This window comes from Simochromis diagramma, unplaced genomic scaffold (assembly GCF_900408965.1).
Source record: "Simochromis diagramma unplaced genomic scaffold, fSimDia1.1 OVJJ01000656.1, whole genome shotgun sequence".
Lineage (NCBI taxonomy): Eukaryota > Metazoa > Chordata > Actinopteri > Cichliformes > Cichlidae > Simochromis > Simochromis diagramma.
Genome location: NW_024387038.1, coordinates 897,875 through 1,186,232, shown reverse-complemented (window position 1 = coordinate 1,186,232; position 288,358 = coordinate 897,875). Strand labels below are relative to the sequence as shown.

The following is a 288,358-nucleotide window of genomic DNA, read 5'->3' as shown; positions in this document are numbered from 1 at the left end:
ACGAGCCACAGGTGTAGTTTGCTTATAAGCTCTTTTTTTTTTTTAAGACTGCGGCCAGTTACACGTCCAAATTCAAATATTCATACTTGCACATCCTCTTCCATAAATTCAAAATGTTCTCTGGGCTTCGCTGGGACGAAAACAGACTCAGACAAAGCAGGCATGCCTGTCACTGAATGTAAGATGAAGCTGTCGTGTGAAAACATACAAAAACATGACGAGAACACAGAGTACCCAGCAGGGACTGCTTGTCCTCTAGCATTTTTTATGAAATTAATGTATTAATGTATCGCATTTTCATTTAAAAGGGTTCTTGTTCAAATGGTGCATCAAACTATATGTCCGAAAACATCTGGCTTGCCAGGGGAAGATGGCACATCATTGGATATTTATAACAGACTCAGCTCAGCTCGGTCAGGTTTACTACATCGCCAACCCTGCTTGTCTGCTTCATAGGTTGTGTTCTGCACTGGGATTTTTACACTTTTAGTGCTGAGTAAAGTCTGGACGCCATTGGTGGCACTGGAAGCATGTGTCTAATCACAAATATAGACTTATAGGCTGAAACCTGCAGAGCTGCTGCAGAAAAAGAAGCAGTGTGAGCGGCTGTAACAGGAAAAACACTGAAACAGTAGTTTAACATTAAACTGTATGAATGTTTGCAAATTTGAGCATTTTGATCTTTTTGAAGCTGGTCTTATTTGAAGCGGGCAAATGTGTATGTTGACAGTGCTCTGTCACTGAGACACAGGATTCTAATCTTTATTCAGTTATACTAATATTTCTACTTTATATTTATTAGGCTTTAGCTTTGGTGGTGTTTAAAGACGTGAGAAAAAAGAAGATAAAAACAGAACTCAAACATGGGTCGTGTCTGACACCACTCCTGGGCTATAAGCTGTGGACAAGGGTCCTCCAAAGTGTTCAGTCTTGAGCCATTGTTTCAATACACATACTATTCGACCTGCGTCTTTTTCTCCTCCCATGCAGGTTCCAGGTCAGGGTTTGTCTGACGATGTGTATATCATATCCATCTCCAGCTTCTTCCTCTACAGGTATTTGATTTTGATTTTTCCCCACAGGTCGTGATTGTAAGTCTTGTTAGGGTAACAGATTGTCAAAATATTCCTTGAGCAGCTGTTGATGAGGTCATCCTCCAAGGTTCTGCACCATAGAGCAACACTGACTTCACATCGGAGTTAAAGATTCTGATTTTTGTGTTCTGCCAAACTATTCTCAAGTTCCAGGTCAGACTACCTGCAAACTTCCAATAAGGTCCACAAGTACAAGTGGGAGTCTTTATTAATGTTTATAGAATACTAAGATATGTGTGAAGTTGTTTGTAGCCAACAGGGAATAAAGTTGCATCTAAGAATCTATATTTCTCATTTATTCTCATCAGGGAAAGAGAAAAGCTTTCAGAACCAAATGATTCTTTCAGAAATCTATTTTCCAGAGACCTGATTAGTCTCTGGAACCTGTTGATCTTTAATCTGTAACATAACCAGGTTGGGTCTGCAGCATAAGCAAGAAGTGAAGCACCTTTGTAATGCAGAAGGGTTAACCCTGAAGTTACCTGGATAAGCCCAAAGGTTGTGTCGTTAGTACAGGCCTCACATAAGGAAAAAACTCATTTTGCAACATCGTGAGTTCTAATTTGAGACAAAATAGTGAAAATAGTCATGAGTTCAGCTGTAAATGTACAGGCTGCAATGCTCCCTGTTATAGTTGTTGGTTTTATTGTCTTTATGTTTCTAGTTTTTCCTGCGGTCTGTGTTCCCATGCCTCTCATGTCCTCTAACCCAGCGATCCCCAGCATTTTTTGGACCACGGACCGGTTTATGTCCAACAATAGTTTCACAGACCGGCCTTTAAGGTGTCGTGGATAAAAACAACAAAATAAAACCAGTACCAGACCGGTACCAAAAAAAGGAAGACTTATGCATAACACACAGGAAAAGACCCAGGGTCCGTGTCCTGGGGGTTGGGGACCTCTGCTCTAACCCTAACCAGCCACAGGTTGGTACTTAATACATTTGTATTTTGGAAGGCTTGTGTTTTCATGATGTTTCCACTAGTACTGACACGATTTGTCAAAAATTATACTTGCAACCTCTGCTTAGTCAAAGAAATGCTAATGCAGTGCAGCACAGTGTATATACTGCACACTGAGGGTGATCAATACACCTTTTTGGCATCATTAGTCATTTAATGTGTCTATGTAATTTCCATTTTCACACCTCGGTAACGCAGTGTATAATATCTGCAATCAGTGTTACATCTAAAGATTAACCCAACAAATTTAGTGCTTTAACTTTAATCTTGCTGCTCAACCACCCACTGATTTCGTCCACAGATCATTAAAACACATTCCCAGTTTCACTTCTGCGAGAGTGTAGAGATTCGTGATGGCTGCACCACTTCTTCCTTTTGAAGTTAATTCAAATTAAGCAGATCTGCACCAAACCTTCACGACTGCTTAGCTGGTGGAAAAGGTTAGACACTGGAAGAAATATCCCCACTGCAGTGACATTATGCTTAGCGAGAACACCCTGTGTGTCCCCGAAGGGTTATCGCGTATTATATACACTGCGCGCTTGCCTCGGACAATTGTGCCTTTAATTAATGTTTCAGCAGGTGTGAAAAGAAATAGATCTCCATGAGGCATGAAAAGGCTTATTCTGCTAATGCTTATCACGAGTGTGCGTTTGTGTCTGTGTGTGCAGTTCACACACGCTGGGATGAAGATGCATTCTGCTTTGTTTGAATTTTAACACAAACCAAAGCACGAGTATGTAATTAGCAATGATAGTTAATTCCCTTCATCAATTTAATTACTTACATGTATATTAGTTTGATCTGCATAGCTTTCAGTTATCTTTGGGTGTGTGCTTCATTAATTTAATGTTACACAGAAATTTAATCAGAATGTATAATAGACTTAATGAAGTGTCTCCATTTCATTTAGGATGAAAATCATTTGACATGTTTATTTGGTAGAGGCAGCAGGATCGCTTCTTTTGTGACCATCAGAGGATAAAATGCCATTTATACGTAAAGAAACGTCGCAGATTTTCCTCGTTTTGAACTTCCTGGCGGAATAGGCCATAAATTAACAGCCCTGTAATGCGCTAATGTCTAATTTCCTTGGCATTTCATATTCCCCTTTCAGACAAGCTCCAATTAACAACCACATAAAGTCATAATTGCCACTTTTTTTGCTAATTAGGCAGCTCCTTGGGGCAAAGCAAAGCAACACAATTCATTTTGAACATTTGCAAGTTTTGAGTGGGATTTTTAAGTTACTCATAGGTTTGTGAAAGTAACATTTTTGTTACGTTACCTGCATGGAGATGATCCAATATCAAGAACCTCGCGAGGTGGTGAATCCTTTGAGGAATAGGGTTTTCCACCTCTAATTAATACAACCACTTTCAGGGCGATGCAATATTATTGTCAGGGCGGATGGACCTGATTTAGGTGCAGACTCGAGTTTCACTAAGAAGAACTTTAAACGTTTATTTACAGTGAGCACAGTGCAGAATATATGCAAGGTGAAGGGGCAGAGGGTCCAGGGCTCCGGGGGGGGGGGGGGGAGGTAGGGAATCCAAAAGCTCTCTTCTTCTTGCTTGCACGCTCACACTGCTTCACACTCCACGCCCCTCCAGCAACAGCCACCCCAAACCAGTTCAGGGAAAGGTTCGGGAAATCTATATACAAGAGAACAGGTCAGGACCACTAGCGAAGGGAGACTCGAGAACAAACCCGTTTGAGAGGATTGTGCCGGGAACACGAAATCAGATAGCTCAACGATCATGCAAAGTCAGAGCCACCACCTTAAGAAGCGGCTGGAAACCAGGTCAATGAGCAGCAGCGGGAGGTAATCAGGGCATGTGCGTGGGTCAAAGGCGGGAGCCCAAAATGAGCTCTGCCCAGGCAGAGAGGAGCGAGGGAGAGAGAACAAAAAACAAAACAACATGTGGCCTGGAGTGAGCCAGCTGGAGAGGCACAGGGACCATGACAATTACAAAATGTTACTTAATATTATATTGCTGGATTTTTTTTTTTTAATGAACAAGAGTGATGTGCAGAGCTGGCGTGACTACAAAGAAATAAAGCTGCTGAGCCGTAACACAAAGCTATGGGAAAGAGATGTTGAAGCTAGGTAAAGAAGTGCGGTGATGATCAATGAGCAGCAGAATGGCTTCATGCAGTGAAAGAGCACTACAGATGTGATGTTTGAGAGTGCTGATAGAGAACAACAGAGAAGGTCAGAAGGAGATGCATTGTGTCTTTGTGCATCAGTCACATGTCAGAGGGTTGTGCCCCCTAAACGAGTACAAAATGTCTGGCTTTGGCTGGCCTGAGGACAACATTTTTAGATTAAAAACTTGTCAAAATGCCCAAAAGAAATAAGCAGCATGTTCCTTATTTAATTTTATAGATATTTTACTCTGTCTGGGAAATACAGCTGATTAAAGCTTTTTTTTTTTTGTCAATATTAGAAAGATGCAATAGAAGGGCCAAAAGAGATGGCCAGAAGCTGAGGAAGATTGTGTTGCGAGGAGGGATTTCTTCATTCCAATCCAACACTTTGAAGAAAAAGCTGCAGATTCAGGTGTGTAGAATCCCTAACCTTTACCTGACCTTTAATAGTAAAGTAGGCCAAGGAACAGGAAGGACCCCGACAAGCTGTTTCGCCAGCCCATTTTCACATTATTGCACAAATCTAATAAAGTTAGCAACAGTGCTCAAGCGGTCTTGCAGGAGGGATTAGACGGGGTGAACACAAAACTGGCCACCCTTGTCCAACTGCCGAGCAGGCCAGCTACTGACACAGCAGCTCCATCTGTACTGAGATGATCGGGTACAGCCCGACTTGCTCCAGCTTGAGGACAATTTTGCCAGGATTAACCCCAGCGTCAACAAAGCGTGCTTTTCTTTAACGCAAAAGCCTCGCTACTGTAGCATAAGTGGGTGGGATGTCTCTGTATGTGTGGAGACTCAGGCAGGAGGATGAGGAGGGTGCCTGGACCAGTCCCTATCTATGACATGAGGGATTATAGTGAAATCTCTTTTTTCTACAGCCAGAGAGAAAGAAAATGGGAACGCTCACCACGAAGTTGCTAAATTGTGAGCAGCACATTTCAGTCAGACTATTTGCTTTGTTAAATTTGGGTTTTTAATTGTCTTGAGGACTGCTACAGGTACTTTTGTAAAACTTCAATATGATTTTAGCTTGGAGGGTTTGTGTGCATGTGCATTTGCGTGTGTGCATGAAGGGTGGCCAAGGGCAAGTAACGGCTTATGAAAGATGAACCCTGCATCCAAATGAGAAGAATGATAAGAACGATAGTGCCTTCATGTTGAAACTTAAAGACTACCTCTGGGGGATGCAAAGAAACTGTTTAGACAGATAATAAGTCTTCTCTGCTGCAAATCTTAAATACACAGAGCAACAGAGTGCTGGGTTGCCACCATGTTTTCTAATATCACCCTGGAAAACAGCCAAAAAATTTTATACCATGTTCCACTTCAGGTGGCATAATTTGGCAACTGCAGACAGTGTTAATGTAGCCTCCGAGTAGAGGCCAATCTGCTGTTGAAATCACCAAAAAAACCCTCTATATTGATGGTTTGGGATGTTTAGGGAACCAATGAAATGAGTAAAAAAAAATGCAAAATTGTGCTTTTTTTTAAACAAATGTAAGCTTGAAAATCATTGATGGGTTACTATCATCACACAAAGACAGTGACTGTAGTTTCTCACAGGACCCCGACTAGTTAATGAGATATTTTGATCGAGCAAAACAGGCAACAATCCAGCTGCCTCGCGAGGAACTAGTACATTCATGTGATTGTGGAATCTCTCCGGTTACTCTGGAGGCTTAAGTTGTGCGTGGATGAATATTAAGTAGTCTCACTGGAAAAGTAGTGCAGCCTATGTTCCTTTTAGGGACATTTGTCTCTGAGCCCAGTACTTGGATCCATAAAAACTGTACACATTGTTAGATATGGTCTGCCAAAATGTCGGCCACTGGGGGCAGGTTTCTAGCTCTACACAGAACAGCATTAACAATGCAAGAGCCTTTAGCAAAGTGGCTGCAAGGGATTCAAATTGGTAGCATGTGCTTCCTGCATAGTTCAAGACAGCTGAGCAACCACCCACATTTGACTTTTTTAGGAATTTGCTCTAAACGGAGCTGTGCACCAGCTTTATATATACACACCAACAGGCACAATATTCTGGCCACCTGCCTAGTATTGTGTTGGTCCCCCTTTTTGCACCTAAAACAGCACTGATCCATCGAGAGATGGACTAGACCTGTGAAGATGTGCAGTGGTATCTGCACCAAGATGTTAGCAACAGATCCTTTAAGCAAGGAGGTGCTGCCTCCATAGATTGGGCTTGTTTCTCCAGAACATCGCAAAGGTGGTCTATTGCATCTGAGTAATACAGAGGCCAAGTCAACACTTCAAACTCGTTGCTGCATCCTCAAATTATTCCTGAACCATTTCTGCTTGAATTGATTCAGTTTTATAGGTTGTTTAAAGTACGTTTAGAAAAATAACAGCTGTTAAATTATCTATCTGATTCTTCTAAATAAAACATTGTTGCTGTTACATTGAGAGGTTCTTATGTAGTGTTTTTCTACTCTATGTAAGCACTCAAAGCGCTTTGTTCAACTTGAGGTTAGTATCTTGCCCAAGGATACTTGGTATGACTGGAGCAGAGGGGGACTGAACCACCAACCTTCTGATTACTAGGTGACCTGCTCTCTGTCATCTATTCTCTTGAAAGCTGAAATTGAACTTGGCATTTGCTTACTGAAAAAATAGCATTCTGATTATGGTAACTGTGAAAATTAAATACATTAAAATTGATATTTTAAGCTTTATGTAGGTTGAATGTTTGTTGTTGTACCATGCCATAATCAAGGACTGTGTTTATTCTACTGTCACATGTGGGATGATTTCTTTCAGTTTTATAATATTACTCCTCCACTGGCATTGTTTTTCTGACTGAAAGCATTGATTATTTGGCCAGTTAAAATTGTCAGAACGGTGCCAAGGGTGAAACATTTAGTATCACCTGATAATGAAACTTTTTAACAAAGCTCTTATTTAGTAAAAGAAAATCCAGGTGTTTTATGAAAGTAACAGAATATTTATGTGCAAGGCATTCATTCAAGATCATTTCAGCGTGGGATGTTGGTCCGTCCTTGGCATTTTAGGAAGTCCGCATCAAACCATTCCAAATGAACTGTGAATTGGCAGATACGCTGTGTTTTATGTTAAATAAACTGGAGAACAAAAATGACATGAAGTGTTTGCTGTCTTCTGCAAAAAATATCAAAGCACCTCTTGGTTTTTGCCAAATTTCAAAGTAAAAGCATGCTCCAAGTAAGCTTAGTCTGCTCAACCTTTACCTTTCATGCTATAGCAATCATGCTACCCAAGACTTTTAGGACTTTTAGTATCTGCATGTGTGCAGAGACAAAGACTATACTATACTACCTTTATTACTATGAAAAAAGATGCAACAAATCAACATGGGAAAAAGTCTAAAATAACCACATTTAATCACAACTGAATCTGATTGGAAGCCAATTGCATCCGCCAGTTTTGTCCTTACTTTACTGAAGCAATGTGGATTATTCTTCTTCACTTCTCTTCAAAAGCAAGGCAACAGTGGCTCAGTCGTGCGACGTGTCTTGAAAATTTGAACATGACCAAGAAGATGTCAAGTAATCCAGGGTTAACATGTGCGGTCAGATGGAAATCCTGCTCAGATTGCAAAGCAGCATGGGTGTCCATCCGCCTCCTACACTGCCTGTCTGAAACACGAGACAAGCTGCCAAACACTGTAAGAGCACCGGTATATCAGGTCCATTATAAGAACACAGTGGAGTCTGATTATAGATGACAGCTGGGTACAGGTGAGCACGTACTCTGCAGCACAGCTGTGGCTCTCAACCCTGTCTTCCTTTTTTTTTTTTTCCCCCGGTTACCTCAAGTCCAAGCCGTTACACCTGGCAGGAGGGCTTTTAAGGCTCCTAATATTTCCTAAGATGTGAGAAAGACATAGTGACAGTTAATTACAACAAAGGGGAAGCGTCTCTTCAATCTTGTGCCTTTCATTTTGCCTGGGGATACTTCAGTTCTGCAACTTCATCACTGAAAAGAGACGCAAATGAGAGAACTGGGACAACAAAACATCTCACATTAGGCAGATAGAACGCCCTCAGCACTGCAGTATACCTGAGCTCTTTGTGATCATTCACTCCTAAATTACCAGCTGTGTTACTGCTTTAACAGTGTAGTATAAAAGATTATTCACTGGACCCTCTGAGCCCCTTGATAATGCATTTGTATTTTACGTGTTTACGGAATAATTTATTCAGATTTGATCAGTGAGACACACCAAGTCTAGTGAATTTCCCTTTACCTGGATTCATCCATTCTATCAAGGACTCCTTTGTCTGGCATCAAGAAAAATACATCAAATGTCCACTGAGAGCTGTGGGAGGAGTAACGATCAGCCAATCTGCAACGACGGCCGTTGTCAAGCTGAAAGTAGTTACAAGGATATTTAAAATGGCCAGCATTTGCAAGTTTTCAGCGCACCTGAGGCATGGCTACTGAATAAACATGATGAATTGTGTTTTCAAAAAAGTGGCTGGCGTCGGTACACATCAGTTCTGATTTCAAGTGACGTTAAATCAGTCACGCATTAGACTGGTCGCTAGCAATCGGTTAGGAAAAATGATATCCCATCCCTCGTGGTAATCAGAGTAGGAGTAATATCAGACCAAAGAAGGATATGTGAGTGAGATTGCAATACTTTCTCATATCAGGCTAATATTTCCCCAACTTTGAGTTATTCCTTTATCATCTAAGCAGCAGTTAACTGTGGTAGTCAGTCATAACAGGTAAATCAAGCTCTATAGTCTATAGTTCTTCCAGCTCAGCCTCATGCTATCATCCTACTCTGTCACTACCAGTGTTGGTCAAGTTACTTGAAAAAAGTAATCAGTAACTAATTACCGATTACCTCCCCAAAAAAGTAATCCCGTTACTTTACTGATCACTTATTTTCAAAAGTAATTAATTACTTAGTTACTTAGTTACTTTTTAAAAACACGATTTACAACCTGAATAGGTAACAAAGCGATAGATCTCTCAGCCCAGTTCTACTTTTTCTGCATAATCCATCATACAAAATGTAATCAAATAGAAAAGTCTCTTTTTTAAATTTGTTTTATTAGTTTTAACCTTTTAACTTTATGCATCAAGCAAAATTTTAATTATGTTATGTTACATGTAACGCGTTACTGCCCATCTCTGGTCACTACATCCATGAACCTCCTCTGTGGTCTTCCTCTTTTCCTCCAACCTGGCAGCTCCACCTTCAACATCCTTTGTCCAATATATCCACTCTCACTCCTCTGCACATTTCCAAAACATCTCAATCTTGCTTCTCCAACTGACTTTAGTATTCAAGCCGCTCAATTTGAGCTGTCCCTTTAATTTACTAATTTCTAATTTTGCCTGCAGATTGACTGTGTGACTGGAGGGTATTTTTTATCTCAGAAATTGAAATAACACCCAACGGTTTGATTTAGTTGTTGCTGTAGTTAACAAAAACCAACAATTACATCAAACTGTAGTCTCACAAGAAATACCTGACTTAAAAAGAAGTGTGTTGAAACCTAAAGATGATTACTAGACAGGAAAGCAGCTGAAATACGTTTAACTGTTTTAGCAGAAAAGGGTAATGGTTAAGCGTTCTAAGATGGTTAAAAACAAGCTTAAGCTTACATTTTTCTTGCAAGATGTTTGGAAGCCTGTGCTCTACATACTGCAAAAACAGCATATTTGTTCTTTACGTGATTGATGCCAAACCTGTAACCTGCATGTGCATTTTTACTTTTTAAGTTGGACATATCAAGGTTCCTGGGGTGTGGGCACCCTTTGTGAATGACAGTTCATTCATTTTAAAAGGTGTCATTCTGTTTGGCTGTTATTCCACTGTTTGAAGTTCGGATATCTGTGTTCATTTGATTTCTTTTATTCTATCAGACTGCGAGCTTTATTTCCTGTGACATCTCTGAGTCTTTGATTCATGGTCTTACGTTATGGTTATTCTACCGATGAGTTTCAGTTCTGCAATCCTGTGTTTTGGCTCATGTCTGATTTCTTGATTTGATTTTTGATAGTAGTTTTATTTCCTCAGCGCTTCCCTCTCTGATCCTATCTTGTCTTTCTGCATTCCTTTTTTGCCGTGTTCACATTTAGTTTGAGTCTTCATGTTCAATGTGTTTCCTTTGGCTTTTTTCCTTGTTTCACCTTTAACATTTGTTTTCTTTCATGTCCGTGTTAGTTTTGCTTCCTGTCCACCCCCTCGATTGTCCTGATTCATTAGTCTCTCCTTCCTCAACTCTTTGACCTAATCATCACTGTGTATTTCTGTCTTCCCTTTGGTCTTTATCAAAGTGTCTTATGTTCTGTTGTGTATTCTCATTGGTGATCACCAGTGTTCATTTCTATTTCTGTGTCTGTTTAATGACATTATGTATATATGTTACCGTCGTGTCCTGCAGATAGGTCATGGCCACATTCATACTTAGATCATAGGTAATCATAGTGTGTCATTTCCCTGAGTTTTCTTGATTTATCTGTTTAGGCTTTCAGTTCACAGGGTGTCCACGTTTGCTTAGTCTGGAGGAGGCTGGGAAACGTCTGTCTAGTGATACTGAGTTCAGGAAATACTAAACTTTTCAGTTGGAAAGTGCTGCTGTTTTTGTCACTGTTAGCTGCTATTAGCCTCTGTTAGCTGCTATTAGCTTCTGTTAGCTGCTATTAGCCTCTGTTAGCTGCTATTAGCCTCTGTTAGCTGCTATTAGCTTCTGTTAGCTGCTATTAGCCTCTGTTAGCTACTGTTAGCTGATGTCAGTAAACATACTTTGATGCTGGATTCTGACACTTACTGAGAAAACTTTCATATGATTCAAGAATGTAATCAAACTGTTTATCAGAAGGAAAGAGTGATAGTTAGGACACTCAAGACTAACATTAGCTGGCATAACATTAGCTTATAGCCAGTTGTTTTTGTTGTTTACCCGACTTTTGTTAGCTTTCATGAAATGGCAGGGTCACATGTCTAGTCTGCTGACAATAAGTAGTTGCAACAACATCGGGAATAAATACAGATTTATGCACATTATTGTGTGTTAGGACACTGACTTTAGTTGAAGAGATGAGGATTGAGGTAAGGAAGAATAGGATAACATTTTTCCCAAACTGGTGCAATTTTGTCTCTTCCCTTCATGCTTTTGCTTCTTGGGTGACGGGGATGCCTTCTCAGATAATAAAACATAGGCAAGATCCATCACATCTTGAGTCTGAAGGTGCAGACACCAATTAAAAATGTAATTAAAATCCATGGAAACCAACAGTTACGAGTCTCCTCCACCTTTGGTGTATTATATATATGGCCGGTCTCCAGCCGCATACATAGAACATGATTAGGCAGACCAGCAATGTCGATCTCAGCCACTATATTCAAGATAGCAGGGCAACCTGGCAGCTTCTGCAAAACAGCACCTGTTCCTATATGTTTTTAATGCACTGATTCCAAATTTATGAGAGTATATTATTTTGTTTAAAGATATATTTATACACTAATCACTATATATTTACAAGACTCAATTCTTTTTAATTAACTCAAAAGAAAAAACCCGGACTGTACCTTTAATGTACAACAAAACAAGTAACAACAGATATCAGATAAAGGTAGCAAAAATATTTTCCTCTTAAAATGGGGTGTTCATAAAATATATCAAGTGAGTCATCTAAGCAAAGAGCTGCAAAAAATCGCACTTAGTGTAGTTGCTGGTTGTTGTGAGTTTAGCTGATGGCCCGGGAATGCAAGTTTGCTATCTTGTTCAAGGATGCTTAGAGAAAACAAAATTCTGTTGCCGGTCTTATGTCTGTGAGATTTTCTGGGGCATTCAGGAGACCGAACAGAAATACCTGACATATTTTTGGGAGGCTTTGGTGCTTAACAAATCTTTATGTGGTAGTTTTCATCAAGACTCAAAAGAAACAGAGAAAAGACAAATCTAAGGGGAATCTGAGCCACCGTAGTCTGGCCCTTCTGTTGGGAATTCCTTAGGTGGCTGCAACTTGCCGGCGGCATACACCTACATCCACTGGAGCAAAGTCACAGGGAACACCGGCGAGCGCTTGATGTTCCAAATGACTGGAGAGAACAAGAGCAACACAGAGTCGGCTGTGCCAATACATTCATCATACTCCGGTACCTCCCCCCCGTGGACCGGGTTCACTATTTACAACCTCCCACAGTAGTTGTGGAGAGCACTGACGTGAATTTGATGCAGAACTGCAACCAGTGTAGCATAGCAAGCAAATTAACTTAAATGCCTTTTGCTGTCAACACTATTTGATCTTTTTTTTTTTCTTTCTTTCTTTCTTTTTTTTGCTTCTGCTCAATTCTTTACTTAAAAAATGGCTTAATTGATCCAAATATATTTCACATCTTTTATAATGCATTTTCAGGCAACGGCCCATCCGATTTCTTCTGATTGCATTATATCATTGCAGAGATATTACTACTTAATGAGTGTCTATTTTAGTCATTCACTTATATTGTCCCCATTACAGTGGTATTATTTCAAACTGCTCCAGTTGCCTATATGGGGCGTGAAAAGAATGTCTAAGCCAATTTTCTCTGGAAGAGGCACCTCAAGAATATGTCTCTGTTAGATAAGTTAATTACCTCATATCCTACGGCTACACACCAGCGTACTCAGCTCTTTCCCCCCACCCCATACAGGAGAAATGAAAACAACACTCCTACATGATCAAGGTGTACTATGCTAATCCTAATTAACTCATTGCTAGTATCTTTATCATGTAACACGCGCCTGCTACGCTAATCGCAGAATCATCAACTCTGTATGTTTCTCTTTGTAACATACATCACAGGTCTGATTCATTTCCCAGAGGATTTGCAAGATTTGTTATCTCTTTTTTCTTTTTCTCTTTTTTTTTTTTGTTCAATATAATGTATTTGCTGTAAAGTTGTCTCCATGCTTTGGGTGAAGTTTGTATTTTCTGCCTATGTTATGAATATTTAGAGAAACTATGGTTTATATGCCCCAAAGAGTATGTGAGAGCGATGCCTGAAGCCTGGACAGTATCATTTGCTAGCATAATCGTGTGTGCAACAACAACCAGTCATTCACAAGGCAAGATGACAGAGCTTTGGTTAGCAGTGAAACTGAGTTATTTCTTGCTTTTGTCATTCCTCACGTGACGCAATTTGCACACTGTTCAAGACACGATACAAGCCCTTGTTGCTGGGACACCAAAAAGTTACCAGTGATTGCTTTTGTTGCTAGCAGATTGCCATGTCTGCCTGTAGGTTTTCACATTCCTCTGCAAATACAAATCAATACTAACCACTAAAGAACTTGAAAAAGTGTGGCACAAACTAGAAATGGAGAAGGTTCACCTGCAGAGTAAAAGTTGTGCCTTAGCGCTTCAACCACATGGTTCAAAAGATGGAAATTTTGCATTAATTGACCTTTTTCCATTTGTGCCGCACTTTTCACAGTTTCACTACACCTCGGAGACTAACTGGATGGCGTAGACATGTAAGTGAGCTGCTTTCAAACTACAAGCACACAACGTGCTAGTGGCCAAAGCAATCTGCCATCAACCTCGAGCAGCCAGTCTGAAATTCGTACCTCAGGAACGGCGTCTTGGTGGGTGGTCACTGACGTTTCTCTAGGCCCATGTGGTCCCATTCACCTGTTCTTATACTGTCACGCATCCAAAATGGCAGACAAGCTAACATCTTGTGGTTAGTCACATGTCTGCAAAACAATATGGGGAATGTGCAGATGCACACAGTCCACACAACCACTAGATGGCCCCGCAAACTGCAAGGTCAGCCTTAGTATATTTGGGGTGAATTAAAATTACTTTTCTTAATTTGTAGCCAGCTAAGCTTCTTCATGTTAGAGAAGAACTCATGTTTGTGGGCTCATCAGTCTCCTGCAATGCCTAACGTCTGCTGACAGGTACGATGGGATGACATCAGGAAAATAGCCCATGCTACAGTGACAGGTAGATTGCATAAAAACAGGAAAAAAAACTTAAACAAATGTGCTCAGGATAAAGGTAAGACATCTAGTAATGATGTGAATTCCCTTGTGGGCTGGAGAAGGAAGGCAGCCAGGAAGCAGAGGTTTGATGATGATGATAAAGACTGTGATCAGCGTGGGGTTTCTTTCAAATTACAACATAACAATTAGTCTTCCTGCGGTTTTGCTTTTGTTATTTGCACTTAAAATGGAAGCTTGTTTATTGAATGTTCGTTATAGGTAATATCCTGTTTTGTTTTCATCTCACATATTCATATGGATCCTAGTTACATTTTTATTTAAAGTAATGGTTTCAATTATTTTCCATTCATCTGAAAAACAGTCCAGTTTATTTATTGTTGCAGATGGAGATCATTTCGCTCCAGTATGGTTCATGTAGAAGAACTTTGTTTCATAAATTTAAATTATTGTTTACCTTTTATTATCATTTTCACATAGCTAAGATAACTCGAGTCAACTCGAGATCCTTCATTTCAATTTTAAATTAAATTCCTGTTTTCTTCTTCAGGTGTAACAGAACGAAGCATCCCTAAGGAATTAAAGTCCCCCCTCCCCCCACCAGCAAACATTGATTTGTAGTTTTACAAAATAGGGTCCACCAATCACAACTTTAGCTATTCTTTTACAACTGCTTGTAAAGGCAGACTGCATTGCATTGCTAGGTGCTTGATTTTATACCACTGTGCCAATAGGACTGAAAACAGCTGAATCAAAAGAGATATGGTCCAGTACTTTTCTCTATATAGTGTACAAGAAACTTTGCTGTAGCAAACTCTCTATGGCTGACATTGGCTATTCTTTCTGGTACCTTTTTAAAGATGAACACCAACATTTTAACCAACTGGCGTTCGGCCTACACGTTGCCTCTTTTGGCTTTTGGGTGGACTGGCTGAAATGAGACTTTGCAGCTTCTATGTTGAGGGAATTTGGATTTAAAGATTATAAAGAGTTATTTCAGCAAAATCAAGAAGTTGTGTTATCAAAATTGTAGTCATGTGAACGTTTATTTCATCTGCCCAACATTTACAAAAGTCAACCCAGACTTTCCACTTGATATGAAGCATTAGAATGAAGTCAGCCCAGGCCACAGAGCTACAATAGCTTTATTTATGGAAATATGCCATGTCAGAAAGGAAATGTTTGTCTTTTCTCTTCTTTTCTGCAGGAGGCTGGCTGTTCATGCAAGGTTCGGTTGTCAGCACTGTGTTTGTTTTACTAGTTCAAAAATAGTACAGTGACAAACAAGTTACGGATTTCTCTTTGTGACTCTCTCTCTCTTCCACTTGGCTGAGGTACAGGAAGAAAGTGGAACAATTAACAGCTATTATATAATATGCCTGCAGGGTTTGATGGATAGCCTGGGCTTGTTTCTGATATTTTGCTTTATTACATTAAAAGTACGACTACATGCAGTGACAGTGTGACATATACTTGATTAGAGCTAATTGATTCCTGATTCACTGTACTACACCCATGCAGCAAACAGCAGTGCTGAAGCTGTTACTATATGACTCTTCTATGTATTGTACTGTGTACCTTTCTGTGTACCTTTCATACTGCCATGCAGACAGCAGATATTTCACAAGTGTGTTCTAAGTGAATGTCCCTTTCATGTCCCATGCATCATTGTCATTGTGGATAAATTGTATGTTGTTAGCTCCAAAAGCAACAATTTATATTGCAACAATGAGTTTCTGAGTAGTTCCTTAACTACAGTCCAAGAATACAAAGGCTGGCAAAAGAAAAACATCATAATTGTATGTTTTACTTTATTCATCACAATACAATAAAAAATGATGACTATTGTTAAGTTTTACCCTCTCCAATTTTGAATAAAGTTTGCCTTCTTGCCCACAAACAGCTTTTATGGAAGAGAGGAAGCAATCATTTTTTTTAAAGTTTCTTTTTAATGAGATTTTACAAATAGAAGCAGAGTTTTTACGCTAAGTATTTTTTTACATTTCATGAAAAATTTTATTCCAAACTCAACCACTGACTCGACTATCTAGAACCTGATACAATCCAAAGAAACTTGGACACATAGTATTATAAAGGCACCATCTAAAGCATGACATGATAATTTGCATTGTTTTGAGTCACTCCCACCCACATTGTTTCACTGCCATAAATACTCTTTAGCAACAAATCTGTGTTAATATGCTTCTGAAAATAGCCCCTAATGTCTGCTGGAAACTGTAGTGTAAAAAAGAAAATAATGAGACTTTTGTGGAAATTACATGGTTAAATTGTGACGCGTTCAGAAAGAAAGAATGTGTTTGGTACTGAGAGGTACCGTCAGTGCGAACAAAAAGAAAAATCTTGAAAATGCTCGACTTGTACTGTCATTGTACAGAGAGAACATTATAAAACTGCAGACCAATATTAAAAGGAAAGAGGTTTTGATCTGCTACAGCGTTATTCACAATTTTGAGGTCATAGGACCAAGAATGGATTGCGTGTTACTTTGGCATGTATGCATTAGTGCACAGCATACACAGAGCTACCTTGCGTCCTTAAGCAGCCCATTCGATCACTCTCCTTGCTGCAAAATTCCACTCAAAAAAGGCTTAAATGACACAAAGCTCATCCAGTCCAATCGTGCATTTGTGGGACGTGAGTCTGGCCCACAGAGGCCCCACCCACAACCCACAGGACGCAAAGCATCTACTGCCAATCTCCCACTGCCAGATGCCATAGTACACCCAATATTAGCATAGTGAGGAGTAAGAGGCAATTCTATACAGTGAGAGTATGCATATTTCAGGGGTAACATTTAAACTACATGGAGAATACTTGTAAATATCTGAAGTGTTGCACAGATGTTGGGGCTGAAATGTCTCCAGTTCAGTCTTGATTTGTTTATGGATGCAGCGTTAAGCAGCACACAATCCTGCATGTAAGCACTGCTTTGCTTGAAGCTGTCTCGTGTCTTGTTGGCGTTATGCACTCTAGTCGCTTTGCAAATACACTACGAAACCCCCTCGGCACACACACCTTTACACACAAACATGCCGCACAGATACCGAAAGGAAAGTCTGCATATGGGTCTGCTTGTACAACGTGTATGAAGAGCCGTGTCTTTTTCTCTTTTTTTTTTTTACACTGGATTATCTGAACTCCACCTCACCTCTGAAAAGCTTTAAGTTGGGAAAAATCTCCTTCTTCCCTTGGTATCTTGCTTGCTTAATGACTAATAAACCCTCTTGCTGGTGCTTAAAGTCAAAGGAGCAGCTAACACAAGCAAAACAAACAAGTCTAATAAACCCTAAATGCAACCGTAAAAGTCAAAAGTGCAAGCGCTTGAAGAACACAAAGGGCACATGTTTATTTTTTGCTTAATTCCAAAAATGCTTTGCCATCAGGTCTTCCTGGAATGAGACGCCTCTAAAGCACCCTCCTTCCAGCCTCTTTTATGTATCATTACCCCCCTCTGCTGGTGCTTAAGGGAATCAAACCCTGGGAGCTCCACTAAGAGAAGTATATTCAAAACATCTTTACCACCTCATTGTTATGACCCAACACATTCTGCCTTGGTGTTAAACAAGGAGAAACAGTATAACACTGTAGATTTTATTAGTCGAGCAGAGTACTGTGACTCATTTCCAAGTCAGCGGCTGGAGGAGTTACTTCGGTATGCGATATGCTCTTCTCACAGAATGACTCTCTCTCCCTCTCTCTCTCATTCCTCCCTGCCTCTCACTCTTTCATTCGCAGTTGAATTCATTAGCTCTGCTGCCATGTTGCCAATGCGCTGAGGAATGTAAATTAAGGTGACAGAACAGATATTAGCAGAAGTCTTCTAATAAAATCAACTGATGCTATCAGAGAGAGTACAATATACAAAGAGTCTGCCTTGTCTTTTCCCATATGCCCTCTTGTCTCCTCCTGAGTTATAGCTATTTTCTCCATCCACCATTGCCCCTTCCCCTTGGCTTCTCTCTACCCAGTCACACATGATCTGCTCCAACCCATTATGCTTTGTTTTGTGTCATGCCCGTGGACGCTGGGGCGAGCAGCGTACGAGTGATATCAATCCATCTCAGGAACTCCATACCTCCCCCAACCCTTCCCTCCATCTTTCTGTCAGACACGTTGTGTTTATCTCTATCTCCTCTTAGCCTCCCGTTCTCCACCTGCACCACTGCAACAGTGATAATGGACAAAACCTTAACTGACCCTTTCTAAGCTTTTTTGCAAAGACTAAAACCCAGCCTATACTAATATAATGTACAGTGTGTGTGTGTGTGTGTGTGTGTGTGTGTGAATCAGAAACATGATGTTGTGGTCTAATTTGTAGGACTTGACTGCTGCAGCTATTCCACCTGGTTTCAACGTAGTCTATAATTAACCTAACGCCATGCATGTCTGTGGTTTGTGGGAAAAAGCCAGAGAGAACCCACAGAGACATGGGGAGAACATGCAAACTCTGTACCTGAAGACAGGATTTGAACCCAGGACACTCTGGGTTTGAGACAACAGTCTTTAATGTGTGTATTAACAAGAATTTTTATTACCTCTGTTCTGCTAATATTGTATTAGGATGGCAACACAAAAATTAGTACAGCAAAAATTTTGCAGTCCATGTCAAGGAAAGTGATTAAGCATGGACAAATATCTTTTATTTGCAGTAACTGTGAATACTTACAGCTTTTTCCAGGAGTATAACTCTGGGTTTGGGAAGCGAGTCTCATACTCAGAACCCAAGTAGGTAACATTTCTGGGCAGTTATTTGCATGTTTTTTTTAAGCGTTTATCTAAATGAAGGAGAATAAGCTATAAGTTAGATTTTAATGGGATTTGTGAACCCCAAAAATGGGTTCATAAAGCTTGTGCTGCACTGAACAAATGCAATGCTAATTAATTATGGATACAGTAAGCCAATAAAAGAGAAGTACACTTACTCACATCTTTATTACATCAGTGCAACAACATGATTAGCTCATAAGGCGTCGTGTTCGGCCATAAAACACTGCCAGAGATTTCTGTTCTGTTTACCATCTCGCTCTCTCTCACATCTCTGAAGTTACCAGTTGACAATGCAGCTAGCTAGCAAGCTAGGTTAGCAAGCTAGGTTAGCAAGACACACCCATGTTTGACCACAATGTGAAATTGAATACTTGCTTTCGTTAACAATTAAAAAAAAAAAAAAACAGGCTTAAAACAAGAATTTCATGTGTGTAACTAAACAGCCAAAGCTTTGGAGTCTTTTAGATCATCAAAACTTTGATCAAGAAAACATAGCACCTATCTCGGACTGAAAAGGGAAACATCTTATTAGCATTAAGCCTAAATATGACTTAAACAAGGCAAATTTGAAATTTAAAAAGAACAAACAAACAAAAAAATAATTCCAGGTCATAAAGGGAAGACATTTAAGTAAAAATGCTTGTCTCTGGGGTGAATCATAGCTCACCCAGTTAAATAGACAACCGTTATGCTGTAAAGCTAATGGAGCAGCCTGGGTTCAAGTCTACCTGGAGCCACTTGATGTGCGTCTTCCCCAGCTTTCTCACTGCTCCCCTGTCATAATAACAGTGAAGAGGATTTTTTGAAAAGGAAGAGAAAAATACTGTAAATTTGGGCAACTTGTTGCCAGTCTCTCATGGCCTTTTAAGGAACTGCAGATTTTTGCTATTCCACGTTAGCTTAATTTTTCAGCCCACGCAATGTAGTCTTTGTCATGCAAGCCTGTCAAATATAATGAGTCGTTTTTGTGAAGGAAGGACTAATTGATTTAGTGGTTTGTTAGTGCTATTTTTCTTCCTTTTTTTCGACTGGTTTGTTGAAAGGTCATTCAGTTAAGACATAAGACGTAGATAAAGGAACCCTGGATAGGAACCTGCTAACCTGGAGTCACAGTTGAATGGTATTAAATAATGAACGAGCAACTGACTAATTAGTGACTCATGAATCTTCTCTTTGGAGGATCGTGAGAATTCATCAGCACAAGCTCAAGCACACTTTCACCCTCTCTTCTCTGAATCTTTCTCCTGCTTTTGTCGTCTCACACCGCTAACTTTCAATTGCATGTGTTTGCCATTTCCCCAGGGCTTTAACTTTAACTCTTCGCCTCTTCTCCTCCTGCTTCTGTCTCTCCCTCCCTGTCTCAGGAATCAGACACAGGTTTGCCACTGCTGAGGAAGCAACCATGGTAATCCTCAGGCTCAACTTCAAAAAGAGGCTCTAAAGACTACACTCTCTACAGTTCTGGCAACTCAGCCAGCTACCACTGCTGGTAGATGGAGGGAAGAAAGCACACACCTCCCCTCACCTGTCTGTTTCTCCTTTTCCTATACTATCTTCACTCAACTTGTTTCTTTATCAGCACTAAATGTTCCTCAGCTGAACTCCTCAATTCCCCCCTTGCAACAAATGCTCCCTTCCCTGCCCTTATCAGCACACATATCTGCAAGGCAGGGAAGAGTGGGAGAGAAATGAAAACTGAAAGCAGTGATTAAATATTAGGGTGGAGGGTGTGTGGACAATGGAAAGCAAAGGAATAGCAGGAGAAAGAGAGGCTGATGATTAAAGAAACAAGGGAAAAGACAGAGAGGGTAGAGAGTTCAGAGGGGTGCGTCGCGCATTGTTGGCAGATCAGAAGTTGACAAATGATGGAGTTTCTTACAATGGAGATAGCAGCAAGCAATTAATTCTTGATTACATTACAGAACCTCTTTGATTATTGGTGTCAGTTTGCATGTGGCAACTTAGTGGGTAAAAAACTGGGCAGGAAAACTGCTTACACACTGAAAAGGATTTTAACCAATCACATGCAACGGTGAATAATTGCTTTAAATCAACGGTGTTAATACAGTAAGTCACCAAAGTCCACAAATGCTGTACATAAGGGATTCCCAATCATTTTTGCTTATGACGCCCCAAAATTGAACAATGTTACTGACTTGTTACTACCCCTCATCACAGGTTGTACATATTCTAGCAATTTAATATAGCCATCTAACTACAGTAGCATTAACTCTGAAGTTTTGGTTACAGTAACAGGATTTTACATAGTCAAAAAAATCATTGCAAATGTCCTCAGAATGTTCAACTTTGGTGAACTCAGCCATTTGCGTATGGCTCGATAGGGTACTCATGCTTATTAACACAGTTTGAGCAGATCACCGATTATTCCAGCAAGTAGTCCCTAATGACCAGTAGCAGCTATTTCCTGAGACCCGTCAATAACCTTCACTTCTGGGAATAGCCACCCCAATATGTTCATTGTTTTTTGAACTGTCTGCAAACACTGGTAAAATTTGTTACCATGAAGAACCATGAAGTATTAGTTTTCTGGTGGTTAATTAGGAGGAAACAAGAGGCTAAGCAGTTTGGAGATCAGGCGACCATACTGAAAGTGTAAGGGTGCAGTATCTAGTAGAACAGTGATGAATGTTCAAAGTCAGGAAGGTGCTAAAGCAATGCGTAGGTTTCCATGAATCACCACCAACATATACAAGAGGCTCCAGTTTGGAAATCAAGGCTGCTTTCTTTGTATACTCCTGTTTCTCCCAGAGGTTTTTCCTGTTGCCTGGATGCCATTGTAATAAGAATGTGCCCTTATGGCTCAGTTACACTAGAGTAAAAATGGGATGGCAAACTCCTTGTGAGTAGGAAAAGTTGATTGTTGTCCAATGACTGCATTTGACAGCAAATTTGGATTTAGTTTTAGTCACTAAAACATCATCTAGTTTTAGTCACTATTTAGGAATCTAAATTCTTTTCATTTTAGTCAACTAAGTATGAGATTATAGCAGACTAAATCTAAAGCTGACTTTAAAGTTGAATGAAATATAAAGTGCAAAGGTTTATTTTTACAGTTTATGAAGCATCTTATTTTCCTTGACATCAAATGAGAAGTGCATCTGCTCTTCTCTCCAGTCTGTTGACATTTGGTCGAATTTTCATTATAATTTTTATCCTCATGCACTTTATTTCGTTGTCGTAAGTTTTGTCACGCAAAAAAGGTTGTTAAAAACAACGATTCTTCAATTCATTGCAAGTATCTATGGTTACCACTTTTAAGGAGATTGGACAGGCAGCCTGTTTCCAAACGGTCACAGTCTGATTTAGACTGACTGCAATTACTCTCACACAGATCGGCAAAGGCCTTCAAACAATTGCCATCGAATTCATAAATGCACACAGATTAGCAACATGTTTCAATGTCCATGTCTCTTTGTAATAGACATCACTGACATAACTGGCTGCCAGCAGGTTGTATTCTAGTATATTAGTATTTAAAAGCAAGTCTTTCTGCACTGGAATCGCCACCGTCCTGCAAGTATTTTTGTTATTGACCAAATACTTTTGTAGAAGGAAAAAGCATATTGTCTTTGAATTAACAGAAGCTTTCTCTTTTTCCCTTTTCTGTAATTTTACACATTTCTCCTGTAATTTAAATCACACTGACACTTTTCTTTAATTTACTATTTATGTGTAGTGTAGCTTCACTGCACTGACACAAAGGGGGCTTTCACTGGGTGTCAGCCCACTTAACATCAAAGACAGCTGTATGTGGCCCACCATGTAAAGTGAGTCTAATGTAACTGTAGCTTTAATGACTTGCCCGGTTAAATAAGGGTGCGATTTAGTCATTACACTAAATTGTGGTACAAAGTGGTATCACAAGAAAATACAGTCTGGCCTTAATTCAACTCTGGTTAATATGTCAGCACAGAGACATTTTCTTCACATACTTTTGATGGCGTTAATTCATTCAAACAGGAATTTACAGCTTTTTATTAAATACGTCTAAGCAAAATGATCCCTGCTGGTTTCCCTGCATGCTTTGTATTTTTGCCGTTCACGAGGGAACCCCCCACCCACCCCACCCCTTTGACTTCCATACCACTTTTCCTTCATGTTACTTTCTTTTTGTTTGATTGCTATTCTTTCGTTATATGAGCTCATTCTAATTTTGTGGATTTTACCCAGAGGTGCTGTAATGCTACACCCAGCCACCAGAAAGGAAGCCCTCCCCCCATCTTAAAATCTTCCACTGCCTACGTGTCATTAACTTTATCTGTCCCTATAGATGTACGCTCCAACGATACAAGTTATGAATTATTTATTTCATTACCACAGTCTTGTTTGTCTTTCTGATTTAAAAAAGCCATGAATTGAGCCGTGTGAGCCTTCAGATGCTAAAAAGCAGAGGCCTCTGCGAGTAGCTAGCTAGGTGTTTCTGCTCTCATCGAGAGGCGGCATCGACTTTGGAGCCGGAAGGACTCAGACAGGCGCTACTTAAACATTTAAAATGGAGGAGGCCCACTTCAAAGGAATGGCCTCATACAATCAGTGTACCCCTTTCCCTTTCAATTAGCTCACAGTCTGCCAGGCTGGCACGTTCACCTAAGGGCCGTGAAATATTGATGGCCTCTTCTCCGGAGTGAATGGAACACTTTCTGCCTCATCCCCCTGGGTGAGTTTATGTGTTTAAGATTTTTTTGATGGGAGACAGCTGAGTGGGTGATTTGTTTGTGTGATCCGAGTGGGCGTGCAGCGACGCACTAGTAGCCAAAATCCGATAAATTCCATTCTAAACTCAGCAACGCGGGAATCTTTTACAACCATAACAAGTACTTTTTTGTTGTTCGATCAGATGAATCCCACGTCTCTCCGTCTTAAGCCAGAGCGATGCATGCTCGTGTCTGCGGTGTTTTTGCAAATCCGTATACAGCGTTTCACCTTTGGCATGTAAACTCAGAGAGGGCAACTTTTGCAGGAATCAAAGCCTTTTGCCTGTAATCTCTGGTAAACAAGACCTCATTATTTTGAACCGTGTGATCCTGCAGTCATCAGGGATGTAGAACAGACATCTGCACTGGTAATTGCACTCGTTCATGTGTTCAACAAATAAGCAGCACTTAGCATCAGAGAGTGATAAACCTCAAAACTTTTACAAAGCTTTCAGCATTTATTGTGAAAGAAAGAAAAAAAAAAGTTCTCTGTTATTCTGCGGATGCATTTTATGGCTTTTTAAATTAATTTCTACAAAAACTTGCTTACGAACAACTAACTAAAGTTGGGTATTTTGTTAATTTAGATCCCAATCAAGTGTTTTTTACATTTTATTTATTTATTTATTCAAGTTCAAGGCTTAAAGGACAGCTAGGATGTAAATTCATTAATCTCAAAGGATCTTGTGACCTTCTTTCCACTTAAAATGAACAATATGTTCACAAAAAAGGTTTCTTTTCTCAAAAAGAATGCCTACAAGGTAGGCAGCTTGGGAGACATCCTCATGCAGTTTGCAAGGCTGTGTGAAGCTGAAGACAGCGAGCAGGAGGAGCAGATTGGATTTGATATTAGAGCTCAGGCGATTGGAGGGGTTATGTACTTAGTCGTACGATGACGCAGCCCCTAATGGGGCAGAGAAATGATGCGCTGATATCATTAATTGATGGATTAGAAGCACATAATTCCCTGCAGAGAGAGGATGATCAAGAAAATGGTGAAGGGCGAGAGGAGCTCGGGTAAGCACAGGGAGCAAGAGCTTGAACATGACCTGAGCGGTTAATTGAATAGGGAAATTCCTGTGATATTTTATTTAAATGAGGCTGGGGGAACAAATGAGGAGCAGCGGAAGAGAAGGGGGGGGATGAAGAGCAGATCAAAAATTAAGGGTTTTGGAAGGGGAAAGTGGCAATAAACAAGAGGCCGCCGACGAAATTAGCGAATGAAAAATGAGCATAAAGGAAATCAGGGGTTCAAGAGAGGTGGCTTCTTTTGAATAAATCACCACGCTGACGGATGATGGATGGGGTAAAGCGCGAATAGAGGAGCCTGGGAGCAGATAAACACCAGCGCACCATTTATACATCAAGAGTGAAAGGTAGATCCACAGCAGAGACTTGGATGAATGGGTGGAGCAGAGAGGAGAGACCTCTAGAGGAAAGCAGCAGATCCCTGTCTAAAACTCCCCTTTCATCTGGCCCACACAGTGCCAGATCAATCCAAACGCCCGCCCATCATTAGGCATCAAAGGGTTGTAGGAGGGGGGATCCTGTCTGCACACAACTAATCCCCTTTAAATGTGCCTTCTCGGAGAACAAAGCCGCCATTACATCCACAATGCATTTCTGAATGATCCACGCTTTTCTCATGATGCTCCCAGATCATCAAAGCATTAGAGGCGGGAGGTGGCAGGAAAAAGTTACAAAAGATTTTTTTTTTTTTTTGGTGAACATTTTAGACATTTATTTTCATGGCAACCGCCATTCAGCGTGTCTCGCTCCCTCTAAACGCTCGCGAACATAAGCATCTCCATAGAGACGAGCGCGAAACTCTCCATTTTTAGCCGAGAACTCTCGGTTCGCGGTGATAAATGTTCTGTCGCCAGCTTAGGGGACATGTAAAACAAAGGTCAGGCGCATTCACGGCTAGTAACATCATCGCCATCGCAACAGATGACAAATGGAGTCCATTTCCTGTGTTTCCTGTCAAGAGAGTCCTCCTCGTGCCCTCACTCCTCGCGCTCGCTCCCTGTATGTGTCTCTTACTGCTTCTCCATGAAATCCATGAATAAATAATTCAAGACACAGATTTTTCACTTTATGACTGAATATGATATTTATCCCTTTCTCCATCTTGCCGCCTACCCAGCTCTGTGAAGAGGCACATAAAACACTGTTCATCTCTTCACCTGAGTCTCACTTAAGATACATATATATCTTCTTTTTTTTACCTCCTACCACTCTTGGATCATCTCTTGAGCCCCCAAAATGTTGTCTCAGCACAACTTGACTCGCTCTGTTTTCGCCTAAGTACCCATCCCTCTTTCCCTTTGCCTTTTTCCCCTTATCCCACCCTCTCGGCATTGTGCCGTGAATCTGAGACAGTGACAAACTCTGACAAGAAAGCCAGCGATCTCGATACCTCTCTGCATCTCAATAACGGAGCAACTTGATATGAAAGCCCTGTTATCAGGGCCCTCCTGGCTCACTGTGCGTCGCGTCCCATCTGTCAATAGAGAAACAGAAGGTAAGAAGTGGGGAGACACGACTAGTGGAAAGAAAAGGAGGAGGGGGCTGCAGTTCAGTTATCGCAGCAATGGGATTAATGGGCGTGCGGGGTTGAAATTGGCTTTCGATGACTGCAAAGGCCTCGCCGTGTTTCTATCAGTTATCGGCAGGTTTCCCCTATTACTCAGCCTCTTTCTCTCCGTCTCTCTCCCCTCCCTCACTTTTTTTACCCCCCTCTCCGTGTAGCTGCAATTTATTCCTGAACCTCTTACCACTTCTGTCTGAGCCCCCAACATCAATCTTCCGCTCCTTTCTTCACTCTTTGAATCCAATACTCCAGACAGCATGGTGTCCAAATTAAAGAGTGTACTGGAAGCCAATGAACGTACACAGCCCGGTGCAGTAAGTCAACTGCATAAATGGACTAAATGAGCATCTTCAATATTTGATAACTGAATATGCTGTTGAGCAGAGGGGTGGGGGGGGTGGGGGGGATTTACGAGAGCAGTTGTCTCAAACCTGCTGTGGTCAGAGAGCCTGCGTCACATGACATGCATTCAGAAGTCTCTTCTGGTTCAGAGGTGCATCAAAGGTAGTATATGCATGTAAACATAAAACAGTGGATAATGATGAAGGTGCACTGAAGTGTCAGAGACTAAAAGCTGTAGCCATTTATTACTTTCAGATACCTGATCATTCCAAGTGTTTGGTTTGGGCTTTTTTAGAGCTATATGCCCATATTCAGTGTAATAATTAACCTTACAGGAAGATTCAGCAACAAGCAGCTAAGTGTAAACTTTGTGCCGTCTCTAATCTGACTGTGATGATCTTCTTCAGATCTTCTCTACTGGATGTCTCTCCACCGCCGTGTCTTGCCCTGATTTTTTTAAAGTTCCTGCTGTTTCCTGCTAAAAATCATAACCCAAGCTTTAGAGTATCATCAGCGTGTTTTTTTTTTTCTTTAAATTCTTCTTTTGGTTTGTTTGTTTCTCAGTAAACTCACTGCTGCTGTGCTGCCACACAAGATCCTTCAACAATAATTACTTTTGCTGGATGAAAGCATTTTTCTGCATACATAAAGGTTACAGCAGGCGACTATGATCTTTGCATGTTACACTAAAACAATGTTTAAAGTAATGGCTCCAAGTTAAATTACTGCCTTATGCTTAAGAAACTAGTTCATGCATTTATTACTTATAAGCTGTAATACGTTATTATTGGGCTGTTCTAAAAATCTCTGAAAATCCTTCAGTTGATCCAAAATGCTGCTGACAGAGTACTGACAGAAAGAGAGAGCATGTTTCTCCTGTTTTGGCTTCCCTTCATTGTTTTGGCATCCCTTCAAATCCAGAATTGAATTCAAAATCCTGCTCCTCACATACAAGGTTATTGAATAATCAGGCCCCATCTTATCTTAATGACCTTATGGTACCATATCACCCCATTAGAGTACTTTGCTCTCATACTCTGGGCCTACTTGTTGTTCCTAGAAAATTTAAAAGTAGAATGGGAGGGAGAACCTTGAGGTTTTAGGCCCCTCTTCTGTGAAACCAGCTTCCAGTTTAAATTCAGGACAGACAGCCTCACTACTCCTACGATTAGGCTTAAACCGTTCCTTTGATAAAGCATACAGTTAGAGCTGGATCAGGTGACACTGAATCCTCCTTTAGTTACTCTGCAACAAGTCTAAGCTGGTGGGAACTTCCCATGATGCACTGTTTCACTCACTCACCTCTTATCACTCATTATTTCTTTATACACCTCTCTGCATTTAATTATTAGTTATTATTCATCCCGGGCTCTCTTCTACAGTGTGTCTTTGTCCTGTCTTCCTCCCCTCACCCCCAACCAACCACAGCAGGTGGCCGCCCCTCCCTGAGCCTGTTTTGCTGGAGGTTTCTTCCTGTTAAAAGGGAGTTTTTCCTTCCTATTGTCGCCAAGTTTTGGATTTTCTCTATCACTGTGGGGTCTTTGCCTTAGAATAAGAAACGTGGTGACAGTTGTTGTGATTTGGCACCATATAAATAACATTTAATTGAATCAAATCACTAAATTACTAAAAGATTCATATTTAAGATTGTTGGAAGATACATTTCTAACTTTTGTTAGCTAGTTTTAGGTAATCTTGACTATGATGGCTAGCTATTTTTCAACATCAGCATTCGAGCGATGTGAAATGAAACCTATGTGGAAACCCTAAATTGTAGATTACTGGCTAGTGTGACAATATAGGTCCAGGTTGTCTAAATTTAAGGAATTAGAATGTGTAATTTTTCATTTTATGAATTCTTCTCCCAAGTCCTGGTAATAAGGAAAACAATAATCAAATCTTTCAATCTCACACACATCAAAAAGTATATGCATTTTTTTTTCTTTTTAAAAAATGTATTAATTAATTTAAAAATATATATATATATACGAGCAGGGTTAGCATCTTTGATGACTTGGACCTTGGAGGGTTAATTAGCTGTGCAGGTATAATCTCTCCATACAGTTGGGCAGCTGCACTCACCTTTCTGTGAAAGCCTGCATGTCCTCAACAGTGAATGGACACACAGCATCAGGTGCACCCATATAAAAGGCACTTAGTAAAGCCACTCTAACAGTTCTAAGAGGGCCTGCTGTATCTTTCAATAGGAAGAGCTTTGTCAGGGATGTTTATTCACCACATACTTTGGTTCAAAAGCCTCATTCATCTAAAAGAAGCTTGTGCTCATGGTAGCAGATGGGCTCGGAAGGAAGAAACACCTCTATCAAAAACAGCCGAGAAACAGCCTAATTGCTTCGTACTCTTGTCGCTCTGAGGTTTTTACACTCAGAAACATGGAGGAAGAGGTTTTCAACGTGGTGAAACCAAACTTCATTTGAGGGGAATAGAAAGATCCCAAATACAGCCATTTTGCTGATACACACTTGGCTCACAGGCACAGGCGCTGCACACTATGCAACATCCTCAGCCTTCATGTGTTGATCAGCTCGGTCCGCCTTTTGTCGGTTATTTTCTTTATTCCCCACATCCTTCCCGCCACAAAGGTCCCCTGCAGGTCGCATTATCCCTTTGCGAATCCTATCAGTTGCAAACCGCAAATGGGGTGCTGCAGTGTTGGGAAGTGGTTGATTCAATTTGTTTGGTTCCATTTTTTTAATTTTTTTTTTGGTGTCAAAAAAGCCGGGCGAGCCGCATCGCCATTCAGACACCATGTGGATTCACAAACATCTGCTGCTGACAGGGAACATACCCAAAACTTTGAGAGAATATGAAGCAAGAAGTTGCATGTTGTGAGCAATCTACTGCTGTCGGTTACAACATTGACTCCCAGGAAAATGGCTTCATTCTCAGAAATGAAGACTTTGTATTTTCCTTTAAAGTACACAGGTGTTTATGAGGCGCTTTCACAGTAAAATGCTACCGTTGCTTCCCCAAGGACGTTCTGCGCCAAAGAAAACAAAATCAAGAGTTACAAGGCTCCCGTCTGCAAACTGTGAATTCCTGGAAACAATATGTGTCACATTTTTATTGAAAAGTGTTTGTAGGCTTTCATGACTGCGGCTCGTTTTGACATGTAATAGAGCTGAGTGCACGGCAGTCGAAGGCGCTGTTTGCTCTCTGTGTTGTGTGTCTTGTTGTGGGAATGGGGGTGAGCTGCATCTTTACACATGGCTTCCCCTCAGTGAAGGGGAAATGAAGGGGAGCCCTCGGGGCAAACACAAAGACAGGAGGATTGGGAAGAGACTTAGAGGAGCATAAACACACAGGCACACGTGTAAACAACAGACACTTGAGGAAATGATGGTATGGACTTTTTTAGGACCAAGGACGGTCCTGACATGCATTCCATACGTACATAATGTACATCCAAGTCTCTGTGCACCGTGGAAAGGTTAAATAAAAGCACCTATCCTACTGCCTTTTTTAGGCTCAGGGGTTTTTATTCCAACACAAGTAGATATTGGGGGGAATCACTTTCTTTATTACAATTATGTTACATATAACTATACGACATGTAACTATAACAAACAACTGCAAATACAAGAGTCTGTTCAACTCTTTACCTTTTATTTTTAACCCATTAATTTATTTTTGGTAGATAATTTGTTGCTTGCTGTCAAATTTCGGCACAATCTGGATTCAAAGAGCGGACTCTGACATGACATTGGAAAGTATTTATAAGAGCCGACTCTTACGCCTGATTTATGCTTCAGGGGAAAGTCTACACCGCAAGTTACGACGTCGCATGACATCTGCGTCTCTAGGTGGATGCAATATATTTCTGTGGTACATTTCTGACCATTTTTCCAACACGTTTTTTGAATTCATCAGTGAGAAAATAACAATCACCACCTCAGTATAAGGAATAATATAGTATGAATGTAAGGATTCACCAGTGTCAGCTAACTCCTGGTATACTGGAGGTGCTGAAGGTATTGCAATGAAAGTGAGGGAATGTAAGAAAAGGTGGGAAAACTAACGGGAACAAAGAAACCACAACAAAGAAACCAGGAGGGAGAAAAATTCAAGCATTTTTTATATGATCACAAAGTAATTAAAGCACGTAATGCAACAAGCATAAATGGCAACGATGTTAGCCACTTGCTTAGGTTACATTGTAGGCGCTGCAAAGACTCCCAGCAGAAGTCTAAATTAGACTTAAGCAGGACCTGGGAGATAACAGCAAACCGTTAACAGTTTATTTTCCTCACAAATTCTTAATGGAGGGAAACACAAGGGAGGGTCTGGTGTCCTGGGTCAGCAACCCAGTGAAAGAGGAGAGGGGTGTTACAACCATTTCCACAGTTGGAAATGTGGTAAATGGATGTGATGAATTATTTGCAGTTGCTTACTTGGGACACCGGAGAAAATGAAATGCGGGAGGATAAGAACCGGTTAGACATCGGGAGGGAATCCTGTAGGCTGGAGGGTGAGCAGGCAAGTGGGAGGTGAGTAGCAGCTTGGGCTTCTTCACGGAGAGTGGACTCAAGGGATAAGTGATAAGTGAATGTGGGGTTGTAACCCCCTCAGCCGCACGCGATGAGTCCAAGTTAGACCTGAAAAAGACTGAACGTTGGAGCTGTGAGTCCAGCAGGTGACAAGCATGTGTGCAGGCTGCAGAGTAGAAACCACGAGCCCAAACCCTTCTAGGTGGCACCTAGGAGCAGAGATGGGCAGTAACGCGTTACTGTAATCCGATTACTTTTTTCAAGTAACGAGTAAAGTAAGGGATTACTATTGCAAAAACAGTAATTAGATTACCGTTACTTTCCCGTAGGAACAGCTGCGTTACTGCGTTACTAAAACCGTGATTTTTTTTGCGAGACTGTCTCATGACAGTGACGTAAGCAAGTGCCACGTTCGTGACAACAGCTGTGTGCAGATCAACAATGGATCACATATCGATTGTGGGAGAGAGTATGAGCGTGCAGCGTTTAAAGCGTGGAAGTACTGACCTTACTTTGAGTTTGATTCCATAAAAAGTGACAAAAACATTAGCGTCCGTTGTGCGTGGGAAGAAAACTTCTTTTTACAGCGAAAAAAAAACCCTAAACTTCCAAGCAAGCACCGAGTGCGCTACGACGTAATGGGAAACTCACAGAGAAACTCGCGGATTCTTCCACTGACCGCTGCACACCTGCACCAGGGTAAACCTCCGCCTACCCCAGTCCTGCTTTACAGGTGAAAATAGAGCAACAGGACTGCTAGTCTTTGATGTTATTTATTTTCTGCTGTGTTTTACTTGCGTTTATTTGAAAGAGTGAGTGTAAACACAAAAAAAAAAAATTTATGTGCTGGAATGTGTAGAAAATAGGTTTAAATATTAAACAAATTTCTTCCAGTCAGAGAATGTTGCATATAATGAAATTTTTGCTTGATGCATAAAGTTAAAAGATTAAAACTAATAAAACAAGTTTTAAAAAAAGAGACTTTTCCATTTGATTACATTTTGTATGATGGATTATGCAGAAAAAGTAGAATTGGACTATAAGATCTATCGCTTTATCACCTCTTCAGGTTGTAAATCGTGTTTTTAAAAAGAAACTAAGTAACTAAGTAATTAATTACTTTTTAAAATAAGTAATCAGTAAAGTAACGGGATTACTTTTTTGGGGAAGTAATCAGTAATTAGTTACTGATTACTTTTTTCGAGTAACTTGACCAACACTGCCTAGGCGGGCTGAGAGAGGTTTAAAGAAATCAAGACTGAGCAGTGCAGACGATGACAGAGTCAGATACTTTGAAGAGGTTTTTATTGAAAAGGAAGTAGGAATGATCAGAGAACCGGTGAGTGGCTCGGGAGGGAGCCTTCGCTGCAGGAGATGTTAACAACAGCCAAGGTGAGACTGGTAAGATCTTGCAAAGCTTGTGATTAGATTAAGGCCTCACTTGTTGTTTTCTTAAATAGATGATTTGAGTGCCCAGACAGGTGGAATTCCACCAAGGAAACAAGAGATTTAGTTGAGAGTGGGAAGGCAGGTAAGTTTCAGGTAAGTCATTGATTTTTTTTGACGGCTGATTTGATCTGCCTTTGCTTGTTAGACTCCTCGAAGTTATGCAGGGTTGCAAACTTTGTGGTTTGACACAGGCAAACGGGAGCAGAGAATTACCAGGCGAAGAACAAGGAGGTAACAAAAGAGGCCTATTTACTACCACGACAGTGACAACAATCTGGCAGAGAGCAGCAACAGCAGCCGGTCCATAAATACCATGAGCTGATTAAACCATGAGCAGCAGGTGCAGGAGAGAAAGCCCAGGAAATGACAACTCCACCTGCAGGTGGACCCGCAAGGAAGCTCCTCTCTCCCCCCGAGAGAGAGACGATTAACAGGAGAAACCCCAAGCCTGCCCAGGCCACAAAGCTCCTACGAAATATTTTAATAATTATTTCATTTTTGTCATTTTTTAAATTCATTTACTTCTTCCTTAGATGTTGTTTGTGTAGTAAACTGCTACTTAAACACAAGTTTTGGCTGAAAATCATAATTAAAAAGGCTAAATTGTGAGCTGACACAGAAATGGATGCAAACCTGGAGTAGATTATAGAAATGCACAGCAATCTCATTACGCTTGACTATCAAAACGCCTGTGTGATGCAGTTATGTAACCTCATAGCATATTATAGCATTTCAGCTTCCCTGGCAGCAAATGAGCAGTCCATAGCAAAATATGAATATGAAGGAAACCTGTTATGTTTGTTTGTTAGTTGCATTAAAAGCACATTTTGTCTGACGTAAAGCATGTGACACATCAGAATTAACAGTATGAATCAACAGTATTACAGAGAGCAGGATTAGATAAGTTTATAATAACTCTATAAGTTTATAAAGTTATTCTTTTTACTTTGTTTTTCTGTTTACAATATTTTTTATTTATTTTATTTATATTTACATGTTTGAAATAAAATCAGTCACTCATATTATTCATGCAAAACTACCCTAATACAGTTCATTAATAATAATGTGGGCAGGCAGGTGAATTCTAATAATAATATGTATTAGCTCGTTTTTGTCTTTAACTTAAAAGAAAACAAAAACAAAGACGGAAGAAAGAATTAAATATAGTGATCTAAAATGTCAAATCTACCTGCTTTGCATTTGCAGGTTAGAGATGCATTTTGGCATCGTAAAGAAAGAACAGTAATAACTGTAACACAAACATCTCCAGACATTCATCCCTCCCTCTGTTATCCATTGTCCTCGAAGCAAAAAAAGTTGAGTATAAATTATCCAGACTTTTCCCACAGTAAACCGCAGAAAAAAAAAAGGGTTATCTCTTTTCTTTTTCTTTTTTTGGTGGTAATATTTCTCTCTGTCACCCCTTTATCCCCCTCTGCTGATGATTTGTTGAGAGTCCAAGAGACAAAAACATGGAAATTGCACAGAGGGGATCAGGAATTTACTTCTTGATAACATCTGTTACTAACTATTGAGCTCGGCATGCAGAATCAGTTGTCCCCATAGACCCGTTTCTTCCGTTATCTTATTTATTTGGAGAAAGGCTTATATTGTCTCATACACCACAAGGTGCACCTAGGAACCTCTGTGAATGGCTAAACGGGAACTTTTATAGCCATCCCCACCCAGAATGGCAATTAGCTGTGGTAGACTGGGGAAAAACACAGAGCAGAGTTGGTATGCAGAGAGCTCTGCAAAGTTAATGGACTTTTAAATCGACACTATGCGCCAAATTCCCTCATTAATGCCATCCCTGGTCCCTGCTTACGCGACCGTTTGATTTCAAAGGTCAACTCTCAAATGTCAACATAGGAACGGTAAATAGAGAGCACTTTTATGATGCACACACTGTGTGCAAAAAGTATGTGAAGAAAGGAAGAAGCAAAAGTGAAGAGGCTCTATCTAATTCTCTCTCTCCTTTTTGTTATATCCAAAGCATCAGCGCATTTCTTCAAAAACAGAGTATATAAACAAATGTCAAGTCTAATTGTCATGGTTTTGGATTCTTGCTTCTCTCTAAGTTACTTCCTCTTTTATTCTGAAATCTTTTTTTATACTTCCACCCCATGCTTCCCTCCAATTTTCCATACCACCTGTACTCAGCTAATCGCTCACCTCAGTGCCCACCCGCCTTCTTCCTTTTGTACGTTTTGGCTGATTGTCTAGATACTCGTCACGGATTCTAGTCATGTTCTTCTTGCAGCTTTTTTCTTCTCATTTGCATTTTTTTCTCATGGTTTATATGTTTCATTGTTATCAGAGGTCAGAGAAGTATGATGCTTTGAGCTCATATTAGGAAGGTGACAGTAACTCATATAACCACTCTAACTGAGGCTACCGTTGACATGGGATAATCAAAACTGGTTTCCTCGTCTCATGAGTCTCATCTGATAGCTGCTTCCAGCAGGATAACACAACATGTCACAAAAGTCAAATCATCCCAGGCTGCTTTCTTTAAACATGACAATGACTTCACTGTACTCGTGTCGCCTCACAGTCACCACATCTCTGTCCAATAAAGCACTTTTGAGAGATTCACATCATGAAAGTGATGCTTTCATGTGAATATGGACCAAAATCTCTGAGGAACGTTTCCAGGAACCTTGTTGAATCTGTGCCATGAAGAATTAAAGCAACTTTGAAGGCAAAAGGGGTCCAACCTGGTGCTAGCAAGGAGCAGTGAGCAGCGTTGAGTATAACATGTTACAAAGTACATTACTTTTTTTTTTATCCTGCATACTTGTGCGACAACCAGTGGAGTGGTTTTTCATGAGCAGAGAGTGGACATTACTTTTATTTTTATGGCACAAAAATGACTAGAGCGGTGATAAAGTGCAAGCTGCATCCAGGACAAAAGCAATCGCATTATACTGCTAACACAAAGTCTGCTCTTTGCAAACATCTGCACAGATAGCACGCTAATACTAAGCTAGCCAAGAAGAGTGATCATAAAGCTGAGTGTCTTTAAAAGTAAAAAGTAGTGATGAGCACTCAGGCTTGTGGCCTCCATTTCTTCCTGTTCATCTTTCTAAAGTACAATCACTGCAGTAAGTTCTCCACTTTGTTTTGTGTTTCTACTTTGTGCTCACATATAAATATGAAAAGACAGTGTGTTCTCATTAGGATAGGGATATGTGCTGGTGTGTGGGACTGTGGGACTATAAACTGGTAATTATGTGATAACACATTTCAGGTCATTTTATAGAGTAATAAGTAAGAAATGTAACAAATAGTCTAATGAATTAGTTCTTTTTAATAACGCCCCCAACACTAACAGTGAGTGTATTTAGTAACAACTATCTCAGTTTATTACTTTTTTTTTGCCAAAAAGCCTCTTTTAGTTGGTAAAATCTAATTTTAATTCTAATTTTGTTACAATGTTGTTCAGTTTCCAGCTAGCAGTGAGTGATTAACAAAAGACGTCTGATCAGTCGATGCTTCATTTGATCATTTTGAATGCTTGTTTAAAACACAAAAACATGTGTTTATTGCCTCTCTCTTGTGCAACTAACTCAGGAAACAGTACAGTAAATGCTAACAATGACTATGATTGACAAATACATGTAGCTAAAACTTAAGGAAAACAATTTCAGAAACACTGTTCATCTTTTCAGTGTAAATCAAAACGTGTGAGCACGATCCAAGACTTTATGTGAACCAAAAACGTAATTAAATGATTGTAGTGTTGGAGCATAGCTGCACAGAAGCATCCCGTAAAGTGCTCTGTAGAGCACTCATGAAAGCTCAGCTGGCTTTCATGAGTGCCTCACTTAAACGAAAACAGCAAAATATTTGATGGATGTCTTGCGATCAACATAAAGCAAGAAGCAGATTATAGCAAAATAAAAACCAGGAAAAGAAGGTGCTCTCAAAGGTCATCTGCCGTCGTTTGAACAATTAATCCTACAGTAGCCACAATTTTGGTGGTTTTGGACTTCTGTTGACTCATTTGAAGAGAGGGAATCTCATGCACCAATCAAAGTTTAGCAGCGCTGAATAAAAATCTAATGAGCTCAAGCGTTAGAACTCCTTAATAAGTAATGACTAGGAATGTTCTTTCATAACTTCCCCGTGGTTGTTGCTTATTTGATCATTAATATTTCATTTTATACAGAAATGCCGTTGCTAGTTTTGTTTGTCCGTGATAACATTGTTTTATTTAGACGATCATACGGCATCGCCAACAAAAGTCTGCCAGTTTAAAGACCCTAAAGACTAAATCAGTCATTTTCCAGAGATACTGAAAGCAAAGTGCAGGAGTATTGTACAGAAGAACAAAAACGTAGTAATTGATCTGCAGATTGGACCAGACTGAAAAGGAAGCACCATCAGCCGTGATGAATATAAAAAGACCACTCAGTCGATGTGGAGCTAAAAAAAGGCAAAGCCTGGCAGAAAAAGCAGAAAGACTTCCTGTGGCATTTAGCTCCAGGCAAATGGAGGTGAGGGGAACAATGCAGTTGCAAAGATTTGATGAATAATGTCTGTTTTCATGAAAACAGATTCAGTGGGAAAACATCATGATGGTGGACATCTCTTGATAAAGATCGATAGACTGCCATGGGTCTGCTCCGTTGAGTTCGGAGCTAGAAAGGGGGGGCAAATCTTTACATGTGCAGCTTGAGGCTAGACGCTCCGAGCTCTGACCCCGTGACTTTGACGAACTGGGGGAAGAAATAACGCCACGGGCCACAGTCGCTGGACAGAGGGATGTGAAATGCAATGAAAACACTACACCATTTTAGCTTGCACACATACAAAAAAAGAAAAAAGCAGTCCACAGACACAGATCCATTAATCTGTCAAAGTGAAGATGTGCAGTGAAAACGTACCTCGGTATTGATTGCACTGATGTAGCTCGAGGTGCAGAGGGACACAAGAGTGGAGTTAACAGATTGAAAAGAATCAGAAACGGAGGAAGAGAGGGGAGAGGAGTCGGAATTTAAACATGGCCTCCAGCAAACAGACTGTATCTGTCTATTTTAATTTGCTTTCCTAATTATCTGATTACTGCCTGTGCCTGTGGATTCATTCGTTTCTCTAAATATAGACCCAGATTGTTCTAAAGCTCTGCTCACAAATTCTCTTTGACTGTTTGGTGATGAAGAAAAACAAAACTCCAGCACAGCAAAGAGCCCCCCTCCTCAATAAGGAGTGGGTCTCCTTTTAAAGCGTTTGTTAATATGCCTGGAAGGCAGGAGTTTTCATCTCTTGTCCCACTTGAAAGGCCCTCATCAGACTTTCCAGATGTTTCCCTCTGCCCTTTTATCCGCTCGCTTTGTTGTCAACAAAACAGCAAAAGTTTTGTCTCGTTAATTATTGTTTGCTCTCCGCCTTTGTGTTCGTGTGTCTCAAATGCCATGTCTCGTGCCTGTAATAGGAGCTGTGTTGTGCATTTATCTAGGCTGTGGGGATGTAAACGTGCAAGGAAAGCGAAGAGCGGGAGAAAAAAGTGACTGAAGGAAGTCTCTGAATCTCATTCCCATAAATGCTGCAATTTTGTCACAGCAGCTGCAGCCTCACATATACTCACTGGGTGTCCTTTGGCACTGGTGCTGTGACGTCCCAGGTATCGCTCCCAAATTGATGCTTGTAGGAAAAGGATCCCCCAGTGTCTCATTTAAATGCTCCGAGTAAGCGGTTAATGTTATGAAAAGGCATATTATAACCAACTGGCAACGCCTGGGGTTGAAAAATAAAGCCAGTGCAGGAGTGCCCAAAACTGGAGTTCCTCCAATAGCCACTTAAGACAGGAGTCAGTTCTCACACATTTATACACCCATACGTGCATTGTGGTAAAAATCCCAAATTTCAGCTTTAAAATGAACTGGTACAATGAATAAACTCTGCAGGAATAAATTGGTAAGTAGCTCACCTGTCTGGGTTTTGTTAAGTCCTAAAGTTAGAGGTATGGATGCTTCAGACCTGCTGGATTGCTTCACTTTACCTAACTTCACTTAACTCGACCTCTGCAACGTGTTTGTGGTGTTTGTTGAGCATTTTTAGCACAATTAGCCGACAAGCAATAGGGCTTACTAAGTATAGTCAGTCAGAGTCAGTCCACTTAGTTCAGACTTGATTATTTTATTATCCTGTTGCGTTGCACTGATTAGCAGTTATGTTTCCATGCAGTTACACCCATAGAGCTTGTGAATGCTGCTTGCTAACCAAGCCTGCTAGCATTAGCTTATAGCAGTTACTATAGGATAAACAAGTCTAGCTGCCCTTCAGCTGTAGTGAGTGTAGACTGCCAGTGAGCTGTTTACCTCAGCTGTCAATATGTGTCCAGACGAAGGCTCTACAACTTAGAGAAAGTCCAATACGAGTCAGTGGGTCACTGAAGCTTATTCCTGTCTGACGTAAGCAACACTTAGCTAAGTTGTTGAGGTTATCGTGAGCTTTTCTGTCGCTAAGCGCTGCTGGTTTTGCCACTGTTAGCCAGTAATAGTGCACCTTTATCTGAAGTGGCTCTAACATTGTTGGATTTGAACACTTAGCTAATAAATTCTCGTTCAATGTGAGAATGTAATCAAACTGAGAAAGTAATTTTTAAAACACTCAAGCCTAACATTTGCTGGGATAATGTTAGCTTATAGCCAGCTGTTGTTATTTAGTTGGCTCGTTATCAGCTCCCTGGAGATGTGAGGGTCGCATGTCGACAAAAATTAAGTGATATCAAGAACATCAGGAATAAATAAGCATCTTTTTGTACGTTAGAGCTCAGGAGATGAGGTTTGAGGTGAGGAAGAGGAGAATAATGGAAAGAGAATGAGAGAGAGGAGTGTTAGAGGAGGAGAATGCCATAAAGAAAGAGATGAAAATAAAAATTCTGAATGACCATATATAATTTGAAAGGGCTATATGTGATCTTTAAATTAAAAGTTATTCATAAGGCATACTATGTATACTATGTATGTAGGAGGAACGGTGATGTTCTTTGCAGCCACTGTATTCATGCATGGCATTCATGGCTTCCACAAGCTGGTGCCCACTCCTTTGTGCTTTTCATGGATTCATTCCAAGTTTATGAGAACAAATCAGTTTGTCGGAAGATGTAATTGCAAACTCATCATGTATGTTCATGAGTCCAACTTTTGTTTTCTAGTAAATAATCTCAAAAATGACTCACTGCACTTTTAACAGAAGAAGAAGAGTCAAGAAGCCAGTCTTGATGTCATGGTGTCTGTGTACATCTCTTATATACAGATTATGATTTTTAACCTTCAAGTGAAAACAAAATAAAAACATCAGACTGGACATAAACCAGGATCTGGTGTCTGACAAATCATTTTACACCACCAAACCCCTAGTGTCCACTTGGGAACTCGGAATTATTATTAATATTAAGAAGTGAGTCTGCTGATTAACAGGTTGAAGGTGACGGAGTGACTGTAAGTGACTGTAAATATTCTAAGCCGCGGGTCCTCGGCTAAGAATATTTGGGTCAATATGTAGCCATCTCCCCAGGACCCTATTGTGTCAGATTATGTGTGTGTGTGTGTGTGTGTGTGTGTCGCATTCCTTTAAATGTTTGCCTGTGCTTATTGATTTCCTGTTCGTCCCGCTTGATTGATAGGCCGAGCACATTCATCTATTAGTTTTGTTGCTCTGAAGCAACTGCTCAAGAAGAAAGGGGCAGAATGCTTTTGCGGTGAGAGTCTGCATGTCTGTGTGTGAGTGTGCTCGCAGGCAGCTGCCTGTCTACCATTGTCTAGACAGAATCATGTGCCTGCATACTGAGAGAGGAGGTGACATGCTGAAAGCTGCCTGTGTTGATAATTCTCCACGACACTCATTTGCTGTGACAGAAACCTAAAAGTTAGTTGCTGCAGAACTTTAAAAAAAAAAGGATTTAAAGTGACGATCAGCTTTTCAGCATGAAACACTGAGCGAACAAGACAGCAAAGAGTTAAGGGGATTACGATTATGAGAGCAGCAAAGTGTACAATACAATATTATCAACTGTATGCATGCCCCACTGTGACTTCTTTGGGTGTTTTCCACGATGCGAGGCAGAACTGATGTCATAAACTGCTCATTATTCACTGCATTCAAAACCAGATACAGAAATACTTTCAGTGTTTCTGCATGAAAGGTCTGACACACTTTCCACCATAACTCTCAATCCACTGCATCTGCTGGGGATCTTTAATGGAATCACCACACACACCATCCCCAATCAGCCCCCATAATGCCTCGCTGCCTGTATGCCCGCTGGTTATGGCAGTGCCACGCTATAATAGTTCCCCCCTTATCTGACACACAGTTATGCAAATATTAGGTTCCACCCGAATATCTGTGACAGGAGTTTCTCTCGCTCTCCCTTTTCCCCTGATTATGCAGCGATAGGCTCGCTCGGCCCGGAATAGACTACTCGCGTATAATCGTGATTAGTCATATCTCGTGTTCGCAGCGATGTAAAACCCATCACTGCCTGGTCTTTATTGTCGACGTGTGTGTTTCTGTTTGTGTGCGTAGCATACTGACGGGCAGCTGGAGACAGATGGAAAATCCTTTTCACGCCACCAGTGCAGATATTGTATGTGTTGTGTTGTGCTATGCCGTGCGTTTACTAATGATGACGTGCTGATGCCTAAAAGCTCCGAATGCCAGTCAAACATTACTTCTCTCATCAGCTAATTCATTTTTCAACCATCAGTCAGTTAAAGTGATGATTAAAGGTGGATTGCATTAGCCATAAACACATCACTGAGCTGGGCAGAGTTTTTTATTAACCGCTTCTATTAACCGCTGGTCTCAACCTGTGGCTAAGTATGCTTTAAGTTCTCTCACAGAAATCTATGGTGTGGACACACTATAAGATGCTATATCAGGCAGATGAGGAAACTATAAACACGGCATAACACAGTAACATGTGATGTTCAGGAACCTGCCTGTAACCCAAGTGAAAAATATCCCAGAAGAACAAAGACGTCAATGACAAACCTTCTGTCCGTGGCTCTGTGTCTGAGGAAGGCGTTGGATGCCCCGGCGGCCACACCTTCGGGTTGGGCCGTCACCATCACACCTGCATCTCATCCCAGGTGATTTGGTGGAGGAGGATTTAACCCTGCACAGACAGCTGCAGACACTTCACAGTGGTAATTTGGCTCCCCACTGAACCAGTGTATGTGCTTAGTGTCGCATGAGCTGCGCTTATTTCGACTCTGTTCTCAGGTTTCTGTCCGGCGTGCTGTGCTAGTCACCTGCCTGTCCTCCTGCCTGCTTGGACCTCCGAGTATTCCACCTGTTCTCGTCTCCGCCTCCTCGGACTTACCCTCCACGGACATACTCCCCTATCCGGGTTCCACGGTCCGGCTCAGATTGTAAGCCAGACTGCCTTAGCCCTGCCTAGTTGTGTCTTCCCATTCTTCTACACTCTAGTAACCTTTTCCCCTTTCTGCTGCAGCCTCCCACATTCCTGATCACGGCTCCCCTTTCCCCTTTTCTGGTTTTCTTTCAACTAGTTACTCGTTTCCCTGGGTTGTCCCGGGTCCCTTTTTGTTGTGCGAATAAAACTTGAACTTGCCCTCATTAAAGCGTATTGTGTGTGCTTTTGGGTCCCGCTTGTGTGCGAGCCACGGTTCATGACACCTTCAGACCTTGATCCAGCTAGACATACTGTACAGTTACATGTTTAAATTCCACTACAATAGTGTAATAGTAATCTGAGCATACAAGAAGATTACGCTTATTATTGCAATCCCCTTTAACTATGATACACACAAAGCTAAAGCCAAGGCTGGCCTAGAGACTTGTTCACCTGTCAGCCTTCAGTCACTCGGGAAAAATGTTTGTTCTCCAACTAGTTGGCAACTGATTGCTGACAGTCGCTGGGTGAAATAAGTTGCAAAGAGATCAACTAATACATGCAATAATAATAAAATTCATTTAGTTTCCAATATTTATTTTCTTCAACTCCTTCCTCTGACCATCTTGTTCTTTAGCTGCTAAAATGTCTAATTTTTCAACGTTTTCAGAGCTTTAAAGCCGAGTGTTTAGAAACAAGCTTGTTGCAGATTGGCTAAGACTTCCTGTTCTGTCGACTGGTTGTTTTTTATAAATGTAAATTCACTATAAAAAAGGGCTAATAAAATGCTACATTATTGCTGATGGTTGGAAATTGAAGCATGCTGTCCAAAGGGGCTCTTTATACCTGAATGTGCAACCCAGTGTGATTGGCCAGTATGAAAAGTGGACTACAAATGGAAACCAGAGAACTTCTAGTAACAGAAATATTATTCTTTGTTAGAGATTTCTTCTGTTTATAGAGATTAATCTTTATCTCACCTCAAGGGACATTGGCAGGATATGAAAATGGGGGACTGCAAAATCAAAATCAAGGCTAATATGTTTGTATTTGCAGGCCCCTGTTGCTGCCTTTATTTGCTGGGTAATGTGCTTATGTGAATCTGTTCAGGTGGAGCTCTCATATGTGGCTTGAGTCAATCAGGTAATGGTGTCAAGGCAGGCTGACAGCAAGGCTGAAGGAGGTATTTCAGAACGTGAGGAGTAAAATAACAACCAGCTTCTCTCTTTCTCTCTCACACACACACACACACTCCCCGCTCTCTAACACACACAAACTCCATCTCCCCGAGGGGTAGTGATCTGTGACTCCTCAATGTTCTGTGCACATCTGAGATGACAGCACACACAACATGGCCAGTGCACCAGTCTGGGTTCCACATGATCACCCACAGCAGTACTGTACAGCAAACAAGATACAAGCACAGTGTGTACAGACAAGGCAGCAGGCCTGGAATTCCACTGAAGCCAGCAATGTCACACTCAGGCTGAGCCACATGCATGCAGTTTGTGCCTTGTTTCGGCCTGCTTTGGAGCCAGATGTTCCACCCCTGCCTTTTAGGTAGGCATGGCTATTCCGTTAATGCTGATGCTCTGGCCAGGTATTGATGTAAAATAAAGAAAAAGTGGTATTGCTACATTTTATATGTTTTTCCCCATCTTAACCTCATACTAAGCAGGTGTGAGGGTGTGTAGTGGTCTGTCTCTGGTTCCAATAGCTTAAGTAATCTCGCTACAAGTATTAACAGCTTTGAATAATTAATTATCACCAAATGAATTATCTGTGATCATCAGAACATCAGATTATTTCCAATCATTAGTTCTCATCAGTGCCTATATGACACTACAGTGCTTCTGAGACATTTACATATTAGCTTAATTCTTTGCAGACGATGTCCAGTTTTTTGAACCTGACATCTTGTAGATTTGAGGCAGAAGCGTGACAAAAAGTGACCCTCTGAATGCTGGAAATGCAGCAAGTGGCTTTAATAAATTATTTTCACCCCAAGAGATGAAAACTACCACATCTACTAGAATCAAGGGGACCAAGTTGAAAGATTTCTACCATGTCATTATGAGGAAGCAAGAAATAAAAACAGTTTTTGGATCTTGGATAAAAACAGTAATTTAATGTAGGTTTTTTTGTTTGTTTTTTTTAAATCAGAGACTGTCGGTGTAGCCCAAGGAATCTGGCATTGGGATCAATTTTTTATAGATCACAACTTTGGCTTGGATTTGATGGTGAGCATAAATTTGTGTCAGAATGTTTTTATAAATGAGTCCCTGTGATACTCATTATAATGGACGAGAAACGCCGATGCCCACTGCTACAGGAGGCGTGAATCCACTCCATCCTGCCTGATTGTAAGGAAACAGTCGGAGAAGTTATTCTCCACAGGTATGAATAAATGTTGAAACATACAGGATTTTTTTTTTCTCTTTTTTTGTTTTGGGTTTTTTTATGGCGAGGGGGTCTTTTACCTAGCATTTGAATGTGTAAAGGTGTACGTTTATGCCTTTATAATTTAAAACCTGAGACGTACCGCTCCCCCTACCCCCCCACCCTCTTTATTATCAGCAGAGGAAAGAGCGAGCCAGATTCAATTTGAGGAGAGGTAGTGGATCATGAAGGCATTTCACCAGTCGGGAACAAATTTGATATCCGTCTGGAAGTCAGAAACCAGAACGGCAGTGTTGTCAGAAAAAGTAAAATGTTGCTTTATTTGCCATTCCAACTCCAATTTCACATCATTGCTCAAACTTCTTTTTTTTTTGATCCTATCATATTTTCTGACATTTTCCTACATTTTTGGCCCGCCGCCCCTTTACCATTTACCAGCAATTCCTCGTGGACCTATTTAAATTGCATCTTATGAAATGTGAACCAATTACGCTTTCAAAATCTTTAGCGGCGCAGAAGGAAAAGGTAAAGCTGTGATCTCATCTCCCGCTTCCCGCTTTTGTAAGATCTACTTTTTAGCATGCTTTGAAGCACGTAATGAGGCGTATTTCATTTCATTTCCACTGTTTCGCTTTTCACAAGCGAATTTGAAATAATACTGGCAGAGGACTGTTTTGTCATCATGTGCTGTACAGAATAACGTTACTCTGTGTCTGGCGTGCATGCTTAAAATCAGTTGTAGATGAATGGACTCGCTGCAGCAACAACTTTCATATTCTACCCGTATCCATTATTAAGGAGCAAGAAAGTCCTCTTTGCTTCTTTCTTTGTTAACTCTTCAGCTTCAGCGAAACTTTTCTTTTTCTCTTAGAGACGTTTGCCCCATCACTTTTTTTTTTGCTCCATTAATAAAGAAACAGCTAGTATACTCATTTTATAATTGCTTGTCTCTCGTTCTCTCTCAGCTCTGCAACTTTTTGCAAATTTCTTTTGCTAAAAAGGCAACACTTAATGAATAAAAAGCTACCTTTCACCCATGGATTGTCTAAACAAGGTAAGCTGCTTACTGGGCGTAAATTTTTAACCGATTATAATAGTATAATTACACACCAAAACCACAAAATGAAAAGAAACAAGGACCCTCCCCACCTCATCACCACCACCCTTCTGCTCTTAAAAATCATTTAGTTCTTTTATTCCATTGAAAGTTGTTACAAGACCTTTTTTGCTTTCCAGTGTAATGAACGCATTGCCTCCTGTAAACATGGAAGCCAATTCTGTGCTCGCTTACGCAGCTTTTTTCTTTCTTTCTACTTAATAATCCAAAGCAATCAGACCACATTTTAAATCTCAAGTAGGAGCTAGTTAACCTAGCTGACAGACTGAAGCATGGGGTTGGCATTATTCCTGGAAAACAGCGAGCGAGGAAGCAGAAGTACAAGAAAGAGTGAAAAGAGAGAAGACGGGGTGAAAAATGTGATAGCGGCGAAGGTGCCGGGGGAGTCCGACGATGCAAAATGAATAACAACACAGAATAACAACGGGACAGAAAGCGAGGGAAGAAAGAAAGAGCGAGTGAGTAAGATGTGTTTCACTGCAGGAGTTTGTGTAGGAGTGAAGGGAGGCCCTGCGGGGCCCCGAGGTAATCTGCAGGTTTGTGCGCTAGCTCTCCAGGACCTTGCAGGTGCGCTGCAGAGAAGATGTCACAATTGTTGTTGTTTTTTTCTTTACACACACACATATTCATACGAGCCCACAAAGATGTACAGGTATAAACACATGGGCATGAAGTTCCGCTCTACTCGGCTTCTCACCTTGTCATCTGGAAATTTACTTACTTAAAAAAAGAAGTGAGTTTTTAGCACTTTTTCTTCCCCCTCTGCACCTCCAAATAGGTTTTTCTCTAGCTGTGCTGGCTAGCAATGTTAATGAAATATCTTTGCAGCAATGTCATAAACCGCGACCTGTAAACACCATCTCTCATTAAGATGAACAATATGTGCTGTATAGACAGCATGCAGCAGCCAAATGTCCTTGGCTGTCTGTCTTTGTGCAGTTTCAACCGTTTCATCAGATGCTGCTGTGTGAACCGAGTTTTTGTTTACCCCCACAGTCACACACACCTCCTTTCAAATCTCTGACAAACTTTGATAGTAAAGGCTAACATTTTTAAATAGAATCCTATGCTGTGATGGGCCCCTGTTCTCCCTTTCCTCTTGTCTCTTTGTATTGTGGCACGAGAAATGAAAAACAATGAGATTTAATCATCCTATTCTCCTTTTGCAAACAATTAGATTATGGCTTTGTTTTCTTTCAATTTGATGAGGGAATCTGACACCATTCTTCCCCACAATCCGCAGTCATACATTATGGAGACGGCGGAGCGTGCTTCTGTTAATAGGAATTGACAGGAGCTACTGCAGAAATAACAAGAGCAGACTTCCCCGGCGTCTCGGGCCCCACCCGAAACACTGCGCTTCCGCGGTTAGACGTGCGCGCACGCCACCGCCAGCAACGCACGGCAGCAGTGGGACATCCACAAGACGTCCTCATCAATTATGAAGGAGCTCTGAGTACCATCCATTACACCCAATCAGCTGGAGAAATCACTGTTTTACCACCATTAGCATTCCTCTATTCATTAGGAAACCACACGCATACGCACGCACATCTGCAGACAATGCGTCCGATAAGCCAGGATGAAAATGGAAGAACTAAACAGTCTTCAGAATGCAAAGAAACCAGTTCCAGTCCCTGGTTTATTCATGACCTGAATAGCATGCCTGCACAAACAAGCTCCATCTAATGTTAATTAAGCAGAAAAGAGGCTCGTTAGATAGGGAGAGAGAGAAAATGGATTAATCCTAGGACGAGTGGACAGAAACAGTCGATTGGAGAAGTGAAATGGGTAATGGGCAATGTCTTTAAAACGATATGAACAATGTAGTTGCAACAGAATAAGGACACCATCAGCTTTTATGCTGGTTTCCAGAAAAAGCAGTTCTGCCTGTGAGCAGGTCTGTAGTTTACACCGGGAAGCTGAAAGTTCAAACACTGGACCAACCAGAGTAACCGTGAAAGCTCGTGGGTAACTAATGCAGATATAAGTGGTATAAGTGAAAAAAACGAATGAACCGACCTTGGTCACCTGCAGGGACGAGTCTGGGTCAAGTCTTTCCGTTAGATCAGCTGATTACTAAAGCTGCTGACACTAGAGCTTTACACTTTAAAGCAGTAAGCGATCCATTCGTTGTACGGGAAAACTGTGGGAAACTTTATTTAAAATGCTGATAAGCTTGATTCAGAGAAAAGCCAAGCTTGGAAAAGCTTAAACACGTCAATGCCCAGTGTATAGTCAAAGAGTCTTAAGCTGGGCATACACTGTGCGATTTTTCAGTCGCGTTATTCAGCTCCTGCTCAAACTGTACGATTGAATCGAAGGGGGGTAGAAGTTCGTAGGTCACGATGCAGGGTCTCACACTACACGGCCTGATGCTCTGGTGCGGCCTGGGTGCTCAAACTGTGCATCCATAACATGAAGCCTATAACACAAAATCTGTCTCTCGCTCTCCCTCTCTGTCTTTCACTCACACCCCACCATCAACTTTGCTAAATTGTTTATGAAAAACACTGACCAGGCAGCTGCAACTGAGCAGCAATGTCCATGCAACTCTTTTCACGGTTGTTGCGATCGTGATAATCGTGAGGCCACATCGAAAAGGCTCAGATGAGCTTCAAGTTCTACAATTTGTGCCTCCATCGCTTGTGTCCAGATCACACGCTGCACGGCTACTCCGTCTTTTTCACTTCCATTCTGTGTTTGCGCGTGCGCAGTGTGAGAAGTTGTGTTGACACCCTCAAGAGGGGCGAACGGGATTTTTAACAGGTTTGATTTTCTTGCGACCAAACGATTGCTGATCAGGAGCTGGTTGTGAGTTGTTAATCGCTTCTCGTTACCCCACGTATACTACACGATGCACGACACACGATTAAGGCGAAACTCGGGCCGATCCCCAAAAGATCTGAAAAATCGTCTCAAAATGGGCCAAAAATCGCACAGCGTATGCTCAGCTTTAGAGGTTCTGGATCACCGGCGGGGCTTTACATAACACATGTTAAGGGAATGCACAGTTATTTTCACTCATCATTATTACCTCTATTACCCTTTTTACCCTATCACCTTTATGGTGATGCTCCACAGTTTACAATACCAAAAAATGTTATTCAAAGCAAACCATTTAAACCTGCTTGGTTTATACGTAAACACTGCTTTGATTTAAAACGAGACAAGTCAATTTTAGCTGAACACGGGCCACAGTGGCCCTAATTGGTAATTACTAGATAATGGCACATTGATTTAGCGTTCATTTCCCAAGATTCCCTTGTGTCAGTTGCTTTAAAAAACACTATCACATCTGTCTTTTTAACATGGTAATTACAGAAGAGCTATAAAATTAGCAAACTGACCCGGTTACTATCTATCGAGCATCAGGGGCTCTAAGAAACGGGTCATGAAATCCAGACCAGCTATAGGGGCCATAACTTCGACGGTTTTAAAAGTTTCTTGTTAATGAATTTCCAAGAAGAATGTGTTTAGCTTCAAGGATACTGTAGCCATAAAGGTCAAGACCTATTGCACAAATCTGATAACACGAACACGTATTGGGTGACAGCTCTGTTTGTAGCCATTACTCCACTGTCTAATCCAATTCACTCCAAGGCATCTTCATCAGATACTCGCTCGTACTGTAATTTGGTTACGGAAATGGAAGATCAATTAAAGACGTGAGGTAGAGCCGAAGCTGCAAGACCGATAAAAAGATATCGGAAGGGAGAGAGTCCGTTCTGTTTTCGTGTAAGAGCCGACGATCCGTCTACAGGTGCACACCGCCTCCTTTGGCGAGCTGTCAGGTGGCATATTTGATGTGGCGGTGCTCCGCTTCATTATGCATGCCATATTGAACCAAACCAAAAGGTAATGAAGGTGAATCAAATATTCACTGGGGCACAAATCACTGGAAGCCACAGCCTGACCCCAACCCTCCCCCATCGGAGACAGAGAGACAAAGCCAGCAAACCCTGTCGGGCTTTTAGTTTAGCAACACGAAGTTTAGCCTGGAAAACATGAAACACAGAGCAGTGGGTTTTGTGTGTGTTAAGATTTTTATAGCTCCGCTCAAACATTTATTATGAGCCTACACCTCATAGCAACGGTGGAAAAAAATAACTGCGTGGTTTTGTGTTGAGCCCAGTTGTGTTTCCTGACAATGGTGCTGCTTTGAAGTCAGGTGTGCTTTCTCTCCTTTGTTCGTTAGCCAGAACAAGATCTGTAATACAGATGTCCACTGGTCAGACTAGTCAGGGGAAGGTGTCTTTTCTGCTAAACGAGTCTGTGGTGGGTTGAAAAACAGTAGATTTTTTTCTTTTTTTTCTTTTTGGGAGCTGGAACAACTCTATCATCAAAGCCTTTCTGTTCATCCGTCCTTTCTGTCTCTTTCCCTCTCTAACTACATCTCACTAGAGCACTTGCCCCTCACCCTTGGCCTATCTCGATCTCTTTTATATCCTCTAGTGGGAAATCAACCACATGCACGTAAACAAAGCTCTGCACACATGCAGGTGTGCACAAACACACACATACACACCATTTTGCATCGCCACGGGGCTGAAAGAGACTTCTATCAGCGCAGCTTTGTCTTTCAGGTGGTAATTAGCAGTCATTGTTGTTGTTCTGCTAATCAGAAATCTCACACACCAATGAGGGTCATTATCTCGCCATCAGGAAAAGGAAGAAAAAAAAGACCAGCCTGGCTCAGGGAAGATGCAGAGAGATGTGCCCGTATGTGATATGTATTGTGATAGAGTTCAGCGCCTTATCAAATAAAATGGAGAAATTGGATATTTTTGATGATTTGCATGTAGAGGGGCTTAATATCAATTACGAGATGAGATTGTGTGATTGTTTCCTCCTCTGGCTAATTGTGCCTTCAGACTTATGGATGCATTAGTCTGAAAATGCCTTGAGGCATGCTGCCGCGCAAACACTGTAGGTCAAAGGGTTAAACAAATCTGAATTTAGTCAGAAATGATAAATGTGTATAAATAATCCAGTGGCCTCCAACAGCCAAAATGAACAGGCTTGCTGGATCGAATGAAATACCAGTTCAATAAAATGTTGGAGAAATACATAGCGGCAAGTTTAAGGTAGCTGTAAAACTTTAGATTGTGTTTAACTTACCAAAAGTGCATTTTATTTCTCAAGAGTTCAACTTCTTTTCATACCTTTTTCGTAACTGAGACAAGGAATGTGTCATTTCTTTCATCAACCTTTGTACAATGATTTAACTGGAGAGTGTGGCCACGGTACAATAAATGCTGTTTAGTGTTTCTATAGTGTAGTGGTTAGCCTACCGTGGGAAAAGTCCTCAGTCCACAGCCAAGAGCAAGCACAAAAAAGTCTTGTAGGGAGGCATAAACTAGTGCATAGCAAACAGAGTCAGGAAGTGTATTCAGTGTAAAACATTTTTTAAATGAGGCTAAAGTAAAAGTCATAATTAAACTTTAGAGGGACAGCACAAATACACCTTGTTACATATGCTGTTTTGGCCTGACTAACACTTGTCATGTCAGCTGTAGGGTGAGTGAAGCTTTATCTATAATAACTATAAAGGAGTCTGTGGATGCACCATGCTAGCCAAGCTAGCTATCATTGGGTCCTAGCTTAGCTTTCTTCTTCTATGGTTACTTGTAACAGCAACGACACCAAATTTGCATTGCTTGACATAACAGTGACAACACAGAGGTTTCTCTGGTGATGTCAAGTCACAGATTGTAATGTATTTGCCTGCCTGTTGAAGAATATACATGTTGGCAAATACCTACTTACTATACTGTAATACTGACCGTGACTGGCAATCGTTCTCCCAGCGACTACCATACACCTCCAGCAACCACTCACACCTAGTCGGGCAATTCTCATTTTTCCCTCAAGGCCAGTGGTTGCCAAATGGTTGCAGACCAAGAGTTGCCATAACTGTCACACGTCAATAATGGTGGACAGGTTAATGTCACATGGTTGGCAGTCACATGCCTCGAAATAAAATCTGAAAGCTACCACCAGTCATATGAGAATAATGAAGCATAGAAAAGCAAAACCACCGCAGCAAATTCATTGATGACAGCCTGACACATTAGTGAGTACTATTATAAAAAGTCTAGGTACTGGAGGCTCCATGCAATCTTTGGATCAACTGTATATTATGATAGGCTTATACTGCCCTATTACTTTTATGCAAAATACATGAGTAGCCTGAACCCTTTGATTAGTGCCTTGGATTGTTTATATAGACAGAATGTCAGATATTAAGAATACCAAACATCAACCAAGGGCGCCTGAACTTCAGAGGACAAATAGTCTGCCACTCTACTGGAACTCTATGCATCTTTAACAAGCATACGTTTAAATCCCTTCCACTTTGCCACTTCTGCGTCCCCCTCCTGTGTTGATAACTTCATTTAGACCAAACAATCTTGAGATGAAGGTTACTGTGGATGGACTGCATTCTCGATTAGAGGCGGATAAATAAATAATGGACTCAGAATGAGGCAACAAATTATGCTAGTCTCTCCAATTCAAATCAACGGTGTCCAATCTATAGCTGTGTCCTTGGGATGGTGTGGTTTGGAGAGCTGGGGGGCATGATGGTGCACAAGAAATTGCTGACTGTCATACGTGGTGCTCTGCTGGTCACTCCGGGGAGCTGGGCGCCTGCTTTAATCAAGGTCCAAAGCACGAACAGAAAGCCAATGCAGGGGCTGTGGATTCAGGGGTCACAGTGTCATCCAGCATTATCCCTCTCTCACTGACTCTCACTTCTGTTCTTACGGCGTTAAATGCTCAGATATGCAATCACACATTTTCTATTAGTCCCATCTATCTCACCCATTTCCCTCACCTTCCTCTTCCCCTGTGTATGTCAGCCCATTCCCGAGCTCGTTCCCTAGCTGCTGGAACAAAGCACCCCATTGGGTGACAGCACGCACAGGTCAGCTTGGCCTTTCCTCTCAATTCACCTCTGGGGTGGATTACTAAATGGAAATGACCACAGGGTTTCACGGGTCCACCCCGATCAGCTCACAGCTCCTTCTCTCTCTCAGCCAGTTCTCTTTTATTTTCAAGCGGGCGAACCTTCACCTAGTCCCAGAGACCTGAATATGCAGCCTGCCTCCGCGTCTTTTTTTTTAATCCATCGACTGAGGGTGCATCAATATTAGAATTGTCTCCTCTACAGCAGTACACGCAGCAGAGAGACAGCAGAGACTAAACCTAAGCATTTATTTTTCATCTTAAAGGGGTGCCCCAGAGAATCACTGGCGAGTTTACAGTGTACATACAGTTGGAGAGACTTGAAAGAGACAAATTTTAAAAATTAATGGTCAAAAAGCTGCTCAGCAGGAGCAAAGCCATTCTGACCTAAGACTGTGTCAAGCTCCAAGCAATCTGAATTCAGCAATTTCCATAATACTGCTTCATCGTGTCTACACGCCCGATAATTGCCGTGTCTTTCAAACACGGCAGCGTCTCATAATGCAGACTTTCCTTTCAGACCTTAGAGAGCATCCCTTCATGACCAAATACATTATACCGCATTCACAGACTGAGTTGTGCTCTTTATGACAAGCAACCTGATCTCCATTTAGCGAATCGTCAGCCTGGTTCCAGACATATCTCGTCTCTTTTTTTTCTTTCTTCTTCTTTCTTTTTTAAAGAGATTCAAATGGCTCTAATGTTGTGGTAATTAAAGGCAGTTTCCACAACCGGGGGGAAAAAAATAACAACGTGAACCAGACCTAGCCAATAAAAAAGAGAAAAGTGTGTGTTACATGAACATGTGAGGCATTTCAATCAAACAAACAACAAATCAAAGCAGGAACAGAAGTTTTTTCATCAAAATGTCAGGTGATAGAGCAGGTTTGACAGGTGATCACATGGTTGGGGGTTTGATAAGTTGCTCCTCTATTTGTTGGGAGTGTTTATGGGTAACACGCTAAGCCCTGAGTGCCTTTTCTTTCATTTTATGTCATTTATATGGTGGTCAAACCCAACTGCAGTTATACTGTACTATAAGGCAGCAGTCCCCAACCCCCGGGCCATGGGTCTGTGAGTCGTTTGGTACCGGGCCACGAAAGTTGTGACTCAGGTGTGAAATTCATGGTTTTCAGGATTTTTTATCATTTTTAGCGTTAACTCGGTTTCCCTGGGTCTTTTCTGCTGTGTTATGAATAAATCTTATTTTTTGTGGTACCGGTTCGTGAAAATATTGTTGGACATAAACTGGTCTGTGGTGCAAAACAGGTTTGGGACCGCTACTGTAAGATTAAGACCCTACAGTCATAGAGAGTACGTAACCCTCTATGAGCAAGCACTTGGCGAAACTGGGGAGGAAAAACTCAATTTTCACAGGAAGAAACCTCCAGCAGAACCAGGCTCAGGGAGGGGCAGCCATCTGCCGGGATCGGTCTAATATGACAACTTAAACACACTGTAAACACTTTGTAGCACCTCGCAGAAGCTACAAAAGCTGCCATATAAGCAGGTGTACAAACCACTTTTCACTACACCAAAGAGGAAAAGACAGACAGGAACAAAAGGTTGCGCTGAGTAAGAAAGTAACAAAAATGGCAATTCGGTTAGATTATCAGGTTATGAAAATATTTCTTGCTTGGCAGCAGCCCTCTAGTAAACATATTGGTATCTTGCTGCTGTGTCTCATAAGCTTTGTGGCTGGATGAGATAATGTGTTATGAGTGAGACTTCTGTGGCAAAAAAAAAAGAAAAAGAAAAAGTGTTTGTGTGTCTGCTTCACGGCTGCTCAATAACTACCTGCCTGCCTACAGTCGTATGCAAAACAAATTGGAAATATGTGCCAGTTACAGGACGCTGATGTTATTACCAAAACAAATACAGTGTCATCACTGCGGTGACCTCCTCCATCAGGCAGCATTCCTGTAATTCCAGTGATGGGAAAAAGTATATGAAAATGATCTACGGGCGTATTCTCCCACACAGTTTAATTGGAATGTTAACGTTCCTTCTTTATCATTAGCCCTGCAGTGACTTGTTCCCTCCCTCAAACAGCAGGAGGAGGAGGAAGAGGAGGCACGTGGAGGGCGACTTGGGGGGCTTGGGGGGTTCTGATTGAGGTTTTAAAGACTCGATCCCAGTTGAATTGCAATTGCAGAGGCTTTTAATTAGATAAAGCTCGGCCGGTTTGAACATATACTTTACAGCCGTGTCAGGCTAAAAGGGGCTGTGTGTCGTAAATATCACCCGAGACATTAATAGAATTGAGATTAGAGGGCAGAATGTGCAGATCAGCGCAAAAAGGAAAAAGAAAGGCAGCCAGCAGTGGGACGACTTCATGCAGGGAGCTATTTATAGCTGCTCAAATGGACGGCTCCATTAATATAAGACTTACCCTTTCTGGAAATGTAAATCACCAGGGCCGTGGCTCGACACGCGTTATACAGCTTCAGTATGTCGGACTGAACAGTACAGTCTCTTTGATTTACGCAGGTCTGGGATAGAGCAAAGAAGACCGCCTAATTTCTGTGCTGTTTACATATATCGGTGTGTTTTAAGTCAATGTGGTGACACTGACCATTTCTTCCCCACTCCCTTCTACGTCTAAAAGTAAGCATCTATCTAAGATAAGGCTGCAAAGGACATTTTAATGGCATGCCCATTTCAAAAAGGTTAGCTAGTGCTTCTCAAGCAGACAAGAATAATGTAAATGCCCACAGTGGTATTAAAGCCATGTTGGAATCTGTCACTCATCTGCTCTTTTTCACACACACCCCTCCCTTGATGTTTATATTATTCATGGACAAAGCAAATGAGCACCAAAGATGGAGCGAAAGATTAGAACGCGGTCTCAGTGGAGACTTCCTGAAGGCTGAGGGCTGATCAATAACCTCCACATTTTCAAACAGCACTGGATTAAGTCCAACATGGCTTGTTTTTTTGTTGTTTCAAAAAAGAACAAAAAACGCACAGACTCCAGGTTTAATTGAGAGACGTCTCATGTCCAATCAGAGGGCTTTGCGTCTCTTCTTATGGAAATACCTTGTCATTTCTTCTCTCTGTTTCACCAGCGTATCAGCTCATTACTTTCTAACCCTCCAACCACCGTCTTTCACTGTCATTGCAGTCTGTGGGAAGACTGCACACAGCTCAGCCTTACTCTGCTACAGTACACCTCTGCATGCATGCACTGTATGCCTCCCAGCTCTCCTCCCAGAGCTGGAAGAAAGATAAAGATGCCTTGCTGTAGGTAAGGTAAAGCGACAATAAGCACGGAGTACTTGAGTTTTTCAAGCCTCAGCTTTATTCACTGAATGCATTAAAAAAAAGTATAGCTTTGTATTTTTAGAAGCGACTTTTAGAAGCCCGTCACTACTGCAGTATATGATATGCAAATCACTTAGCTGCCTCTTGAAACTTAAAGTGTGGTCAGTGATAAATTTCCGCTGATTGAAGGCGCGATGCAAACAACACATGAGTCGAGAAGTCTGAAATCAGCCACTGTAATTATGAGGCAATTAAAAACAAACAAACAAGAAAAGGACAAAGCCACACTAGATGTGCAGTGATGGAGTCCGCAGTTTGCCACTTCATTTTGTGCAGAGATAAAGAAAATGAGCCAGTGACTGCCTGGATGGATAACATGGAGGGGAAAAAATCGAATTTGTTAACTGTAAAGCAAAAGATTTTTAATAAAGGCGCAAAAAGATGAGGAAAAAAGACCTCTGCAAGAGGTTTTTGTTATATATATATATATATATATAAAAAAAAACCCCCACATAGTATCTCAATCGGTCCTCTACCACTGGGAGCAAGTATTTAGCTGTTCCACTTCGCCTTCTGGACAAGATGTTACCGGATCTGCTGGATCGCCTAGCTTGGGAGTCACCGCACCTAGTGCTCCGATTACCACCGTTACCTTCACCCTCCACATCCTCTCGAGCTCTTCTCTGAGCCCTTGGTATTTCTCCAGCTTCTCGTGTTCCTTCTTCCTGATATTGCTGTCATTCGGAACCGCTACATCGATCACTACGGCCGTCTTCTTCTGTTTGTCTACCACCACTATGTCCGGTTGGTTAGCCACCACCATTTTGTCCGTCTGTATCTGGAAGTCCCACAGGATCTTAGCTCGGTCATTCTCCACCACCCTTGGGGGCATCTCCCATTTTGACCTCGGGACTTCCAGGTTATACTCGGCACAGATGTTCCTGTACACTATGCCGGCCACTTGGTTGTGGCGTTCCATGTATGCCTTGCCTGCTAGCATCTTGCACCCTGCTGTTATGTGCTGGATTGTCTCTGGGGCATCTTTACACAGCCTGCACCTGGGGTCTTGCCTGGTGTGATAGACCCCAGCCTATTTCGAATGTTGGAACACTGAGCTACTAGTTGTTTCGCCGTCATTGTGGATGTTGGGTATCGGAGAATCCATAGGTCCATCATCCTATTCATGTAGCCCCTTCCGCTGGGGTTACTTGCGTAGTAGCATTCCAACAACGCCCTGTTTTCGTCTCTTGCCCACCGATGCCTTCTTGTTCCAGTAGCCCACTTTTCGTCAGGGTGCCCTGGTTCCTCAACACCTGACGCGGACCTTGTTGATCCGGGCGACGTCCGAGCCGGCATGCCTTCATATTTATCTGTCTCGCTCATGTCTGCGGTAGGCTTGCTTAGCATAGGGGGTCTAGCCTTAGGACCCTTACTGGATACAGACGCCCCAGGCAGGAATCGAACTTGCGATCCTCTGCTCCAAAGGCGTGTAGTCTAACCACTACGCTATCCAGCTGCTATTGGTGCGGAAACCCAGGAGATAGATATATATATATATATATATATATATATATATATATATATATATATATATATATATATATATATATATATATATATATATATATATATATATATATATATATATACACACACACACACACACAATGGGGCAAAAAAGTATTTAGTCAGCCACCGATTGTACAAGTTCCCCCACTTAAAATGATGACAGAGGTCAGTAATTTGCACCAGAGGTACACTTCAACTGTGAGAGACAGAATGTGAAAAAAAAAAATCCATGAATCCACATGGTAGGATTTGTAAAGAATTTATTCGTAAATCAGGGTGGAAAATAAGTATTTGGTCAATAACAAAAATACAACTCAATACTTTGTAACATAACCTTTGTTGGCAATAACAGAGGTCAAACGTTTACTATAGGTCTTTACCAGGTTTACACACACAGTAGCTGGTATTTTGGCCCATTCCTCCATGCAGATCTTCTCGAGAGCAGTGATGTTTTGGGGCTGTCGCCGAGCAACACGGACTTTCAACTCCCGCCACAGATTTTCTATGGGGTTGAGGTCTGGAGACTGGCTAGGCCACTCCAGGACTTTCAAATGCTTCTTACGGAGCCACTCCTTTGTTGCCCGGGCGGTGTGTTTTGGATCATTGTCATGTTGGAAGACCCAGCCTCGTTTCATCTTCAAAGTTCCCACTGATGGAAGGAGGTTTTGGCTCAAAATCTCACGATACATGGCCCCATTCATTCTGTCCTTAACACGGATCAGTCGTCCTGTCCCCTTGGCAGAAAAACAGCCCCATAGCATGATGTTTCCACCCCCATGCTTCACAGTAGGTATGGTGTTCTTGGGATGCAACTCAGTATTCTTCTTCCTCCAAACACGACGAGTTGAGTTTATACCAAAAAGTTCTACTTTGGTTTCATCTGACCACATGACATTCTCCCAATCCTCTGCTGTATCATCCATGTGCTCTCTGGCAAACTTCAGACGGGCCTGGACATGCACTGGCTTCAGCAGCGGAACACGTCTGGCACTGCGGGATTTGATTCCCTGCCGTTGTAGTGTGTTACTGATGGTGACCTTTGTTACTTTGGTCCCAGCTCTCTGCAGGTCATTCACCAGGTCCCCCCGTGTGGTTCTGGGATCTTTGCTCACCGTTCTCATGATCATTTTGACCCCACGGGATGAGATCTTGCGTGGAGCCCCAGATCGAGGGAGATTATCAGTGGTCTTGTATGTCTTCCATTTTCTGATGATTGCTCCCACAGTTGATTTTTTCACACCAAGCTGCTTGCCTATTGTAGATTCACTCTTCCCAGTCTGGTGCAGGTCTACAATACTTTTCCTGGTGTCCTTCGAAAGCTCTTTGGTCTTGGCCATGGCGGAGTTTGGAGTCTGACTGTTTGAGGCTGTGGACAGGTGTCTTTTATACAGATGATGAGTTCAAACAGGTGCCATTCATACAGGTAACGAGTGGGGGACAGAAAAGCTTCTTACAGAAGACGTTACAGGTCTGTGGGAGCCAGAGATTTTCCTTGTTTGAGGTGACCAAATACTTATTTTCCACCCTGATTTACGAATAAATTCTTTACAAATCCTACCATGTGAATTCATGGATTTTTTTTTCACATTCTGTCTCTCACAGTTGAAGTGTACCTCTGGTGCAAATTACTGACCTCTGTCATCATTTTAAGTGGGGGAACTTGCGCAATCGGTGGCTGACTAAATACTTTTTTGCCCCACTGTATATATATATACATACACATATATATATACATACATATATACATATATACATACATATATACATACATATATATATATATTAGGGGTGCAACGATACTCGTATCGATATTGAACCGTTCGATACAGTGCTTTCGGTTCGGTACGCATATGTATCGAGCAATACAAAATTTTTAATTTATTTTATCAACTTTCCTTCTGACGATGCTGTCTGTGTTGAGCGCTCAGTGGATCTGCGCTCGACAGTGCAGCCTAGGCGGAGTAGTCGAACGCAGATTCACTGAGCGCAGGGCAAGCTAGCGAGACAGAAGTTAAGCTCTCATTGCAACATGGCAAATTGAACCTCCCCCACCCTCATTCAGATCTGGCGTTTGGAACTATGTGACGTATGACCCTGAAGGTAAGCGCGTCATGGACTAAAGTAAAACAGTATGTTGGATGTGCCACGCAATGCTCAATTACATGGGTGGGAGCTAGTGTGTTAGTGCAGTTAGCTCGTTAACGTGTTGAAGCCGTCCAGCCCCACGCACGGGGCGATCCGCAGTAGCTCGTTAACGGAGATTTGCCGTGTTGTGGCGTTAACGTCATTTCAACGAGATTTACGCTGACAGCACTAGTGGGAACACAACGAATATGACTGCACATTTACGCCGACATCATCCTAGTGCAAAGACAAGTGGAAGCAGACAAAAACAACAAGCACACATGCTACAAACTTTACCCGAGTCATTTAGACAGCCGTTAGCACATGATTCTCCTTATGGGACCTGATATGTTTAATATGCTGCTGAGAATATAGCCCAGAAGAAGCGGATAGTATAGCTTTTATTTTGGAAAGAGCCATTTCTCTGTAATAAACTCTCTTTTCCAAAGATGAGTGATTCCTCAATCAGATACAGGGCTCGCAAAATCGCTAGCCCGACGTCCCGGGGCTAGCGATTTTTCCAGTCGGGCTACCAAAATCTATCTCTTCCCTGCCCATCGGGCTATCGTAGGAAGGAAAAATATATGTCAATGCTTTTGCATTCTTTCGGAAATGTAGCTGGGTAATTATGTCATTGGCATCGGTGAGCCACTGTCAATATGTGACATATTGAAATCGCGTTTGAATTTGCGCTTGTTTTTTTGCTTCCACTTTGCAATCGTGCGAACTGTGTATAGAGAGCGACAGCACTGATCTGTGAGTGATGATAATTTGCACACCAATTCCTCTGACATCGTCTTATCAATCGTTAGCTTACTATGCAAACATGACAAGTGAAATCTCCCGCAGCTTAAACATGTGAGAGGTTGATCGCGCAGAGAATCGCTGACCGTTATGTGAGTGCGTGTGTAAAAGCAGCAGGATATATATTTTAGTTCTGCTGAGCCAAATAAGACAGGTCAGGGTGAAGAAGTGACAGCCAAAGAAAAGCTTACCACAAAACGGAAAAGTTATGACAAATCAGACTATAAGGCAAAAAGAAAGTGCAGCTTTATGGTTTCATGGACAAAAGAATTTCTGTGGCTGCAATATAACAAGCTAAATAACCAGGGCTGCACATAAGTGGTCCGCAGGTGCGCATTCGCTGTCAAAATAAAAAACGCGCACAAGATAAGTTGCAACGTGTGTTTGCGTACATAAGATTTTCAGGAGGAGGACAGGCATTTGTTTAGAACTCTTAAAGATGTCGGAGAAGCTCCTTTAGGCAATTACTGTGATGTTCCTCCACCCCCAAAGAAACGTCAGGAGTCCGAACCACAAAAGAAGCATGTATTCTCGGAAAAGTGGTTGCAGGAGGTGAGCTGGCTTCAAACAAATGATGAACGCACAGAGATGTGGTGCGGAATGTGCCGTGAAAATTTAATAAATGACAAATTAAAAAGGCATGAACATTTTTTTGTTATCGAAAAAATATCGAACCATGACACCAAAGTATCGAACCGAACCGTGAATTTTGTGTATCGTTGCACCCCTAATATATATATATATACATATATATATACATACATACATACACACACATCACATATATATATATGTGTATGTATGTATGTATGTACACACATATATATATATACACACATACATACATACATACATATATATATGTACACATATACATACATATATATACATACATATATATATACATATATATGTATGTATGTATGTGAGATGAAAGTAGTCATTAGTCATAGAGGAGCCTGAGAGCTCCATTCTTAATATAATTTCACGTTATTAATTTGGCTACATTAACAAGTAGCAGCGAGTTATTAGTTTAATCTTTAACAATGTATCACCCTCTCAACTAAGTGCCAGATTTCCATGGTAACAGGCAGCGATACAATTTACCTAAAATTCATGAAAAAGCAGTCCCAACTTAACTAAAGATAAAAGATCAAAGATTCAGTTCAAACATTCGACAGTCACTCCCACTACAAAAACACCATTTTAGCTTCACAGACATAAAATCACTGTAATTTCACAGCTTTTACAATGGGTTGCCTAAGACTGTGTAGGTGGACCTCATAGAATGACTACCATCTGAAAGTCAGTGCCTCACACTTGAGTAAATGTAGTTATTAAGTTATTTTCATCATTGCAGCCACACAAGCTGCCGCTGACACAACAATTTGGTCAAAGTCAGCACATTAAATATGCTCATGCCTTTGCAGGGCTTTTTTTTTTCTTTAAATACTGTCCCCTTTAACGCCATATGGTGACCTCTGTACATCGTGGGCCTCGAGAGGGAGTCGGCAAAATGCTGGGTCAAACTGACGCAGGGGACAATAGAGGTAAATAATATACATGGGAGGATGCATTGAAGGATGGTTGGATGTAAAGATGGCAGGGCATCAGTGTAACAATAATTATGTAAAAATTAAGCACTAACTGTTCTCAGGTACTGGCAAGATGACTGTAAAAGGAAATAGCCATTTAATGCAGAAAAATGAGTGCAAGAGGCTTAGAAAGCAGAAAGGTGTTATACAAGTTCCACTTACCATTTATATTCAAATAGAGTTCATGTTGTTCAGTGTAAACAACAAGAATGCATGAATCCACCTTGGCTTGTATCAACACTTCAGGATGCTGGTGGTGTATTAGTGTGGGGGGATTTTCTTGGCACACTTTGGGCCCATTAGTACTAACTGAGCATCATTTAAACACCACAGCTTACCTGAGTACTGGTACTGACCATGCCTATCCCTTTATGACCACAGTGTACCATCTTCTGATGTCTGCTTCCATCAGGATAACACACCATGAGCTCATCCCAAACTGTTTTCTTGACCATGACTATGGCTGTATCCCAATTCAGGGTCTGCAGCCTTAAAGGCCGCATTTTAAGGCCGATTACGTCACAGCGACGCGACGAAGGCTGTCCCCATTCAAAGGCTGCTCGAAATGCGGCCCTCAAATGCGTCCTTCATTTCCCTGAATTTTAAGGACGTGGCGGTGTAGACTTCGTGGCCCAACATATCCCAGAATGCATAGCGCGGCGGTGGGTGTGGATAATTTTGCCGAAAAAAAAACGGCGGATGAGGGGCAGCCCGAAGAGTAAACTTTAAGTAAGTCCTGAATATTATGTCACTTATTTATGTGCAAATATTTACTAGCGAAGAACATTAAAACATTACTGTTGGCCACATGTCGGCAAAGTTATGTGACATTAGTGACGTTTGTACTAACTTGGTTTTAAAGCCTTTACTTTAAAATATACGCCGTTCAATAGCTGAGCTTAATCTTACAGAGAATGATCAAAGCTCATGCAGAAAGAAACAAACAAATGAACAAAAGATTTTCTCCTTCATTTCTGTCAAACAAAGCTGTATGACACGTTTCCAGCTGTTAGTATCATGGTTGCTAGGCAACCTGGGCAGCGCGACGGAAGCTAGACCGTCCCATTTCACAAGCCTCGCACTTCCGGTCTTAGCGGTCTTTGAGTACGCGGCCCTTGAGGATCGTCGAGCCTGGGTACTTTAAGGCTGCAGACCCTGAATTGGGATACAGCCTATAAGTGCATGACACTGTACTCAAATGGCCTCCACAGTCACCAGATCTCAATCCAATAGAGCACCTTTTGGATGTGGTGGAAAAAGAGGTTCAAATCACCGATGTGCAGCAACTGTGTGATGCCGTCATCTTAACATGGACCAAAATCTCTGAGGAATGTTTCCAGGAGTTTCTTGAATCTGTGCCATGAAGAATTAAGAGAGCTCTGAAGGGGGTCCAACCCAGTACCCAATAAAGTGTCCGATAGTATCAAATGTGAGTAGATAAAGAAAATACTGGCACTCTGAGGAATAAAAACAACCCTTCACTACACTTAATAAAGGGCAAAAAGACAGACTTGTTAAAGCAATAAACCGTTATCAGCACAGATGAGGGCTGGTGGGTTTTTTTTCTATATTCCTCAAGAATTGGCACTCTAATGTCCTTTAAAATGTTGTAGTTAAGCTCTCTATTACTTTGTATTGTATTACTTTGTATGATACATAAGAACCAATAGTTTTAACTGAGTGTAGCGCTGGAAGCAAGCCAGAGTACTTGGAATAAAAGGACTCTCAACAGGCCTGTTAAGTAGGAATGTATTCATTTCTACTAGTGCAATGAACATAGACCTTATTAATATACAGTTGTGTGTAGAAACCCCACATTTCCACAGTGCAAACAAAGCCTTAATAAGAAATGCTCAGACTCTGAATGCACAAACGTGGTCGCTCCATGATTAGAATATAAGGACATGACACAAAGGACAAGCAGCTTGCGTGTGAGGCATAATGAAAATAAAATGTTGATATGAATTTTTCATGGAGGGACCTGTGACAATTGCCTACGTGTGCACTTTCCGACTCCTATACATTATTCAAAGAGAGTTTATTTTTGAGTTTCACTCCAGAAAAAGTAGAATCCAGTATAATTTGTGAATAAAATAATGATATAATTACATATGAATAAGTCAAAGATTTTTTTAAAAAGTCTTTTTTTTTTTGGTCACAGGAATCCAAAACACGAGTTGAGATGCTCTTTGTGGCTCTTGGTTAGCGTCTCTTAAAGCTCACAGAGATGAACATAGATTACAGCTGAGTATACAGGGGATATCTGCTCAATGGATTAATGGATCTTAGATCTTTAGATATTTGGAGAAGATTTACCACGCGAGAAAAGCTTAAATTATTCTGTTTTATAAACCAGAAGAGAGCAGATGTGAGCTTTCAGCAACTGAACATGAAAAAAAGAAAACGCTTAAAAAAATGCATAATAAACCTGAAAGGAATGATGGTAATTATCATTAAACATTGATGTTTATAATTTTTTTAATGCCACATCTCTACCAGCAAATTCACTCATATTAAATAACTTTAATTATCCAATGGATCTGCCTGTAGTTATAGTTTTCTCGCTGCAAAAAGTAGAGAGATGACAATTTATGTGAAAGAAAAGAGAGAATCTCCAATTCTGTTACAGTCTCACACTGACACTTCTGCCATCTCCACTGTTCCCACCATCTGTATTTCTGTGGAAACACAGGAAAGGTAATTTTTAGCCAGAACTTTTGGCAAAGATAGAAATGTTTAATTTGCGGCGCACAACAGATGCAGCCGTGACACGAGAGAGAGACTGCACTGCTTCTCAATTTATGAATGTTTTCTGCTGGTTAGTAGCAAGTGTTACGTGCAACATTTATTTGGTCTTGAGCTTCATAAAAGGTGTCCATAAATGTGTATGTATATCCAGTCATCATCTAGGTAGCTCATTGTTCCATAGCAGCAATACAAAGAGACCTTTTTTGACTGAACTTGAACGTTTTGAATACACAGTGGGTCTTTTTTGGACAAATCTTTTGCTCTGGCTTCAGTCGTAATCACAGAGGTCACTCTATTAAAAGGTGTTAAAAGCTACTGCCCTATTCTCATTTTGACAAAACATAAATTATAGTAATGCTTTATCTAAGTGCAGCATTTGACACTATGGATAATAAAATAATTTTTGGCAGACTTGTAAATGAGGTGTTTTCTGGTTTAATCCTCAGAGCACATCTTTCAGGTATGAGATACATTGTAGCCATTTATATTTTAAAAAAATAGATTTATATCAATTTCAATTCAACTCAGTTTTATTGCTATACAGGGAGTGCAGAATTATTAGGCAAATGAGTATTTTGTCCACATCATCCTCTGCATGCATGTTGTCTTACTCCAAGCTGTATAGGCCTGAAAGCCTACTACCAATTAAGCATATTAGGTGATGTGCATCTCTGTAATGAGAAGGGGTGTGGTCTAATGACATCAACACCCTATATCAGGTGTGCATAATTATTAGGCAACGTCCTTTCCTTTGGCAAAATGGGTCAAAAGAAGGACTTGACAGGCTCAGAAAAGTCAAAAATAGTGAGATATCTTGCAGAGGGATGCAGCAGTCTCAAAATTGCAAAGCTTCTGAAGCGTGATCATCGAACAATCAAGCGTTTCATTCAAAATAGTCAACAGGGTCGCAAGAAGCGTGTGGAAAAACCAAGGCGCAAAATAACTGCCCATGAACTGAGAAAAGTCAAGCGTGCAGCTGCCAAGATGCCACTTGCCACCAGTTTGGCCATATTTCAGAGCTGCAACATCACTGGAGTGCCCAAAAGCACAAGGTGTGCAATACTCAGAGACATGGCCAAGGTAAGAAAGGCTGAAAGACGACCACCACTGAACAAGACACACAAGCTGAAACGTCAAGACTGGGCCAAGAAATATCTCAAGACTGATTTTTCTAAGGTTTTATGGACTGATGAAATGAGAGTGAGTCTTGATGGGCCAGATGGATGGGCCCGTGGCTGGATTGGTAAAGGGCAGAGAGCTCCAGTCCGACTCAGACGCCAGCAAGGTGGAGGTGGAGTACTGGTTTGGGCTGGTATCATCAAAGATGAGCTTGTGGGGCCTTTTCGGGTTGAGGATGGAGTCAAGCTCAACTCCCAGTCCTACTGCCAGTTTCTGGAAGACACCTTCTTCAAGCAGTGGTACAGGAAGAAGTCTGCATCCTTCAAGAAAAACATGATTTTCATGCAGGACAATGCTCCATCACACGCGTCCAAGTACTCCACAGCGTGGCTGGCAAGAAAGGGTATAAAAGAAGAAAAACTAATGACATGGCCACCTTGTTCACCTGATCTGAACCCCATTGAGAACCTGTGGTCCATCATCAAATGTGAGATTTACAAGGAGGGAAAACAGTACACCTCTCTGAACAGTGTCTGGGAGGCTGTGGTTGCTGCTGCACGCAATGTTGATGGTGAACAGATCAAAACACTGACAGAATCCATGGATGGCAGGCTTTTGAGTGTCCTTGCAAAGAAAGGTGGCTATATTGGCCTGCTGATTTGTTTTTGTTTTGTTTTTGAATGTCAGAAATGTATATTTGTGAATGTGGAGATGTTATATTGGTCTCACTGGTAAAAATAAATAATTGTAATGGGTATATATTTGTTTTTTGTTAAGTTGCCTAATAATTATGCACAGTAATAGTCACCTGCACACACAGATATCCCCCTAAAATAGCTAAAACTAAAAACAAACTAAAAACTACTTCCAAAAACATTCAGCTTTGATATTAATGAGTTTTTTGGGTTCATTGAGAACATGGTTGTTGTTCAATAATAAAATTATTCCTCAAAAATACAACTTGCCTAATAATTCTGCACTCCCTGTAGAATGAAATGACAGCAACAGTTGCCATAATGTGCTTTATGTTCTAAGGTCAAGAGCCTGCAATAATATAGAAAAATCCCAGCAATCAGTTGACTGTGTATGAGCAAGCATCACATCACATATCAGAATGTGACCGGGACATGTGGAGTCCCACAGGGTTCGATTCTCGGGCCACTACTTTTTATTCGACACTCTCCGGCAACCTAATTATTTACTTACTTATCACCTGCACAACTCCTGTGTAACACAAACTTATAATCAGCCAATCAATCATGCATATTCAAGACAGCCTGCTGAAGTTCGAACTGAGTGTCAAAATGGGGAAGAAAGGTGACTTACGGTAAGTAACTTTGAATGTAGCACTAGTGTTGGTGCCAACGATGCTAGTTTGAATATTTCAGAAACTGCTGATCCACTGACATGTTCTTGCTCAGAACAGTACCTCTGAACATACAATATATCAAACCTTAAGGTCGAGAGCATCCTGACCAACTGTATAACAGTCTGGTACGGGAACTGCTCTGCCTCGGACCGGAAGGCGTTGCAGAGGGTCGTGAAAACTGCCCAGCGCATCGCCGGAGCACCACTTCCTGCCATAAAAGACATCTACAGGAAGCAGTGTCTGAAAAGGGCTGGGAAAATCATCAAAGACCCCAGTCACCCATCACATGGACTCTTCACCCTCCTGCCCTCTGGGAGGCGCTACAGGAGCCTCCGGACTAAGACCACCAGGTACCGGAACAGCTTCTTCCCCACAGCTGTCAGACTCCTGAACTCTGCCTCCTGACATCTGACCCACGTTAAACTCATGGACTGAACATACACACACCCACAATGGACAACCGTACCCTCAAACACACAATAATAACATGGACTGAACCACCACTCACAACCACTAGCACTTTATATAGCCTCTGTAGAAACTATCTACACCCTCACTTATCTTAACTGCACTACTGTATAGCTCTGTGTAAATAATCATTCTGTACATATGATAATTTTTAACCCTACAACTGTTTACAACTTGCATAGTTCCCATTTCTGTATAACTGTATATCTCAGATTCCTGTAAAGTTATTTATTTCATATTCTGTATAGTTTTTCATATTATCTGTTCATAGCCTGTACATAGCTTGTACTCACTACAGCCTGTACATGCTTATAGTTATAGAATATTCACAACATACTTCATACCGTGTACATTATAACATACCATAATAGACCCATTTCTGTAATATACTTACATATCTATATTATTGCTAATATATATTGTAATATATCTATATCACTAAAGCACTTCTGAATGGATGCAAACTGCATTTCGTTGCCCTGTACCTGTGCATGTGCAATGACAATAAAGTTGAATTCTAATTCTATTCTATTCTAGAGTAGAAGGTAACTGAGGCTACAATTCACACAACTTCACCAAAATTGGACAAGGGAAAACTGAAAAAACATTGCCTGATCTGATGAGTCTCGATTTCTGCTGCGACATTCAGGTGGTTGGGTCAGAGGGTGGTGTAAACAACATGAAAGCATGTATCCATTCTGCCTTGTATCAACAGTTCAGGCCATGTTCAGGTAATGTAGTGGTGTGAGGGGTATGTTGGGACCCTTAGCACCAACTTATCATTTAAACACCACAGCCTACCTGAGTATTGTTGCTGACCTTGTCCACCTGTTTATGACCACAGTGTACGCATCTTTTGGTGGATGCTTCCAGCTGGATAACACACGATGTCACATAGTTTTTGTAGTAGTTGTTGTTTTTTTAAGCTATTTAAGGTGCACTAAACATACTCTGGTCTTTCAGCACCCATAAGCACTACAGACCCATAAACTTAAATGAGAGTCAGAGTTAGTTAATGACATAAATTATTGTATTTTTCTCACTTTGACTGCAAAGACAAAAGTCCAAGTTATATATTTTGGCGATTTAGGGCCAAGCAACATCATATTAATAACCAAATCAATATGCTTTAGAGGGATTTTCTCCAGTCTCCCTAAAATATCTTTAGATATCTACAGCTCTGTCAGAAAGCTGCTGCAAGAGCTGTAACAAGAACCAAGAGAACTGAGCACAATACTGATGTTTACACTGACTCCCAGTGAAGACATTGAGAGAGCTGGTACTTGTTTATAGGTCACTCAATAATCTCAGGCATACATACAGTTCAGACAATCCCTAGACGAATTTATACCCAGGAGGACACACAGATCTTTAAGAAGCAGTCAGCTGGTATAACCTAAAGACACATCAGAACACACTAAAGATGCTTTCAACCACTTCCTCCACACAGATGGATCCATCTTTCTGATAATCAGTGATTAATACTAACCAACTTCAGTTCTATTATCTGCATGTTCAGTTCCATTGATGCGCTTTTATCTATTTTGGTTAGCATTTGAATCACTTCTCATTTATATTTATTGTATTCTATTTGAATCACCTATATTTTATGGCTAAAAATTGCTTCTGTTTTGAATGTGGTCATGAGATTATGATCTCTTGCATCATCATGCTGATATTTTCTGTTTTCAGGCCTTTTTTCTTCTTAAAATATCAGAAAAAAAGATAACCCATAGAAACAAGCTAGCAAAATGTTAGTGTATGAAAACGCTAAACATGAATGTGCAACTTCACTAAATGTTTTAGCACATTTATTTATATTTTTATGCTGTACATTAATTTGACATTTGGTGGCGGCCCCCTGCAAAGTTTAAAAATGGCATGGCACATAATCTTAGGCTTCAAAAACACTGCCAGTGGGGCTACAGTTCGGTTACAGTTGTAACAGTTACAGTGGTACAAAAACTGCTAGAACCATAAAAGCAACTACAAATAAATAAAGGTACCTAACACTTTGGCCTGTGTGCCACAGCCAGCTAAAATTGTATCGTACTTCTATTTAAATCCATTACCGACTTGTGCACACCAAATCAGCTTTTTGTGCACCAACATGTATGATTGTATTGGCAGTGCTGTACATATCCAGGAGTAATGTTGTCCCGTAAGGCCACGATTCCCTGGAGCCCCCTGGTGGACTGCCATGGTGCTGCAGGTGGGGAGCAATAATAACGAACATTTAAGCTTTGACATTACATTTATATAAATATGTAACTGTAGTATTTATTTCTATAAAAGTGAATTACAACTGGTAAGAGGAGGTGGCTAATTTGTGATATTACTCATTACACACATTGTCCAAAAAACTTTGCATATGACTGCGTAGAATTAGCAGCCTTTGCTGTTTTTTTTAGTTTTTTTTTAAATAAAATTATCCAAAAAATATATTACTTTCACTTGTATTTTGATTAGAGAAAGATTTATTATTGGTTGGCCCCATGGGATTTTCTATTTTTTAAGTGGCCCGCAGCACTATTGACTTTGGGAATGGCCGCTGTAAGGAAACAGCAGGCTCCTGCCTGTAAAAGTAAAAGTATAGTTGCAAATTCTTTGGCAAGGCTTTAGCTGGAAAAAAAAGACATTGCATAAGCATTTGGAAATGTTTCCAGAAACTTCTGAGTTTGATAGCGGAACATATTTACGCAACTTTCTCTAGCTTTCAAACAGTGGTATATAAATCTTAATTTGTAGTGCTTGGGTCAGCGCCATGGCCAGCTGAGGTTTGCGTGACCTTTGCAGTCTCCTGCACCTGTTTTGCACATACCCATGTGCATCACCATGTGCATCACCATCTCCATATATATACAAGTTCAAAAGCTCAGGTCAGACTGTGATCATCGCTCATGAAAGCAACTTGTTCTCTTTTCATTAATACTGTGTAGTCTTTCAGAAATGATCATGATACTTTATGTAATTTCCCCCTCATGTCTCCTCCTGTCAGTCATTGTTCTTGTTAGTGCGACCAGTCTTGTTCAGGACAGAGTTGAGTTCATTCAGCAGATTTGGAGGGAGTATAGCTTCCCCACCCAGAGCAGGTCTTTTATTGACCGTCTTACAGCCGCTTTGAGGGAGAACGGGCAAAGGCATGGGCTGCATGTGTCTGGAAGAAGATGGTGACGGGAGCCGTAGAGGCAGGCAAACATCCACTGAAGTTCTTCTGCTTGGGATTGCTGGGGGTTTGAATGGTTCGTTGGACTTTGGAGCACCTATGGTGTTGGACTTTGGAACAGCTATGGGGTTGGATTTTGGAGAACCCATGGTACTGGACTTTGGAGCACCTATGGTGTTGGACTTTGGAACAGCTATGGGGTTGGATTTTGGAGCACCCATGGTACTGGACTTTGGAGCACCTATGGTGTTGGACTTGAAGTGGGGACTGGGATCCTTGGCGGGCCTCCATTCTCCATCTCCAAGAGAAACCCTCCTTTCGGTTGTCTATAGGTAAACATGGCAGATATAGATGTAGTGAAATCACAGACTCTTCAATCTTATAATCACTCATAGCATGATGCATGATGACAAGAATAAAACTAAAGCTAAATAAAAAGCTAAAGCTAAATAAAACTAAAGTTTTTCACAGTATATCAGATAGGCCCGTGCTGGTGTTGTTTCTGTATCATCATAATAATGTTGGTCCAGGATGAACATGACAACTGACCAATCATGTTAATCTGATATCTTAGGGATGTGGTGTTATTAGGTGTATGGTGACTGGTCTGCAGGAATACTGATCCTGGACTAATATTTTTACTCTGATGTAGGAGCAACACCAACACAAGGATATGAGATTGTGTGTCTTCTGCTCTGTGGCAGGTGGTGTGAGCTCCAGACTACTTGTGACCATGAACTAAGCAGTAAAAGAAAAATGGAAGCATGGTCTGATGGCAAACATAGCCATATTTTGAAACTCTTGAAAAACTAATAATAATACTAATATTAATATTGATCGATTACTTTCCAACCTAACCATGGCAGCAAATAAGAGCTATAAAGAAAAAAACCACCAGTTCTCAGCCTCCTAGTAGATACACCTATGGTATAAATGTGAAAATCCAACGTAACTTCTTTTGTGAGTTATTACATTCACAAGATTTTCAGTAAACATGACCTTTGACCTTGGGATCAGGGTCAGAGGACCTTGAGGTCGATGTTACAGAGATTTGAAGTCATCTGAGTTTTTTAGTAGATGCACCTTTGGTATCAATTTAAAAATCCTACATTCCCTCATTCTTGTGTTCACAAAGTCGGGTGCCCACGCTGCCAACCACAACAATACCCCCCATCAGCCTTTTATGGCTGAGGGGTAAAAAAACATTGAGTTCCTCACCTGTTTGCTAGAGTTGAGGTTCTGAGGCAGCACCTTGCTCCCTTCAGTTAGAGCTCCACCTCTGGTGGATTTGTGATCTGCCATTTCTTTTGAGTTGGTGGATGCATGAAGGTCAGAACCACACTGAAAGCACAAGGCAGACATCATGAAAACGGGTTATATATCATTTAAAACAACATTATTTTCATTTATTGTCTTTGTATGCTCTTTAAGGTCCAGCTCTGCATGTATGAGACCTGTGCAGTAAAATGGAGTAGATGAGGAATAACATGAATGAATAGACTAATGATGACTCCAAGACGCACTAAAAACTGGATGTCTGCCCTTGACTGTGTGAGAAAGAAGGAAGGAAAGAAAAGAGAAACAGAACTGTCAGCAACAATATTTGTTTTTGAAAGTATGAATAATTAATAAAAAGCATGATATTGCTCCTTAGTCTAAAATATCTACGTGCCGGTTCAGTTTTCAGTCAGATTGAGACAAGCATCCTTAATAATGAGGGGAAGTCAAAGAATGATGATACTCTGTTCCAGTACAGCTGTCTGGCTGCGCTCTGATCTCCAGCTAAACTTTCTCTTTAACAATGTCCCCTTTTAAATCACCGTGACCCCCCCCCCCCCCCCTCCCCCAACGTGTAAAACCGTCTCTCTTAAACAAATCCTTATTTCATCAATGCCAGAACCTGTCCTTGGACCTTTACACCCTCCCCCAACTCTCGAACACCCGCCATCACCCATTCTACCTTGCTTCAGAATGAGGTCCTCCATCGCCAGTTGCTATGGAAACTGTTGGAGCACAATGCTCGCTAACAGGTAAGGTAAGGGAAATCAAGAACAAGTGCTTTCCGTCGACTTTCTCATCTGCACTTCCTCTCTGCCCTTCCCACAAGTCCCGCGTCCTTCCCTCAAGCCTCTGCGTTGGAAGCTGACAATCCTGATATTTAGCGGATTTGGGAAGAGAATTCTAATATTTTTAGCCGGCTCCGGTCTGCTATAGATTTAGTTGTTGCAGAGCAAAGAGCTTCTGCAAAGAGCGAGGAGGAGGGGGAAAGTCCACTGAAATAAACACCTTGAAACACTTAGAAACAACAGACAAAAATTGCCTTCCCCTTTAGATCAATCTCTCCCCGACAGTGTTGCCCTTTTTACTTTCTAACCCAAACTAAGGCACTAAAAGGCTTTTACAGTAAGCACCTGTGATAAACAACACTTTGCTGCAGACGGGTTCCCATAAAGGGAGACAGCCAGAGTGCTAATACAGATGAAATGTGCTGAGCATACAATACAGAGCTGGCAAATCTTCCTTCGATCTTTCAGTTAAGGACGAGTGTGAAGTTCAACTTTGGTCTTTTACTTGAAAATGAGCAAAAAATAGACACCAGTGTTGAGTCTAATGAGAAAATAAGACGCCGTTTCTCTTGGAGGGGGGCAGAAATGACTGCGAGAGTGAAAATTAATACAGGATTATGACACGTGCGTAGCTGTTCTCCCCTTGGTTTGCTTTGCCCTGCATTATTTATGTCATATGTGCTGTGTCAGCGACTGACAGCGACAACACTTAGCTCTATCTGCAGGCTAAGTACCACAATGTGATTGTTACAGTCGCCTTGACCTTATTCTCACAGCTTTTCCACATAAAGTGATTTATGTTATTGCTGAGTGACCTCGAAAACTTTACAGTTCTCTCCCCTGTTTATGTATTTTTGTCTGCCTCACCGTACAAAGGAAAAGGATGATTGGGAGAAAAACATATGATTTATCATATCTCCTTGTTCTGAGATATGGATTGTAAAAAAAAAAAAAGATGATTTATTCTGTCTGTATTTGAGGGTATTTTTCATCCAAATATGGAAGAAAAAAGGAGGAGGATATGTCCACAGCGTGCATGTCACATTCACTGATATTTTTGGCTCACGACACCGCAATAAAAGGCTTAGAGAGGGATGCACATAGTTCTCCTGCAGTCCTGCAGCTACGCCGCACACTTCAGCGTCTACTCATTAAATTGCCTTATCGAGCGTCTGCATGAGAGAATTCCTCGCTCCTGTTTTAACTTCCTCTCTAGTTGCGCGTCATCTTACCTTCATCCTGATGATGTCTGTCACCCAGTTGACCTGCGTCTCCCTCTTGTCGCAGCAGAAATGCCTGAGGAGGAGAAAGCTTGGTCACATCAGTCGCTGATTTCCACCTCATTATTTTCACACCCATTTTAATCAGGCAGCTGGACTTGGTGAGTCACAGCAGTGGACACAATTTCTTCTGAGGGGATCACCGAATAAAAAAATAAATAAAAGACTGCGCCATAGCTGCAGTCACCTTTGATTCTGTAAATCTGCATTAATAAAGTCTATATATGCAGCAATGATTAGTTTTGTGAGAAATAATCTTGGATGAAGGTTTAAAGTAATACCTGTCATGCACTGTACTCCAGGTTTGCTATTATTAAAAGAGAAATAAAACATACAGTACTGTGAAAAACTGGTTTCTTAGTTTTTGCATATTTGTCACACTTACATGTTTCAGATCATCAATCAAAACTTAACATTGGACAAACATAACCAGAGTAAACACAAACATGTTTAAAAGGTTAAAAGGTTAAAAGTTATCCAACCCTACCTGGCCATGTGTGTGAAAACATAATTGCCCCCTAAGCCTAATAACTGGTTGTGCAAGAACTGCAATCAAGTGTTTGTGATAACTGACATTGAGTCTTTTACATCACTGTGGAGGAATTCTGGCCCACTCATCATTACAGAATTGCTTTGAGTCACATTGGTGGATTTTCGACCATGAACGGCCTGTTTTAGGTCAGGCCAAAGCATCTCAATCTGATTTGAGTCCAGACTTTGAATAGACCGCTGCAAACGTCAATGTTTCTTTGACCCATTCAGAGGTGGACTGACTGGTGTGCTTCAGATCTTGTGCTTCGGGGCATGAAGTATGAACTGATGGCCAGAAACTTTCTTTCAGGATTGTCTGATATAGAGCAGAATTCATGGTTACAGCAAGTCGTCCTGAAGCAGCAAAGCAGCCCCAGACCGTGTCACACTACCACCACCATGTTTGACTGCTGTATGATGGGTTTTTTTCTAAAATGCTGTGTTAGTTTTATTCCACATGTAACGGGACTCAGCCCCTCCAAAAAGTTCACCTTTTGTCTCATCAGTCCACAGAATATTTTACCAAAAGTCTCTGAGATCATCAAGACGTTTTTTGGTAAATGTGAAACAAGCCTTTGAGTTCTTTTTGGTCACCAATGATTTTCTCCTTGTTCTCTCCCATGGATGCCATTTTTGCCCAATCGCTTTTCTTATTGATGAATCATGAACTCTGACCTCAGCAGGTCTGACAATAGTCAGCCGTGGGTGTGGCTACTGAAACTGAACTCAGCTTTCCTAAAAATGTCGTAATCCCAATAAATTAACGATTTAACAAGCTCCGTTGGTATTATGGGACCTTACCCCCCTGCCCCTAAAAACTGAACTCTTTATTTAAAAACTGAATTTAGTACTTACTCTGGTTACCTTTTGCGAATGTTTAATGATATGAAACAAATAAGGGTGACAAATATGCAAAAAACAAAGACAATCAGGAATGGAGAAAATACTTTTTCACAGCACTGTAACAAAGTCATGTGACCACACATATATAGGATGTTACTCTTGGCACTCAACTGCTGCATTCACGCTGATAAAACTACAGCAGAAAGTTTTGTGAGGGACTAATTAACATGAAGGTTAAAGCAGAAGTGTGTGTTTCACCACATCCACAGATAAAATTAACATCAAATACAATTCACTGAATTAATGTGCAATCACTGTAATTTTGTATCTTCTGCAGGACTGTAATATAATATTTGAATTATTTTGACTATAGCTTGGCTGAATACTCGATTATGTGAAAATCCATATTCCCCATATAATGAAGGCTTTAAATTCAACATATAATCAGCACTGGGTAATAATCACTCGTACCTAAACCTTAACTTATAGTCCAAACATTGTCAGACAGGAAACATTCGGTATTTGCTCTGCACAAGGTGGATGGGAGTTTATTTGTGTTCTTATCAGTACTTTTTGCAGAAAGAAAGAAAGAATCAAATTAATAAGAGATATTACATAATGTTGTAGCAGATTTTGTCAGGTAGGCAAGTGAAGTTATGTGGATCTCATCAGTTTATTTGGGTGTGAAGGGTGGGAGTGGGGGTTACGTGGATGCAAGTGCACCAACAAAAACTCTGAAACTGGGGATTTCTGAAGCACACGCCCATATCAGGTTACTAACAACTTACTTTTAATCATTACTTCATGTTCATATTTTCGATTCTAGGACATCAAACGTGCACTTTTTTTGTCTAAATGTGATGGACCTTTGTCGAATGTTTCAAAGAACTGCTCGTTTCCTTCTTTACTTGCTAAAAGACCTACTGGCATGTAAGCTAATCAAAGCTAGTCAAATAAAAATGTGAAAAATTATGTTTTTTGTAGCAATAACGAATTAATTTTCTTACGTTCTTCCACTACTGAAAGCAGTACCAATAACACTGGAGTGTATCGATGCCCCAGTTAAGACCTGAAGCCTGTTTAACACCAGGTTTTCGGTAAACATCCCTAGCCCCACGTCTACTGATTCTACATGTTAATACCTGCTTAGAGAGATTAGTTTGACAGACAGCTATGAAAAGATGAACTAGAAGCTAGCACGTTGACTTAATGTTACTGGTAGTTGCTAACAGTTAGAGGACATTACTCGTTTCATGTCTCTTTTTTGTGATCAGGATAATTATGCTTCATTTCCTCACCGAGGTTTTAAACGCTGACATGCTTTGACATTAAGGGAATGAAGAACACTTGCTTAAATCTTTCAGGAGCTTATAGGGTCACCTGACCTTGCAGGCATCACATCACAGGTATTAAAAAAATGTAAAAAAATCTGATGAAATTAATAAATAAAGTGTGATTCTAACTATTAGATTCTTTCTGTTTTGGAGAGAGTTTAAAGCAGAAAAGGGTCAAACGTACAACCACGACTCATAGAACGTCAGTGTGTTACTCACAATTGTTGCTTATCAGTGCAGATGGTGAAGCCCCAGCTGTGAAAAGAGGGAAGAGACAGTTCAGACTTGAAAATTGGGATTCTGCAAGTCTAAATTTGCAATTTCCTGCATACTGGTATAATTCAAAAACAGGGTTCACAAGTTTCTCTAAAAGAAACGGTGAACGTTCAAAAATCCCACTTCACATAAACAACTTTAAACAACTTGAGAAAGTACTGTAAAGATAGTAGAAGGTCAAAACCTTTTCACGAACATCCAAAGAGGAAAGAGAGTTCCCAGCAAACACTGGGTGCCAAACAGTGGAATTAATTAAGCTAATTAGTGCAGTTTCAGCCCACATGTTTATGCATGAGCAGACATCAATATGCTCTGGGCCAAACTGTACAATACACAGAGCACACGCTGTTCACCTATAAGCCTTAAAGTATATTTTGTTAGGAGGGCTGCAAAAGACACAGAACTTCTGACATGCTGGAGCGGTGAGCGAATCTGCTGGGGGTAAAAACAGATGATCGCATGGACACGGTTTACTGCGCCAAGCTGCGGTATTAGCTAAAAGGAACGACCCTCTTCCCACACGCCACCATTTCCATGCACTCAAAAGCCTATCGATACACGGACACGTGTGCGCTTCGGTGTAAATTAACCTGCGCGGGGGTAACATAAGGTGAAAAGACCACCTTCCTAGAGAATGTGCTTTCCTCAAAAACCTTTGCAGCAGCAGCTGAAAAGAAGCAGAAAAGTAGGGAGAAGAACAAAGCGAAGAGAGAGGGGGGTTGGAGAGAGCCAGCAGCCTGGAGCACCACTCCTGTGAGTGAGGGCCGCAGATCCAGCCCAGCAGTAGGCCGCTCACAAATAGACCTCAACCTAATGAGGTACTGGAGCGCTGCCTCTTCCTAACCCTCTCACTACGACTCTCTCCGTTCTCCTCAGCACTCTGTCTTTATTTCTTTATTCGCTGTATGACTTCTCCCACAGCCCACTCGACAGTATATGATACCAGCCTGCATCTTTCTGCATCTGTCCCTCTTTTCCCTCATCTCTCCGTCTCCCACTCCTGCTCTCTTATCCGGTTTTCCTCGCCCTGAAGGACTTCGTAATGCAGACAATCGTTGTCTGGGTTCATTTCTCAGTTTTTTTTTGTTCGACTCGACAGTCCGACACGGGGAAAATTATGAGGAATTATAATCGCGATGTGAAATATAGAATAAATGTCCTCTTTGTTTGACCAACAAGAAATGCTGCGGCGCTGGCATGTGTCATCAATTCCAATAACAGAGGATCATTAAAATAAAACAGTGGCGGCAATGTTTTTCTACTTGCGGGAACCGAGTTTAATAATTTGTATTTGTTAAAACGCAATTACATTTAATCAATTCATTACAGTGAAAAATAAGATGGGGTCAGGAGGGTCTTGGGCATGGATGTCAAACATAAGGCCTGAGGGCCAGAAATGGCCTGGGAACGACTCTAATCCGGCCCCACTGGATGCATTTGGAAAATGTAAAGCTAGGCATAAATGTTTTTACTTTTAGTTAGAAGTGCTGCAGCTTTTCATACTAACAAAGACCTCTCGTAATAGATAAACAATTAAATAACAGAAACATTCCCGTCTTTTCACTATTGACTATAAAAATGTCTGTTTTCGGTTTTATTTGTTTTTCACAATCGGTCCACAGAAATAAGGACATTTTCTATGAATTAACAGAAGCTTTCTGTTTTATAATAACAGGACCATCTGGGCATTGAGCTGCCAGGATTTCTTCCTGTAATTTTACACATTTACTTCTTACAATTTAAGACTGAAAGATTTCAGATTACAGCAGCATTTCTTTATCATGTGGAAAAACTGTGAAGTACTGTTGAAATTGTCCTTCTTGTTCACATATTAAAATATCTCAGGGACTAATGTGTAGTTAAACTTCTTTACACTGACAGAAAGGAGAGTTTCACTGGTCCCATTTAAGATTGAAGTGAGGTGTATGTGACCCACGATGTAAAATCAGTTTGACATCCCTGGTTTTAGGGGAGGGGTGGGTGGCAAAACTTTGAGGGTCGAGGAAGGGAAAGAGGAAATACAGCGTCACTTCCAGGAGGACTGATTTGGTAAGAATGTACGCATGTGTGGAGGGAGGAAGAGGACTCAAATGCAGACACTTGGAATTAAACTATAATTTAAAAAAAACGTGAGATGTTTATTTGTGGCTTGGAAATACTACAAAATGGCACAAAAACGCAGATGGACACTGACGGGAAACTAACTAGAACTAGAACAAAAAATGATTAAAAATCTGAACATGGAAAAACCTGCAAACATACAGAGGCATGGAAAAATGACGAGAAACAAGGACTAAATGAAAACGCACAGACTAAATACGCATAGGAGGTGATCAGGGGAAGTGGAAACAAATGGGGAAACAGCTGATTAGAGTCAACATAATGATGCCACAGGGGAAGTAAAACAAAACACAATGAACATGTGACACCAGACCTCTTCAAAATAAAACAGGAAACATAATGAGACGCAGAAACACATGAAGGGCGAGGGAGACTTAAACACAGGGGTGAAGACACAAGGGGATTCGAATAAACAAACGTTAACAGGGCAACATGGGCAAAATAGAAATGAACTTAGATAAGCTAATGAACTTTAACATAAACCATAAACATAAAAATATATTAAAACTCAAAACGCTGGATCGAATGATCGTGATTGTGACGATGCAGCATCCATTTTTGGTAAAGATGACTCACCCACATGCAAATAAGCCAGAAAAATGTCCACGGGGGGTTTGGAAAAAATCACAAAATCTGCTTTGTATTTGTTGCCTGACCCCGGTGACACAGGCAGTTGTGTCTGCGATTCAGCAGGGAATTTGTGCCACTGTTGTTTTACCGGTGGAAGAGAGAAAGCGACCTGTGTTTTTTCGGTAAAATCTCTGAGGTAATGAAGGCCCTTCGGTGGCGGAACAATTACACAATGGTGCAAATTAATAAATGCACATTAGCGGCACAACACAGGACTTCACCACAGGCTGGAAGGCAGAACATCCATTTTCCTGGAATTATACAGGCTGCAGAAGATGCTTTACTCTGTGTTATGACTAAAACCTATTCCGCTATTCCAAATTAGTTTTGTCCATTTGCAGCTGTAATTTTATCAGCAGAGATGCGGATGCATTTCACTTAAACAGTCAAAGAACCAAAACATAAAAAAATAAAATCTCCCACGGTGTACTATTTACATTTTTGCTTCTAGGTATTTGGTTTTAAGAAAGTGGATTTGTGTTTTCTCCCCAGTTTATTGCTCGCTTTAAACAACCTAGCATCAGGTATTAAAGGCAGTGCTTTCACATTAATTCCACTGCAGCTGTACTTGCTAATCAACAGTGAAGATGAAAACTAACAGCATGCACCAAATCAAGATGTGTATACAAGACTGCGAATTGGGATGTTTACATTATTCCAGTACAGGAGAAAAAAAAAAAGAGGGTAAATCCTTCTCTCAATCGTATAATTTTAAGGAGGATGTTTTATTATACAGGATGTGTGAGTGCTGCTTACTTGGTTGGAGGTTTGAGCCTCTTCTTCAGGCCCAGGTAACACTTCACATCCTTCAGTGGGATTGTTTTCTCGGCTTTAGCGCTCTGCAAAACCAAACCAAACACATTTTGAGGGGGTACGGTGGCACAGCAAAGACTGCATTCAGCAACAAACACAGAGAAACTCATGGCCATTTTTATAGGTACACCTGTTCAGCTACTTGTTAATGCAAATATCTAATGAGCCAATCATGTGACAGCCACTCAATTTATTTAAGCATGTAGATGAAGTTCAAACTGAGCAACAGAATGAAGAATAAAGGTAGTTTAAGATCTGCTGATCTGCTGGGGATTTTCCCACACAACCATCTCTAGGGTTTACAGAGAATGGTCTGGAAATGAGAAAATACCAATATAACACGAGCGGCAGTTCTCGGGAGAAAAACGACGTCTTGATGTCAGAGGAGAATGACCAGACAGCTTTGAACTGATAGGAAGGAATGACCGTAGCTCAAATAGCCTCTCTTTATGGACATGAGCATCTCTGAATAGAAAACACATTGAACCTTGAGGCACATGAAGACCCAACCAGTAACAGTTAACATTGAACAATAAAATGTGGAAAATGTTGCCTGGTCTGATAAGTCTCGATGTTAGTCACATGGTAGGGTCAAACATCCTCCACAGTCACCAGATCTTAATCCAACACAGCACCTTTGGGATGTGGTGGAACAGGACATTCACATCATGAATGTTAAATATGCACCAAATGTGTGATGATGCCATGTCAACATGGGGCAAAATCTCTGACTTAAGGCAGTCCTGAAGGTAAAAAGGAGTCCAGGTCAGTACCAGCGAGACGTGCCTAATAAAGTGGCCAATGGGTGAACACTCTGTTCCTGAGTGATGGTGTTGAATAATGGTCAGGAAAGTGTTACTGCAGAACATAGACGATGGCACAGCAGAGCTCACCTTTGACATTTTGGATATAAAACCTCCTTCTTTTCTAATATTAGCAGGAACCTTTGTCATAATTCGTGTATAAATATTTGAGTTCTGGGTCAAACCGTGTTTTGTGAGGTCACTGTGACCTCGAACTATCAAATCAGTTCGCTTGAGTCTAAGAGAAAGCTTGCACCATACATGATTAAATTCCCTCCAGGTCCTCCCAGGATGAAGCGCTCAAAAGGATGAGACGGACGTGAGGCCAGAATGTGAGGTCGCATGTACCTTGACCTTTGACAACCGTAATCTAATCAGTTTTTCCTCAAGCCAAAGTGAATGCTTATGTCCAATTTTAAGAATCCCCTCTAGGCATTCGACATATGCCGGATTCAAGACGATGGGCGGATGGTCAGATGGACTGACGGATGGACCAAAACATGATGCCCCCGACTGCCAGCTGTCACCAGAATGGAGGCGTACAAAGGAAAAACTGCATATTGTTTGGAATAATTATCTAAATTCAAGGGGGAAAAATAATTAAATTTACTGAAATAATTAAAACTACAATAAAATGCCAACAAGTGCCATTCCACAGAATCGCAACACAAATCATTACCGGCAAAAACCTCTTCTTCCAACTGACAAAGAACAAAGTGAAAGAGAACAAAGCGAGCGAAATCAAAGTTGTAGCTTTGCCTCTGACACCTACGCATCACAACCCACCACACATTCAGTGTTTCATCCAGCATAATCTGCACTAAGTACAGACCTGGCAGTAATTGCAGAGGCCAAGGAATATCAATTAAGTTCCAGTAACACTTCTAATTTCCCCTGCATTTATGCAGTAATTAGCTACTCTGGTGCGACCTTAAAATAAATAAATAAATAAATGAAGCTTTCAGTGAAAGTACACCTCCCCGTACACACAACGCCAACCTTATCCATTTCCCCCTCCCACCTAACCCTCACCACCCAAGCCTACTGCCAGAACTACTGCACCCCCATCAATTATTAACACTTCTTCACACTCCTTTACGAATCCTATGTTTCTGCAGAAATGTGCTGAGAGGAAAAGCCCTCTAGGGAGCTCGGTCCTGCTGGTCGTCTCTGAAGCACGCGTCGCATTCTTTCCCTTTTTAAGAAAATTTTCCTTCTTAATTTGAAAATTTGGAACCTTGAGACAAACACGCTGCCGGGGAGACGAAGCGCAGACCGGCTGGATTTTTGGTCTGTTTCGGTCGTAGTCGTATCGGCTCCATTCAAACACATTTCGGCTTTCTTGAGCAGCTCCATAACCTTTTAAATTACCCCGGGATTAATGGCGCACTCTGTTCGCCGGAGACACTGTGTTTCCATGGCGGCGAGTGTTTGCTGTAAATGTGACAGCAGATTAAGGCGAAAGTGTACTTACTTTGATATCCCTGTAGAGCAGCAGCTTCTCTGAATGAAGCACAACATACTTGTCCTGAAATTTGTGCCCTGACAGCAGTTTGGAGCATCCGTCACTGAACTTCAGATAGTTGCCTTTCAGAAAATGCTTCTGATCTGTTGTGAAACAGGGAAACGCTGTATTGGAAAACAGAGAATTCGAGGGGTTCTGGGTTCGCTCACAAATCTGTTGACCTGTATTTATTTTTAATGAATGCTTTTAATTCAGTAAAATATATGCAGGGTTGGTTGGATACTACCACCACACAAGCTGCACATTTTGTCCAAACTAAACTAAAACTGTACTCACTGAAGGGCATCTACCTGTTACTGTGTCTGCCTGCTCCAACTGCATATCCATTCACTTTAGCTAACAAACTGTAACATGTTTGCATCTATAACCACGTACAAGTTTGAATTTTGGGGGATACAGTCAAATATATACATGACTTTTATCAATCACTATTTAATTACTTAGCTAACCACCTGTAGTTATTGTCCACTGTAATCTCATATACCTATACCCTTTTATGTAATACTTACAGCTCTAACACCATAAACTGTAATTAAATACGTTGTACTTGTTTTTAAATGTTAACTCATTTATTTAGTGCAATGGTTTATTTATTTTATTGCTTTATTTTTAGCTGCCATTTTTACTCTGTTTAATTTTCATCAAACTATTTCCTAGAACTGAAAGTACCTGGCCTATCAACTGCTTTAGCTTGATGTTTAGACCACTTATTAATTGTGGCTAATAGCAACAACAGGGTTAGCATTAACTTCAAGCTATACTTACTTACAGTCTGAATTGGTTTAAATACAGCTTTAAATAATTTCCTTACATCACCCCCCCACCACCGTGCTTCACAGCTGGTATGAGGTGTTTGTGCTGATATGCAGTGTTTGGTTTCCTTCAAGTATTGTGCTGTGTATTATGGTCAAACATCTCCACTTTGTCCAAAGAACAGAAGTTTTGTGGTTTGTTTCGATGCAACTTTATAAACCTAAACTATGCTGCCATGTTCTTTTAAGAGAAAAGGGTCATCCTCTACCGAACCTGAAAACAGGCCATGCTCGTTGAGACTTTTTCTAAATGTTCTTTCATGAACTTTAACATTTAACAAGCTAATTGACTCCTGTAGAGTCTGACATTTAGCCCTTGAATGTTTCCACTTGTAAATAATCTAATAATCTCTCACTCTAGAATGATGGACTTCAAATTGGTTGGAAATGTCTTTATAACCCTTCCCAGAATGATGGGCAGCAACAATTGCTTCATTAAGATCGTTTCTGCTTAGCATTTTGTTAACACGCATCTGTTTGCTTCAGACCAGCAAACTTCAAGACTTCTGTTTTACCTTTCAATGCTCACACTTGCCGATGATGAGATGGTCAAGTGCATTTGATTAGCAGCACATGGCTGATACTTAACTATAACTAAAATACTTTCTATGAAAGCAGTAAGACTTAGTTTTCTGGCTTTTTAAATAAATAAAGACACTTTTTGAGTTGTTCTTCATCAAAGCGTGTACGCACCCAATCTCAAAGCCTTCATTCATGTCCTGATATGCTAATCCAGGGGTAGGTAACTCCAGGCCTCCAGTGCCGGTGTCCTGCAAGTTTTAGATGCGTCCTTGATCCTACACAGTGATTCAAATTGCTAAATTACTAAAGGACACCTGTCTGACTGCTGAAGTTCTCCAGAGGCCTGGAACTAATCATTTGATTCAGGTGTGTTGACCCAGGGTGAGATCTAAAACCTGCAGGACACCGGCACTTCAGGCCTGGAGTTGCCTACCCCTGTGTTAATCATACAATTTCATTACTTTTATGAACAAATACTATGAACAAAAGTGTTGTACTTGTACTACCCTCGAGTAAAAGCACAAAAAAGCACAACATGGCTGGCTATTATGAGTTTAAACTAAACTATTATAACATAAAAAAACAGTCATCAATAAATGAACAAATGAGCTGTTGAGGAATAATGATGATCTGAGAAATAGTAATGCTGGATAACAAGATATGGAACAGCTGCTTCTTCTTTTGTAACATCTACAGCATACTCTACCTTCCCCAAGAAGTTTGAAACCTACAAACTTCTTTATAACAAGAAAAGCAGAGCTGGGGTAGTCCAAGGAGCTCCACTCCAACACCTGCTCAAGTATCTTCTCACTGTGGTGCAACGGTCGCTCTGTTAAAAAAATACATGATTTAATTAATAATAATTTAGCTCAGAAACAGAGAAATGATTAAAGCTAAAGTATGGCAACGATGGCAGGGATCTGAAGACAAAGTGGTCACAAAAGTCTTTTGTGTTCTCTCATCTCACACGAATTATAAACACACAAAACAAAACCACATCATAAAATCCATGACAAACTCCAGTTAGCCAAATAACAAAATTATGTTGTTTCCCCCCCAGTTTCATCACAGAACAGATTAAATTATCTACAGCATATCAGGGCCTGATTATAAAAACACACTCATGTGCAAAATAGACCTATTATCTCTTCTTAATTGGCGAACAGGGTACATGCTATCAGCCGAAAAAAGGAAGATAATTTGTGTACCACCACCCCTGCTCCGATGCTTCCATCTCTACACTCCCCTGTTTTTCATAACCAAAGGAGGTTTTAAAATAAATAAATAAATAAATAAAAAAAGGGAGGAAGGGGGAAAAAAGAGCCACAATGGCATAACCTATTCATAACAGTGGGCTTATCTTCTCCCTGGAATCTCTGCAGGCCCAGGCCATGGAATTAGTTCCTCATTTCCCCACAAATATTAGCTCCCCTTTTCTGCTTATTGTCCTCGATAACAGTGTTTATCGGTAGCTATATTCCAAAATGGCTAATTAACGCACTTCCCCTCCCTCCTTTATGCTTTTACGAGCAAAACCTGTCACGCTACCGCCTTCGAAATCGCTTAACTATTTACTGTTCCACAGACATATTGTTTTGGCATAGAAAATATGCTGAACCTTCAGCAAATATATTCAGTATTCAACACACCTTCATTTTTAGAAGAGGACGGCTCGTCCTCTGTAACTTTGTGGAGAGCAAAACAAACACAAGAGTGAGGTGTAAACTTTCAGTGAACTGCTCCGTGACGTGCACGGGGGAGCGCAAGCTAAGCAACTTCGCGACAAAGCTCAACTTCGTCTGTAGGCCCCCGCCCCGTTCTTGACGTATACCGCGTTATGATCAAATGCAGCACGTGTAGTGCGTGAGGCGGCCTCCGTGCATATTAATGCAGGATGAGGTGGGTCATCTTTCTAGGTTGATCACGCAGGAAAGATGAAGGCAATTTATGACGTATGACGGTAAGGATGATTCATTTATGTGCATATCAAACTGACGATGCTTGGCTAATTTCCCTGCATGCTGCCGCGTTCACAGGCGCTGGTTCATTAGAGATAGCATAATCTCTCACCAGGTCCTCGGATAAGAGGAAGTGTGATCTTTGTATGTGCCCCTAAATGGAAATGGCCACTTGAAAGGTGATGCAATGTTAATTGGACCGACGGAGAACGTGACGGCAGAAAAGTTTAGAGGGAAACTTTCATTTCATTTATAACGCAAGTTCACATTTTACTCAAAAAATTTGGAGGTCACAGAGAAAAAGTGTCCTTTAGTTGTAATGCAGCAGGTGTATAAAAGTTTTAGCAGTCTGGAGTCAAAGCCAAATGATAGCACTGAGGAATGAAAGCAGAAGCTGGGTTAAAAGAAAAAGATGGGAAATTGCATATGATAATAACATCCATAGTATGTGTAAATTACCTCGTGACATTAACCGACGTTAATGTCAAAGGCAAAAGTCTTCACAAAGATCAGTGCGCATAAAAACTTCTGTCTTTGTGAATGTAGCATTTCAGTTAAAGAATAAATGACCTTTTCATCCCAACAAAAAGTACTTATTGCTAAAGAGGTGCTTCTTCAGTATTAGGCTATTTCCTTCAGATGGATTTTAAGAAGTCGCAATTAGTGAAGTGTTGTTGCACAAGTTTGGATAATCTGAGGGAAAGAGCTATATGTTATATTTAAAAGCGGATTAAAGTAACAGACAAGTTACAGTGGAGTGAGGTTCAATAGTTAGAGACATATTATACTCATTTCCAGCTGAATGCTTTTATTCTTGGGCTCTGTTGGGCCTCGATAAAGCCCCCTTAGATCGTCTACAATTTAAATCAAGCCAAACAAGAAACAGACATAAAATCTGATGATTGGCTAATTTCCCAGTGTGCACGGGTGTGTAAGTAGGTAGTGACTTCTCAAGCTATTACTCATGCCCACGCCATGTCTGCATACTGTGCTACATGTGCCGCACATAGTGACAAACTATGTGACTGCACCATTTACAAATCACAGCAAACCTCAGTATATATGCTGATGGCAAATATATACTGGCAAACCAACCAAGACTAAAAAATAAAATAAAAACTAAAAGTGACTTGTAAATAAGGCAGCAAATAAAAATACCTTCAAGTAAGTCGAGGACAAAAAAGCTTGCTTTCTATGCTCACTTCACAGGAAAAATAAACTTATGACTCATGACTTCGACACATTAAAGTGAAAAATAACAAAAAAGGACAATCTCCTTCTCACTAGGAAAGGCTGTTGGTTTGAAATGTTTCACATTCAACCAATTACAAGTAGCTGCTACAATCAATCGACATTGCGCAGGTAGGAGGCAACCAGTCTCAAAACAGTCTCCAAATAAGAGCAACTTGTCTGGGATGTGTCTCTGTACAACAGGGAAACAGGAAATTGCCAACTTGAACCCCTTCAGTCCCAAACTAACAGTAGACTTATTCTGTCTTATTATATGGAGTTTTTCCTTCCTACTGTCGCCAAGTGCTTGCATATTATCACACTGCAATGCCTAAGATAAAGTCCATTGGTATATTCAAACTCCTGTGAGTTTTTTGTGAAAAAACTGAAACATTTCTAAGAAGGAAGTTTAGTGGTTAGTAACCTGACATACCTAGCTCTCCATTTTCAATGACTTCAAAGGTGGTCCAAAAGTCGTCTGCGTTAACGGCGACGTTCCTCATATTCAGCGCCGTTTCTGCAAGCTCAGTGGGCCGCATGCTGGGGGAGACCTACCATAAATGCATAAAGGGAAACGATCACACAAAGTAGGCAAACTGTGCATATAAAAGGTTAGATCAGGGGTGGGCAATTCCAGGCCTCGAGGGCCGGTGTCCTGCAGGTTTTAGATCTCACTTTGGGTCAACACACCTGAATCACATGATTAGTTCGTTACCAGGCCTCTGAAGAACTTCAGGACATGTTGAGGAGCTAATTTAGCCATTTAAATCAGCTGTGTTAGGTTCAAAAAACCTAAAGCCTGCAGGGACACCGGCCCTCGAGGCCTGGAGTTGCCCACCCCTGGGTTAGATCATAAGCTCTGTGGATCAGTCTCGATGCCTTCAACCATCTTTGTCTTGAAAGAGCCTTTCACTGCTTAACGTGCACAACTATCCGACTCAGTTATGTACACAGCGCACAGTTTACATACTTGACTCTTTATGAATGGCACTGAACTAAGGAAACGCGCCACTTTCCTCCACAGAGACAAATGAAGAATTAATGTTAAACTGCGCTGCTTAGTGCTGCTCTGTAACCCTGTGCGCCCTTGGAGCCCTGCTGTCACCCTGTTAACAAACACAAAAACAATAAAAAAAAAATCCTCCCTAACTTGCACAGGCCTATATGCCTCATAAAATGCAATTACTCAGACAATTAAGTCAAATGTCTCTTGATTAGTTCCTATGTGCGGTACTCCCATCAGGTTAAACCACGGACGTCTCGGCCCAATTCCATCATCCACCCTCGCCTCTCAGTCTTTCCACCCTCATCCTTTCTCCAGCTTCACCTGCCTCCATCCCCTTCCCCATTTTTTTTCACCTCACTACCAAGACCTTTGGGAAAGCAGGTGCACATACACACACAAATACACACCAGGAGCAGTACGGATATACACACTCTCACCTTGATTAAGCAGCATTTCTCTGGCTCTCTCTTCTCCAGGTACACCTCAAAGATCAAGTCCCCAGCCGGAGCAAACTGAGGAGGGAAAAACAGGCAAAAAGAGTCACATCAGCTGAATCCCAACATCGATGAAGCACGATTAATTGGAATCATTTTCTTCTAAATTTCTGCTCCTGTGTGGCACGAATGTAAATGGAGAGAAAGGCGAGAAATGGTTGGAGGATTTTTGAAAAAGCAAAGGTCGTTTTCAGAGCCGGAGGCAAACAGAATCCCGGTAGCGCTAATGGAATGCAAAACCCGGCTAAATAAAGAGAACATGTGTGAGACAGGCGCGCTCGGAAAGGTGGGAGAGAAAGACGAATGTTTCACCTACACCGCAACCGAAATGCTTTCCTCAGGTGTTAACTTTAAGTGTGCTGTCAGTTTAAAAATATTTTGAAGAAGCACCTAAAGATATTTTCATGTGTTATTATGACAATGGAGAAAAAAAACAACACAAGTGTGAGAATGAACCCAGCAGAGAGAGAGATGGGTTTTCAGCCACTGACTTTTTTTTGTATCCTTTGAGTCTTGTGCGAGTGAAATACCACCACACAAAAGAAAAGGAAATATGTTTATTCAGGGTAAAAGCCTTTACAGAATGCTGCTGTTTGGGAAGTGAAACCTGACATTTTTAAATCAGAATGCTATGTGTTTATTCACCTTTTTTTGTATACATTTATTTGAAAATGTAGGTGGTTTCAAAGGCAGATATTTACTCTGCTGGTATTCATATACAGCATATACAGTGATATCTATTCCCATGGCATACATCTGAACGCTGAACAAAACAGCTCTCGGTTGTCGTCATTGTTTCCAATCTTGACACAGCTCAGATTACACTAATCTCCAGCTATTCTGTTCTTGGGTCCTACTTGATTAGTTTCGAATGATTCACAGTTCAAAAATATTTATCTTATACCGGACCTCAGTGCAACCCCTCAGTTCATAAACAGCATTTACCCTTTGAGGCTACCCTCCATTTATACCAAGCCTCTTGTGTTTGGCTGTGCTTTACAAACAGAGTTTTAAAAAGCAGGTTTGTCGGGCTTCAGTCAGCTAAGAACAAGAAAATGAAGATATAATTAACACAAGCTCGTCAAAACTAGATGATTAAAGTTTGTAAAATGTTACCTAGTCTGATGAGCAGTGTTGGTCAAGTTACTCGAAAAAAGTAATCAGTAACTAATTACTGATTACTTCCCCCAAAAAGTAATCCCGTTACTTTGATGATTACTTATTTTCAAAAGTAATTAATTACTTAGTTATTTAGTTACTTTTTAAAAACACGATTTACAACCTGAATAGGCGATAAAGCGATAGATCTTTCAGCCCAATTCTACTTTTTCTGCATAATCCATCATACAAAATGTAATCAAATGGAAAAGTCTCTTTTTTTAACTTGTTTTATCAGTTTTAATCTTTTAACTTTATGCATCAAGCAAAAATGTAATTATATGCACCATTCTCTGACTGGAAGAAATTAGTTTAACATTTAAACCTATTTTCTACACATTCCAGCACATAAAATAAAATATTTTTTGTGTTTACACTCACTCTTTCAAATAGATGCAAGTAAAACACAGCAGAAAATAAATAAAGTCAAAGACTAGCGGTCCTGTTGCTCTATTTTCACCTGTAAAGCAGGACTTGGGTAGGCGGAGGTTTACCCTGGTGCAGGTGTGCCGCGGTCAGTTGAAGAATCCGCGAGTTTCTCTGTGAGTTTCCCATTATGTCGTAGCGCACTCTGTGCTTACTTGGAAGTTTAGGGTTTTTTTTCGCTGTAAAAAGAAGTTTTCTTCCCATGAAGTGAACAGCAGACACTAATGTTTTTGTCACTTTTTATGGAATCAAACTCGAAGTAAGGTCAGTACTTCCACGCTTTAAACGCTGCACGCTCATACTCTCTCCCACAATCGATATATGATCCATTGTTGATCTGCACACAGCTGTTGTCACTAACGGCGCACTCGCTTACGTCACTGTCATGAGACATTCCCGCAAAAAAAATCACGGTTTTAGTAACGCAGTAACGCAGCGTTCCTACAGGAAAGTAACGGTAATCTAATTACCGTTTTTGCGATAGTAATCCCTTACTTTACTCGTTACTTTAAAAAAGTAATCAGATTACAGTAACGCGTTACGCGTTACTGCCCATCTCTGCTGATGAGTATTGATTTCTGCTGCAAATTTCAGATAGTAGAGTCAAAATTTGTCATAAACAAAACGACTTATACCTGCCTTATACCAATGGTTCAGGCTACTGTTGGCATAATGTTGTGGGGGCTGTTTTCTTTGGGTCCCTTAATACTAGCTCCACAAATTGAGAAAACTTGGAACAGTGGTGAACTGTGTTGGTAAAAGTGCTTGAAAAAAGTAATTAGTTACTAAGATAGATTTTCAAAACAAGATACACAACCTAAATATATAAACAAAGCAATAGACCTTTCAGCCCAATTCTATTTTTATACATAATCCATCATATAAAATTGAATCAAATGGAAAGCCTCTTTTTAAAATTGTTTAATGAGTTTTAATCTTTTAATTTTATGTACATTGCATCAAGCAAAAATTAAATTATATGCCTTGAAGAAATTTGTTTAACATTTAAACCTATTTTCTGCATATTCCAGCATATAAAATAAAATTATTTTTTGTGTTTACACTCCCTCTTTCACATAGATGCAAGTAAAACACAGCAAAAAATCTTCTTGATGCATTCTCAATCATCCAGGAAAGTAAATCTCCAAAAGTTAATTCTGTTCATCTGGATGTAGTGTTTTGTGGGAGAAACATTTCATGAGAATTTGCATATTTATGATTAAGCAACTGACCTCCCAGCCCAGTGTTCCTTCAGTGGGCTGGTTTCAGTCATTATGCAAATGTACTGTTTATAAGATTTGGAAAAACCTGCAGTCAGCTGAGACTGAAGAAGTCACTTGGATGAGTGACGAAACGTTTCTCCCACAAAACGCTACGTCCAGATGAACAGAATCAACTTTTGGAGACAGCAAAAAATAAATAAAATCAAAGATTCAATGGCACTAAGTTCAGTCGCTCTTAAATCTATTTTCCCGTTTGGCAGGAGTAGAGCAGGCAGAGATTTGCCCGGTGCCATAGCGGTCATGTCGGTGGGAGGATCCGGGGGTTTCTCTGTGAATTTCACATTCCTGTCGCGGCTTGCTAGGTGCTTGCTCAGGTTTGAAGGTAAATTTTTCCCTGTAGAAAGAAGTTTTCTTCCCACGCAGACTGTACAGCGGACACTATAACGTTTTTGTCAACTAAAACTTAAAGAAATGTCAGTACGTCCACGCTTTAAACGCTGCATGGCCGTACTCTCTCCAACACTCCATATTATCCATTTTCGATCTACACACATCTGTTGTTGCCACAGACGTCGCACATGCTTACGTCGTTGTCATGAGGCACTCTCACAAACAAAATCATGATGGTTTAGTAACGCAGTAACGCAGGGTGCTTACGGGAAAGTAACAGGAATCTAATTACAATAGTAATCCCTTACATCAGTGGTCCCCAACCACCACGGACCGGTTTATGCCCAACAATATTTTCATGGACCGGACTTTAAGGTGTCGCGGATAAATACAACAAAATAAAACCAGTACCGGTACCGAAAAAAAGAAGATTTATTCATAACACACGTGAAAAGACCCAGGAAAACCGAGTTAACGATAAAAACGGTAACAAAATAACGCTGAAAACCGATAAAAACCCTGAAAACCATACATTTCACACCTGAGCCTCAACTCTCGCGGCCCGGTACCAAACGACTCACGGACCGGTACCGGTTGGGGACCGCTGCCTTACATTACTTGTTACTTGAAAAAAGTAATTGGCTTACAGTAACATGTGACTAATGCGTTACTGCCCATCTCTGGTGGTGAACCTTCCCAGGAGTGACCAACCTACCAAAAATACTCCAAGAGCATCAATGGCTCATTCGGGAGGTCACAAAAAACGCAGAACATCTGAAGAACTGCCTCACTTGTCTCAGTTAAAGTCAGACTTCATGATTAAACCATAACAAAGAGACTGGGCAAAAATGGCATCCACTGGAAAGTTCCAAGAAGAAAACCACTGCTGACCAAAAAGAACACAAAGGCGCATCTCAAAAAACATCTTCATGATTCCCAAGACTTCTGGGAAATATTCGGTGGACTGACGAGACAAAAGCTGAACTTGTTGGAAGGCTTGATTCCTGTTACATCTGGAGTAAAACTAACTAAACAAACTAACGTACGTTCCATAGTTGATGGAAACATGAATTCTGTTCTCTACCAGGAAATCCATGTCTAATTCATGCCTTGAATCTGAAGAGCAGTTGGGTTATTGCAGCAGGATAATAATCCAGACACACCATTAGTCGACCTCTGAATGGCCTAAATAAAAGAAACCCCAAAAAACAAAAACGAAGGTTCAGGAGTGGCCTAGTCAAAGTGTGGACTTAAACCTGTTTGAGATGCTTTGGTATGACCTTAAACAGCCTGTTCATGATGAAAAATCCTCCAATGTGTCTGAATTAAAGTAATTCTGCAGAATCGAGTGGGCCAAAATTCCTCCACAGTGATGTGAAAGACTCACTGCCAGTTATCACAAACGCTTGATTACAGTTCTTGCTGCCAAGGGTGGCACAACCAGTTATTAGGTTTAGGGGGCAATTATTTTTTCCACACAAGGCCAGGTAGGTTTGGATAGTTTTTCTCCCTTAATAAACAAAATCATCATTTAAAAACTGAATTTTGTGTTTACTCAGGTTGTTTTTGCGTAATATTAAAATTTGATTGATGATGTGAAACATGCACGTTTCAGAAATAATCCCCGTAGCTCTGACTTTCATTTTTCACTTGCAGAAACACAAAGAGAAGAAGAGAGGCTTCTAATTCAATGTAAGCTATGCAAAATTTTAAAAAAGAGTTTTAAAATCTGCCCGACATCAAAGAGGTCAAATTCCAAGTAATGTCTCGCTTGTCGGTACAAATCACAGCACCTTTCTCCAAGTGCTGGAGCTTTAATCCTCTGCTCATCAAATTAAAAAGCGGCAGTGTGAAAAACTAAAAAAGTTAAGTGAAAACGTGAAAATGAATTTATATTTTTGAGATACAGGGTCATAGCTATAGCACCTAATCTGGATTTCTGGCAATGCAGCGGGAGCAGTAATCTGTCTCAAGAGAATTAACAACTAAGTGGGCACGACAAGGGTTCTTTTTTCTTAGATATCTTGAAATTACAGTTACTTTTCTTTTGTCATTTTAATGTGCAGGTGAACTGAGGTCCATTATTGGCTTTGTGCTGGGAGAACTATCGCATTGAAAAGAGGGAAGGAAGCCACTTCTGACTCCCGTGGCCCTCAAATGACACAAAAATTACAGTCATTCAAACCAATGGAGCTAAAGCTGTAATTGTGAAAATGTCACACACAGATATGGGGCCATCTTGCTTTCCTCCTTCCCCTTCATTGTTGTGTATTGGGAGGAATACCGGGACCACTTTACAAACATTACAGCTGTGGGCTGCAAGATAATTAAAGGGGAAAAACATGCTGATTACTGTAGAGAAAAGGAAAGGGAAGTTTTAAATGTTTTAAAGGGTTTTAAGGAGATTATGGAGTAAAGAATGAAGCCATTTCTAATCTCTCTAACCAAAGCCGTCCTCGGCCTGGCTGTAAATGCAAGCATCGATTTTTCAAGTGGCACTTTGAATTTAAAAGGCATGACAATGTCTCGCACCTCATTATATCACTGATTTACTCACTGCCTAAGTCGAACTATACTATCCACTTGCTGGGTGTCTTCTTGCCATTCTTCCTTGAAGACTAAACAGATGAGGTCAGAACCTTCACCTGGAGGGCCCCGAGTCCTCTGAGACAATCGTCTCGTGGTTTTCGAGTGAAAACCCAAGAGCCATTTGTCCTGCAAAGCTTCTTATTCATACTTCAGCTTCTGCCTAGGCTACACACACAGTCGCTCAGTTTCTTCTTTAGACTACAGCCATGCTGGCTGACGCTGTTCAAAGCTCTTTATGATGAACTGACATGAAAACTGGCATCAACACCCCGGTCAGTTTGGTGATTTCTCTTTCCCCCAATACTTTAGAAGCTATATTCCATTAGATTCAGTTGTACGTTATACTTTAGTGCTAATTAACAAAGGTCAGCATGCTCTTATAAAAGTTTTTTGTGAAATCTACTCCTGTGTCTCAGGAGCTTTATTTAGCTGCTTCTCTTTTTAAAGGTTTGCTCGACTTTGCAGAGATGGAAGCAGCACCCACCCGTGCAGGATAAAAATTAATTCTCACATTCTTGAGTTTGTTGATTAATTCCACTCCAGAGGAATCTATAGACTGAATGTTGATGGTTTTTATAATAATGCAACATTATCCTGAAACAGTTGCTGTTTAGAAAAAAACAGGATGAATGATGACCGGTGCATTTAATAGAGTTCTGCCCTTTTTGTAACAACCCAGAGCTGAAAAGCAGTTTTTACCATTTTCAGATAGCCTGTTGAAAAAAAAAAATGCAACTGAAGTGCTGTTTTTTACATGATGGCTTATGTAAAGCTGAGCCACACATCACTATAAATACACCCCATGCATACATAACCACAAGGGTGGCACTTATCTGTGGGTGGGAAATCTCATCTTTACCAACTTTTTCCATATTTCTAGAAGCGGAGTGCAAGTGGAAGGCGATTCTGCATAACAAAGATCAATATTATGGACATTTCAGTTTACTGCTTTAAACTTTTCACCTTCGTATCAGGCACAGACCGACTTCAATTGCTCTTTAGCTTTTGCTCCACGGTCTGGCAGTGGCCTTTACAGCAAAGCCAGCGAGTGATCATAAACGATCAAACCGAGTCAGTAAAACGAGATGGTTAACGTAACATTAAATGACTTTAAGCAAAGTTTAACTTTGCTAAAATTTCAAATCATCCCTAAAATAAACATACCTATTATCTCCACAGAGAAATGTTCTCCACGCTGACTTGTAATTACACTAAATAATTGCTCTTAATGAAAAAACTAATAACTTTCCTATTTTAAGACCTCCGAATTCACATCCAAAATCAAAACCTCATCCCAATTTTCACCTCCGACGGCTTTCTAATAGCACTTGCTTTCCACTGAGTAACTCTTTTGCCCCCGAGCAGCCGACGTTGTTGTGAAACCCTACGGACAAGGCTGAGGGAGGAAGGCAGGGGCAGAAAGGAGCGCTCATAAACAACTTATTTCAGATTTCAACAACAGCAGCGGCATGTGATTTCATCTTTTTTTTTCCTCCACAGTTATCTGAACCAAATGTTTTTCTCGGCTGAGGCATCCAGGCATAAAGTACCTGCTGTAAAGGTTAACAGGAACAAAGCCCTTTTTCCTCACCCGCCTGCTCCTGCCTCTCCCTTCATTTCTGCCAGAAAAACAGGAAACCTGTTCAAACGAATCCCACATTTTAGAGTCCCTGACGCACGCAGGCAAATCAATGCACACACACACACACACACACACACTGAACACCCATTTGTGATTTCCATTCGGGTTCTGCGGGTCGACCTACTGTCGTGTCCTTCTTGTCGTTCCAGCGTGTGATGAAGCTATTCTCTCTCTCCATCTGTTGCACCTGGTCTTCACTGACCTGTTGAAAAAGCATCACAAAACACACACGCACACACACACACACGTCAATTCAGACTGAGCCAGAGTTTCTAATCAGGTAAACCGCACTTGAGAAACATCATCTTGCTTGATAGAATCCTGCAGCCATTTTTGATGGTCATATTAATTTCAGCGCTTAAATGCGATACGTGGAGGAGCAGATTAAACCTGGGAAAGAGTGAGCTGCTCAGCTAATACTTCTAAAACCTCATTTTGAAAGAGAAAGTTGGCTGCGATGAGCGCTCGACACGGAATACTCTCTTCTTTCATAAAGCTCTGTGTGGGAAATGACTTTTTTTTTCCTCCAATCCAACTTTTTTTTCAAACATCATTATCATTTTCAGAGAACAATTTCCTTTGTTGGAGTTATACGAGTGGCAGCAAAGATTGGGGTTGAAAATAAAATCCAAACAAACTGGGAAACTCATCGCGTGTATGTGTGTGTGTTTAGGCCTGATAATGGGCGCCGTCGACAGAAGCCACCACAGAACTGGTGCTTTAATTGGCGAAGCGTCTCTCGTTTTATGGTCACACTGAGCGTATTCGGCGCTACTGGGCTCATGATTGGTTGGGCTTAATGGCTATTTGTCATGCGAATGATGGCGTCGCCAACCGATTTGGAGTGAATGAACCTCCTTTTACGTTAGAAAAAGAGGGATCTGGGCGTTCCGAAGGGAATTAACAGTCAGTCGGTGCTGCGTATCCCATAAGCCAGGCAGCTCTCCAAGGGTAACATTGATCCTGAGCTCCCCCCCCCTCTTTCCCATCCACACATCAGTAAAGTCAAGCCTGTTGTGGAGATTTGGCAACAACACTTCAGCTCCCCAGATGGTTGTAAGTAAGAGAGTGTAAATAAAGTCATGCCTGCAGCTTGGTTTAGATATGCAATATGGTAATATCTGGATACTTTGTTTCGGTTTTTTTACTCAGCCATTGATTGTCTACACATTCATTACAGCTTCTATCCTGTGTTACAGGATGAATGATAAACACGTCTGACACTGACTGTGCGAAACATGACAGCGTTCGCAGGATAAGATCTATATTTTTCTGACTCTTCACCCAGTTTTCAAATGAAGGCCAGATTTTTATCCTTAAAGAAAAACAAACAGAAAACACCACGCTGCCTTCACGGTGTGGAGAATTCCCAAAATATAGGAATATCATGGGAATACACCCAGTTGGCAACCAGTTAATTGAAGTGCCTTACTGCAAAGAGAGGCGCCACACATGAGTTACACTCAAGTGTGACTCTAATTAATTGCATTATGTTGTCAATCTGTCTGCATTTATAAATTAGATGATAATTACTTGCAAACCTTGGCCAATATGTCTGAGAGTGACTGCTGTCGGTCCGAGTTGGACAACGGTTACCTGGAGCATGTTGGTCCAACTAGGCAACCTGGGTAATTACCCTCCAATCAAAAGTGTGTCATGGTAACTACTGTGTGAAGACATTCAATGCAATCACATGGAAACCACTGATATTTCTTAGTCGCAAGGAGGTTGCGGACAAGTTTTAACTTGAGAGACTGATTCATGTAAGATGCATCATATGAAATGTAAACTCCCGTGGGTTTGAAGCTCAGCTCAAAGCAAAGCAGGTCTAAAAAGTGAGGATGTCTTTGCTTCTTCTACGGTTCAAAGTCCTCTGCAATGTTTAAAAGTACAAACGATAAATTCTCTATATATATTAAACCACAAATACAAAGCTATTTATGTCATTTATTACCAGTGTCTGACTATTATTAATCTGCTAGGGTACTTTGTTGTTCATTTGAGGTATAAGAGGATCGTATGGAGGCATTTGCATTTCTTTATATTGTTTATCAAGCAGAAGTCCAGATTATAATCACGTGAGCCAGGCACGAGGAACGAAAGATAAACAGCACATTAACTTTAATCACAGTTAAAAGTTGTTTAACCCAACAACAGAAAACAAGAAACATAAGAAAAAAATGGTCGTTTACTCCTAAAGATAGCATCAGATATATTGGTGATACCAGAAAGACTCCACACATATAGAAGAGAGCTTTACAAGGCTGGGCTCGTTTTTTACTTCGACCAAACATGTCCTGAACCACAGAGTCCACTGTTACTTTTCTGTTCTAGGTGACCTGTTTTTCCTTTATTAATATAATCTGTGCCACCTGTCTGTGCAGCGTACATTTGGCAATAACACAACGCGGCAATAACCTGAGTTGAATATTACTGAATGTACCAACCGTCTTGTTTTTGTTTTTTGGTTGTTTTTAGTTTTTTTTTATAACTTATGCAATGTGTGTTTATGTGATAAAAACTGGATGCTATCTAAGGTACAAGAGGAAGATCCATGTCAAGCAGCTGAGCTCAGTCCAATCGGTTTTTCGTGGTTATCAACACAAAAGAAAAAAAAACCCCACAAGAACATTTCAGACTTACACTGAAGAGCGTAATGTAGTTGCTGATTAGGTCGTGGACCACACTAATTTCCTGTGTGGTTTGTCCTCGAGTCTGGAACAGGCAGGAGGAGAAAACGGAAGCCAGTTTTTCACTTGGCATGCGGTTCAGGTGGGAGCATTGCTGGATCCTGAATAACAGAGAGAAACATGCTTAGAAAATCCCTTAATGTACCCGCAGGCCGACACGAGTGGCTCATATCTTTTGCTGAATCGCTCTCGTGGCCTCTAAAGCCCACTCATACTACTCGCTGTGGCACGAGCATACAGAGAGCTGAATGAAACATCGGGCCTCGCTCCAAATTAAGCATCAAGTCAATTAAGTCTTCTCTAAACAATCTATATCAAAAGGAGCTAAATCTATCCACTGCAGGTTTCCAAGGGAAATCGAGTGAATGATACACGAAGACAGCGGTGTGCTTATATTTAAAAAACAACATAAGAGGTGGAAGAAGGGGTTTTTGTAGCTGCAGCACAGTATCAAAGTTGTGCAAGCTTTTTCTTTGGTTCTGTATCTTCTGTGTTGTTTGTCTCTGCATTTCCACTCCAGGTAAAACAAACAGTAAATCAGTAGTTTCAGTCCACAACGCGCGAGACGGCTATAATTTATTACTAGAAATCTCCACAGTTCAAATTATCCAGAGGTGAAGAAGTAGAGAATTCAGCGGTGTAACCAACTGAGGGAAAAATATATGATTTTCATGAAAAGAAACAAAAAGCAGCGCACAGCCAGAAATAGCGCCGCTCGTTTTGTAGACCTCAGCTATGTGTTTGCTAATTGCCTGAGTCTTTAATAATGAGCCACACAATCTGTCTCAGTTGAAAAATGCCAGCGCTCGCTAGAAACAATATGGAATTGATTCATCGCTTTCAACCGAAGGACACTGTTACTTCACAAAAACAATCTTTTTCTTCTCAGCTTGGTTTGTTTTTCCCCCCACAACAACTTTTCAGTGCATTCACTGTTCAGCAAACAGACTTAATTTGAAAGAATATTTAACAGTATTGGTCAGATGGAGGGGAAAAAAGCAAACAAAAAAAACGGGGGTCATTAGGGGAATAGAGGAAACAATGCAGCTAATCAGCAGGCGACAAGCAGCAACCAGAGGGCCGCTCGGGCCTCGTGACCTTTGAACCGCTATGCTCGTTTTGTCTGCGATGCAGAGCGGCCTCTGGAGAGCCACACTTGTTTCATCAGCAACAAGGTCAGATAAGAACATTAGGACAACTTACAAATGCATAATACTGCAAAGTAGCTATCAAAGAATGGGTTTTTAATCCCAATTAGTGCCAACAAGTTGCTGCAAAAGTGGTCGAACTAATTAGGCTGGTTTTGAACTTTGCTGCAGTAAGTAAGAGAAAAACTTGTGCATCACGAAGATGCTGGGTCATGCAGATGTGACCCTGGTTCTCCTTTGACTTTACACTGCGTGAAGATGTTTTCGTGTCATATCCATCTGCTAACAACCAAAAGATGACTAACTGCTACATTGTGTTGCTGGCCCCAGGAGACAGAAGTTGATACCAGTGATAAAAAGTGAAACAATGGATGGCAAAACTTAAGTTGTCTGGCACTCAACTTTGCCTGTGTGTGCCGTGGGCATTTTTTGTTACTGATAACTCAAGGATCCAAATGTCATGTTTGTCTAAGTTCGGGACATTCTGCTCAGACAAAAATAATAAACTTTATTTATAAAGCACACTAAAAAAACCAAGGGTATACCAAGGTGCTTGACAAAAATAAAATAGGAAAAGGGAGATGGGAGGGAAAAGAGAAAGGACCTGGCACGTATCAATTATAAAAACCTTGACAATCATAAGATATAAAAGTAGTTCACAAGCATAAAAAATGTACCAGCGCACACCAAGTGTTAACTAGGTGGAAAGGCAAGATTAAACAAATAAGTCTTAAGCCGTGATTTAAACAGTGGCATAGAGTCAGACGCCTGGATAGCGACAGGAAGGTTGTTCCATAAGACCGGGGCAGCTACAGCAAACGCGCAGTCACCGCGAGACTTCAGCCGAGAGTGAGGTTGCTCCAGAAGAATTTGGGTAGCAGATCTAAGTGCTCTGACAGGAGTGTGTAACCTGAGAAGCTCATTGAGGTAGCTCGGCGCCAAGTTAAAAATCATCCTAACTGTTAACTAGTTATGATAAGTAAGCATGTTGCAAAACCTCTGCACTCTACATCAATCACAATAATTCAATTCAGTCATAGCGCTGAATGAAGCTTCCCACCCTCAAAAAAAACACAGAGTGCTAACTCTTTCATGAGCAAATCGCAATGTGTATATAAAAATCATAAAAACCAGCTTTATTTAATCATTTTATTCCTAACAGTTACTATATCTGTGTAAGCTGATGCTACGGCATTTGGACTGCACTTTGCAAAATATGTAAAATACATATAATCCAGAAAGCTATGAGTAATGTTTTAATGCCAAATCTCAGCACTGACTAGCAACATTAGCTTGCTAACAAATAGGTTCATTTAGCTTTTAGCTGCTAACTAGCTGTGTGGTGATGCTCTGAAACAGCTAGATGTGCTACTTTTAAACGGCTAAAGCTATCTTCTTAGCATTCAGCACTGTTTTCCCTTCCACTGAACATAATTTTTTAGAGAATGAAAGTTTGTTTAAACACAAACATTTAAATAAAATTAGATTATAGCAGAAAAAATATATACCTGTGAAGTCTAAGCACAGGTAGGATAAATTTGGTTAGCTAATGCAGCTAATTAGCTTATGAGCTTAGCTGTTTTCCATGTATAAAAACAGCTACAAAAAACTACAGAGAAATAAGGAATCTGGCAAATGCTAGGATTTTCAACAAGTTTATCTGGTAGGCTGATATCCTTCCACTTATTTATGGTTATTAAAAAATAGTTCCTGGTCTCTCTCTGTCTGTGTCTCACCCACTCTGTCTGCACTGTGTAGGTGCAGCAGTTTCCACTGCTCCATCTGTAGCACATAATTAGTGTGGATAGCGAGCGTACATAAATAGAAGATGCATTTTAGAGTACAGGGTTAGTGGTTAGAAACCAGCTCTATCATCTTATTTACTGTGTTGTGTTATTTTTATTAATACAATGTTGTTTAAGTCGTCTTTGCGCCTCGGGTTTCGAGTTTTTAAAAACCCTTAAAGTTTCCCTCCCAGAATGTAAAAGTTGACCTTTGTAATAAAACAGCTTCACTAACACAAATGCTAAACATGTCAGAGCTCGATGCCTGTGATCTCGTGCGTTTTTACCTGTAAAGATGCTGCAGCAGGGCTTCAAGGGTTGACCTGTTTATCTTTGGCAAGCTCTCTATGAAAGCGGAGTACTTCTTCACTCTCTGCCTTTCGCTCTTCTCATCTACCGAACCAAGCAGAGAAGAAATATAATAAAATGAATAAACACAAGTACAAAAGCTTATGTTCAAACACATGCCACAAAAGGGTTTTTACAATATGTTTAAAATTACTCTGCAAATTCACACAGTTTAGCATGGTGGACTTGTGTATTTCTCTCTTTCCTACAACTCTGCAGACTTTATAGTGTTTGACATCCCACATGCCAGAAAGCTCACACACCCAGAGCTGACACCCAGTATGGATAGAGCTCCTTGGTCAGTAGTGCATCTTCTGCCTGAGACAAGAAGCTCTTCAGCGTGTCAGTCACATCCTGAAGTTGGTGCTCCTTCTCCCTCAGCTTCACATTACGGGCATCATGGGTGAACTCCTCCAGGAGGTGAGACACTCGACCAGGATTCCCAGGCCTCTGGTAGACTCCCTCCTGGCACAAACCTGGGTACAGTGTCAGAAGACAGCTGATTAATAAGAAATCGCCAGCTTCCTTCTGCACATGTTCTGTCCAAATGACAAATAGCTCTGCCGTGTAGCATCTCCAAGAGAAAATGACAGCATGTAGATTTTCTATATGACAGGATGCATTTATAGAAAAGTAAGCAGCCTTATGGACAGTGTGACTTGTAGGATTTAACAATGTTGCATAAGCACATTTGAATCTAAATTGCAGGTGGAATAAAATTGTCAGTGCAAGGTATATTAACCTTCTGTGCCATTTCACAGTCTCACTCAGAGTTAACTTTTATTCCAATCCCTCATTATACAGCACACTACTTACCGTGACACTGTAAAAGTCCACAGTTACCATACATTAACCAAGCCAGGACTCTGTATGATGCAGTTTCTAACTTTGTATGGAGCGTTCCTCTGATTAACAGCAGAGTGCAGTTGTGCTACATTTATTTTCCACACTTCTAAAACTGTTTTTTTAAAAGGGAAGAGATAGGATAATGGCAGCGCATTGCCAGACAACATTAGAAAGCATGAAACTCTCATCGCAACACAGTGCACTGGATTAATCAGCTGCTCAAGGGGAAATCATAATAATAGTAATGCAGAACTTTCTTTTTTCAAATTAAAGAAAAACAACAAACTCTTTTAGCTGAGAGATACAATGTAGCTCACCATACTGAGTGACAAAAGCAATGCAGCTGTCGACTATAATAGGAACGCTGTTTTTAGTCAGCTGTTGGTCGCCGAGCGCATTGCCGTCTGTGCCAGCAGCCAGTTTGATAGCAGAGTGCCACACGGTGAAATCCATCTTGTTGAAGCCATGAATGTAAACTGTTCTATTTATATATATGTGAAAAAAGAGAGACAGAAACACAGTAATTACTGGTGAAGAATGCCATCCTGTGATTTGCCCGTACAACACGGTGCTTCCTATTCGATGACCTTAAGTTCATATATTTAGAAACGCGCTGCTAAGTCATTAAATTAACAACCGACATGATTAAAGGAATCCAAAGAGCTTCTACAGAACACACGTCTATAAACAACCGCTGGTTTCCCAGTAGGTTTGATCAAAAAAAAAAAAGAAAGGAAGAAAAAAAACATACAAACAAACAGCAATTAAAGACAAAGTTTTATTGCACGACGCTAAAAGCGAGACTAAACTGGTTGGCTTGTGTGAGGGCTGCGATGCTACGTGCCATCTCACACCTTCTCTCTAACTGAGGCGAGGTTTTAATTACCTTGGATGGTTACAGTAGGTAAGGTGCATTTGGACTAACAAGACAAAAGGCTGAGTTGAAGCTAACAGGACCGCATAAAGCATATTGTTGCTGTATTGCTAATACAGTTCCAATTAGCACAGGCTTTTTTCCTCTCCCTCTCCCCCCCTTAGAGACATACCTTCCACACTCCACCATCAGCAGGACTTGGATCTTGTCCTCACCCTCAGTATGTATGGAGACAGCTGGGGGGGTGGGGTTAAAAAAAAGGCAACAAGTTTTAGAAAATGCAGGCATACATTCAAATGAGCAACATCTTTAGAATTATTTGATCTCACTCCAAAGCCTGAGAAAACTTTCGTCATGGAACTTGAGAGGTGATGCATTCATTCATCGGCTCTTAAGTATACATTTGCTGTTTAAATCAGTTAAATAACACCCTGCTAAAATATATCTAGACATATCTGACTGGGCTTTTCAAAGGTGTAGGTATACACTGGGAAAATGAGATAAGTGAGAAAACAGTGCAGTGATGGAAAATGCCAAATGCATTGGAGTTAATAGCGTTTCCTTGTTGTAATGGGAAACATGATTTCAGGCTGTGTGCGAGCGTCTGACGGCCGAGTTAAACAAGCGAGGGAAGTGGGGCGTAAACACTGGTTTCATTTGTCATCAAGGTTTACATAAATTTGGTTGAAATGCAACTAAACAAGATTGCACTGTGCGCAGTATTTAAGACATCAAATAAAAGACAGAAAGGAAAGGAAAACAGATACAAGGTTACTGGCATTCCTCTTTTGCAGAATCAATCTTTTGAAATCGGAATAAGAGTGTAAGATCCACAGAAACTGGGCTCAGGGACTCGAGCGCTCTGCCATAATCTCTTCTGGGGCTTCAAACAGCTGCTTGGATCATAGCAACAATCACACGCAGCAGAGAAAGTACAAAAAAAGATATGAGGCTCTGCACAAATCTCCTAGCAACAACATCTGGCACTTTCATCACACTCGAGCACTGGTTGTGCTCACATATATAGACAGAAAGATACAAAATCGAAAAAAGAAGCAGGACTTCACCTTAAAGAACTGTTGAATTTTGGAGATTGGTCTGTACCTCAGTAGAAACACTTGCTATACAATTACATGCTTTGTTACAGAAGATTAAAAATCGGGGGAAAATGAGCGTTTTCGCTTCGTTTCTCCTCACAGAGACAAATCCTGTGTAGAAATCTAGTAAGTAACAGTAAAAATAGCAGCGCTGGCCCCAAACAGCCAATCAGATGGTCAAAATTTTGTGTGTAGTTGAAATTCAGTTTCTATAGTGTGGTGGCGGGCGTATCTACTCATTACTAAAGTACAGATAGATATAAGAGTGTATTTGGTTTCTTCTTGGCTGACTGTATCCATAATATGGATACATCTTTCTAAAAAAGCTATCCTATACGTGTGCTATAGCTTGTAACAGCAGGGATGTGGCACTCAAAGTGTCCTGCATAGAAATATATAGGAGAATCCATAGTTTACCAACTTATTTAAATATTATTTACTTAAAACCACAGTTACTAAGGCCTAGACACCAGCTGGTGACCACCTAGAAAAATCTGATCACTAAACATATACATTGCCCAACCAATTGGTGGGTGGTTAGTGGGTGTCGCCATGGAAGATGCTAGCTTATCTGTAAAATAAAGTATAATGCAAACTGGAAACGGATAATTTTCGACACAAGTAAAACGTATTGCTGCTACCAAAACATTTGAAAAAGTGCAATTTCTCTATGGTATATGGAAAATGAAGTGGTTCTTATATAGCGCTTTTCTACTCTGAGCACTCAAAGCGCTTTACACACCTTGCCTATGAAGGTAAATGTTCTCCGTTTCCTGTTTGCATTGTATTTTTCACTACCAGTTGGCAAGTAATTTGCGAGTGTTTGCAGACTAGCTGAGATCTTCCATGCAAACTATTGGTGACCGCGGCAACCTACTGAGGACCAAAAAAATCACAAGGTTTTCAGTACAGCGCTGTGCACTTCTGTGTGACCAGTTTCATGCTAGCGACTGCAAGCAATCAGTCGCTAACTGGTCAGGAAATATACATGTTTACCAAGCAACCAGTCTCTACCAGGCCTGTGTTAAAAGGGCAGCAACCTCCAGCAATGACTCATTTTTCCCTAACTACCGGTTGTTGCCAGATGGTCCCCAACAAGACTCTAGTTCTCTGTGATTGAGGACTGAGGTACATGATTTGAGCCTGACCAATTTATCAGCAGGCTGCTGTTATTGCTATTACTTTCTATTGGCCAATTTGAAAGTGAAAGTTTTAAAAGTAAAGAGCTTCTGTTATGTGTTGATGTTGCATAGTTTGCCCACCGGAGGGCACTGTGTAACACATGTTTTTGGAACACCACAAACATGGTAAGCAGCAAAATCAGGCAAAGCATACACAAGTATACACAAGTATATAAATAACATATACGTTTTATGAAAATCCAAAGATACTTTGGAGTATTGGATTTTTAATTAATCAAAAATCAATCATTGTATTTATTTAGGACTCTGGTAGAATAAGCTAAGGGTGATGGACTGGTTGGCACACAATGTTAAGTTAATGCTGTGTACGCAGAGGAGGAACATCATTTGGGAGATAAACACTTTCAAACTGCGTTTTGTGGGAAGGTTTTTGCATCCCGGTGACCTCTGAAATAAAACTTATGGCTCTCGCCTCATTGATTTAGGCAGGAGCTCGGTCCTAAAATAACTGTTCGATGGCAATAAGCTGGCTGCTGACGGGAAAGACGTGCTTCTACAAGGACTCTGCTGCTGGTTACTTTAACTCAACTTTAGAGTGTCCTTCACACTTTGTTTCTCCAGGATTAAACAAACAAGATATAATCTATAAATTGGAAAGCTATACAAGTCGAGTTATATTGATTTTCTACCTTTTTCTACCCTTTGCTTTCAGTCCTGCTAAAACTAACCCCACTATTAATCTGGTTCAGTCAGACTCTCGGTACCCTGAGGGGAAAAAAATAAGAATTCCTATGTGTGTAGTTTATTCTTTATGTGAAATATCCATAACTGTCATTACTTTAGAGTGACAAGAAAAAAACTTTTCAATTTCCTCTACTGAATATTTAACAGACTGATCAATAATCTGTACAGACACAATTCAATTTGTTGGCACAAGCGAGATAGACGACTGGTAAAAGCATTACACATCACAGTGTTATTTTGGCTAGCAAATCCTTTGTACTCGTATAGGCCTTTGTATGTTGAGCTAAACAGCAAAAACTATTAATCCCCAAAAGTCTCTCTTAACAAGTAATTTGCTTTTTATTTTCTTTGGCAGATTTTCAAGGGCGCAGTGTTTCATTCTGATCCAAGCAACAAAAGGGGAAAGCAAAGAACTTCAGAGACTGATATTGACTTGAGAGAGGTTTATTAACAGTGTTATCAGGTAAATGTAAAACACTTGTCATAGCCGTTTGAACAAACACACAGCAATCCTCTTTTATCCATCTTACAGCTCAGTTGGAAATTTTTTATTACTTAATATGTTTGTGTGATAAGGAACTAATTCTGCGGCCTTGTTCTCTCTTTAATTTGCGCTGAGCTTCCTGGAGGAAATTTTCATTAAGTTTTTGTTCACAAAATGTGAGCAATTTTAAATCCACATTTCCATTAGCGCATTTTGATTCCCCTTTTTATTTTTACAAGTATTATGTGATAAGCTCACAATATGACCGTCCCACCTCTGCAGGGCTTCGGGTCTGATTACACATGGTGGTGTTTTAGGAACTGAGCTGTCAGTAAATACAACTGGAAAGAAAGAAAGTGGATTGTTTTTATTTTTTTCCCCGTACTTGCAACTCCTGCTGGTTGTCTATGGCATGGAAAGATACTGTAAATAAAAGTCTGTTTGTCAGACTATTTATATGTTTTAGAAAAATGACTCATCTCAGTCATACAATAAAAGATGAGCATAGCTATTGTGAATCAGACTGTAGGATAGATAACACTGCATGCTTATTGGCTAATGACTTGCAATTGACAAGTTGGTAGCCACTGATCTCGACTTATCTTCTTTCTGACTCAAATGCTGACCAACACTTAAAAATTAACTTTATGTTTTATTCAATATGAACTGTAAACGACTCAAATCATCAGAATTGTGTTTACTGAGCTCACTAAGCAAGAGAGTAGAGGGCCCTTTTTCCATATACTTCTATGCAGCCAAAAGGCTTTGCAACTAGAGTTGTCGCCCCCTGCTGACCATTAAAAATAATGCAGGTTTAAGGGACTTCCACAAGCTATATTTATCTTTTTTACTGTCTGTGTCTCAATCACTGTTATAGCATACAGATATTCATTTTGAAAAATATGGAACTATTTACAGTAAAGACAATAAAGCGGGGTATTATTTGGGGTGTGGTTACTTTGAGATCGGCAGGTACCTACTGTGTGACTGTGCAATATGTTTGATTTCTGTGTTTGGTTTACCTATCACACGTGATGGCCAGTTTCAGTTTCTTCGGTCGATTTAGATGTCACTTTTACCGGCTACTAAAAAAAAGGTTCACAATTTTATGACGCTTGTCACACCGGCAAAAAAGGTTTGCGATATCCCTGCAAGTAGGAAAACCAGTGGTCAACGAGCGATTGCACTCATTTGTGGTAGTTGGCAGTTGCACAGGTTACTTGGTGGGAGGCAACTTGTCTCCAACCAATCACAGCCTGACTCAAACTGACTGCAATCACTTTCAGACAGATTAGCAAAGGTTTGATAATATTTGAAGTCTAATTTATAAACACAGACTACACCGAGAAGTGCAAGTCGTCTGCAACTGGTCTCTTTGAAATAGCAGACCTGACTAACTTGTCTGCCAAGTGGTCGTAATCTGGTTATATTCCTATAAAAACAAGACTGTGTCATGATGTTTTGGCACCATTTGTATCTTGTTATCTGTAAGCACCCTATAAGCAATCTTGTGTATATGTTATTAGCGCCACTAATTGAGCTCTAAAGTGCTACAAGAGGTTAAAGAAATTCCAGGGAGGACCTTCATCGATGTATCTGGAAAAGTGGACTTACATGGTATTCCCCATTTTCCATAACAGCACCTTCAAACTTACTGATACTGTTCAGAAAAATCAAATGACACATAACATATTAATGTAACGTTGTAGCATGTCATTAAGAGAAAATTTCTAATCTAATCCGAATTGGCTATTTCTAACGTTAGCATCCATTTAAAGCTGAATTATCAGCGACTTTGAAACACGTGTTAGCTGTGACTGGCGATTGTTACATATCTTAAAAATGAGTTTTTTAAAAATCATTGTGGACACATTTTAAATGTGACTGCCAAATATGCTGGACAGCAGTCTTGTGCTGATGCCTATCTCAAACTTTAGATGATTGAGCAGAGCAGTGGGATTAACTTCCTTTTTTTCTATTTAGGCCAGTGCCGATAGAGAAATCCACTGAGAAAAATCGCACTGAATGAGTTTAAACTTAATGTGCTTATCTTGTTTGAAAACCTTTCATTTCACAAAGTTCTGGGTGGGAAGGCTGATTTGTGCACCGTGACAGGTTAATGATTATCGAGCTCTATCTGTCATTTTCTCCTCATTTTACTTTGCTTCTTGTTATTTGTGCCGCAGATATCTTGACACAAGACATCACAAAAAGATCAATCTCCTCTCAAGTACACAGCTGAGCCCCCGGGAAGCCGTTTTAAGACGTATTGCACTCTCATTCTTTTGGGGATATGATTCTTTTTTGTTGCTGTTAACAAGTTACAAGTGCTTCATAGCCAAGAGAAATGAATACCGAATAACTGGCAAGGATCAATAAATCATTATGTTTAGTCATTGGGCTGAATAGAGAATAAATGACAGTCGAGGCAATTAAGAATAAAACGAATAAAAGACAAAAATTAAGGCTTGTGCTTTATCGTCAGCGGGAAATCTTTTTTAAATGCATTTTAGAGGTGACTGGAATGATTATAACTCTGGCAGCCAGATGCATAAAAAAGAAAGAAAAAATCCTCAGACATCACAGTTGCAAATAAAACTGATGCAGTCTGAGGTGAACCGTGCTGGAAACATGTTTTGTTTTTGTTTTTTTAATTGAAAAGTGTATTTATTTAATCCCCGAGTGTTACACAGGGGCACCTTTCATGCGGTGGTGTCACTGTAGAGAAAATAACAGTTAATCCCATGTCACAGACTGTGAATCCTAAAGGGATCCTTTCAGTGCTCCAGAACCTACCATCCCCTGACAAAACACAGTCCCTTCTGGCGCTAACGGCTCCCCGGCTGTGACAAATATGGTTTGAGAAAGCCGGGAATAAAAATGAACACCACTGCAGTTCTTTATCCCGCCCCAGGTGAGAAGATGGGGCGGCGCTCTGCGCGATTTGATCCACGTCGAGCTGTAAGTGGATTAAAAAGATCCATTGATTCTCCCCTCCTTCTGTTCGCACATCACACTGGCGCAATTCATTGAAATGTCCCAAAATCTTTATTATCTGCCAAACTATGCGTGAACTTTTGAGCCTTCCACGCTGACTGGCAGCCACTCCGCACCGACTGTCCTTTAAATAACTTGCAGTTTTGCCAGAAATGAGAACATATTGGCAAAATTCGTGTAAGTGGGCTGTGGGAACAGTGCTACCGTGACACCCTCATACTGTGAACATTATGTGGCTTTTTGAAAGCAATGAATTCTTCTTCTTCTAAAAAAAAAAAAAAAAAGATCATGTTTTCATAAAAGATTTTGTTAGCAGCTCTGGGGAAGCCGAATCTCATCTGAATGACGATCGCCTGTCGATGCATTAGGTAATATTGACATTTACTGACCTCACTCTACCGGAGGAGCTTCTTATTCTCTCCTCTGCTCCTCCTCTCCGAGCTTGTCTTTTCTTTTTCTTCTTTTTCATATTATGGAAAACTAAGTTAGTCAGAGGAGTGAGATTCAGCTGAAATGTGTAATGGTGTGAGAAGCTGAAATGTCTTTGCATCCTCCGACATCATTAAGTAGGTATAAATGCAAGCAGTAAGAGGGTGTTATGGATTGGTAGTTTTTTTGGAAATTACAGAGAGTATATGAAAATAGAGCGAATGCTACAAAGCCACAAATCTCAGCACATTCATCATGAAGTTACAGCAATTGACCGCTGACACTATCAAGCAGAAACAGATATGGTTGCTTTGGGCTCTGAGATTAAAAAAGAAAAAAAATCTGATTTATTGCCTATTAGAGGCCCACCAGAAGCTTTTTAAGGGATTGTTTGCTCATGTAGACTGTGGCAATTTAGGGAAAGCTGAGGTATACAGTTTGTGTTAACTAAGAGAGCAATATAACTTTTACTATTTAGGTTCAAATAAATTTTATGTGTACATAAGTCAGTAATGGGTTTTCTTTTAAAGGCAGTCAGGATTAAAGTTTGGGGGTTTTATAGTGATTCAAATAAGTCCCACGATCCCCCTCAATTTTTCCTCTGCATGAGTTCCAGATTGCTGAAGTCCAGGGAAGATTTTGTCAGTGCCAACTGGGAGCACCTGAACCCTATGTTCCCAAACTGTAAAGATGTTGTTGCCACGTCTTTCTGTCTTTCACTCACCTGCCTGTCTGCTAGCATGCTAGTAGTCATACATGTCCATACCACTGATCCCACCAGTTTCCACATCTAATTAGATTTGCATTTAATGTAGCCAAGTTTTTTTTAAAAGTTACTTTGTTGAAATGCAAATAGTGTGCCAAGCCTTTTTGTTACAGCCTTACAAGTTAGGCAGTGACAAACTGGGGGCTCGTCCGGGATTCAGACGCGGGACCTCTCATGTTTAAACTGAGAATCATGTCTCTGTATTAATCCTATAAGCTAAACTTGCAGTCATGTAAAAAAGAAAGTTTTTCAAATGAATCTCTGCAGTCCTGTGAAAGACGTACACCCTATGATTCAATAGTTTGATGAGCCAGCTTTAACAGCAATAACTTAAAGTAATGGTTTTCTGTATGACTTCTTATCATTATTTCACATCAGTGTGGAGGAATTTTGTCTCACTCTTCTTTATACTGCTTCAATTCAATGAGGTCTGCAGACATTTCTTATATACAGCTCTGCTAATGTATTCAGTATTTTAATCAGGCTGAGGTGTGGACATAAACTGGGCTATTGCAACACTTTGATTTTTTTCCTTTTTCAGCCATTCTTCTGCAGATCTGCAGTTGTGCTCGGGATCATTTCCCTGTTGCATGACCCAGTTTCAGTCAAGCTTAAGGTGTCAGACAGACAGCCTCACATCTGACTCTCGAATACTTTGGTAAACAGAGGAGTTCATGGTCAACTCAAGGACTACAAGGTGCCCACGTCCTGCGTCTTTTCCTCTTAATTCCTATGGAAGCAGTAAGGGCGTATGTGATTTTGCACAGAGCTGCACAGCAGTCCTGTGCATGTGACTTCCCCCCCCCACATGATTATACTTGTATAATGCATTTTGTCTAATGAGTTTTTCATATGATTGCTTTACATGGTGTCGTTACTGTTAGGTGGCTGAGTTGGTGAATTTAAATATATGAATTCAAGTATGTGTGCAAAAATCTGAATCTTGAAATTATAATCACTCGTACTTCTGTGCAGTAAATGTGTCTCAATTCAAAACTGGAGAAAAGACAGTAACCTTGCTATTGATGTAATGCATTTTTTAATATACTTGGATAAGATGATTCATGGTTACTTGTCAAAAAGGAGAAGTAAAGCCAAGACTTTCAGGAGCCAAACTACGTTATCATGGACAAAAAGTTATTAGAGCAAAGTTTCTTCAACAAGACAGGGAGGGTCTGTCTATTAAATTCAAGTTTGCTGGACTTTCAGACCTGATTATGCACCACTGAACCTACGTTGAGTTACAATATCTAACTTCTTATCTGGCTAATGATACAGACAGCAACTTCACTGAGCTCCCAGCATGAGCACACAGTGAGAGGCAAGGGGAAAAAATGCTTACTGAGTTCTTGCAGTTGCTTGAGTTGAAGTACTTCCTCCTCTCCCTCCTCCTCTCCTGAGCTGAAGTGCAGGGAAGAGCCTTCCAGCATAAACCAGCCCATCCTCCAGTAGTACAGGTCGTGACCTTCTTTGTAGTGGAGTCTGCCAATCAGTTCACTCTCTTTCCGCACTAGTCCCTCAACTTTAGGTGGGATGAAGCACTGCAGATCCGATAAGTAAACAAAAAGGAGTCTTATTTATTAGGAATGTCTATAATTAAAAACACTGGCAGTGGCCAGTGCTACCCCTCAGCCTCCTAGTACTTGCATTGTTATTGCAAAATATTACATTGACAAGATTTTCTGAAAACTTGACCACTGACCTCTAACCTTTGGGTCAAGGTCACTGAGATTCAATATTTTCTGAGATTTTTAGTGGATACACCTGTGTTATCAGTTTCAAAATCCTAGGTGACGTCCCTGTCAAGAAAGATACATCCATGATATAAATTTGAAACTTCTATGTTGCTTTGATCTCGACTGCCCAGCAGGGTGACGACAACAGCCTATTTTATTGTTTTGTTTTTTTTAAAAAAATGTGAAACTAATAGCACAGCTGAAGCCTCATTTTCCTTAAACAGACACCCGTAGACACATTCACTGCTATTCTTTAGACACTGTTCTGTAATTTAAACAGGAACACTCAACTGTGCCTAGGTCTAGAAACGAATTGATTAAAGATGCTGTGTGTTGCAGTGTCCATGATTGGGTTTCCTGGGAGTTGAGGATAAAACAGGGACAGGTTTGTGCAGTGTTGAATGATTCTGTCAGTACGTGAGGGAAGGGAAAGAGAGACTACATCTCTTAATGAAATAAGCAAAGGTAGGTTGAGGCTCACTGAAGACACAAAGAAAATAATTGTTTACGAGTGTCATTGTGCACTGTATCTGCAAACTGTGTCACCTTTGTTAGCGCATGAATCCAGTCATGCTGCGTTTCCTGTGTTTCCGCTCCGAAAATCAGCAGTCGCTCCGTCTGCAGGTACAGCTCCACGGTAAACACAGCCCTGCCAGAGATGCACAGCTCACTATCAGATACGAGGAAATGAAAACGGCCTAACAGACGCACACAGAAAAACAGAAAACGGCTAACGAAGCATCCAAATCTAGCTTCAGTTTTCACACGACCAATACATACGTTAAATCCAGGCAGATCTGCTGGGCAGCTTTCCTGAAGCAGCTGAGAGTTGAGTGCCTTTCTAAAGGCCACTTCTGTTTTGCATTCTTCTACCAGATTTGTTTAAGAGTGGCGAGTTTGTTTATTCACCACTCCTATGGTGCTCTGGCACACAAGTTCGTTAGTATTTAGCCTCTATAATGTTCTATATGTGGGATCTTTGCTGTGCTCTCAGTGCCTCAGACTTGTTGCAGAGACACACTGCCAATGTACAGATACCGGCCATTTCTTTATATTTTGTAAGCTTTTCTATGCATGAATGATTCAAAGGTCAGTTTTAAGTGGCTTAAAATACAAAATAAAAAAAATCATTCCTCTATAAGTGGTTAGGTACAAGGACTGGAGCAAAAATGGGTTAAAAGAAAAAAAAGGAGAAAGTTTTCATTAATTTCAATGCATTAATTTAACATTGCCTTGTGGTGCTGTAATTCATTAAACCACATATAAAATTTCATGTTCCTGTCTAACAAAGGGGTCAAACAGAAACTGGTACAAATAAATACATTCCTTCAAAGAACCATTACTAATTGCAAACTGCAAATACCATTAAAGTTGTTTTACTGCAAACTGGAAATGATTATCAAAGATGTTCACTACAGCACAGTTCAAACAGACTTCGGCTCATGTGTGGCCTCTGTATTTAGTGTTTTTCCCACCATTCTATACTTTTAATGCGAAACACACTTTATGAGGTGTTATCCCACCTTACGTGTTGACACAAATGCCATCGACAATCTGTAAATAAAGCAACAACAAAGAAGCCCCCCCCCCCCTCGTATATCACAATCACAAGACTTAATTGGATTTCACCCACCAAGCTCGACTGTCTACATTAAGAGGACAGCTTTTATAAAATTAGGAGCAGTCGGTTGTTTTAACAACATTTAATAACAATAAGATTCTTGTTGTGATCACTGCACAGGTCTTTGCTTAAATGTGTTGCAGATCAGACCATCGGTGGATATTCACCTGCCTGAAAACATATTTGAGCATAAAAATTGAAGGTGTGCGTGCACCAAACACGTGAAATGAAAAAAAGGAAAAAGAGAAAAAGAATAGGCAGTATGCACTCATCCATCCCCACACTCGCAGGTAAAACCCTTGCTGTCTGCAACCCAAAGGCAACTATTAATCTTTGTTGGTCTTTCTCTTCCTGTTGTTTCTGCCTCCATCTCCCTCAGTGAAGGTGCACGGGTCAGAGTATCACTCGCTTAATGGTCAGTACATACTGGCGAGCAGTAGTTCTCTTTCTATTGGTGCGCTACAACGAGGGCAGCTCTAAATGCTACAGCGACGGCTGTTTAAGGTGGCGTGTCGCTGGGGTCACGGCAGCGCCAAGCTGCTCGCTTCTAAAGCGTGTCAGGGGAACAGGAGAGACATGGGTGTTTGTGCGCTCTTTGCGTGACCTGGCCCGCCCCCTTTCCCTGCAATCCCCCCCTGCTGCCTCCGCGCTGGGAGGCTTGCAGGTGCTTGTTAGAAAGGGGGTCCTAGAGGAAGTGCGAGGGAGAGAGCGGCGGGGGCGGGGTTACCTTGATGCGCTGGGGAAAATTCCTTTGTAAAGAAAGGACAAGAGAGAGATGAGAGATGAACGCTGCATCATGAGAGTCCCAGAGGGAGGGAGCGGCTGAGAGGGAAGAGGAGAGAAAGAAACAGGAAGCAAACTAGAAGGAAGGAGAGACAGAAAGGTGTTGAAATAATGATGTGAGCAAGAACATGAGCTATAAGAAGCAAACATGGGTCACTGTTTTGTGTTGTACGTGGCATCAGTTTGAAACGGTTTGTCCCCTATGGACCACCTCACGGATAAACTTTATCTGCACAACAGCGAACTACATGTAGTTATCAAACTTTATGCCTTTAAAAAAAGTTGATGTGGACACCAGTTTGGTGGGAGAAGTCAGCTTAAGGCAGTAAGATGGTTTCTGCAAAAACCTGCCTTTATTAAACGGTGATCAGAATTCGGTCCTACCTGCCCTGGTACAGGGTGCAGCATTTGTTCTCATGGAGCAGAGAGCTCTGCAGGGATATTTCTGTCCTTGCTGTTGTTTAAATTTAGTTTGAAAGTTTAGCTGTTGTGTAACTTTCAGGCAGGGGAAAAGAGTCACTAGGTTGGTTATGCACTGTAACAAAGGACAAAAAAAAAAGATACAGATCACAATCACGCTGCAGCAGGCGAGCGACACACGAGGTAACAAGCACACGACAACAATAGAAACACTAATTTTAGTAAAGAGTTTACTTTGAAGTCACTCATTTTCCTCTGTCCTGTAGTGGGATTTATTCATAGACTGCGAGATGACGTAACTTTGAGATTTCTTAAAAAGGGACCTGTTATGGTTACTTCCAACTCTATATTCCTTTTTTTAGTATCTGTGAGAGCAGCTTTGCATGATTCACAGTTCAAAATAATCCCTGTCTGTCCAATCCATTGCTCTGGCGTTTGCATGTTCTCCTCGTGTTTGCGCTCCTTTCTCTCAAAGTACATACACTTGGACATGGGGTTAGGCTAATTGGTGATTCTAAATTGCCCGAATGGTTGTCTGTCTCTCCAACCTATCCCTGCGACAGGCTGGTGACCCGTCCAGACTGCACCCACCTTCCCCCCCATGACAGCTGCGATAGGTTCTAGACCCCCATGTGACCCTGAATTGGATTAGCAGAAGAAAATAACTGGACTGAAATAAGAAAATGAACACATAATGACATTTAGTCTCTTGCTTTGTGATGGTTAAAGTGCAACCAAAGAGGTGATTCAGTTAGTTTACACCTCAGAAGAGTCTGAAGTCTGTCTTTTTATGTGAGCCTGAGCCTGACCATCTAGTCTTAGTGACACATATCAGACAGCCTAGTCAGATTTATCTGAATATAGATATGGAGATGTTCAAAATGTTGTCCTGGATGTACAGCTGTCTGTCTGGTCCCACCATGTTTCCACAAGAGAAATTAAGGCACCTATGATACAAATGATGCAATTGTTAGCAGCCCAAGAAACTTTATTGCACGCCACGCTGTGCAGGACGGATCTGATAAACTTGGGTATGACATCAAGTTTGATGTACATGGACATTAGAATGATAATTCCCAGCTATGTCCTCCTCCGTGGGGACAAAACAGTTTTATAACACGCTTCTGCCGCCATAAATCAGCTATATTTCTTCTTTGTCTTTGTTATTTTGCATGTTTTACCTCAATCTACTCTGTCTGGCTTTTGTTTTGTTCGCACAATGATGCCACTGCTGCGAAGATCACAGCATCACCCTAAAGTTTGACCGTCAGTTTCCTCCTAGGTCGACCAGATGAAACCAGATGGAACCGTTCTCCCTGTGCAGCTTTGGAGGCATATCCAAAGATATGATTCTTCCACACCTCTCATCTTTTTATCCGGGACTCTTTAAGTAAGAGTTTCAGTTCTACTACTTTGCACAGATGAAAATCAAATAAGGAACCCTCAATTTTCACGCTCATGCTGCCACCTTATCACAGCAATCAAAAGAGCTCTCTGTCCTTTATTGCACATGTGAAAACTCCATGATTAAGGAAATATTTCACACATTACTGTAAAAAGCTGACCCTCCTTATTAGAGACCAGATTTTTAAATTGGTTCAATTCAATTTTCAAGTAGGCTTCAATTACACACGTGCGTGCTATTTTAAGTGTGCTGGAAAATAGTTTTTTATACTAAGAGTGAGTTAAGAAACACTTCCTCACAGAGGAAACCTGCAGTACAAGACTTACCTGTGTTTTAAATGTGCACAAACTTATCTACATGTATTTTTGTAGTTTTTTAGTTTCTCCTCAATGCTTTCGTGTACCTCGGAAAAGTCTAAACTCCCTGCCCTACATAGAAACCCCATGTCACTTGCAAAGTCGACGTCTAAGCTCTTCCAAAAAGCTTGTGTGCGAGAGGAGGACATGATAACGAACATGACAGATAATGAAACCGCACCAAAAAAGCAGCTAAAAAGGAGGAAAAAGAAGCAGTTCCAGGGCTTTTAGCTAAATCTGAAGGTTGGAATCGACTTACAAATATTCTTGTCAGAACAGGCAGATGAGTAAGAAAATAATTTTTAGGCAAGGAGAAAAAAAAAATCTACTTATCACCAGCTAACATACTCCCTTTGCATTAATTCCTTAGGAATGGATTTCTAATATTCATAAACTTTAGCCAACGTATGTTTTGGGGCTGCGCTATAATTCACGGTGTCCTCTGCCACGGTGAAATTACCCAAATGCCATGTTTAATGGAAATGACACCTACGGTCTCCTGCAGCGCGGTGATAGGCTGCTGGTGGGAGTGTGTCATCTGCATACATTAATATTCATGAGCGGCAGACAGTGGAGAGGTGAGACGTCCCGGCTCTCTCCGTGCACGGGCATGCTGGGAACGCTGGAAGTTGCAGGATTGAGACGGAGCGAGGCAGAGCTTAATCTAGTGAAACGCACGGCCATTATGAGCGCCAGCGACGGAGAAATAATAGCTGTTGCCGAGGTCACGCCGTGACCTGTAACTGAGATTTATGTGCAGGGCTAAAAATGGTGCAAGTCGATGCTGCTTTGTAGAAAACTCACCAAACACACACACGCATGATTATCAGTGTAACCTGTCACGGCAGTGTGTGTGTGTGTGTGTGTCCAGCTCATTAAAAAAGGTCAAAGTTTTAGCAAGCCAGATGTGTCTCTAATGGCTGTATACATAACATTTACAAATAAAAGCATTGTTTCCTCTTCATAACATCTGCTGCTATCATTAAGGACTTGGCTTATGCTTTAATCATAAGCAGTTATCAGACTCCGAGCTCGGGAACAGGGGGACAGGCACATGAACGCACATACAGGATGCAGTGGGAGTGTGACGCACGTGAGCGGGGACGTATGGGGACATCTGCTGATTCTTTTTTTGAGTGTTTGTACCACTTCCACAAGAAATAAATAAATAAGTAAATAAAAGTTTGTTGTCAAAGCAACTTTCTTTTGCTGTTTTTTTGTGGTGTAGCTGCATCATAATCTGACTGAGGAGTGCTGAACGCGATCGGGGTGAGGCGGAACGGTAACACGAACACAGGAAGTGGCAGTTAAAACTGCATCCCCACCAAAGTAAATAGTAAACATAGCGCTCATAAAGCCCTGATGGTTCTGTAAAACTGAATAATGCTCAGTCTGAGGTTATGCTAATGAGACACACGACGAGGGGAAAGAAACAGAGCAGAAGCCTGGGTATACATCCACGTCAAGCAGGCTGCGGTGCTGCAATAGATGAATAACACGTGCGGTAAAAATGATTTTAACCAATAAAAGAAATAAATTATTCAAAATGCCTTTTGTGTATGTGTGACACGTGTGTCCTTAAAGCAGATTTAACAATCACATAAATTATGATTTAGTAGAGAGGATGCAAATGAAGCATTTCAAAGCAGTTTAACTGCAGGGTTGTGCTGCGTATGCTTATGTACGAGGGATGTGCATGAATAAGAGTAAATTTAAACGTTGAGTGTTTATGAAAGCCTTATTACCTTGTTGATCTCCTGCAAAGTGTAATTTATGTGCGGTCCCCACATACTGGATTTAAATTAATGTTAAATGCTCGACATTAATAGCACAGCAGGGAAAGCTGTGAATATCTGGTATGACCAGGATGGGATGCGTGACTTGCAGAGGTGTCCCTGGCTCTAAATAATGGCACACAATAAAGACGGATTGGTGTGAAACATCGCAACAACTCTGAAGGTCATCGAAGGTTCGTAGAGATGCGCAAAGCCAGAAAAAGCTACAAACGCCTTTATGAAGACCAAAGTGTAAACCAACCCACAAAAACACAAATCATCTATAAGAAAAGAGCTGGCATCATGCAAAGATCACACCAAGAGCAGAACGTTCAATCCTGAAAGTGGGCCAAGTGTAGAAACACAACATCTCTGCAGAAATCTCTAAATCTGCGTTTGTAGCTCCACTGTTAGAAAACACTGAATAAAAGTGATGCTAATGGAAGCATTGTCCCCCTCTGATATCTCAATTTGTTTCAAGTTGAAGGTTTAGGCAAAAATTTATAATGTTTTGTCTGAAAGCGGGGGGAAAAAAACCCTGAAAAACGTAATTACAGCACGGGATAGAGCACAAGTAGAGGGAGCATCATGGTTTGGGCTTTGCTTCACTACCTCGGAGCCTGGATAGATTCACTGAGGGAATGATAAATCCAAAATTGTATGAGGTGATTTTAAGGAAGAGTTTCATGGCAAAACTTAGAGGTTGGCTAATTTAGTAAGACAATGAGCCAATAAGAGCGAGGTTTAAAGAACTGTTACAGTCTCATGGGCTACTATAGGGTGTTTGTTGCTGCTCTGGGAGGTTTGAGGTTATTTAAGAGTTCTTACTGGACAGCTCATATTGTGAGTTTAAAAAAATATCAATATGTTTAATATATGTTTAAGAAATACATTAAAAAAAACAAATGTTGGCACTGTCTTACACCCATATTAAAGTAACAGTGGTAAATTAAGTTTGATGTTCATTTGAAAAGAATCAGTTCAAGCTTAGGGGAACATAAAAAGTTTTGAAATCTAGTCCGTGATTTGGACTGAAGCAATTTTCTGAAGCCTTTAGATTTTCTTCTACATGTACTCACTTTCACTAATTAGTTGATTTGTGTGTGCATTCATACCCAGCTCCAGTCATCGTCTCTGTGTGGTTGACAGCCAGGCTAATGACTTCGGTGGCGTCCACCCTGCCAATGGCTGAAGGGCTTCGCTCGCTCTCATAGTAACTCAGGAAGCCGCCTTCCAAAGTACACCAACGGCGTGCCATGTCTGAAATTCACACATACACAGAAAGCAGCATTACAAATACTGTGTATAAGGACAGGCCACTTACGAACTTAGTCATCCATTGGTGCATTCCAATGATAGAAAAAAGGACGTAAGAAAGCTTCTGAAACTACTAATTAAACACTAGTCAAACTTGTATTAAAGTGGTGACTGATAAAAACGCTGCGCTTTTGCTGCCGGAGTTCGCTTTGTTTTCAGCCTCTTGGTTGCTGTGGAAAAACGTGTACTACCTTCCCGGTTGGGGAGTGGTTACTGGAGGTTGCTGGCAGTCAGAATCAGAATCAGAAAAAGACAAACTTTATGAATCCCAGAGGGAAATGGAGTCAACTGGTAAAGTGAGTCGCAAAGATGGTGCTCAATCTGACTGTTCTGGTCGCTAGTGGATTGGTGCTTTGCGCTGAAAATACCAGCTTATCTGCAAAAACTTGGTAACTACAAGCAGTGACAGTTCGCCTTCAAAGCTTACTGGCACAACTTTTCCTTTTAAGGCAAACAGTTGCCACTTCACGTTTCAGTACCATTCAGGAGTTAGTTAGCAAGGTTTTGCAGATAAGCTGGTGAACACAAGCAACGGTTTTCTGTGCCACACCATGTAACTTTTTGCAGTCAACTGCACCTACCGGCAGCAAGCAGCCTCCTGCAACCACTCGCCAACTGGTCCGGGAACGCACATTTTTCCCTAGCGACCAGTGGTTACCATGCGGTTGGCTGGGGCCTTAGCTATTTTATCATATACTGTTAAGGGGTTTGTCTGCATATACATTACAATATTGTGATCTATGCCTGATGCTTTTAACTGTTGCTCATCCATCACTACCTAAACTAAATAAAGAGCTTTTAGGTGGGACCATGTAATGTTTCTGAACAGTCACCATTGCTGTGGCCACAACAGTATGATCTTCATGAGCCAGTTCATGGTGCCAGTGGTGTTAATGCAAACAACCTGATGAAACAGTCATCATTGACAAAACTTCCCCCAACTGTGCACTTGCTGCTATAAGTCACATGCCTGCTGTGAAAAAGTTATACCGACTATTGACTTCACCTGATCAATAGTCAGGTGAGCTCAGCAGTCAACTAACTATTGATCAGGTCCCAAAGCAGGAAAGGCCCTCACCAAGACTGAAGATTGTAAAATTCAACATCATAAACACATTAAGTCTTTGTTGGCTGAATAATGTATTTATCTGTTTATTGTATGTATATAAATATGATTAGAGCTGAAATCAATCAACATCATTTACTGAGTTTGAGAAACACTGCTGTGTTGTCAATATGTAGTTACAGGCTTTACTTAGCTTGCTAAAGTTTTACAGTGATTATACTTTATGTTACAAAAGTAGGCTAACATGTTAAAAATGACTTATTTAATTAATTTACTTTCACTTTGAAATACAGTAATTAAATCACTCTATAGTGGTAAGGCTTTTCCCACTTTATCTCAGTAAATAATAAAGACCTGGAAAACGTGGAATTAAAGCAGAATTTCACATTTTTCGATATAATTAGTGTACATTGAAGAGAACAGATAAACAATGGTATTACAAAGGTACGGGGACCACGTCTTTGTCCACCTGACAAAGACGTGGTCTTTGCTAGTGCTAGCTAGGTTTGCTAGCTAGCACTAGCAAACCTAGTGCTAGCTAGGTTTGCTAGCGCTGGCCATTTGGTAGCCAATGGATGCTTCTGATCCAAGCAAACAAAGTAAGAGGATGAATGCGTTTGTTTAATAACAAAACACACACACACAATATGCATAACACAACTGTACTTATAACAATATAACCTTCATTATCTTTGGAGATATATTTCACACACAAACTTGATTCCACCTTGAGATAAATGTGTAGCTTGGACTCTTATTTGACCTCATTATGTTTATTATCTCTACTGTAAAATGTACATTTGCATTTTGATAGAACTGGACAAACTGTCTATTGTTTGTAAAGTCAGAAAAAGCCATTAATTAGTGGCAGTAATCTGAGTGATTGGCTTCGGGACAATTAGCACCACTCGAACCTTATTTAACTCAGCTAATGACTCTCTGCAAGCCGAAACAACACTTTCAAAAAAACTGTTTAAAAGTTCAGAGATTAGACGTTATTGCAGTTTTCACAGACAAACTGCAGCAGATGAGTAAATGTCACATGTCGCCTGCATACACTCTCTTTGTGTGCAGTTAACTCATAAACCTAACTAGTCAGATAATGGTACCACACCACCTACAAGTGGATATCCTTACACCATCATCTGATGTGCATGTTGTGGTTGTGAGCACACATGCCCCACCCACCTGCTGATCAGACCTTCTGTTTTTGAGAGGCAGCCAATAAGAAGAAAGTTAAGTTAAAGGAGCCTGAAGTGGCTTTTTTCAGGCACTGGAGGAACTGAGCAGCTGCACCAAGACCCAGTAATACTGTGATTCAAGCAAAGCTATTCTGCTCAAGTTAAATAAATCTTCCTGCTACTCTCCTTAGGGGTCACCTCAGAGGATCACCTGCCTCCGTCTCATCCTACCCTTGTGTCACACCAACCCTCTGCATGTCCTCCTTCCCTACATCCATGAGAGTCCTCTGTGGTTAAAGCACAACATTTTAACAAGCCTTTCAGAAATGATGTAAGTTGAGTCCAAATTGGGCAGAAAGACTGTGGTCTCCATTTTTAAATGATCAAAAGTAGTTCTGGCATGGCGTGAGGAACATCTCACTGTTCAAAGCCAGATCTGCGTCCACGTGGCAGTTATTTAAGAAGACCGCACGTCAGTTTCAATAAAATATAATACACACAGCATGTGAGGGCATACGCACAAACGCATGCACGCAAAGATGTACACACTCTCAAAATTAGAACTGTTAAGAGACTCCAAGCAGCAAGCAGATTTCAATCAACAAACATGATCTCAGAGGAAAAGCTGGAAAACACACACAACATTGTCTTTCATGACTGTCTGACTGTGCGATTTACATAGCCAATGAGCATGAAGTTCATGAAAACATACCTAATTTTGGATTTTCAAAGTCACCGTGCCATCTGCTTTTTTGTTCCGCAACAAACATACACACTCACTCACTCACACACACGCACACACACACACAAACAGCTTCCCACCCCACACCCCCTGTCGCTTGCGACTCCAAAGTTTCCACTGTATCCATCTCATGAATATGCTAATTGTGCATTCCACTGCCAACTGTGTGTGATGTTTCTGAAGGAACAGATATAGTTCCAATAAAAAGGAAGTGTCTACAACTGGCTGTTAAAAGAAAAAGGATGTGATAAGCATGGGAAAAGGAGGATGTCAGTTTTGCTCTATTCACCCTTGCACTGCCTCTCTTTGTGGCTCTTTCTGACTTTTCTTTGTGTCTTTTGTCTAAGAAAAAAACCTATTTGGACACAATTCTGTAAACAGCTTTAAAAATGCAGTGACTAATACCTAACTGCTTACTGTGGCATTAAAAATTACTTTTCTTTTGACCCCACTTCACTTCCAAGAAAAGAGTTATTCCAACAGCTAAAGATTCATCATCTCCATTTGAAAGCGACCAATTTCTATTTGTATGTAGGACGCACAAACACACACACACACACACACACATATATATACATATACAGAGACACATACAGAGAGAGAGGCTGGGAGGACAGAGAAACAGAGACACTCTGGTATTTAAAGCCATTACCAATCCAATCTATCTGACAGGACACAGTGTTGTCTTGGTGACGGAAAAGATTGCCATGCACTTCACTTTCGCTTCAAATGTGTCCCTGAATCACTAAGGTTTTGCAGAAAATGTCATGTCCATCATTTCTTAACAGAGAATAGCTAAGTCGTTGTTTCGTGCTACACTGCCTCTGTAATTTCGCCCTTCCTTCTCTCTGTCCTGTCCCTAATAGCTTATTAGCCGAAAAGTTTCCTTTGTACCACGTGAAACCTTTAGCACAATCATCCTCTTAAAAGGCACACTTGTTTTCTGAACTGAAGTCAGGTGCCATCATGAGCTCGCAGGAACGTGGCATATTGGTAATTATTTTTTTTTAAGTGTCTTTGTAATGGTTCATGTGGTGGTTATGTGGGAGTTTAGGTCATGTATGGACGAAAGTACTACTAAACATGGCACGCAGTACTGTGCTGCTCTTATAAATCATACTGCTCAGTAAGTTAATGTTGTTATCTGTAAGATATATGTATAAAATATACCCAGGAGGATCTGGTGTTGTTTAAAAGGCAAAGGTGGTACCTATTTGGTGCTGTCACGGTTCAGTTTACTGCATTTTACATGAGGCTAACTAATAAATAAACAAGTTTTCATGGCATTATTTTTTAAATCACCCTCACTTCACTTTTGCCCCCTGGAACTTTGTTGAACAGGCTGAACTCTCATGAATTTGCAGATTCCCGTCAAATTTTATGCCACAATCACCAGGCTGACATTTGGGGTTCACATTCAATGTCTCGACATCTGCTGAATGTCGTTCAGTCCAATTACAAATTTAGTGCAGACGTTCAGGTTTTGGTTTTTTTTTTTGGTTAAATGTCTTTACGAAGGAAAAACTTCAAATTGTCAAAACAAAAAAAAAAATTAATCATCAAACAAGAAATGGCTTTGTTTGTTTTTTTAAATCTTCTTTGTGTTGCAGGCTTAACAGACAAGGTTACAGGAGGAGATGCTGACATGTGAAAACCAGTAAAAGAATGGCAAATCCCTTCCATATAGGAATTGCTCCTAAACCTGGGAATCTGGGCCTCGACAGAGGGTAGGCGTTCACGTGGACACTCCATACAGCACCTTGAACGTCTTAAATATCCTCTCATTTCTCTAGATTTTGCTTCCACGGAGTCAGACTTTGTTGTAATTTTTGAACATGGTCTACAGTGATAGTTCTTCAGGCTTTCTGAAGGTTTTTAAAGTTTCAGCTCCTTTTTCACTCAGTCTTGCTTAACACTGACCTGTGAATTATTCAAGCATAAAACAACTCATAACTCAAGGGATGAACCGGCATTGTGTCTACACACAACAGACGATTTAGGCACTATGTTACTAGCAGCCTGTTGCAAAAACACATGGAATAGAATCGCCCTTTATTTTCATTGCGCAAGTACAACAACAATTATAATTCCCACATTCGTATTTCTTTAGATGAATTTATGAAAATACTAAAGATAACAGTTTGAGAGGCAATAAACAGTATTTTGCATTAAGAAGGGATTGCAAAAGAGCTGTTGGTGAAAACTTGACATATCTCAGCATGGCGTGCTGTGTCACCTCCAAGTGGAAGACAAAAGCAGAAGTCCAAGGCCTAAAACCAATCTGCAGCAGTTGAATAGTATCTGAAAGTCATGTCCTTAAGAAATAGGAAAATATTCGAGCAAAGACCTGACACAGGACGTGAGACAGGCATCTGGCCCCTCGGTTGATTCGTCTACTGTTCACTGAAGCCTCATCAGAACGGGTCTCAGTCGAAGGCTGGCTGTCAAGAAGCCATTGTTAAAGAAGGGAAACAGGGAGAGGTATGCCTGAGGTATGCCAAGCTATATAAAACGTGTGCCGAAAATCAGCAGCAACAGGTCTGATAGAGGTATGAAACCAAATTTTAAACTTTGGTTTAGATCATATTTATATGTACAGAGGAGCACCTACAGCCATCTGTAAAACACGTTGGAGGCTCTGTCACGGTTGGCCTGCGTTTAAGCCACTGGCGTTGGAGATCTTGTCAAAATTGATGGAAATATGAACACAGAAAAGTACATTCAGCACAGCTGGATAGAAAAACATAAAATAAATATGATTTTTGAAAGTCCTTCAAACTTTCTTGTAAGAAATGACACGGAAATTTGCATAAGAGAGCTCAGGCTGTGTTGAAGCTCATCGACAAGCTTGTTTGAATTGTACAAACTCTAGTTTCCCTTATATGATATATTTATATATGCATGTTTGCACATTTCCCAAGAAATTGCTGCACAAATTTCCCATTTTGGTGAGAATATAAAGAGATGATGGGTGGCTCAAGACACAAACACAGTACTATAAAGTATAAGAAACTGCGTGCGATTAGAAATTTACAGCTGCCGTAAGGTGTGTTTACCCATTTTTCCATAACTAATGCATATATATTTTATACTATTCATTTGGTATTGCTGCAGAAGTCTCATTATAATCCCCCATAACAACTACACATTTAAAACATATTAAACTGACAACAGGCAGCCATCAAGGCATGATAACAAAGTAAATGTTGGTTGTGCAATGAATTGGCTATAGAATAATGACAAAATGAGTGTTTGGATTGGTTGCTTAAAGCCTGTTTTTCACTATGCAATTCTAGCTAATCTTCCAGGAAAATGAAAACTTGATCTGGGCAGCCAAAACAATCAAATAATAGTGCTTTTATTTTACTCCTGTAGCTGAAATAGTAGACCGTGAACAAATAAAGCTCAAAATGGTGAGCTTTTTTTGTTTAAAATAACTCTTAGATATTGATTTTTTATTGAAGGTTAACATGCCGGAGAGGTCGAAAACTTCTCATCAAGGTCATAAAAAGTTACAATGCCTTTGAAATATGCAAACGAGCGGACCTGGATATTAGGAATATTAATGGATATCATTGCGACGCTGCCATTTGTGGCATCTAGATCCAATCTCCCTGAACAGACATCTTCAAAACCTTCCATCTATGCCGAGGACACAAAGAAAACATTTTTAATTTCCTCTTCGTCCAAGGACAAAGACACTAAAAGTCCCACTGTGAATCCAGGAAGCAAATTGCTGTGGGATCCTGAGTCTAATCAGAGTGGACACATGAGTGGGCTCCCTACTCTACCACTTTTAGAAGAATTATCCTAATAATGGGCAGCAAAACCACAGGTACAGGTTCTCACATACAGCCTTAACACGTCGAGGAGATCGTAGAAAGGGGGGCAGCCACAAGGTGTCACAAGTCAAGAATTTAAAAAATCGAATTGGAGACATCACTACTGATCTTCTTCGGGCTTGAATTGGGAATGAATGTTTGATTTGATGGATTATGGATAAGACAGAAGACACACAAAGTAGAAGAATGTCTATAAAAGGAAGCTGTACTCTAGATGCAGGACATGTGATGCTGCCGTTTCAGTGCCATACTGGCATGGTCTCTGTAAATAACTACAATGAGTTTCAATCACTTGAATGCAACTGTGTTAAAAATGTGTGGCACAAGTTACTTCCTACCACAGCAGTGAATGCCTTTGGATCCCTTGAAGATATTCCCCCAGGAAACTGGCTTTATCAAATATCTGCACATCACCCAATCATGTGCATCTATCTTCCCTCTTTGTTTGTGGTTCGGCATTTCCTTAGCGGGTGGGATACCACTAGCTTCCACACAAGCACCAGCGCAATAGCAGGAACAATGGTGCTTGATTTACAATCAAGCAGCTGCGTCCATTGCCAGCTGTTCCCCACACACAGCAACGGCCCTGCGGCCCAGCCGTTCTCCGCAGGAGTCCACAACCAGCCGCCAGAGACAACGCCTAGCGGAAGCCAAGCGTGGTACAAGCCTGCACCCGCTAAATTGGGCCAATTAGCTTATACACTAAAAGCTCTCCCCGCATAGTGTTTTCCAGAGGAAATCTACTATGTGGAACCTCAGTTTCTCCTTTTGCTGCTCCTTTTCCCTTCACCTCCTCTCTCACCACAGCAATTTGTAAAATGTGCTAAATGCTCCAAGAGCGCACGATGAGCAGGCTGATTAGACAAATCAGCCAGTCAATGTGGCATTTAAACTGTCTTATTGTTCATTGACTGAATGGGCCGCATTTATAGAATAACAAGTTTACTCAAAAGTTTTAACTCTGAATGTGTATCAAGTTTTATTTTTAACCGCGCTCGCCCAGATTTACCCAAAAAGTCCCCCGAAACTTTTTATCGACGCGGCGCAGGCACCCATTTCAGTATGCATCGAAATAGCCGGCTGTGCCCCTCTTCCACTGAATCAACCTCTTCCCTCGCTCACTCTCCCACCTCTACCCCTTCCACCAATCTTCTGTCTATCTTGCCATCAGACTAAAATATCTGTGATGAAGACATCTGCTGGACAGCTTGTCAGGGGGGCTGGAAATGGAAATCGAGAAACTGAAGGGATCTGAACGATCTGTCTGTGCCAGAATTACAGCCCACTTCATTACAGGGAGGAATGGACAGATATGGCATAAGATAAAGGGAAAAAAATACACACTATCTGCCATGTATTTCTGGCTTTAGCAACAGCACTGCTTACTCATTTAGGCAGGAGGCGCGGTTACATAAACACAGACACCCCAAAAAGTACATTAGATTAAGACAAATTGTTTCAATGGGCTTTGTCTAGTGCTCGTGAAATAAAAACAGAGCAGTATAAATGTGACTACTTAGAAATTGTAATTATTTAAGCAGTCTTTGAAAGCTAATTTTTACCATAAACCACAAAGAAGATTTGGTTCACTATCAAAAACCCGACTCCAACTTTGTAGCTGCAAGTAACTGAATTGTCCACACAGATTTCTGTCCTCAGTAAAATGTAATTCCACATCTGTCTCTTCTCTCTTCTCTTCTGAGCTAGTGTTGCTGGGGAAAGGGAAAAAACAGAGCACTGCTGATGAGGGAAAAGACAAAACTAATCAAACAAAATTGAGGATGCCATTTCCTTGCTGCCACTCACCATTTCAGACACTAACTGTCTCGCTTTCCCCTCAAAGGACTCACACGAGCGCACACGGAGAAGTGCACGCTCTTCAGTGTGGGAGTAGCATGAGTCACCGCTCGGCCCGTTCGAAGGGGGAGGACTTAATTGACGCTGGAATCAACTGTACAAACCGGATATGAAGCCGAGCTCAAACACAACAGGAAGCGGGAGGTAAAGTGGTGCCACGCTGCCGAGGACGGTGGAGCGCTGTTAAATTAAACAAGGAAATTTGTTTTTCTAACCCTAATCTATATTAGCAGCAGTGTCTTGACTTAACATGCTGCCAAATGCGAAGCAGGCGTTGTATTTTATTTCATTACTGTGGGCCAGCACACTGGTCCTCGCCCCCAAGCCACCTTTTCAAAGGCATTACCAAAACTGCTTGCCAAATTAATTTACACATACTAGTTCCCATCAGTGGAAGCACAACAGCTCACTAGAGCTCTCTCCAAGCCAAAAAAAGAAGGTGAAGTTTAAGACACTGTGGCAGAGTGCTTTTATTAAGCCATGAGCACAAGCTACTGTATGAATTATTAAGGACTTTGGTGCATCTATAGACCATCAAACCATTAGCCTGCGAGCAAAAGGCATCCAGGAGAGCACATTCAAAAATACCTCACCCCTCTGCGCTCGCAAAGTCCTGACAGCGTTTCCTTGTGATTGAAGAAGTTGGAACACACCGAGTTTTGAACCCAACCCCTCTGAATTTTTCAGCAGCTGCAGTTAAAGCACCATTAAAGCACAAAAGCCGTGTCTGCGTGGTTTTCTATAATTGATGAAATAACAAGGTATTTATTGGAGGAAATATCACAAGCACTTATCTGAGGAGATGGCGCGGCGACTGCAAGTGGTATAAAATGCACGACAGTGACCAACAAAAATGGGCACCTGTAGTACTCTGTCTGAAACACCCGCTGTATGTGGAACAACAACCCATGTACTCACGTTCCATCTCGGCTTTTATATTAGGATACAAGATGGTAAATGGACTGGTAACTATATAGTAGTTTTCTACGCTAACAGAGCACTCAAAGCGCTTTTTTTACTACAAGCCTCCTTCACTCAGTCACATTCATACAAGTGCTTTTTTTCTATATCCAAGCACCTCATCTAATATTCGCACACACACAACCTCCGATGGATACATCAGGGGCAACTCTGCGTTCATGTCAAAGTACGCCCAAGGATACTTCAGCATGTAGACTGGAGCAGGCACTGGATAGATGACCGGCTCTACATCCTGAGCCACAGCTGCCACAAGATTCCCAGGCAAGCGACCATCCAAGTACCAACCATTGGGCATGCTCAGGGTGGTATGGCCTCGAGCAGAGACTGTAACCTTAAGATATACTTAACTAAAGTTACTTTCAAGATGGCTACAGCGGGTAGATCGAGCCAGTGACCTTTTGCTTACCAAGCCAACGTGTTAACCACTACAGTCTAGAGCCGCTCTCACTGCTCTGCAGACACATCAGTGTATTTTTTGGCAAAACATTCACGTAAACAACACCAGCCAATATTAAACAGCTTGGGGTGGTTATTTATGACTTCTTACTAAGATGACAGTACAATGCAGTTTAAAAATTATCTTGTTATTACAACAACTTAACATTTTATATTTTCATCTGATACAGGTCCACCGACATTCAGTAATGACCTATTCTGGTAGGTTATTTATTGTGAATGTAGATGTGCTCACCAACTCCTGAGGTGCACAATGAGTAATAGTAGCTACTGCTCCACCTTCTTTCCAAACCTCGTCTGGCATTAACATCAGCACAGAAACTGTACACCGGGAGCCTCATAGCACGCATATCCATAGCTGAGCAGCTAATTTAGGCTACGTCCACACTAGCTAGGATAAATTTGAAAACAGTGTTTTCCGCATCCACCCTATCGTTTTCAGTCGTTTTCACAGAGTTGTGCGTCCACATTGAAATGTCCGAAAACACTTACATTCCAGTACTGCGCATTTACCTGCCTCATTTCTGTCTGCCGTTTATTTACTTTCCGGCTCTTTGAAACGTCGCAGCAAAATGTCGAGGAAAAGCACAGTTTTTTAAATTGACTAACAATGAGGTGGAGTTGTTGCTGCGAGTAACACAAAAGTACAAAGTTGCAAAAGCGAGTGGGAATTAAAGAATTTGAAGAAAAGCTATCTGACGCATGTACAGACTGATATTAATCTTTAACAAGGCTGTCAAGATTCAGAGCAAACAAAACAACTGCTGTATAATGCCCTCTGCTATCTTAGTTTAATTGGTCACATGACTGCATCACATGACTAAAATGTGTCATCGTTTTCGAAAAGGCTCCGGGTTCGCTGTCCACACTGCGATGCGAAAACTGCATTTTCAAATGTATCTGCTTTGGAGAGCGTTTTCAAAACGCTGCGTTTTCCTTGAGTGAAAACGCCGTCTCAGTGTGGACGGAGGGCCAAAACGGAGAGAAAAAGATGCGTTTTCAAACGAAAATGTATTAATGTGGACATGGCCTTATGTGTAATGCGTAGAAGACTCTATAGCAGGGGTGGGGGAACTCCAGGCCTCGAGGGCCGGTGTCCTGCAGGTTTTAGATGTGTCCTTGATCCAACACAGCTCATTTAAATGGCTAAATGACCTCCTCAGCATGTCTTGAAGTTCTCCAGAGGCCTGGGAATGAACTAATCATTTGATTCAGGTGTGCTGACCCAGGGTGAGATCTAAAACCTGCAGGACGAGTTCCCCGTCCCTGCTCTATAGCGTTACAGAATAACATTTAACCATTTCATTTGCTTTCATTTCTATTTTAATGAAAAACATGAAGAACAAGGCATGAATAAAAAATAATAATAATTTGTAAATTCAGTTTTTCTAGTTTCATTCTGTTGATACAACATGACCAGAATATAAAAAAATGAATTAATCTGACTTTTTTTTCCCTTTCAGATACGCTTCAAAACTGGTCATTTGATCATTCTGGTTTCTTGTCGAGCTTTTTTCTTTTGCAATGAAATCACCTTGTTCCCAATTTCCTTGGTGAGTAACCACGTTATTATGGCTAATACAAATTTTGGCCAAAAACTATGAAATTAAGAGTCAAGTTGCATTACACTGGAATTATCCTTTAACAAATGAAATGAAAATGAATTTCATTTGTGCGGATAATGAGATTTTTCGAGAGATACTCTGCTAAATTTTCCACAATTTTCTCTAAGAGGCAATTTCCCCAGACCTCAGCCCTGTTCATTAGCCAGCATGTACAACCGCCAATGAGAGCAGTGCATGTGTGGGATAATGGAAATGGAGGTAGATCATGCTGAACATGAAGGAGATTTAGCTCATTCAAGTGGCAGGTAGTGTTTCTCCCCCATCCCCCCATTCCTCGTCTCACTCCTCCACCTTCCCAATAACCCCCTTCCCCAGAGGCATTACCCAAAGCTGGCTCCTTCTCCTAATTACCCATGGGCCCCAGAAATGCTCCAGCTGTTTGGAGAAGTGGGACCACTGCAGAGCAGGAGGTTCAGCAGCAGCTGATGAGTTGGGTGAGAAATGGAAGCTGATTAAAAGTTTTAAACTCGCTTGGAAGACAAAAGAAAGAGAAATTTGAAGTTTTGGAGAAGGCATCTCAGGTACATTTCCAACGGATTTGTGCTAAAATTCTTTCTTTAATTAGTTTTTTTTGTTGTAGTTTTTTGTCAGATTTGCCCCGTTCTTCCATAGTGCATTCACTGATGATTCATCTAACATACTTGTGTCTGACAAGACCTCCCAGAGGACGAGGAAGAACTCGTTTGAAAGACAAATTCATTGATCGTTGTGACTGTGACTGCTTGCTGTACAGATTAAACGATTGGCAGTTTGACAGCTGACAGACTGACACTGATTGATCGATCAGCGCTTAACTGGAGGAGACCTCTGACAAACATGCAGCTTATATTGCTTACAAATGGACTGATGGATGGATTGGACTTGCCAGTGATTTGCAAAAATGCCATTTTGACTCACCATCCCTACCGCGACGCTCCAACGTCGCCTTGGTAGATGAAGATGAGATGTAGAGGAAACCGTCCATGAAGATGGAAGCCTCAGGCAGGCAGGCGTTCTCTGACCATTGGTCCAGTCGAGGGAAAGCTACAAGGAAAGCAGAGGAGGAACACATGAGCAAAGAAATGGTTTTCCTCAAAGAATGTAATGGCACCCGTCTATTCATTCATTCCTTTACTGCCATTTATGTTACCTTTTTCTCAAGGGATGCAAAGCAAAATTAAAGCTGGAGTAATCAGATTTTTTAAGCAACATTGGAGAAAAAAAAAATTACTTATTATTTTTATTCAAGTATCCGCAGAGAGATCAGATCAGGTGAAGTAGAGGCCCAGAGGGATGAAGTATTAAGTAAGAAGCTGTGGTGCAATGGAGTAAAGCCAATGACATTTTCACCTGAGAGATTAGGGTTTAAACTCCTGGTTGTTGGAGGTTGCTGGTATTCAGCCAGTAAAATTGGTCACAAAGATATATAACGCTGCACCAAAAACCTAGTAATTGCTTTGATCACTAGCAAGTTGCCGTGGTTGTCTGTATTCTGCATGCAAAATGCCAAACATTCTCCAACCACTTGCCAAGTGGTGGTTAAACTGCAAGAAGTGCAGGACAGTCCAGAAATGGGAAATGTTCCTCCTTTGAACAAAACTTTTGACTTACCGCTGGAGTCAACAGTTAAAAGCTTACTTTGAGGGCGACTGTTCCCCATTTTTGGTTAGTAGTTGACATATGCACACTATAGCTAACTGCAGAAATCCACTAGCAACCAACCCAGTTGCAAGGAGGTTTTTTGGTAGACCACTGTATACCTCTTTGCAAACAAATTTATCTACCAATAGCCAGCAACCTCCAGCAACCACTCACCAACCGGTCAGGGAAAGGTTTACAGTGGGTCGCGAACCAGTCTCTAGTGTGGCCCAGTGAGAGTGTGGCCTAATTTGTAGTGCAAATGCCATTTCCTGTCCAGTGGGAGAGGGAAGATGTCTATGTCTGTTATGGTGCTTTCGGTTGGTTCAGCTTTTCTAGATCTCTGCCTACTGCAGCTTTTAAGAATTGTTTTAACGTAATAAGTGAGCATTTAAATTGGTTTAACAATCATACGATATGCAAAATTACATAAATAGACGAAGTTATCGGCAATGGGAAAATAACCGAGTGCATCCAAAGCTGTTTTCTGGGGTAATTTTTTATACTGTATTCAATAACTTTGTGATCTCTCTCCTGTAGAATTCCACTCAGTAAATAATTCACTTGCAAAGAACATTTGCTGAAAGGGGCAACAGGGTGATGCGTCTGCCCTCTAACCATAGTACAGTGGCTCCACTACACACGCTAACATGACAATCACTGCTTGCATTAGCTGATATTCTAACAGATCCCCTAACACCAGCCTCCAGTGCATGCCAATCACTGCTGAGATCTCATTTTGCTGTTCAGATTTGGGATGTGGAAAGTGTTTTAGATTAAAATAACACCAATCCCACGCGTGATTCGAGCTTTCTCTCCCAGTGTCATCCGTATAAAATACCTGACTAAAAAGTCTGTCCTTCAAGCCGAATATCTGAATCCCCGATCCAGCTCTGGGAGGCTTTCACACTACTGAAGGACCCGTAAGCAAGACAATGAATCCCCACTGGCTTCACAATTGCTGTTCTTGAACTCGTGCACTGACCTACATATGGAAAGCATTTTCCCGTGGGCATCAATAAAGCAGCACAGTATTATCTTCTTTTTTTTCACAAGCAGCATAAAAACTGATTATACAAGTTGGTGTTTATTTATTCATGACATTGAAAGAGAGTGACCATGTGACAAAGTCAAAGACGCAGCATTGTGAGAGCACTTCGTGGCAGAGTCCTCCACGTACTGTATCTGTTAAAAAAAAAAACGAATAATTTCTACACTGTGTCCTCGCTTCATCTTTGTCCATTAAAATTAGAAGTCACTCATTTTTCTCTCTTTTTCTCGCAAACTTCAAGAGCTCCCCACATTCAACCTTATCATTCTCAAATTCAATTAGCTTCAATTCTGGGGTTCAATTTTCTGCCAGAGCCTTGGAAATATCTTACAGATTTTATCTTCACTACCTCCAGCTCCCTCATCAAGCAAGGTAAAATAACTTTAATTGAAACCACTTTTGATTGAAGTGACATTTCTACCCTTTAGTAACACCACTAATGCCTCTTCTCAGGACGGCGTATCGTTCCCCAGCGAAAAAACAGCCAGTTAATTTAACAAGAAAGCTTATTCTGAACATCGTTATGTGTGTAGTTTCATTATGTCAGACGAGCTAATTGTGTTCAAATGTGCATTAATACTCTTTGCTTTGAAGTAAACTATCAAGTAAGCACGTAATAAAAAAGGATTTAGAAGCCCAACTTACAGAGCATTTAAGAACTACAGCAAAAATCATACGTCTCTATAGAAAGCATTTTTTTTTACTGTCCAAAATTGTTTCAGTGGTGCAAACAAACCAAGAAGAGAACAAGCCATGAATCTCTAAAAACTGAAATGTAATTATAGACTCAAACACAAATAAGGACAGTACATATATTGCAATTTCAAATCCATGTCAAACGTAAAGGTTCAAAGGGTTCCAAAGGCATAAAAACATATCAAAACATAAAAAATATGTTTTTCTCATATTAAAACAAACAAGCAACCTATTAGAAATACACAGAGAAATGTGAATAAGAAACAAACTTGGGCTATTGCTAGGTGTAATTGCAAGCAGGGTACTGGACAGGAAAACCGCCTTACGAATGTTTTGGTCAGTAGTGCGTTCTTATTGTAGCGCGTTATTTGTTTAGAAGCTGCCAAGTCCTTCACAAACAATTGCTACCTGATCACCAAGTGGTAGCAAAAATTGATAAAAATGTGGACAAAACTAAACACAGTGACACTGAAGACCACTGAAACCAATAGGTTTCAAAAGCCACGGCTTTTATTTTGAAAATTAATGGCGCGTCCATTCGCAGTTTTCATTGCTCTCTTCACAGTCTCACAACCTTATAGCAAATAGTTGGTGAGTAAAAACAGACTAATTGGCATCTTCCATGGAAACACTGACACTGTGGTAATCTGCTGGTGACCAAACCAATTGAAAAGAGGTTTTTAGTGCAGCACTATACACCTCTTCTAATATGCCAGTTTTTGTGCAGCGACAGCAAGCAAACAGACAACTGGTAAGGGAATACGCATTTTCCCCCCTGGAGACGAGCGGTTATCAGGGGGTCACTGAGGAGTCTCTGGGCCTGTGTTATTGCGGCATCTTATTAGCAAACTGTTAGCCAATGTTACAGATCAAACTCTGCCTTAAAGGTGAATACAAAACAAGAAAAACATTATGACTTAATATCCGTTCAGCTTATTTTTGTCCACTTAATAAAGCTCGTGTGTTCCCTCAGTCATAATGTCTATGTTCATTTTTCTATAGAAGTAGGAAATCAAACCTCCCTTTTCCTGCAAGTCTCTGCAGCTGCTGCTTTGTTCACGTCATACAGTTTGCATTAAGGCTGGGATTATGCTCCCGTCTGGAGAGCCTCAGACACCATGGTTGAGTAAGTTGTTGTTATTACTCTGTTTGGCAGTCTGCGTGCAGGAACCACGTGTTGTCGGTGCCTCTGCAGTGCAGAGTCCTTATAGACGTACTACACAACGTCTGCACGGAGCCTCGTGTTCACCCTCTGATGACGACATTTATGACCCCTGCAGACTCGTAGGTGTGAAAAGTATCATTTCTGAATAGGAGAAAACCTACACGCTCAGACTTCACAGGGGCATTTGCATGGTTGAAGGCTCAACGATCTAATACGGGGATAAAAGTCAAAAGAATATTAAAAATTCAGAGAATTTTCATTGTGTTTTTAACTGAAGGAGCTGACAAAATACACAGAGATCCATTTGAGAGGCATTTTTTTCATTTTTATGTGATTGGACAGTTAAAATTAGACAGGAAGGTGGAACGATGGGTGTGGGAGAAGACATGCAGCAAAAGGGTCCCAGTCAAGACTTAAACCAGGCCGCTGTGTTGAGCCTCGACCAGGTGAGCTAAATGGGCCCCCAGCCAGATGCATATCTATATAATTATGGCCATGATGCATCATAGAGTACACAAAAAAGTCCAAGAAGAAGTAGTTCCCACCCTGAATAGCATGTTTAAAAATTAGCCTTCAGTACAAAATCCACTTATTAAATCCAAATGCTCCATTTGAACTTGGATGGATTGTTGTTGGTCAACAGGCAAGAACTACATCACCTTTGTAGCTACTACATTATTCAGCACTAACATCAGCTGCAATAGCCAAATTAATCTTTAGCAAGTTATTAAAAAAAACAAAATATAAGAAGTACAAAAAAGTTTTAACGGTAATTAATAATCAATCAATGATTTAATTAATAAACATGCATCAGTTTTGGCATTTTTTCTTTACATAACTGTGATTCTGGCCAAGTTTATCAAGTAAATATCAATGAAGACTTCAAGGGGAAATTGCATTGAAAAACAGCTCACAAATGCACGTCATCCTTCATCCATTTACAGCTGAGCTCGTATAAAGCAACATCCCAACAGCAGCAGCATCATTTCTGCAGGACACAGGCCTTTTTTCTTGGCTATTCGTAACAAGTAATATACTTTTGATGTGATGCCAAGGAATGCCGTGCCAAGTTAGTTAGCAGCATCTGTAATCTAGCTGTGAATCTAACAGAGGATATGTCTGCCAATTGCGGCATCATAAATACACGGAATATGGTTTTCGCAGTCAAATTGCAGGGAAGTGAGTCTACGCACACACATACACGGACGCACATTCACACATTTTCCACTGTCGACCATTCAGATTGACAAAATGTAAATAAGCCAGTGGCTTGATGTGGTATCAGTTGTAACAAGGCTCCCTTTGTGAGCTTTCTAAACAACCCCTCTGGGCCCCTAAAGCTGGACTCTGTTAAGATGGGACTGTGATGTCTGTGGGGGCGGCAGCTGAGAAGGCTGGCCTGCACCGATTGGCTCAGTCCCCTGTGAAGGGAGGTGACATGACAGAGTGCTCAATTAGCCATCTGGTCGCCCACGGCAACGGTCACAAAGTGGTCCCCAACAAGCAGTGGACAGTGGGGTAATCAGAGGAGCTCGGTCACACACATGCACGCACACACCTACACAAACACGCGCGCACAGAGCAATGAGGTAAGCGATAACACAAATACAGAACACGTGCGGGAAGAGCGTAAAGGAACGCCTAAGTCAGCTAAAGATAAAAAGAGCCAGAGGTTTCCTCAGTGTGTGAACTTATAGTCATTCTTAGGATTAAAGAAAAAGAAACTATTGTATTTATTGAGCTGTATAGCTGGAGGCCATGCTCACACACAGATACACAAACACTTTTTTAAAATTAAAACCATCCACAAACAGACACTTCACCTTAATTTACTCAAACACTGAGCAGCTTTTTGCGACCTCCTAACCCTCTTACTGCCCTGCGTACAGTCAGAGGGAACTGGTCGAAAACATAAACAATGTCAACAAGGACAGAAAGAAAAAAAACTGCCAGTCCTGCATTGAAGCTAACAACGGGGTGAAATAGAGACGCGAGTTTGATTTAGTGTGTGTATATATATATATATGTGTGTGTGTGTGTGTGTGTGTGTGTGTGTGTGTGTGTGTGTGTGTGTGTGAGAGAGTGTTCCTTTTATTACCCACACTGAAAAGTCTGCCAGATAAATTTTTAATGTGACGCAAGATTCAGGGCATCAGGGACGCTAGGGCGACAACAATAAAACTTCTTTGCCTCCAAATCCATGGTGTGTCATTTAAGGAGTGGAATGATGCCAACAGTAAGAGGCATTGCTGTACGGCTCGGTTTCACAGTACAACGGCCTCCTGGGTGGAGTGAAGAGCCTCCATAAAACACTATTTACATGTTTACATTGTTCTGCTCACAGTTGTAGGCATTAGCTGATGCCTAGCAGGGCGGGTGTTACGCAACAAGATGTGCAAGTCGTTTCGTTAAAACTGTGAGCTTAAAGCCAACATTTGTACAATTTTTATGGGGTTTAGCATTTTACAAATAGTTCAGATGGCAGGGGTTTTGCGTTTACAGAGAAGTGCTGCAGTCCTGAGGAGAGCAGGCTTTGCTTTATGCCACACTTTGCACTGATATTATCTGCTGGAGGAGCTGCTTTAACAGCTGTATTATCTAATATTTCTATAACCGGTCAAATTGCTCTTTCAGGCTTAAACAAGTTACACGTAATGCTTTTTAAGACCTTTCTAATATCACTTTAAAGGAAATTTAGGCCCACAGTCGGTGTGGAAATATGAATAAAAACATGCACTCTCTAAGTGAAAACACTGTCTGTTCGGTAAGATCAAATACACGTCATTTTAAAAAATGTAAGAAAGCTGCAGCCCAATCTGAAACCTGAAAATCTTTGCAGACACCAACCACTCTTTCACTGCAGTCTTCTATAATTGAGACTCAGTTCCTCTGTATGTGAGACTGCACAGCACTTCTTCTCCCCTGTCCTGTATCTGGAGACAGTGTCCCATTATGTTGACTGGTTCTGCAGGACATGCGCTATTTTAAAGTCTGACTTTTACCTAATGCACATAATGGGAAGGCTTTTTATTATTTTGTGAGTCAAGGTTAGCTTATCTAATGCTATAGCCTTACTGAAACCCAAAGATGCATTCAAATATAATATATCTGACCACCTCCCAGCATTGTTAACGTGGCCCACATCATCCCACATTTGGTTTGTTGGGATCGGCTCACCCTGATGACGTCTTACGGCACTGTCACCTCACGGTAAGAAGGTTACTTGTTCAAACTCTGGCTTGGTTGTTTCTGTGTAGAGTCTGCATGTTCTCCCAGTGGCTACACGCGTTTCCAGCATGAACGCAGACATGCAAGTTAGGATCATTTATGATTCTAAACTGGCCATGAATAAGAAGGACTCTACAGACTAAAGCACTGTCTGAACTTGTGTTTAAATGTGGCCTTTGAGTGGTAGTAAGACTAGAAGGAGGACTGTAGAAATTCCAGTCTATTTGTGAACGAGCGCTCTTCATTTCCTATAAGCTGCTAGATAATAACATTACATGAATAGCCTTTATATCTCTTAGAAATGTTTCTACCTACAGAATTCTGCAAAAAAAATGGACCAGCGACTGTTCATTCAACAAAAGACGTACTTGAAGATTTTCACTCCATGACTCTAAACAGAGAAACCTGCACTAGAATAAGCAACTGGTACGCCCAAACAAATGTGAGGTACTAAACGTCCTCACTAGCTCAACAAAGCAACATTTGTCAATGAATGACCCCCTAGGAGTAAGGACTTGGCGACAGTGGGAAGGAAAAACTCCCTTTTAACCCCTCAGAGAGGGGTGACCATCTGCCGTGACCACAAAGCCATTTCTCTTTTTGACAAGTGTTCTGTCAAAACTCACGAGTCACTCCCCGCTGATGCCTCACTGTTGGATCTTGCTGTCCATGTAAAAACGTAATGACTCAGATTCTGCCTGGAGATGCCACGGACCTTCTTTTCAGCCTCTTTTACTTATAAGACCAGCCACACACATCACGTCTTATATTCAGAGGGTGAATAATGCAGAAGAACATGCAATAAACACTAACGGCTTGTTATGCTGAATGTTCTATCTGGTCTCACAAGACTTGATTGGCCAAACCAGTCCTCCATGTCTTCCATTTAAGCCATGGGCCTAAATATTGCACCACTACATCAAATGTAGAAGTCTCAAAAACTCAAGCATCAAATATAAAATACCTGGCATTAATGGGTTATAGATGGACATACAGTTGCACTGCCCTTCAAACACAAAAGATGGCACACAATATTACGATAACACCCCCATGTGAGTTTTCAATCAAGAATGACTTAAATCGCTGTAGAGGTTTCGACACCGACTACTGCTGCTATAAATTATATCTAACAATTTCATCTATAAAGGTCTCCTTGGAGGTAGAGATACACCAGACATGAAGTTTATACAGGAACTTAGAAATATACAAGAAATCATCACAGGGAAAGCCTTTGACTATAAGGAATAGAGGCATCAACGAAGCTGCCCTCGGGGAGTTCCTAAAATGTGAAGAGACACTGCCACGGAAAGCTACCATTGGCTTTTTAATAGAATCCGGGATGGTAATGTGCACAGGAACGTGCTCCTACAGTGTCCCGAGGTGCTTTGAGGCGAGCAGGTGCGAGCATGAGAATGAGGTCCGTGGAGGCCCCCTCCTTACAAACACGCAGAGAAAGGGAGCTAATGAAGTGGCCATGCTATCTGCTATCAGCAGATGTCCGAACACCGGGGCTACAAATTAGCCGCCATGGAGGGAGCAGAGTGTGGAGACGGTTTTGGGAAAAGCGGGGCTTGCAGCTTTGGTTTTTGGCTTTTGGGGGGCTTCACCGCATCCTGGGATAATAGAGGGTTTGTCCTTATTCTTATTTCACAAACTGGGAGCGCAATTCACACTGTGAACGGAGACAGCGGCGATGTTTTACACACACACCAAGAGGCAGTCCGATTTGGAGTTTAGTTGTTAGGAGAAAGAATTCTTCAGGGTGCCTGTTTATTGCTGGCTCATTCCAGTCTGACACCACGGGGATAGTGAGTTTTGGAATAGGCCGCGTTTGTCTGGTTTACAGCACGACGTGGTGGTCGAATAAAGGCCTGAAGGTCACTCTTTATGTGAATTTGGGTTTTACAAGATAAGCAAACAGGCAGAAAAAAGAAATTTGCTCACAGCCAGACATAGTGGTTTGCTTCTGCAAATGCTTAAAATACCTATATCTGTCCTTGCATGTGTTCAATTGTTATCCTGCTGGAAAATTCAACTGTAAGGCTGAGGTCTTTTCAAACTCCAAACTCGCTCTGAACTCAGTTTTGCCCTCAATATTGGCTGCTGTGTTTCTCCTTTTATTCCTCCCTCTGTCAACTCCATGCTATACAGTAGGGATGGTGTCATGTGGGTATTGAATTGTTCCCGGAATCTGCCAGACATAACGCTGCACACAACAAATGAAAAAGTTCATTTTCTGTTTAATCAAAATTTTCACGAGTCTGCCTGCAAACTCTGGGGGCCCACACACACAAAAACAATGCAGACACTGCTTTCTGCAGCTTTGTGCGATCTGACAATGCATCCAACAGTAGGAAAATGTCAGAAGAGGGAGTCCGGACACATTTTGTGGTGAGGTTTAATCTTTTCACAGCACAACTATTTCTTTTTCTTTCCATCACATAAAACAGCAGGACAGTCTCCTCTCTCAGCCTTTTATTTGGAATTCTTTACTACCTGTAGGCACCTGTGCAACCGTGATGAAAAACATGTTTGATCGTGGCTGTAGTTCGTTTTACTAAATCTACCTTAACACGCAAGTCTGTCTCTCACTTATTTGACATTTCCAGCCTGTCTGCGGACTGCATATGTACAGCAGACCGTCACAAAGAGGTCCCAGTCCCGCAGCGTCGCTGGCTACATCCATAGTGAGCCAAATTGAAATCAAAAGCAGAACCAAACATATGCATGATACAAAGTTCCATATAAACCTAAGATCTCACTACAATGGTAGGAAAAAAACTGGGATTATGATTCAAAAAAATAAAAATCAACAACTAGAATGTGTCTCACATCATATTTCTGCATTATTGTTCTCCGTGTGTCTATGTGGGTTCTCTCCGGGTACTCCGGCTTCCTCCCACCGTCCAAAGACATGCAGTTAGTGGGGTTAGGTTAACTGGTGATTCTAAATTGTCCAAATGTGTGAGTGTGAATGGTTGTATATCTGTGTTAGATTTGCGACTGCCGACCTGTCCAGGGTGTAGACTGCTTCTCACCCTATGGCAGCTGGGTTAGTCTCCAACCCACCTGCAAACCTGAATTGTAGAAGAGGATGGATGGATGGATGGATGGGTGGATGGGTGGATGGGTGGGTGGATGGATGGATGGATGGATTGATGGGTGGGTGGGGTGGATGGATGGATGGATGGATGGATGGATTGATGGGTGGATGGATGGATTGATGGGTGGATGGATGGATGGATGGATGGGTGGTGGGTGTGGTGGATGATGGATGATGGATGAGGGTGGGTGGTGATGGATGGGTGGATGGATGGATAGATGGATGGGTGGGTGGGGTGGATGGATGGGTGGATAGATGGATGGATGGGTGGGTGGGTGGATGGGTGGATGATGGATGGGTGGATGGATGGATGGATGGATGGATGGGTGGGTGGGTGGATGGATGGGTGGATAGATGGATTGATGGGTGGGTGGATGGGTGGATGGATGGATGGGTGGATGGATGGATGGATGGATGGATTGATGGGTGGATGGATGGATGGATGGATGGATGGATGGATGGATGGGTGGGTGGGTGGGTGGATGGATGGATGGATGGGTGGGTGGGTGGGTGGATGGATGGGTGGATAGATGGATGGATGGGTGGACGGATGCTGTCATCTTCACTGCGAAAGAACTGAGCAATGTGTGCAGTGAGAGGCTACACGCTCTGCTAAAATCATAAAGCCTACATAAAAGTCCAGCCACACTAAAATAACACAGGTTGCCAACCTCCTTGTGACCAACTACAAATAGCTGCCACAACTGGTTGTCCAGAGGTTGAATGTGCAGCACCTTCAATCACAAAGTGATTGAAGGTTCCCAGCGAGGCAGTCTGACTTGAACAGGCAGAATTTAATTGTAAATAATTTTATTTGCCATTAAATCTATAAACACTCCACACAAACACTGGAATCAATCTGAGTCAGTCCGTTCCAATGAGCGTAACAGCTCAGTGGACTCAACTGGTTGCCATCTGGTTGTATACTGGTTATATTCCTATATAAAAGCAGGGTTGCCTACATCACTTTGCAGTAAAATCTCCATCTTGCAGAAACAACATCACTATTTCTGGAGGAATTTCTGAGTTTCTAAATCTACGAGGTTCTGGTTGAAGTGTGAATGTGAGGAGTTGATGCCAGCTTTTCCGTATGTCGACAGCAACAGATCTGCAATTTTCACAGATTTGTCACTAACGGATTGCATTCAATCCCCAGCTTGACCCACTTACATCACAATCTGACTGATAAACAGACCGACAGGCAATAAGATCACAAGTTCACTGCACACAGTCACTGTAATTCTGATCATGCTGCAATCTCCAACCACAGTTTTCTCTGGTGTGACTGTAGCATTAGATGGACACTGAGATTACTAGTTTCAAGCCATATAAAATGTTTATTTTGTATAATACCCACTGGAGTTTTTTGGGTTGAGCAGAATTTGTGATTAAACCATACCGTAACATATGCAGTGTCCTTGTTCCTCACTTCTGATTGTAAAATACTGAGAAGATGGCATTTATATTCAAAAACTGTTCTCATGTCCATCTTTTATATACAGCCTAAGGCTAAAATTCTCACGCTACACAAGTGTGAGTTTATTTTGCATCAAGTACAAGATGCAAGAAGTATGCAAATTGACACCCAGCCTAACTGCTGGGCTGAGCTAAGATCTAAACTTTGATCTCCTGCAAAGAGCCACATAACCACCACAGCCTCCACATCTGTACTTTCTGCCTTACTAAATAAAAGGCACACTGCTTCCTACATTGGTACTGAAAGTTGGTATTGAACATAAATCATGTGGCTGCAGAACTGTCAAATATAAATGTAATTTCAGGGGATACTGAGCTGCTATTTCAGGATATTAAGAAAAGATTGTGGTACCATGTTGCCAGTTTCACATATATAGAGACATTTAGTCATCCTTAAGGTCTCTGTTCTGGCTAAACTTTACGTTTAGGAGCACTTTCCTTGTCTCTGTCATTTAGATCTAATTTCCAAAGTGCTGCAGTGGTGATTGTTCCCTCCGCCAAAGAATAGAGTCAGTCTGCAGGAGTCATATTTTTGGTTTTCAGTAGCCTCCCTGGCCCTGGACCTGCTTGTCCACAATAGATGTTCAGTTTATTCAGACAGGAAAACTCTGTTCATACACATCTATCTGTTAATGATGAAGCCCTGCAACTCGCAGGCACATAATGAGCACACAGACGTGGCCTTTCTACACGTTTCAGATCGACAGTACGTCTGAAGCGTGCCGCAAGAATGCGCGCGCATTTATCTGCCCGTCCGCTCGCACGCTTCGCCAGCACACCTCCAAGTAATGGCCGTTGCCACAGTAACCAGGTGACCCACGCTAGCAATTAGAGAGTCCCTAACAGGCTCGGTGCCGGCAAGTGCACACAGATGCAGCGCATACATTATGTAAACTACAGTCCCCGCGAAAGTCTCCCTCACCTGCCTCAGCCAACAGCAGCCCGGCTCGCGCTTCTAATTTAATACGTCCTCAACATCGGCAAAAAAAGAGAAGAAAAAAACCCACATCCATCACGAGGAAGCCACACGACACAGCACATCTGTGGCGTGCCTCCAAACCGGGGACATTAGGTGGGTATTACAAAAGGTGGGTGCAGGGGGGGAAGTAGACAGAGGGAGAGATGGAGAAAAAGAAAAAGGGAGAGAGAACTTTTAACTTAAAACTCACCAGCTTCATATTTGTGGGTTTTTCTGTCTTTATTTCCTATTCACGGCGGAGAGGGAGGGAAAAAATAAAAACTCCCACTGTGCTTTTATGAACGTGGCGGCACAGCGGTGAGTATGGGCTTTAAACATGATTGGCTTGTTAAAGTAGAAGGGATAGGGGCAGAATATATGTGGTGCTGATGGTTGTAAAAGTCCAACTTGCACACCTGGTTTAAAGGCCTTTTCACAGATTTATGAGAACGTGTCAGCTTTTTTCTTTTCTTTTTTTTTTTTTAACTTGGCCAAAAGAATACATGAGTTATTCTTTCTGTTGCCTTGGCACCTCAACTGTGTTGAACACTGACCATGGAAAAGTTTCCCAGTACAACTCCCGTTGCCTTCGTTATTGAAGCAAAACGAGTATGCGCAGCGGAAACGCGCTTTTCGGATGCTTTAAAGTGAGAGGAGACAGTAACAAAGTTGCTTACCGCACAGTTTGTTCTGGTGCAGGAACTCCATCTGCAGCTTCTGGCCAGCGCGCTGAGCCAAGAGGTACGGGGTGGAGTAGGTTGGATCCCCGGTGGCGCACATAACATCTGCCCCGCTGAACACGAGCGCCATGGTCTGCAGCACATCAGAGGACACCACAGCTGCACACAGCGCCTTCACACATAAAAGAAGATACAAGGGCCCGTGATGAGCTTATTTGCGAGTTTCGCTCACATTTTATTTGCAGTTTCGGCGTGTTTGTGAATCAGATTCCCGAGGCTCATTTTTAGTGGTCGCAAATCTCATTTATGGACGTCCACCTGCCACTTGCCATTTCCTGCTGTGATAGCCTAATAAAAGAATGAAGAAGTGGAGCAGCAGCTCATTGGATTTCTAAGTAGCTTTCTGTAGCTGGATTAATGCCTTAAAAAAAAAAAAAAAAAAAAACAGACATAGAGACAGTGAAAAAAATCTCTGGAAATGTAAGTATGGCTTCACTTCTCTGTGTAGGAGGAGCAGCGTGGTGTTGCTGCGTACGTGTATGCGCGATTGCCAGGTTGATAGAGGACAAAGAGTCTATAAAGCGGCGTCAGAAAACCACATAAAGTTACGAATTGAGTTCCACCCGCTGATCTCAAAAGAGAAGTTAAAATGCGATCAAACTTTAATACTCCCAGTGGGAATCATTAAAGCTCAAAACCCTGAGCTAAAAAAAAAAAGGAATATAGCAAATAAGAAGAGGACAAATGGGCCATATTAAATATAATGAAACTAACAATTTTCACAAAGAGAAATGTGGGAATAAAGACATGAAACACAACGAAGTGAGCTAAAAGTACAAAAGAACAGCAGCAGGCTGCGATGAAGCAAGATAGAGTGAATTTCCTGCAGGAAAACAAACCAAGCATGGAATATGAAAAAAAAAAAAATATATATATATATATATATATATATATATATATATATATATATGAATCAGAAGCTGATAAATACAGCCATGTAATCTGTGCATGGATAAACAGAGCATGTATTAAACGTTCAGGATGAGCCTAAACAAAGAGTGCAGTGTGCAGACGGGTAATAATTAAAGGAAAATCCTTGACCCCTCCTCTCAGGAAGATCTGATGCTCTGTTTGAGCACCCTCGATGCCCTCCTTTAGAGTGAGGGTCAGCGCGAATCAATACACAGTTGTTCCGGGTGATCACCTTGATCCTCTGATGAACCTTTTCTATCCTGTTGGAAATGGTCTTTTTCAGGACTCATCGAGGGGACACAAGAGGTCTCCGAATGGTTTGGTAATTATGAAAATGATGTCACGGCTTTCTCAGTCACCAGAACTCAACACACATGGGAGCTTTCCATCACTATCAAAATGACACATAAGGAGTATCCTTTGGAGGAAAGGTGTCTCATCACTCCAGCAACGCAAGAGAGACCTACAGAATCAATGCCAAGGCAGACTGAAGCGGTTCTGGTGGAACAGAGGTTGGTTTTTACATTTGTACGCCTCCACCAGTCACTATGAAACTTCAATAATGAGCAGGGTTCTCCAACTAAGAGGCACAAAGCTACTGCAGAGGAAAACTATAAGGAAGGAAGGAAGGAAGGAAGGAAGGATGGATGGATGGATGGATGGATGGATGGACAACCAAAGAAGAGTTTACTGATGCCAACATTCTGTTTCTTATTCATCCAACATTCACCTTGTATACTGTTCCAGTGTACCATCACTGACTGAAACTGTGGAGTGTGTGGCATAAAAACAAAAGAGAAAAATGAAACATGAAATTCTATTTATTTCTACCGAAAACGTTTTTGTTTTTAGTCAACAAATAGATTTAACTCATTCACTGCCAGCCATTGGCAGTGAATGAGTTAAACCCATTGACTCATTCACTGCCATTGACGTCTATAGACGTCAATGGCAGTGAATGAGTTAAAAAGAAAAAGAAATTAAATGCAGCCTCTGAGTTCAGCCGCAACGTTTTTAGCTCCTCCCCTTTTAAAGCCACTCGCTTTTTTAAGCAGACCTTTTTCTGATTGGCTGAATAAAAAATCCCCCCAGCAGTTATTATAGATGTTAACCTGGCTACTGCACATGTTAATGCCACTTAGCTACTAGCAAGTAGCTTGTAACCACCTTAGCTGCCACATTAATCAAAATATGTTGCAAAGTCACCAGAAGTGCAGCACAACAGACAACCTAACCATGTTGTGTCATTTGGAGGTTTTTTTGCACTACCTAAGAGAATCTTAAAGTTATATACTGAATAATATTTGGAAGAGTTTTAAGCTGCTAAACCACTCCTCACGAAACGCCAAAGGGATTTGTGTCTCGCTGGGCAAGCCAATGTGTAAACGAGTACACAATACACAACAGAAAAACAGTGTTGTCACTGATGTTTTTGTTCTTTTCTTTATAAGAATAAAATGCATATAAACATAACCCTGCTTCATAACAACACAAAGCAGGGCCATTATATCAAAGACATATTTCCTACTTCGATGCAGACAAACCGTAGCTACACTAGCCCGGACACTCAAGTAATACCTCAAGTTGGGATAGTGAGTCAGTGTAGCATCCAGTCTGGCCCTGGTCAAGCATGAGAAGCAGTAGTACTGCTGCCCAGATATTTTCGTATATAGACCATGACTGTGACTTCTTGTCAACCCTGTTGAACGACAGGCAGAGAATGAACAAAAGAGTAAATGCGACGATAGCTGGAGGCTTTTGACAAGCGACCACTCGAGAGAATATTATTAGGAGAGCCAGCCAGCTGGGCTTCCTTTCTCCGCTGATGCTTCCTGGCACGTAGCTTGTGATGTTCCCTCTCCAGTCCACCAGTACAAGACACGGCCGGGGATCAGTGGCTTGGTTGCTCCATCAAGCCAAAACAATGTAGCTTCTTCAGCAGATCATATTAACAGCTAATTGGTAACCGTTGCGGTGTCTAGTGATGGAGGACATCAACACGGGTGGTGTCAAGAGATTAACTAAAGCCTGACAGAAAAACAAAAGCAGCCCCACTTAGGATTCTATTACACTCCATTCTAAAACAATACCAACACCTTTTAAGGCAACTTATTTAACGTATTGCACTTTAAAGAAAAGTATCTAAAAGCCACTAAGAGGTTAAACAGAAGGAGGCAGTTAAAACTAATTCCTGCTAGTTTCACTTTTTCTTCCCATCTCCTCCTGTGAAGCCTTAACCTTCATTTAAATACAGACTCGATGTTCTTTAGACCCTGCTGACATCAAACTAAATGCGGTGTAAGGTAACGCCGCACTGGTTTCACGTAAGCCGGGAAGGTAAATAAATACATTTCCTCTATACACTCTTCTTTACATTCCACCTTTAACAGCGCCTATAAGATGAAGAAAGACATAGTTATAGAGCGAGTGTGGTGTCTGGCCATGCAGACATACTTTGTGATCCCGCTAAGATAAGCAAGATAAAAGAGTCTGAAGAATACAGTCTGAGCAGGGAAAATATTTCAATCTGTCCAGTCGATTGATGTGACACCGTGCACGATGACCCGCAACAAAGGGGATCAACGGAGGAGTCGAGTGGCAAATAGCGGAATTTCAACGAACAACCTTTCCTTTCACTGAGCTTTGAGCCGAGTCAGTAGGCAGCATCGATCCGCCACAAACAAGCAATATCCATCTGAAAGTGAGGCACGCCGAGGCTTGTGCATATACACGCACAAACAAAAGTACCCGTCGATATAACCTGGCCACCCACACAAAGGCCCTGCACTGAGATAAAGATGTTCAAATATGCGTGTTCCCAGAGCTGTGCCAAAAAAAAAAAAGATATCTTCATCAGTAGCACAATAACCGAAAATTAATGTGAAGAAAGATTTTAAAAAATTATAATTACTTTAGCACGTGCACACACACGCGCGCGTGCGCCTCTGTCTTTTTCCTGCACACGGAAGATGGGGTCAGATTATGGCAAAATAGTCCCTTGCAACTTGGCCTTATTCTGTGTCGTCTCTGGAAATGACCTTCCGTGTCATAGCAATTACCGTGGCCACAAGAGGGTTAGTGTGTGCGTGTGTGCGAGGGTGTGTAATGATATAAGAAGCTCCTTTGACACCGCACTCTCTAGGTCATGTGGTCTGCGGAGAGTTAGTGGAGGTCACTAGGATATGAGCTTCTAATGGAGGGGAAATGGGAGCGGGATGAAGAGTACGCATTAAATGAAGGGGAAAAAAACGATGGGTTGCAAACAAAAAGGATCCCATCGCAACACACACTGCTGGGATTATGTAAGGGAACATATTGACGCAGTCACCTATAAATCACTACCTTTACTTCATTACCTGAAATGACGCTTTAAACGGTGATTTGCGGCATGCGCTGAGTAAATCTCGTGACCCCTGAGCCCCATAAAACCTGTTGAAATGCCATCGCATGATTTCAAAAAAACTGCTTGAATGTCAACAAGGAAACTGCTAGTATTATTGTCTTTGTCCCGAGAGGAGTCCCAGAGGAAAAAGGTTTTATATAGCTTTTATTATTTCATATTCGCGCTTGTGTTACAGTAAGTAAATGTGACACAGAAGTGGAACAGCGTGTCCGATGAGATTAGACTCAGTGTCCTTGTTTATGTTAAAAATACCGGGGGTTTTTTTGGTCTCTTTTTTTTAAACACGTTGTTTGTGATTCATTAGTTTGTGTGGAGATGTATAGAGTTGCTTTGAAGACTTTTTAGTGTTTTAGTGCACTTTGGCGCACATATTTTACAACTGCAGGTCACCACAGTGGATTTTAAATGAAAGAATTAACATGTGATTGATGTTCAGGCTTTCAGTTTTAATTTAAGTGGTTAAACAAACCTCAGTTTTATAAGTACCCAAGAATAACTGGACACACCAGCTTCATTTACAATATAAGGATTGTTTTTAATGCTTGAATAAAAGTCCTTTGCAGTAAATAAAGTCTAGAATTGTGTTAATGTCCACGTACTCATAGACCTAGCTGCATGTGTCGTATTCTATATGTGCCTCCATGACACTTCAAGTGTGTCAAGGCCACTTCCAGCCCTTCCCTGCATTCATCCCTCGTGCACTCACACACTAAAACGCCCCTACCTCTCCAGTGGCTTGACTCTTTCGGGGTGCTGCACTCCGTCTGTGTTACACTTCCCCTCCTGCACCCGCCTGCAAAGAGCTCCCACTAGAACAGCAAATTCACACATCTCAAGTGAAGGAGCACACATGTTCACACGCATGTACACACCGCACACCCCAAAGCGCACGCTCGCGCGAAAGCTGGCAAAGTCGTAATAAAACCAACCCAAGCGTTTCTGTTGTGGATCCTAATCCACTTTTCCACTTAGCTAGCTAGTATATCTCTTCCTTACTTTCTCGCCTCATTCCCCCTGTCTACATTTCCATTCCCCCTCTTTCGGTGCAGGAAAACAATACAAGGGGGCTGATCTGCGTAAATGCTGATGCCGGTGGAAACTGCTTCACTGCTTAGAGCTCTTAAAAGGAGGCCAGAAAAAGCAGACCCTCTCCTTTTTTTCTTTTTTTACAGCAGCAATAAACCCTAAACCCCAAGGCCTAAGCACCAACATGCCTATACTTGAGATCGATAAGACTTCTCCTTTGGCATCTTTAGGCTTAAAGTGCGGATTTACCAATGGTCAAAAGGTCAGGAAAATATGGGCTTTCTCAAGTTTAGTGGATTTAGCTTATGGAGTGTACCATGTGCACTTTTCCTTAAAGGTACAAACGAAGCTATAAAACAGATTTCATGCTCGGGGAACTCCTGCTATCACTGCCCATCATTAATTAAAATTACTTAACTAAGCAGACAGAGAAATATTACACTGAAGGTCTGCAAGGGTTGTGTTTTTTTATGTTTTACTTACATTATGCAGTGGGGAGGACTCTATTTTACACATTTATCTTGGGGGAACAACATTGCAGAAAAGGATAATTGTTTCCTGTAAACATATGCTGACTGGTGCTAATATTTAACCTGGCATTTTTGATGTGGAAAACTTAAAACTGGCAGGTAGAGTGACTGCAGACTTAAGACAGAAGCCACAAGTCAACAGAGCAATGTGGTTATTGGTGTAGCATACGTGTCTTTGCCTAAAGACAAAGTCAATGGCAGCTTTAATGTTAAGGGCATTGCTATATGCTCAGGACTATGAGGGTAGTCGGCTGTGGACCTGCTGTACCTTCGCCACATTTGTTCAGCTTAGAAAAGCAGACAAAATCCATCAAGTCACATACACAGAGTACTGTTAGATGTTCTAATCTGTTTAAAGTGGTTAGAGGAGTCAGAAGAAGTCTCTTCTATTTCCTTGCAGAGTACGATCAATACTTGATTTCTGTGGCTGATGGTGATTTTTAGGCTGTTAGAACTTCAGAAAGTGGGACATCAAGCTTATATTCTGTACATGATGACATCATTGTAAGATTATATTGCTGGAAAATTCATAAACAAACTAATAAGCATCTGTGACAGACTGGCAACCTGTCCAAGGTATACCCAGCCTTTTGCAGTATGGCAGCTGGGGTAGGCTCCAGCCCTTTCACAACTCTGAAATGGAGAAGTGGTTAAGAAAACGGATGGATAGAGTTACCAACTTACCACTAAGACACTGCTTGAGTCAGCACAGATACAACAAATACAGTACTGTACAAACGTCTTGTGCCACCTCTAGTTTCTTTATATTTTGCCAGGAAAATGGGAAATAGGGGAAGTGATTTATTAGATGATGTACAAAGATATAAGTCAAAAACAGACTTTATACAGTGTACAGAAAGTTATATTTGGTTTTACCGCCTTTATTCTTCAACACAGTCTGAACTCTCTTAGTCAAGCTTTCTTGTCATTTCTTTAAGCAGACTTCAGGAATAGTTCTCCGGGCGTCTTGAAGGACATTGAGAGCTCTTCTTTGGATGTTTCTGCCGTTTGTTCGGTTCTCTGTCAAGATGATCCTACACTGCTTCAATAACGTTGAGGTCCGGGCTCTGGGGAGACTAATCCAAGACTGATAGTGTTTCACTGAGTGTCTTTCTATCCAAGTATGCTTTTACTGCACTGGGAGTGTGTGTGAGATCATGGTCAAGCTGAAAAATGAAGCTGTTGTCAAGCAAACGTATTATGTGGCGAATCAAAATCTGATGGTACATTTCTGTGCTCATAATTCCTTAAATTTTGACAAGATCTCCAACACCGCCATGCTTAACTAATGACTCTGGACACTCCCCTTATAATTCTCTCGGTTTTTTATTTAGCCACCAACTCATTAAGTTACTGACTTTTAACAAAGTGCCTAAAGATACAATTTTCAGTAAAAATGTATGAAAAAGCAGCCAGTGTCCAACTATTGCTGCTCAAGAGTGCTGGGTTCCTTGGACGCAATACAAAGAATTGAGGTGTGGCTCAAGACTTTTGCACAGTACCACCACTGCAGATAGTGTAGACAGTGCAGCCTACAAACACACAAACACCAATAGTGGTAATGTCAGTAAACTGGCATATCAGCTGAACTCTTCTTCATAGAAAACCGTTCATGAAGTCATTTATTTATGACTGCCACTACACCTCAGAACATGACTTCTATAGCTTCAGTTTCGGTTGGTGCTTCTTTTGCTCCAGTACATCCATAATTTCTGTACCTTGTTTAGCTGCTCCAGGTCATTAAAGCCCTCCAGGACACTCGTGTACTTCCTTTCCCTGTATTTCCTGCGGATAAATGTGGCCCGCTGCTCCGCAGAAGCCTCCCTGTAGAGATCCTCCTCCAGGGGGAGATTAGCAGCCCAGAAACTGTTAGCATTCTTGTTCCCCACTTCCAGAAAGAGCTAAGGGGTTGCAAAACATGTACAAAGTGACACGTTTGGATGAGAATTATTTGCAGAGGTATTGCTGTGATTTGAAATGATCATTGATCATCATTGCTGAACTGTCAAGCATCTTCCCAGTCTTTTAGATTAGTACTAGTACAATGGATACACTTTCATATAATGGGATTAGGTAAAGACAGGAGTAACACACATGACATTTACCTCCACTAGTTCATTGCTCCAGACACTGCTGTCCAACTTCAGGCTCCGCACTTTAGAAATACTTGGCCCGAGAGAGCGGTGCTGTCCTGGCACACATGAAGACACGGTCATCAATATTAGTGCACAGCCACACAAACAGACTCACACATTCATTCCCCCATTGGGTTCACAAGGCTCTCTCAGGCTACATTTTTTCCCTGAAAACGTCACATTAAAAAGCAAAAATAACGATTTACATATATGCACAGCGTTCTCCTCGGCGTGCTGAAACACACCAAATGCTGGTGATGGAATAAACAATAAACAGGCAGTTACAAGATGGAGAAACAGAGCATGACTGCGAGCTCGTTCGCTCACTCACAACAGACATATTTAGTCCCCTCAGCTCTCCTAATTGGAAATGAAAGCAGAGAACGAGGGCCATTAATTGCTAATGAATCATGAGTAATTCATTGTGTTTGTTGGTCGGCCTGTTTATTTGGGTGAACGAGAGGCTTCTGGGGTTGCTTATGGCCAAAGACAGAGCACACATGCATAATACATTAGACAGAAACATGCTGTATGTGTGAATGTGAATTATTGTCCTGTGTGTAATGGCGGATAATTTTATATTTAGATTTGGCATGATCTCATTACCGTCTTCTATTCGCTAGTAGAGCAGCTGTAAATGAAAATGAGGGGCTTTGAGCTGTGAAAAGCTATATTGACACAGTTCAAGAGAACACAAGTGCGAGAAGTCTTTGAGTTATAAGCCACTTAAGAGATTTCTTTTTACAAAAGCTAACTAGGAAGTCATTTTTTATAACTAGTCAATATTTGCATTACTTACATAGGCATAGTAGCACTACCCTGCATGTATTTTTATTATTAAGCCGTGTGCCATTCATAAAAAATTTTATCACTCACCAGGACACATAACTGACAGGTCTAATTGCTCCCAGACTGGATTTTGAATCTGATATGCCAAGACACGTCTCATTTTGGTCAGGCTTGATGTGATCAGTTGGTGCATTCATTAGAGACAAAAGGACGGTGCCACCCTTCCTGTCACAGCAGTTTTGAGTCTATACGCTTTCTTTCATGAGCATCTAGACAGAACCACATTTATACTACCTCTAAGATTTATAGACATTTTTCCACATCAGCACCAATAACTATGAACTCTGAAGTCATTTCATTTTAAATGTCACTTCACATGCAGTTTCATAGGGGAGTTTTAAAGTGGTCACAAACGCGACGTATGCCACGTCATCCAAACGTTAGTGGACCCAGTGTCAAATCCTGTGGAACGCCATGTTCACTTTCAAACCTCATTTGGTATCTCACTATTGGAAGCGTCTTCTGGCATGAAAAAGCGGGTAACTAAATGTTTCCCTTTTAGTTAATTTGGTGAAGTCAGATCAGGGACTTCATCAATATCAAGTATATCAAAATTAAATGTGGTGTTAATTTAAAATCCACACCCTATCTGAAGTTATAATTAAGGTTAGGAGTTGAACATAAATGTCTTACCCTATTAAGAAAGTCTGCGTAAAGATGATCCAATGTATTATTTAAACAATATTATTAGTTCAACAAACTCAGATCTATAAACATGTCAAACTTCAAATATCTTTCTAGGAGATATCACACACCTCTGTTCTTGTTTTACTTGGCAAATCAATAAATCTGATCAAATCAGGGCCTTAGTTTGCCGCTTAGATTGATTCAATCAAATTAGTGCAATAACAATACTATTATAAGATGATTCCTCTTTATAGCAGATGAAATGTTTCTTAAGTTGTAGCTCAGTCACAATAGACTTAAAATTGACTGGTAACCTCTTTGCCATTAAGAACAATCTGCTTTTTCCTGGTAATTGCTTGGAATGTTTTAGCATTTGGCGACTAACTACAAGTAGTTGTGGCAACCAACTGGTCACTCAGTGGTTGACCTCTGGGTGATCACTTTAGATTAAAAGGTAGGTTGCATGGGTCGAGTGACGGAAGGCAACTTGTCTCCAAACGATTGCAGTGCAGCTTGGACTGACTGATAGATTTCCAACACAATACACTCAATCTAAAAATAAGTTCAACTTGTGACTTAGCTGGTTGTACTCTGGTTATATTCCTAGTAACTATGCAGTTAAATCAGCAGCCTTCAGCAACTATGTCACTGTTTTTAAAGGAATGTCAGAACTTCTGTTTCAGGTCTACGAAGTTCTGGCTGAACTCAATGAACAAAGTTGATGTGAATCTCTGCAACCTGTCCAAGGTATACCCGGCCTTTTGGAAATGCAAAACAGATTTGCAATTTTCACTGATTTATAACAGTGAATCAATTTGTTAATGCAAACAGATTTCTTCTAATTGCCAACTTAGCCCTATTCAACCACATCCTGACACCAAGCTGAGTCCACCTTATTGCTGCTTTATCATCATCTCCATTGTGCACCAAAGTGTCTTCGAAAATTATATCTGACTACGAGTGGTTACAATCATTTCAAAGGAAGTGAGATTGGAAGTTCATTTTACACAAATGCACTAATTCTGGTCATGCCGTAGACTCCAACCACTCTTTTCCTTAGTGTGACTGTAGCATTAGACCCAAAAGACAAAAAAGAAAAGAAAAGATAACCTTCTTCCCTGCCATTAAGACAATTTATTTTTTTATTCTCTACACATATTGAGGGTGGACACAGCAGTGGGGTCTAGGGTTACATTTAAATCTGTTTTCTTCCCAATCTCGAAAAATACACTGAAATGTCAGGGATAATAACAGTCTTAGAGATCAGAAGTCCAACTTGACAAATGAAGGCCAAAGAGTAAGAGTCTGTCCCTGTGAAGGAGTGAAACTATTTTATTCGGGGTGCTTGCAGCAGAGTATTGCCATGCTACATCCACAGAGCCTTTGCAACACCACAGGACCATTTTCACTTGTGTAAGGGTAATGAAGCTGAAAGAATCGTGCATGTGCATGTGCCGCCAGGTATACAGTGAGATCGTCCCATATAAATAGGCTGCTGTAAATGTCTTCATATTTCCGGTGGAAAAAAAACAACATACAAAAAGGCATTCCCATCACTGCAGCTTTCACACAAAAAAATTAAATAAATAAAAAAATTAATGCTCAACCCACCAAGGATTTCACCCCCAATTAAAAACTTTCCCGGTGACTCCATCCACATCACATGGAGTACTTTTTCAACCTTGTGTGCTTGTGTGGATTCCCCCTCCTTCCCCTCTCGACCCCTTCACTCAGTGACAAGTCATGAGGAAGCAGAGCAAGACAATGAACCCTGTAATTTCACATTGCCATGGCAACTGTTGCCAGTGGACATGTCTACAAGTTGCATCTTGGGTTAAAGAAGTTTATTGCATTATATGTGTGAAGCACAGCATAAGGTCTTTGAAGCACTGTCATTTCTTATGGTAGCCGTCTTGGGTAGTAAACATAAGGATACAAAGAAATGAGAGCATAGATGGAGAGGTGAGTTAATTTAATAAGGAAATAAAATAAGAGAGAAATGTGGGATTGACCTGAAGCCTGTAAAATTGGGGCATGGTCACCGTGACATCAGCAAAGTGAGTCATACACAACCATCAAGAAGCCTTGATCTTAGCATTTTGCATAATATTACCTTGGGTTTTTAGAAGTAGAGGAAAAAGCGGATTGCTAAGTTATTACATCTGTAGTGTATGGGTGCATTGCACAGACAAAAATACAGACAAATTACATGAAATACACTCAAGATGTGGCCTGACATCTTGGAAGGGTGTTAGCTCATTTAATCAGACAGTAAGCCATGCTGTTTATCAGACAACTGCACCAATGCTCAAAACACGGACAAGGCTTAGTTCAGTAACTTGAATTACCAGACAGCTAGCGGCACACAGCATAAATAACGCATCATGTAAGTGTTATCAGGATTTAAATGGGTTAGTAATATTAAGAAGTTATTTAAAAAAAAGAAAAGAAACCCCAGACAGTTACTAATAGTTTTTACCAACTTTTTAACAAACAAATAAAAATATTTTAGTAAGATCAGTCAGATCCTGCTGAGAAAACAACAGCTAAAATATACTTGAGAAATAGGTCTGTGTAGCTTCTCAGTCGTCAGGTCATGGTGATCTAAGGAGCCTGGAAAGAAAAGTGACTGGATTTTAAGTTTCACCTCTCATCTTATCAACCTTCTTTAGTTCTAAAACCAAATGACCAAATATAACCTTCACTGCTCACATCAACTCAGTGGACAGAAACAAAGTTCACCAGGGAAGACACAAAGGGTAACAGTTTCTCATTTCTGGACTGTGCTGTGCTCACTGAGGAGAATGGAAACCTCAACATTGAAGTTTACCAGAAGACCAGTACCTACTCTTAAACTTGGAGTAATCAAGACCCCGCAACACAGGGCATAAAACGTTCCCTCTAAGCTTGAAGGGAAAGAAAAGGAACACACATGTAGAGAAAGCTCTTAAAATATGTGGTTATCTTGATTGGGCTTTCATCAAATCAGAAAAGATGCCCAGTAAACAAGGTCAGACACCAACTAGGGCGAATCAGAAGGACAAACAGAATACTGTCATTCCTTATGTAGCAGGTTTATCAGAGAAACTCAGGAGAATTTTCTCCAAGCACGACATCCCCAGTGTATATCAGACACAGCCATAGACTCAGACAAAAAAATGGGTCATCCCAAGGACAAAACTACCAAACACAAACTAAACAACGTAGTGTGTGCAGTGCAGCGAGGAGAGCTCAGAACTCAAGATTGGAGAGACCAAACAGCCACTTCATAAAGGCATGGCACAACATAGAAGAGCCACCTCCACAGGAATCCAGTTTTGAGATCCCTTCCAAGACGCCTCTACAACCACTCACATCGTGTGTCAGTTCATCTCAATAAGTCACATGATAGGGCGAGGTAAGGTCCCGCAATAGTTTTACCCCAAACCTCTGATGATAATGACCCACACCCTTTTTCTCACCATGGCTCATTAGATACAGCACATGTGAGTCAACAGCCCTCTAAAGATACAACTCCAACTAGGGCTGGAGAACTCTTAGAACCAAAGAAGCTTCTCAGACGAAACGCCTTCAAGAAACTTAAAGTAGTCCAGGCATCTTCTATCCAAGCTCCTTAGATTACTTGAGAAATAAAAGTTTTTGTTTTTTTTTTAAATAAAAAAATTCAAAGATAATTAGAAGACCGGGCAAGGTTATCTTACAAAGTGTTCAAGGTAGACGCGGACAGTATCCAAAAACATCTTTGAACAAATGCATGTATTACTGCATTTGTGATTAGATAACACTGTAAATATTAACAGAGAAAAAATTCACTATTATTAATTTAATACTCTCTGAATATAACAGACCCTATCAATTCTTAAAGTGTATGTAAACACAGAGAAAATACTGCAGTTTTAAGCTGTTCATATCAAAGACTGAAGCTGAAGACTATTAAAATCCATTCAGTCTTAGCATGAAAAGACGAAAAGCCAATCTGGGATCATTTTTACCATTAGCCTCCTCATTACTTCTTTCCTCTTCCTCTTGTTCAGCATTTCTCTTTATTGTGCATGACAATAGAGCAGATCACTAATTAAAAGCATGAGCAGTCACTGGTATTCCAAATGGACCACAGCCCAATTTAAAATAGAGCACAGTGTGAGGACAGCTTCCCTCGTAGCAAATATCCACCCCTCCTGCTCCCGGCGTGCCGACAAAATGTAATATTAAACACCTCAGCAAATGAAATCATTTAAGGCTGTTTGAAAGGAGATGTTGGATATCTGATGTGTACCAATTACACAGGCTTTGCACAGGTGAGGTGAAGAATTGCATTAAATTGCATGACTCTGGGAGAAATCTGGAGCGGGAAGATGGGGTGTATAGGCATGCACACACAAATAAAAAAATAAAGAAAAACACCTACACACCAACAAGATATCCCTGCACATCAAGCATGGCTGCCACGTCTCTCTAATCATGTTTAGCGGGTCAAGAAGGAGTTCGGGATCCCCCAAGTTCTCGCCTGTGGCTTAATCTTTGTTGTCATTTCATCTGAGCCATCCAGTATAGCCAAACAGATTAGAGAGGCCAGAGGCCAGACGCCAACTCCCATATGTGGCTTATCACCTGAGATCTTATTCCAAAAGAGCCTCCTGGTCAGAGCACACGCTCAGACAGGCACACACATCAGACCGCACATGCACAGAGAGGAGCCGAGCACTAACATGCATCCCTTTTTAATTTGGCACGTCTCTGAGCATCAGTCATAACTTTTTACACGCGGCGTGGTGTTTATTTTTTGTTTCTTTCCATAAGTTATGACTCCAGAGAGACAAGAGGAAATAATATTCTGCTGGCATTTCCAGCTGGTTTGCTTTGTGCCTTGCTTGTGAGCTTTTATAGCCACATAGTGCAAACTTGTGATTCCCCCCAAACACACATGAATGGTTGCACATGTGTATGTTTTCTCCCACTGAAAATGCTACGTCCAGATAAACAGTCAACTTTAAGGATAGTAAAAAGCACATCGGCTGCTTATTAACCATTTTAAAGCATCTATTAAAGTCGTCATTACTTTATTGCAGAACTCTACATTATAAGAGTTCAATTCAACAAGCTCATTTAACTTTAATTATAAGAAGTATTTAGATAAATCATTTTTAATTTGATTTTTTTCATTTAAGCAATTTCAATGAGGTTTTCGTTTAGCAGTTTCACCTACAGAATGCCAGCAACCTCCAACGACCACTCGCCAACTGGTCAAGGAATATACTTGTTTCCCAAGTGAGTGAAGGTTGCTCACTGGTTTGTAGGCCTAACAAACCAGTGAGCATTTATGGGGCCTCACTAAGGCCTTAGAAAGACTTTTAATCATAATTAATTTATAACAACTTCCACATCTGCTACTGATACGCAGTATTTAAATTATTACTCTACAATGACTAATAGGGGTTAAAACCACCATGCTACTGATATGTGTGCAATTAAACAATTAGTTATTGGCAAATATAGGGTGTTGCCATTAATCTGCAGTAGTTGTTGCATTAGCTGACAAATATTACAAGGCCCAGGGCTTGTTTCCATCATATTTCCCAGAAAAAATTTAAAGATTATTTGATTCACAGCCATAGAAAACATTTTTATGTGTTTTCATCATTCAGCTGCTTAAATATAATAATCCAAGGATCCATCCTCATAGATGAGGAATCGCAGCTTTTAAATTAACCCTGTTGACGGGCGGCTTTCATTGGCACAAAACTGTGACTCTGAAAAACATTCATGTACATTATGTTTATTATCAGCAGCATGCCCACCTCCATCCAGCATGTGTTTCTGCACAAGAAGCAGAGAAGCATACCTGTGTTCCTTACCTGCGCATTTCTTACAGATGACCACACCCAGATTGACCGACGCCCACTCCGGCTGCGGCGCGCGGCAGTCGGCGCAGCTTCTATTGGCCTCTTTAAACCAGATCTTCTCTGCCACTTCATAGTCGTAGAGTGTCTCGGCGATCGATTCTTTCACCGCTTCAATCCACTCCTGCTTCTCCCGTTCTGACTCGGCCGAGAAGCTGCAACAATTGATTTTTTTATTTTTTTTTGCCCCCACCCAACACATACCTCACTGTTATTGATTTGATTTGAGAGAGCAATTAAACAGCACAGTATCGCTTGGCAGGGGTTACGGGGGTGTGCAGCATTTGGAGTAGTTTTGGAGGGGAACGGGGGTGCTAAGTGTGTATGCCTACGTGTGATTGCAATAGATTTGGTGAAATTGATAGGGGGGAGGGAAGGGGGCAGGTAAATCAATATGTCTCACCATGCACCTCTAAAATCTATAAAGTTCTAATGCGGGAGTGTTTTTTTCCCCCCTTTCTTTCAGGATATTATTTCTACATTAGACCCAGAAAAGTTAAAAAGTGCTGATGGAAAAAAAAAAGGATAAACATAACCCATTTATAGCTTCAATATATATGTATATATTTTTAAATCAGATTTACACTGTTGCTCCAGCACGAGTTGGAGCAAGAGCTCTGTAAATCTGAAAAAGGCTAGGCAAAGGAGTGAGATGAGCTTGGCAATACAGATGGTGCTCCTTCTGTTGACATGGGTGCAGTAAGTGAAATTACTGCCACATGATGGCAATTTGTTAGTTGTAGCCAAGCGCATTAAGAATATTTGGGAGAATACATCATTAACAGTCACTTAGGTTTACATGCACTATAATAACCCGGCTACAATGATGAGATTAATGAGATTTCTCCAACTATTGGTCTTATTTCAGAGGGATTGCTCATACTCAAGAGGCCTTATATGCAAGCACTGCATGTCATTTGCAAATATTTCAATCTACTCATGTTGCTCTCATTAATTTTCCAAAGTAAATAGATTTTTTTTTGGTGCGCGCACACACACACACACACACATACACACAAACACACAGTATAAGTCTGTTACTACCTAACAAGCCCTCATGCAGACATCTTGCAGGGACAGAAAGCAGAGGTTTCCAATGAGGAAGACAGTGTTTCATTTTGCGTGCATTTTGAAGAAGAAGCTGCTGAAAGTAATGACTATCTCAGTATTATCTAAATGTATTCCAAATGTGCGTAACAAGCAGCCTGTGTGCACGTATAAGCTGAAGCAGGAGCAAGCAAGAGACAAAGAGACAGGCAGGGGGAATGACAGATAGACAGAGATATAAAACTGAGGGGAAAGAGACGGAGAGCACCCTAGCTTGACTGAAAGAAGCACTTAGACAAGAGAAATGGGACCAGCGGTCTCCATGGTAACCTGGCAACCAGTGTAAAGTAAGACTCAAGATGTTGAGTCAGAGGGGTGTGGGTGAGGGTGGGTGGGGGAGTGTCGAGGTGAGGGTAGCCTGGAGCAGAGGATGTGCACCAGGCCAGCCTCGCCCAAGTAACCCAGGCGAGATCGATAGGTTGATTGGGTTCAGCTGTTCTGTGCCCACTGGTCTCTGCCCGGGGCCCATCAAAAGAGATGACTGCTCACACTGTCTGCTCAACTGCAACACGGCCCTGGAAAAACCACAAAGGGACCGATGGGAGGCGGCACAGGAGTATGTGAAGGTGTCAGAGTTTTTTCAGATATGAAGTGAAGGCTGGGTCAAAAGTAAGGCCACAAAACAGACTGCAGCTTAAAGGACAACAGACGTTAAACGGAAGGAAAATAAAATAATTTTGAATGGAAATTTGAATCATACACCTAGTTTTCTGTTTAATGAAGACCTCCAAAAATGGATGAGATTGAGAGGTTATACTGCTTTACAAGCTAATGGTAAATAATTTCTTGCATCTGCACTGTAAGTTGGACATTTTACAAGCAATCTTGTATTCTGATGAAATCTGTCAATTACCCTTACCAGCAACAGCTACAACCTTATATCCTCTGGTGCTATTTCATGCTGCTTCCATGTAATTATCTGGCCATTTAGAAAAGCTGAAAGTCATTTAATCGAGGGCCTTAAATCACACCCTTAGGCAGTAATAATAGCAAGTAGCTACTAAATACTTGCTATTATTATTGCAGAAGTGCGTTTCACACAGTCAAGCGTGGCTACATTCAGTGCTTTACTCAAATAAGGTTCAAAAGTTGAGTGTGAAACAAAGGCTATCATAGTTAGCTGAAACTAACCTAAAGAAGAAAACTAGGTGCGCAAAACCTAAACCTTAAAATAAATAAAAACTACATTCCTGAGAAACATGAACAAACAATACCGGTAAAACCAAACTTTCTTAGTAACGCTAATGCTAGCTAGCTAGCCAGTTAGCAATGTTCTATCTCTTTTTGGTGTCATGGCAACCCCTTTGGGAATAAATAGTGTAGTGTGCTGGCAAGTCCTGAAAATTCTGCACAGGTGGCTGTTCAGCCGTATAAAAGACAGATATAGCCCTTGCGATGTTGTCCACCAGTTTCTGGACTCAATTCATATTTTAAAGCCTAGCATTTTGTCTGTAGCAATGTTGGTTATTTGGAGCTATGAGTTACCATATTCGGACGAGAAATTGGATTTCTAACTTATCAGCTAAGCTACAATACGATATCGCCACTCATTAAAGTTGTAGACCAGGGGTGGGGGAACTCCAGGCCTCAAGGTTACAAACATACTTTTTAAAACTGCAAAGTTGTGTACTGTAGTTAATCATAGGATTAACTTGCTTTTGGAGCCAGGCTCAAACAGCTATCCGGTTGTTCAGTCTGACGTCACTAGCTGTGTCTGGGTCTAAACTCCGCTGCAGGTCCATATATCAAACGATCACTATGGCATTACTGAGAGTTGAAAAACTGTCTAAAGTCTTTCATCTTTAATAAAATGATCAGCGTTCTGCTCTACCAGGTGTAACAATTGAGTTTAACATCCAGGCATCCATGAAAACGGAATTTATGACATTTAACGGAGTTAGAAGTTAGCAGGGAGTTAGCTCGCTAGCTTCTATCTAAATACAATATAGCATGTCCTGACTGCGGGGTTTTGGAAACAAATTAAAACGTACAGCTCTGTTATCACTTCCAGCATAAATGAAGACAGAAAACTAAACAGCAGTGATGTTTGTAGGGTTACTGAAGTTGGCGTAGCTGGTATATAATGATGTGCTACGTGACCGCTAGCGACACAGCTATGTTAGCATAATATAAACAAGCTAACTTTTTTTCCACTCGATAAAAGTTAACGTGAGTGTTCTCGGTGGTCAGGAACAAATGTAATCGCATGGCAGGATGCTGTAAAAGGACCAAACTTCAGCCAGGAGAACAACTGAGATAATCCATCCACAATACGAGGTTAGTCATTCATATACTGCTGCATGGGCTGGGCTGTAGTTACAGCCTAAGGTTTTAAAAACTGAGCTTAAATAAATGATTAGCGGTAATAAAAGCCGAGGGAGGTCAACAGTGATCACTGACTGTTTTAGGAGCTTTTTGAGATTAAATAGAAGAAAATACAAAACATTAAACATGTTAACAACACAAAAGCCATATTAAACGCAGACTACTTTAGGCCCTGGAAGTAGGATTCGTCGCGTCATCACTGAACAACCGGATAGGTTATACATTTTTAGTCACTTCAAGGTTGACATTATTTCCACCCATGGAAGTGAATCCTGAAGATGGTCGAGTCCATGGAAATATATAAATGTTTTTATAGAAATTTACTGAATGTTGGGAAGAATGGTTAATAAAATTGGTGTAAATACATTACTCGTGTGCCATCTTTTTTTCCAATAAAGCTTAATGCCACTCACGTCCGTCGATTAAATCTAAGCTAAGAGACATTTAACTAGGAAATGAGGAAAACAATTTCTTTGAGATATAGATAGCAAACGATTTCTTTGTCAGGTACAATGACATCCTAGAGTCTTCATGTTACTCTGAGCACAATGTGATATTTTTATAATTGGGTTTGTAGTCTTTATAGTAAGTTAAGCAGCTCATCTAGCTCCATATTTCATCTGAAATACAGAATGAACAAGAAGAAAAGTCAAGCAATTCCATTAAATAAGACCCTCTAACAGTAAGTTTCAAATGCCCTACATGGCCTTCATGGTCCGCTCTCTGAAGTCAGCTTCAAGATTCCTCATTCACCCAAGGATTTAATTTGACTCCCCACTCATGAAAATGTATTTTACACAAAAAGCCCTATGACTATCAAATTTGGTAATCCAATTTTGAAGTCTAGTGGCTTGACATTCTCAGTTTCTCTGGCTTGTTATATGAGAAATAGTTTTTGTTAAACATAGCACTTATACATTGAGTAACAGCCAGTTTAAGATGGAGAACCTCAATATTTCTTGAAAAATTCATCTGGCCATGACAACTAGTCATTCCCAGAGGTGTTTATTACGGAGAGAGTGACGCGCTTTTAACTGTGGATAATCAATACAGCCCCTATGACCTTGACAAGAAACCAAACATCGCTTCTTAGAGTTGCCCTCCTTTACAGAGAGAATCCCACAGAGCTCATATCCTGCAGTCTAAAAAATTATTTAACCACCCGTCACTGACACCACTAAATTGACCGTGTTATTTTACATGAGTGACATCTATCATTATCCATCTGCAATGTTATTAATGAACAAAATCACTAAGAGATAATAATAAAAAAAAATTAAAAATCACCCATCTGTGCCCAATTTGAGGACTTTTGTTTTTGGTTTCATTTAGCTCGGGAAAAATCATAAATCCTGTTTTCATTTCCTAAAATGATCTACAATAGAGAAATGTCCAACTCCTTAAAAGTATTTTCATTTGTACCCCGAAGACCTTATTGGGCCTTCTGTACCATAAGCGACTGCATCGGTGCATCAAGGCCTGTAGCTCTGCTGAAGTCCAGCCCAGAATGCTTTGATAATAGCTTCAGCTCATCTGTATTTTTTGGCTTTGATGTGTTTCATCTTGACAAAAGATTGTTTTTTGGGGGTTCCTATCAGTTGGTTTGCCAGTAAAGCACAGTAATAACATGAGCAGCAAACCACGTGGTAGTAGTTTTGGCAATATCTCCATACAGCTTGTTGGAAGATGGAAACGTTGATTTTGCGTTGGCTTTGGACACGATGAAACACAGTAGACCAACCACCAAGAACACCAGCAGATAACACAGTACCCCAGATCATGACAGGTTGTGGAAACTTCATAGTGGACGTCAAAAATCGTGGATTATGTGCCTCTCAGCTCTTCCGTCAGGTTCTTGGACCTTGGATTCAAAATTAAATCCAAAATTTACCTTCTTCTGAAAAGAGGAATGCCAACTAAGTATGAGTCCAGTTCTTTTTCCCTTTAGCCCAGATAAGATGCCGATATTGTCCCTGGTACATGAGTGGCATGGCATTAGCAACACAACAGCAGGTAGCTCCTTTCCGAAAGACCTTACAAGACTGTGCGTGTTGGTGCTTGATGCACTGAAACCACCCTCAGTCCCCCTATGGAAAGCTCCCAAGTTCTTGACAATCTTCTCAAGACTACAGTCATCCCTGTTACTTGTACACATTTCTTTTCCAGTCAGCTTTCCATTAATATACTTCAGTAGAGAACTCTGAACAGCCAGCCTTTCAGCAATGACCTCCTATGGTGATCCTCCTTGTGCAGGATGTTAATTACCATGATCTGGACACCTGTTGAATCAGCAGTCTTTCCCATGATGATGGTTCTTAGTACTTAACTAGACTGAGAGATGCACTGTGTTTACACTGTGTGAAAAGTAATTTACTCCAACTTGAAATAAAATGAAATTCAAATAATCTGAGATACTGGATTTTTTATTTTTCATGACTCACAAAGCATATTCATCAAAAATAAAACATAAAAGACTTGAATTTTTGCACATGAGATGTAATACATATTTGAACATGTATCCTTTTCAATTAAACTATGAAAAAATAAATTTTTAAAGATTTTCTCGCTTTTTGTGGTTTTGTTTTTTTTATTTTTTAGATGAACTAGTAGAAGTGTGCGCAAGCCACAGGCTGTTTGAGTTCCACTCTGAAGCTGTGTGTGAGCACACATGCTGAAAACATGAAGTGGCCTTCAGCGGACACTGTAATCATTCCTCCCATTGGAAACACAAAAAAAGACCTCAACAACAATTACACTGAAAGTGATGGCAGACAAAATCCACAGTTAAAAAGAAATAATGTGCAAATACAACACCGAAGCCTGGCAGTTTTCACAGACAGGTGCAAACAGTAACGCGGCAGAAATGGACACGGCGACGGTGACTAGAGAAATATAACCACCATTTTAAGGGTCATTTTCCAAATTACGAACGCTTACCCCTAGTGATTTCTAGCAATGATTTCTTAATGGCTTTAGAGAGAGCTTTTTTTATTTTTACGCTATCCACCTCAAGATCGCTTTCTGTTCACTTGATACAATGCAGTTGAAAGGAATCAGTGGGCAACAGATTACATTTGAAAAACTTTACAGTAATGAGTCCTTCAAAAACCAAAGCTCTCGCACTCAGAACAGCCCAAACACCAGGCTGCCGAGAGCTTTCATTACCAAATACTTTCTGTCCAAGGCAGAAAAAATTGTGAAACTGTCCAAAGACCTCAATACACATCAGACAAACAAAAAACAAAGCAGACAAACATGGATTTTCTCCAATATGCCCTTGAGCTAGGCATTTATCTGCAGCTTTACTGTAGCACAAGTGTGTTCTGATCATGAGCCCAAAGTTTTTCTGTCTCCCCAAAGTTGAACGTCTTTGCCTGCCGACTCTGTGCCTCATTGTCATTCCCTCTACTCTTAAAAGTTTGCTATTGTATCCAACACAACGGACCGTCCATTTAACGGCAGCGAAAACAATAGAAAAGCCAAAGTGAGTCTCCACAGCTTAAAGTGATTAGATGAATTTCTCACTAATCCCCACCTTGAGCAGGTAGGAGAACGCTCCCAGGGCTACCAATCGATTTGATACACACTCTCACACAGAGATACACACACACTCTAACCTTTTCTAAAATCATCTCATCAAAACTATTCGGGAGCTCATTTCACTATTGTGTTCGGTTTTTTGGGGGTCCTTACAAAATGGCAATTACATCCAGCGTATTAACGAAGGTGCCAAACGATGGGACCATTAAGGGAGCTGACACAAACAGATCGATCGGATATACAACAGACACATGGAGGAATGAGAGCAAAAATAAAAATCTTTACGCGAGGCAACGGGCAACACAAAAAAAGAAGAAAGAAAGAAAAAAAGGAAGGGCTGAAAAGAGGAAACGGTGCAAAAAGCACACGCAAACAAACGAGCCGTGCTTTGTCCAGGCAGCTGTGACGGTTGTATTCTAAATGGGCCATTACAGCACAAACAAGCAGCACGCTCATTGATCGCAGGCCCACAGGACTCGAGGCACCTGAAAGGCTTTGTGCCCTACAGAGGCAGAGATACCTGTACAAAGCTCCCAGAGGAGACTTCATAAAAAAAGCATGGTGATCGTGTACGCCCCGCTATGATCAATATGTTTATAGTTTGTAAGAGGCGGATGCGGTGAGTTACAAGATGCTCCGTCACAGTGATTTGACAGGAGTGCTGCTAAATGCGGTAAAAGCAAACTTATGAAGAGTTTCTCTTTTGTCTCATTAGAGCTCAGGCTTAACTTTGTGACACGGCTTCTCATTAGTTACACCCCAAAGGAAAACAAAGGGTAAAAAGCGCATACATTTGTATTAAATGACTGACAATGAAAATAAGTTTGGTTCAATGGCTTTGACTGAGCTCCTGTTTAAGAAACTTTTTTTTTTTTTTGTTCAGATAAGTAACCACTAAGGTCACGTTCACATCTGCGGTTCTGCTCAGCTGGTCCAGAAATGAAATATTAAATTTGCAGCCTCGTTATTTAGATCTGCCACAAACAAACCACGAGGAGTAAAAATGGAGCCTGGCAGACCGACAGGTAACTCGCTGATTGGGCGGGCTTAATGATGAAATCCTGCATCATCGTTGCAGGGCAAAAAAGTTGGTCAAGTTGTTTTGTCCAGGTTGCATAACAGAGCAATTTGTTTCAGTCTCAGTTTGTCTGCCATGAATTAACCGTTTGGTCTGCAAAATATCCTACAATGGCAAAAAATGTCCATCAATGTTTCCTTGAAGGCGAGGTAAGGTTTGCAAATTGCTTCTCTTGTCTGTTGATAGACTGAACATATTCAACATCTACTACAGAAGACCAAGATGATACTCAATTATGTATTTCATCGAGTCCTTGCAGATTAATTTGTTTATGAAAAAACTGATCATTTCAGCTCTAAATGTCTCAGCTGTTTTCAGAATCGTGCACATTTATCTGAAGAGAGCCAAAAAAGTAACGACTAATGTTTAGTATTATTAGTAGGAAGAAGCATTGCTTCTCTTATACCATGTGTAACAGGCAAATCGTGTTATCATTTTTATTATTATTTTTACCTCTCAAAGAACAAAGTCTATGATTATACCAGTGGACAACCCCTTTGCTATTACAGTACAAAGTTAACAGTCTGCAACAATCTTCACAAGAATAAATGCACCGACCAGCTGACCATGACAACTAAACTAGATGATTACACGATTGTTTTCTCAGTCTGGAAAACTCCTTCACAACATCTAATCAAGTCAAAAACACTCTCGAGGAGGTAGAAATATCATCATCAAGGGTCTACAATTACTGGTTACGCTTAAGAACAAGGAGGACGGATTAGAGACTGCCAGAAAACATCTACACAGGTCTCTAGTGTTTAATGACCATGTGACACCTGGTAGAAGCAGCAGGATGAACTGTGCAGTGTACAGGGCTTTACTGCCCGCTCAGATTCAGACAAATGCTACAAAACTGGCTGGATAATGAACCAAAGCATATTGCAGGAGTCTCACGAGGCAATTGGATATTTTTCAATGGCCAAGTCAGTCATCTGATCTCAACCCAAAAGGGCAGCTCATCAGTTATTAAATACAAAACTGAATGCAGAGACTCACAAACAAGCAGCAACTGAAGGTGACTGCAGCAGAAGCCTGGTCTAACCAGAACCTACAGGGACAAGAGAGTAACTGTAGAGCCAGATCACTCGCATACCACAGTTACTTGGTTATATTTGCACATAAGCACCTTATAAGTATATTTATTGCCTCCTTGTGTGTGCACACAGTGTACATGTGCATGCCCTGTACTAGAAAAGATATCTGTGAAACTCCACAACACTTAATACAAAAAACATATATATTGAAACAAAACTGCTGAACACAATGAGCTTAGAGTAGCTAATTAACATCATGATGTTATAATTAGGTGAACAGCTGAAAGTTGCACACGCTGAATTGTGCGCACTAAATCAAATACCTGTCTTTGAGGTTGATGAACTGCAGTTGTTTTCTTTATGCACCACTGCTGATATATGTGGGAGGGGGTTTTCCTCCCCTCAATTTTCAGCAGTTTTCTTGCCTGTGGCATCTACACGGCTATATGAAGATGAAGCATGGTTGTGTTTTCACAATTTTTGTCATTGACTTGGTACTTAAGCCAAGACTGCAAATGCATCTAATAAGTCAAGGATTTAGCCATGAACTTGCTGAGACCTGACAAAAGAGGCATCTTCAATCACTGCAATATAGCGGAGATGCAGTTAATGTGTGGCTGTTATTGTGTAGTTTGACTCCACTTTTTCAGAGGCTCTGCTAAAACAGTGTTTTAAATCATTTTCACTAACAAAGTAACACTTCTCATCCAGCTCCCTTCATCAGCACATTTGACTGTATCAGCTTAATTGAACTCTTGTTTTTAACAGATAAGGAGCGAGGGATAGTTTTCTTTTTGCACATTTCATAAAAATGAAGGGAGGAAATGAAGTGAGGTGTTAGGCAGGTAGCACGTACAAAAAGAACAAAAACAGAAAGAAATCAACTTCTTCCAAACAGCTACATCTCATTAATATTCACTCCCAAAAAATACAAGATACTGGTGAATAAATTCTCCACCTCTCCTCTGTTACAAGAAAGAAAGAGGCCACTGTGATGGGACTATGTGAATATTATTTGACTGAAAGTTCCCTAAACTCTTATCATACTGTGTGACTGTTAATACCCTCAATATATGAGAGCAGCTTAACTAAAACCCCCGTCCTCACCCTTTACTGTAGCTGTAATGGATGGTTTGTGAGATATGACTTCTGAGATTACAGTAAAGTGTAACAAGAGACTTATTGTAAGGACATTTCCTAAACTGTGTGACTAGAATTAGAAGATGATCCTGCAGGATTTGTTTGTAAGAGAACTGGAAATCATGTCTTGACATCCCACAGCCTCCTACGGTAAGATTTAAACAAATGTGGAGGTGTACAATGTCAACCTGGCTAAAAGAGAGTCTGTATCGAAGGCGAGGGGCGCCATCATTTCCAACATTCGTCTTTGAGAAGATGAAAAAGAAATAAGAAGCAGAGTATGTGTTAAGGTAAGAGCTGAAAGATCAAACGGATAGAGTGCACTCTTCTCTCACACACATAAAAAGACAAATCAAATATCACGTGCAGCCGAGCATGAATAGCTCTTTGTTGGTGGAAAAAGCGTGCAGAAACATGCCAAGCTACATGCCGTACACATGCTGGTGAGGCAGCCGTGCACAAACACAAATGAAGAGTAGACATACCAGAAGTTTTTGAAGGGCGTGTTGATTTCAAAACCCCTGCGGTCCACGTCTCTGATGTTGGCAGCGGTCAGTTCCACTTCAGCGACAGCCAGCCCCGCTTTGTAATCCTGAAAATCACAAACACAAAAATAGAAAAAAAATGATAACCATTTAACAGATTGTTCACATTTTCTCAGCAAAAAAATATAAAAAGGAACCATTTATCCTCTTCTTACATTACAGGATTGAATGTTAACTGTTAAATATGGAGCTAAAGCCACAAGATTGTTAGCTAGCATTAAGGCTAGAACCAAAGAGAAACAACTGGACACAAACACTCGTTATTTCTACATTTTTTTTCATTATTATTTTCACCTGCAACTTTGCAACTAAACAAACAAGCATGACCAAACGTTTCGTAACTCAGAATACACAAAACATAACTCTTTCTTTTAAATTTTTAACAGAGAGGTTAGCTAAGCTAAGCTAATATTACATGACATTTACGCTAACATCATGTTTGGAAAGCACACAATTAAATACCTTGAATCTTCTCAGCTTAGTCTTGACAAGGATGCAAATAAGTATTTTAATGAATTAAAGTTCACTGTACTTTGAATTGCTTTTTTAATTTTTATTCTAGCTCATCAAACAAGCTAATAATCTCAGCGTTCTCCTACAAAGAGAAAGAAGTCTGGGGCTTTTCTGTGTGGGTTTTACATGTTCAACCCATGTCTGTGGAGTCTCTCCAGGTACTTCAGCTTCCTCCCACAGTCCAAAGACTTACATTTGGTTAGATTATCTAGTGATTATAAATTAGCCATATGTATGAATGTGACCATGAATTGTTGTCCATCTCTATCTGTTATCCCTGCAACAGCCGGTTCAGGGTGTAGCCTGTATCTTGGCCCTTGTCTCTTAGCCCTCCATGACTCTCAACTGGATAGGTGGAAGAGAATAAATGAATAGATGGATGGATGGATGGATGGATGGATGGATGACCATTATAAATGCAGGTATTGAAAGACTGGAAAGTAGCTAATATCGGCCTGCTGCCAAATCGGTCGGACTCTATTAATGTTGTGCTTATTTGCCTCTTAAAGGCCCCTTTTATCTTCTTAGTAAATAAATAAGCATCAAAATTGATTGTGAAGTGTTGGCCTAACATGGCATTCTGAATTGTACTGAAGCAAACTGCGAAAGTTTTTTTTTCCTCACTAAAAGAGTGTTACTTTCCTGTACATCTTTATTTCCCCCACTTTTAAAGCACAGACATATGCTTCAAGTTGAAAATGAATGCAGAAAATATTAAAAACAATGTTCCCTAAGGGGCCCTGCAAATATTTGGCTTCAACCACTGGGCAGTATTTCAAGCCCCTTCTGGTCAAATTACAGACCCTGCTTAATAAGGTAGGATCAACAGGTTAGCTCATTAAAGTCGCAACCTGTTACTCAAATGAGGCTTGAATGTCAACACTGAGGAAGAAGCACAGTCACAGCTGTATATATAGTATATACATAAACACACACACAGGAAGTGGATATAATGTTAGACTCGTGAGAGGGACCTGCTGAACTGTCATTGGCTTTCTTCCTCTCCTCACCAGTGACGCACAAACTGCCTCTGTATGTGGTGTGCGTGTTTGTGTGTTGCAGAGATACACCGGGATAAGTGTGTATGTGTGTGAGACACATAGAAAGCAATAGAAACCAGAAAGAGATAGGGAGAGTATACCTGCGCATAACAGCAAAGCTCTGTTAAAGCCAAAAGTTTCATCTCGGGAATCCAAACCAACCCGAGCTTTCAGCTTCAATGTTTTCTGAGGCACATTTCAGAAAATAGGGGTTATGTGCAAAGGCACAGTTTTCACAAGTTCCACTGTAACTCTACATGCCCCTCCCTTCTCCCACTTCACCCTCAACACTCACAGCAGTTTAGACCATTTTCTATAGCCTAGAGCTCCGAGCCAGAAAGAGACGGAAAAACAGACGGGGAGACGGAAGAAGCGCACCCACTCCCACACATATAAGCAAAACATCAAAACAGAGCCGAAATCCGAGGGGTTCCAACTTTACAGTAAAGAATAATACACACTCGAAAGCATCCCTGATGCACTGAGACAAAGCCAAAAAGACGTGACTCAAAAAGATGAGGGTGACAAAGAGCGCGAGAACACAGAGGAAGGGAGAGACCGGGGAGAACGTGCATGTGAAGGGAGGTCGTGATAATCCTCACTGAGAGTGGGTGAGACAGGCGAGGGGTCAGCTGAGCAGTTGACAGAGAAAGTGTGTGTGTTTGTGTGTAAAAAGCCAGAATAAAACACCATCTACACAAATACTCCAACAGCGAATTACAAATACTGCTTAAGTGAGGAGCACTAAACGCTGCCACGCTGTGCCAGCTATAAATCATGTGTGTTTTCTGCGCTAACTGTTCTTCACCAGCGAAAACAATTTGCACTAATTACGCCCAAACAAAGGAGGAAATGAATCGACGCCATCGACGCTGATTAGGCGCTTTTTTGGAAACGCACGACCTAGCGGTGAGAAGGCGCGCGCACGTGTGTGTGCGTGTTTGTGTGTGTGAAGGAGAAGAGCGCTGCCATATCTCTTGCTAAATAATTAGCAACCACCTTCTCAGAGCAGCCAGATTTTACAGATTGCAATCCAAGATGGAAGTTTACTTAAATATTTTTTTGTGCTGCAGCATTTCCAGCCTGATCTTTTTGCTATTGTGTGGGCTGGATCAATTGAGGCTAATGTTGTCAAAATCTTCATTTGGCCGTCGTTAGCCCCAATTAGACTACTTCAAACAAATTTAGAGGACTGTAGTGAAAAGTGCGACCAATTATTCTTCCGTCCCACAGTTCCGCGCAACAATACCGAGAGAGGACAACGAGGCAGCGTCATGCGGAGATCCCGTGAAGCTTTATGAGTAATTAAGACCCTCTGATTTCACAAGAGGATGACATAAGCGACGGAGAGAAATGAGAGAGATAATGTGAGAGTGAGGCTCGTATGGCCAGGTCCTAATTGAGCTGAAACTTTTGACGCGGGGGCCTCGAGGGCAGCAAAAACTTGCCTCTCTCTCCTATCAATTACAGCCGTGTACAGTTGTTGCTCTTTTAAGTTCAGCGCGTTCAGAAGTTTGAAGACGCATGACGCTGTAATGAGAGCGTGGGGGTCATGGAGTAGAAATGCAGTCTCCTTCAAAGCTCGCAGTTGCCGTCCATTCAGTGGCGTTATAAAAGAAAACACACGAAAAGCCCCGCAGAAGGACAAACGATTTACATGGAAGAAAAAGAAATGACAGCAGAAGGATGTCTGCATGTGTACGCGTGCCTGCAGGCATGAGTGTTCACGCCTGTCTGAATGCATGTGCTGAGAGGGCAAAGCAGTCACCTATATCTAATGACCCTCATCTCACTCGGGCAGCCAATTAGAGAGTTGGGTGTTAGCGGCCGTCCAGCCCTCACCACTCGTTACCTACCCAATATGTGCTGCAGCCTCCTGCCCTCTCCAATTAATTCACCAAGTATGGAGGGATGGAGAGAAGAAGCAAAGGCATTAGAGGTAAAAAAAAAATAACCCTTTTTACAACTGCTGAGGGGTAGGAGGCATTAATGGCGCTTATAGGAGGAGAGAGGGGAAAAGGCCCTAAGGCAAATGTTCTCACGCATGTGTATGACTTACTACTTGTGGTCCATATGCAAAGCATCTCAGGGAGGTGAAACTAATTTTTTATTTTAAAAAAGTTTAAAAAAAAAATCAGCTCATATCAACAAAATCTTGAGAACTGTTACAAGGCGTGAAGGACAAAGTCTCGCTCACGCTTAACCTCGTGAATTCTGCACAAAGGCCGTTTGGAATATTCCAATTATTTCTCTCAGAGCTTTCCAAGTCAGTCGCTTCTCAGCACAGAGCCGCTCTGAAAGAAACCCAGACAAATAGAGGCAGGGCTCCACGTCTATCTCCAATTCCATGACCACTCAACCACTTAAAGCTGCTCTAAAAGCATGCAGGGTAACACCGTCTCACACAGAGGTAGGCGAGTTTAAAAGAGCACACATGGAGACAAAAGACTATTTGATTATTTTAAACATCGGGCGGCGAGGCAGCGAAGGGCGGCGACAGGGTGGAGAACACGGAAGTCACATGAACGCATGAAGACAAGAGTTCGAGGTCTTCAATTTCTGTATTCCTCAAAGTCGGTTGAGGGCGCGTTTCAACCAACAACCAATAAAAGACACATTTTTGGTCATTTGGTTAAAACATTTTCACAAAGCTTGACTGGGGATCCTGCAGGTAGCTGTAAAGACTTTTAAGACTCTCACAGCTCTTCCATCGTGAGATTGTCTGGAAAAAACATAAAGATCATAGGTTTCTGTAACTAATAGCACATGACTCCAACGAGTGTCAGTCCACCCGGACCTTAGCATGCACAGACCTCAATCAGGGGGACTTTGATTATTCTGAAACTTTTATTCTAGCTCCAGTAGAAGGTCAGATTCATTTGGTTTATTTCCCCCATCAGCCTCAGCTGCTCTTTGTTCTAAGTAACAAATGCTAGCATGCAAACACACAATTAATACCACTTTCAGACAGCTACAAGAAGCATCACAAGTAATCTTCTCGGTGCAACCTTCATTTGACTACAGCTGACAGCGTCTGCCCACAGACCTGACAACACACGACAGTGTCACAAACACACAAGACAGTCATGAATCTTTATTTGTGTGCAGCTGAGATCAGATGAGTCCTGAGTGTGCGCGCAGCAATGACTAGGAACAGCAACGTGTTTGCTGGTCGCTGCAGCAGGTGTAAACTTCCTGCATGATGGTGTTTGATTACAATAAAGTTAAAATTATTGAAAGTGCAACCCCACCGTGAGCTTTTGTCTAGTCGCAATTTGTGGTCACATTCAGTTTTAGCTTCACATGCTGTCTGGTCCATTTACTCGACTCACGATGTTACTGAAAATAGTGTGATGGCAGCGCAGGCTTCAAGGCTGTCTATATGTGATAGACAACAACTGTGAACAGAGACACAAACCTTTGGCAGCGAAACGCTTTTATATTCGGATTGGCAAGAGGTCAGTAATGCTTCTTTTCCACTAACGCCTTACTCCAGGCATCGAAAGCTGGTGTCCTGCAGGTTTTAGATGTGTCCTTGATCCATCACAGATTTCAATGACTGAATTACCTCCTCAACATTTCTTGAAGTTCTCCAGAGGCCTGGTAATGAAGTAATCATTTGACTCAGGTGTGTTGACCCATGGTGTTATCCAAAACTTGCAGGACACCGGCTCTCAAGGCCTGGAGTTGGCCACCCCTGGCCTACACGGCTCAGCTGGACTCTGTTCTTAGGGATTTTCATTAGGTGGTAGTCCCCAGTACCAATTACCTTTTATAGTACCTACTTGGCAAGAGTTCCAAGTGAGCTAAGTCAATAGGTACACGACGAGGTGCAGACGTTTTAGTGACAGATCAACCAGCTGGTATACTATCGCCTCAGTGCCCTCCATTGTTGTGTTGCATTTATGTATCATACAAATGAAGTCGTGATACTTGAGGTCGCCTTGCTATAACAATCCCACCCACATTAAAACGCCTGAAACCGAATAACGTCAAGTCGAGTCGAGCAGGTGCTAGTAAAAAAGAGGCCTAACGTGACTGGGTATAAAAAGAGCACCTTAGAGAGGCAGAGGTTCAACAATCTGCAAAAATCTCTCTCCAGTTTCGGAATGATGACGTGCAGACTGGTTATCTCTCATCATCCACAGTACATAATATGAAAAGAGAAATCTGTGCAAGTAACATGGTAACATCTAGAAAGGCACCATCAGACTAACATATGGTCGCGTCAACACGACGTCTTTTTCAGGGAGAGCCTTGAATATTTTTTGCCCCCTCGCTAGTCTGATGATTACATTTGTTCTGTTTGTTGTGTCTTTGAATACATAACCAGTAACCAGCTCACCAAAGCTTGTTTTAGTCTTATTGTGTTAATAACCAATCAAATTAGTACTGTCAAAAAAGTGGTCTGTACTGATGAACCCAGAGAGATTCATTACCCCACAGTGCAATTACCTTCTGACCATTTTTAGCATCTTCAATGTTTTAGTTTTTCTGCAACTAAGCGGCTTTTGGTGCTCTCACTGCTACATTTCAGCAGGCAGCTAAGACAGGAAAGTACCACTGAACACAGGATAGTATTTAGTAGCTAAAAGGAACAGCATTTAATTTGTAATTAGTCAAACATTTTCCATTGCAATCAACTTAATATGCAAGTGTTGTATATTAAGTTGATTGCAACTTCCAAGTATGAAAAGAGAAAGAAAGGCAGGTGTAAACTGCTCTTGTTACACAGCAAAAGATTTGAATTTGTTATCTTTCAGCTAAATCAGGTATGAAGACAAAAAACGAAGAGCCTTGATCTCAAATTCAGTCGCAGCATCAGTGCTACAAAACGGCCTCGAAGTCTCTGGATGATGTTAAGTCTCACAGAGAAGATCTTGTGAAGAGCAGAGAATTTAATTAAAGCAAAGATTAATTAAATTTTCAGTCGCAATCTCATTGTGTACTCTCCCCCCCCCTCTCCCTCCACCAGGAAAGGCTCTACTGCATGTTGAAAGTTTTCATTTCAGCTAAGATTTAACTTGGAACTGGGAGGAATTCTAAATTATACACAAGATGACAGCGAGAAATATGATCATTCAACCATCAATCAATCCCTCAGCTACCAGAGTGAAAACAAAGTGGGCAACACTTGTGATGTACGACACGATAAAACACGAAACAAGTCACTCTGCTTGTACCAATTTGCCTATGCAGGGCATGGCAGAGAGATGGTTCTCAGAGTAACCGTGTGTGTGTGTGAGAGACACACTTTTCGCACTGTCTGACTTTCTTTACCTTGGTGTTTAAGTGACCTTAACCACAGCTCCATCACGGGGCTTACGGTCCGTGAGAAATGGGGTAGGGGTGTTGAAGGAGGAGCTGGGAGGATGATGTTTCCAATAGCTCGTTCATCATGTTAGATTAAATACTCCACTCCACTGAACTTGAACAGGGCTATGGTCTACCTCCCTCCCTGTGCTCTTGCTCTCCATCACTCTCTCCTTTTCTTACAAAACCACCAACGCTCGATTCTCACTCATGCAAGCCCTGGACCGAACTGGTCTTTCCACCCTGTTCACTTCATCTTCCTACTTCCATCTCTCAGTTTCTGACTCTTAAGTCTCTTGTCTTTCATTTGCCGCCTGCTTTCCTCCCTGCAAAATGCACCGCAGCTGCTCCTGCATTTATGCCGAGGATTTAGCTTGTAAGCTAAAATAATACAATTAATTTGTTCACTCCCCGATTCTCTCTTTCCCTCCGATTCTCCCGCTGTCTCAGATCAAGGAAGTGGAAATGTGCTGACAAGGAGTGATACCCAAAAGAGAATTCTAACAAAGATGTTTGTTCAGGCTAATGAAGAAAATAATGAAAGGCAAACAACAAAACTACAAGAGCGAATGAAACGAAATGAGAGCCGAGGAGGGATGGAAATGAGTCGAATGCATGTAGCATTATCAAATATGCACACAAATACGTGTCAGGCACTTTAAGAAATAGTATCACGGCTGTGAGGTATCTTTCCATCTCAGATGTTATATCTCGCTGTCGGGACAGGAGAAGGCAGAGAACAGAGAAGCTGTACATGAACAGAGACTATCAGGGTTTAATTGGACTGACATCAAATATGAGAGACTCAAGGGAAACTTTAAGAGCAAACTTATCTCTTCTTTATTTTATGACTAAAATGGAGACGGAAGGTCCACAACAACAAAACAAAGCTGTACATTAACACTAAGTTAGCTACATCAGGGGCGTTACACAGCGTTTAATTCTTTTGTTCCTATAACAAGCATGCTAATGTGCATGTAAAGTATTAATACCACCAAGAAGCCTCATGAGTACTTGTAATAATTTGAATATATACACTACTACAGTAAAGCTAAGTGGTTCATAGTTTATGGTGTAGCTGCTTTGAGTGTCATGTAAGCTTTCACTAGCCAAAATTAGCATTCCATTTAACGCTAGGATGCTGTAAGTTTGTAGGTTATCACTAGTGTTAGCTGCTAATGTCAGTTTAAACATTAAAAAAAAGAAAAGAAAAGAAAAAAAACTTTCAAAGTAAGATCACATGTTTTTCTTAAAGAGTTTCATGCTAATTTCTCAGTGTGTCACATACAGGTAAATTAGCTTAGCATTAGCACCAAATCCAGACTGTACTGTCGTCCCTATCCAAAATTTTAAAGTAAGCCTGCCAGCATATTTAAATATTATACACAGATATGCATAATATATATATGTGTGTGTGTGGTGGACAAGTTAGCATTACATGGTTAGCATCACATGTGTTAAGATGGCGGCGCGCATAGACGCAGCGGCTCACTGCTCCTCACGTTCAGTGTTTTGTTTTTTATATTTTCTATGTATATGTGTGTGGGTAGGTAGGTGTGTTTTTTACTACTGTGTTGTGTTGTCTTGTTTGTGTTGTGCTGACGCAGGACAGTTTCCAATTTCGTTGTACTATTGTTCGAGGTATGACTGTGCAGTGACAACAAAGAGTTATCTCTGTTATCTCTAAAGGTTTAAGTCACATTGATATGCGTTTCACCTTTCACACCCAGAAGCCATGACCATCTTTTATGCCATCTGCTGTTAGTAAGTACATTTTCTCACCTTTGTAAGGCTAAATTACACTCCCTTCCACTCACGACAAGCTAAGCTAAGAACACTTTTAATAATACGTAAGAAGTATGTATAAGGCTTAAATAATTCCTCAAGCAGATACTGCATCTCTGCTTGAGATTGGAGTCTACAAATTTTTAAAGGAAAGTCTGTGTTACAAACTGGGATCAAAAAGTTTGCAAGACACCAGAATGTACCAGGCAGGTTTGCTTAATAAAAGATACTATGGAGTTTTCAGAGCTCCACTCAAAGGGACCAAAAATAAAGATATCTTGACTTCTGCTTCTTGAATGCTGACCATTCCTTTTTAAAATCCATCTCTCAAATGTAATACTGAATCAGTAGTTCTCATTTGAAGATTTCAAATGTTCACCAGAAATGCTGCTACTATATCCATTCATCAACCCTCCAGAGGATTTCAACACTGCCAACAACTACACCCTTTGCATCGAGTAGTGATTTAAAAACAGCAAAAAGCAAGAATGCACCAGATTGTAAAAAATTCAATTGATCACTCAGCAATTATGAAGTAATGCAGAAAGCTGGAGGTAAAGCCACAGCATTTTAAAAGACTACTTCAGCATTGTATATGTGCGCTGGGATCCAGCCAGCACCTCAGGGTGAATCTGAATTGTAGTTTTAGTTGTAGTTTTGTATTTTGAGTATTCTGACTGTAAATAGTTACTCCATCAAAACATCACAGAAGTACAGCCTGAAACCTCTGGGTGTATTGAGACAAGTACTTTTATGACTGCTTAAGTCACGTCTTCAATTAGTGCATTTTTATCTGGGAGTAAAACAGGCTAAAAATAAAACATAAATGCACAAAAAGTAAAAACATTAAAAAGTGTTTTCTAGAAAATACATTAATTAAAAAAGCACATTTTAATCTTCCATACAAGCCATCTCTCTCTCTCTGCTTCTAATGTATTCACTCATTAAAGAACAAACAGGTTGGGTGCTAATTCTCTCAGCATCTGAGATTCAGTAATGATGAGTGTAAACAGATGAAAACTGCTACAGTTTAAGGGGGTCACGTCAACAATATGCTAACAGTACAAGTCTCACCGCCACTGGAACAAACAGTGGTAGGTATTTTTGTCCTGCCACTGTTTGGACCATAACAAACTTATCTCAGTGTATCACCTTTGAATAGGGTCAACTTCTCTTATTCTCTGCTTAGCTCTCCTCCTTCCCCGTCTTGCGGTTCTGCACTAAACACTCGCATAAATATGCGATCGGATGAGGTGCTGCAGTTGGGAGAATCCTTGCATGCTAATAACACTGAAACAATAACACTGTGACACCTGTCTGCTCCTGACAGCTTGCATTCAATCGGATGAAACTGCAGTTGCACGGAGACAAGTGTGGGCTTCGACTCGCGTCCGCAAATTAACAGAACGCTGACAGCCATCAATAGCAGACATATGGACAGATGGTCAGAAGTGTAAGAATTTCAGCGGGCGATACACTTGTCTGTCTGCAACTCTCTCTCTCTTTCCTTCTTTATAAATCTGCCTTTGTCTCACTCTTCAAATGTTTTCCAAACGCTGTATGCGAAAATGTCATCCAAAACAATTAATGAGCAAAAACAATAAGCAGAACATACTTTGAAGAGAAAACAATCGAAAGAATCATAGTGCACATGCTAGCTCCAATCTGTCTGTATGGCTAAAAATATGTAGATGTACTTATCCTCCAAAATGCCGTGAACCTGCCACGCGTGCCTGTTATGTGAGAATTTTAATTAGACTCAGACAAACAAATAAACCCCGACACATGCACTCAATAACATACTAATCATATGAATGCCAATTAAAATATCTGAATGAGTGTTTAGTTATCGCCTCAAAGGTCCCCACACTTGATAAACCTGCAAATTTAAAGCAATCACTAACATCCACTGAGGCACTATGTGGATGTTAAAGATAACATACAAACACTAGATTTTTCCTTCTGCTAATTATTTACCAGAATTTATTTATGTAACACTTTAAAAACAACACATGGCCGACCAAAGTGCTGTGCAGCAGAAATATAAAAAGTACAATGAGAACAATAAATACAATAACTAAAGTTACCCACTGAGCGAGTTTTTAACCTGGATTTAAAGATCACCACTGAAGTAGATTTGCCTAAAGAGGCCATATTTTACATAGTAAATATTACATAGACTGTATATAAAAGATGGACTTAGCCATCTTTACCAGTGGGTTAAACAAGGCTCTGTTCCCACATGGATTGATGACATGTGGGAACAGAGCACTTCAGCTGCATAAAGCGTGCTTTGCCTTGGTTGCTAACAGGTTGCCGTGGTAACTCGTAGTTTGTATGGAAGACACCGACTTGTCTTTAAGCGCTCTCTCCGAGCTGCAGTGAAACTTGAAAGTGAGGCATGACAAACAGAATGTTGGCCTTTAAAGTCAAGGTTGTGCCTTATTGTTGCAACCACAACATTTCAACACGCGCAACTTCTACTTTGAAGGCGAACGTCCAGTATGCATCGCACTTTCACAGTTTCACTACCACTCGTTTGCACGTGTTTGCAGACATGTCGGCATTTTTCATGCTAACTACGGGTAACTGCGGTAACCTACTAGCAACCAAAGCGTATTCATAGTGAGGTTTTCAGTGTGGCACCTTATTTCTCTATGCAGCCAGATTCATGCTAATGAATGAGTGCATTCTGTCCCATTGAAACTGCTGGTGACGAGGAGGCTGCAGACTGGTAACTAAGTCTACAAGCCTGATGCTTTACGAAGCCTCAAACTAAACATTTTCGCCTTAGCTATCATTCTGTTTCAAAACTTGATGTTACAAGCAGAGGGTGGAGTTGACTGAGAAACCAAAAACACTTACATGAAAGCCACAATTCACAACCTAAATGTCACGGTGCATTCAAAAAGACTCAAAACTATTGCTTGAACTCAAATGTATCAACTACTCAAGTGAGTATTTGAGATGTTTTCCAACATACTTTCATACAACCATGTAAACAGAATTATTGCCCTCTGCTGGACATTTAAAAGAACACAGGCTTAAGACATTTCAGCATCTGCTTCTATTTTCAATTTTCAGCTACATGCACAACACGTCAACTTTAACTTCACTACATTCTTCGTCTTGTATCATTTCTTCTTCAGCCCGTTGTGGCTGTGATCGAGCTTTAGGTCAACGTGGCTATAAGCAGTCTTTCCAGAGAGCCCAATGCATCTCAGTGTACCCTAAAGCAATTTCAAGCAAATATATTTACTTTGTGCACATTACACATTCAAGAGCATTTCCACATCTGCCACCACTGCTTCAGATAGGCTCTCATCTTCCCCTTTTAAAAAACAAAAAAACAAAAAACAGGAAGCTGTCATTCTGTAGAGAGGAAGTCCCGACGGTGTTGGAAGTACCTGTTCTGTTTTGCAGAGCCTGACTTTACTCCCCGCCAGGGACACCAGCACTCTGCCTTTGTAACCGCGGAGCTCCAGCAAGCCTCGCTTGTTTGTGGAGGAGGCGTGAGGGAGGGTGCCGGAGCGCTTCTGGGAGCCGCAGGCGGGGGGGCGCGTGGCCGTCTGAAGAGTTTCCATCCACTCCTGGCGCTCCCCTGTGGACACGTGCATGAGTGAGAGACAGATACGAGAGAAAAAGGGAGGCAGATGGTGCATGTGGATACAAGTGTGAGCGTGTAAAGGAGTGAATACAAGAGGGAAGGAAATCAAGAAAAGCCAGGGAGAGAACCAGACAAAAAGAGATCAGGGCATCCTAAAGTCTTTGAATCATAGTGTTAACTCATCATTTTTGCATTTGTTCTGTGAGCTACATTGGCTCCTAAACCTCCGCTGCATACTGATACAGAAAACTCCAGCCTGAAAGGAAAAGTAATTGAAACACAGGATGAGCTACAATTGGTGAAAATTAACTCAGCCGCTGGAAGGAGAAAAAAACCCCTACTATCCTGCAAAGCTGAAAAGTGCTAGCAGTGGAGATACAGATAGCTGCTTCTCAGAGATTTGCAAGCCTCAAGCAAAATGTGGCGGGGATAATTTCAGTCAAGACAACACCTAATTAAAATATACGATAAAAAGAGAAGAAAAAAAAGGTACAGGTTTTAATGAGAAGCAGCCACACTTCTCTGAATACTCTAATTTGTCTCAAGTTTGGAAGAAAACAAAGAAAGTCACAAAGAGGAGTGACTATATTTCACAGAGCAGCTTATCTTGGCTTTAAGAGTATCGCTTCTTCTGAAATTCTTATTTTGGGGTTCAAATTGTTCGTCGATGTCCAAATCCTTATCTACTGCCGCTCAGGCGTTTCAAACGCTCCGTTTCATGAAATGTGATAACCACTTTAAGTTATTAATGTCTTCAAAAAAACAAAAAAAGCTGCCATGTCATTGCATCAAAGAGAGACTTAAGAGGTTGTTACTTCCACATGCTGACCGCTTTTAATGAACAGCAGCTACTGCTACGTTAAGATGATGAACGACTTTGTTGAGGAGAGCTCTGGATGAACAAATGCCAAACATAAATGAACACAAGCAAACGGGCCAAAAGTCCTCCACAAGCAAGTGAGACAGTGATAAAGTCATGCAGAAAACTAGTATTTCCAGTAAATTCATGTCATTGCTACTAAAAGTGGGGCGCACTTTTTCACAGGATTGCAGGATATAGGAGTCCTATAGCAGCAGATAAACACATTAATCAGTCAATTTCTTATATTTCTTGCTGTTTGGGGGGTTTGATAAAACCACAAAAAAAGACATTGCAGATTGTCTTGCAGCACAACGCAAACAAAGGAATCTAAAGCTTTACAGGCCTTAGACTCTTCGGGTAGCTATCATTAGACAATTGCTGCTGGAAAGACGGGTTTAGCAAACAGTCAATTGTCCCATCAATGGCACATCTAACGCAGTTTGGAGTCTTCAAGCAGTGTCCTTGAGCGGGACAGGACTTACTGTAAATCCCCCTGGATTACTGTGCAGATAAATGGCTCAAACGTAGTGTGCTCCATCATGTTCCGCACAGGGTTTACATTCAAAAGATGTATTCGAAAGGCCTCTCAGATATCTTCCTCTGCAACTTTTCAAGCAAACATAAAAGCAGACATGAAGCACACGCTGTAAAGCCCATCCCTCCACCGCCCAAGACACGGTGCTATCAAAGCCCACAAAGTGGAAACACAAGAAATACCAAAGGACTGTAAACACACACAAAGACTCGCATCACAGGTCCAAAGCAGAACCCACAGCGGTAGCTGTTCTACACAAGCTGGAATAAGAAATGCATTTAGTGATATGAACACTATGCAAGCAGCAATGCTGTCCTCTAAAAAAGAATTTATAAGTTATGTTTTTGAAATATAAATATCCTCCAAGTGAAAATGTGCAAAGCATCAACTCATCATACGAAAAGCAAAAAAACAAAAAGCAGCACTGACAGCATGACAGTTTATCGGAATATAATATGACTAAATGATGCTCTCAGAATAACCACAAACATTTGTGTGTGGTCACAAAGGGGGCGTCACACCGCCCCTTTCAGGAAATGTATTTTTGGATACCTCACACATGGGTTTAATGTGTTTTGCTCAAATATTCAGGATGAAGAAACACCTTCGCTTGGTGTAACATCCTTTCGGCTTGCTTTTTTTCATCCGTTACATTTCTTTGCTAAGAACAGGAAGGAAACTGCACGAATCGTGACATGAAAGTTATTGCAACTGGAAATGCAGACTAATGAAAATGCTTGAAAGAGGTTAACAAACTGCCGTAGCATGCCAATGAACGAATTTTATTGATTTCCTTGATGGGAAAATTCATCTTTTTCCCTTTTTTGCCACATCTCGTTTTTTAAAAAGTAGAATAGCCTGGAGCTGGCGGGGACTCAGTGTCTCCCTCGAAGAATGTCAAAGTGAACAGAAATCCAAAGAAGAACAGCGTGTGCTGAACCAGTGAAGGAGAGGAGGCTCACTGACATCTCACTGTTTGGATGACTAAAATTCATCTAAACATACAATTTTTTAAAAATAATTCAAAAAACGTAAACTGCCATATATCCCATACATAAAGTGTAATATTTCAAGCCTTTTTATTGTTTATTTTTGATGATTTAGGCCTAAAAATGCATGAAAATCAGAAAGCCAGTATCTCAAATTATTAGAGTTTGAGTAAATTAAATATTGTGAATGTCTCAGTCTAATTCAGCACTCGCAAACAATCATAATCACAGAAAAGACTGCTGATTTGGACAGCATTTGTCCAAATGACACGTATCAACACCCTTCACACCGAGGGTAAGCTATGGGGGGGTCACTGCTGAAGAGGCTGGCTGTTCACAGAGAGCTGTACTGAACCATAGTAATTACAAGTTAACTTGAAGCGAAACATGGGGTGAGAAAAGCTGCAAAAGCAGCAGGGATGACTATAGCCTCGAGAGGACCGCCGAATAAAGTTGATTCGAGAACTCGGAAGAGATTTATGCCGAGCGGACTGAGGCTGGAGTCAGTGCATCAAGAGCCTCCATGAGGGAAATCTTCAGGAACACAGCTGTAACTGTTACAAGTGAGGTGCTGTGTCATCTGCTGGTGTTGGTGGCATTTGGTCAACTGTGTCAGTCAGCGCAGCAAGCGTATACCAGGAGGTTTTAGAGCCAGCCATGCTTTCATCTGCTGAAGAACTTTATAGAGATCCTGATTTGCTTTTCCAGCAGGACTTGGCACCTGCCCAGAGAGCTTGTGCTCAACTGGCCAGCCAAGTCACATGACCCTAACCTTACACAGGTTATATGAGGTTCAGGTTCAGGTTGGTACTTGACAGTACCTCACAGAAAAGCTGTGAGGTACTGTCAAGCAGAACATAAGAAACACCAGAACCAAAAATATAGATGAGCTGAAGGACACTATCACAACAACCTGGATGGTATAACTCAAGTTGGACTTGAAACATCTTTTTTTTTTTTGATTGATTGATTGATTGATTTAACATTTAGAGATACTGGATTTTCACAAATAGTACATACAATAACCAAAAAAAGTGATTTGCAACCATGTTAATAGAGCCTGACACATTTATTACCTGATGTATCGTATCGGCCAATAGTAGCTATTTAGTTTCAAAACTGCACACTGGAGGATACTCTGCAACTTCTCAGTTAGCAACACACAACAATCGATTGATGTAAACGAGTACATAAACACACATAAAAAATATACAGAGAAATCCCCCCCACCCCACCCCAAAAAAACAGATCTTTTGATTTTTATATCAAAAGATCGATATCAGAGTTTAACAGCGATATCAGATTTTTGATATCGGTGTTAAAAAGGACAGGCTCTACAAGATACAAAAGAACAGTTAAGTAAAAGTGATACAAAAGATTGATACAAAAAAGGAAGGCACTGATAACTTGAGATTTACACACAAAGGACAAAAAGTGAGGTACAGTGGTCCCTCGTTTATCGCAGGACTTACGTTCCAAAAATAACCCGCGATAGGTGAAATCCACGAAGTAGCGAACTTTATTTTTTACAATTATTATAGATGTGTGAAGGCTGTAAAGCCCCTCACTACACACTTTATATACAGGCATGAACATGTTCACACTTTTCTCTCTTGTTTAAACTCTCAAAGTTCAAACCTTTGTAGAGAAATAAGTCCAGTATTATAGAATGAAACCAAACACACCTGCGGTTTGCCTTTGATGGTGCAAAACGTTTCATGGACATTGTTGTGTTTGTTGGGGAGAAAACTTACAAACACACAGTGCAGCACTTCAGAGTCACACTGCTAGAGATCGAAGATTTATGCAAATTTGACAAGCTGAACGCACTCTGCACTGTACAGGAGACACGGCACGAGATTGATTGACAATGGTCTACAGCCAATTAGGACGTAGAACACTATGTGCTGTAAAAAAAACCCCAAAAAAACAAAAAAAAACATGGAAAAGTGCACAAAAAAAATCAGCGAAACAGCAAGGCCACGAAAGTTGAACCGCGTTACGGCGAGGGACCACTGTAAACCTTTTGCTAAAAGTATGGGCAAGCAGGAAGTTTGTTGGCTAAAACAGTGTTCGGCTCAGCTATAGTTTACTTGGGTCACTAATTGAGAGCTGGTAAATGGAGTAGTAACTGATAGCAGATGCATTCTTGAGACATTTTTGCCAACCATGACTGATAAATGGTACAGTGAAAGTAGTCCAGTTTAAAGAAAGAGTTCAACTGTACACTTTTGAACATGAGGCACAGTGAAGATGAAGGGGTTCTTGAATCCATCTGACAGGGCTGTGGGTGTATGTCAGATGAAAAAGGTCGGTAACCACTGACACACACCATAGAGTAAGGCGTATGTGATGGAAAGACTGACACTAAAAATATTCTTCAAAACACGGAAGCTGGTCAGCAAACCACAAAGCCCACATACTTCCTTTTTGTGTTCAATCTAATTTGCTCAAACGAGCTCCAAGTTCATCTTAATCGTCAGAGCAAAATGTTTTTGGTACCCTCTCTTGTCACCAGATAAATCATTGTGGAGCATCGCCTTGCTCCGGAAATTTTAAAACGGACCGTTTTACACTCGCGCCCATGCGCACATGACACAGTGCGCGCTCCTGTTCACGGCGTCTTGCTATTCCAGTCATCTCCAGGTGGCAGGAGTGCAGAAAAGAAGACTGCCTGCATTTATGTCAGCAGTGCCGGTTTCTGAGTAAAAATCTAATTCACTCAAAGGAGACATCCTTAACATATAGTATATAATTTTAACAAAGTTCCTAAAGGCAACCATCAACACAACATTACATGAAAGCCGCTAAAACTACAGCTTGCCCACCCTCGCCCCAAGACGTCAGCGTGTACAAAAGAAAATTAGCCACCAAGGCCCAAACAGTGCATCAATTGCAATTTGTCTTGCTTATTTGTAGCATAAATAAACTAAAGAACCAATTTAAAAGCATAAAAACAGGCCTAATGACCTAATAACCCCAAAACATTCAAAAACACAGTCGTTACAGATTTATTACGTGGGTGCAAATTAATTTAATATATCCAGAATTTTAACGATCGCAGAAATTAGTTCGTATTTATAAAAACAACAAGGTGATTCTTCAAGGTCTTTTATTTGAAGGCAGACTACACCTCCATTTTTCTCCTCTCTGTTTTGACAGACTCAAAATTTGAACTTGAGCTGCGTCACCCCCCAGAGCGACCTGTCGGCGTGTCCTCCACACACGCAGGAAGGGACCCGTCAATCATTTTTTGGTCACCGTCAACCTGTCACCGTCATAAATTGACCTTAATCATCTTCTCGACTGTGACCTTCTGGCCCTCCTGCAGCCTTTGTGGACGTGTCTCTCCTTGAATTTGCATGCAAACATACCCTCTGAGGTCTCTGGGCGTCCTCATCGTCGACAACCTTAACCGCCCCCCACTCGAGCACCGAAATACTGTATCTGCTGCCCGGTACCAATCCCAGCTCAGCCCCACCCTCAGACTCTTATGAATTCACAAAGAGCTGGTATCAATAATAAAAGGCCTGCTCAATTATTGACCGCCCTTTACATCACTCGGCTTTACTGTTCCCTTCCCATCTTGCTTTCTGACTTCCATTACCTGTCCTGCTCTCACTTATTTGCCTGTTCATTTATTCAGATGGGGGGGGGGGGCTCCTTCCTCCTTCCCTCCACTCTCCGCTGGCCTCCTTGCCCAAGCTGTCAATCTGAGCGCAGGAGGGATGGTAGCAGAGGAGGAAGGTGAAAGTAACGGTGGCGTGCCTGTACGCCTTGCACGTTAGGATTTGTGTATGTTAACATTTGCCTCGCACAGGAACCTCGCAATGATTTTTTGCTCGGTGCACAAACACGGCATCACCTCTGCATGCACAGAACAACTGCCAGCCACTAAAAATCCAGCGGCCAAAACTAGTGCTTATTAAGGGATATATGTAAGGCCATCTATTTGAAAGAATATTCGACTTTTCACGGAGAGAGACGAGGGGAGAGGCAGATAATCCTCAGCGAAAGTGGATGAGATGAGAGCTAGGTCCACTCAGCGCTCAACAGAGATCTTAGAAGCTGCCCACGCGGTCTCCATCAGCAGGGATACAAAACAAAAGGGGAGGAAAACAAATAATAAAAGATACACAAAGCTGAGGGACTGTGGCCATTTTCTGTTTCTCTCCTTTCAATCATCTCAGTGCCCAAACTCACCAACACTGAACAAAACATTTCTATTATTATTTAGTGTTTAATCTACACATTTGCCACAAATTACGGCTTACTCTCACATTCATCCTCAGTAAAAACTGTTTATGTTCATCAGAATCAAATTTCTGGCAAACGTATCCAAACTGTGGATTTTGTACATTCTGAATTATGTGACATTCAGTTCAAACTGATTTAAGTGACTTTGAATGTGGCGTGGTTGTTCGGTCCGAGTATTTCAGAAAGCAATGATCTGCTGGGATTTTCCCCACACAGCCGTCTCTAGAGTTCACAGAGATTAGTCTGGACAAGAGAAAACTTCCAGTGGACAGCAGTTCTATCCATGAAAATGTCTTGCTGATGTTATTAATCTCTGGCTCTCTTCCACAGCATGTCTTTATCCTGTCTTCCTTCTCTCACCCCAACCGGTCCGCAGATGGCCCCGCCCCTCCCTGAGCCTGGTTCTGCCGGATGTTTCTTCCTGTTAAAAGGGAGTTTTTCCTCCCCACTGTCTCCAAAGTGCTTGCTCATACAGATCATAGGATTGTTGGGTTTTTTTCTCTATATGTATTATTGTAGGGTCTACCTTACAATATAAAAGCATCTTGAGGCAACTATTGTTGTGATTTGGCGCTATATAAATAAAACTGAATTGAATTGAATGTCAGAGGTCAGAGGAGAATGATCAGACTGCTTCAAACTACAGCTGAGGTATGCAGAAGAGTATCTCTGAACAAAGGCCACACTGGGTACCACTCTTGTCAGCTAAAAACAGGAAGCTGAGGCTAAAATCCCACAGGTTCCCCAAAATCGCACTGATGACTCTTAACTTTTGCTGCAACACTCAAAATGTCGGTTGAGTATCAAAATGTCAAGCTGCTGTTGGTGTAATGGTGTAGAAGGCATTTTCTTGGTACACTTTGGGCCCCATTATACCAACTAAGCATCACTTAAACACCACAGCCCACCTGAGTATTGTTGTTGACAGTGTCCTTTAAGACCACAAAGACTGAAACAATGTTTTTTAAAACATATACAGCACATACAATCAAGACCTGACAGACTGTCAGCCCCCGCACACTTTCATGTCAGAAGGCCCAAGTTACAGACTAATGTGTTTATGTATTTTACACTCTGTGATCTGTAGCTAATTTTATGCATGGACTTTTATAGCTGTACGGGGGTGAATTTTCATACATCTCAAAATGTAGCGAGGCTTAAAGTTATCACTTTGAGGTGACATCTCTGCTAGGTGTTACATCAGATAACTTGAGTGCCTTAACTCAAAGTCCCTGCAGTAACTGTGGCCTTTATAACTTTGAAAACATTTTTGAGGCAGTTATTTCACAAATGGAACGGCTTGCTATGTGGTTTACTGCGACAACAGCTCTTCTAAGAAGTCTATTCTTTTATTTTATTCTGTGACAAAACTATTAGCCTTATAATATTCATGGGTTAACACAAAGGCATCTGTGTCTCTGCGAAGATCCCATACGGTTTATAGGCGGGCCTTCTGGCTTTCAATAAAGGAAAGACGTCCAGCTAAAGAGAGTGAACGCTGGACTAGCATTCACCTGATTTAGCTTAGAGGAAAAACCCAACCACTGTAGCAGTGAAGTATGAAATAATGTGAAGTGAAACATGTACAAACATTTACAAAACTTAAGTCTCACTGCAGGTCCTTCTGAGTTTATAATTCTGCCATCATTTTGTCTCTGGGCTGCTCCCAACCACTCCTCTGCTCTTCCTTACTCATTCTCTACACCTCTCTAAACGTCTTTCCTGTCATCTCGAGCAGAACCAACATGTGTTACGAGCAGGCTTGTGGAAAGGCAATTGCCAAAGCATCAGAATACAAATCATCAACCTTTTTCTTTTTTCTTTTTTTTTTAAACACAATAAATCTCATCTCCTGTCTTGTAGCGCATTTGTCTGCAACCCCTCCGCACATCTCCAACATTCCCCCTTTCTGTCCTGTCTGTTTTCCATCATTCCTCGCCGCATCTCTTCCTGCCGCACTTTCTTCTCCCCCACCGCTGCCACCGCTCTGTGCATCACTCCTTCCCTCCCTCCTTTTTTCTCCCCCTGCCTGCCTGCCTTCCTTCCTCCTTCCATCTTTCCTCTCTCAAGCTGACAGTACCTAAGGGAAGGGGCCACCTGCGGACCAAGTGGGGAATCAGCCGACAGCTGTGTGCACACTCTCTCCGGTGGCCTTCAATTATTCACTCACTTCTCACTCCTCCTTTTCCCTCTCTCCATCTTCACTCTGCCCTTTTCATCGCTCCCTGCCGTCTCCGCCTTTACTTCTCCGTTCCTTTTTTTTTTTTTAAAATATCGAGATTGCATGTCTGCTTCTTGCACTATCCACTCCTGCCACTTCCTCGCCTAATCCCTTTCTTCCCCTTGTTGCTCTTCCTCCCTCTTCTTCTATGCCTTTTGGATGCCTTTAACCACTCTCGCACACTCCTCCGACCATCACTCCATCATTTTCTCCCCGCTCTCGCCCCCCACCTGCATCGGCCCAGCAGCTCCTTAACTCCACTTCACTAACCAACTCTTTCTCTTTCCCTCTGTCTGCTCGTGTCTCCTTCTTTTTCATGTGTTTCCCCAAAGATTGATGACTCTCCGCCACAAGGCGAGTGGGCCTGTTTAAAGATGCATGAGGTGATGAGGCCAAGTTTTATCCTCCTTTCTCCCTCTCTCTCATTTCTCCTCACAGACTCGTCTCTTGATGGCAGGAGCCACCTTCACGAGAGCCATCCGACTGTTCCCAAGCGGTCAGAGGCCACCTCCAAATCAGACAGCCCTCTCCCCTTCCCAGCTCTTGTCAAGACGACTGAGCGTGACGTATGACGATCAGACAGCCTGATAAATGATGCCATCGAGGACCCGCGACTCATAAACGGACCAAACAAAAGAAAAGAAAAAAAGCTGGCAGTCATCGATATGATGATGCGCTGAATCAACAGAGAGGGGAGGGGTTGTCGTTCACCCTTGGTCCTCAGAGTGGGGGGAAAAGATGAAAAAAGTTTTTGAAGGGCAAGTTGTTTTTTTATGTTTTTTTTTATGAGCTAGAGGTGAAGCAAAAACAAAAAAAATCCTGAATGAAAAGACTGTATGCAAATCTTTGCTCGGTGGAAGCCACAAAGCAGCCAGCACTATTCATATCTCGTATATGCATAGTGTAAAATCTCCTGTTTGAGCTTCCATACATTTCACTTTAGTTCTCAAACGTTTGTACATCTGTGCACGATATAACTGAAATCCTTTGTTACCAAAATGGGATGATGTAACATAACTGATGGGCCACAACCTCAAAGAGTAACGAAGAAGCTCTTCCTAAGAAGAGATGCTAAGAAGCTCTCCAGCTAGCTAGCTAGCTAGCCGGTACACACTTTAAGCTTTTAGTCCTTTGTGGCGTGTTGTGTGGCTAATTTCGCTAAGGTCAACTGACTGGGGAACAGAGAGTGAAGCTGTATTCTTCTAGAAGCCGACCAATTTATCGGCAGGTCAATGTTATTGGTCAATATTTGCCAATCTCTCGGTATCTGCCTTTATAACAGCCCATAGATGTAATCTTAAAAAGTTACACCCTTCCACCATGAGCCTAGATGTTTCATAATTTGTCGACCACAACTGGCAACAACTGTTTGAAAGGCCAAACATACATATACACAACCATTTTTGCTGTATTTAACTTATCAAATATTCTGGTAACACAGTAGAGCAGCAGTTAGCATTGAAGCCTCACAGCAAGAAAGTCCTGGGTTCGAATCTACCATCTACCCAGGGAGTTTGCATATTTTTCCCACGTTTGTTTGGTTCTGTGAAGGTGATAATGAAACACTAATACTTCACTTTATTTTTGCTCAGCTTTGCTGAAAATGCACCCATACATCAAACAAAAAACAGTACTGGCCAAAATCAGCCTTCTTGTCTGTTCCTGTCCGCATCCTTAATGACTTTTCTCCATGGCAGTAGCTGATGGTTACCTCTTTTTGTTACATCAGGTCTGCACTGGCTAATATTCAAAGGTTATTCTTCAAAATGAACATTTCTTTGTTTCCTCTGGTACATTTTGGAGAATGAGGATAAACCTAAATAAAATGAAGAAACACAAACCAGCATCATCAAGTTTGGCAATTTTGCGTCTAAATCAAGCTACATTTGCATCCCTACACAATCTTTTTCTCTTTAGCTGCTGAACGGGAAAACCGCACACTGCAAGACAAAAAAAACAATTAGCTGAAAGAGGCTAAAACGCTTAGTTGAGACAGTAAAACATTTTACAAAAGTGTTTGGTGCTAATTAATTCCATACAAGCACTGATTAGTACGGCTTTGAGTGCTGAGACTTCACAAGTGACGCTCTTCTCGACAAGAACGGTGTCAAGTACAAACACTTTGGGAACCATCGAAAGGTTTTAGCTTTTCAAAAGTCCTCCCAACCTGTCGTGTTTTCTAAAGGAATGACCTTCTTCACTTATTATCTGCACGTACGCCTCACAATGATTTGTATGCATTTTGGTTAAAGAGCAAATAACGGGAGATGTTCATTTCTGTCCCATTAAGTCCCTTTATCGTCTTCAGCTGACATTTTACATGGATCCACACGAATGCTGGGTGTTTTTACAATTTCTGCTCAGACTTAAAATTAAATGCTTCTTTACATAAATAATTATCCATTAAACGTTTCAATACGGGTTTCCATTAATGAATAACTGTATGTAGTACTTGTTATTCCTATGCCTTGGTCACCATTAAACTGACAGAATGCCAGAGTAAAAGTTAGATTTTGTGCAAGGCCTGATGCTTAATGTCTGCTCCAGTATTATGCTGCCATTAAAAGACCAGTAGGGCTCTTCAAGAGCAATAAGGTGATCCTCAGTAATGACTATTAGCAAGTCAAATATTGAGGTTTCTATTCTTGGCTCAGATGTCAGCGTGTCACAAACCCGCGCTGAGGTCTCGGTGACCCGGTCGATTAAGATCTTTCAGCTCTGCCTGCTCTCACGTATTTACACTGTACCACTCAATGCCATAACCACGCAGAGCTTGATTTCTGCAATCTAACTTATTCCCATGAATCAAAGGGCAGCCAGCATCTGACCCCAGAAACAGACCCTCATTTAGTGAATGAGCTGTCTGACCTGTGCTGCCTAATAGACTGCCATCAAGCAGGCAGGAGGTGAGGAGCAGAAAGTGTCTCCTTCCCCTCTCATTAAGGCCGACACAGACAAAGCTTCCACCTCAAAGACGATAAGCGGAGACAACTCGTGCGGCGTTTTGTGTGTGACAGTAAGATGAAGAGTAGAGGGAGGAAAGATGTTATTTAAGCAGAATTCCTGCAATACTGACCTCTTTAATAACCACATGCACACTCATCGGCAGATCATAATTTTCATTTATTCAGCTGGACAGAAAATAACACTTTTTCAAGCGTAATGGTAGCTCAACCAAACCAAGTCCCAATCCCCAAAGATTGGTTTACGTCAGTGACAGAAAACATCAGCTGATTTCCTTCTAAAGTGGTGTTTACACAGAGACAGGAGACTCCACATCCAAGCAGTCACTCCTGCTATAGTTCTAGTAGCTGTATTGTAAAGTCTCCACAGTCGGGTACAAGCGATCACGAAACACTCGTCACCCTCTGATGATAACATTTCCATCACTTGAAGCACAACTGCAGCAGACTCGCTAACATGGAAACTTTAACACACTTATAAGCAATCAAATAGAAAATCTCAAAAAAAGTGCCAATAATAAAACTGCTTTTTTTTCTCCAAGCCACCTTGCAACCCGCCGCAGGTCCTATATATATCTACAGGGCTCTAGAGTGCGACCAATTTGGTCGCAAATGCGACCAAATTTTTTAGTGATGCGACTAAAAAAATATATTTGCACCTGTGCGACCAACTGTTCCGGTAGCAAAAAAAAAAAAAAAATCTGCAACCTTCCCTGTGGTCAACAACAGACACAAATTTTGCCCCTATCGTGGACTAAACCAATCAGAGATAGTCAGGGGCGGGACCTCTCTGATTGGCCGTGGTCCAGTTGAAAGTGCAGGTGGAAGTGGGAGGTGAGTAGCTTGAATAAATTCATTAAATCCTGAATCAACTTTTAAACATAACTGTGTTTTGCCAGAAACGCCAGATTCTCAGATTAAAGCTCACAAAACCATTTCAACAACAACCAAACAGCAGATGAGAGCAGGTACACGGATTCCACACAAAGACGTAAACACAGAACGGACCGACGCATCAGAATCAGCTTTGTCTTTCTCGGCTTTCTCACCCGACGGCCCGTAGACGGACACGCTGTCGGAGCTTAGCGATCCTGATGCGTCCGGTCCGCGCTGTGTTTACGTCTTTTTGCGCTGATTCTGAGCTGCAGGTTTTGTCTCTCCAACCAAAATTCACCGAGCCAGCAGCAAAAGAAGCAGCAAACTGCGCTTCACATTTGATCAATGTCGTCATGAATTTTGCTGTTTTGCTTCCACGACTATTAAAATCACACTCCATGCACAGCTAGCTCTCTCTCTATCTCTCTCTGTTGTCTTTTTCTTTTCTTTTTTTCACTTAAATGACCTCGGACAAGAAAGCCTATTTTTTCTGTTGTTCAATACTGAAGAAATTTAAACTTTATATGCAGAACATTGTAGAATATTTTTAAGGTTATCTGCTATAAAAAGCCAGACCAGGAAAATCTCCTTCATGTTTTTCTGTGTTTTATTCTCAGTTACTTTCACACAAAGGCATCTGTTGTGATGTTCACAATTCTGAAGAAGTCAGTACTGATAAATGATCAGAATTATAATATTTCTGACTGTCTGAGGCTAGTCTTTTTCCATGGCCTCTCCGAACTCCTCCCACACCCGAGTTTTTGCTTCAGCCACTGCCCGAGCCGCATTCCGCTTGGCCTGTCGATACCTGTCGGCTGCCTCCGGAGTCCCACAGGCTAACCAAGCCCGATAGGCCTCCTTCTTCAGCCTGGTGGCTCCCTTCACCTCTGGTGTCCACCATTTGGTTCGGGGATTACCACCACGGCAGGCACCAACCACCTTGCGGCCGCAGCTCAATGCAGCAGCTTCGGCAATGGAGACGCTGAACATGGTCCATTCGGACTCAATGTCCCCAGTCTCCCTCGGAATGCTGTTGAAGCTCTGCCGGAGGTGTGCGTTGAAGATCTCGCGGACTGGGGCCTCTGCTAGACGTTCCCAGCACACCCTCACTACGCGTTTAGGTGCACCAGGTCTGTCCAGCGTCCTCCCCCGCCACCTGATCCAACTCACCACCAGGTGGTGATCAGTTGACAGCTCAGCCCCTCTCTTTACCCGAGTGTCCAGAACATATGGTCGCAGGTCTGGTGATACGATTACAAAATCGATCATCGACCTACGGCCTAGAGCATCCTGGTGCCACGTGCACTTATGAACACTCTTATGTTCGAACAGGGTGTTCGTTATGGCCAAACTGTGATTAGCACAGAAGTCCAATAACAAAGCACCGCTCGGGTTCAGATCAGGGAGGCCGTTCCTCCCAATCACGCCCCTCCAGGTCTCGCTGTCGTTACCCACGTGAGCATTGAAGTCTCCCAGCAGGACAACAGAGTCTCCAGGTGGAGCACCTTCCAGCACCCCCCCCAGGGACTCTAAGAAGGCTGGGTACTCCGAACTGCCACCCGGCGCATAAGCGCAGATGACAGTCAGGACCCGTTCCCCGACCCTAAGGCGCAGGGAGCAAACCCTCTCGTCCACCGGGAAAAACCCCAACGTACCGGCAGCAAGCCGAGGGGATATAAGAATACCCACCCCAGCCCGCCGCCTCTCACCAGGGGCAACTCCAGACTGAGACAGAGTCCAGCCCCTCTCCAGGAGACTGGTTCCAGAGCCCAGACAATGCGTAGAGGTGAGCCCAACTATATCTAGCCGGTACCTCTCAACCTCACGCACCAACTCAGGCTCCTTCCCCACCAGAGAGGTGACATTCCATGTCCCTATTGCCAGTCTTGGCAGCCGGGGGCCGGTCCGCCAGGGCCTCCGCTCCTGGCCGCCACCCGGCTCACAATGCACCCGACCCCTATGGCGCCTCCTGCGGGTGGTGGGCCTGCGGGAGGATGGGCCCATGTCTCCTCTTCGGGCTGTGCCCGGCCGGGCCCCATGGACTAAGGCCCGGCCACCAGACGCTCGCCCTCGGGCACCCTCCCCGGGTCTGGCTCCAGGGCGGGGCCCCGGTAACCCTATCCCGGGCAGGGTAAACTGTTCCCTCGATATTCTCTTCATGGGGGTCTTCTGAAGGAATACTTCGAGGACCTCCTTAATCCCACTGACACGTCTTCCGAGGAGGAAGCAGAGTCTGGGGATGAGGGGTATGACCCGCCAATTTCCGGGGGCGAGGTCACTGAGGCAGTTAAACAACTCCTTGGTGGCAGAGCCCCCGGTGTTGATGAGGTCCGCCCCGAGTTCCTGAAGGCGCTGGACGTTGTAGGGCTGTCTTGGTTGACACGTCTCTGCAATGTTGCGTGGAGATCAGGGGCAGTGCCTGTGGACTGGCAGACCGGGGTGGTGGTCCCCATCTTTAAGAAGGGGGACCGGAGGGTGTGTTCCAACTACAGGGGGATCACACTCCTCAGCCTCCCTGGGAAAGTCTATGCCAGGGTGCTGGAGAGGAGAGTTCGTCCGCTAGTCGAACCTCGGATACAGGAGGAACAATGCGGTTTTCGTCCTGGTCGCGGAACACTGGACCAGCTCTTTATCCTCTCCAGGATACTTGAGGGTGCATGGGAGTTTGCCCAACCAGTCTACATGTGTTTTGTGGACCTGGAGAAGGCATTCGACCGTGTCCCTCGGGGTGTCCTGTGGGAGGTGTTGCGGGAGTATGGGGTGTCTGGCCCATTGCTACGGGCCATTCAATCCCTATACAACCGTTGTAAGAGCTTGGTTCGCATTGCCGGCAATAAGTCGGACTCGTTCCCGGTGGGTGATGGGCTCCGCCAGGGCTGCCCTTTGTCTCCGGTTCTGTTCATAATTTTTATGGACAGGATTTCTAGGCGCAGCCAAGTGGCGGAGGGCTTTCGCTTTGGTGGCCTCAGAATCTCATCTCTGATTTTTGCGGATGATGTGGTTCTGTTGGCTTCATCGGGTGAGGGCCTCCAGCTCGCACTGGAGCGGTTCGCAGCCGAGTGTGACGCAGCGGGAATGAGGATCAGCACCTCCAAATCTGAGGCCATGGTTCTCAGCCGGAAAAGGGTGGAGTGCCCACTCCGGGTCGGGGATGAGTTCCTGCCCCAAGTGGAGGAGTTCAAGTATCTCGGGGTCTTGTTCGCGAGTGATGGGAGAAGGGAGCCGGAGATCGACAGACGGATTGGGGCTGCGGCTGCAGTAATGCGGACGCTGCACCGGTCAGTCGTGGTGAAGAGGGAGCTGAGTGTAAAAGCGAAGCTCTCAATTTACCGGTCGATCTACGTCCCTACCCTCACCTATGGCCACGAGCTGTGGGTAGTGACCGAAAGAACGAGATCGCGGATACAAGCGGCGGAAATGAGCTTCCTCCGAAGGGTGGCTGGCCTCTCCCTTAGAGATAGGGTGAGAAGTTCGGCCATCCGGGAGGGGCTCAGAGTAGAGCAGCTGCTGCTCCACATCGAAAGGAGCCAGCTGAGGTGGTTCGGGCATCTGGCAAGGATGCCCCCTGGGCGCCTCCTGGGCGAGGTGTTCCAGGCATGTCCCACCGGGAGGAGGCCCCGGGGCAGACCCAGGACACGCTGGAGAGACTATATCTCTCGGCTGGCCTGGGAACGCCTTGGTATTCCCCCGGACAAGCTGGAGGAGGTGGCTGGGGAGAGGGAGGTCTGGACCTCTTTGCTTAGGCTGCTGCCCCCGCGACCCGACCTCGGATAAGCGGATGAAGATGGATGGATGGATGGATGTCTGAGGCTAAGTTGAATCGAATCGGGACTTTGAAAACCGGAATCGAATGGATTATAGAAATCAGTGATGATACCCAGCCCTAGTGAGCAGCCTAGGCACGACAGAAGTGGATGTAGCTGTAATAGGAAAAGAACTATTGCTAACTTTTCTGTTAAGTTAAGGCCTGATCCTTCTGAAATTCATAGCCAGTGCTCTGACACGGTGTCATCAATCTTTGAATGCTGAAAAAGCACAGTGTATCCAGAAAAACACATTATATTATATAAATTATTATAAAATTTGTGTGCGCCTAACTTTTGTGCCGGTACGCCTAACTTTAAAAAGTTAGGCGCACCGGTACGCCCATGGCAAAAAGTTAGTCTAGAGCCCTGTATCTATATATCATTATCTGTTGTCACAGATGGCACGCAACATCTTTTGCACTTAAAGTTCAGCTACAATGCTGACATTTTCCCTCTCTGTGGCCCAGTGATCACGAGTTGTAAACATGGCCCTAATCAGCCTACACATGCTAACACTAAGTATAAATTTAGAGCAGAATCCTGTTTCCCCTTAAGTAATTTTTCTTCCTCATTCACCAGCCGTTCTGCTACAGTAAACTCGAGCGGCGCTGATACATTGGCCAATTTTACTATTTTTCTCAACATATGTGAATTAGCAAAAAGGCCAATAAATGAAAGTTTAGGAAGTTTAGAAATTAAGAATCCAAAGGAGAAAGTTCGTCCACCAGGGGCGCTCTGCAGCTTCCCAGTTGGCTACACGTGTTTGGAACACCAGAAACACAACAGCTGATCTGAGCAGACTCAGTTTAAATGAGTAAGTAAAGAACTCAATATAACAAATGTTACAGAAATCAATTTGTCTCCAGCAATATATGAATTTTAAATCACTAAATATTGATCTTGGTCTCCAAAACTATGCACTTGCAAGTTCCCAGTCAGAATTTTCAACTAGAACAAGTCAAGGCAGTCCCACCAATCCCGACTTCACATCCAATCCAGTGCACACATACACAACTGTCAAACTTGCAGTTTGTACAGCCACTGTTATGTATTTGTGACTTGCTAAATAAGATGTATCCAGAGCACTGACTGTGCTCTGTCCATGAAGAGGCAGCAGTGATGTTTTTAAGCACAAGAAACAAAAAGCAAGCACTGTGCTGGTTTTCTAGTGACACATGAATGGCTCTACGTTGCTAAGGAGCAAAACAAATCCCATTTTTTCTTGCTTTTCCAATTTTACCACTGGAAAAAGCTCACCTCGGGAGTGGTGTCACTCCCAGTCCCAACATCCGACTTGCGAGGCAACTGGAACGCAGCGTTAATCTTCATGCTAGGCGAGGCTAAACGCCACATCGCTGTACCTAACTCACAGACATTAAATGGATCTTGATCCTTTCATATCTGTCTTCAAAGACTGAAAATAAATGTATACAACCGTTTCTTTACACAGGGGTGCTTTGCAAAAGGATTCACAGTCATACAAATGAGCCTAATAAAACTGAAAATGAGTATGAGGAGAAAGAAACTGCAGAGAGAGAGAGCGTGTTAGAGAAGGAAGAGAGAAAAAATAGAGGAAAAAGGAGGTGAGACAGAAGATTGTCACGGAGGCATTCAGATATTCAGATGGCGAGGTAGGAGAAGAAAGAGACAAACAGGAAGGGAGGGGGGAGAGGCGGGGAAACAGGGGCAAGCGAGGAAGGAAAAACAAGGCTAGACGGGGAATCAGCCGGTCAGAGTGACAAACAGAAAGAACGGCACGTGTGGCTCATAGCTGAATGCAAAACCACAGAACAAAGAGGAAAAGGAAGCACTTGTTGTACCTTCTCTCTCAGCTCGGAATATGAAGGTCCGCAGGGAGGTGACTACCTCAAACTTGTTGTCGCCCAGTCCTCGCACCTGCCTGATAGCGCTGGCCAGAATCATCCCTTTGGAGTACATCTCCTAAACAGAGGAGAACACACACACAGCGAATAAACACAAGCACACACGCCGCTTCACTCATGTTAATAATGTTATTCAACTGCTGCTTATTCCTATTATCTGCATCTGTAGGCCCACAGTTATTATTTTCTGGCGCATTGTTTGTATCAATAGACGTGAAATCCTGAGTCGTATTACTCTCTGTTAGGACCGCATTCAATTTCAAACAGCACTAACAGACGTCCTCGTGAAACCACAGAAACATCTTATCAGTAGGCCGTCAGATTTATCTGCAGAAATGAAGCAACCCTGTTCCGTGTCCAGCAATAACTTTGATAAATCGCACAAACGCTCTCGGACAAGGAGCGCTGCTCCGAGAGCCGGAACGAATTTGCATCGACGCGACCTCCGACCTCGAGTTGGAAACTTGAAATGTGCAGAATTTCAAAAGCAGGAAACGATGCCCAAATGAAAAAAAGTGAACTGCGCTACATTAAAGAACGCCAGCGCACGCGGCGAGACGTCATCTGGAAGTTCGTGAAACAAATCTACGAGCTGAAAACAAACTTTTAAATTTAAAAAGAGACGTGCACACGTGTACTGGGGATTCAGCACAGGAAGTGAGTGGGTAAAGCGGGACTTGGTTGTGTGCTTTGTTTCATTACCCCCCCTCCTCCCCAGCAGCTCTAGTGGAGGCATCCAAATAAGGAGGATGTTGCACTGGAGGCTTCGTGACCCTCTTTACAGTCTCCCTCGACAATGGCAATTACAGTACTGGGTCATCATGAATGGGAAACGAGACAGAATGGACAAAAAAGGAGAAAAAACCTCCAAACTTAATATTATGACTACTGAAGAATCAAGGACAGACGGCATCACTATCAGTATTCAGAACCTGATGTGAGAATATAACACAGAAATGTCCAAGAACATCTCAGACTATAACGTTCCTGCAATAGAGGGAAGTGGGGGGAGGGGGGCAGCACATTATGCTTTTGTAGTGGCATGAAAAATGACATGGCTGTTAAAAAAAAAAAGGGGGGGGGGCAGACACGAGAATGCATTATTCATGCTGATAATGTCATTATCATTGCAAAATAAGGAGGAAAAAAACACAGAAACAACAAATGACTTCATATGACAGTTTTTTTCCTTTTCCTGTTTTCTTGACCTGAATTTTGATTGCTGTGTATAAACTGTAACAGTTTGTGTCTGTCGCGCACAACACCGTGCTTCTATCCCACAGTCACATGCAGAGTGTGCCGAGTAAGCGAAGGAAGAAAGGATGGATGGATGAAAGAGGGAAGAGGGTGTGGGGAAGACAAAATGAGAAATTAAAAAAAAAAGGATGTGAACTTTTGACTCCCTCTTGTCATTATTAATTAAACCAGTGACCTTGCCATCCACAAAAACCTATTTCTAGAGACCATGCAGCCAAAAATATACCAGCCGGCACAGTCAGTTAAGGAGAGCAGGGCTGAGTGGGAGGGATGGATGGATGGTGGGGGAAAAAAAGAGATAAATTAGGTTTGGGTGAAAGGCCAAGGAGAGAAGTAAGGGAAAGAAAATGGTAAGAGCGTTGTGTGATACAATCAGAAAAAAGAGGTAAGGAGGGGAAGGGATAAATCCATGATCAGAAAGAAAAAGAAACAGAGAAGAGGGAGGACAAAGAGAGGAGAGGAGGCGCGTGGGAAAAAGAGAGACATCATGTAGAAATGAAGACGCCTAAGAGGGTCAAGAAGGGGTCCTTCTCATATTAAAGCAGGATGTTAACAATGGCAAGAAGTGGCTCAACCTAATTACCGACAGGCAGCCGTGTGCGTTCCTCTCCCCGGGAGTTTCACACCAATATCTCCCTCTTTCTCTCTCTAAATTTAGCCAGAAGTTAAAAGAAGGTGAGGAAAGGAGAAAGTAAGAGCGCGCGTGGATGAATTAGCTCGGCGGCTGCGCACGGATAATTATACCCCGGCATGGGTTAATTAATTGTTTTAATTCCAGTTTTGGGGTCACGCAGGAGAGACTTGTTTAATTGCGAGTTGTGCATCTGTAAATACTCTCCCAGCAGAGTCAGCGGAGACGTGCAATGTGACGGGAAGCGGCGGTCGGCGTTGAGATGACGCCATGCGCCGGAGCGGCAGCCGCCCGCCCGCATGCACGTGAAGGTTTTTGAGGCTGATCTCGAGGGGACTGGCTGCCAAGGAAGCAATGAGGCCTAACTATCTCTCTTTCTCCAATAGCCGACACACCTGACTCACCTCCGTCTGCCAAAAGATCTCCTCCACACTCACCTCCCCTCCTCTATGACCTCTCCCCACTCCAACTTCAGCTGCTCATTCTTAGCCATACAAACCCTAGGGAAGGCCTCTCATTTGGTCCTCCATAGGGTTTGTCACCCCATGTCATTTTGCAGGGTGGTGTCGGTACTACCTCTCCTTTTTTGTGCGTGGAACTGCCTATCCTGCATGGATAACTCTCTGTTCTTTTCAAAAACAACCTGGTAAACTTCAGGAAACAATTAAGGCAGAGCAATGGAGCTAAAGCCTACAATAATAGAGGCGCCGTGTGGAGAGAAGAAAAAGAAAAAAAAAAGAAAAAAAAACAGGGAGGAGGGTTAAAAAAAAAAAAGAAAAGAAAAAGGATGGAGGAGGTTTTACCACCAGCATGGAGTTAAGGTTCTGGCATCTCAAACGCTCAGATTTTCAGTGGAGGCATGAGGACACCAACTGGCTGGAGGGAAAAATTGCACCTCCCGGGAAAAGCATCCACGATCAGCGAGCTGCCTGCAGTATTTAGAAGTCGATGGCGTCTGTGTTTTCTGTTTTTTAAACATGTAAAAACCAAATAATTTATGCCTAACTGTGAACAGTGAAGTTGTGAGATCATTCATGTCTCTCATATCTGTTGTCTGAGGATCAGACCAGAATAAAAGATTTAGACTTTAAAGTCCTAATGGAGTCGAATTATAATCCTCATTTTTAACCAAAGTCTGGTTCCCTTCCAAGTGTTAGTTTAGAGGTTACGCTGTTTTTCCCTCTCTCCGGGACAGCAGAACTGACTGTGAATAGAAACAGCAAACACTAATACCACCGTCTCCCTACTGCTGACAGACAGAATCCGTTTAACAGTATTTATTTCAGGCTGTGTTTTTGTCCATTTGATGGATTTAAGTCGCTCGGCGTCCTCCATCACCCACCGCTGAGCAAAATATCAGGCTGTTTATTTGTCAAATGCTTCCCTACGTTAGCGAGTGGCAACGGCTAATCACCAACTTTGTCTGACATGTGGTGCCGGGCAGGATGTGTACACTGGGGTTTGGATTTTTTTTTTTCCTTAGAGCTCACTGCCTGCTGAGCTGAGACTAAAAAACAAAACTAGTGAGAAAAATGAATCAGAACGCTTATTTTGCAGATCATAAAATAAAAACACGAAGCTGACAGATGATTAAAAAAAACTTGAAAGATCTGAGGAAATCTAGAAATTTAGGTAATAGATCGCTTTCACTATAAACATGTTAAAACATAAAAGCCATTAATGGGAGCAGCTAAAGGTATGTTAATAATTATTGAACTTGACTGCATTAGGGCACTTGATCAGGGTCCTGGGAGTCAAAATAAAAGCCATTTTAAGGATGTATACACACACACACTCACAGTGAAAAAAGGAAACACTCAGCATCAGAGCAGGCATCTTAGGATGATACTGGAGATAGTAAGTAGAGAAGCTTTCAGGCTTGCAAGGGAGCTTTTCCACATCAGACTGACTAACACGCAGACAGACAGACAGACAGACTGAAAGACTGATCCCCTGTCCTAAAACCTCATCTCCCCTTTGGCCTTCTATCCAGCTTCATCCCCCACCCCAGCCTCTCATCTCTTCATCCCTCGCAGCCATCCTCCTCCACTTCCTCCTCTCACTACCCCGAAGCAAGGCTTTGGACTGTCTTCATGCACGCACACACACACGACACCAATATAGGGACCCCGGAGACTACATCTCAGGCCCGCAGCTTTCTCCCAAGTCAATCCCACTGTTGACGAAATCAGGCGAAAGGCGTGATTGATCAGACAGATTGGATACAATGCTGCACAGAGAGAGAAGTGAGACTGCGAATCTCGCTACTCTCCCACGCCACCTCCGTTACCCCTATGATGACATCATCGTGGCCAGAGACCTTCAAGTTGCGACTGAGATTAAGTGTGATTAGTTCTGTCTGGTGCTGACAGATCCCAGGGGGGTTTTCAGCTACAAAAAAAAAGAGATTTTTGGGTGTTGGAAAGTTTGGCAAAGAGAACAAGCATGGGAATGTTTTAGCGTGTAGGCATTTTTGTTTTTGTGTACGAATGCTAGAGACGGAGCGCGATAAAGAAAGAAAAACATACTCATATCAGTACTGACTCGATCTAAGAGTCCAAACTGAAGCTCAGCGCAGACTGCAGAAGTCTGTTTTTTGCTTGTGTCTTTTAAGATATGACTCAAAAGGGCAAACCGTTTTCATTTAAACTAAAGAAAGAAGATTTGTCTGATGGTTTTATAAGCAACTTTGACTCACACAGTTACAACTGCAATAAAATAATATTTTTTGTTTCATTACCCAATGCTCCAGGTTTAAATCTTTTATAGACATTATCATTTGCTAAGGCATCAGAGACACAGGCCTAAAGACTTATCAGCAAAAACTGTATGGTCTCCAACCAGTTAGCAAGGGGCTGCTTGTGATGGCTAGGTCAGATTGAACCTTCTTGATTTGGTAATATTGTGAGTAGAATGTGAAAAAAAATATGACAAACTGTGAAGTGAGATTGTTTAAAGTAAAAGTTGTGTTCTACTGCTTCAGTCAACATTACTTTGAAAGTGAATTATCTCTGTGTCCAGTTTGTTTCACACTTCTCAGTTTCACTGTCACTTGGCTAGTGGTTAGTGCGTGTTTGCAAAGAAGTCTGACTCCTCCACGTAACCGATGAGCAACTGCTGCAGCTGCAACGTTTTCCGCTTTGTGAGCAATTTCACCGAGCACCAAGCATTCATTCACCAACTCCTAGGGAAATACACATTATTTTCCCCCCAAACAACCGGTAGTTGCCAGAGTATTGTCAACTGGCATCTAGGCTTGCGTGACACAGGCCTGGAGACCAGTGAGATACTTGGTCAGTTAGCAGTGTAGCTTTGTAGCATTAGCCGCAATTTACCATCACAAAATACTAGTAGTATTCAAACACTTTTTACCTGCTCATGAAGGACATGTTTAATTCATAATAGAAAGAATTTAATGTTTTAGCGTGTTTAATTAGCATAATCTCACATAATCTAATCAATATTAGATTAGCACAGTAAACATGTTAGCACTGTTAGCATCACTAAGCTACTGACTATATATACTGTATATTAAGTTTTACCTAATTAGACACAATTTCACTGACTAATATGAGCCTAAAAATTCAATGTAAACCAAGTCTAGCTTAACTTTATTTCTTGCTTTAACTTTTTAATGTTTATAGGTTAATTTAGCCTGCAAATTATCTCTAACTGGTGCCTAGCATGCTTAAATCGCTTTCCTTTGAAAACAGTTCTCAAAATTGCTTGTTTTTGTTCTTGTATTTACTCTTGCCTCAGATCTCTCTGACTGGCATAATCTTGTAATGAGTACAACTCCTCTGAGATGAGCTGTGAACCCCCACATCAGGAAGACAACAAAAAGGTTATGTAGCTTGAGGAGTACAGCATTTTATTTTTTTTGTAGTCACAAGAATACACGTCTCAGCACAGCGAGGGAAAGAAAGCCACCAACTCATAGTTCAGTTTCTGACATAAACCAGTGCTGAGAGACTTCCTTTTAATGTTCTTCTACCCCCGCGCTAACCCTCTGGAGGTGGCAGTGGGTGGTATGCTGGGTGGTGCAGGGCCTCAGCTGGCCGCACAAAGCAAGGATGACAGAGACATTGTACTCAACCTTTCCATTCACCCAAAACATGATGAAGTCCTCTACTGTCTCACAGGGGAGAGTCACACTGGCAGGACTTTAGAAGTCTTTTTATACTTTTAAAAGTCTAAACAACAATGCTCGCTCACACACACACACACACACAAACACACATTAAAGCAAACTTTCATCTTTCCAGAGACTGTCATCCCTGCACCGACAGTGACACAGAGTATAAAGTGCTGACTCGTTGGCCTCCCTGCCGATTCCCGCCCTGCTGTTGATGGAGCGTGTCCTGATAAATAAAGCGACATATGCATTGGAATGGGAAAACGAGGGGAAAAAGAGAGAGAGAGGCAAAGGGAGCGAGAGAGCATGGAGAGCTATAATTAGTAAGTGATTAACGAGCAGGCATCAGACAGGTCCCACATCATTGATTGTGATGTTGTGCAATGCTGCTGCAGCGAAAACAAGTTGGCCCTAGGAGGGGGATATGGGGTCACTGCTCAAACACACATCCACACACACGCAGTAAATGTGCCTGTTCCTACTGCAAAACACATCCAGTGGTCATTAGTGAGAGCATAATGGCAAAGCACATTATGTCAGACTTGAAACTAAAAGACTTGCATAATAAAAAGTTTGACTGTGCTAAATTCCACATACTCTAACCATGTATCCAACAACTCCTTCTATACATGATTTAATGTTTGCCTTTCCCATCAACCTCCACTATCAGTCAGCTCCCAGGTTCCCAAACTGATGTGTGTGTTTAATCATATCCAATGTACTGCAACAAAAAATTTCTGAATGCAGAAAATATTTAAGCTCAATAACAGTTTCTTGACTGTGGTACAAGCGAGCATGTAGATTCTGCATAGAGATTTGGGAGGATGTTATACTTTGATAGCGAACAGTTTTAGCTTTATGTAGGAATACTTCCCTTTTTTAAGTTCACACGTAGTTCGAGAAATCACTTCTCAGATTAATAAAAAGTTGGCTCAGAACTTCACACAGCACCGCTGCAGACAGACAGGCACACGGCCCCTCCCTCCACTAGCAGCTGAACACATGAACAGCAGTGGATATTCAGAAAACTAAACAACATTTTATGATGAATTTGGAAGTCACTAGAGCTCCCATTTTAACAACTTTAAAGCAGCTATCATAAATATTGATCTAGTAAACAAACACATTAATGTTAGCTGTTAAATTATTAGCTATTACTCAAAGCCAACATTAACTGTCAACTTAAATTAGCATTATAAGGTAGCAGCTATGGCTAATAATAAAACAATATTTTTGTGGAATTTGTCTTGATTTTTTTGTGTCATTTATTTCCCTTATGACATCAAAAATAGCACACAACATACTGAGTATCAGTATCGAGCTTAAAATTCTAGCATTGTTACAAAATTCAAGCTTATTTAAAGCATTGCAGATCAGCTCATTTCAATGCATTTCCACATCACCCAATACACTTCTATGTGTATTTGAAACTTCAATACAGTGCATGGCATTTAAGCTTCTCTACCTTGCTTACAGTTGCTGGATGTCTGAAAGCCGCTTTGCAACCCCTCGAATGAAAAAACGGATACTGTTTTTATGTTTTAAATACATTTGTTGTTTTCTCTTCTGATTTATCCTCTAGACCAGAGGTAGGCAATCGAGTTTCCCAAGGGGACACATGAGAAACTGGGACTGTTGTGGAGGGCCGCATCAATAAGCTTTGAAGGAGTTAAAATTAATATTGCGCATAACTAAGTTCAGCTCATTGATGCGGCCCTTCACAACCCGTGCTTTTAGACTTTTCAAGATTGTATTGAGTGGCTGAGGACACATCAAGGTTACACACCCCAACTATCAACACAAAGTAAGAAAGTTATATGTGGAATAATAAATGGGTTTCGGTTGATTCGATTCCAATTTGGAACTTAACGTGATTTCAGCACTACTATAATTAAGCTTCTCTCAAACTCAAAATTGTTTTAACCATTACCATCTATAGCTTGGTCATATTTCCACATTTTGTTTAGCTCTTTAATTAATCTAAATTCATACATGTCTTACTTTGAAAATCTCTTTGTATTTCTTAAAAAAGGTAAGATGGAAACGGGTCTGACATAGATATGACACATCGCTACCCATTGACAAGCCTGGTTACCTCACAGATGTAGCATAACGGCGACAATAAATATGGTCTTCAGTCTGCCAAACTGCAGAACTTGTATCATTTAGAAATTATTGGAGGTCGATGGAAAAATTGTTTGATTCACTGTTGCGTTTTATCAAAACTATTAAATGATTCAGCATTCAGTCAATGTTTTAAGTGACTGAATGCTGAAGAAAACCAGTGCTTGCATGTATGTCGGCAGCCTCTGTAGTATCTTTTACAACTCTCACCCAACCCTGACGCAGTTCTCTCTTCGTCTGAAGATGAGTTAGGCAATACTAAGCGAAATTTAAGATGTAGGGAGAATAAAACGAAAGAGAGAGAGAGAGAGAAGAGAAAGGGACAGAGAAATGCTGAGGAAGGCTTTCCCTCTCCATCTTTCTTTCCCAGAGAACTGGTCAGGTGCCAACATCAATGTACTTTACTGTATGGCTGGGTGGGCACAGAGAGTGCTGGCCCATCATGCGTGGTGTAATGTCGCTCTGTCCTTGCCCCCATTCTTTACTCTGCCAAGCTAATAATGATGACAATGAGAAGGCGGAGAGAACGAAGGGAACACTTAGGAACTTGGCTCAGCTGCTCGCAGCACAGAGGAATGAAGCAGACTTTGCCAGTGTGACGGTGGAGGGTGTATCAGCAGGACACAAGGAAGAGAAAAGTTTGGCAAAGCAAGACGTTTAAGGCCGTATTTCCCCCATTACCTACCTTGTCGTTGTTGTAGTAGGTCAAACTCTCACCATCAAATCTCACCCACCTCCTCTGGAAAACACATTTTCTGCACACAAAAAAAGAGAAGCAGAAATGTGTTTGATACACTCACAAAGTAATTAACCAAAAAAAGAAATCAAGCGAAATCCCCAAATCTCAGGACAGCGAGTCAGTGATCCGCTCTGTACAGGTACTCATATTTCATCAAGAGTGTCATTGTTTCATTAATGTCAAGAGTTGTTTCAACAGCTGTCAATTAGCATAATCAAAACAAATGGCCACTTGCAGTTTGAATATTCAACAGCCCAAGGGCAGTTTGCCAAAGTTATGCTAATCAGGTGAGGAAGGAGAATATAAAAAGGAAGCAAATGACTGATAGCTGTGGCTTCAAGCAACAGTGGAACGTGTAGCACCGAGGGAGACACGGGGAAAAGAAAATGTAGTTTTTGACAGGAAAGCTGAACGAACTGAAATAAGACATATCGTGCATCTCAATGCTACGAGGTTATCTCCCATCTTCTTTTTTCTTTCCTTTCGATAGTGCCTTGCATTAAAGATAGATCTGCTTCTGTATCCAATACCATTTATCAGTTTTAAGCAATCATCCGAGATAGAAAACACACGGGGAAGCAGAGAGTACAAAATTTATTAGAGAACAGTTTTCTGGCCATTTGAGATGCATGTTGGGATTCAGAGGTGTAAAAAAACAGTATATACACTAAACCTGCACTGATCTTAAGAGGATATAAATATCCTCCAGGCAGAGTGGAGCTGCAGAAAAATTGACCTTCATGCATGTAGAGCTACCTCTAAATACTAGTATGAAGCAGTGTAACCTACCCTTGAGGTGACAGCTTGTCCAGCCAACCCACTTTGAGCACCTGCCGTTTGGGGACTCCATAGAAGCATGCATATGGAGAAATATCAGGCAGTCCACTTTTCTCTGCAGCCCCCACAGAGTCTGCAGCTTGTGAGTAGAGGTCACAATTCACCATGATCAAGGATTTATTATTAGAGCCGGAGGCAGCTGGACCGACAGCAGCAGCGGGGTCAGGGGTCTTGGAAAAACTTTGGTCCACACATGCCTGCGGCAAAACGGCAGCACACTCGTCCACTGTGGAGTAGTCGTCCCCGTAAGGGTCTGGAATAGCTGGAGCTGGTGGAGACATTTTTTCTTTGGACTCTTTCTTCAGTGGTGTCTTTTTTCTGCACAGAGGACATCAATAGTTAGATGGCATTAGCAGTTAATCAGGAATTACCTTGTGTATGCATCACATGTTAAGAGAAAAATGCTGCTTTGCTAAAAGGACCCATTTGTGCTTATTTCCAGGTTTCAGTTCAGTTCAGTTTTATTTATGGTCAAATCACAATGACACCTGCCTCAAGGTGCTTTATATTTTATGGTAAAGACTCTACAATAATACAAAGAAAAGTCCAACAATCAGATAACTGTCTGTGAGCAAGCACATGGCGACCGTGGGAAGGAAAAACTCTCCTTTAACATGATGAAACCTTCAGCAGAACCAGGCTTAGGAAGGGGCGGCCATCCGTGATGAATGGTTGCCTCTATTAGAGTAGCTTTGCATGATCTACAGCTTAAAATAATTTTGAATTATATTATTCTGAGGCCTTGGTGCAGCCAATGTTCAGCTACTTTTTGTTCAGCCTTCACTTTCTCCTGATTGGCTCATCTACTAAAAACAAGTTTGGAATAGAGGGTGGGCGGGGCTTCTTACTCTGAGAACAATGTGACTGACATGACATTTTTGGAATACCCTCATTTCATTGACATCAAAAATGTTGTTTTGAAGCAGATTTTGACAGGAATTACTAACTTGTTAATTATTTGCTTATGTCATTCAGCTAACTGATTCTTATACTGTTTGAATCAGCATAAGAAACAGAAAAAACCATACAGCACAAAAGTAAGCTAGGCTAATTGCCTCCTGAAGTATTTATATTTATCTATGTAGACTGTACGAGTTCCTCGGTTCCGTCGTCACTAAAGAGACGGCTGCCTTCACTTACACACAATCAAGTAGTGAGCAGTTTCATGTGGGAACTGTTTCCTTTCTATTGAACCGACCGTGTCACTGGGCAGAGGGAAGCGTGCACTGAAGTGTGACAAGAGGCACGTGTTTCTAGCAGGAGTACTGGAATAATGGTGTTCTCCGGAACTGAGCTGCAAAGTTAGCTAGGCTGCATGCTCCGTTTGCTTGGTGAATGTAGCTTGGCTATAAAGAAAACGGTTCCTACATGAAATTGCTTTCTGTAAACACTGCTGCAGTAAAACCTGGGAGGGGCACTTTCACCAGCACAAGGCAAGTGCAATCTGGTTTCATTACATTCAGGAGAAGAGACAGATCTCTGCAGCCAATACCTGCAAACTAAATGCAGCCTAAATAGGATGGCAGCAAGAAGGAAAAGAAGAAGAAAGAAATTGATATTTCGGTGTTCTGCCTCTTTAAGAAGGCCCATTCTCACAAATCTGAGGAAGGACATATATATTAAATATTTCTAGTGTAGCTAATCACAATAGTTATTTTTTCTCATGCAAAGTGGCCACATACTGTTATCAGCACTTTACATGCCATTATACAACAAAATCTGCAGTGTATGAATCCCAGTCTTCATTCAAATATCTGGATTTCTTTGTGTGTATATCCAGAGTGGGCTAGAGCAGCATTACGTGAGCATACTATACCTCTGTTTCCTCCGTTTTATCTTGTCCTTTAAACCCTTGTGGGGCTCTTCTTTAGCACCTTGGTCCTAGAGAACACAGCAGAGATTAGCATCAGATGAAAAGGAGGTGTCCATCTTTCAGTCAGACACAGTTATTGTCTCGGTGCACTAAACTATGTTAACTTTAGCAGCGAGGTGACATTTCTATTAACCTCAGGGGGCAAGCTGAAACGAGCACATTTTACACTCTGTGTGTCTAGTGACAGCATTAACACTGAGAGGGAAGTTGAGTGTGCGGACTGCAGCCGAAACACCGAAGATAGCGTCGAAGATCTGAGAAATGTCTGTTCCTCTTTGGCGAGCTGCTACTCACTGTCCAGTAGTGGGAGTGTACGCTGTCTTACCGGAGCACTTTTGGGGGTGTTGAACAGGAATATTTCACCGTAGGGAGCAATAGGCGTCAGGGTTCTTTGAAGTGGAGCTAAAAAGGACACAGAGACAACACGATGGTGGTTTGTCACGGCACTGACACTTGCAAAACACAGTGTGAAAGCCTAAACGTGGTGCTTGAAAGTAGAAAGCTTAACTGGATTGTTCCAGTTCAATTTTTAATCACTCAGATGTTATAGTGTCCTTTGATTAGACTAGCTCACTGATCTGAGCAAACGTGTCAACGATTGATCCGCGCAAGCAAATACACCAATTAAATTTCGCTTCAGCATGCCTGTGTTTCTGCCTCGGCCCTCATCCCAACACACAAAATGAAAGTGCGGTCCTCGCTGCCAAGACATTTCTCTGTCTGGGCTCCTGCAGGGACCGTGGTCGGTGGAAGCGAAGATGAAGAAGAAGAGCGTAGAGACTCCGGCCAGACGCTATTAGTCTGGAGACCCCGGGCCACCCTGCGTGGGCTGCTGCCTGTCACTGTGAAAAATGACACCGCCCTCTCCTGAGGATTGTGAGGGCCAGAAGACGCCGCCACAGGGCTGGACACACACACAGACACGGGTGGAGGAGCAGATATGCGCGCTGACAGTGGCGTACAAAGATCGAAACACCCTCGGACATGTAAAGACGCCTCGAGACAAACACAGACATTAAAAGGATCTACAGCCATATACGTAGACACTCGCACTCCTACGGACATGAATGTACTACTTTTGAAATCCTTACAGACACACACTTCCAAACAATGCAGCCCATTACCGAAGTACACAGAGGGCACGGTAAGCTTTATGAAGAGGTCAATTTACTTGATGACAGAATCCACTCCAACAAAGTCGCCCTCTCCACAGAGAGGCTTGGTGCGCAGATAGCGACCATCAATCATCATCCATCAGCCGACCTTCAGGCCACTCAAGGGTCTCTCAGAGGGCCGTCAGATGCCGCTGTATTCAATTCCTGTCTGATTCCCTCTACTCTTCCCTCGCTGGATCGGTTGCCAGCTTCTGCATTTGTTTCTCTGCTTCTTTATCTGCTCATGAGCAGACTGTCAAGTCGCAATCTGGGAAACGACTTAGATGCAACCAGCAGCTTGGTGTTAGCGTGGAGATTATTTTGTTTCTCCTGTCTTTACGTTGGAGAGTTATGGGTTACTTTGTTATTACTTGTTTGTGACACCTCATTGCTGAGCAGGGAGGACACGGAACTGAAACTGCATGAATTCAAATTAGTCACCAAACAGTTTATTTGGTGCACTGCTTCCCTAAAGTTAGCAGTGTTTAAAGCATGAAACGGTCAACTCTACAGCACTGCTTTACTAGCTAACATTTAAATCTTTTTTTTTTACTGTAAAAGTTTATTTCTAATTCTGTACAAGAAAAGATTCATTTACAAAGTAATCTACAATAAGATTAACTAGAGAGGCCTTTATTTAGTGCCGTTTATAAAAATGTTAGCATGCTAACAAGCTAACATTATTAGCTAGAGTTACTTCAGCTGTTCAACTGCGTGCTAAACAGCTAACTACAGTGAAGGAGGTGATTTACACTACTTTGAAGGTGGGAATCTAGTGTTGCACTGTACTATATCATATCATTCACAATAATACCAATGTAAATTTAAATAAAATAGCAATATTTTTGCGATGCATTTACATTGCATTTACATTACGTAGTGTGGGCATTTATGAGAAAAGCGTGGGTGTGTCTGCCTCCAAAAATATACAGAGGAAGCTACTTGAATATCTTCCCAGTGTTGCCAACTTAGCGACTTTGTCGCTATATTTAGCGAGTTTTCAGACCCCTTAGCGACTTTTATTCTAAAAAAAAAGTCACTAAAAAAAGACGTGAAAGCCCGTATCGCTTTTACTCTCAACAAGCAGCAGGTGCTGTAACGCAGTCAGTTCTTCTTTTACTCTTGTCGCGGCCTTTTACGTTCCAAACACCAAAAAAGTCCAAGAAAAGGCCGTGGGTGGCAACGGGAGGTTTGTTTTAGAACGCACTTCTGACTCCATTGTTTAAAAATCATATGCCATTTATTTCGTGGAAAATTATAAACAGAAATCAGCCAAATAACTTCTTAAAACTTAAAATTAAACGAAAGTTAACTTAATTTGCTTTAACAACTTCAAAAGTGGTCAAAAAATCATTTTCTAACCCCTCCCATCTTCCCATCTGACATTTGGCAAACAAAAAACCTCTTTACCACACCCATCCAGGGTGCTCTTAATCTCTTGATTAATGGGAGGGTCCATAAGCTAATAAACCAATCACTTTCCAAAAGCTTCTCCAATAAAATTAATTACAAATTTACATAACAAAACTAGGTCAGTATATTCTTACACCTTTAAAGAAAAAACAAAAATGAATACAAATTGCATTTTATAAACATTCAACAAAAATGGCCACAACAACTCTTATGCTGTTTTGTGGATCACAAGGTTTAAAACTACTTATAAACACACACACACACAAAGTAACTCCACCAGAGTGCCAATTTCGGGTCACTTTTGCCGGTCCAAGCCCGGGTAAAGGAGCAGGGTTGGAATTGTGACATTAAAAAACAATAATTGCTAAAAGAAATTTAACTTGTAGTTCTAAATAAACTCTAAATGCATTTAGGACGTTTTTTACTCACTTTATGTCTCTTCCACGATGTTATTTCTCTCTCCAACAACATAGGTTACAATTAGATTATGCAAATTAGGAGATGACGTCATTTAGCGACTTCAAGCGACTTTTAGGACAACCAATAGCGATTTTCCTTACTGAGGAGTTGGCAACACTGTATCTTCTGACAAAGCACAATACTCTTCAAAATATGAAAGAAAACCGCTTTTGCTTTGAAACAACTAACACGTTTCACCACTTGAGGTAAAGACACACAGTCGAGTAAATCCGGGCTGTGAAGGAGGAGATACTGGTGATGCAGCTGCTGATGTGCGACCCAAATGTAATCCAATCACATAACCTTGCTAGCTGCACGCCATATGACAGAAAGCGCAAATGGTCTTTAAGCAGCTGGTCAAAAAACTCGACCCAAGGCTCAACATCCCAGGCAGAAAACATATTTATGTTTCATTATGTGAAAATGTTGTGCAGCTGCTAATGAATTACTATGCCAACTTACTTTAGATATTCTTACACTTAAAATCTGCCTAGGCTGCTTTTGTGCTTATGTCTAACTTATGCTGGGTCATTACCACTGTACTATAACGTTGCTGCTGTTGGCACCTTGTTTCAATAGGTTTAAAACGTCAAATTAAGAAGTGTGCCATCATTGACAGGAGCTTGATGGAAAAGGATGAAAAATCTCCTTTATTTACTTACACTTAGAAGTAAATACCACTGTTATTCTGAGTTTTCTTGAACTATAAGCTTGAGGCTATATCACCCATGTTCACTCGAGGGTTTACAGAGAATGGTCCAAAATAGAGAAAGTATCTAGTGCCTTGTTAGGGGAAGGTAAGTTAAGAACAGTCAGACTGCTTCAAGCCAACAGAAAGGCAACAGTAACTTAAACTCCTGAGTATTGCTGCTGATTGGAGGGTACCCATCTTCCAGTGGCTGTTTCCAGTAGCATTACACGCTATGTCTCAAAGTTCAAATCATCTCTTGACAGTGACCATCACTCAATCAGTGAGTGGAGGCCATTTGAGAACAGCCAGTTCTCAATCCAATAGAGCACCTTTGGGATGTGGTGGAACGGGATATTCCCATCATGGATGTGTAGCTGACAAATCTGTGGCAACTGTGTGACACTATCATGGTAGCATGAACCAAAATCTCAGAGAAATGTTTCTAGCATCCTGTTGAGTCTGTGCCACAAAGCAGGTTCTGGAGGCAAATGGATGCATATACATGTCCAGCACTTATTACAGTAGTGCATCAATGTGGCCACTGTTTCAGTACAGGGTATTAACCTTTGTAGTTTTGGTTGTTTGTCTAGCAGGTCAGCTGTTTCCCTGTTTGACTTGTTATAAATGACAAATACACATAAATAATACAGGTTTTCTGGATGAATTAAAAATACACATTCTTAAATTATATATTTAGGAAAAACTACATGAAAATTCTCATATTAAATTTATGGAAAAAACTTCTAAATTTAATTTAAAGTAAAACGCAATAATACTAGTTTTACTTTGATGAAATGTGGCTTCCACTTGCTGAAACTGAGAAATTTGGCTTTCGAAATGCATATTTTAATTTTGGGAATCAGCTTGTAAATTGCATGATTCATTTCCTCTTCTGCTGCAGTGCAAGATGGTTTAACTGTGTTTATAAGTAGAGATTTTAATTTAAAGGACAGCATTTTGCAGGTGTCACAACGTAGCTTTTAATTACACTTCAAGACATTGTTCTCATTTACGGTTGAACACACAGAAACTGCAGTCTTCATATTGCGAGTCAGCAGGTTCACACTGTGACAGCCCAATCTCACAGTTTTGTACAAAGGAAAATTCATACACTCTTCTGTTAGTGCCACAAATCCCAAACACGGATTCTCAGTAAACAGGAACTTTTCATCCTCTGCGAAAAGCTGGCGTGTCTTATCCCACCCCCAGAGTTTGGCCTCGTTCCCTCCCTCCCCTCCCAGCCCTAAGAAGTGGTTTACAGACCGCCACTCATCCTCTGAGACCTCTGCTAGACAGCCTAGTGTTTACCAGGATTTCTGCAGGCTGGAGTGTGGCGTTATGTATTTAACAAATTCTGTATGATTCTTTATCTTTCAGCTAGCAAAGCCTAATGTACTGATCCTTCGAGAGCACGCTCTCACATTTGGTCTGCCTGATACAACTGATGCAGTTTGTGCAGAGTGTTTTTGGAAACCTTCAGTGCAACAATGGTGTCACACTTGGAGAGCCCCTCTCTACTTAGAATAACAATTTGACTTTTGACACTCTCTGCTCTGATGCTGTTGTCCCACCATCACACTGGTGAGCAATCCTCTGGTGTAAACTTAAGTCACAGCCTGCAAGTTAATTTCCTTGAACAAGCCTTTAATGAGATCAAACCCAGCTGACTGTCATCCTCAAGCTGATTCAGTACAGCTCAAAGGAGGCTGCATAATGAACAACGCACCTTTGCTCAAACTTGATAGCTGACTTAGAAATAGCAGCTAGTGTGCATACTCATCTTCATTTTACACATCAAGCTTTCTTGTGTGCATTTTTTTTAATCGTCAGCATCTCTGATAAGTTACATAAAAATTTCATAGATTTCCATTCATGCATTACACCAGTTGTACATCAGCAAATTAGCATTTAAACTGCATCACGGTAAGCATGCTAACTGTTCGAAGCAGATGTGATTTTATCTGCAGCATCAGTGTATTACAAGCGTGCTTTTATCTGCTATCGTCTGATGAGTACAGTTAGTCGTGTTTACGTCTGGTCAAGCTACTGCATTATGCTTTTAATCTGATAAGGGCGATTGCTTTGGTTTGTCTGCGCGACCAGAGCATTACCAACACGGCGACGGTCACCAGCATCGCTAATCTAATGTGAAGGTAAATAAAGCAAAAAAAAAACTCCCGGCATCACTGAATCAACACAGATCCCGATGAAAACTCAGAGGATATGTGTTAGTCTGCTTCTTTCTTGCCAATTCGCTCGGAAAATAAACTTAAAGTATCGTTTTACACAAAGACAGAGTGCCTCAGTAGTTTTCTATAGTTACGCATGAACCACACAGCATCTAGTTTTCCTGAATTTTGTTCTTTGTACTTCTACCTGCCCAACTGAAGAACACCTGTCAGCTCAGCCATCAGAGCCACGCAGCGCTTCCTTTTTTCTTCTATTTTTTTTGCCAGCACAGAATAACTCACGCCTACTCGCCACAATACAAACTCCGCACTTCAAGTAATCACTTCAAATGAAAAGCCCTCGCATCCAAGTGAATGTGTGTGCCAACTTTAAAGAAGTTCCATCAAGGCGTTCAAGAGATATATACGCTGAAGCGAAGGCGATGAAAACACAAAAAGACGACTAAACGGAGTTGTCTTTGTACCATAAGACACTGAGGATTATTTATTTATCAATCACCATCAAAATGAAACAAGTGCAGTAGTTTGACACCAAGGTTATTAAAGTTAGCTAAAACTAATTCAAGTGTTGAAACAAAAAATAATAATAAAAAAGTGTAAAGAGTAAAAAGAGTACGTCCTTAGTTTTAGTATTTGGTCAACACAGCAAGATCAACACATGATTTCTGCTGTGACATTCAGATGGTAGTATCAGAATTTGGTGTAAACAACATAAAAGCATGAATCCATCCTGCCTTGTATCAGCAGCTCAGGCAGCTGGTGGTGTAATGTTGTGCGCGATGTTTTCTTGTCACATTTTCGGCCACTTAGTACCAAATGAGCATCATTTAAACCCCAACCTGAGTATTGTTGCTTACCATGTCCATCCTTTTATGACTACAGTGAACCCATCTTCTGATGACTGCTTCCAGCAGGATAACACACCACGTCACAAAGCTCAGATCATCTCAAACTGGTTTCTTGAACCCAACGATGAGTTCACCATACTCAAATGGCCTCCACAGTCAATGAATTTCAATCCAATAGAGCAACTTTGGGGTGTGGTTGACCAGAAGATTCGCATCCTGATAACTGTGTGACGCTATCATGTCAATATGCACCAAAATCTCCAGCACCTTGGTGAATCTATCCCATGAAAAAGTAACTTTTTATGCCTCTATAAGCCAACGATGAGTAACCCTTGAAGCTCTTTTCTGAATTGAGAGATTTCTGATATATTTTGGGCCTTCATATAGAATAAACTGACTGGGTCAGAAATGAGTGAGGGTGGTCTCTGCCTATGCAGCTATCCTTTGAAAAGCCCAGATGGTCGCCAAACCATGTCTTTATTGATATATACTTATATGTTAAATAGGGCTGCCACGATTAGTCGACTAGTCACGATTACGTCGACGACATATTTAATAGTCGACACGTCGTTTAAAGCCTTGTAAGATCCTGAAAGACGCAGGAATAAGTAGTAGGAATTAAGAGTGTAATAACGGACTGAAACAGAAGATGGCAGCACTGCATGTACAAGGATGCCAGCTGCCGTTAAACCCCAAAGAAGAAGAAGAAGCAACTCCAGTATCGTAGCTGTGTCCAAATTCAGGGGCCGCATCCTTCGGAGGGCGCATTTGTAGGCCGATTACGTTACAACAACGCGACAAAGTTTGTCCAAATTCGAAGACTTCTGCATATGCAGCCGACAAATGTGTCCTACTTTTCCCCAGACTTGAAGGATCGGTCGGGCGTATATCTTTGTAGCCCGACCTATCCCAGAATTCATAGCACGGCTCAGCCAATTCCAGTTTCCAACAATGGCGGCAGCTACTTAGTTTTAATATTACTTTTATTATTCTTTCTAGGTCACAAAATAAACGTTTAACATATTTTCGGGCGAGAATGTAGCAGTGTAAACCTCAAATATCTGCTCGGTTTATCAAGACACCACATATTTGTAAAAGTGCTCCGACGTTTTCGGAGACGTCTGTTACCCAGCAGCTCGATAGCTAGTCGGGGTTCAAGGCTCACTAGAGCCGGCGAGAACAGCAAATCATTTTCAAACCCCCCGCGGTCTTTCGCTACTCAGGTTAAACGTATATAAGTCACTTAGATAACTTAAAAATGTTATTGTTTGGCTTTTTTCAGTGTTTTATTTGTTCCTGAGTAAATCGGTTTGGCTGAGATTAAAATTATAGTTTTGACACAGCTGAATAAACGTCAAACAGAAAACTGATTATCAGAAGTGTGAGATGCTCGAGAATATACTCCGGTGTCCTGTTATATTTTAGATAGCAAGGAGCAGACGGCTGAGTTTATTAAACTCCACTGACACAATCTGCAAAATTCATTAAAAGTTTAATCAACTATCATCTTGTCTTTATTTTTAGTTAGCACATACCTTAAACACTTAAAGCTGTAAGCTAATGACAGTTATATGAGAGCAGATGCTGCTGGTGCAATAAGCTGTATGTTTTACGTCCAATGGATGCACGATTCGATTAGTCGACTAATCGCAAAAATAATCGGTGACTAGTCGACTATTAAAATAATCGTTTGTGGCAGCCCTAGTGTCAAACTCGTCGTTAAGGGTGCGAGGTAGGCTGTCTTTTTGGAAAAAGAGTTATGAAGGTGGTCCAACATAGTAGTATCAAGGTGTAACTAATAAAGTGATACTTTTTAAATTCAAATTAGTGAAGACCCAGAACAGTCTGCTGTGCTGCTGTAGAGCTGATAGAGAAGCACTAGACAGAAAACTGCGTCCTTAATGAGATTTTAAAATTCGAGAGGAGGAGAGAAGGTGTTAATTAAAATTCTGCCAGCCTCCAGTAGCAAGTTTTGATTTAATACAACAATCATTCTGTGAGACTGCACTGCTTGTTTCTCATCTCGGCATAAACTCTTCAAATATGCTTGGGTAAAATGATATGTCAAATAACGCCTTGCTAGGCCTTGCTGTGCAGGGAGTTTTTTACTTGCTAGTCGAGCTCCCCGTTTCCCTGCTCTGGGACCATCTCGGCTCCCTCTCTTCCTCCGTCTCTCTCAGCCTGCTTTGCATCCTTCCCCTGCTCGTTCCTCCCAACCCACTTCACTGTCGTGCCTTTCTCTCAAGTCTCACTCCCTGCCTTGTTCCATACAGAGAAGACGTTGGAAAAACAAGACCGCCAGGAGACTGCTGCGGTAAAGGCACGCGGAACAAGAAAGGAGCGTAAAGGAAATGTCAAAAAACGTGGACAGAAATCTGTTGATTCGCTGCGAGGGGCGATGTTACCATGTGGTCACATATGGTCCCAAAAAGACTGACACGTTCAAGGGTGTTTACCACATATTTGTACAGACTGTCATCATAGAAGAGCATCACATAATCCTGAGAGAGTGCATCTACTTCAGGTGGCGGGGCCGACTAGGTCCAATAAACAGGGCTGGGACGGATTCAAAAACATATTTGTAATGGTTGTACTACAAGTCTGTGTGCTGTTAGCAAACTTGAACAACTTCTAAAAAACTTTGGAGAGCACTGTGACAGAAATACACACCAGGGTCTCGCTGAGGGACAAGATGTGAGAGAGCATATTCCCTGTGAGATCACCTCTTGAAAAGGGGGGTGCCGGCGTTTCCCACGACACCAGCCTCTGAACACCCTCACCCCACCTACGCACTACCCCTCATCTCCTCTCCCTACTTTCATCCGGGCAAACAACAGCACCGCTGCTGCCTCTACTGTGGAATGAAATATTCATGGCAGAGATAAAGCGGATGCAGCTGAAAGACTGTGTGTACCTTTCTGTATGCCGTTTGCACCGGTGGGACCATCGGAGCCAGTTAGGTGTTCAGGGCTGGTTGTTTGCGATGGCGGTGCGCTGAGGAGGAAGAGGGAGAGAGAAAAAAATCAGTGGATTAGAACCAGCATAGCAGCACGTGGGAAAATCTGTGACACCACGTTAACGTAAAGGCCGTTAGAAAAAGAGATGTGGAAGTCTGAAAGTTAGTTTCACAGTTTAAAAGTACATCAGTGAGAGAGATATTAATGCGTGCGGATTGCAGATTTGAACATGAAATTAGAGGCCTCGGGTTCTCCATCAGTGTAAATCTGAAAACAATGAGAAAAAGATTTGCCTTTGCATTAATTCCTAGCACGGCAGCATGAAAACACATCTCTCCAAGTGTTTTTGCCTTTGTTATTTGAACTTGTTTGATTTGGACCCAAAAACTGCTCCTAAACTTTTATAAAGTCAAACTTTCTGCTTATATGAATCGTTCAACATTTGGGGGAATTGACTTGAAAATGTACTCCTTGCTGAGCGTAAGAAGATTGATGTGCACCTCTCGTGGCCATGCAGAGAATATGAAGATACTGCCAAAGACAAAAACTGAAACTAAATAAAATACATAAAGCACACTCCTTTATAAATATGTTAGATGTTTCAGGAAATAGTTAAATAAAAACTATGATTACATTCACAGAGTCTGAGTTTAGACACGAAGCGATCCCATGCAGCAACAGCTAGCTTAGCTACATCCTGTCGATGATTATGCCGAGAAAAGAATTTAAAGAAATGGAAATAGCTAGCTTCACTCTGTACAGATGTTCAAAACCTTCCTATTAACACAAGCAAACCAACAAGTAGTATCTTTTTTGTCACCAACGTAGGGTAAACATAAAGCCTATACCAAAAGCTAACAAGCTACAGCTAGCACAGAGCATCCAACTGCCAATTTGGAGATTTCCTGGCCTTTAAACGATTGAAACAGGTACACGTTGGCTGGGCTCCGTCTCAGTTAGGATCACATTATATTATTAATGTTCTTTCAGCTGCATTAATCATCTTATTTACTTTATTCTTTATGTATTCGCTGTTATAAATGGTGACACCAACAAATGAGCAAATAGCTAACACTTCCCCAGCAGTAAATTGGTGAGGCTTTAATTACATATCTGTAACATAAATATTCAAACTACTGCTACCAACTGCTTATCTTACCACAAATGCAGAGTAAACAACAAAGCTAATCGACTACTTATAATCCATTTATATGGTTTTCTTATATGTGTTTTGATTTTTTCCTTTTTTTTTTTTTAAACCTTTTTTTGCTTATTAATTCTATAATTAACAACAACATGTTCGTATTGTATCCAACTCATGTGAGCCTATTTCCTAAAATGTCAAACAAACACCAAATGAACTTAACTGCAGTACCTGTCCTGAAGTGGCACCGTGGTTGGATTTGGGATTTCAGGAACAGGCCGGTGCCTGAGTTTGTAGGAGCGACTAAGCCTCTGACCAACAGGAGGATTTAAATTGGGCGGCCCCTCATAAATTGAGTTTTCAACCATTTCACCTTGAAAACCCCCATCGTCACCGGAACAGGCGATGGAGTTCGTGCCATGCAACGGATCTTCTGTAGTAATCTCTCGATCTGGTATTTCAGAAGCGGAGAGGGACTCGCTGCTGCTGTTGGAGCATGCGGAAGCAGGCAGGCAGGTCTGCGCAGATTTCTGAATGTTCTTGGGGTTGCGTGGGGCTGGTCGAGGCGGGACGAGGTAACTGCTCCTTGGAAGGTTTTCAGCTTTTTCTCCCAGTCCTGCTCCTGGAGGTAAACTCTGACTTGCTTCCAAATCGTGATTGCTCTGTTCCTTTGGTTGCTGACATGATGCCCCCCTCTTTCTATCTTTCAGGAAGATATGTCTTGGGTATGGCACTGGCTCCCTCAAGTTCTTTGCTCCATCCTCTTCACTTTCATCTTCCCCTCCACTCAGCTGCTTGAACCCCAGTGCCTCCAGACTCCGGAGGATGCGTCTACGGTGGCCTGTCGGCAGCACTTTGAGCTCAAGAAGACTCTCTTCTGTCAGGTCCATGCAGTCTTCCAAAGATTTATAACCTCCCCGATGGAAAAACGGGGCATAGTGAGACAAGCGGAGGCTGGAGAGCCACTCCACGATCTCTTTGCTGGGCTCTGGAGCTGCAAACATCATCCTCTAAACCCACATTTGCCACATTGGGGAGACTTTTAAAAGGTGGAGAAGGCCAGCTTTACTCTGTAGGTAAAAACAAAAAGAGAGAAAAATAAATGACAGGTAAAGCAATCCACAGACAAGACAAGTTCCAAACTCATACAGTATTTAACATATAGAGTTAGGTTCTTTGCGACAAGCTGCAATTTCCCAAACCTATAACGGATTTAACTTACAGAGAATTTTTTAAGTGTTCAGTTTGATGGTGTTAAACAATTCTGGCTATGGAAACATGACCCAGTTTAAGAAAGAGATCAATATTTTGAAAGATACTAGCACTCACTTCTTATTGAGAATTAGATTAAAAGATCAATAAGGTCAGGCAATTTTGCAACCGGAAATTAAATATTTGCGAAGACACGCGCGTCTGCTCTGCACAGAGAAATGATTTTCAATCGCCATTTACAGAAAATAGTGCGAGATCGCATGTAATATTCACCAATCTAACTATCAGTTCCTTTAACTTCACGCTTTCAGTTGTGCTTTATAGTTATTTACCAAGGTGAATTTTCAAAGACGGAGACGGCTAAAACTGCGAAATAAAACAATAAAATAACCAAAACAATCGCCTCACAACAAAAAACAGCCAATGATAGAGTGGCCGGCCATCAATCTTACCCTCCAAATCAATTACAACTGAATTTCACGATATCAGATTTTCACTTCCCCATTAATGTGGTCCCTGAAGTGAGTTACAATAAATTTCTCTGGATATGATGATATTTCTCTACATATTGCTCACATTATTGTTGTAGTCAGATCCTCCTTTACGTATGGTGGGGTTTTTGGGGCCAATGCAAACTCAAAATAAAAGCAAATGACGGCAACAAGAGAAGTACAAAAATAGCTGCACAGAAGCATATTAAAAAAATCATTGCACAACTAAACAAAGCAACGGGCCCTCTGTGAACCTCACCCTATATCTGACCTGTATACACAAAAAACCTAACTAAAAGATGACCGTGGGAGTTTTTGATCTTCTGAGGGTGGCACTGACCGCCTTAACAAGCGATAAAGGTGACTAAATATATCTTCTTTAAAGTCACGGTGAGAATACTTATATGCAGCCAAAACAACACGAAACACATCTGCAATACTCCTGGATGAAGCAGCAGGAAACAGCAAGAGCTATGAGGAAACACTGTACACCGTCACAGCCTGGCCCTATGGCACAGCCTTTACAGAGCACTTACCTCAACTGTGTTTAAGAATCCAGGCACCACAGCTCAAAGCCAACATATCATAACCCTTCTAATGGCGGGCTACTTTTAAGCGTCTGCATCCTGACACCAGCAAGTCTTAAGAGTGAAGGGCTGACGAACTAAGTGGCACAACTGGTCTCTCACTGCTAGTTCTCTATCTTGCACACAAACACACACAGGAAGATACATCAACAACCTCTTGTCATGACTACTTCTCCTCTTAAGTTGCAACTCGGCAGCACACAGGCAACCTGAAGTGTTACTTCTGCTTTTAAGTAAATAGGCTTTTTTTGGGGGGGGGGTTACTGCATGTGTTTGTCATTTATAAAACAAGACGCTGATGAAATTAACACAAACGGAAACTGATTCTCTTATCGCTTTTATCACGAGAGTGATATGAGCCTCTGGTGTGATATCAGCAGAGAAGATGCAGGCAGTGACGCAGTCCACTGTTCCACAGTCCCACATCATATTTGACTGTATTGTCCTCATAACGGGGATCGATAGAGTCTGTGGAGTAGCCCTTCTGAGGACTGGGAAGCCTCAGCACCACCCAGTGATCTGTAGTGGCTCGCACTCTGTGAAGCTTGCCAGCACATTTGACCTGACCTGCTCCACATCCACACACAAACTTCAACCTATAAAAAGGCACACACACACGCAGTTAAGCAAGCAAACATTATTACAGGCAGGATATGGGAGTTTTGATCCACAGCTGCTGCCCGGAGTGTGGAACGTTAGATCAGGGTGTGCAGATCAATAGCAAAGGGCAGAAAAAAGGAGAAGTTCAGCAGACAGACAAACAGCTCACACATGCCACAAAGGCACACGAAGCTGTGTAGACATAATAGAGTTATACTTTTTTGTGGGGTTGTCTACAAAATAAATGGCTGCCAACACAAGATGGTTGTATGTCTGTGTGGGTGTGTGTGTCACCCACAAGCCAGCAACTTCACCCACACCACAGGTATGGTTATACAGTGCAGGCAGTGAGTCAGAGAGGACGCACGCCCATGCATGCACACACAACCTACCTCATAATATGTGCACATCCTCTCAGCCAGCCCACTTTGAACAAAGTCCAAATCATCGTCCAAAATCTCAAACCCTTCCTGTTTTCACACAGAAGATACCCGCAAACCTTTACCATGTTTTAACCGGCCTCTGCTGTCACCTTCACTGTTTCAGCGGTGTGTTTTTTGGTTTTTTAGTAGACGAAGATAAAGCTAGTAAAATGTAACACTCAGCTGTCCGTATTAACCTCCTAAGACCCGAACTCTTCCACGGCATTCATTTTTAATTTCTCTTTGATATTTGGGCTGATTGGGACCTGATGAATGTAAAAGAAAGAATTACCAGATTTATTTTTTACCTTATTTTTGTTTCTAAGAAAAATAAGAGCCACATATGAGGATATTCGTTTAGGTTAAGGAGTATGCTTTCACTGAGCGCGAGCGTTACCGGAGGCTCGCACGTGCGACTACGTGTCGACATTTTCAGGACTTTTATGTGACACACACGCACGCACGCACAAAGTGCGTTACACACCACTACGACATAACGCAACACGTCAGGTCTGAGCGAGGCAGTCCGCCTTCTCGTTACACGCAGTGCAACATGTATAAATCTGTACCCACACTTCCTGTGGGAGCGCATTAAAAACTAAAACGGACTTTGTTTATTTATTTATTTATTTTCAGTTCGGTTCCCACGTTTCTGGGTTTTTCTTTTTTTTTTCTAACCGTAAACACAACACTGTACACTAACCGCTCTGCTTTACAAAGAGGAGGAAAGCTGCTCACCTTAGCGCACCGGCTGCGTCCGCTTTCTCTCATATTAGCGCCTCTCTGAGTCTCTGTTGACTCCTTTTCTTTTTCTTTTCTTTTTCTTTCTTTCTTGGTTTTACACACTCGACTGTTTCCGACTGTTGAGCGCAACTCCACGCCCATTTCAGGAGTATACTGCCAACAAGCAGTGACCTTCCCTCCGCTCAGACCGCTCGTAAAACTGAACACCGCAGGCTCCGATCGTGTTAATGATCGGCTGCTGCTCTCTGCTTATTACTAAACTGTCACCGAGTTTTTCTCTTTTCTTTTTTTAAGAAGTTGAAACTGAGGCACATAAAAAAATAAAGAGGAAGAATACAAAGTGGAGGGACTTGAGAGGTATTTGTTGGGAATACTTGCATGTCCCGGCTTGATCCCGGAGCCCCGGGATATGCATTCAACACTGGCAGGAATGCAAGCTGGCTGCCAACACGTTCACTTAAAACAACATCGATGATAAAATAATAATAATAACGAAGCTCCGGCTTATTTTCATTCAAGTATAAAAACTACAAGAAAACATGATTAATAATGGCGTTTAAAAATCCCTTATAAGATAAAGTTAAGAAGAAAAGATAAAGTTTCAAAAATAAATAAATGTATTTACTTTCACTTTTACTTTTTTTTTTTTTTACAATTTTCAGATAATTTTCATTTTCATGTTTTCCTTTGTTTTTTATAAATTCTGGGCTTTTTATTTATTTATTTATTTAAAGTAATGAAGATCTTAATAGGAGGGAAATGCGTGCAGTGTGTGGCATCGGCCACATGATGGCGACACAGTGCTACATTACTGCGGCCTGCCTCTGAGGACGCCTGACCCGGCAACAAGTAAGGCACAGCTCTAAACAACACGATGAATAATAGTCATTTATTATTAGTAACATCTATTATAGAATGACGTGAAATTTTTAAATGCTTTCACGTTGCCACCACCTTCCTAAGACTTGGAATGTTAGGTTAAGAGGTGATTCCCAGCTCCTGTCCAGGATATATCCCATGATTTCTTTTGTTAGATTAGGACTGAATGCATGCTGAGTGCAATGCCATTGAACATTATAGCAGTACAAGATCAAAGGACTTTGATAGGACTCGTTTATTTAATGTTAACATGATTAGAATTGAATGCCAACCCATTCTTACAGTGATGCTGAGTATTCCTTTAATTCCAAATAAGGATCAAGAAACTTGTTTTAATACTGATGTCAAAGTAACATCGTAAGTTCCACACAGGAAACCCACAAAATGACTCTGTGGTTGTGTTTGTCTCCACCTTTTTCTCCTGTAAATAGTTTAGGTGCTGCCCAACATTCTAATGCATTTGTAGCAACGCTTGTGGCGTTAGGAAAACAAATGATTTATGAATGTGAATGCATTCAAACCAACAGGGGAGAACTCCAGTAACTTCCTGCTGTGCTTTTGAATGATTCCCGGCTCCGTGTGACGTTTTTTAACTGGCCGGATATGCAAGCAGTGAAATGAGTGACAGGAGACCGTCAGACGTGAGATGCACAGAGCTCTCTGCCTTCCTGTGAATCTCCTCTTTTGTCTCTCCCTTCCACGCCTCCAGGGGTCGCCTTGGCAACATGTTTTACTGCTGGCAGCCAGATAAATGCAGCCTTGGCGCCTGTAAACTGGGATAGCCGGACGCAGTAACGCTCACTGCCAAGGACACAGCAACCCAGCAGGGCTTCGGCTTCGAACATAAAAGGAGGTACACAAGAACTGAAATCCTCTTTTAATCAGTATTTGACGCTTATCAGCTGAATTGTGTAAAAGCAGGGAAAAGATTTTGCCAAATGCAAGATGGACTGAAAAAGAAAAAGGCCTGAAGAAAAGCCTGAGCAGATACTTCTGACTCTCAGCTTTTTTGCATTTTGCAGTCCAGCGTGGATACGAATCTGCATGCAGACAAACTCATGGAAGGACAAAAGCCTCCTGACTGCACAAGCGAGGACAGACTCCTCATTGCATTGGCTGAAACTGTTCAGGAGCTTGAAGGTGTCCAATGCTGCGTAGATCATCTCGATACAGCAATGGGTGGGAGGATGGAAGAAGGAGAAGATGAGAGGGAGGATGAAAGAAGACGAAGGAGTAAAGAGCAGCAGGAGGGAGACTGCAAAAAGAGAGCTCTGGGAGTGCTGAGGGAAGTCAGTGTTTTTCATTCATGCAGACTCAGAGCATGGAAACAAGCCCTCAGACAATGTTCCTCCACGCTCAGCAGCTCTCCACCAGGGGGTGGAGCTCAGCAGCATCCATCTACGACAGGCAGAGGTGGCAAAAGTACAGACGTTCTTTACTTAAGTAGAAGTACAGATACCTGTGTTTAAAAATACTCCAGTAAATGTTGAAGTACAGATTCAACGTCATTACTCTAGCAAAAGTAAAAAAGTACAGGCTCAGAAATGTACTCAAAGTAAGAAAGTAAAAGTAGCTCATTGGAGGACGATTCTAACCATTCTTGTACAGAGGTAACTAAACCTTGTCTGTGTTAATATAATAAAAAAATTATATTAGTGTACAAGAATACAAACATTATCCCAATCTGTAGTTTTAATGAATGTACTCAGCTTGAATCTGTTATCTAGGACACAAGCAGTGACAGAAAATTTAAACAAATAACTATTTTCTGTTGCCAACATTGTAGAGGGAGACTTTGCCTCCATTGCTAAACAGTACACTGAGAACAGTCAGGGGTGAAAGTGCGATTTAGCAGGTGGAGGAGCACTAAATCTGAGTAGTGGCTCAGCATAGGGAAAAGAATCACAACTCACAATGCTTTCTAATATGAACTTCAGTAGATTTTCTTAGTGTGATCAGCTGACCTGCTGCTTGCTTCACAGCTGTCCCATATCACTGATACTATACTCTCTATACTTTATATACAGTTGGTATAAAGTTGGAATTCAGTGAATGAATCTAAGCATCATCTGCGTAAATGCAAATTCATCTCTGCAACACTTGATATAACCTAAATCTGACTATGACCACCACAGCCACTGTGCACCAGTTCAACACAATGGGAATTCACCACATTGATGCAAGCTAACCTGTTTATCCTGAGCTGCTCAGTATTTTCATGCCACCTTTGAGTATCAAAAAGTTAGTTTGTTTTTTAGGATATTTCACGACAAAAAAAAAAAAATGCATCATTTATCAAAACACATCATATACAGATTCAATTCAAATGATGACATCATACATCTGGAGTTTATCAAACACCACTGAGCTGTCCTTACCTTTAAATCTACTCTCTCTTCTTCTTCTCCCGTCCTGTCTTTTTTATCTTCCTCCATCTCTGTGAAGTTAGCTCTCACTCTTTTATCCCCCTGCGAAATACAGCAGTTGGAGCTTTAGCTCGCAGACGCAGTGTACGACAACCTGCACACAAACAGTTTGTGTGTTTCCTGAAGTTTGTTGAGCTGATAGAAAAAATGTATTTGAAATGGCCTGCCACTTAAAATAGCACTCTCTTCATGCTTCCTCCTTTTCTGTAGCGCTAGCTAAATGCTGAAGTACCACAACCACAACTAACGGATACATTCAGTCCTTCCCGCCCACTTTAAACCCTGAAATAAACCCTATAGACGAACTTATAGATAAACCAAAAGTAATGAGTCTGCTTTGAAAGCGTAAGAGGAGAAAGTACAGACATTTGTTTAAACACGTAGGGAGTAAAAGTACAGATGCCAGAAAATAAAAAAGTTACTTCTCATCTCTGACGACAAAATAAACTTCAAATAGAAAACAAAATTAAATTGTGGAATTCTCAGAGCCTCAGAAGTAACAATGTATTTATTTTCATTTATTAAATTTCACTCTCAAAGTTGCACACCTCCACCTTCATATCCCCGTCAAGCTCTCCAGGGTCTCTGTCTGAAGGTTCTTTCAAAGTGTCTATTTGGACTCTGGGTCCTTTTTAATGCTATTTTTCAGTCCAGTCCTTGTACCTGACCATTTTCAGAGGAAAGAACGAACCTATGAACCATTCAAGTACAAAGATAGTGTTGTGTCTACACATAACAGAAAAACTTTCAATCTTTAGGCACTTTGTTACTAGTAGATTGTTGCAGCAACACATAATTTGATTTTAAAAGTCCCATCAGATTTTTATCCACCATGTAACACAATCTGGAAAGCATCTGATTGGCAGCAGGTTCATTTTTCAGTATGACAATGATCCCAAACACACTGCCAATGCTGAAAAAATATACCTGGATGGAAAAACACACAGTGGAGCATTATCAGTCATGGATAACATTATTGAAGTGTGCGGGATCATCTTCACAGAGAATAGAAAAAAAGGCAGAAACATCCAAAGAGGAGCTTTGAATGTCCTTCAGGAAGTCTGGAGAACTATTCCCAACGACTATTTAAAGAAATGACATACAAAGTGTTACAAAGTGTAACTAATTTAAAAACTCAAGTAAAAGTTTACTTTTTTTTTCAGAGGATACAGGATGCAGGCCCTGTTCGGGCTCCGTCAGTGACATTTTCCTGCGTGTTGGAGAGGACGTAGAGAAGATCATCGACAAAATAAGCTCCATCATTATCAAGCTGGATGCAGCGATTCAGCAGTTATCTGTAGATAAGACCTTGATCGCGGGTGAAGCGTGTCGAGAATCCAGAGACACAGACACTTCGGCGCAACCTGAAGACGTTAGGAATCACCTAAACTCCCCCGATCGGCTCGAGTCTGACTCAGGTCACGAACGGGTGATTGAGGACGGAGCTGATCGAAGGCGTACAGAGACATCGGCAGACACTGAACAAACACTGGACTCATTCAGTGGTTCTAATTGTGACAACAGGGCAGAATCACATGTCAAAGGTCAAGCAAGAGACGTTCTGGAGGAATCTGTTAACTCTGAGACTGATTTACTAGAGGAGACTGAAAAGGAAGATGAGAGCGCAAAGAGAAAAAGAAAATGGATTACTGTAGGGTAAGATGACTAAATCATCGCAGCTCACCGTACTTAAACTCTTAACACATAAGTATTTATGTTTAACCCACACTTCCTGTCAGTGTAATATGCAACATCTTGCATGTTTGTGGTCTTTTGCTTAAAGCTCTATGATGTTTGCAGTCAGTTTTGTGTTTTTTTGATGAGGCTATTCAAGCATAATGAAATCGAAACTTCTTCTGTGTCAGTTTACACGTTTCGTGCACAGCGTGAGGTAGCACATCATTTTACGTTTGTTGGAAACAAAGAAAGTAGTTAATACTTTCTTCCACTTGCTGACAACGTACTGGCAACATCCACACGCCTAAAAAAAAAAAAGAAAACAAAAAGATGTTGAGCATTTTGTTCTGTGCCCTCCGTTGGGATGATTGCGAGTCTGGACATGATTTCCTTCCCCTCATTTCTCCTGCTCACTGATACGGGGCAAACTCTCTGCAGTGCTTTATCACAAGTCGCACACATTTTTGACCTCCTGGCCTCCACACAGCCAGCTGTTTCGCACAGTTCACTGTCAGGCCACTGCACACATCTAAAAGCCAAACAAATCGGAAACATTAAGATCCGAGGGAGAGGCTAAGTCTGGAGAGAGCTGATATGGAAAGTGCATGCTCCGGCATTTCAGCAAGTCTTAATATGTTTGCACTTGAAAAAAAAATCAAGATAATAATATTTCTACTTAAAAGCATTAAGAGCAAATGCAAGCATGCAAAAAATATAAATAAATAGAAATAAAAGGAAGAAACAAACAGTCAAACTTTATTTCAATCATGAATCGTTTTCTAAAAATATGCATTTATGTGTTTTTAAAAACATCATTTAGGCTCACTGCTCAGCTGGAGGGCAGCCATTCTGATGTACCGGACGTGTGCTTTATCAGAGCGCCTGCAGGTGCAGCTAAAGTCCTGAGGTGTGAAGTGGCTGATGCCCTGAGCTGCCTGATGGTGACTGGCTCAGAGGAGTTGCTTAGCAGAGTGATCCGGGTCAAAGTTGAACATGGAGCAGCCTTTAATAATTTCCCCCTTACTGTGGTTGTGCCTTTCCAAGCACGCCATCGCAGCAGCTACAGAGATGTCGCTGTGAAGACAATAGACGAGGACAAGAGGGTCAGCTACATCGCTCCCATAGCAACAGAGGGCATGTATGGAGGACAGAAGGTAAGGTTTTCCCTTACTTACAAATATTTGTTCTAATATTGATCAAATAACACAATTTTCTCCTGCATAATGCTTATTTTATGTTATTTTACTTTATTGTATGGAAGCTTAATATAAGCTGGAGCTTTATACTGAACCTTTTTCTTCTTAGTTATAAATAAATTCTTAGTTAGAAGAAAAGTCTTCTATAAAAGGTTCGTGGATGCATGTATATAAAGAACTAAAGTATGGAACAATTGAAAACAGAAGAGGCTCTAACATAGAGCCTTGTGGTACACCGTTTACTATTTTTGGGGCGTTTTAACCCAAATCAAAACTGTTACATTTTAGTTAGATAAACATATTCCCAGTGTTTCTGTATATCTTTGGTTAAGAATAAATACAATTACATGAGTTAAAATAAAAAAAACTGAATTCGTGTTGTTTTAAAGAACATGTCAGCACAACTTAGGTTTGCAAAGTTGTATCTGAATAAACCACAAGAACTCTGGTACAGATGTTTGTTTTTAAAGCACAGCAACACATTTGGAGACAACCGAACACAGCATATCTGCATAAACACCTCACACCAACGGTGGAGCACGGTGGTGGAGGGGTGATGACTTAGGTTTGTTTTGCAGCCACAGGACCTCGACAACATGCACTTAGTAAGTATTGAGTAAAGCATGAACCCCTCTGTATACCAAAATACTCTAGAGTCAAATGTAAGGCTTGTCTGTCTGACAGCTGAAGCTTGGCTGAAACTGGGTCGTGCAACAGGACAGTGATGCCAAGCAAAGCAGCGAATCTACAACAGAATGGCTGAAAAAGAATAAAGCTACTGCAATGACCTAGTTAAAGACCAGATCTCAACCTGACTTAAATGCTGTGGTGAGAGCTGTACGCAAATAAACCTGCCCACAAACCACAATGAACTGAAGCGAGGTTTGAAAGAAGAGTAGGCGAAAATTGCTCCACAGCGATGTGAGAGACTAATAAAGTCATACAGAAGTTAGTTCTGCTAAATGTGGTACTCTAAGCTATTGAAACATTCAGTGTACTTACTGTAGTTTTTCATGCACTGTTTCTCATATTTGGCTTAGATTTTGTTAAATAAATAATGATGTGGTACAATAAGTCATGCTCTTGTTTATCTGTGGTTATAATTACATCATTTTAAGACTTGCCAAGTTTTTGTTGTATTATAACTCAATGTGTAAAATCTTTGAAATGAAAGAGGGTGGCTGTATCTTACATGAGTGCAAAAAAGTAACAATTGCAACTCCTGTAATTGTACTTATTCTTAACCTAAAAAACATAGAAACACTGAGTAGAGTTTATTTTTCAGAAACGTATTCATTGGTGAAAGATTGTTCAAATGTTTTGCCGTGGTTTCTTTCTCTCTTTGTTAGGGCTCATTTGCAGAGGTGAAGGTGTACTCTGTGGGTCTTTTTGCAGTGGTTTCCTGTTTAAAACTAGAAAACTACACCATTCCCAGGAAGGGGTTGTCACTAAAACTCCCCATGGATCCCCGAATTTGTCTGAACTACCTCCCAGGATCCTTTACTGCACCTGTAATAGCGCAAACCACGGTATGACAATACCCTGATCATTACCCCTTTTTCTCCTACTTTACTTTCAGTAGAAGTAAAGAAAAGAGTTGCAGAAGTGAGGTCTGGTTGGCATTGAGAGATAGGAAGGGCTCCTTGGGACGAAGCCTTTGAAATGATGCCAAAACTCGGATGAAAATAGAGAGGAGAAATGATGAAGTAACAGAAAGCTTGCTTCTGATTTGCAGGTTTCACAGATGTTTGCTGTGAGGCACAAACAGCTGTGGCCGATTTCTCAATTGACTCCTGAGACTAAACACTGGTGTACGAGCAGTTTGTTCCTTGATCTTACGTCAAATCCACCACCTCCCTCTCTGCACAGCTCTCTTTTGATAGAACAACAGAAAAAATAGACAAATTCTCATATCAAACGGCTTTTGTCTAAACTGCTGCCTAAATCAAGCAGAACAGCTGTTTCCTTGTTTGCTTCAGATCCAGCCGCTAGACGCCGTGCTCCTGGCTTCTGTCAAGTCCAGAAATTACGCCTATCATTCGGTGGTGTCTACCAGCCCGCTGCTCTACCTCACCCACCCGACCTCGAGGCCCCTGAGAAGACCCCTCACGGTCACACTTCCATGTCCCCCAAATCCTGCAAAAAAGAAAGCAACAAGGGGACAAACAGAGAACCAACAAGACCAACAAAGTCAACCTGTCAGGGATTCTCCCCCATGGGATCATTCACCTTCCCACAGACTGAGGTGACACAGATCTCCTTGAACTAAAATATATTATATATGTGTCACAGCATCATATAAATAGGGATCTTAAAAGGTTTTGTTTCTATGCCAGATTCATGGACACCTCTGTAAAATCCAAGGAAATGTCCAATGAGTCGCTGGTTGTTCTGGGCTCAAGGGACAAACAGTGGAGTGTCATGGATAAAGTCACCGTCAGGAGCCTGCAGAAAGGACTGGTGTCCTTTGACCTGATGGAGAACTTTGACAGGTTTGTACAATCACGTTTTCTCCTCTTACAATAATGACACCTGCAAATGGAGATAGGCAGTTTAACTTTATTTAAAAAGACAACAAAGTCGATTGTAGCGCAGGACAGCAAGGAAGTAAATAAAAACAGGTCTGCCATCGACTATATATAAAACAGATGGATGCACCTCCTGGGACTGGAAAATGAAGCCAGTGAGTAAGTGTCTTAACTCTGAACTGGCTTTAATGGGCACCAAGGCATGACGCCGCTGACTGCATAAAGGCTTCCAGTCCTATTGAGGTTTTGGCAGACAGCTGCTGAACAATGTTCACATGATGACAAATGAAAAACCACAAGTCTGTGAGCTTCCTGTCTGTACCCATGTCCACATTTTCCTGTTGAGTTTATGAGATCAGCCACTGGTTTTGAATAAAACGTCAATTCTGTTGTGTTTGAGTTATTTAGTGTCAGAAAGGAGGATTATCTAGAATAGGCTCATTGGCTGATGATTTGTGATTGGCAAGCCAGTAGCCAATGAGTGTGCAGTTTCAGTAGTGATGACATCAACCATTGTCCATCTTCTGTATACAGTCTACATTGCACACAGGTAGATACATGTTTAATATATATACATATTGGTGTTTTTTTTAAGCCAGTAGAGAGGTATTTGAGTTGTTGTTGGGAACAATAAAATGATAAATGGGATCTGCAGAGTGAGCAGTGATTATTATTTGATATGAATCAGAGAGGAGACAGTGTGCTAGGTAATTATTAGAAATGCACTTTAAGCTCTGAAGCCACCTGTGTGGAGGTAAAACCAAATGTAAGATGGTTTTCTGTCATGTTGGAGGAATAAGCAACGATTTGAGGTTGCACGAAGAAGTTTGAGCCTATTCGTTAAGAGTTACGGTAGATTAGCATCTCTGTGACAGCGGCTGACTCAGCTGATGTGTTGTCGTACTCTCCAGCCGAACCACATCACTGCACAAAGAGCAATGTGAGGCAGGAGCGTCCAAAGCAGAGCCACGGACAGAGCAGATACCCACAGAGCGAAACTTGTCGGGCGGCGCTCATTTGCAGCATCGTTTCTTTCAAAGCCAAGGCCGATTTGTCCTGTTTGTCCATCCAGCAAAATAAATACCTGAAAAAGATAATACTGTGTTCAAAAGCAGGCTCCTAACAGCATTCTCCAACAAGATTTCAAGTAAACGGTCATCATTTCTTGCTATATCTCCCCTTGCATGTACCTTTCTGCCAAACTCAACAAGCCACTGTAATTTATTCGAAGGCCTGAACGCTTTCAGCCAGATGTCGTTGGCTCTAATGTGCAGTTTCAGAATTCGCTGGCGCTTCGAACAACACAGGAAGATGTAATAAATCCTGCACCTGAATGCAGAAGAGCAAAAGTTCACACGCTAGAGCTACCTGAAGTGAAACTTTTTGTATTAGTCAAAAGCGTAGACACGTCCAAACGTGGGATATTAAACTGTGAACAAAACAAATGACATTTGAAAATGACTGCAAAAAGAAATAAGGCCGTGCCGTCTTTATAGAAATCTAAAACATGAAACATGTCGTTTTGTACCTTTTTTTTTAGATCCAGTTGGCAGGCTTTGACTCCAGGTTTGTTGGATTGTCAGGGGAACCGAGATCTCCCTGTAAAACCTTAAAATAAGTCAATTTCTCTCAGTCTTGTCACGTCAAGGAGACTGCTGAGACTGGAAACATGTGGAAGTCTATTAAAAAACATGTACATTTGTCCCATTTATGTATATGTAAGCAGCACAAACTAAGGAACAGTTTTCCCAAACCTCTCAGTGAAGTGCAGATGTTTCAGTTTTTGTTTTACCAAAGACTTAACCTGCAAGATATGAAGGAGCACATAATTAGAACAGAGTAAAAGTCTGTTTGATTTGGCAGTTACATTTAACTAAAAATGGGATCAGTGGTGTTTAAAGCTCTCTTGGACTCTACTAGAGTAGCTATGCATGCAGATTCTTATTAGAACTGGACTTAAAGGACTTTCTTACAACATATTTTTGACATCTGTTGCCTACGAGGTTGATGAGAGTGTGTGACAGGCGCAGCAGGTTGTCGGGGTTATGAGCTGTCCTCACAGCCAAGTCAACAGTGGCTGCAATCAGGAGTCCCCCAACCATGTAGATGGCGTAGAAAACAGTCCCCCTGACCACACAGTGACAGTAAGAGACACAGGATGAGGCTTAAATTATGCAGCTGTGCAGGAAAAACTTTGCAGCTGTGGGACCCCTGCAGCAGAAATACATTTATATTATATAATGGCATTTTTGTGCAGCACATTCAGAGATGCCCTTCTGCACACCTTGGTTGTAATGGGTGGTTATTTGATGTTACTGTTGCCGTCCTGTCAACTCAAAGCAGTCTTGTCCTTGTCCGCTGATCTCTGTCATCAACAATGCATTTTCTCCCAGATGTTTTTTCTTTTTCAACAACCCAGATGTTTCTTTATTTCGCTTTACTCACACGGCAGCGAACGTAAGCAACAATCCTCGAGTTAATTTGGTTAAGTGAGGTTATGTTGCACTAACTTCCAGAGCGATTAACATTTCCTTTGCTTCAAACAGGAGAAAACAAATTATTTCCTCACTCACGGCTCTGCTGTACCTCACCGGTGCCTTTCATGTATCCTCAACATCACGTCCATGTCTTAAGTGCCAGCATTAAAAAATAAATAAAAACAAAAGATAAATGCTACACTACGCTACAACAAACCAGACTTACAGAAAGCTTTTACTTTACATAAGGGGCTTAAAGCAAGGCCGCATGGATAAAGGGGGGGTGGGTGCAGCTACATGCTTTAGATTCCGGGCTTTAACGTGTCAGAGCATACGCACATGAACAGCATGGCAAGACTAAAGTGTTAAGAAACCCCTAAAGACATTATAAAGAAGGAGAAAATTAAGTCTTACTCTAGTCACCTGTTTAAAAGAATAAGCCCAGCTGTGATAACGTTGGATTCTCATTTCCATCCCGAGTTATAATTCTCTTCTTTCTTATCTAAAACAGCTTCTTCAGGGGAGAAAAAAAATGTGTGCAGTAGGTTTTCATGAATTCTCCATTCTGTCTTAAGTCTATTACATCTGTATTCCCGCCTGCGATAACAAAGTCTTTTCCCTGTTCAGCGGCAATCTAATCTTTCCCCAGAGCTAGACTCCTTAACTTGTCCTCCGTCTGCTTCTCCGCTCAGACTGCTCGTGCTTCGTCTCCTCTCCCCGCTGCGCCCTTGTCACCTCGCCTGCCTGGCCGAGGAGCTGGAGGAGTCGGTCTGCTGCCACGCCGTCACCGTCGTCCTCCTGCGAAGCCGAGACGAGCCTCGCGCCCTCCTGGTGGCCGTTGTGCCCGGCAGAGACCTCAGCTGGGAGCTGCACAGGCTGCGAGCTCAGGGCTACAGCGACCCAGTGGAGACCTCCTCGGAGATCTCGATGCGTGAGGCAGATCAGCTTCTCCTGCATTTCACCGGCAACATCACCTGCACAGGTAAAGTGTGAAGCTGGCTCACTGGCTTCTCCTACAGAAGCTTCATACGTGGTTTAAGGAAAATAATTATAAGCTGACAAAAGAAACACAAGAGAATCTTCATCTTTTTATACATTTATGCTTCTCACGGGTCTAATGTTGGCTTTTCATCAAGGATTGGGTCATCATTTATTTTAATTAATTAATTAATTAATTAAATGGTTTCTATCAGTGAATCTGAAAAAATAATCAGCTTTATCTATCACAGCGAACACTCTAAACATCATACATGCTTAACTTGTTTGTTTGGTTTTTTTTGTTTATTTGTTAGAAAAATAATCCCGATGTTCAACTTTTAGCTCCGCGAGCCTCAAACACAGCTGCTCGCTCTTGTGTTGTCATTGTTCTTATTAAAAGAGGCCTGTTTACTTTGGCTGGACGCGCGTGACACTGAAAAAGGCCTCGATTTAAAAGTGCAAATCATTGTACGCTATTGTTATTGCGTGGTTAGCTGGAGCACTGCACATCTAGTGCAGTAAAAAAGAAAGATATACTGGGAAATGTGAAACAGTTGCTGCAGCATCAGGTCTAAACCGGTTTAGCCTCCATCCCCTGGTCACCACGTAAGACAGTAACCACATAATAAAGTGGATGAATGATATGTTTGTACAGCCAGCTGAATGCTTCAACAGTACAACACTCTTATGTTTCCTCTTTTGTTTCCCACGGTACAATACAGCAGACAGTACAAAAGATGGGGATACTGCCTGTTTAGAAGCCTCCAGATGAGTGTTTACGCCGTCTTGGTGTGTTGAAACTGGACGAGATAGATGGATTACTCGATGTTAAACACATGTTTACTTACTGGCTTTAAAACATTTTAAAAATCTATGGTTAAAATGTATATCTATATATATGGTAGACTGTATACAAAAGATGGACTTGCTGTGTGTATTTGATATTTTAAAACTGGATGAGACAAGCAAAAGGTGGATCTTATCGACGCTACGTGCTCATACTGTAGAATCTTGTAAATGTCAATCATGATATAGGCCCGCCCCAGTATACCCTACTCCGTCCTAGCTTTTAACTCTATTCCCATGATGCATTGAGTATTTCTCCTTCAGTCATTTTTTCACTCACTATGCATGGAATCATCACTTATTATTAAACTCTTTTCCACAGCACTTCTTTTAGCCTGTCTTTTTTCTCTCATCCCAACCGATCGCTACAGATGGCCCCGCCCCTCCCTAAGTCTGGCTCTGTAGGAGGTTTCTTCCTGTTAAAAGGAAGTTTTTCCTTCCCACTGTCGCCAAAGTGGTTACTCATAGGGGGTGATATGATTGTTGGGTTTCTATCTGTATGTATTATTGTAGGGTCTACCTTACAATATAAAGCACCTTGAGGCAACTGTTGTTGTGATTTGGCGCTATATAAATACATTTGAATTAAATTGAATAAAATTGAATATTTAAATCTACTTTTGGCTGCTGTCATGCTACGAGGGGGTCGCCACAAACATCTCCATGTTTGATTTGGCAGGTTTATGCCAGATGCCCTTCTTGACACAACCCCAAAGGAAAAGTTTGGTTCACTTTATAAAATTAAAATCATGTTCTGTTCAATAACACCTGAAACTAGTTACTGAGGCCATGGTCTCATTAAAGTGTTTAATGAGGTCATAGTACAGTGGAGCTGAAAGGCCATTTTCCCATAAACTTCTCTCCATTTTAACCAAAATTTGCAAAATGGAATCATTGTTATTAAGTATCACGTAAAATAACCTGACTGAAGTCAAGTCCGAGGGATAGACTTCTACAGCACGGAGAATCCTTTTGAAAGCAGGAGCAGCAGTTTAATGAACTTCACTTTTAAGACCATCTATTATACTGTCTTTATACACCACAGCCCTAACTTGCTCCATAGCTTTGCTTGATAAAACTGTCTTTCTTATGGCTAATGTTGGCTAGCATTAGCTTACCTACTCACACAAATCACTTGCTACCTAACATAGCAAATAGTGAGGACCCAAGCTAAGGTAACGCTGTTGCTTTTAAAATATCATCTGAACCCATCTGAACTCAGATATGTTTCTATTTTTATGTGAGGTTTGTTTTGAAGTCTGAGTTGCACTGGGAGCTCATTTGTTGGCCGCTTGGTCCTTTTCTAAGCTAGCCTGAGTTGAAGTTGCTTGTTATCTAGATGTGTCAGGGAACAAAGGAGAGGCACTTCAGAGTCCAACAAGTCAGCCCTAAGGTCTAAGTTTTAAGTGACTTTACCCTCTGTTCACAAACTGGCAGTAAACAAGTTTAATACAGGAAAATGTTACAAACATAACCTAGAAAATTCAGTTAGCATCAAATTCAGTTAGTAAAGCAGTTTCATATAATTGCATCAGGCCTCTTTTTAAATGTGTGCATATTTATTTTTCTGCAGCCGCTGCTCAAACCAACAAAAATGAAGCCACGCATGAGCGCATCACCTTCCACAGCCAGAGGAAGAATCACCTCTTAGTGCATCTGACTGAGGTGGACCTATTTGGAAACTACAGCTCTCCTCACTACAAGGGCACGGCCCTATTTTATAAGGTCACCAGAGGTCAGCTGGAGTGGCGGGATGACAAAGCTGTCCTGAAGGACACGAAGCTTCTGGGAGATCCCGTCTGTAAGCTGTCTCTGACTTTACCCAAGGTAAAGGTCTGGCTTCACCCCCTCACCCCCCAAAAATGAAACATTATGCTTCATGTAAAAGACTCAAATAAAAGAATGCTACTGTTTTATGTCATTTTAGAAAGTGAGAAACTTTACTCGGCCCATTACAGCCCAGGTGAAGTTCTGTGAGGACACAGGTGGGTGAAATTCTGCCCCCTTGCTCCACGATCCATTCATTGTCTCTTTGCCACACGCTTTAATGCTGTCTCAGCTCCAGATACTAAAACATGCATCATTTATCCATCACCTGCCCATCCAACCAGGTTCCCTCTCAGACTCTCTTCTTCTCTGGCTGTCCGAGGAGCTCTCAGAGGAGGAAACGGCCCTGCTGGCGCTCTCCCTGCGACTCTGCCGCAGCACCGCTCAGCTGGTGACGACCCGAGCCGGGAGCGGCGGCCTCTCTTCCCGTGCCTTCACCATCCTGGCCATGTGGAGGAGAGGGCTGCCCGCCGTCCCGAACCAACCCAAGGCCTCTCTGCTCGCTCGCTACTTGGCCAAGATCGGCAGGCCGGATCTGGCTAGAGAACTGCTGCTGAGGCAGGCTGCAGCTACCAGGCAGGAGTCACAGAATTAAGGAGGCCCAGAAAGGAGCGCTCACACTGCCTTTTAAGTGCTGCTTTTAATATGAGCCAAGCCACTGGCTCGCAGTGCTGCGTGTGATCCACACGAGGTCAGCATCGCACAAGGAGAGTCAGCGCTCTTCTCTGGGCTTGCAACCCCACCTTTTGTTTTTGTTTTGGTAGTTGTCTTAGATGTAAAGTCTAATTTCAGACCATTATTATGGTATTATAGTATCATTTAGCTCTGAAAACTGTGAAAAACTGGGGAGATTTTAAAAAATGAACTGCAGTACAGATGAGCAAATGTTTTAACCCAGCTGTGATATTACTGTTGTGACTCCTTGCAGGGTCCAGACCTCTAAGGTTTGGAGCATTTATATGTGTGTTGTTATAACGATTTATGACTCACAGTCTTACCTCACAATGCAGTTTATAAAGCAGTGAAAGCTGCAAAGTTTGAATGCAGATGAGCACAGAGCACATCTGTGGCGTCCGGATTATTTTTCTTATCAGCTAGACTCGTCACTGGTTTTCTGTCCGTCTCCAGGTTTTCTCAGTCTTCTTTTTAAACTCTTGGCAGCCCTAATCTGTGACAGAGCCTTCACTTTCTCACTTCATTTGGTAGTTTGTCACCACCGCTGGCAGGGAGGTGATTTAGCGGACCAGTCAGCCGCCTCTCCCCTCTGCGTAAACAAACAACGACACAGAGCTGTGGCCTCCTTTCATCTGCTCCTGACACCGAGTCATCTTTGAGACGTGACCGAGTCAGATAATGACCGAGTTGTAAAAGTTGTTTTCTTTGTTATGAGGATACTAAAATATATTTCTGTTTGCAGTATTAGTTGGATGAATTCAGGACAGCATTATGAATTTGTGTCCAATGAATTTGTGATATTAAAACAAATCCTTTCATTGTGTGTACTTTCTTAAATTAAGGAATTTGAGGAATTGAGAAATCATCCATCCACTCAGCAGCTTTTCTACTTTGCAATTCAGTGGAGTTTCACATTCACGTGGAAGTACCTGCTCCTTAAATCTCACCGCTTGAATGGCAGCTGTTTGTAAGCAAGCCGCAGCTCGCCTGTTAGGCTTTTAAATTCCTGCCACGCAAAAAGGGGGTTTGGGAGTAAGTACATCGTATGCGGTGTGCTTAGTTGCACAGGTAAAGTCTGCCTCTGCACTTAAAGCCTTTTTTGTCCTGGATGCTAAGGATTTAAGCTAACGCTACCACACCCAGCACATTCTTCAGCGACTGCATGAAGTTTGCACTGCAGTTACTGCAGACAGTGTGGCTCCAGGCAGCTTCAAAGGTAAAAACAGACTGGGCTAAATTTGCAGATCATGCTACTAAAACCAGGAGTAACCAGCTTTATCCTGAAGTACACACTGAATGATTAGCTGGAGAAGATGCTAACTTTATAACTTTTAGTCGTTGTGGAGGTAGATCAATGTATTTGATTTTCACAGATCCTTTTTAAGCTGGATGCCCTTCCTGATGCAAACCTCCCAGAGATTCTCTCACAGTCTCAAAGCACAGATCTTTCATGTTTTAGGTGATTGTACCCAACCGAGCCACCCAGGGATCTACGCCTTGACTGAGTTCTAGTTTTAAAATCATTTTTAAGGAACTTTTCATAAGCAAACATTAGGTTAACTAACATCTTGTTTAAAGGACTGTCTATTTTGGTCGTTCTGGAGAAACAAATCTGATCAAAGGAGGCTCCACCTCGCAGCTGAGAGGATTTAAAGGATCTGTTGCTAACATCTCGGTGCAGATACCACAGCACGCTGTCACAGGTCGAGTGGAGTCCATTCCTTGTTCTCAGGACTGTTTATATTAGGTGTATATAGCACCTTTCTACTCTATTTTCACTACTATTTTCTACTAATACAAAATATAAAATAAAGTCTTATTCACCCAGTCACACACACATTGATCTTATCTATACCTAAGCACTTCTAACATTCATACACTTAGTCTCTGATGGATGCATCTGAGGCAACACAGTGTTCAGTATCTTGGCCAAAGATGCATTGACACATGAACAGGAGGATCCGGGGACTTTCCATCTGGTAGATGACCCGCTTTACTATCGAAGCTGCAGCCTCCCCACGCCTACACCGTCACTACATTTTGCCACTGGTTGTGGTTGTGGACGAGTCTGACAGTTGAACCAAATAATGTCACTCTGAGACTCACCGTCTAAAAGCGGTGCAAATTTCAAACAGCACTGACCACCACAGGAAATTCAGCGTGAGAAAAACAAAGTGTCTAAAAACCACGACAGAAGATCTGCAGATAACTGTTAGATTTGGTGTCAAAGTGCATGCATCTGCAATCAGAAAGAAACGCCTATATTTGATGTAGCAGAGGCGATCTGGTTATTGGATCAATGGGATTAACTAATCAAAGACAGCCTTTCAGCACAAGAATCAGACACCGATCGTGAGGTGAGAATGTTTGCCTCAGAAATCGTTCGGCTTGCGGTCAACAATTCTTCTATAAATTGTGCACATCAAAGAGCGCTCGGAGCATACGTGACGCCATCTGTCCGAGTGCTTCCGCTGAACCGAAGGTGGACCTTGCAACAGGATAATAATGCCAGGCAAACACATCACTCTCAGTAGGCTCCGTCTTTTTAAAGACATTCAGAGGGTTTTTTCTCTTTTTCTGTTTCATCTATCTTCAGAGCTCGTACTCCAGCTGTGTGACATTCTGCAGGCCCTGAGCTGGAGCAGAGAGGTAATGAGATGCCATGTGTCCAGGTGGGGGGTAGGGGACACCCCGCGAAGACGGAGAACACCACCCGCCGCTTCAAATAGGAGAGACGCTTAATGAAGTATGAAATAGTAACAGGTGGAGCTGATAGATCGCACGAGGCGATCCCCCCTTTGCTCCTTCTCTGCCATTCGCTGACAAAAGCGGCCTCCTCTCGCCGCTAACCTTTTCTCTTCCTTTTATTTGCTGCCCTTCTATTGTGCTCCTCCTCAGCTCCATCTGTGGATGGAAATATTGTTCGCACAATTTCTTTTCAACCCCTCCACGCTCCATCTTGGCTATTACCTCCTTCTTCCTTCCTTCTTTCCTTCCAGTGTGACTCTAAAGGACACGTGTGGCATCGCTGGCGGGAGAGTTTTGTGCTTCGACTGTGCGTGGCAGAGGGGGGCATCATTAGTGTGGCACGGGGCCATCACACACACACACACATTGAGGGTGCCACTAGAGGTAAATGTCACAGAGGGGGCTCCCACAGTGCCAGGAAATCGTTTCCTCTCTCATTTTATCTCTTGTCTGTCCCCCCTTTACATTATTGAAAAGGCCACACAGCAATGCACTCTGGGAAGTTGAAGTAAGGAATTCCCGCCGAGCGCCAGCATAAAAATATTCTGATTTAAACCTCATCTGTTTCATCATTTCATTTCATCAGCCTCCTCTTCGTTTTCAGCTCCCCTCGCCCTTTTTTTTTTCTTGGCAGGAATCCTCGCCGCCTCGATCAGTCGCTGCTCGTGCACTTCTAGCTGTCAAGGTAAAACAGTCTGATGCGACTGAGATGCAGAGATGCAGAGATGCAGTCATGAATGAACATATGCACTGTCACAGCTCGTCCTGTGAGTTATCAGAGCACAGCGTTCACATCTGCAGGGCCCCAAAAAATCACTTCTTTTCTTTTTATATATATATATGAAAAAAAAAACAGATTACTTTTTGTTAAATTAGACTGTTTACGACAAAGTAGAGAAATATGAAGCCTATTAGTTACAGAAATCTAGCTGTTAGTTCCATAAATGAGCTCTAAGGCTGGTTTAATTACCCATGCTCTTATTTACTCATATAAACAAACATAATTTATTCTTTATGAAAGAACATGCCACACACAGTGCTGTGCAAAACTATTTTTCCTCATCTTGAGTTTTTATTTTGCATATTTGTCACACTTACGTGTTTCAGATCATTAAATACATTTTTATATTAGACAAAGATAAAGACGAAGAAATACAAAATGCAGTTTTTAAATCATGATTTCATTTAAAAGAATAAAACTTTTGTAATCACTGGCACCCAGTCTTTCACATGACTGTGGAGGACTGTTGTCCCACTCTTCTGTGCAGAATTGTTTTAATTCAGGTATATTGGAGGGGTGCAGACTTAGTTTACTCCAACCATCCGTTCAGGGAATGAACTGATTTGTGCTCTTGGTGGTTTTTTTGGAGCTTTTCAGCTGAGTAATCTGACCAATATTACGGCTCCCTGTGTGGTACAGAAAATGCAAAAAGTTTGCACTTCAGTTTTATTCTAGTGTTTTATTAGTCAGTTATTTATCAGTATAAGGACTGAGTATTGTTTAACTGAGTCTGTGCATTTCAGACATACAGTTTGTAGCAGCAGCTTGCTAAGCAAGCTTTCTAATGTTAGCTGGGAAAACAGCATGCAACCCTTTTTGCCAAATATGGCAACTCCTGGTTCCAAAAAGGCAGCATGGTGACAGCTGAAGAACTAACTCTCACACTTTAAAAAAGGGCTAAATAAAGCTAATAGGTGACAAAAACCCACATTTTATACTGTTTATTTTTATCATAAAGCCACAACCAGGAACAATATAAAGGTTGGACGTCATTTGTTGGTTTCTGAAGTCTTGAGGTGTGTCTCCACAGCTACCGCAATCTGACCGCCTTCTGTTAAAGTGCAGGTTAAACACACTTCAGCATTGGCTTCGTTTGTCCAGACCGCTAGCAACATGCATGCTTTATACGCTCTATGGTCAATGGCAATGCTACAGTTAGTGTGGACGCTAGATAAATGTTCACAGGGCCTGCCCTCAGTTTACTCTAACAAGTCTGCTGCTGGTGTCATGACTACGCTCTGCTAGCTAAGTAGCTAAGCCAGCAGAAGTTACATTATTCAAGTTTCCTCCCCCACATTTCAGGTTAGAGTAGCAGCACTGAGTTATCTAGCATTAGCATTAGCAGTTATTATCACCCACCACCATTTTTTCCTGTCTCTGTTCACCCTCAGAAGGATAACTCCTCTTTATTTTTTCTTATGTGTTTTTTTTCTCTATAACAGAATCATGCACTTGCAAAGGGACAGCGTGGATTCAGGTGGGGTCGCCTTAGGAAGGTTACATTTCTCAAACTGTTACTACAAACTTTTACGCTGCCCTTTGAGTCCTAGGCTTAAAGCCTCAAGCTCAAGTTCCCTTTTCAAGCAGCACCTCTGTCTATGGCTACACGCAGCAGCTGGCTATCTTTTAATGTTGATTTAATCAAGTGTAAAACTCTCAGTGTAAAAACTGCACGTGGTTTTATGAGGGCAAATGCAACCCATTCTTTTTTGGGTGAGTAGGAACTTCCTCTTTTCAGTATTCTTGCCGGCAGGCAGCAGTTGAAAACCACAAAAAAATAACCTAAAAAAACAGTTTAGCACCAATCTGGAGGATTAGCTATGCAGAAGTACGTTGAAGGTCATGATTCTACAAAAAGCTAAAGGTACATCTCTTCGTGAGAATGAAAATTCTGTCACAAATAAAAGCTCATTATTTGTACTTTCCCATAAATAAAAATATGTTTACCAAAAAAAAATTAATAAATAAAACCAGGATAGTTCCTACCACCTAATGCTGTATCTATGGTGATAAAACAGGGTCCTTTCAATTATTAAAAATTATGCCAACTGATGAAAAACAAGATAATTTTGTTATTTAAACCGATTATATTTTATTAATGACTTCATACTACATATCTAAGTGAAAATAAAATCTGCCACATCTGGATAAAATTAATTTTATGTCTGAAAATATTCACTTTGTAGTGACATCATACCCTTTGACAAGGAGGGCAAAAGGGCCAGTGGGTACATGTGCAGGAGGTTTAAAAAAGGAAAATCCTATTTTAAATCAGCCTAGACATAAATTTCATCATGTGCTCTAGAAAATACTGGAGCTGAAGCACCCAAAGGTCCAGTGGGTGATCCGGGTCGCTGTGCCGTGCTGAACCCAGTGATGTTTGAAAAATGGAGACAGCTCCTGTGTGGCTGCCCGCTCACACAAAAACAAGGATGGATCAAATCTCTGGGGTGATTCTCTGACTCACAGCTTGGCCCTGACTCCATCCCTCTGTGTGTAAATGTGTGTGTGCAAGTGAGGAAGTAAGAGAGAGAGAGCGAGACCTCGCAGGTGTTCTGCTCTCTGGCCCGTGACAAACTCTTCATTTGTCCCTCGTTTCAGTGGCAGACAGGGCAGCCAGGCCGGACAACTGTCACCCGAGAGGGTCCATGTTACCGCTGCAACGAGGGCCTGCGGTCATGATGAGGGATGTATTAAAAGTGGCATGACGTTGTTGTACATGTGAAAATCAGAGAATTTCAGTTTTCTGTTTTAGTTTTTCTGATGCACAACTTTGGTGTTTTGACTCTCACTCCTCTCCTAGCATGAAGCTGTGTTAACAGTTAGCTGGAGCAGAATCTATAGAGCCAGATATTTCTATTTGTAAGGGGGCTATGTGGGTTTAAGGGAAGTTTAAGCCTCTGTTAGTCCTCTCTCTGTGCATTTGTTCAGTGGCACGAGTAGGAAACCGGATCACAGCATCTGTAGATATGACGGTCAGGTCTACTCTGTAGCTCTTTTGCTAGCAAATGCTGGAGGTATGCTAGAAATTTCTGTTCGTCCTTGTCTGTTTTGTTGTCTTGTGTTTTGCTGTGTTTGGTCCTCTCAGACAGATAAAAGATACTAGATTAACTAACTAAAATGTCAGTTAATCTTTCAAAGAGGGCCGGTGAAGGCATCAGTGTAACTTTGTGCTGAACATTGGGGGGTCAAGATCTCTCTCTAAATAAATAAATAAATCTGGGTAAATTCCCAGATGATTAAACATGCAACTATTTTGTTGGTAATAACTGAAATGAATAAAGAAAATCAACAGCCTATTTATGCAAGATAATTCATAATATTATTGGGGGGGTTATATTGGTTGGGTCTGATTATAGGGGGGCTCATAACCCCCTAACCCCCCTGGAAATTACGCCCCTGGGTGAAGGCTAATGGTGTTTCAGAAGAATACAAGGTGAGAGATGACCAGTCTTGGCTGTTACTGTAGTAACATGAAATATATCAGTAATGCAGTAGTGTTCTGTACTTCAGTAATTACATTACAGTTACAACTATGTTGTTATTGTGCTACACAGGCTCTTCAGTTATCTCTATGCCAGTAGGGATGGGAATTGAGAACTGGTTCCCAGTAGTCCAATTCCTTGGATTTGTTAATCAGGAGGTTTCAGTTTGTGGGCCGGAGGAGGAAAATAGTGGTGTGGTCTGCAGCGTGGCCATGGACATTACTTTTATTATTATTGCGCAAAAGGACGAGAGCACGATGGTAAAGTGCAGCCTGCATCCAGGACAGAAACAACTGCACTTTGCTGCAAACACAACTTCTGCTCTTTCCAAGAATCTGCACAGACAGCATGCTAACGCTAAGCTAGCCAAAAACCTAGAGTGATGCTTAAGCTGAATGAATGCCGACACCAGCCCAGCAGCAGCCAGACCCTGAACTTCACCAGGTAACAAACGAATGAACAATCAGGCTGCAGCGTCCATTTCTACCTGTTCATGTTTCTACAGTAAAAACACCATGACGATTTGAAGTCTCTTTGTGCTGGTTTTCATCTTTGGTTTGTGCTGTTGGCTTTGTGTTGATAAATAAAAATACTGGTGGCTGCAAGTGCTACCCCTCAATTTCCTAGTATGTTATAAATGTGGAAAACCTAGGTGACTTCCTTCTTGCGATATCACAACGTTTTTAGAAAACTTGACTTTTGACCTTGACCTCAAGGTCAAGATCACTGGGATTCGCATTAGTTCAAGATTTTTAGTAGATGCACGTATGGTATGAATGCGAAAGTCCTATGTCACCTAGGTCTCGAGGTACTGCATTCACAAACTTGCATGTCCACACCGCCGGCCTAGCAGGATGACAGCAGTGCTCCATCAGCCTTTCATAGCTGAGGGGTGAAAACTAAGAGTCAGCTCGTCATGTGTCCTCATTAGGATAGAGATTTTTGTTCAGATTTCTATTGTTAAACATTAATTATGAGACAATAAGTTTCCGATTATTTTACTGAGTAACAAGAAAATAATGTAACGAGTAGTGTAACAAATTACTTTGTCAAGTAAGTAATTAGTTACCGTACTGCATTACTCTTCAACAAAAGTAACAGGTGTGTCATTAGTTGGCTTTTTTAGTATCAACCTCAACACTGGAAATTACTTTCAACTGCACCTGTAGTTTTTTATACATACAACAATTAGCTTTGTGTTCCATCTACTGAAGCAGGATACCTGTCAATACTGAAGCCCTTAATGTAAAAACAATATCTAAGAAATGCTAGAAATTGATCCCAACACTAGGGTTTAAATCTGGGAAACAGGATTCCCCAAGAAATCCAATCCGAACCATCTCCTAATTCCCAGAAAATGTAGTAATAGGATAAAATGTAGTGCATTTATGAATTGTGGTTAAGTAGCACAAGCACATTCTGACTTCTAAGCGTGACGTTGTGGGATTGGGGTTTGTACAGTAACACCTTTTGGCCCGTCATTCTTTCTCATTTCTTTTCATTTTTTGGCTTCTCGTTTCAGCCAACTTGTTTTATCTAGCATTGAAATATACTTGGTTGACAATGAGACTAATATTCACAATATACCACTTCCACTTCAGACCACGCCCTCAAACATGTTGGTCGGGTTGATGCTGCCCTTCATTCCTTCTCCATATCAGATTGGAGCTAAGTGAAGCATCTCCATGCTCCCCACACTAAGTTTGAAGTTTCCAAACAGAGTTTGCAAACAGGATGAAAAAAGGAAAATATGGTTGTGTGTTTTGTGCCAAGCTTGTTGGATGCAGTTTCTAAGCTAGCTTTTTTCTGAGGGAACTTGGGGTTTCTGATTGGCTGCTGTGCCAACCTGTTCAAGCCAAATGCAGAGCTGTACTGCTGCTCCCTTTGGTTTTGATAAGAAGATGACAAAGCTGGCACCAACATAAAAAGAAAACATAAAAATATAATGTGCTGTTGTTCTTCTTCAGACACACAAAAACCCCTGAATTTGTATTGTTTTTGCATTGGTCCAGATACTGCATGCTCACGTACAGAGTCACAATCCCAGCAACTTCTCAATGTCCTCGATTTTCATTTTCTGGTTGGAATACAGCGGTATTGTTTACTTCTCCGGTAACGTATGAGCCGCTGTGAGGTGGAGCGGGAGAAAGAGGGTGAAAAAAGGTCAGGGTGATGGAAAGGGAAACGTTAGGAGTGTCAGCACGGGTGAAGAGGTGTCGTAGAAGTGCCGGAAGAGCGAATAAACCGGAGGAGAAGGTGTGACGTGATGGGAGATGGTGAAACGTGTGGGGGAGAAGGTGGAGAAGCAGCGTCTCCAGTGGTGCACGAAACCGTCCTGACACGTCTATGCAAGTGTGATCGTAAAGCGAGTAAAGACGCGGTCGATTTCGTCTTCTCACACCACACAAACACTTTGGTGGTGTTTGACTGAGAGGATCTTTTTGGGGTTAGGAGGTCAAAGAGAAGGCAACGCTACGCCTCCTGTGATGGTTGTTTTTTTCCCCTCATGTTAAAAAAAAAAAGCAGCATACACCCATCAAAACAAATAATATTGACATACCTGCAGAAATGTAAAAATGACTCGCAGCTGAAGGAGTTTTGCACAGAGGACAAAAGTAGAATTTAAACAGACATTTAACATAGTTTTTCATTGTTCAGCCAGAGATACACAACTATAATAAAGATGAAGAATAAACTGATGGCAGGGCGACAGAAGTACACATAGCGCGTAATTAATGTGGATAAATACATAGTATAAATGTATGATATGATCAGTTACAAATGCTGATTAGTATATTTACACATTCAAGAACTAATTTAAGAACGCACAAAGGAAAGAAACTCAAAGTTTAGTAGCTCATATCCTGATGTGACAACGCTGACACCTACAGGCTTCTTTTATAGTAGTTTCAGAGCTGAACTGTATAAGGATGTGAGATGTCTGATTGTAAATGGTGATGCTTGAGCACAAAAAAATGATATCAGGCACATAAATCACTGGACAGTATATTAGGTTTATCCTAATAGTACCAGGTTGAATCCCTTAATTTTCTTTGTTGCACAGATTCGACGCGGTCCTGGAAACACTCCTCAGAGAATTTGGACCATGTTGACTTGATAGGATCACACAGTTGTTGCACATCCATGATGCCAGTCTCCCAAAGGTGCTCTATTGGATTGAGATTCATTGACTGTGGAGGCCATGTGAGTACAGTGAAGTCATTGTCATGTTCAAGAAACCAGTTTGAGATTAATTTGAGCTTTGTGACATGAACTGCTGGAAGCAGATGGGTACACCGATGTCATAGAGGGATACAATACTCAGGTAGGCTGTGGTGTTTAAATGATGCTCAGTTGGTACTAAGAGGCCCAAGAAAATATCCTCCACACCATTACACCACCAGCAGGTTGAACCTTTCATACAAGGCACGATGGATACAAGCTTCTAAAGTTGGATGTATAAGGAGACGCTTGTCTGCGTACCTTGGATATAAAATGTGGTTAATAGAGTCGCTTCTACCTTCCAATTTGTTCAAAGCTCTAGCGTCTAACCAAAACATTTTCACTAGATATTTTCTCTTTTTCAGACCATAGAGATGATAGTGTGAGAAAAATGTCAGTCCATCAACTCATTTGGCACCAAGAACCAAGCAGCCAAAACAAAGTAACTGGTAAGAGTATATGTGGTGGTTTAATAAGCTTTAAACAGTTCAGGCTGGTCCAAACTGTTCTTTAAAGTTGCTTTGCACATTTATCAAACACGAGTTGTTGTTCCAAAATATTTTTGGCAAGCAAAACCTTGTTTAAATCCTCGGTTTATTCTATTCTTTGACTTAATTTTAAAATCTACAAGTGGGCTCTTTTTTAAGGGAGAAACGGACAAAACAGATTTTATTAAATTCAACACAAGATGATTGCGTTGCCTTGATTTAATACGAGTACGTCATTGGCAGCCTCTGGATAATGTGCAGGAAAGTTATTTATGAACACAGCAGGAGCAAAGATTGATCCTTGGGCAGTGTCCTTTTGTTGGTCTCTAGCGGTGCAGGAAATCGACATGTGAGCCAAACAAATGAAAACTGTTTGTTTGGAAAAGTGTTGCACAGGTGTAAGGCACTGATGTAGCTTCCTTCATTTGCTCTCCTGTCATAAAGAGCTGCCACAACAGGTACTAAAGCACACTTGACACCAAACGCCCTTCCTGACACAACCCCAGAGGAGCGTTTTGTCCTGAGCTGGATTTGAACCAGTCACTTTTCACTTGTTGAGTGAATGTACACACCACCTCACTATGAGGCCACGCAGGAGCATGCCATCGATATTAGTGTAAAATGGTTTTCTTGTGTGTTTTTCAGGTCAAATAGCACAAACCCCAAGACACTGAGCAAATACTTTTTGAGGAAAATAACAGTTGGTCTAAACACGACCTTGTAAGGCTTTTTCAACAGAAAACAAGTGTATTGAAAATGATTGAAAATGCATGTTTGTCGTTGCCGCTTTGTTCATGTAAACCAACTTTATATGCAGGATCTGTGTCACCGAGAACGAAAATGTTTGCCTGTCCAAACATGTGTCTGCTGCTGGTTCCTGCTGGGATTCAAGTCTAAAAGTTGTTGATTCTCCTCCCTCCTCTGCACTCCCAGATAAAATCCCCCACCATCCACGTGTGTGATGTGAATAACTGAACACGCACAGAGCGCGCTCTGTTGGCCTTGGAATGGCCTTCTTGACGATCCACGTTGTAATTATTATTGTTTATGGATTGTAGAAGTCACAACAAAAGAAGTTCGGAGATCTCAGATTTTTTTGTATTCATTGGAAAATATGGAAAAATCACAAAATGTATACTTATACATGTGAATACTATGTTCAGTCCACTTTATGCACACTAACATTAGCACTGAGGACAGCATACTTTACACAATACTCATGTGGACTATTAAGACGACTCCAAATATCTAAATAATTAAAGATGGTCTTAGTCGCTGGTTTGAGTCATGTTTTAAAGCTTCAACCTGAGGTTTCATCGTCATCTTGCTAGTGTTTTGAAGGCAGACATCATCAGTGCTGGGGACGGTTTTGCCTGAAAAACCCAGGGTCACTGAACAGCTCATTGGCTAACGATTTGTCAATCACATGGAAAAACATACCCTTCTTTATCGTCCGTCTAGGCGATAATGATTTAGAAACATTGTAATCGCCTTGAATAAAGTAAAACTAATTAGAGAGGACGCTCTGTTTTTCTTGTATAGAACTGGATCTAAAATAAAAATTGTAGTTGTGTTTTGGAGGTTGCAAACCTCAAATATGTCTTTTTTTAAAATTAATTGATACATTTTCCTGTTACGAAATCTTTTGAACTTGATTTCATGATTTGTTTTAAGCAAAAAAGTTACCCACTTATATATCCAGCAGGTAGAAAGCAATTAACTGTGTTGTTCCCAGCTGATGAATGTCAGCCTCATATCATCCTCTTTTAAACCAAAATCTTCTGACTCTGGCTCGTACCTACGAGAAATCTCTGAGTGTATACCACCTAGATGTGTCACTCATCCACTAGCCAATCCCTAGCATGCAGTGGGTTTATCCCTCTCAGGACCCGCAGCTCTTCTGTTCAGGATTTATTGTCCATCCTCAAATGTAGACTAAAAACTAAAGGTGGATCATGCCCTCCCTCCATTTTTCCTCCAATTCCTGTAAATCCATTTATTAGTCACACAGCAGATTTGAATCTTATATATGTAGGCCTGTGAGTTTTAAAAAACAAGGGAAATCCCTGGGTAGCTGGAGTGAGAGAAGGAAGAAATGAGAATTTGGCATGTCAATGAAGATATTTCTCTGTAACCCACGCTCTGTCTGATGGCCTCTGATCTCTTTTCTTCACGTCTCTGGCTCTGCTTCCCCCCCTCACTTCCACCTGTCCATCATTAGCCGATATCTCGGTTGCATCCCAGGAGCCGGGGCAGGCCTTTTCTGCAGAGGGGCACGTTCACACGCTTGCACAGCATCCACAGCAGTGTTGGAGAAATCTGTTGAAATACTCTCAGGAAAAATGACTGCAAAACACTTGATTTAAATAAAACCGATGGTGGGAAAAAATGGAGCAAACTTTACAGCAGAGATAAGACTCCAAAGTCTCAGAAAAGATGACAGATGATGTTTTTTGTAGCGCGGACATCTCACAAGTCCCCTCTTACTCTATAACAACCAGCTGTCCACTTTTCTTACTAATTCCACCAATCCTCGTTAGACGCTGCACTGCAGATGACCTTGCAGTCAAGTGGTTTCATTTCCTTCAATATGTGGCTGCTAGAGTGGGGCTGAGGTGGGAGGATATTAGATTTCCAAAAAGGCTTATTTTCATTATTCATGTTGTTTCAGGGTTTTTTTTACACTTGTAAATACAGCGCAGATATTGCTTTGGAGAGTCGTCTATACACTGCAGACGCATCAGAATCTGTTAAGTGTTTCCCTTTAAGACGGTGTCTTTGATGGTATGTTTGCTGTTATTATGACCCCGGCGGCTCACTGCACATTATGATGCACAGGCGAGCGTGGTGGTGGAGAAAAGATGAGAACCCCATCACATCGCCCACACTTCTCCCAGCAGACAATGATTCATGGTTTTTTTTCCCTGAGATGACCGGAGGCAATAACGCGGATTCCTGGTCGCACTGCAATACTTTCTGATCAACAACACCTGTTTGACCATGGTTATGAAGGCCACAGTCATTGCTCAGTGGAAAGGGAGCAGAGTCTTTGAATGCAATAAGCAATGCTTATGTCCACCTGAGCCTTTTGGTTACTGGGCTCTTTGAGACTCAGAGTGGAGTGTTGTGCAGCTAATAATATTTTTAGCACCATGCGGCAGTGCATTTAAAGTCTTGGGTTCACTCTGCCCCGGGCACTGGTTTCATGTAGCCATTTACATTACATGAGCATCTTGTTAGTCTCTCCGCGGAAAGCCAACAGTCTGTCTGGTTGGCTGGCCTCTCCCTGGCCTCTGATCTTTACACCTTGGCCAGCGCTCGGCACAGCAGTTGCAGAGAGAGATAAAACAAGCCTGGAAATATTCGCAGCGAGTGCGACTAGTGGACGCACGGAGTCGACTGACTTTGCTGCTTTGTACTTGTTGTGTCTCCTGCGCCTATACGTTTGTGATGCAGTCTGTGTTGCTTCAAGGTCAGGTGTGTAGGATTTGATTTTCAACTTTCCACACTCTTGCAGGCTTTCCTCAAAACACACAGAAACGTCTTTCTCTTTGTTGTTCAAAAGGACACAGTAACTTTGGGTCTTATACCCCAAACCACTAAAAAATAATAACACTCTTAAGCATTCCTCACATACTACTCTTTAACTCAAGTCTTTCCAACCAGATGTGGCCATCTGAGATGTAGACATGGTCAAGACGACCTGCTTGAAGTTCAAACTGAACTGCTGGGGTTCTCCCACACCACCATCTCTAGAGTTTACAGAGATTGTCCAAAAAACAGAAAACATCCAGTGAGCGGCAGTTCTCTCTGAGAAAATGTCTTGTTGATGAGAAAGGTCAGAGCAGAATGGCCAGACTGCTTTGAGCTGATAGGAAAGGAACATTACCTCAAAAATAATCATTTGTTACAACAGCAGAAGAGCATCTCTGAATGCACAACACATCCAGCCTTCAAGCAGATGGGCTACAGGAGCAGAAGATCACCCTGGATGCCACTCATGCCAATAGGAGACAATAACCTGTAGAAGATCGGCAAAAGCGTTGCCTGGTGTGATGAGACTCAATTTTTGCCGTTACATTCAGGTGGTTGGCTCATAAATGCCTGTAAACAGCATTAAAACATGGATCTATCCGGCCTTGTATCAATAATTCAGGGTGGTGTTTGTGATGTAGTAGTATGGAGTATGGAGGATATTCCTTAGTAGCAGCTAAGCATCATTTAAGCAAAAAGAGAAATCGTTATCGTCTTCCTCCTCTGCCTCTCTCTGTCATCATCACTGACATCAAATGTGAGCAATTTTGAGTTGTGTTTAAGAAATGACACCTGTGGCTATATTACATAGTACAAATGAATGGCTGTCTTTCAGTGCATGAGGATGTGCTCGCACTTTTGCATAAAGATTCAATGAAATCTGCAAATTGTCTCTAACTCAGTGACAATTGTTTAAGGTTTTGGCAAAATAGCAATCAATTCACTACACTGTGTTTTTAGAGTTCAGTCCAGACAAATTAAATTTTTTGCAAAAAGAAAGTAGAAGAAAAAGAACAAGAAGAAAACAAAGAGCAGACTACAAAAAATAAAATAAAAACAAAACATGTGTTCAGTTATCTTCCCATTGATGCTTAATCATAATATTGTTTGTAGTACAGCAGCTTCCATCTTGAGAAATGTAAATATGCTGTCGGGGAAATCCAGACAAATAGTTAAAAAAAAAAATACATTTAATTAAAAAAAAAGACTATTTCTACTACCCTTATCTTTTTGAACTAGCTGCGGAGCTGGCGCAAGGAATTAGCTTAGCATAGCTTAGCTTAACATAGCTTAGCTTAGCCCGCACGGGTAAAACTCAGTCTGAGGCCCAGAACCAACCATTTCAGCCTCCCCCACAACATCTTAAAAGGGAAACAAAAAATAAAAAGACCTTACTACAGTAAGTCTATACTGCATTGAACTCAGTTCTAATGCTGTGTGCGTCATTACTGATCCATATCAGAAAAAACTGTGATTTAGGAGCTTTTTATACTGTAATCTTTTCACTGTCGTTAGCATGCTAGTGTTAGTGATGCGTGGCCCTCTAGATTTTATCACACCTGATTTGGCTCATGAATGGGAAAACAGCTAATATCATTATTAAAAAAAAACAAAAAAACATCCAGCTTCTGCTCACTAATTAATATGCTGTATTTGCTGTATTTGCTGTTATTTGCATAGCGCTGCGTACACATGATAGGACAATGGGAGCAGGAACCTTCTGGTTTTCCAGCTAGCTTAACACCAGCGTTAGATGTGTGACATATTTAAATCACCCATTTTTTTAAAGCCTTAAATTAGCACCCACTGCATCTCTACCAAGTGTCATTAACTCTAAAGTACATTAGAAGGCTCACGTGTTACTCATACTAAACAGCTTGCAACAGGTGTCTAGTATAACCAGCACCATGTGGCCTGCACTCACATTGCTTTTAACATTTGTTAAGTACATTTCAATTTGTCTCTGTTGCAACCCGTGTGCCACTCCACTGCCCTTCTCCCTGACCACGCACTCACACGGGCACGCTTCATCGAGGAGACTGTGCTGAAGAGTTAATGATCCTATTTACTTTGAGGCCCATTTGGGGACGTTTTATGTGCAGCGGTACATGGGGATGAACATGACTTATTATTTTTGATGTTGCTATAAAAGGCACCCGAGTTTGAGGAAGTGTCTGAGTTCAGCGCTTGGGCTCAGTTAGCAATCGCAGCTGTGATTGGCTTCAGCTGAACCACGGCCAAGCCCAACAGGACTACCTTTAACCTCCCACGTTTCACTTTGGTTGTGTAGGCTAGCAGACACAACAGGATGGAGCTTAAAAACTGTAACTTTTTTGTGATAGGAGAGACCAGGATAAACAGGGGTCAGTTCTTTATGTTCCAACAAATTAAACAGATTTTACAGCAGTAATTGCTTGGTAATTTACTAATCTTTCTCTGAGAAAATGCCCTGAAGTCAAGTGATGCAGGATGAATGCAGAAATGAAAACTATGCCTAACTGCAGTGGCTGTGGCATTAGTAATGGGCTACACCATGTAAGGGGGTAAGTTATTGACATACTCCATTACTCTGTGTGCGCTCATGCATGCAAGTCAGCTTGTTTGTGTGAAGAAATTTTGATGCAGTGTGTGTGTTTGTGAGCCTAAATGGCACAGTCGAGAAGTTAATAGCTGCAGGCTATCACGCAGCAGGCATAGCAATAGTAGCAGGAGAACAACAGTAAATATTCACATCATAATCATCTTAATGATCAGTGGCACCAGAGCAGTGTGCTGTGAGGTCTTTCCCGCCTCCTGTCTGATTATCCAGGACATATTTTTCACCCCTTTTAACTGTTTTGGGTTTTTTTTTTATGCATATCAAATCCTAAATTCCTTGTCATTCCTCTTCTCTTAAGAGTTGCAAGTTGAGAGACGCTTTTAAATTGGTGAAAAATGCGTGAATAGCCGTAGGCAGATGGCAACAGAAATCTGTGAAGGCTCAAATCTAGCCTTGGGTGATGAAAGGAAGTAAAGCACGCTGGTTTGTTAAGGTCCAAGCTACTTTACTGTCATTATCTTCAGTGCCTTTGGTCTTTTTATGTGTTTACCATGGGTCACACGATGGGATCTTTCCTCCTCCATCACCCCAACCCTCTGCGTGTCCTCTTTCAACCCATACATGAACCTGTTCTGAGGTCTTCCTCTTGTCCTCCTGCCTAACTCTAACCCTGCCCTCCTTCAGCTCCTGCAGCCATCTCCAAACAATACAGTATAGCAGGTCTCACTCACCACCTTGTAAACCTTTCCTTCCACTCTTGCTGCTGTCCTTCTGTCCCTGACACTCGTCTCCATCCACTCCACCCTGCCTGCACTCTCTTCTTCACCTCTCTTGTGCACTGTCCATTGATTCGAATGGTTGACCCAGGTATTTAAGCTCATTCGCCTTCACTATCTCTGCTCCTTTCAGCTTCACTGTTACACCTGTCACCCTCTCCTTCTGACTTTCATTCGTTCCCTTCTCTTCAGAGCATACCTCCACCTCTCCAGGCTCTCTTCCACCTGCTCCCTCCTCTCACTACAGATCACAGTGTCATCTTCAAACCTCATAGCCCTCAGAGTCTCCTTCCTGTCAGCCTGTCCATCACCATCACAAACAAGAAGGGGCTCAGAGCCGATCCCTGATGCAATCCCACCCCCACCTCGAACCCATGTGCCACTCCTACCTCAACACTGTCTTGCTTTCCTCTCCACCGCCCTCAAATACGTCTCTGCCACTCCTGACTTCCTGCAGCACCATAGTTCCTCTCATGGGACTTTCTCATGTTTTCTCTAGATCAACAACAACAACTCTTTCCCATAGCTTCATGATATGGCTCATCAGTTTTATCCCTCTGTAGTTACTACAGCTCAACACATCACCCTTGTTATTAAAAATCAGTACCAGTACTCTTCTTCTCCACTCTTCTGGCATCCTCTCACTCTGCAACATTGTGCCAAACAGTCTGGTTAAAACACCCACTGCCCTCTCTTCTATATATCTCCATACCTCCATAGGTGTGTCACCAGGACAGGGTGAGGCATTAACTTTACTGAAAAAATACATAAATATAAATAAAAATAATCTGATTCAACAATACTGACTCCACAACAATACAGCAGAAATAGTTTGATGTTAAGACTGTTTCCTCAGCACAGCAGCACTTTGGGATTTGGGATAATTAAATAGATTTATTTTTACTCAAAAACATCCCTTTGATCTGCCACCGTTAGCCCACACTGTGTTCCTCTGCCACACAGGATGATTACCCATAAACACATTTTGGCTTCAACTCCACATAAATGAGTAAAAAAAAAAGTTAATGAAAAAAAAAGTGCAATTAATGAGCTTCTTCTAATATTTCATTTTTAAAAGTGTTCACAAAAAAGCCAGGTTAGCATTGTTGTGTTATGGCTAGCACCGCCACCTTACTGTCTGCTGCTTTCCCTGTGCTTGTTTAGCTTTCCGCCCACAGCTCAGAGATGTGCGTGTTCGGATAATTGGCCGAAGGTGTGAGCACAAATGATTGTATAAGGAGAAGACATGCAAAAAAACAGAGAGAAAAAGATAAACACATAGTCAGCTATTTTTACGTGCTTTTATTTCTTCACACTTAGATTAGTACAACAGCCGCTCGCAGCAGCTTTTAGAATAGATTTTTAGATTTTGCTGACCACTTTTAATGCTCCCAGTTACATCTCTGAGCTCGCACCAGAACGTACCCTGAGATCCTTGAGTCTTTCATCCAGAGTGGCCCACTGGAAAACGAAAGGGCCGGAGGCTCTGCCCGAATACATCAGGTCAGGAGCTGCTGCAGTTGCACCATAAAACCTATTTGCATGTCTTACTTCTATTTGTACACAGCTCTATATCTGACAGAAAGACAGTATTTAATGACAACGCACTGACATCACTGCTTTATATTCCTAGCAAAGAAAAACAGGACACACCCATGAAGTTTGAAATAGCACACACTGTCTCTCTAATTGCTAATAGTTGTGAACAAGTTAAGAGCCCAGATTTTCCCCTAGAAAATGGACCCAACACCCTTTAGAAGTGTCCCCATTATAGCTCGTTGTACTCAATAACCCCCAGAATCTCTCAGTTATATACTCTCCTCCTGTCCAAGTCTCTCTTAGCTGTTAATGGACCGGCTCCAAAAAAAAAAAAAAAAGGGAGTCTGCTAACATTTCCCTCATGTCTTTTAGTAATGCGCAGCTGCTGGCAGGTGAATGAGAAATACTGTATCTCTGGATTGAATCTTACAGCTTTGAAGCCTGAAATAGTCTAGACATAAAGGGTTAAAAGGATTTCTTCCAGAAGTCAGCCAGACGGATGATCAAGTTAACCGGCTTGATTGAGAAAAGTCATGTCTGTTTAGTGTCTCCTGTAAGCGCAGACATATGCTCCCTCATCTGTAATTGGCAGTGGTAACGATCCTGTGAGAGCGTGCCTACAGTGCCGGATATTTGCTTGTGTGCACTGAACGGGACACGCGCGCTGCATTTGTAATCACGCATGTGTGAAAGCATGTGTGTATACAGTATTTCAGCGTGATTTGGAGTATTTGAGAGGCATTTTGTGGATATGAGAGACAGATAGATAGCTAACGAGTGCTTCTGTATATGTGTGTGTGTGCTGTTGCACTATTTCTCAAACAGCTGTCAGCTTCTTCCAGAGTGTTTCAGCTGACTGATCCCTAAACTGGGCCAATAAGTTCCTACACAAGAAGCCCACAATCATGGTTGTATTGATGCGTCTATCTGAGAACTCATCTCAATCCTGCCATCGACTCTAACTGCCCCTCCTTATTATTCATGTCAGCGAGTGCCTCAAAGATTATCTAGTGACATTTAACTGAAGCCACCAACACTAGTTGCTCCTCTGCTGTACTTGCTGTGATTGTGTGTGTGTGTGTGCCAGATTATATAAATTGTATATATGCTACAGGAGCAATGTGTCTCATATATGTGAGCCACGTTTCTACATATAGTATGTAACTTTATGAATGGGCTGCGTGTGTGTTTCTAGCATATCTGTGTGTCTTTTTACAGTGTGGGCTGTGTTTGCTGGAGGCGAGAAGCATGACGGAGCTGAACCGCACAGCATCTCCTCCGGTGCCACTCCCCCCACCCCCTGCCCTGCAGCCACCCCCCCCAAGGGCAGCCAGCCCATTACAGTAATTAACTAGCGAGGGGGTTGATGGGATGGAGAGAGAGAAGGAAGGAAAGAAAGAGGGCTGGGAGAGAGAGAGGGAGGTATGAGAGATACAGAAAGTGGTTTTGAGTGTGAGAGGAAAGAGAGATGGAGGGTAGGTTTTGGGGGTGGGGGTTACTTTTTCTGCCAAGGCAGCAAGTGGGTGGGGGCCGCTGCTTTCCTTCCTGCCGTTAATCCCTGAGTGACTTTCACTGCGTACAGTAAGCAGCGCAGTGCAGCCCAGTGCCCCTGCAAATTAATCTAGCAAAGAGCTTGGGCGCCGAATCCCCCCCTCCATCCTCCCACGTTCCATTTCCCCTCCGCCCACCTCCCCATCGCCTGCTACAAGACTTGGGAAAGAGGGAGAGAGAGTGAGGCAGGGAGGAGAAAGAGGGATGCGGAGATAAGCTGCCGCTGTATTGTCCGGTGAGTGGAGAAAATGTGGTGGAGAGAAGGCGAAGGGGACAAACCCGTGGAGGAGGGAATGACAGGAGGCGGTGAGTAAGGAAGGAGGGGTGAGAGATGAGGAGTGGGGGTAAGAAGAGATAAGGAAGACGGCGGGCTATTTCAAGAGCAGCAAAGGATGACCGTGCGCCCTCGCACGTGACATCACTTGGGGACATGGTGACATCACCGACTGCGAGGAGCTTTTCTGCCACTCCGTCACGATGTCACTCTCCTTTCGGCCTCACATCGTTACAAACAGATGTGTCATCCTAAAGGTTCCGCGTGATTCGCTGTGAACACATGTGCGTCGTGATGCCAGCCGCAACATTCCACAAGTTCACATCACATTTATTAAAGAGTAGCTCCGGAAAAAGTTTCTCTCCACGAGTGAGATTAGGAAAAGCCGATGAAGAGTTCGAGTCATGCTTAATCTAGCTTAGCACTAACGCTGAAAGGAGGAGAAACTAGCCAAGCTGTATCCCTACAGCAATGACGAGTCTGAATCCTCCTGAAGGAAAAGAGATGGAGGAGGAGGAGCCGCACAAGCTGCAAACTCTAAAAGCTACAATACACTTAAAATAACACAGATTAAGTAATCCAAAATTCTAGTAATGAGTCTGAAGCCTGATATAAAATATGACAACACTCATGTATCAAATACAACACAGCAGGCGTTACAGGGTTAAATGATCATACAGTCTCCTGTGAAGTTTAAACTCTGGATTTTATAATGTTTCCAAAGATGCTCGAACCACTGAGAGTGAACTCAAGCCTCACAATCACACAGGCCTAGACTTCCTGGCAACCATCAGTCGCTAGGGCAATATGAGTATTCCCCAACTGGTTGGCAAATGGTTGCTGAGGTTGTTGGCCTGTCGCAGTGAAATTAATTGCTCGGTCCAGCAGGCCTAGAGACCGGTCAATGGCTCCCTGGCAACCACAGGTCGCTGGGGGAAAATGTGTGTCCAAAGACTGAATGATAGGTACTTGCTCGAGGTTACTGACAAACACTCGGTGAAAGGGTGCTGCACCAAAACCTCTTTGTGATTGTATTAGTTGTTACAGATTGCCACAGTTGCCTGTAGTTTGCATGGAAGATGCTGACCTGTCAGCAAATACCTTCAAAGTAAAAGCTTCACCCTATGGAAAGGTGTCGACTGCATTGGTAAGGCATAAACTTTTAATTTGAAGGTGAATGGCCTCTGTTTCCCGTTTGTTTTCTCAAGTTTCCTTTTTGCTCACTGAGTACTTGGTGAGTGACAAGATTTTCATGCATTCTGCTAGTGACCAAAGCAATCACCAGGTTTTTGGTGCATCAAGCAGTTTCACCTAGTGACTGCCTGCAGCCACTTGCCAACTTGTCAAACCCCTGGAGTTTATTTGGAGATGTATTTGTGATCCACCAGGAAAAGATATTCATATCTTTATACCGTTATACTGTTAATGGGTGCCTGCTAATGAGACTGATGGTTGGTAGATGTGTATCAGCACACTAAAACCAAAACAAAGTGCTAAAAGCAGACAAATGCTGTCACATCAAAGTAAAAACCGATAGTTATTTGTGTAATATTCCCTGTGATCTTTCCACATCTTCAGTAGCTGAGTTATTTTAAGCAGACTTATTAACCATTTTCAAAATGCAGTGTAACAATGACACATCCTAAAAATGCCTAAATTAAAGATAAACTAAAGTTATCTCTGCAGCAGTACCAGCTGGGACCAGCTGCTGTGGAAAAATGGGACTGCTTTAAGGAATAACTGCCGTTTTGTTAACTGTGGTGCATTTCATTCCCATCATGTACTTGAATAACAATGAGTCTGGATCCGGATTGTGACCTTTATTACCTACCATCTCGCTCTGTCTGTCATATCTTTCTCTGCTCACCCGTTGCTGTTTAACAGAGCAGTTCATATTAGAAAATCTTTGTCCGCTCTTATTCTGCTTTTTTTACCTCTTGACTGTGACAGCTTGCTGAACTGGCACTGATGAAACTAAAGCCTGTGTGTAGTGTAATGCCACAAGACTGCATCTTTTGAGGAACGAGGCAGTGGCTGTGGTGCTTTGTAGCTGCATTAGCTCGCTAAAGAGAGGGTGGGCGGTGCTGTTAAAGATAGAGTTCAGCTTAATCCTCATCCTCTATTCTGCTGCCTCAAGGGTGTCCAGGCAGAACCGGCCCATTTTCTTCCGCTACTTCATCAGTCTGTTTGTACTCTGTGTGTATCGCAGTTATTCTGCTGCCTCACCAAAAACAAAACCTCACACTGGCCACACTAACAATACAAAAATGGTCTTGAGCAATCGTTCTGAAGGATTTCTCAAAGTCTTTCATGGCTTTTCTTTGGACACTGGCTCCTCTGAACGTTTTTCTTTATTTTTCTGTTTACTTCAGATCACGCTTTCCAATTAACCCTAACCTATGAATCACTCATTAAAAAAAGAAACCTAATTCATTGTGTCTACACATAATAGACAACTTTCATTTTAAATTGTATCTTCAGGCACTTTTTTTTTACTGCAGCCTGTTACAAAACACATCAGTCGTTCCAGTTTCTTTAGTTAAATCTGCAAAAAAAATCCCCCAAATAACACATTTTGACAGAAAGTTTGCATCAACAAGGTGATTCCCGAAGAGCTATTAGCTGAAAGCTTGGAATACCTCAGCACGATGTGCAGTGTCCTCGGAAGATCTGAGGAGAGGACTAAAGAAAAAGTGGCAGACCCAAAAAACTACAGTGGATGAGACATATCTGAAATCCATGTCCTTACGAAAGAAACAGCAGACAATCCAGCAAAGACCTGACAGAGGACCTGAGAGATGCATCTGGCCCTTAAGTTGATCTACTGTTACTGGTACTACTACTGTTCATTGAAACCCCATCAGAAATGGTCCCCGTGTAAAGGTGGCTGCCAAGAAGTCATTCTTAAGGAAGGAAAAGGGAAACACCCATCAGTAAACACGGCAGAGACTCTGTCATGGTTTAAAGCTGCAGCGGTGTTGGGGATCATTTTAAAACTGATGGAATTATGAACACAGAAAAGCACCATCAGTTTTTGATTCACCGTGCAAAACCATCTGACTGACAACAGCTTCATTTTTTCAGCATGACAATAATTTTCTGCGTCATGGATTGGCCTTCCCAGAGTCCAGACTCAGCATTATTGAAACAGTGTGGGATCATAACAAAAAGACCTGTAGAACTATTCCTGAAGACTACGTAAAGAAATTACAAGACTGCTGCCTCAGCGAGTTCAGCCTGTGCTGAATACTAAAGGTGGTCAAACCAAATACTGAATTGTACAAATGCTGTTTTAATGTTTGCATGTTTCAGTAAAACACTGCAGCCGTTTCCCGTTTTTCCAACAGAAGCTAAAAAAAAATAAGGTGCAGCCAAAGACTTTTGCGCAGCAGTGGAGGAAAAGAATCTGAAATATCCATGTATCCACTCACTGATCTCTTTGCTCCTTATTCCTCTCCTTCTCATTTACTTCCATTACCTACTGAACCTCCTGAACACTCCAGCCTCTACAATCAGCTCATACATCTTCATCAATGGCAGCTGCTACTCTTCTTCAGGGAGGCTACAATAACCAAGCAATGTATTGTTATGGCCAACCAAGGAATGATGATGAACATTGATAGCGCTAAACAATCTCCCCAATATCCTCTTTCATTTAGTAAGCTGCCCCTGAGGCCAACTGCTGATTATTGAGCTCCCTACTGCAGCGTTTAGCCCAGAGGCCCACGCACGGCTCGCCTACACCGAGCTTGATTGACCTGATATCTCATGAGGATCCCGGGTGGTTCCCTCATTTACGCCTGTGCTGATTGCCAGGGTGAGAGAGAGGCCAGCGTTTGTTTTATCCGACTATGAGAGCAGCCATGAGCTGAATCAAGTCAGCTGAAAAATCGTGCGCTCTACAGCTGAACTTCAGACCCACATGCACAGACGCACAGCTTGCAGCCGCCTGTTGGCTCATGTGATCCGGCATTAGACTGTGCACGTAAGAGATAGGCCGACCCAGAGCGAGGAGTGCAATGACCGGAAGAAAACGGACCCCTCATCACCATCACACCCCTGTCAAATTGTGTTTCCGCTCTTGCTACCACCAGCTTCAAACCTCTGTTTCCATTATATTTTTGTTTTTTTGGCGAAAATTACAAGGATACAAGAAGAATCCAAACAAAAAAAAACTAAATATCACTTGATGATCAAAGAGTTGGAGCAAGAAGACTATGAAAAAATTTAAAAATTAGCTTGTATTGCAATTAATTTTAACTCCCCTACATTAAAATGTGTCCAGAGTAGTGGTTTATATGCTTAAACTGCAAAGTGAAGTGAGAGGAGAGTAAACACCAACCTAAAGGATAATCACTGAAAATGCAGGGCAAGGTTGTTTTACTAAAAAAAGGGAGAAATTTTCACTTGGCAAAATAAATAAATGAGAAATTCATAGCTGTGTTGAGCGTCACTCAAAATTCTTGCACCAGCATGACCTTTTGGCTTGTTTTCATGCGTCTGTTACGTTCACTGGGACTATGAAGGACGCAGGGCTGTCAGATTTCTGCAGTTACATTTTGAGTAGGTGCAAACCGTGCACTCATTAAAGAGACAAACAGAATAATCCAAGGACAAAAGGGAATTATTTACATGTTGGCCTAAGTGAATATTTAATTCCCTTGTTTGTGTATTCTGCTACCCTCAGGACTGCTGAGACAAAACAGGTCAAAACTGAAGAATTTACAAAGCTGCAAAGAGCTGCTGCTTCTTATTAGATGAAATATATTCTTGTACCCGACAGTAAATAAAAAGATTCCTACAGGTAATAATTTGAATGCAAATGAAGCATTTACAAAGACAGAGTTTCAGGTCGTCATAACAACCAGCAGTTTAAAGGAAACTTTAGTCCTCTTTCTCTTAAAGTTTTACTTTATCCCCTTGATATAGATGATATAGATGACATCCCTTTATCATCTATATCAAGGGGAGAAAGTAGCTAAATCACTTATGTGAACAAGATATCTTGTAGATATCTAGGTTTTTTATTTTTATTTTAACAAACAAGGTTAATATCAGATCCTGAGAGGAGCTGGACACAGCTAAGCTAACACTTTCCCTTCCTTTATGTTAAACTAATCAACTTAGGTCTCAATCAAAAGGGACTAGAGACTGGTTAGCTACCCTCCAGCAAGGGAAAGATGTGCATTCTCCAACTGCTTGGTAGTGGTTTCTGGAGGTTGTAGACTTTTTCCGGGTGTAATGGGTGCCTCCCTGCAATTGCTTTGGTTGCTAACAGATTGCATGGTTCCATTGTTGCTTGGAAGACTCTGACTGATATGCAAACACTCAAAATTTTTTCTCCGAGTTTAAGTGAAACTTGACAAAGTTTGACATGTTTACTTTCAAAGCAAATTGTCAGAGTCTCTGATTTATGCTGTACTTTTCTCAGTTTCACTGCTTAAATTGGTGAGTAGTTTGCAGAAATGTCTTTTTCGTCCATGCACACTACAAGTAAAACAGCAAACAACTGGAAAACACCCGCTAATGATCAAAGAGCATCCGTAAATCACTCACGAACCTGCTGCAGAATAAAACCTGTGGTTGCCGGGTGGTCAGTGACAGGTCTCTAAGCTTTTGTAACTCTGTTTCAGAACAACTGCCAGAAACTTCCAACAACCACTCGCAGCCGGTTGGAAAATAAACCGTTTGACCAGATTACCAGATGGTCACCATTTGGTCTGTACACATGTGTGACTTTAGGCATAACAGTGATACTGACCGCCCCCCCTCTCAGTATTTCTCAAAATGTCAATATCATTGTTTGCATATTGCTGACATGCTTTATAATGTCAGGAATATGCATTTTGTAATTTCAGCACTCGTATGCTGTAGTATAACACAAGGTGTATCCTGTTACCAGAACTAGAATCTCAATCGATTGAGGGGACAATGGACACCATGTTATCAATCCATCGAATGGTTGATGTCGATAGTGATCATGTCCTTGATGTTGCCAGATTGGCGAGCTACATGACATGAGGGAGAAGACCATTAATATGATAATCGCCTATGATCAACCCTATGACAAAAGTGGGAAAGAAGAAAACTCTTTATAGAGGAAGAAACCCACAGCAGAACCGGGCTCAAGGAGAAGCAGCAATCTATTAAACTAATTATGGGTTGGTGAGAAATAGAAGAGAGACAAAACACAAACTAAAGGAGTGAGAAAACAAGCGTTAATGTTGGTGTGTAGCCACATGGCTTCAGTCTTAGCACCAAAACTACTTGTTAGGGTTTAGGTTAAAAAAAAAAAAACATGAAGTAATTGTAAAACTTTGCTTGGCGACTGGGATGAAGACTTCCTGTGAGTTTTTACATAACCACTGAGAAAACAAAACAATTCACTCTTTAAGCATGAGTAGATATAGAAGGGCACCTACTGGTGGCATCTGCGAGAGAGCTATTCAGCCGAATGACAACATCCCAAGCAGGTTCAAGCAGTAAAGGTATAGAAATGTCTTCAACAGCCTTAAGGCTTTAGCTCAGCAGGAAATGATGTGGTGACCAGAAACCATAGACAGCCAATGACATTCAGCAACTTCAAGCGATGACGGGGGGAAGAAAACACTAGCAGTCAAGTGGGCCGGGCCAGAAATAAACTTTTTTCAACTTCACGGTGAGCAAAATAAGTGATGGTGGACTTCAAGTCTACTTGCAGTCCACCGTCTGGGGAGCAAGTGTAGTTGGTGCATTTTAATGTAAATTCTCTGTGGATAAGTCCGTGAGGTCACAAAAACAGGCAGGCGTGCAGACATCCACATGGACCCTCTTGCTTACTGTCTGACGACAAAATTCATATGATGGGGATCCTAGCAAACTGTAGTAGGCTCTAGCGGACTCATGGAGACAGGAAATATAATCCTTACTTGACTACTTGAGGTTACCTAAGCACCTGAAACCTAAAATGTCTGCTAGGGGCTAACCATCAGTTGCAAAGTAATGTGCAACAAGCAAACAGCTTCCTGTGTGGACACTTTAAAAAAGGCTTCTGCATTAGCTTCATGACATTTGGGTCACTTGCTCTACGAAATGAGCTTTGTACAGAAGATCAGGGTCTATACTTCCATCAGAGCCCTCCCAGGGACTCGTGAGTCTAATCGCACCAGAAAATTGTGCTAGAATCGATTAGCCACTCTTGACGCCACTCTGTTCTTGGGTCAAAAGGTTGTCGAGCTAGCTGTGGCCAATAAGCAGCCCAAGAACAAAAGACAGTTGGTCAGATGGGGGGAAAAAAGTAATGGTAACAAATTTCAAAAATTCAACAAAATGTAACATTTAAGAGGTTCTGAATGTCTTTCGGGACTCGGGGGCTGCTGAGTGCGGAAGCTCGATATATGGAGAAGAAAGAAAAGGAAGCTTGGGTGTTTTGTGTGCTCTAATTGGCTCCTCAGGCTTTCACCTTCACAGGCCATTGAGTCTGAGCAGACACAGAGTACAGTGGTGTGGATGGCTGAGGCCAAAAGGTGATTCGGTACTCTGTATGCTCTGTGCCTTTGTGTCTGCTCATATCTGCGAAGATGTGTGTGTGTCTGAGTGTGAAAAGAACAGTGATTTTGTTTAATTTAACTACACTTGTTAGCTGTTGTGCAAAACAGTGTGAATGAAAGCAGAAGAAAATAATGGAAGCCAGAAGGAAAGAGGAAAACACGGTAATTTGCTGGCTGCTTTATTAATTGAGCTACCACAGCACTTCTCAAGAGGCTGGTCGGCTAGGAGATTGGATAGATTGATACGGATACACACACACGCACACACACACATGCACACAGATGAAGAAAAGAGAAGCCCAGCTATGCACACACAGATAGGAAATGCCTCAGACAAGCTTTCATCTATTGTTTTCTTAGCAAAATTCGATTAAGTTCTGCACAGACAAAACAGAAAAGATGGTGGCCAAGCTCTTAAAAGCTTTGAGGAAGCCACCACCGCCTCTCAAAGTATTGTTTCATTAGTCCACAAGGATGCATCTCAATGAGATTTCATTCACTGCCAGAGAGACGCTTGTTTCACAAGTTTGACAGGTTTCTGTTTTTTTGTCTGTGCGGGTCAAAAAGAAGCCGCTTTTGCTCGACACCACAACATCAAAGAACCTTGAAGCAAATAATGACTTCAAAAAGGTTACACCGTGCACTCCACAGCATTCTTCCTATCTTCAGTCTGAACACTGCACAAGAATTAGTCAAATGTTAAAACGACTAAAAAGGGAGGACGAGAGACACAGGGAGAGCAAGGGAGACCGTGAGCTTACACGAGCTAATAAATCTCCATATTGTTGTTATTAATCCTGTGTCAAACAGGAAACTTCCAGCATCAACCAGAGAGCCAAACAGGCGCTTTCCATTGCAGCTTTGCATCTCAATGTGGACAATCCCCAGCTACACAGGCGGCGCCCCTCAGATTAGCACATCATTTAGGATTTTTAATGACACCCTAAGGCGCTACAAAAATTTTGATGATGAGGCACAGACTTTATGTCCTTCCATACAGAGCCTGTCCCCATAAAATAAATGATGTTTAAATGCTGCGAAAGTGGGTTTGCTTTACACTTACAGTGCAGTCTGTACACCTATAATTGATATACAATACATATAAGCAGAGAAGCCCAGATCTCCCTCTCCTCGCCCACCTCCTCCAGCTCATTAAGGTTCAGTTGAGTCCTGGGTTCACTCCTGGGCCTCCCCTCAGTAGGACATGCCCAGAACTCCTCACTCAAGGGCAATGTTCCCTCTAAACTGCGCACATGTGCAATTGTACACTGCTGGCATGGTCTCTGCGCACAGAAAATCTGCGTTGCGCGCACACACACAAAAAAAAATCTAACCTGAATTGAAATTAAAACTTTAACAATTCAGTTTTGCAGTGTTAGTCAGTGACTGGCTGTTCCCGTATGGGATTAGAACGATGCCACCTTATCCCATAGTCCAGCCAATGATGCGATTCACATTCGTAGCTAATCAACGTCGTTGGCTGATGTGGAGTGAAGCCACGTTAATGACAACGTGTACAACCATTGGAGATGTGAGCAGGACAGACGGAACAATTGACGGAAAACGTGTGGACTTTACACCAGTTTTTAAATTGTGTTGATAGGCCACGTACAACCAGAGTTATGATAAAAATATGCAATGTTTGGTTTTCTTCCTGAATACTGTCGTTGTTTATATTTACTGCAGAAACGGTAAAAACGGCGTTTTATAAGGAAAACGCTCAAAAGCACTCTCCGCCTGTGAGAAAAGCCAAAACCAAAAAACCCCGCCCTTTCCTATTGGTCGAAAAATGTACCATGTCAACCAATCAAAAAATGATATCGTATAAATGATGACACTGGACGCAGCGTGTTCGGGTGATGTGTTCCAACTTTACTCGTAACCCGGAAGCTCCCCCCACACACAGCCTTATGGGAACAGTACTCTACCGCTACACCTCCTCCTTTTAGCTAAAGACATACTTCATAACGTCTCAAACAGCTCACTAGAACAGAAATGGGGAACCTCATGAAACGTGAAAATTATGCACATCCCTCATTTGTTCACTTACATTTAAACAAAACACATTATTGTAAACATCTCTGACAGCTTAACCCAGCTTTGAATAGGGCATGAATGGATAACTTCAGAGAATTACACATCCAGTCTTTCAGGAGGTCTCACCATTCGACCAGATCTGGTAATAGTCCCTGTTGGTCTGAGGTGGCTCCTATTTCTCCTCAGAAAACCCCTGTCTGTCTCTACCACATAGGATCTGGGAGCACTGGCAGGTCCAACTACTGCTCCGGTAGTTCCTTCAGTGGTAATCCACACTTTCTGTCCTGACGATAGTTCTGGAAGCGGTCTGACTCTATGTCTGCGGTTGTAGTGTTTTGCCTGCTCACGCTTCCCCTCCTCATCTTTTTTGCAAAAAGCCTGTAGGTCAGGCCACTTTGGCACCAGCTTTGCCACAGCTTGTGGCAGCGTGGTCCGCAGGTGTCTCCCCATAAGCAACTGCGCCGGCGAGAGCCCATGTTCCAGTGGGGTGGCCCTGTAAGCTAGCAGTGCTCTGGTGTAGTCACAGTCCTTCTTCCACAAGTCTTTAATGGTACGAACAGCGCGTTCTGCCTCCCCGTTGGCTTGGGGGTACCTAGGGCTGCTCGTTTCATGTGCGAACTGGTACTCTTTGGCAAAGTGCTTGAACTGTTCTGATGAAAATTGTGGCCCGTTATCCGATACCACAGTCTCGGCAACACCATGTCTTGCAAAGGCTTCTTTTACAGCATTAATAGTGACCTCTGCAGTTGTGTGTCTCAGTTCAGCTATCTCAATGTACCTTGAGAAAAAATCAATAATCAGCAGGAAGTGTTTCTTTGACCACTCGAACAGATCCATGCCGACTTTTTGCCATGGGCGGTCGGGAACAGGAGTTGCCAGCATTGGTTCACGGCACTGTAACCTATGTTTTTGACATGTTTCGCACCTGTCTACCATTTGACGTATTTGGGTTGAGATGCCCGGCCACCACACAGACTCTTTTGCTCTGGCCCTGCATTTTGAAACGCCCTGGTGGCCTTCATGCAAACGTGACAAAACCTCCGCTCTCATTTGAGGTGGTATCACAAGTCTCTCCCCTTTCATGAGAAGACCATGGACTAGATTGAAGTCCATTCTGTATTGCCAGTATCCCTTTAACTCTGGATCTAGTTTATCTTTTTCTGGCCAGCCTGTCCCACATTGATACACCACCTTTCTACACAGGTCATCCATTTCCTGCGCCAACTTAATCTCCTCCAGCCTTTTATCTGTTGCTGGGAGATGGGAAACTACACCGTCCACGAAAACCTCCACCTCTTTTTCCAGCTGAAGATCCCCAGCAGAAGGAGGCCCTGCCAGCGGTGCTCGTGAGAGAGCATCAGCAGTGACAAGGTTTTTCCCTGGAACATGGACAATGGTGAAAGTAAAGCGCAGCAGCCTGAGGCGGAATCTCAGGATGCGTGGAGGCAGGTCGTCCAGGCCTCTTGTGCTCAGAAGAGGGACCAGGGGTTTGTGATCTGTGATTAGAGTGAACTGTAGGCCCATGAGGTAAGATGACAGTCGTTCACACGCCCACGTTACAGCTAGCGCCTCCTTTTCTATCTGCGCGTAGCGTTTCTCTGTGTCTGTGAGACCTCTTGAGGTATATGTGACCGGTCGCCAGGAGTTGTCAGACTGTTTCTAAGTGAGAACAGCCCCGACACCGTATGGCGAAGCATCTGCAGCGACTCGTGTATCTGCTGAGTTGGAGTACTGAGCGAGCACTTCTGGAGAGCTTAATATCCCTTTTAGTCTCCTAAATGCTGTTTCCTGTGGCTCCGCCCATATCCACTCGTTTCTGTCTTTTAGCAGTTCCTTTAATGGTGTGGTGATTGTGGCTAATTGTGGCATAAACTTGGCAAGATAGTTGGCCATGCCCATGAGACGGCGCACATCTTCCACACTCTGAGGCTGCAGCAGCTGCTGGATTGCTGTTATCTTGTTGGGATCAGCCTCAATGCCTTTTGCTGACACTTTGTGTCCTACAAAGATTATTTGACTTTTAGCAAACTCACACTTCTCATTCAGAGTGAGACCCTCCTTCTGAAACATTTGGAGCACACAGTGCAACCTCTGGTCGTGCTCCTGCCTGTCTCTGCCATATACAAGCACATCATCGGCGTGACAAATCACCCCTTCAAAATCTTCCAGCATCTGTGACATTCGCCTTTGGAAATGTTCCGGCGCCGATGCAATGCCAAAAGGAAGGCGGTTGAACTGAAACCTTCCAAAAGGCGTGATGAAGGTAGTGAGTGGCCTTGACTCTGGCGTGAGCGGAATTTGCCAGAATCCAGACCGGGCGTCGAGCTTTGTGAACACTTTAGCATCTTTCATCATCGCTAGTGTTTGATCTACTGCTGGGAGGATGTCTTTCTCTTTTGACTACTGTGTTCAGGGGTGTGAGGTCCACACGTATTCTGGGGGGCTTTCCTGCTGGTCTGGGGACCACTACCATGCCAGAACACCACTCTGTAGGCTCAGTGACTTTGGAGATAACACCCATTTCTTCCATTCTGTGCAGCTCATTTCTCACTGCATCTCTGAGGGGAAGAGGAACGCGTCTTGGGGCAGATAGGGCTATTGGTACAGCTCCTTGCTCTATCTCAATGTGATAAGGCTCCCTCAGCACGCCTAAACCTTTAAAAACGTCTGGGTATGCTGCCCTGAAATCTGTCACCGATTCCGTTACTGTGCTTACTCTGTACACAAGACCCAGAGCCTCACACGCTGGCCTGCTTAGCAGTGGCTGTACTAGACCTGACACAAGGTAGACGTCTTGAGAAACACTGCGCCCTTTCACTGCTAGCTGTGCCTCGAAGCAGCCTTTAACATTAAGTGGGTTACTGCCTGGCCCTAGTAACTTCTTTCTGGGTCTCTGCAGCTTACCATCCCTGTCTGGACTGTACAAACCCTCTGGAATAGATGTAACATCCGCCCCTGTGTCAAGTTTAAAATATACATTTTCCCCATTTAACTTGACCTTTTGCACCCAGGGCTGTGACCTCCCAGTCTCTACTTCACCCAAGAACACACAATCCTCGCTGTCTGCATCTTTCTGATTTTCTGTCACTTTGCGTAGCGCTGTAGCTTCACTACTGCGACAGACCGCAGCAAAGTGCCCTTTTTTCTGACATTTTCGACACTGTACCTCTTTGGCTGGACATTCTTTCCATGAGTGTTTGTTCTTGCGACCACAGCGGCCACATTCTTTTCCACTTTGTTTGATTGGCTTTTGTTCTTTCTTCTGCCACGTCTGCGTTTTCCCGCGTGTTGTATTTGTCCATATTGTGTCCATGTTCAGTGTTTTCTCCACTGCCGCGCTGCTGTGAAGTATTGATTGTTGTTTCTTTACCGTTTCGCTCTGCCTAACTTTCTCAATGGCTTTAGCAAGAGTCAACTCTGAGTCCATTTGCAGCAGCTCGGACAGTCTTTTGTCTTTTATGCCAACTACAATTCTGTCCCTTATGAGTTCGTCTTTGAGTGCTCCAAATGCACAATTTTCTGCAAGTTTGTGCACAGCAGTGATGAACGACTCTGTACTTTCCCCTTCCTGTTGCCGTCTGGAGTTAAATTGTGCTCTTTCAAAAATTACGTTATGTTTTCCTACGTAATGTTTGTCAAATGCCTCTTTGACAGTTGCATATTTCTTTTTATCTGCATCGCACAGTGGTAAAACTGCCAAAACATCATCAGCAGCGTCTCCCATAGCATACAGGAGTGCATTAACTTGATACTCGTCTGATTTGTTATCAAGAGCAGTTGCAATGCGAAATCTTTCGAACCTTCTGATCCACTTTGGCCATTCGGCAGGATGAGAAAAGTCAAATGTTTCTGGGGGTGTTATTTGTACCGTGGTCGCCATCGTGACGTGTGGATCCCTGGCTTCCTCGCGTTCAGAATCCAAGCTTTCCGGTGCGCCGACCTCGTCTCCTCCTTCCGACATGTGAAGCTCGTGCTCGACCGCGCGCGCACGCGCCCTGTTGCTAGCGCCGGTCACAGCCTCGGCCACGCTTCACCTGCATGCCGGTCTTGTTCGGGTTACCGATGCGAAAACTTCTCTCGCAGTTAACTGCACCGTACTGTACTCGAAAAAGAAGAAGAAAAAAAAACTGTGGAGACCGCCGTTCGCACTTCTGACACCACGTATAAATGATGACACTGGACGCAGCGTGTTCGGGTGATGTGTTCCAACTTTACTCGTAACCCGGAAGCTCCCCCCACACACAGCCTTATGGGAACAGTAGTCTACCGCTACAGATATGGCAACAGTTGTTTAGGAAGGGGGGTAGTTTTAGGAGTGTTTTGAGATCTGAGAGATTTGCGACGTTTAGCACAAATCTTGTGTAGTTAGTGTGTAGTGTAGTCAATAGTTTTGTTGTGTGTGTCAGAACAATGAGGCGACTGCTGAATGTTACAGGTGTTACAGCAGTGATACATCTCCTGTTGTCAGGCCTGCAGGTATCAGGCTGTTGTTCTCCTTTATCTCATAGTGGACAGAAATTATTTTTTGGAGTGGCACAAATAATTTGTGTGGCATCAAATGTGATGCAGAACAGCTGATTGTTCTGTAAATAGTTTGAAATCTTTATTTAAAAAAAAAAAACCCGGCTTGGCTGCATTTTTAGGTTAAACAGCTGCAAAAAACTTTGTTGTTTGCATAACTCAGTTACTTTTTTGAAGAAGTAACTATATAATTAATTGCCCGTCATTGGTCATTATATACTGTATTTTGCGGACAGAGTTACAGGACTCTCTCCCAGACCACAGACTCATAATACAAGTCAGAGCTTTATAAAAAAAAATATATATAGAAAGTTGTGTTTTCAAAATTGGACTTTAAGTTATTTTTACTTCCAATAGTGTTCCAAGATTTTTTTTTTAAATTTTCATTGTAAGTGGGCTAAAGCAGTTAATTAAAAGTAGTCTAACATAAATGTAAATGCTGTAATTTGATTATTTTAATAAACCATGTAACTTGGATGGATTCGATGCTGGCGTGACCACAGTGCACATGTCTGCTGTTGCTCACAGCGGTCGACGAGATCGCTCAGGGAGTTTGTGTGTTCGCTCAGACACATGAAAAATTAGAGGGAACATTGCTCAGGAGGCATCCTCAGTCCTAGTCAGATGTCCTAATCAACTCAGCTGGCTCCTTTTGATATGGAGGAATAGGGGCTCTACTCTGAGCCCCGTCCAAATGACTGACATTCTCAGCCCATCACTGAGAGCCTAGCCGGCCTGTATTGTCATTCCTTCAGTCACCACCCATAGGTTAGAGTAAAAATGTAGATTGACCTGTAACATTGGACCTCTTAGTACCAACTCATAAACACCACAGCCTACCTGAGTATTGTTGCTGACCATGTGCATCCTTTAATCTTCTGATGGCTACTTCCAGCCGGCTCACACTTCATGTCACAAAGCTCAAATCAAACGTCTTGAACATGACAATGAGTTCACTTTACTCAAATGACCTCCACAGTCACCAGATCTTAATCCGAAAGGGCTCCTTTGGGATGTAGAGGAACGGGAGGATGTGCAGCTGACAAATCTGCAGCAGCTGTGCGATGAATGTTTCCAGCACCTTGTTGAATCTGCGACACAAAAGGCAAAAATGCACTCCATCCCAGCACTAGCATGTGTACCTAATGAAGTGTCCAGTGCATATATATTTATATAATACTCTAAAGGTGAGTTTATTTTATTAAGAAATGTTAAACTGGCAAAAGCTCAGCTGTATCAGCTGTAAATAAGTAATGAAAAAAAGCATCAACACAACATTTTGTTTCACATTGTTTAGTTAATTTAGCTTTTAGCCACTAGCATGAATACAAGACAATAATAACCACAGAGGATGCAAAAGCCCAGTCAGAACCTCACATATATTTGCGGAGCTTAATCTCTGACTTTATTCAACAAATTGCTTGGCCAGTGTATTCTCATATGAGCAGATTAACAAACAGTCAATGAGGCATTGTGCTATTAGCCACGACAATATGCTGCGTGTTGCATGATTGCAGAACATTAAGTTGGCTGGAAAACCCTCCAAGAAGTAATTAAGAAAACTGCTGGGCAGCAATTCATTTCAGAATTAGTCGAATTGAAACTGAGCTTGTCAGACATTCAATAACAGTGAGAACATAAATGTCTGAATTGACCTTCATTGTAGCATCCCCACACGATTATCCAGCTTCGTGCAGTAAATGCCTATTTAACACCATTTTGATGATGCTGGAAGAGTGCAGCAGGCTGAAGAGACAAAGAGAGGAAAAACAAGCACTGCTACATTTATACCATTATCAAAAAAAAAAAATGAAACAATGAAACATTATTACCTTACCCCAATGGATTGTGAATGACATTTTTCACTGTGTGAGCATCATCTGGGGAAAATTACACTTAACTAAGCCCACGGGGCCTTTTCAGACTCTATTTGTGATGACAGTCGGGCCTCAAGGCTCACAGTAGAAGTATTTCCCCCAGAGAATGTGAGCAAACAGGCATATTAAAAAGCCAGGCCAGCACAAGGTGATGGATTCATCCCAAAATATATTGTTGTGTTCATTAGATTTTTAATCAGATCAATACTCTAAATAATTCCTTTCATTATCTAGGACAATACTATGAATTAATAATATAACTGCGGTAAAACATATAGAATACAACATTATCGCTCATCGGAGCCATTTTCCACCTGTTTTTTGCCCTAACATAAAAGTATGGATGTCCCAACAGTACATGTATGTCTGTTCCATGCATGCCTTTGGATCACTACGGGGGGGGGGGGGGGGGTTGAATTCACAAACAGACATAATTATCTACCTCGCACTGCCTTGTTCCCTCTCTGAACTGTGTGTTTTCTCCAGCAGCACAAACAAGGACCATGTAATCACAGTGTGCTGATGCCATCATGGCTGCACTGCGTCGCGAGGAAGAGCTTTTAAGCAATTAACAAGTGTAAACAAGTCAGACTGGCACGTGTCAAAGGCGGCACCCTGCAGTGCGCCGGATGACTTTTAGAGGCACCTCATACAAAGCGCTTGATTTTTCTTGTAACGCGTGTGTGTTTTCAATCAAGGAATCCTTTTGTTAGAGTTTGTATGCTCCGTAATAACCATTTCGGCAGTTATTAGGTGACTTATTATATTTCACAGCTGGATTACCAAGTGAAGAGAAACTATTTCCGTGATAAAGCGGTGTCGATATCAGTTTGAGCTCAAATTTTTTAAAGCTTTACTTTAATTGATGTGAGCAGATTGGGATAAAAGTGTCATTTAGCTGCTCTGCTGACGGTAAGCAACTCCAAGGGAGGTGTGACAGCAGCCGCTGTGATTTTCTCAGATGTGGAGACACTTTCTGGTTAGGATTTGATGGGATTTATCAAACAATTGCTTTATTAGTTACTAAACGTGGACTAGTGACAGAGAGTTGAACAATAGATGAGACAGCTTCCAGCTTAAAGTCCTATAATCACACCTCAGAGCGATCGAGCCTAAACCTCGTAAAACCACTAGCTAAGCTTACTCATCGCACATCCTGTTCTGTCTATTAGACGCTTGTTTCTCTCATCCTCTTAATTGTTTCCCCTGATGCAGCTTTTCATCATTTTTCCATCGTCACATGTGAGATATGGGCTACAGATTTCCTATTAAAACTGTATCAGTCACCATCCCAGTGAGGAGAAGTTTGTCAAGATCGCTGATGTAACAAACCTCTGGGAGCCATTAGGGGCCAGTGTTCGAAATCAAAATGATTAAAGGATGCTGTGTTGGACACATAAAAGGGAGTACAAGCAAATGGGAGAGAATAAGAAAGAACAAGAGATCTTCTCCTCTTGTCCTGCTCGCCAACATGGTGCCTTCCCGGTGGCCATCTTTTTTGCAGCAGCTGTTTATATTTGTCTTTGAAGCCTCACCGGCAGCGAACTGCTGATTGATTCATTACAGTCATCAAAGTGCTGCCGCTAAAGGGTGTGAAAACCTCTCCATCAAATAGCACGTGTCTACTTTGTGATATTTGTGAAGGCTGTTTTTGCTTTAATTTGATTGCTGAAGTAGAGGTTCCAGACATAAACTCTCTATATGGACAAAGGTTTCGGGCACACCTCGTAATCTTTGAATTCAGGTCTTTCTTAGTCCCATTCCCACAGGTACAGTAGATGGCAATAAGTATTCAATCGCCCATCTAAATCATTACATTCAGGTGTTCCAATCACTTCCATGGCCACAGGTGTTTAAAATCAAGCACCTAGGTATGCAGACTGGTTTTTAGAAACATTTGCTAGATATTCTACATGTTAGCAACCCTCATCCGAGAATCTTCTTCAGTTGTAAGAGCGACTGGTGGAGAGTCCCAGATTTTAAGCCCTATGTGAGTGTCCCCAATCAGGGTTATGGACCCCCTATTGATTCCCCTATTGGTATGGGTCACAATCAGCCAAGGTTTTTCAGGTGAACCCACTGTGAAACCTAGCCCCACCCCATCATGTGATTTACTGAGGTCAACTGGCCCAAGATGTGAGTGGGCGTTAAGGTGTCTGGGAAGGGATCTCAAAACTGGATTACAGATGGCAGACAGTTGGTGTCGTAAACCACCGCTTCTGTTCAAAGATGGGTGTTCAAGTGGACATAGATGGCCTCTTTCAAACTATCTGTCCTCTCTGTCCAAAATGTGAACATTGGCATCCTCCAAAGAGTGACCTTTGTCCTTTAGATGCAGATGGACTGCAGAGTCTTGTCCTGTTGAGGTGGCACTTCATCTCATGGGTTTCCCTGTCCAAGAAGCTCTTGTCAATTCCATTTGTAGGTGGCCCGGTACTTCTGTTATATAGGGTATCTTATCAGATTAATTTGGTGAGCTGGTGCACTTTGTCTCAAGATGTTCTTCTCTTAAACCTAATGGTCCACCTGGTACACAAATCACAGCCTTTTGGTTTGAAGCCTTTTGATATATGCCATTAAAAGCCTTCTCCCCTTGGTTTTCTGTGCTTTGTCACTTTGTCCAAACAAGAACTTTCTGCCATTTAGCTTTGCAGTGAACAGCAGAGCTGGGTAGATTGATCCAAATATCGATCAATACCGATACTAATACTGGTATCGGTATTGAGTCGATACTACCGTGATAGGCTCGATACTTTGTTTCTAACCTCTAACTTCGGTATGTAGCCCACTAAATTGTGTTAAATCTTTTAAAAAAAGAGTTTCAAAACCTATAAAAAGCTGAAAAGTCTGCTTTGTTGTGTTAAATTATTATCGTGGAAAGTAAGCTGCATTAATCATTGGAAAATAACAGAATCGGTATTGGTATCAGCAATACTGTCCCTGTACTTAGTTGTTATCAGATTGCTAATAAAAACTTGCAGTGTCCCACAGCACTAGCGAACAGTGGATCAGATTGGTACCAAAGGAAAACTCAGAGATGACAGCAGCTTTGACAGTTGGTATTTTTGTTAAAGGTGTTTTTTCAACCTTTAAAAATTTCACTATTTTCCTACCCTTTAGGACTAAAATCAGCTTAAATATGATAGTTGGAATAATTGTGTTAATGACTGAAAAACTGATGAAATTTTCACATCTCTTTTCTGTGTTCATAATTCTTATTTTTGACAGGATCCCCAATACCACTGGCTGAAATGTATCCCCAAACCATTCATCATGGGGTGATGAATGGTTCCTGCCTGTCAAACTGTGTTATCATTGGCATATTTTGTAGATTCAATTAAATAGATGGGAGCAAATAATATGGTTTTGCATCAGTCAGCTAATAACGTTCTTTGTAAAATTGGTTCTTTGCTAAGCTAACCCTGTTGCCGTCCCTTAAGTATAGCTTTTTTATGCCTGTATGATTCATAGGTCAGTGTTAGGTGGTTTAAGAAAAAGAAAATCCTCAAAAAAAAAAAAGCTACGAGAACTGGACTGAAAATTAATAGTAAAAGGTTTCTTTTTAACAGCACATCATAAAACATTACTGTTAATTCAAGCAAGGTCTGAAAAATAGAGGTTGTCCCAGAACAAACCAGAAAGAGGAAAGACAATTTCATGTGATGACAGTTGGTGTGACATATGAAAGTTGTACATATACACTGTCTCTGTTCAGCAAGCTGAGCTGGAGAATGGAGCTCTGCAGGACTAATTTAGAGCCCAGTTGGATCCCTCGACAGCATTTCCTCTTAGTACCGCACACGTGATAAGTTCAGGGGAAAGCCGTGCAATCTTCTGACTGAGCAAACATGAAGCGATTATATCTGTTTAATGTGTAAGAGAACTGTATGCACAGAATATCCTCATGAGAAGATCCTCTGTGATTTAAAATGTATGAGTGTGTATTTGTGGGTAAAAAAACACAATTGCAGTATTTCAGCACCGCGTCTTCTAATGTATTGGATTTGCCAAAGAATCCCCAGTGATCAAGTCCAATTCAGCAGCACTGCCCTAATAAGCTCTGCACATCAAGGCTTTTCTGTCCCCCCCCCTCTCTCCGCTGTGCTCCCATACTCTTTTCCTTCCTCCTGCCTTTCCTTTTCACTGCCACCCATTAGCCAACCTAGCCCACACAATAGCACCCAATCACAACTGGCAATTTAAATTAGCTCTATTTTCTCTGTCTCTTGCGCTTCAAAACACCTCTCAACAGAATGGACCCTGTGCTTCGGCAGCACCCAGATTATTGGATCCCATTTATCTACGCGCACGGATTTGTGTGTGTGTGTGTATGTGTGTCATTTTGCCTGAATGCTACGCTGAGAATAAGAAAAGGGGAACAAAGAAAGAGGAGCCCAGCAATGACAGGGCCACACTCATTAGGCTTTCTAAAGCTATTATAGCAGAATTCCAGCGCTATTCTGTCTAGAGCAATTAGTTTTTGCATATTCACTGCGTGCGTCGCTGATGACGGCGGTGTGCTTATACATGAAGACAGAGTGAATTAGACAGCCTGTCAGTTAGAGAATCCCTCGCCACCTCTTTCATTGCTCATTCCTTTTGAGTTGCTGGCTGGGGAAATGGGTTAAAACACACACACATGCACGCACACACACAGAAACCTAATTAACAGACAAGTGCCATGTGGACGCTTTGCAAAAAAAAAATTTTTTTTTAATGTTAAATGTGAGTATTTATGCGTGTTGTGCCAGCATTTGGAATTAGCTGTCACGCATGCAACTTGGGTTCGTGTCCCAGCATGCATTTGGATTGTGTGATGTAGGTACCCTGGCAGCGAAGCGATGCAATAAACGCATTAGTCTTAACAAGCTGCCCGCACAGGGAAGGAGAGAAAAACAGCTTCAGTAATAAAGCAAGTCACACTGAGGCTCCAGCGTGTGTGCGTTAATGTTCACGCGCATTATCTGTATCTTATATTCAAACTATCTGCTTCTGTTGTTTACACATATACACATACAGTCGCACAACCTCACAAGGTCTTTCTTAAGAGAAAGCCCAGCAGACAGCTGGGAGCCTTAGACCGCACTGTGACTGATTGTGAGTGTATACGACTCTGAAGGCAGTGACGCCTGTAACCCAGGGACAAATAAATCACCACGGTGAAGAGAAAAGAGAAGCAGGGGAATAAGATAAAGAAGTCTTGCTGTGAAGAGCAAGACGGCTCCGTGTGCCAAAGAAATCAATTAGAGTAATGCGCAAAACACATTAAAAGGTTCCTCAAAGTAAAAAAACAACAACTCTGCATGCAGTAACAGGGTTCTTTAATTCATATGTGAGTACATGCTGCATTTACTGTACCTACACATGCAGATCAGAAGGATGAGGGATGAAGAAAAGTCTGCGTTATCTTGTGTGATCCTGATCAGAAATGCTGATGTGCACAATGAAAATTCAAATACAGAGTGCGTAATACAGTACACCTATGCTACAACACGTATACGTTTGTACACGTTAAGGCAGAAAATCAGCTCACGGATGTGGTTTCGATTATTTCGTGGCTGTAACACACAGTCACGGTTAGAGGAAATCAATCAATCACTTTTATTTATATAGCACTTTTAAAAACAACAACTGTTGACCAAAGTACTGTACAATAAAATAGTCAGATATTATTTAAAAGGAAAGTAAAATAAAAGATAAGAAAATAATAAGAATAAAATAATGACAAACTCATAGAGAATTAAAAGCCAAAGAGTAAAAATGGGTCTTTAAATGAGTTTTAAAAGTAT

General features: G+C 41.6%; 2 protein-coding genes across 7 annotated transcripts; one reads left to right on the top strand and one right to left on the bottom strand.

Moving 5' to 3' along the window:
• Nucleotides 1–69,247: 69,247 nt before the first annotated feature.
• zmp:0000000660 (arf-GAP with Rho-GAP domain, ANK repeat and PH domain-containing protein 2) lies at nt 69,248–233,650 on the bottom strand. 6 transcript variants are annotated; one of them, XM_040043487.1, is made up of 34 exons: nt 230,154–230,649; nt 226,335–227,173; nt 224,917–224,996; nt 215,574–215,650; nt 215,192–215,256; nt 213,328–213,693; nt 212,485–212,554; nt 203,590–203,710; nt 185,061–185,254; nt 172,943–173,049; nt 162,186–162,385; nt 154,825–154,910; nt 154,438–154,620; nt 146,786–146,960; nt 133,712–133,837; nt 120,863–121,007; nt 113,934–114,036; nt 112,994–113,192; nt 104,165–104,228; nt 103,436–103,599; nt 102,536–102,748; nt 102,212–102,317; nt 98,946–99,093; nt 96,427–96,504; nt 88,818–88,892; nt 87,808–87,925; nt 84,893–85,015; nt 82,802–82,935; nt 80,468–80,550; nt 76,904–76,939; nt 73,929–73,992; nt 71,849–71,971; nt 70,814–70,956; nt 69,248–70,717 (listed from the first exon to the last, which is right to left on the bottom strand). In XM_040043487.1, the coding sequence occupies exons 2-34, from the start codon at nt 227,108–227,110 to the stop codon at nt 70,459–70,461; spliced, it is 5,004 nt and encodes a 1,667-aa protein (XP_039899421.1). In that variant the 5' UTR covers nt 227,111–227,173; nt 230,154–230,649; the 3' UTR covers nt 69,248–70,458. The 6 variants fall into 6 exon arrangements, with proteins under 6 accessions (XP_039899421.1, XP_039899420.1, XP_039899419.1 ...); XM_040043486.1 differs by having other exon boundaries at nt 69,248–70,727; nt 70,800–70,956; nt 230,154–230,648; XM_040043485.1 differs by lacking the exon at nt 230,154–230,649 and adding an exon at nt 233,417–233,650 and having other exon boundaries at nt 69,248–70,956.
• Nucleotides 230,855–246,548, top strand: dthd1 (death domain containing 1). The gene is given in 9 exon segments (XM_040043489.1): nt 230,855–232,451; nt 234,628–235,120; nt 235,962–236,295; nt 237,687–237,866; nt 238,317–238,582; nt 238,674–238,829; nt 242,035–242,324; nt 244,740–244,993; nt 245,094–246,548. Coding segments are annotated over 9 exon segments (2,706 nt in total). The 5' UTR covers nt 230,855–232,213; the 3' UTR covers nt 245,589–246,548.
• Nucleotides 246,549–288,358: the final 41,810 nt, after the last annotated feature.

Bases quoted from the DNA above. Each gene is read 5' to 3' on its own strand.
- zmp:0000000660 (XM_040043485.1), bottom strand. From the start codon at position 227,110: ATGATGTTTGCAGCTCCAGAGCCCAGCAAAGAGATCGTGGAGTGGCTC. The intron at 102,749-103,435 runs GTGAGCTACATT...CACTGTACCCAG, and splicing joins TGCTTTTGTCACTCAGTATG to GTTTGTGCCAGGAGGGAGTC. The intron at 88,893-96,426 runs GTAGGTCGACCC...TTCCCTCCTCAG, and splicing joins ACGACAAGAAGGACACGACA to TTTGCTCCGGCTGGGGACTT.